Here is a 267,702-nt window from a genome sequence, read left to right on the forward strand (position 1 = left end):
GAAGAAATTCTCAGAGGAGGGATCTGGTTTTCTTCTTCTTCATCTTTTTGTTTTAAGTAGGCTCCACACCCAACATGGGACTTGAACTCATGACCCTGAGATCAAGAGTCACATGCTTTACTGACTGAGCCAGCCAGGTGCCCCAAGACACCTGGTTTTCTAAATTTTTATTTTATATAGAGAAAAAATTTTAAAGCATGGAATGGAAAGTATAACAAAGTTTCTATATGAGCAAACACATAGTTCTCAAAAGAACTAACTCTCCAAATTCTTGGTGGCTTAGATGGGGCCAGCTGCCCTCCATATACTCACTATATTAGTTTTCTTGGGCCACCATAACAAAGAGCCACAGACTGGGTGGCTTAAACAACAATTTATTTCCTCATCATTCTTGAGGCCAGAAGTCTAAGAGCAAGGTGTCAGCGGGGTTGGTTTCTTCTGAGGCTGGTCTCCTTGGCTTGCAGATGGCTGTTCCTCTGTCTGTGATGACTGTTTGCTAATCTCCTCTTCTAATAAGGACCCCAGTCATATTGGAATAAGACCTACCCCATTGACCTCATTTAACCTTAATTGTTTCTGTAAAAACTCTATCTCTAAATACAGTCACATTCTGAGGTACTAAGGGTTAAGACTTTGCAATATGAATTGTGGAGGACACAGTTCAGCCCATAACACTCACCAGCAGTAATCCCTGGATGCTCCAGCCATCAACTATGCAATGTTTAGGAAATTCAGAATCTTGATCATTCCTATGTTTTTTTAAGCAATGAGATGAACAGGCTGTTTTTATCAATCATGCAGAAACTCACTGCTTCCTCAGAATAGATCCAAAGCAAAGGAACATAAAGACCTGGCTGCAAAAGCAGCCCCAAATGTTATCTGCTGAGAGAAAGAGAGGGGCCAATTTTCCTGCAGCAGACTAGCTCACCTTAGCTGAGAATCCAGTAGAAGGCTAGACCTCATCCTTTCCCAGGTCAGCACTCCTGCACCTCAGGGAACAGAGTGGACAAGGGACTCTGGCAAAAACAAGAGGTTCACCTAAATCACTCTTCCTTGTTAAAGAGTGCCAGGGAGCCAGTTATATGAGTTCAGTTTTAAGCACGTTTGAAAAGCACTAAGGTCGAAGAATGAAGAAAGAAAAGGCATGGGTCCTGTGTTTGAATTTTGCAACAAGTTGCAGATTTGCAACAAGTTACAGACTCTCCAGATAAAAAATACATTATTAAATAATATACAACACCAGTGATGTAACACAATAGATTACTTTTGCTTGAAAAATTACAATTGAGAATGGCATTGGAGTGAAGGACAATTTAAGTCATGTTTTAAATGTGTCACAGGAGGTGCCATTTAAAACAATCTTATAATGGATCTTTATTTTTTAAATCAACTAATTGTCAACATTTTGTTGGTTAAAAACATTCTAATTTTCATGTTAAAACAACGTTGTCTAGCAGAGCAGGAGGAAAAGAAATAACTAAACTGTGTTAGGTCTAAGCTGGCCCTTGTCTGTTTCTCTTTTTTTCCTCATTCAACACCCAGCATATTTTTGTTTTGTCCTTCTAATAGTGAGAGCTCATTTCCACCTTGGGACTTTGCCCTTTTGGTACCCTCTGCATCTTCATATCTTCTGGTGGCTTACTCATTTCATCATTTGGGTCTCAGCTCAAATGCCACACATCCTGAAAATGGCTTCCCCACATCCCACTCAAGTCCTAATTACTCCCTATGGCAGTGATTCTCCAAGTATGTATTCTCCAGCAATAGCTGGAGCTTGTTAGAAATGCAAGTTCCCAGTCCCCACTCCAGACCTACTGGATGAGGAACTCTGAGAGTGTGGCCCAGCAATGTGTGATTCAAAAAGCCACCCAGGTGAGCTCATGCACACTCAAATTTGAAAACCACTGCTCTGCCCAATTCCTTGAAGTATTTTCTCCACAGCTCCCATCTCAGAAATTATCTGGTTTATTTGTTCATTTCTTGCCTATGTACCCTTACTAAAATCGAAGAATCATAATGAATGTGGAAACCTCTTTTGCCTTCATCATTGCTATCTGCCCTTGAACAGTGTGTGGCTCAATAAATATTGGTTGGATAAATGAGTGAATGATTAGGTGGAGAGACAATATGAGTGGAGACTCTAGAGTTGGAAAGTGTGGGCTGAACCCTTACTCTTCTATGTGCCAATTGTGTGGCTAAGTCATTTGTGCTTCCTAAAACTGTTTCCTCCTCTGTTAAATGGGGATAGAAATAGCACCTATCTGAAGGTTGCCCAAAGATAAAATGAGATAATCTATGCTAAATGCTTCATATGTGCATAATAAACACCTATCATCATCATCATCATCATCATCATCATCATCATCATTTTATTGACGAGTACCCTCCTTCCTAAGGTAACCAGAACAAAGGAGCTCCAAGGGGATGAGAGGTTCAAGGAAAAATTTGAAGGGGGAGAGGGAGAAGCTGGACAGATGTGTCAAAGGAAGTTATTTATAGGCAATGGGAAAGGGTGGACCATGTTCTTGGGAGCGCCAGGACTGATGGGAACAAAGAAGCAGAATATTTGGTAAATGAAGCCTGATGAATATGGAGAGAGAGCTAGCTCTCAGAAGCCCATAGCTCTAAGGATCAGAAACTGGATCCTGAGCATGAGAGGGAGGCTCTGGAAAGTTCTGGCAGGTGCATGGCCCCAGAACTGCTTGCTGTCTCCTACATGAATGTGTCTTCTGAATAAACACAAGGCTCACTTATATCTTCCTCAGATTACTTGCCGTTTAGAGCAGCAAAGAGCCCTCTCTCCCACCCCCTTAGTATTTTGCCTCACTCAAGAAGAGAGGTTTCTGCTCAGGGCTGACTTTATTTAAAGATGCCTTTAAAACTGTTGTTCTCCATGGCAACTAGAGAAATAGATGAGTGAAGAGCTTCTCCAGAATCCCCAGGTTTCTCCACATCTTCAAATTTGTTTCAATTACTGAAGAAAAATGGCATGGCACAAACAACAACTCATTTTTCTCTCTAAATTCCAAGGCCTGATGCAATATGTTTTCAGCAAGTACTGTGGTAATGTGTCCTAATTTAATAAAACTCTGCAGAACGCAAAAATATGGACATCCAAAAAGAGTGACTGCTTATAGTATTGAAAATTTCTTTCTTTTTTTAAAAAGGATTTGGAGCAGTACACGACACCTGTAAAAAGTTAGATTTCCCTGGCTTGTGCATTTAAAATGCATTTTACAAAAACTCAACTTAGAATTATTGGGAATATGTTGCCTCCAAAACGAGGCCACCCAGCAGGAGGTTCAATAGGAATGGTTTTAATCCCAGGCTTGCTTGGTGGAAGGGTTCTGCATGTCCCCATGGTAACAGAAGGCGGGGTGGAGTGGTAGTGGGGGTCCCTTTTGCTCTCTCTAGAGTTCCTCTCCAATCCCAGCTCTCTCTGGAGTTGGGGGTTTTTGGTGATGAGGTCAGTCAGAACCAGTATCCCTGAATCCTATGAGATTTGTTTTGGGGAGGACTCTACTAACATATAGAATAAACTCTTCCTTTGATCATCTTTGAAGTTTTTCTGGATGCTGCTTAACTCTGTGGATTAATAGTATGGTTTAACATAAAAGAATAGCCTGTTCCAGAGTGCCGGCAGCAGATTGTCCCAGAGATCCACAAGCTAGACCTTGCTAATGGAAGGCCAGAGACAGACCAGATTCTGTCCTTTCTGTTCCAGCCAGCTGAATCTGTGACAGCCACCTTTACCTGCCTTCTATATTCCAGCCTCTAAACCTTTGCTCACATCACACCCCTGTGCTGGTAGCTCTTTCTGCCATGAGGCATTCTTGGCTTGGTGCTCAGGGCCTGTGACCTTTCGAGGACCCATGACAATATTTCAGGCCTGGAAAAAAATGAATTGGCTTCTAAACATGAGGATTAAACACTGAAATTGAAGTAAATATTTAATTAAGAGTCTGCAAAATGTAACATGATATCAATGAGTCAGCTACTACTCAACTCAAGCCCTATATGATTACATAAAAATGTTAACAGTTTGGATCATGAGAAAACATTTATAAGTTATAAGGAAACTCCAAGCTGGAATTATAAAAATTATACAGCAAAAATTTATATGTTTTGTGGGATGGGAATATGTTTTAATGTGTTTGCTATGAAGTGGGACAAAGTTGGACCCTGAAGTCCTAGACATGGGCCTGGCACTATTTCTTAGTAACTTTGCAATCTTGGGCAATCAGTAAAAGTCATGGAACAATGCTTGCCCATTTGCAAAATGAATTTAAATGAGATCAAGGTGATTTGTAGATGTAGTAGTGCCAATGAAATATGTGTAAATTTTATTTGTGAATGATCTAAGGCAAATATGTAGAAGTAAAAGGAAAGGTTTTCTCACATGATGACAGGCTTACTACCTATATTTGATTCTCTTTTAGTGATAGGCCAGGCAGGTGGAGGCAAGGGGCCTCTCTCCGCACCTCAAGGAAGTTCTGATGGGTCTGGGGTCTTCTGAAGAATAATGGAGAGGTTTTCTTTCCTTTGTAGACATCTGTTGAAAAGAATATTTATATATTCTTTATATTTCTCTCATTCCCCTAGAAGAAAGATGATAAGAAGAGCAAAGATTAAGCAGGACAAGAGGTACAATCTGGATAGTAGAGCTCATCCTCCTAGTTTGTTCAGTCTGGTTTGCAAAGACATTCCATCGGTAACCTTAACCTGGTAGCATATATTTCCAGGTACCCCAAAAAAGAGACTACATAGAAATCCACACTATGCCCCCCTCAAGAAATATCTCTTTTGTATGGCCAGTGCCCCCTTTCATGTCAGAAGCCTGCAAGTGGCAGGACTGGATGTACCATAACTATGAGAAGCTTGGAGAGGAGATTGCTGCTGGCATAGATGGGCATAGTATGGGCATCATTTCAATCTCAGGCCAGGCCCTGATTGATGGCAACAACTCAGATGGCCTGGTTGCAAAGAAAATGCAGTAAAATCTCCGTATACCTATACTGACTGGTTGGTTGGTTGATCTTTAAAGTTTATCTATTTTTGTGAGAAAAGAGAGAGGGACGGGCAGAGAGACAGGGAGAGAGAGAATCCCAAGCAGGCTCTGCGCTGTCAGCACAGAGCCTGATGTGAGGCTCGATCCCAGAAATCATGAGATTAGGACCTGAGTCAAAATTAAGAGTCGGACGTTCAACTGACTGAGCCATCCAGGCACCCCAATACTGATTTATTCAAAACAGTTCCAAATTCAGAGCAGTTCCAACCCTGCAATCAGTTGTGTACCATATTATCCAATAAAAAGTATTGAAAAACTCTAAATGTGATTAATCTTTTTTATACTCTGAAGTATTCTGGTTTTCTAGATTTACTTAAGAAGGACTTTTTGAGGGTTCCTAGGGTAGGTATTTGTATTGGTACTTTAATATTCTTGCCTCTTGATCTCTGATTGTTTTGCCTGCAGCCTATGCTCTGTGAAGTTTGGTTTAAAGATGGACTTCTAAAGATACCCTGTGCATTGGAGTCACCAGGCCTGTGCACACACTCTTTCCCACCCTGGTCACCCTCTTGATCATCCTCAGGGATACACAGTTTGCTCATCCCTTAAGGTCTAACCGAGGACTACCCCTTTCATAAGACTTCCCTGGGCTACCTCAGACTGCATGGGCCTTTCTTTCTTCTAACCTTAGTGACTCAAATTGGCACCACTTATTTAGGATTTACGTTTTTCTTTGGATCCAATTCAGCATTGCCTGTAATTTCATGTGTGAACAATTCTGGAGAAGGCATATCAAAAAACAAGGCAAGCTTTCTCCCTTGAGGACATCTAGGGACATGTTAGGAGAGGCCCATGAAAGTTGAGGGCATGGAGGAGGAAGGTAGAGATTGGCCCTGAGGAGGTGGCCATGGAAGGGTGCACAGAGGTGGCAGCCTTCTTGCTGAGTTTGTGGGGAAGACAACAGGGAGAAAATCCAAAGCTACAGAGAGATGAAAAAGTTTGGACTTGTCATGGGACAGAGAAAGATGGCTGAGGCTCAGTTGTAGTTGTGGAGAGCACATTCCCTGGGGCCAGGCTTTCAGGGTTGGAGTCCTGGCCCCAGCACCTACAAGCTATTATGAATGTGAAAAGTTACTTAACCTCTCTTGGCTTGTTACCTCACCTGAACAATAATGTGAATAATATTGGTATTGACCCTTAAAGTCATTGTGAGAATGAATAGGTATAAAGTGCATAGAACTGGGCCTCTGTTACGGTCACAGAAATAGTGAAGATGAGCTGCTCTGGGGAAGAGCAGAGACCCATGGGGGAAATGCCACTGGCAAGGGGTCAAAATGAGGTGGAGCTTGTATGCCATGTGTGGGCATGAGTTGGGGCTTTATCCTTTGGGCAGTGGAATCTTGAACTGTAACTTAAATGTTCATGAGGATATGTTTTATCTTAGTTAAAACTAAAGAGAAGAACTGTCTTATACCCTCTTGCATTCTCTATGGCAACTAGAATAGTTTCTGATAATAAATACTTGTTGAGTGAATGAATGAATGAATGAATACTAGGCTAAAAGATCCTCGTTTCTGTGTACATGGTATCAATATACTACATTTTACTGCAGTGTTCACTGAAGCTCTCCTTCTGTGTCTAATACACTTTACTTCTTCCAGACTCTCACATCTATGAACTTACTCTTCTCCCTCACTGTGATCTTTGGTCTTTTGTCTTTCTATTCTCCTAGGGCATTTAATGAATTGGGTTTATGTCTGCCTGAATGTCTGCCTCAGGAACTGCAATTTTAAGGATGTGTGATTTCCTTTCCCCACTCCTCCCTGCCAGCCCTCAAGAGTCCTGACAAACCAGTCCCCATCCTGGGTCATTACCTTCTTCCTTTTCCACATCTCTCACTCTCAGCCTCCTACACACTGTAAGTCCCTACATTTAGGACTTATTAAAATGTGATGTTGTCTACTGCGTCCTCAGTGCTGCCAGGCAGTCATTTGTTCTGTTAATCTTCAAAAAATTAAATATTACAAACATTTACAAAGAATATGCAGCTCAATGAATTTTTACAGAGTTAACCTCCAACTGATCATCACCTGGGTCAAAAACTAGAATGTTTCAACACCCCTGAAGTCTTTCTCACGCCCCTCCTGATCACTAGTACTTTGTCTTTTTCTGCAGTAAGCACTATCCTAAAGGTCATAGTAATAATTTCCTAACCTTTCTTCATGCTTTAACAACTTAAACATGTACTATTAAACACTATAATTTAGTTTTGCTCATTTTCTGAACTTCACATAGATGGAATTATATAGTATATGTATTGTGTGTATTTGGCTTCTTTGACTTATTATTATGTGTATGAAATTCATGTCATTGCATGAAGCTATAGTGCATTCATTCTCAGCGTTGTGTATTATTTCATTGTATAAATATACCATATTTTTAAATTATTTTTATTAAGGTATAATTGACTGACATATAACATTATATTAGTTTCAGGTGTACAACATAATGATTTGATATTTGAATACAATGTGAAATGATCACCACAGCAAGTCTAGTTAACATTCATCACCATACTTAGCCATGAAAAAATTTTTCTTTTTTTTCTTGTGATGAGGACCTTCAAGATTTACTCTCTTGGCAACTTTCAAATATGCAATACAGTATTACTATAGGTAACATGCTGTACATTACATCCCCATGAGTTACTAATTTTATAACTGGAAGTTTGTACCTTATGATTCCCTTCACTCATTGCTCCCCACCGGCCTGCATAATTTCTTTATCCTTTATGTAATTGTTGGATACTTGTGTTTTCAGTTTGGGGTTATGTTGAACAGTGCTGCTGTGGTTATTCCTGTACATGTCTTTTGGTGCCTTTGTGCATGTATTTTTGTTAGGAATTCCACTGAGGAGTGGAATTCTGAATCATGGAATAGGAGAAAGAAAATCAACTAGCTCCCAATTTTGTTATTGCAATTTACATACATCCACCATTCCCAGCAGTGAATGAAGGTTCAGGGTTCCATATCTACACTTACATTTGGTGTTGTCAGTATAGTGGTATCTCAGTGTTTTAAAAAAATTTTTTTTTAATGTTTACTTATTTTTGAGAGAGAGAGTGCTAATGGGGGAGAGGCAGAGAGCGAGGGAGAGGCAGAATCCAAAGCAGGCCCAGGCTCTGAACTGTCAGCACAGAGCCCAGTGTGGGGCTTGAACTCATGAACTGTGAGATCATGATCTGAGCCAAAGTCAGATGCTTAACTGACTGAGCCACTGAGGTGCCCATATCTCAATGTATTTTTAATTTTCATTTCTCTAAGTACTAATAAAGTAGAGCCCTATTTCCTATGTTTTGGGGCCATGGATATTCTCTTTTGTTAAGTGCTTTTCCTTGTTTTCTTCTCATTTGTCTGTCTTTTGTTTCTGAGTTTGTAGGAGTCCTTTTGGGTCAGTTGAACAGCATCTTTTGATATACACAGAAGTTCTTATTTTCATGTGGTCTTGTTTATTAATCTTTTCTTTTGGTTATTGTTTTCTATAGCTGTGTAAGAAATGTTCCCCTGTCTTGAGGTCATGAGATATTTTCTTGTATTTTTTATAGAAGTTTTACTATTATTACTATTATTAAATATTCATTTTGACTATTATTTGCCTTTCACGTTTAAATCTATAATTTATCTGAAATTGGTTTTTATATGGAGTGAGATAGGGGCCAAGTTTCTTTTTTTCCCACATGGATATCCCGTTTTTCCAGGACAATATATTTGAAATGCTATGGTTCACCCACTCTCTCCAGTGACAAACTTGTCATGTTCATGTATGCATGAGTCTGGTTTAGGGTTCTTTATACTGTTCCATTCACCTCTGTGTTTATGTCAGTGCCATACTATTTTAATTATTGTACCTTTATAATAAGTCTGGATACTTGATAGAGCAAGTCTTCCTTGCTTGTTTTTCTTCTTCATAGAAGAAAGCTCTTTACCAACCTTTTCATTTCCATATAAATGTTAAAAATAAGGTTGTCAGTTTCCTATACAAAAAAAAAAACCTGTAAGAATTTTGATTATAAGTGTCTTGAGTCTAAACATAAGTTTCAGGGAAGAATTGGCATCTTCACAATATTGAGTCTATTATTTCATTAACTTGTATATCTACTCATTTTTTGAGATCTCTTCAATTTTTCACAATAATGTCTTACAGTTTTTTGCACATCTTTTGTTATATTTATTGCTAAGCATTTGATATATTTATGTTTTTTGTTAATGGTATTTTTAAAGTTTCTTTTTCTTATATATTATATTCCTAATTATATTAGAAATATAATTGTATTAATAATTACACATAATTATATCATCATGTAAATAACAATATAATAGATTTTTGTATGTTGATTTTGCATCCAGTTAATCATATATGTTAGGTCTAAAGTTGAATAGATCATTTTGGACTTTTAAATGTATGTTATCATTAGAATCTATGAATAATAAAAATTTCCTTTCTTCCTTTCTAATCCATATGCCTTTTTTTCTTATCTTATTACAATGGCTAGTACAATGTGGCATAAAAGTGGTGATAGCAGGCATTCTTGTTTTGTTCTTGATCTCCAAGGGAAGTTTTTCAATATTAACCATTAAGTATAATATTTAACATAGATATTTTGTAAGTATTTGTATCACTCTGCATCTAGTCAGTCCCAATGAGAAATCAGGGAAACAGGGAAAGTTCAACAAAGAATTATTTAACCATGATAGGAGGGTAACTATGAAAATGCAGAGATAATGTTAAAGGACAGCCAGGGCTGAAGGAGAGTATCCAAGGAAATACAAACTTGGAAATGGAGCTTCCTTCCCATGGCTTCCTTCCCAGCCCTCATTGTAAGTCATGTGGTTGCAGCACTCTGCTTGGTGGAAAAGTTTTCAGGGTTGCTCAGGCTAGCACAGGGCCATGGTTGAGAGGCAAACAGGAAACAATCTTTTAGGACTTAGGCCATTCAAGGCTGGTGTAGAAAGAGTTAGGTTTCTACTGTGTTTGTGAGGCCAGGATCTTGGAAAGGCCATAGGAAGGCCATTACTGGACCTGGACTGAGGCTGCAAGATTACTGAGGACTACATGCTCTGTGCACAGAGCTGGATCAGAGCACCCCAAATGTGCCCACCCACTCACACCACTGACCAGTGTGCAGCAGGAGCAAGAAAAAGTAAAACACTGTACTTTGGAGTCAGAAAGAGAAGCCATCTTTCTCTTGCAGTGTCACTTCAGCACCCCCTTTTGGCAAAGTTCCACATACTTGGTATGAAGGAATAGTGAGTGCTTCAAGAATCCCGTCCATCATAGAGCAGGTACTGAAGAGTGAATTTGGAGCTGAAAGGCAATAAATCAATAACTGGCACAATACGCTTGATCAGATTAAGGAAATTCTCTTCTATTTCTAGGTTGCTAAAAGTATTTTTTGTGAATGGGTTTTGAATTTTATCAAAGGATTTTCCTATTGAAACAATCATAAGGTTTTTCTTTACTATGAATGTAGTCAAGGACACTAATCAATTGTTTATTGAATAAAATAAGTAACTTAAAATTTACCATGTTTGTGTACATTTTTGTAATTTTTAAGTGTACCAATTCAGTATCATTAATTATATATACACCATTACCACTGTTCCAATTTTTTTCATCAGCCCAAAGAAAAATTCTGTGCCCCTTAAGTAATAACTCCCCATTCCACCTCTGCCCAGCACTGACAACTTCTAATCTATTTTCTCTGAATTTTCCTATTCTAGGTATTTCACATAAGTAGAATTACATATTTGTCCTTTTGTGTCTGGACCACTACACCTAGCTTAATATTTTCAAGTTTCACTATGTTATAGAACTCCATTTTTGTTGTTGTTGTTGTTGTTGTTGTTTTTTGGTTTTTGGTTTTTTTGAGGAACAAGGACCACATTTTTTACTTGTTTATTTCTTGTATTGGAAGTATTCCTTGATGACATTCTTGGCCTGAGACTCTTTGCCGTAGACTTTAATCACCACACAATAGCAACCGATCACTTTGCAGGGTTTACTCTCTGTGTCAGTTTTATAGAGGCCTGTGCATTTTATAGAGGCCTATGCATTACCCTAGTTTCTTGTTCTCATCAACCTTAATTAGGTTGATTTGGTGTTCAGCACAAAGGGCCTCACCAACCTGACATACATAGGCTCATCACACATGAATGCAACACACAAGGATGGATTTGGTGCTTGTTTAAGGCTTTGGCAGCTTCACAAATTCCATGTGGTAGGCCATCATGGATGAAGGCAGTCTTCAGCACCTCTTGTAAAAAAGTATTAACATCCATTACACTTCCAGCAGTAATGCTTTCCTCAACCATGGTCATGGGTTACGGGTGGAGCCGAATCTTGGTGCACCTGGGCCTCCACCTCCAGGTATGACTCCATGGTGGCAGGGAAAGAACAGAACTTCATTTTTTTTTTAATGACTGAATAACATCCATCGCATGTATATGTCATATTTTGTAATGGTTAGTTATATATGTCAATTTGACTGTGCCATGGATGCCCAGATAGCTGATGGTGTCTGGGTGTGTCTGTGAGGGTGTTTCTTGAGGAGATTAGCATTTGAATTGATGGACTGAGTAAAGCAGATGGCACTCCCCAGTGTAAGTGGGCATCATCAAGTCTGTTGAAAGCCAAACTAGAACAAAAGGCCAGTGGAAGGCTGAATTTGCTCTCTGCTTGACTGATTAAGCTGGCTGGGATATTGGTCTCTTTCCTTTAGCACTCCTGGTTCTCAGGCCTTCAGACTTGAACTAGAATCTATACCATTGGCTCTCCAGCTCTCAGATCTTTGAACTACACCACCAGCTTCCTTGGGTCTTTAGCTTTGCATATAGTAGATTATGGGACTTCTCAGCCTCCGTAATCATGTGAGCCAATACCTTATAATAAATCTCTTTATATTTGTGTATCTCTGTATCCATCTATCTGTTATCTACCTATCATCTCCCATTATTTCTTTAGAAAAATCTAAATATAAAACATTCGTTCACTTGTTGAAGGACACTTGGATTATTTCCACTTTTTGGCTAATATAAACAGTGCTGCTATGAACATTAATGAACAAGTACCTGAGTCACTGTTTTCAATTCTTTGGGGTATATATAGGAGTGGAATTACATGGTAGATCACATGGTAATTCTGTGTTTAACTTTTTGAGGAACCACCAAGCTGTTTTCCAGAGCTGCTGTACCATTTTACATTCCCACCAATAATGTACAAGTGTTCCAATTCTTCCACATCTTTGCCAACACTTTTTATTTTCTTGTTTTGTTTTTTTATCATGGCCATTATGGTAGGTGTGAAGTGGTACCTCATTATGGTTTTGATTTGCATTTCCCTAATGACTAATGATGTTGAGCATCTTTTCATGCATTTATTGGCCATTTGTATATCTTTTTGGCCCATTTTAAAATTGGGTTGATTATTTTTTTGTTTTTGAGTTGTAGGAGTTATTTATTATCTTCTGGATATTAAGTCCTTATCACATATATGCTTTGCAAATATTTACTACCATTCTGTTTCTTGTCTTTCATTATTAATAGTGTTATTTGACAAATTTTTTAATTTTTACGATGTCCAGTTTCTCTATTTTCTCTTTTGTTGCCTGTGCTTTTGTTTTTTTGTTTTTATTTTAAGTAGGCTCCATGCCCAATGTGAGGCTTGAGCTCATGACGCCAAGATCAAGAGTCACATTGGGGCACCCGGCTGGCTCAGTTGGTTGAGCCTCCAACTCTTGGTTTTGGCTTAGGTCATGATCTCACAGTTTGTGGGTTCAGGCCCCACGTTGGGCTCTGTGCTGACAGCGCAAAGCCTGCTTGGGATTCTCTCTCTCCTGCCTCTCTCTAATGCTCTCTCTCAAAAAAAAAAAAAAAAAAAAAAAGAATAAAATTTACCAAAAAAAAAAAAAAAAAAAGAGAGAGAGAGAGTCACATGCTCTACTGATGGAGCCAGCCAGGCACCCCTACCTGTGCTTTTGGTTTCATACTTAAGAAAGCATTGTCAAATCCAAGGAACATTTATTCTTATGTTTACTTTTAAGAGTTTTAGCTCTTAAATTTAGGTCTGTGATCCATTTTGAATTAATTTTTGTATATAGTCTAAAGGAAGGTTCCAACTGATTCTTCTGAATGTGGATATCCAGTCTTCCTGGAACCATTTGTTGAAAAAACTACCTTTTCCCTCCATTGAATAAAAGATTTTATTTCTATATTCTTCAATTCTATTCTATTTGTCTATATCTGTCCTTATGCCAGTACCAACCATACTGTTTTGATTACCATAGCTTTGTAGTGCATTTTGACATTAGAAAGTGAGTCTTCCAACTTTGTTCTCTTTCAAGCTTGTTTTGGCTACTCAGAGCTCTTGAAATTCCATATGAATTTTAGAATCTACTTTTATTTTTACAAAAAATATCATTGGGGTTATGATAGAGATTGCATTGAGTTTGTATATCACTATGGGTATTGTCATCCTCACAGTATTAAGTCTTCTAATTCATGGACAAGAAATGTCTTTTCCTTTTATTTACATCTCTTTTAATTTCTTTCAGCTTTGTTTCATAGTTTTCAATGTACAAGTCTTTCATCTCCTTGGTTAAGCTAATTTGTAAGTGTCTTATTCTCTTTAGGTCTTTGTAAGTAGAATTGTTTTTAAAATTTCTGTTATATTTATTACCAGAATAAGGAAATAAAACTGATTTTTGAGTGTTGATGGTGCAGTCTGCAATTTTGCTGAATTTGTTTGTTAGCTCTAAAAAGTTTTTTGAATCTTTAGAGTTTTCTACATATAATATCACATCATCTTAGAAGAAAGATAATTTTACTTCTTTTCTAATTTGCATATCTTTTATTTTCTTGTCTTGCCTAATTATTCTGGCTAAGACTTGCAGAGTGATACTGAATAATAGTGATGAAAGTGAGCATCCTTATCTTGTTCCTGATCTTAGGGGGAATACTTTCACTCTTTCACTATTGGGTATGATGGGTTGTGGGTTTTTCCTACATGGTCTTTATCATATTAAGGAGGTTGCTTTCTATTAGTGTACTGTGTGTTTTTATCATGAAGGTGTATTGAATTTTTCCAAATGCCTTTTCTACACTGAGATAATCTTGTAGTTTCTTCTCCTTCATTCTATTAATATAGTGTTACATTGATTGGTTTTCATATATTGAATCATCCTTGCATTCTGGGACAACTCCTATTTGTTCACAGTGTAAAATCCTTTCACTATAATGCCAAATTCACTTGGCTAATATTTCATTGAATATTTTGTTGAATATAGATTTCCTATATTCATTAGGAATATTAATCTATGATTTTCTTTTTTTGTAGTATCTTTGTCATGCTTTGGTTACACTGATCTCATAGAATGAATTAGTAAAGTGTTCCCTCCTCTTTAATTTTCTGGGAGAGTTTAAGAAGGATCTATGCTAATTCTCCTTTAAATGTTTGGTGCTGGACTTTTCTTTGTTGGAAGGTTTTTGGTTTCTGATTCAATCTTTGTATTTGTTATAGGCCTATTAAGATTTCTGTTTCTTCTTGAGTCAGTTTTGGTAGTTGTGTTGTTTCTAAGACTTTGCCCTTTTCATCTAGGTTACCCAATTTGTTTGCATACAGTTGTTCATAGTATTTTCTTATAATCCTTTTTATTTATGTAGTGTTTGTTGTCCTGTCCACTATTTCATTTGTAATTTTACTTGAGCTTGGTCTTTTTTTCTTAGTCAATTTAACTAAAGTTTGTCAATTTTGTTGATATTTTTAAAGAACCAACTTTTGGTTTCCTTGATTCTTCTGCTTTTTAGTTCTGCATTTTGTGTATCTCTGCTCTAATCCTTATTATTTCCTCCTTTCTATTAGCTTGGGTTTATTTTTCTTTTCTTTTTTTAGTTCCTTATGGTGCAGAGTTAAGCCATTGATTTGAGATCTTTCTCTCTCTCTCTTTTTAAAATGTAGGCATTTACTGCTATAAATTTCCTTCTGAGTACTCTTTTTGCTGCATCCCATAAGTTTTGGTATGTTTTATTTTCATCCTCATTTGTCTCTAAATATTTTCTAATTTCCCTTGTGATTTCTTCTTTGACCCACTGGTTGTTTAAGAATGTTGTTTAGCTTCCACATGCTTGTGAATTTTCCAATATTATTTCTGTTACTGATTTCTATCTTCATCCCATTGTGGCTGAAGAAGATACTGTGTATAATATCTATCTTTTTTTTTAATGTTAATTTATTTTTGAGAGAGAGAGAGTGAGCGAGCAGGGGAGGGGCAGAGAGAGAGGGGGGCAGAAGATCTGAGTCAGGCTCTGTGCTGACAGCAGACAGCTCAATGCAGGGCTCAAACTCACAAACTGGGAGATCATGACCTGAGCCAAAGTCAGAGGCTTAACCGACTGAACCACCAAGGCACCCCTATGATATGTACCTTTTTAAACCTACTGAGAATTGTTTTGTAGCCTAACATATGGTCTGTCCTAGAGAATGTCTCATGTTCTTGGAAGGAATGTGTATTCTGCTGTTGTTGCAGGGAATATTCTGTATGTCTGTTAGGTCTAGATGGTTTATGTGTTGTCCAAGTCCTCTATATCCTCACTTATTTTCTGTCTGGTTGTTCAGTCCATTATTTAAAGTAGGGCATTCATGTCTCCAACTATTATTGTAAAACTATTTCTTCCTTAAATTGTCAGTTTTTCCTTCATAAATTTTGAAAGTCTCTTGGGTGTGTAGATGTTTTAATTGTTATATTATCTTGCTGTATTAAAAATGTTATTTATATATTGTCTGTCTTTTTCTCTTTTAATCTTTTGGAATTAAAGTTAATTTTGTCTGTTATTAGTATAGCTACCGCAATTCTCTTTTGGTTAATCTTTGTATGAAATACCTTTTTCAATCCCTTCACTTTCAATATATTTATGTCTTTGTTTTTGTTTTAAAATTTTTTAATGTTTATTTATTTATTTTGCGAGGAAAAGAAAGGGAGAGAATCCCAAGCAGGCTCCATGCTGTCATCAGCACAGACCCCGGCATGTGGCTCGATCCAGGAACCATGAGATCATGACTTGAGCCAAGATTAAGAGTCAGACACTTAACTGACTGAGCCACCCAGGTATCCCAATCTATTTGTGTCTTTGGATCTAAAGTGAGTCTCTTATAGATGTATATAGTTGAATCCATTTTTAGAAACCTTTTCTGCCAGTTTTTATCTTTTGATTGGAGAGCTTACTCAATTTATATTTAAAGTAATTACTGATAAGGAGGGTCTTACTTAGTTTTGGCATTTTGCTATTTGTTTTCTAGGTATTATAGCTTTTTTTGTCCCTCACTTCCATTATCACTGCCTTCTTTTGTGTTTAGTTGATTTTTGTTGTGCGTTTGAGTCCCTTCTCATTTCCTTATGTGTATATTCTATACCTATTTTCTTTTTGGTTACTATAGGGATTTAATTTAACATCCTAAGGTTATAGCACCCTAATTTGAGTTTATAACAATTATCTTCAGTAGCACACAACACTTGTATGTAGCTCCCTTCTCCCTTTCTATTATTAGAAGCCACAGATTACATCTTTACATGGTACATGACCAGTAGTATGTTTTTTATGCATTTGTCCTTTAAACCATGTTTTTTTAATTTATTTTTTATTTTTTTATTATTTAAAAATGTTTTAATGTTTATTTATTTTTGAGGCGGTGGGGGGAGAGGCAGAGAGAGGGAGACACAGACTCTAAAGCAGGCTCCAGGCTCTGAGCTGTCAGCACAGAGCTTAATGCTGGGCTCGAACCCCAGAACTGCAAGATCATGACCTGAGCCAAGTTGGACACTTAACTGACTGAGCCACCTAGGTGCCCCTAAACCATGTTTTTAAAAAGTGGAGTTGATACCAAAATTACAATAATACTAGATTTTATAATTATCTATGTATTTACCTTCACCAGAGATCTTTTTTTTTAAGGTTATTTGTTTATTTTGAGAGAGAGAGAGAGCATGTGTGTACAAATGGAGGAGAGGCAGAGAGAGAGAGGGAGAGAGAAAATCCCAAGTAGGCTCTGTGCTGACAGTGAGGAGCCCCATGCAGGGCTCATGAACCATGATATTATGACCTGAGCCAAAACTAAGAGTCTGACAGTTAACTGATTGAGCCACCCAAGTGCCTCTTCACCAGAGATCTTTATTTCTTTTTACAGCATCAAGTAACTGTCTAGTTTCTTTTCAGCTCAACCAGGAGGACACCCTTTAGCATTTCTTTTATTATTATTATTAACAGAAACGTTTGTTTATTTATTTTGAGAGACAGAGAGTGTGAGCAGGGGAGGGACAGAGAGAGAGGGAGAGAGAGAGAGTCCCAAGCAGACTCCACGCTGTCAGTACTCAGCCCAAAGCAGGGCTGAAACATATGAACAATGAGATCATGACCTAAGCTGAAATCAAGAGTTGGATGCTTAACCAACCGAGCTACCCAGGCGCCCTGCATCCTTTAGCATTTCTTGTAGGACAGGTCTAGTGGCAACAAACTCTCTTATCTTTTGATTATCTGAGAATGTCTTCATTTCTCTCTCATTGTTTTGATTTAGAAATTTCTTCACTTCTCTAAATTTTTTATTTTATTAAAACACACTAACAAAAAATTGACTGTCTTAACCATTTTTAAGCATACAGTCAGCAGTTTTAAGTACATTCATATTGTTGTGCAAACATCAACACCATCCATCTCCAGAACCTTTCCATCTTGCAGAAATGCGACTCTGTACCCATTAAGCAATGATTCTTTATTTCCCCTCTCCTGTCAGCCCCTGGAAACCACCATTCTACTTTCTGTGTCTATGAATTTGACTACTCCAGGTACCTTATACAAGTAGAATTATATAGCATTTGTCTTTTTGTGATCGGCTTATTTCACTTACTATAATGTTCTCAAGTTTCATCCATGTTATAGCATGTGTTAGAATTTCCTTCCTTTTTAAGGCTAGATAATATTCCATAATAGTAAACATTTTGTTTAACCATTAATTCATCCATGGATACTTGGTATGTCTGGTTATTCTCATTGTGTGCTAGAAGCAATATTTGAATACTTGTTTGTAGAAAACATTTGAGGCCTAGAATAACATTATTTTTTTCCCATAGAAGATCTATACTTGCAGGGCACCTGGGTGACTGAATGGGTTAAGTGTCTGACTTCACTCAAGTCATGATCTCACAATTCGTGAGTTTGAACCCTGTGTTGGGCTCTGTACTGACAGCTCAGAGCCTGGAGCCTGCTTCGGATTCTGTGTCTCCCTCTCTCTTTGCCACTCACCTGCTCCCGCTCTGTCTCTCTCTCTCTCAAAAATAAATAAACATTAAAAAATTTAAAAAAGAAAAAAGAAGATCTGTACTTGCTTCCAGCAGGTTCCTAGAAAAATGTAGCAATCCAGGATCACATTATGCACTTTCAGGAATTGAGAAGATTTGAAGCTGGGCTGCAATTTTTGGTGGTCTTAGTTTGCTTCTAGTTTTCCTATGGTCCTGTGGAGACTCAACTGACAACACAGGAAATTCATTAGGGATCCTTCTCCTTCCTAATCTTCAGGGTCTCTATGATCCTACTTTTATACTTCTCACTCCATAAGGTTGGCAAAAGCACTGCTCAGATGTCTCTGTGGGAAGTAGCAAACACGCCCAAGGGGAAAGGAATTCTAATATCAAGCGTACCTCTCTGGATTATCTCCTGAATCTAGTAGGGTAATTCTTAGTGCCTTTATCACCATCAAGTAGTTGATTTTTATATTTTGTTAGCTTTTCTAATTGTACTCATTGCAAAGTTTGGTTTAAATTATCTGTAAAGGAAGTCTGGTGGTTTTTTATTCTACTCTTTTTGTTGCTTCCTCTCAAATTCCATGTAGGAGCCATTGAGTTCTCTGCCACAACCTTCAGACTTCCAAACCAACTTCACTTCTTCAGTCCCAACAGATGGTTTGGCTTTTTGTTCATTTGAGGAAACATATCTTTCTCAATGCCCTCCTCTCTCAGTATTGTTTTAAATTATTTGATTGTTTATTTGTTTTTGTATCTTTCTATATTTTTGTCTACTTCCTTGACTGAAAATAAAATCAGTCAAATCTTGTTAACATAGCTTCAGCTTTCTACCTCCTATCTCCTCTAATTTCCATCTCACCATGCTTCATCAACTAGAGACAAGCCTGTCTTAAATCTTTCCTGTTTATAACATTTTCCAGGGATTTCTCACCTAAATAAAACCTTACCCCCAATCTCCTACTGTCTTAAGCTGTCATGTCCTTTTCCCCCTTCTTTACATGGGTATTCTTTCCTGAAGAGAAAACTTCTATGGTTTCTCCTCCACCCCCACCCATTCTCTTGAAACTCTTTTGTAGATGGTCACCAATGACATCTAGGTTGGCAATGACTTTTGTCATTATCTTCTATGCTAATTTCTTTGGAGCACATGAAACTATGATCTACTTCTCCCTAAATCTCTTTTTCTCTTGGCCTAAATTGTACTGCTATTTTCCTTATTCTTTTACATTTCTGACTATTATGCCTCTGCCACTGTAGCTGGCTACTTCTCTCAAATTCCTTATAAGACAACTATAATTTCAGAGTTTCTGCAAGGTCTTTGGGGGAAGATAAATGGTTCTATTGTTAGAAAGCCAAGAGTTTCAGAGGTGGGCCATAGGCACATCCTAGAATAGGGGAGTAAAAATGGGAAAAATTATTCTGCTTAGCAATCTAAAAAGCTATTTCAAATAAACTGGGGAAATTTTTATAGGTTATATTGCCTTTAGGAAAATGTTTCTCTTCCTTAATGTGTATTTAGACTACATTGTCTCTGAGAAAAATTGTTTGTCCATGAAAAGGGCATGTGAGATTGTGCTTTCATGTTATCTGTAGGACAATTTAGAGGGCTATCCCCACCTCCCACCATGAAGATACTTGAACAGGGACTGAACTTGTAGTAGGAAAGCCCTCTGTGGACTGTTATCCTGAAGCCACCTGCATTGTTATCCTAAACTGACTAGCTCACATTCTGGGAAATGTCCTAGTAGTTTCCTGTGCTCCCTGAGTTCCATGTGTTCCATTATGATCCAGTGTTAGAGAATCCACTGGGTCCAGAATAGAGGTGTGAAATTTGCACAGAAAAAGCAAAAGGTAAATGTGCTTTTGTTTAATGAGAGAAATAGAAGGATAGGTTTCAAGTCATGAAAACAAGACTAAGAAGTCAAATGTACACTGTGAAAGGAGTAATGCTTTTTCTTTTCTCTAGGATTCTGGGATATGACAATCTATTTAGCATGGAGACTTAAGTTTTCTTCTCTCCCTCATATCATTTCCTGTAGTTATTCCCAAAATTCTAATAAAGTTTTCAGTATGCCCCAGAGCCTTGTTTGAGTGGTTTTATGGATAAATAAAGGATACCCCAGAAAGGAGACATGCTGACATCTCTGCACCATCACCACCATATCCAGGTGTAATTATTGAAGAAGAACAGGAGACACAGAGGTCCAAGTGATGAAGAACAGTGTAAGCAACCCAAGGTAGTTCTGAGAGCAGCTGAGGGGAGAATATGATAATGGAGAGCCAATCACACTTCAGGGACTGCCTTCCCCAAACATATTAAAGGAAAATATATCTGCAAGGGGAGACACTTCCCAAAGTTCTATCTTGAACTCTCTTTTCTGTTCTTGTCTTGCTCCCCTCTCTTGACATATTGTCTATTTCCATGGCCTTCTGTGAGCCTGTGGAATCATCTTCCCCCTCACTCCTAAGTTACAATCACAAGCCCATAACCTGTGTCCTGAACTCTAGTGCCATATTCCCTACCAAGTGACTACAGGCATACTATTCACACCACAAACTCCATATGATTAAGGTTAAACTTAGTGTTTTTACTTTCCATCTACATTCCTTCTATCCACACTAGCATTTCTGTCTTCACTATTTTTATTTTTGTTGGTTGCATAGTCAAGTTCCATTGCCCAGGCTTACACAGGGGTCATCTTCAAGTTCATCTCTCTTGCCATTGTCATCCATTTGCTTGAGCACATCCTGTCAATTCTTCTTTAGTAGCTATTCCTTTAGACCCCACTTTTCCATTCTTACTGCTATGATCCTAACTTGGCCCCCTTGCTTCATGCTCTGATTCTCGTGATACCCTCCTGGCTTCTAGTTTCTGTTTTTGCTTCTTCTAGGAATCTGCACATCCCTACCAGATTAACAGCTTCCTAAAATTTTTTTTACATCACTTCTCTGTTAGAACTTTTAGTGATTCCTTTTTGCCTTCCCAGCTGGTATTTAGTGACTTCTCTGGCTGGTATTAAAAATTCTCCAGTCTGGCCCCTTCTACCTTTCCAGTTTTATATCTCTCTACTCCCCTAAATGGGCCTTGCTTTCAACAAAACTGGTCATGCTGTTCCTTTTTTTTCCCTCTCTGTCTCATTGTTTTCTCATTTTCTGGCACATACTTTGTCTGCTTTCATCTCAGACACATCTTTCACAAGCTCTACCTTAAATGCCACCCAAGAATTGGGGCCAAAATTTCTGTCTTAGCCTTAAACCTCCATTTCACTGATTGTATATCATTATGTGTTGTAGGGATGTATGTATATGTCTTATTTCTCCAACTAAACTGAACATCTTGTGAGAGTAAAGATGTGTTTCCCATATTTTATTTCCTCCACAGACCCTATCAGAATGATAGACATATTATAATCAGCAAATGTGGAACAAATAGCTGAATGAAAGAATATTCAAGAAGAAAATGCTAAAGAAGAGGAATTATACAATTGGGAGGAGGTTTTTCCCTGTTCTCATTGAGAATTCTGAACAAAAGGTAATTTTTAGAGCTGATATAAGCTATATGTATAAATTTACCTTTGGCTTCTTGTAGTCATTGGAGTTGGACCAAATTAGACTTGAGCATGCAGATCTAAGGAAAATAGCCAAATGGCTTTTTCTTGAACAAAATTTATTTTTCTTGCCATAGCTATGTAGGAAGATAAGATATGAACATAAAATGGGTCTAGTTTTCCAGTCAAAGATAGGCCTTTTGCACATATTATTAAACCTGTTATTTCTAAGCCATTTGCAAGTCTGGCTTAACCTACTAGAAACTACTAGAAAACATCATTTAAATATATTTAGATTCCTTCTTCCAGATTAATGTATATAGAGTTTTCTAAAAATAAGAGTAGAAGAAAATGACATCATGAAAGCAGGGGTAAGTTCTTAGCCCTTTAATTCTACAGAAATTATACTGTTATTCTGGTCTGCTCAAATGGTTCTGTTGTGTTTACCCAACACACTGAGAGAAGAACAAAATGTCGAGTTTTAATAAGTTTTGTTTGCTTTAGTTGATAGCAAGTAATTTTTAGTCTCAGAAAGCAATGTTTTGTTTTGTTTTGTTTTTTACTTAGTGCTAATCTTGATGGTGTTTTGATGTCAGTGAGTATTTGGCTAGTTGTATTGCAATTTTGCCAAATTGCTTAGAGTCTGGATGAAAAAAATCCATGAAATAGATTTTATATTAGTGACTTGATATTAAGTGAATTTGGCTGCATTATCTCTGTTTTTTTCACTTTAATCAAAACAGGGTAAGTACTGAAATACTCACATTGAAAGCTTAGCTAGAGCAAATTCTTAATAGGCCATTGTCTGTCTTTCTCTGTCACACATATATCTACTTCTGTTGCGCCCTTATATTTCTCAGAGAACAAATCTTGGTGATACCATGGAAATGCTCATTCGTCAGATGATCTGAACTTTCTGAGGTTGTAAAAAGCGTGGCTCCTGGAAGCTTCCTAATGGACTTCTTAATGGGGATTTTCAGACTGTAAAATTGAATGGCTAGGGTTGCTGACCTCTTGAGATCTATAACCTCTTCTGTCATGGTGAGAATGGACATTGTAAGAAAAGAAGAGGGATGTGGCTCTTTCAGGTAAAATCATCAATTCAATGAAGCAAAAATATGAGTATCTGTGGTGGTCATGCATTGCAGATTGCCAACGACGGGGGGTGTAATTGATCAGGGACCCCAGCTGCTCCACTCTGAAATTCATCGTCATTTTGCACCAAGATCATGCCTCCCATGGACTGCTCTCAGTCAGTGACTGAGCTGGGCACAATATCAAGGCAGGTCTGTTCCTGGGAGCCATGGGACTCCTATGGCTTTTTTCAACCTTCCTCAGACTGCATAGCAGTCCAGGAGACTTTCATCCAGCCTTTCTCCCTGCTCTCCATCACTCAGAGTCAGACTGGCATCATGGTCTAGTGGCTTTCCTAGCCCTTTTCAGCTTCTTTCCTATTTTCCCTCACAAGGTGTTTCCCCTTATGTATCCTTGTACATATAATCCCATCTGTTTCTTCAGTGATCTGGATTAACACGGCATTTACTGGGTATAAAGTATTCTTCTGGGATGCATAGATAAACCTCTGTCAGAAATAGCTCACCTCCATTTCCTTGTTCATTGCTCTTGCAGAAAAGAGCTCTGGGCACCTGGGGGTGGGGTGAGTGAGTATACTTTTTCTGATACTTAGCATGAGCTCAATGAATATTTGTTGGCATCATTCATTTATTTAATCAATTGTCCCTTTAGCCAGGAAATATATACACTTAGGCATACACTTATCCTAAGAATTTCAGTGAGGTAAGAGCATCTTTAAACCTTGGTTTATTTGGGTGGTGAATGCAACTTAACTGCATGTTTTTCAAGAGTAACTACCACATAACAAAAATGGGGCTGGGCACAATAGGGATTCACAGCATGAAGTACACATTTTGACCTCTACTCTGGAAGAATATTTAATTGAATTAGGAACACAAGGTTTATAGTAACAAAATCATACTTAACAATATAAGTATGTAATTCATTATATAATATATAATTTATAGGACTTTATAATTTAGAGTATATAAAGGATATAGAGGGGTACCTAGGTGGCTCAGTCAGTTGAGTGTCTGACTGATTTTGGCTCAGGTCATGATCTTACAGTTTGTGGGTTTGAGCATCAAACGTGACAGCATGTTCGAGCTCCATGAGAGCATGGAGCCTGTTTGGGATTCTCTCCCTCTCTCTCTGCCTCTCCCCCACTCATGCTCTCTCTTACATGCTCTCTTTCTCTCTCTCTGCCTCTCTCAAAATAAATAAATAAACTAAAAAAATAAAAGATATAGAGACAGGAAAGTTTTTATGTTTATGGGGTCATACCCCAAATTCTCATCTGAAAAAACATATTCTATCCGGATTCTGTTTGCAAAGATTCCTTTCCACTCAGACATTTTTATTTCCATTAGTGAGTATAGACTTTATCTGATATATATAAAGATGAACTCTGTCTAGCTGGCATGCTCTGGAGGAAGTGAGCTTTTACCTTTGTATAACTTCTGGAGAAGCAACTTACACAGTAAAATATTGCAATGTCTTTTCCCACCTCTCTCCGAAACGTAAGCAAAACCCTAGCATCATGTTGGAGTCAGGCTCCAGGAAGGTACCATTAATGTAAATTAGAACTAGGAAGGTGTCTGATCAAACTTCCTTGTTTTTTAAGTGAAGAAATAGAAACATAATGAAGATAAGTGGCTTATAAGGAAGTTTTGGTTAGAAGCAGCAACCAATCTCAGTTACTTCAAACAAACAGACACATAAATAGAATTTATTATAAGGATTCAGGGGTATTCCATGGAATCCAAAGGGACAGATAAAGCTTGGCTAGAAACAAGGCTGTAGAAAGCCCTGGAGAACTCAGGAATTCTCTTTTTGCCACACTTCTTAGGTCTGCTTGGTGTTCTTGGCCCTGGCTCTCAGAGAGCGCTCACATTCACACTGCAGTTCCAGACATATAGATTGGCTGGCTCTCTTCAATCCCTAATCCAGGTTTCTGGAGGAAAGAATCTGATTGGTCCACTGTGGGTCAGTTGTCCAATTTAGCAGAATTAGCTGTTGTGTCGGCAGGGGCCTCTCATAATAGAAACTTGGCTGCATGTAAGGATGGGAGATGGGAGCAAATTGTATACTGTGTGAGCTCTGCTGATACCCCAAAGACATCTGCTGTAAAGGTTGTATGCCAAGTGCATGGCAGAGGTAGGGCAGGCTAAGTGTTCTCACTCCCTAACTTCGATGATTCATCAGCCCCTTGGGCCTAGGGCAGTGTAAAATACACACCTATACCGCACACGTGCATGAAGACACACGTAAAGATGCACACACAATTACATTGTGCATATGCGCATGTGTGCACAGGCATGTGTGCATATATACATGCGTACATGCGTACATGTATACATACATATGGGGTGTTTTGTCAGGTGGTGGTGAGGGCAGGAGGTCATATAATGTAATTCTCCATGTCATGGTTTACAGGCTGTTTTTTCTTTGATTTTTTAAATATTTTATTTTAATTCTAATACAGTTAATCTTTGATTTTTTTTAATCTTGAAAAATAATTTGCAATTTTATCCCTTTCAAGATAAAAACTAGAATCATAAATTTATATTTCATGATGCATGTAGCTGATTCTATGATGTTTCAACAAGTCTGCTATATTTCCAAAAGTCTCAAAAAATTTTTCCCTAGGTTATTGAGGCACTTTGTCCCTCCTTCAGTTTCCGGGTTTAAGACTGGTAAATATGCTGAAATCATTCGAAGGTTTAACATACCCACTTTCACCTGTCCTGTGGGACTCCTGTTATGTTGTAGGCGGGGTAAAAAAGGAAATGGAGAAGTATCAGCAATAGCAGCATTGAACGTGCTTGACCCATTGAATCTGTTTTTCCACTAAATCCTTTAAAAGGCCCTGCTAGGGGCGCCTGGGTGGCGCAGTCGGTTAAGCGTCCGACTTCAGCCAGGTCACGATCTCGCGCTCCGTGAGTTCGAGCCCCGCGTCGGGCTCTGGGCTGATGGCTCAGAGCCTGGAGCCTGTTTCCGATTCTGTGTCTCCCTCTCTCTCTGCCCCTCCCCCGTTCATGCTCTGTCTCTCTCTGTCCCAAAAAATTTTAAATAAACATTGAAAAAAAAAAAATTTAAAAAAAAAAAAAAAAGGCCCTGCTAAATACCCACATTTCCTATTGAACACACTGGGATTCAGAGAGTGGAAGTGTTTCGCTGAAGGTCGTACAACCAACCACCAAACAGCAGACGTGGCTTTTGAACTTCACACTTCCTAGCTCTGCTCCCTTTGCAGTTGTCAGACACGACAAATTCTACCAGCAACCCAAAAGCGTTTCTCATATTCAGAAATGCTCTTTCAGCTTGAGCACATGTGAAGAACTCACGTAGAGTACTTGAAGCCATCTCCTCCCACAATCCTCCCTGAACCTTCTGGCTCAGGGGGTCCCGGTAGGAGGAGAAGCTCTGGGGTTACTGTTTCAGTCCTCCACAGCTGTGTAATAAGTCATCCCTAAGCCTCATGGCTGAAAGTAACTATTTAGGGGCACCTGGATGGCTCAGTCTGATAAGTGTCTGAGACTTGATTTTGGCCCATGTCATGATCTCATAGTTTCATGGGTTGGAGCCCTATTTCAGGCTCCGTGCTGACCATGCACAACCTGCTTTGTATTCTCCCACTTTCTCTCTGCTCCTCCTCTGCTTGTGCTCTCTCTGTCTCTCTCAAAATAGATAAATAACCTTAAAAGAAAAGAATTATTTATCATTTCTCACAATTCTGTGTCTTGATCAAGCAGTACTGCTTCACATGGCATCTGCTGGGGCTCTGGAATGGCTAGAAGGTCCAAGATGGCCTCACTGCCGTGTGGGTGGCTGCTGGCTGCTGGAAGCTTGGTGGAGTCCTCAGTTCTCCACGTGGGTTCTCCATATGGCTGCCTGGACTTCCTCACAGTACGGAAGCTAGATTTCAAGAAGGAAATGCAGACTGCAATGGCTAAAGGCCTTGCCTTGAAAGGCACCCAACATAACTTTCACCACATTCACTTGGCCATATTGGGTCACAGGGCCACACATTCAGGATAAGAGGATATGGACCCTAACTCTTGATGAAGGGACAGTGAAGTCTCATTGCAAAAGAACACGTAGGTCTTAAACAACCAGAAAAGAAGAACAAACAAAAACCTATGCCAACAGAAGGAACAACATAATAAAGATTAGTGTGAGCATAAATGAAACAGAGATGAAAAACACAGTTGAGATAATCAATAAAACCAAAATTAAGTTCTTTCAAAAGATCAAAAAAAAAAGGCAAACCTTAGCTAAACTAAGAAAAAAATAGAGAAGACACAACTAAAATCAGAAGTAGAAGTGAGGATATTATGACTGACCTTATAGAATTTAAAAAGATTAAAAGAGAATACTATATATAATTGTATGCCAACAAATTAAAAAGTTACCTAGAAACCCACAAATTGCCAAAGCTGACTCAGGAAGGAATAGAAAATTTCAACAGACTTATAACAAGTAGAGAAACTGAATCAATAATCAAAAACCTCCCAGCAAAGAAAAGCATGGAACCAGATCCCTTTACTGATGCATTCTACCAAACATTTTTAAAACGATTTTAAAAAATTTTAATTCCACTATAGTTAACATAGAGTGTTATGTTAGTTTCAAGTGTACAATATAGGGATTCAAAAATTCTGTATTACTCAATGCTCATCAAGATAAGTGTATTTGGGGGGCTTCTAGGGGTGGCTCAGTCAGTTAAGCATTCAACTTCGGTTTGACTTCGGTCACGATCTCATGGTTTGTGAGTTGGAGACTCGTATCAGGCTCTGTACTGACAGCTCGGAGCCTGGAGCCTGCTTTGGATCCTGTATCTCCCTGTCTGTCTGCCCCTCCCCTATTCATGCTCATGTTCATGCTCTGTCTCTCTCTCTCTCTCTCAAAAATAAACATAAAAATTTTAATAAAAAAGTGAGTGTATTCTTAACTTCCTTCACCTGTTTCACCCATCCCCACATCTGCCACCCCTCTGATAACTATCAGTTTGTACTTTCTACTTAAGAGTCTGTTTTTCATTTGTCTCTTTTTTCTTTGTTCATTTGTTTTGTTTTCTTTCTTAAATTCCACATATGAGTGAAATCATACAGTATTTATCTTACTTTGACTTATTTTGCTTAGCATTATACTCTTTAGATCTAACCATGTTGTTGCAAATGGCAAGATTTCATTCCTTTTTATGGCTGAGTAAATTTCCATTGTATGTATAGACAACATCTTCTTTATCCATTCTTCTCTATCAGTGGACACTTCGGCTACTTCCATGATTTGGGTGTTGTAAATAATGTTGCTATATGGTGCAAATACCCTTTGAATTAGTGTTTTTGTATTTTGGGGATACTCAGTAGTGTGATTATTGGATCATAGGGTAGTTCTATTTTCAACTTTTTGAGGAACCTCCAGACTGTTTTCCACAGCGGCTGCACCACTTTGCATTCCTCCCAACAGTGCATGAGGATTCCTTTTTCTCCACATCCTCACTAATACCTCTTGTTTCTTGTGTTTTTGATTTTAGCCATTCTGACAGGTGTGAGGTGATATGTCATTGTGGTTTTGACTTGCCTTAACCTGATAATGTGTGATGAGTCCTTTTCATGCTTATGTTGACCATCTGGATGTCTTCTTCAGAGAAATGTCTGTTCATGTCTTCTGCCCATTTTTAAATTGGATTATTTCTTTTTTGGTGTTGAGTTGTATAAGTACTTCATATATTTTGGATACTAACCCTTTATCAGATATGTCATTTGCAAATATCTTCTTCCATTTGATAAGCTGCCCTTTAGTTTTGTCGATTGTTTCTATGCTGTGCAGAAGTTTTTATTTTTATGTCATCCCAATAATTTATTTTTGCTTTTGTTTTAAAGATGTTGCTATGGCTGATTTCAGAGAAATTACTGCCTGTGCTCTCTTCTAGGATTTTTATGGTTTCAGGCCTCACATTTAGGTCCTTATTCAATTTTGAGTTTATTTTTGTGTATGGTGTAAGAAAATGGTCCAGTTTTATACTTTTGCATGTAGCTGTCCCATTTTCCCAACACCATTTGTTGAAGAGTCTTTTTCCCATTGCACATTCTTGCCTCTTTTGTCAAAGATTAATTGACTACATAATTGCAGGCTTATTTCTGAACTCTCTTTATTCTGCTGTGTTGATCCATGTGTCTATTTTTGTGCCAGTACCATACTGTTTTGATTACCATAGCTTTGTAGTGTATCTTGATATCAGGAACTGTGCTAGTTCCAGTTTTGTTTTCCTTTTTCAAGATTGCTTTGGCTGTTTGGGGTCTTTTGTGGTTCCATCCAAATTTTAGGATGATTTGGTCCACTTATGTGAAAAAAGCTGGTGGTATTTTGGTAGGGATAGCATTAAATCTGTAGATTGCTTTGGGTAATATAAACATGTTAACAATATTGGTTCTTCCAATCCATGAGCATGGAATATCTTTCCACTTCTTTGTGTCATATCCAATTTCTTTCATAGATGTTTTGTAGATTTCAGAGGTCTTAACCTCCTTGGTTAAGTTTATTCCTAGATACTTTATTATTTTTGGTGCAGTTGTAAATGGTATTGTTTTCTTAATTTCTCTTTCTGCTGCTTCGTTGTTAGTGTATACAAATGCAACAGACTTCTTCTGTACATTGCTTTTGTGTCCTATGACTTTATTGAATTCATTTATCAGTTCTAGTAGTTTTTTGGTGGGCTTTTTAAAATTTTCTCCATATAGTATCATGTCATCTGCAAATAGGGAAAGTGTTCCTTCTTCCTTGCCAATCTGGATGCCTTTTATTCCTTTTGTTATGTGATTGCTGTGGGTAGGCCTTCCAGTACTATGTTGAATAAAAGAAGGAAGACTGGATATCCTTGTCTTGTTCCTGGCCTTAGGGGAAAAGCTCTGTTTTTCCTCATTGAGTATGATGTTCACTGAGGATTTTTCATATATGGCCTTTATTATGTTCAGGTGTGTTCCCTCTAGACCTACTTTGTTGAGGGTTTTTATCATGAATGGATCTTGTACTTTGTCAAATGCCTTTTCTGCATCAATTGAAATGATCATATGGTTCTTATTCTTTCTCTTACTGATGTGATGTATCATGTTGATTAATTTGCAAATGTTGAACTACCCTTCATCCTGGGAATAAATCCCACTTGATCATGGTGAATGATTTTTTTAATGTATTGTTGGATTCAGTTTGCTAGTATTTTGTTGAGGATTTTTGCATCTATGTTAATTAGTGATATTGGCCTGTAGTTCTCTTTCTTGTGTGCTGTTCTTATCTGGTGTTAAGGTAATGTTGGCTTCATAGAATGAATTTGGAAGTTTTCCTTCCTCTTCTATTAATTGGAATAGTTTGAGAAGAATACGTATTACCTCTTCTTTAAATGTTTGGTAGAATTCCCCTGTGAAGCCTTCTGGTCCTGGACTTTTGTTTGTTGGGAGTTTTTTGATTACTGATTCAATTTAATTGCTGGTAATCAGTCTGTTCAAATTTTCTATTTCTTCCTGTCAGTTTTGGGAGGCTATATGATTCCAGCCAAGGGCATATGGCAGGAGGATATAGGGGTGGGACATGCAGTGTTAGCAAGGATTGCACAGGTCTGCTATGAGAAAGGATCTGGAGCCAGGGCCTGGCTGGAGGGGCCATGTCCTCAGGAAAATGTGGGAGCCAGTTGCACAGTGTTAGCAAGTTATTTAGAGAGCATTGGCACTGCACTGGTCCCCGCAGGTGTCCTTGTGTCTACGCTGGGGGACAGGGAAAGGAAATGGCACCTGTCTGCTCCTTTGTTCCTGAAGAAGGCTCCCAAGGATTCCTGCCCCTCCATGCTCTGAGATTAATAAACAAATCTACCTCTTGCATATGCCAGGCATTTTTTAAATGCTACTTCTATGCTATATTTCAGCAGAGCTGTTTGTTGTAGTCTCTTTAAGGGTGGGCACTGAGTTTCCTATCACCTTCCTGGTTCTCCCAGGGCTGAGCTTGCTGAGTTTTAAAGTTCCAGGTGTTGATTGTAATAATTTGGGAAATTCAGGCCCTCTGGTTTTCATGCAGGTTCCTTTTGCCTGGGGTACTTAGTGTGAGGATCTGGCTTTCTTTCCTCTGCATGCCTGAGGCGTCCTTCCCTCCTGTGGACAGTCCCATGGGTCTGTTTAGCTCTCAACCACATCTTTGCCCTTCCTACCCTCTTTGATGTGGCCTTTTCTCTACATTTAGCTGTGAAGAGTCTGTTCTGCCAGGCTTCAGGTCATTTTCTGTGTTATTTACAGTGATGTGGGTACTATTTAGTTGTATCTATGGGTGAGGTGAACTTAGGGTCTTCCTATTTTGCCATCTTTCCTGAAAGTTCTCCAAATTTCACCATTTTAAAGGGAATTGAACACCAATTCTACTCAAACTCTTCCAAAATTTTAGAAGAAAAGGAAACACATTTTAATACATTCTGAAGCCAGAATTATTCTGATGCCAAAGCCAGACAAAGATACTGTAAGAAAACCTATAGACCAACATTCCTTAGGAATTCAGAATAAGCAAATAAGAAATTCAGAATAAGCAAATCAATAGAGATTGGAAAATTAGAAATTACCAGGCATGTGTTTGGGGATGGTGGTGGTAAGGAGTAATTACTTAATGAGTATGGCATATTTTTATGGGATAATGAAAAATTTTTGAAGCTAGCTGGAACTAGTTTTTACAACGTTGTGAATATCATACATACCACTGAATTGTATACTTTTTTTAAAAAGTTTATTTATTTTGAGAGGGGGAGGTAGGGACAGAGAGAGAGGGAGAGAAAGAATGCCTAGCAGTCTCCTTGCTGTCCACGCAGAGGCTGACGCATGGCTTAAACTCACAAACTGTGAGATCATGACTTGAGCCGAAATCAAGAGTTGGTCGCTTAACTGACTGAGCCACTCGGGCGCCCCTGAATTGTATACTTAAAAATAGTTAATTATATGTTATTGAATTTCACCTTAGTAAAAATATAAGAACATGTAGGATAGTAGGTAATTGTCGTGGCTATTTTCAGAACACACACACACACACACACACACACACACACACGATTAATATAGATAATCTGCGATTAGGTAAACTCTCAGATAATCATGGGTAGATTACTTTTAAGGACTGACAGCTTTATTTAGGGAGCTCAGCTGCCCAAATATTTTCCTGAGACTAAAGATGGTATTCTGAGCTTGTTCTCTTCCCTCCTGTCATGATGTAGGCCTAGCTGAATTCCAGTAGTACAGATCCTCATCCAGGAGGCAAGTCTATTTAGAGGACTGAGACTGGTGGCTCTCTAGTAGATGTGTTCACTGTGGGTGACAACAGTCTCATGTTGGATTTTGTATGGCATTGCTCCCCTAAGATCTCTTCTTCCTTTTAAAGTTAGGAGACTTGAGAGGCGCAGGAAGATGGCGGCGTAGGAGGACGCTGGGCTCACCGCGCGTCCTGCTGATCACTTAGATTCCACCTACACCTGCCTAAATAACCCAGAAAACCGCCAGAGGATTAGCAGAACGGAGTCACCAGACCCAAGTGCAGACGAGAGGCCCACGGAAGAGGGTAGGAAGGGTGGCGAGGCGGTGCGCGCTCCACGGACTGGCGGGAGGGAGCCGGGACGGAGGGGCGGCTCGCCAGCCAAGCAGAGCCCTCGACTCCGGCTTGCAAAAGCGGAGGGGCCTGACGGACTGTGTTCCAACAGCAAGCGCGACTTAGCGTCTGGGAGGTGATAAGTTAACAGCTCTGCTCGGAAAGCGGGAAGGCTGGAGGACAAAGGGAGGGTGAGCTGCGGAGCCCCCGGACGACAGAGCTCAGTTTGGCGGGGAACAAAGGCGCTCGCCAGCGCCATCTCCCCCGCCCATCCCCCAGCCAAAATCCCAAAGGGAACCGGTTCCGGCCAGGGAAATTGCTCGCTCCGCGCAAACACCCAACTCTGTGCTTCTGCGGAGCCAAACCTCCGGCAGCGGATCTGACTCCCTCCGGCTACCACAGGGCCCCTCCTGAAGTGGATCACCTAAGGAGAAGCGAGCTAAGCCTGCCCCCCCTCCCGCCGTGCACCTTGCCTTCCCACCCCAGCTAATACGCCAGATCCCCAGCATCACAAGCCTGGCAGTGTGCAAGTAGCCCAGACGGGCCACGCCACCCCACAGTGAATCCCGCCCCTAGGAGAGGGGAAGAGAAGGCACACACCAGTCTGACTGTGGCCCCAGCGGTGGGCTGGGGGCAGACATCAGGACTGACTGCGGCCCCGCCCACCAACTCCAGTTATACACCACAGCACAGGGGAAGTGCCCTGCAGGTCCTCACCACACCAGGGACTATCCAAAATGACCAAGCGGAAGAATTCCCCTCAGAAGAATCTCCAGGAAATAACAACAGCTAATGAGCTGATCAAAAAGGATTTAAATAATATAACAGAAAGTGAATTTAGAATAATAGTCATAAAATTAATCGCTGGGCTGGAAAACAGTATACAGGACAGCAGAGAATCTCTTGCTACAGAGATCAAGGGACTAAGGAACAGTCACGAGGAGCTGAAAAACGCTTTAAAGGAAATGCAAAGCAAAATGCAAACCACCACAGCTCGGATGGAAGAGGCAGAGGAGAGAATAGGTGAACTAGAAGATAAAGTTATGGAAAAAGAGGAAGCTGAGAAAAGAGAGATAAAAAAATCCAGGAGTATGAGGGGAAAATTAGAGAACTAAGTGATACACTAAAAGAAATAATATACGCATAATTGGTATTCCAGAGGAGGAAGAGAGAGGGAAAGGTGCTGAAGGGGTACTTGAAGAAATAATAGCTGAGAACTTCCCTGAACTGGGGAAGGAAAAAGGCATTGAAATCCAAGAGGCACAGAGAACTCCCTTCAGACGTAACTTGAATCGATCTTCTGCACGACATATCATAGTGAAACTGGCAAAATACAAGGATAAAGAGAAAATTCTGAAAGCAGCAAGGGATAAACGTGCCCTCACATATAAAGGGAGACCTATAAGACTCGTGACTGATCTCTCTTTTGAAACTTGGCAGGCCAGAAAGAATTGGCACGAGATTTTCAGGGTGCTAGACAGCAAAAATATGCAGCCGAGAATCCTTTATCCAGCAAGTCTGTCATTTAGAATAGAAGGAGAGATAAAGGTCTTCCCAAACAAACAAAACTGAAGGAATTTGTCACCACTAAACCAGCCCTACAAGAGATCCTAAGGGGGACCCTGTGAGACAAAGTACCAGAGACATCACTACAAGCATAAAACATACAGACATCACAATGACTCTAAACCCGTATCTTTCTATAATAACACTGAATGTAAACGGATTAAATGCGCCAACCAAAAGACATAGGGTATCAGAATGGATAAAAAAACAAGACCCATCTATTTGCTGTCTACAAGAGACTCATTTTAGACCTGAGGACACCTTTAGATTCAGAGTGAGGGGATGGAGAACTATTTATCATGCTACTGGAAGCCAAAAGAAAGCTGGAGTAGCCATACTTATATCAGACAAACTAGACTTTAAATTAAAGGCTGTAACAAGAGATGAAGAAGGACATTATATAATAGTTACAGGGTCTATCCATCAGGAAGAACTAACAATTATAAATGTCTATGCGCCGAATACCGGAGCCCCCAAGTATATAAAACAATTACTCATAAACAGAAGCAACCTTATTGATAAGAATGTGGTAATTGCAGGGGACTTTAACACCCCACTTACAGAAATGGATAGATCATCTAGACACACAGTCAATAAAGAAACAAGGGCCCTGAATGAGACATTGGATCAGATGGACTTGACAGATCTATTTAGAACTCTGCATCCCAAAGCAACAGAATATACTTTCTTCTCGAGTGCACATGGAACATTCTCCAAGATAGATCATATACTGGGTCACAAAACAGCCCTTCATAAGTTTACAAGAATTGAAATTATACCATGCATACTTTCAGACCACAATGCTATGAAGCTTGAAATCAACCACAGAAAAAAGTCTGGAAAACCTCCAAAAGCGTGGAGGTTAAAGAACACCCTACTAACGAATGAGTGGGTCAACCAGGCAATTAGGGAAGAAATAAAAAAATACATGGAAACAAACGAAAATGAAAATACAACAATCCAAACGCTTTGGGACGCAGCGAAGGCAGTCCTGAGAGGAAAATACATTGCAATCCAGGCCTATCTCAAGAAACAAGAAAAATCCCAAATACAAAATCTAACAGCACACCTAAAGGAAATAGAAGCAGAACAGCAAAGGCAGCCTAAACCCAGCAGAAGAAGAGAAATAATAAAGATCAGAGCAGAAATAAACAATATAGAATCTAAAAAAACTGTAGAGCAGATCAACGAAACCAAGAGTTGGTTTTTTGAAAAAATAAACAAAATTGACAAACCTCTCGCCAGGCTTCTCAAAAAGAAAAGGGAGATGACCCAAATAGATAAAATCATGAATGAAAATGGAATTATTACAACAAATCCCTCAGAGATACAAACAATTATCAGGGAATACTATGAAAAATTATATGCCAACAAATTGGACAACCTGGAAGAAATGGACACATTCCTGAACACCCACACTCTTCCAAAACTCAATCAGGAGGAAATAGAAAGCTTGAACAGACCCATAACCAGCGAAGAAATTGAATCGGTTATCAAAAATCTCCCAACAAATAAGAGTCCAGGACCAGATGGCTTCCCAGGGGAGTTCTACCAGACATTTAAAGCAGAGATAATACCTATCCTTCTCAAGCTATTCCAAGAAATAGAAAGGGAAGGAAAACTTCCAGACTCATTCTATGAAGCCAGTATCACTTTGATTCCTAAACCAGACAGAGACCCAGTAAAAAAAGAGAACTACAGGCCAATATCCCTGATGAATATGGATGCAAAAATTCTCAATAAGATACTAGCAAATCGAATTCAACAGCATATAAAAAGAATTATTCACCATGATCAAGTGGGATTCATTCCTGGGATGCAGGGCTGGTTCAACATTCGCAAATCAATCAACGTGATACATCACATTAACAGAAAAAAAGAGAAGAACCATATGATCCTGTCAATCGATGCAGAAAAGGCCTTTGACAAAATCCAGCACCCTTTCTTAATAAAAACCCTTGAGAAAGTCGGGATAGAAGGAACATACTTAAAGATCATAAAAGCCATTTATGAAAAGCCCACAGCTAACATCATCCTCAACGGGGAAAAACTGAGAGCTTTTTCCCTGAGATCAGGAACACGACAGGGATGCCCACTCTCACCGCTGTTGTTTAACATAGTGCTGGAAGTTCTAGCATCAGCAATCAGACAACAAAAGGAAATCAAAGGCATCAAAATTGGCAAAGATGAAGTCAAGCTTTCGCTTTTTGCAGATGACATGATATTATACATGGAAAATCCGATAGACTCCACCAAAAGTCTGCTAGAACTGATACATGAATTCAGCAAAGTTGCAGGATACAAAATCAATGTACAGAAATCAGTTGCATTCTTATACACTAACAATGAAGCAACAGAAAGACAAATAAAGAAACTGATCCCATTCACAATTGCACCAAGAAGCATAAAATACCTAGGAATAAATCTAACCAAAGATGTAAAGGATCTGTATGCTGAAAACTATAGAAAGCTTATGAAGGTAATTGAAGAAGACTTAAAGAAATGGAAAGACATTCCCTGCTCATGGATTGGAAAAATAAATATTGTCAAAATGTCAATACTACCCAAAGCTATCTACACATTCAATGCAATCCCAATCAAAATTGCACCAGCATTCTTCTCGAAATTAGAACAAGCAATCCTAAAATTCATATGGAACCACAAAAGGCCCCGAATAGCCAAAGGAATTTTGAAGAAGAAGACCAAAGCAGGAGGCATCACAATCCCAGACTTTAGCCTCTACTACAAAGCTGTCATCATCAAGACAGCATGGTATTGGCACAAAAACAGACACACAGACCAATGGAATAGAGTAGAAACCCCAGAACTAGACCCACAAACGTATGGCCAACTCATCTTTGACAAAGCAGGAAAGAACATCCAATGGAAAAAAGACAGCCTCTTTAACAAATGGTGCTGGGAGAACTGGACAGCAACATGCAGAAGGTTGAAACTAGACCACTTTCTCACACCATTTACAAAAATAAACTCAAAATGGATAAAGGACCTAAATGTGAGACAGGAAACCATCAAAACCTTAGAGGAGAAAGCAGGAAAAGATCTCTCTGACCTCAGCCGTAGCAATCTCTTACTCGACACATCCCCAAAGGCAAGGGAATTAAAAGCAAAAGTGAATTACTGGGACCTTATGAAGATAAAAAGCTTCTGCACAGCAAAGGAAACAACCAACAAAACTAAAAGGCAACCAACGGAATGGGAAAAGATATTTGCAAATGACATATCGGACAAAGGGCTAGTATCTAAAATCTATAAAGAGCTCACCAAACTCCACACCCGAAAAACAAATAACCCAGTGAAGAAATGGGCAGAAAAACATGAATAGACACTTCTCTAAAGAAGACATCCAGATGGCCAACAGGCACATGAAAAGATGTTCAGCGTCGCTCCTTATCAGGGAAATACAAATCAAAACCACACTCAGGTATCACCTCACGCCAGTCAGAGTGGCCAAAATGAACCAATCAGGAGACTATAGATGCTGGAGAGGATGTGGAGAAACGGGAACCCTCTTGCACTGTTGGTGGGAATGCAAACTGGTGCAGCCGCTCTGGAAAGCAGTGTGGAGGTTCCTCAGAAAATTAAAAATAGACCTACCCTATGACCCAGCAATAGCACTGCTAGGAATTTATCCAAGGGATACAGGAGTACTGATGCATAGGGGCACTTGTACCCCAATGTTCATAGCAGCACTCTCAACAATAGCCAAAGTATGGAAAGAGCCTAAATGTCCATCAACTGATGAATGGATAAAGAAATTGTGGTATATATACACAATGGAGTACTACGTGGCAATGAGAAAAAATGAAATATGGCCCTTTGTAGCAACGTGGATGGATCTGGAGAGTGTAATGCTAAGCGAAATAAGCCATACAGAGAAAGACAGATACCATATGGTTTCACTCTTATGTGGATCCTGAGAAACTTAACAGGAACCCATGGGGGAGGGGAAGGAAAAAAAAAAAAAAAAAAGAGGTTAGAGTGGGAGAGAGCCAAAGCATAAGAGACTGTTAAAAACTGAGAACAAACTGAGGGTTGATGGGGGGTGGGAGGGAGGGGAGGGTGGGTGATGGGTATTGAGGAGGGCACCTTTTGGGATGAGCACTGGGTGTTGTATGGAAACCAATTTGTCAATAAATTTCATAAAAAAAAAAAATAAAAAAAATAAAATTAAAAAAAAAAAAAAAAAAAAAAAAAAAAAAATAAAGATAAAATGAACAAGCTGAAAAAAAAAAAAAAAAAAAAAAAAAAAAATAAAGTTAGGAGACTTTATTTTATAGGAAATTGTCACTAAGATGTGACAAACTGAGTCTGCCACAGAAATGCAAGCACCTGCAAGAGATGAATTCTTTGGGAAGAAGAACTTAGCTTCCCCTGGAGATCATAAATCTCAGCCAGCTGCTCCAGTTCTTCCCAAGATGTTTTATTAGAGAAATGGCATGAGCTGGAGATGGCTTATCCAAATGTCATAAACCGTTCATTTACAAATTTGAGATTGGCCCTTTTGCCCATGAAACATAAAGTTTGCTGTGTCTACCAGATTGCAATGAATAATTATCCTCAAGAGCTGAGCTCTACAGGTAAAATAACTTCTTTATTTGAGACAGTTCCCCAGATACTGATGTTTGGTGTGGACCCAGTACATCTTCCAGGACCTGGATGGCCCGTGGGACTCTGAGCCTTATTTTGTACTGAGGACCTTCTCCTGAATCAGTCAGTCTCCAGCTGTAATTAATTCCTTTATGCCTAGACACACCCTTCCTCATTCTCTCCCTTTTCTTCTTGTCTTTGTCCTAAGCAACTTTACAAAAGGAAAAAACAGGAAATGCTAAGCTGTTTACATTGGTCCCAAAATTATTTCAGCCAGAAACAGTTTTGCATGGTTGTCATATGTGTCAATATTATTTTGTTCTACTTTTCTCACTATTTGACTCACAAATTTTTTATCAGAACATTTATTTAATCTAAGTAGATAGAGGGGTATGACAAGGCAGCTTTTCCCCAAGGTTATCCCATGGACATTAAAAGGGATATCTAAGAAAATAGAAATCTGGGATCAGCTTAGTTTCTGAGACACTGGATTAAACCAAGTTTAACATGCTTTTTTAACCATAAGATTTCCTAGAATATTCAATGTTTGGTATAAGTTTTAAAAGTGGGGATTTGAAATATTCCCCAAGCTTATTTAATCAAGATACCTTTCTTTGTGAGGCATTGGTAACAAGACTACCTTTGAAGAATAGTAGTTTACAAAGATTTTTGTCACATACTCTCTAAAAGAATTTCAAAAATGTTTGCTCCATTACATATTTTTAGTTGACATTTAAAACTTTCACATAAATTTAAATAGTTGCATTGATGCAAATATTTGAATATCAAAAATAAAACATATCAATCTTGAATAGTTTATAATGGAATTGCAAAGCTATAACAATTTGATACTCACCAACATCCATTAAAAAAATTAATTGAGGTAGTTTTTTCTTCTTGAATCTGTATTTCCAATTCTCTTTCTCCACAGCTTTTTGTCTGCAGACTATATTGTTATGCTTGAAAGTGCCTTTTGAGTTATCCCGCCATACAAAACAAATGTACAGAAACTGAAATTTTACATTTCAGTATAATCATAATACTTTATGCATTAATTTTTCTTACAGTTTAACTTTTCATTATAATTATTCTTTTAGAACATTATTGATCAAAACAACATAAATATATTATCAACTCCAATACAAAATTAAACGTAAAAGGCAGAATTTTTTGGAAGTAAATCTCTAAGTTAAATACATCATGATCAAGTGTTTCTTATGCATTTAATGAAAGATAAACAATGCCAAGAGTTGGCATATTGTTTCTTTTTTGCTATTAGGTTAAAAAGGTTATAATTTTATAAAATAAAGTTGAAGATCCATGTAATTTATTACTGCAATTAAAATAAAATTAAATAAATAAATAAAGATTTCAGGTGATGAAGTAGCATGCCCACCTTTCTCAAGTGGTAATACACTTTTGAGAACTCAGGCCAGATCTCAGCCTTGTATATATCCATTATAGGAAAGGATATATACACATATTGAGGGTCATGTAATACATTCCTGTGAAACTTCCAGAGTAGCCTTGGGATATCTTTGCCCACCCACGGGAATCCTCAAACCCCAGTTGAAGGCTTGTGTTATAGAACACAGTGAAGGAGACTGGTTCCACTGCTCATATGTGCTCTTGGTCAGCCCCATAACCCAGGGCTCATGGTTAGGTGCATAGAGCCTCCTCCCACACCTCATCTTCCATCTCATCCCCTTGGCAAATATTGCTAATTGATCAGGTTTTCCTTCCAAGGAGGCCAAATACTGCCTCAGGCCTTTTTAGTTTAGAACTCTAAGACATACTACTAAGAGAATTGGAGCATAAGATGAAAAACTATTCAGGGGCTGTTGGTTAAGCATCTGCCTTCAGCTTAGGTCATGATCTCCCAGTTCCTGAGTTCTAGCCGCACATCGGGCTCTCTGCTGTCAGCGTGGAGTCCACTTTGGATCCTCTGTTTCCGTCTCTCTGCCCCTCTCCCACTCTTGTGCATGTGCTCTCCCTCTCTCTCTCTCTCTCAAAAATAAATAAACATTAAAAAAAAAGAAAATTATTCACCATCCTGAATTTAAACTCCTGAGTGTCATTCATCTATAAAATAATGGGATATGTCCATATGCTTTTAGGTTAAGGTGCCATAATTTATTTAACCAATTCCCTACTCTCAAGCATCTGAAATGATTCCTATTTTTTTACAATTGTAGGTATATAATTTATATGTGGCATAATTCCCAAAGTAGAGCATTGGGTTATAAGAAGTCATAAAACAAATTTGTAACTTTTATTATACATATTGCCTTATTGTTGTCCCTAAAGATCCAACCAATTTAATTGAGTCTGACCAAGCTGAATATTTACATTCTTATTTACTTGTGAGCTTTATAGGTACCTCATGCTCTCATAAAATTTTATGAGAAAATTTTACATTTACATTTCTCAAATTGCTTCTATGTGTTGATTCATTGTATTTGCTTATGTGTAAACTGTCGGCTTTGATGCCATATCAGATAGAATCTAGGTATTGATTGGTCATATTTGCATTCATTCTGTCTGTCCCTTGGAAGCATTTTATCAGTGTTGTTTGCCCTTCCCTCTCCACACAGATTGTTGGCTTGCCCTCGGAGCACTGAGGTGAGGGGTCCAGCCATCAAAGGGGAAGCTGCCAGGGCACAGTCATTCCGTCCTTGAGTCTCTTTGAAGTTGAAACAGAAAGATTTTAGTGCTTACTTAGTGCTAGATTAGTCCTTTCAGTGCTATCTGTAAGCAGAGTTAATTTCTGCCCTTTGGGTTTTATCAGAGCTCTTTCTAGGCACCTACTGATGCCATGTTCCAAGTTTGAGAGCTTTCTTTCTCACTAGTGAAGAGGAGTCTTACACAAATTCTCAGCACCTGGGAGTTCTAATCCTCAGAATTTTGTAATGTCTTCCCATTCATCCAATTCAATACTCCTTGCCTGGACTCAGAAGTAAGAATATGTATGTACCCTATATATAACTCCTCTAAGCCAAAATCCAACCATTATCCCATTAACACTTATACCTTGTTCTTCACACCTGCAGCCCAAGCTTTTAGCTCAAACTTGGACTATGCTAGTCCTTTTCTCTTGGGCTCCATCCTGGATAACAGGAACTGGAGAAATCAGAAAAGGAAGTTGGTTTTCTGTGTCTGGAAATGGAGTTACCACTTGTTTGTGGTCAGTGGATAAAACTAAATAGTGGCAGCCTCCCCCAAATGAGGAGTGCCTCAAGAACCATGGAAAAGTCACATGCATTGCTAGAAAGAGTCTCTTTCTGAGTGGATGTTAAGGTAATTACCCTTTTGGGTAGATGTGAAGGTAAAGATAGCTTCTCTGTTACCGCTGGTAATGACTACCAATCTCCTTTTCCCATGACAAGCTTCCTACTCCATGTTATTAGCTCCGGAGTTGTTCGAAGAGGTAAAAAATCCATTTATGTAAGGTAAGATGCATCAGATGGCTTCTGAACTCAGTGTTCCTTCAGAGCATTTCAAAGTTGATCGCAAACTAATACAACCCATGGAAGAAAGCTAAGTGCTAATGATCAGTGAAAAACCAAATAAATGAAAAGTTGAAGTGGAGAAGATATCTGCCTATCCCAAAATAGAAGTGTTATGTGGGGTGGGGGAAGGAAATCACTCAAAACTTCTCTTAATTAGTGCAAATTAAGATGTTACAAATATGTGACTTGATTTGTATTTGATTAAACTCGGTCTCTGATAAATATGTTGATGTAATTCTCTGCTTCAGGTTTAGAATTTTCTGGTTTTATTATTATTTTACAGATCTTAGTGTGAAAATAGAAAAAGAAAAATCAAGGCATTTTATAATACTTGGGCTGTCTTTTGCAGTGGCCATTAAAAGGCAATGTAAGCCCACATTCCACATTGAGGCCCTTTCTTTTCCACTGAGGAATGCAGTTCTTTGTGTTACACTAGCTCACTCTGTGAGGGGAAGCCCACAAAGGTCATCATTATCAAAACAGTGAGGATACTGACCCTCTTCAGGACATTTGGAAAACAATTCCTATTGATAAGATCATTTCATTCCCATTTCACAAACAGTGAAACCTTCTGTGGCCCTCAAGGGCTTCCTCTAGGAATAGAGGTAGATGTGAGCTCAACAGAAATATGCAATTGAGCCCCTGGGAACCTCACCAAGTGACTGTCAGCCAAGGTTGGGTTGGGGGTTCCAGTCTCTGGAACTCTGAACATTTAGGAAGGTAGAGAGCCTTCTGCTTTCTGTATATCAAGTCCTTGGCTTTCCTCATTTAGTCTCATTTATTGCTGTATTAGGATTCTCCAGAGAGACAGAACCAATAGGAGGAATAGATAGATAGATAGATAGATAGATAGATAAGGAATTCGCCTACCCAATTATGGAGGCTGACAAGGTCCAAGATCTTCAGGGTGAGTTGGCAAGCTGGATACCCAGGAAAACTAATGGTTTATGTCTAGTCTGAGACCCAAAGCCTGTGAACTAGGAGAACCAATGGGGTCAGTTCCAGTCCAAAGGCTGGCAAGCTCAAGACCCAGGAAGAGCTCATATTTCGGTTCAAGTCTAAGACCATAAAAAGCCAGTGTCTCAGTTCAAAGGCACTCAGGCAGAAGAATTCTATCTTACTTGGGGTAGGGTCAGCCTTTTGTTCTATTCAAGTCTTTGCCTGATTGGATGAGGCTCACCCGTATTGGGAGGCAATCTGTTTTACTCAGTCTATTAATTTAAATGCTAATCTCATCCAGAAACATCCTCACAAATACACCCAGAATAATCTTTGACCAAACATCTGAGCACCTTGTGGCCCAGTCAAGTTGGCATGTACAATTGATCATTACAGTCGCCGATGTACAGACAACCCTGGCTCAGGAGATTTAAGAAACTTGCCGTAGAGAGCAAGTTGGAGTCACTCATGTCAAGCAGTGACTCACGTCAAACAGTGACCTAAGCAGCCAAGGGCATTGTAGCTAAGACCAGATAGCCAAACCATCACAGGCTGACAACACCCAGAACTGATAACCAGCAGAACCACAGGAGACCTGCAAAGGCCCAAGACTGATTAAGTACCTTTAAAAAGGAAAGACTTTTGCAGCAAACTGTCAGACTCTCCAGATGCTGACCCTTTCACGTCTGACCACATCAAAAAGGCAACTGCTGCCAAAGGCTCTGCCTGACTGATCTCTGAACATAACAGATTCTCCACTGCTTGAACATAAGAAGCAGTAAGTGCTGAGAGTTGACCCAGACCGGACAGAGTCTTCAACTCAGCTGTGTGCTCACAGACTGACTTTGCATTTGGTTTGTTAACTTCTTACTTCTTGTTGTATCTTGCTTGTAGTGTGACTTGGCATTGTGCCTCACTTTGTGTGATGTGTATGAAGTCAAGTTCAATGCATAGTGAAATGTCATTGAGTTTGGAATCCTGAAACTGCTTAACAATTGGGTTAACCTTGCTTTACAGATGAATAAAGCTGACATCATGGAAAGACACAACTCCAAAGGGCACTGTGCCTGCCCCTCAGAGATTCTTTCCATACTGCTGTGCGATGGGAAATACACCCATTTCTCCTCTGCTATGAAGTGGGCAGTTTAGGGGAAAACGCGAGTGTAGTGATAGCATCTTTTTCTCTAGATGACAAAGGGGGTTCAAGTGGAAGGAGGAATGGACTCTAAACTTTGAGGGCACCTTCTGCAGTGGGAAAAAGATGTGCTCAGTAGCTTCCTCTGGTGGCTCTGTTAGCTCTTCCCACTGCAAGGCTTTGCTAAGGAAAGATGAAGGCAGACGTGACCATTGTGTGTCCCTGAGGCCCAGAATCATTGAAAGGAGTGGCCTAACCTGCTCTCAAAGCAGAAATTTGCCTATTGCGGTATTGCTTGGAAGCTTGGCAATTTAGCTTTGTATTGCATTATTTAAAAAATTGTTTTAATGTTTATTTATTTTTTGAGAGAGACAGAGACAGGATGCGAGTGGGTTAGGGGCAGAGAGAGAGGGAGACACAGGATCCAAAGCAGACTCCAGGCTCCAAGCTGTCAGCACAGAGCCCGACACGGGGCTCAAACTCACGAGCTGTGAGATCATGACCTGAGCCAAAGTCGGACTGTCAACCGACTGAACCACCCAGGTGCCCCTGCATTGCATTATTTTAATAATCATACCAAAAAATTAGCCAGCAGATGTCTGGAAGCAGTGTGACAGAGGATACAGACATTACAGCCCTTTGTGAGTGGAGCTGGCTCCACCTGCTCCAAGTGCTTCCTAGCCCTGCAATTGAAAGCAAAGAGGGTCAATTTTGAGTTCCAGGTTCTCTTTGTGAGATCAGTGTGGAGGTGATATTTCTTTACAAACCAGAAAGATAATAAGAGATCCTTTTATTTTAAATGTTTAATTAAAACTCTGAAAGAGAGAAATGCTCATCTTTAAGGAGAAATACGCCATGAGAATAAAAGTCTTTATTCCTCTCTGCTGTTTAAGAGTTTAAAAGGCTAGTAAAGAGGGCTCTTCTTTTTATGTTTTCCTTCTCTTTAGCATCCCCTTGTTAACTCATCCACCTTCTTTCTAGAACTCTTCACACAGGCCAGCCCCAGTCCCATTTCCTAGTTGTGTGGCAAGAGAGGAAATGGAAATGAGTTATGCACATGTAAGGTACTTGCTATCAGGCACAACATGATTGCATAGGACTAACAAGAGAGGAGTGGTTTCCGGTGAGGAGATGTTAGTAGCAGAATTGGAAGTGCCAGGGTGTTATGCAAATGGAGGAATTCATTTCACCTTCCCTTCCAAAGAGGAAACTACCCACCTTGCCACCCACTCTCAGACTAGCACTTCAAGTAAAAATGTGGAACACTTCAAAAGAGAGAACTCCGGTCCTCCATGGCCACAGCCGGGAGCCAGCAGAGGACTTTAGAAGGAAGCAAAATTTTGTAGAAATAAACCAATAGGGGATTTACTTCTTATGGACAACACTGATTGTACACAAGCAAGTGTCAAAGGTGGTAATGAGGGCTTGAAGACAGGACTGAATAGCCCAGGGCCCAGTAGACAGCAGGAGACAAGAGTACCAAGGCCAGCAGATGCACAGCCTGAAGAGGGTCTGAGCTGAACCAGAACTAGACTCTCAGTCACTGGGGGAACTTGAGGTTAAGAGCCAAGTGCCTTGAGAGGCATTGACGGGCTGTTGGTAAATTTTTCAGGTGTTTGAGGGAAGTGATGAGTAAGACCAGGGGGGAGGAGGAAATATACCACATAGAGCCTCCGAGTAGCCAGGTGGGAACGAGTTCCCCATGGAATCATGGGCAGCAAGTTTGGGGTAGCCCAGCTGTAAGAGAACAAAGCAGAGCTCTGGAACTATGGGATCAGGGCATAGGCTGGGATGTATAGGTCTCACGGATAGGTATGAGCTACATATTGAGTGAGGATGGGGCAAAAAGGCCTTAGCAGTCCAACTGTGCAAGGATAGGGAATTAACAAGTTTGTTATTGAAGACATGATCAAGAAGGAAAAAATATGGAAGTAAATCTGATCTAAGAAGGGGTGCATTCTCTTCTGTCATTTATGTCTCTGGCTGGTGTAGTAGCCTTGGGGTGATGTCAAGGGGAGCAGAGACCCAAGATTTATGCTGATTGGGAGCATCTTAGAGCAAATGTGCGTGTGTTTGAGGGGAGGGTGGATAGACAGTGATGTTAATCACCAGGTGAGCTGGGCTTGGGCAAAAGGCTGTGTGAGGGAAACCATGGCATGGGAGAGGGAAGGCTAGTGTTGAAGGCCCCACAAAGTCAGGCTGAAATGTCAGGCTTCACTATTGAAGTAAGACCCACCAAAGGATTTAAGTTCATTGGTGTTCTTCCCATGTTTACATCATTTCTTCTCATGTAACTGCTAAAGTCTCTTGGATCTGAGACAGATGGTCAAATTGCTACCATTTGAATGACAGTGGGAGCCAAAGCAAAGCCTACTTTTTAATGGGGATGTGGGGTACAAAGACGTGGAGTTTGTGGGGCCAAGAGATACATCCGTCCATTCATTTGTTCATTCATTCATTTACTCATCCATTTATTTATTCACTTATTCCGCATATATTATTATAAACTAGGTTCCACCAATTGGGTGATTTTCCCACTTTGCTGATTGAGGGAATTAACATGAACTATAAACTTAGATACATTTCCTTTCCTCTTCAGCACAGCAGCCAGCAGGAAGGAGGGGATGAAGATGGGGTAGAGATAGGCAAAAAAATAGATGAGCCAGGTAAAACTGAAGGGGTGCCATTATGAGGTTTCCCCGATATCTCCCTCAGCTTTATAATCTGGCTCCACCTCTGTTTCCAGCCCCCATGCCCAGATACCTCCCTGATGCCTCATGCTCTAGCCAGCCCTGACCACCAACTGAACATGTCCACATCTCTATGTGAACTAAGCATAAAATCACCACATTTATTGAGAGCTGCAGAGAACTAAGCTAGTTGCTTGATGTTCAAGATCACATTTATCCTCCCATGCACCTCATACAGATGAGGAAATTGAGGTTTAGAGAAGTGACAAGCCCAGAGTTACTCTGTCCACAGAAGAAAATTTGCTTTCACAGGAAGTCAACCAAAATGAGTATGAGTTTGTATTAGTTTCCTCGGGCTGCCGTAACAAAGCACTGCAAACCAGGTGGCTTAGAACAACAAATTTATTGTTTCACAGTTCTGGAGGCCAGAAGTCTGAGGTCAAGGTGTGGGCAGGGTGATATTCCCTCTGAAGAAATTAAGGAAGTATCTGTTCCAGGCCTTTTTCCCAGCTTCTGCTAGTTCCTTGACTTGTGGCAGTCTAACTCCAATCTTCATATGGCCTTCTCCCTGTCAAAATTTCTCCTTTTTATAATGACACAAGTCATATTGAATTTGGGTCTAGCATATTCCACTATGACCTTATCTTAACTAGTTACATCTGCAAAGACCCTGTTTCTGAATAGGTCACATTCTGAGGCTACTGGGAGTACTTCAACATATGAATTTATGGGGGGATACAATTCAACCTGTAAGAGAGTTACTAAGTAGGATGAGTCTCAACTGTTTTGTGACCTAGTTCTCTACTGTTGCAACAATACCACACACAATTTACTCCTACCTGTGTATGGAGAGGAGTGGGGCAAGTGGGGAGTGAAGGGGGTAATGGGAAGCCTTGATGACTTCTCCCTCCTACTTCTAGGCCTTGCACATAATCAGGCTGTGTCCATTTTTCCTAAAGGGGGTATGGGTACTCCCTCTTGTTAGGACCCACATGCCCTCTGTGTATACAGGTAGCTTTTCCTTCTTTAGGGGCAAACACCAATGAGGTGCTTCATGCCCAGTTCGAAGATATAATGGTGCAGAATGCCATCTATGGTATTCCCTCTGTGGCCTCTTTCTTCCCACTACAAGTCCACTGAAGGTCATTCAGGCCTTTAGTCAACACACATAGATGCATTTCCTGCTGTATGCAAGGCATGGGAGCACACACATCAGGGCCTCAGGGAACATGCAGTCTTGTGGGACAGGAGCCATAAGACCAGGCAGAAGGCTTATTAACAAAAGATAACGGACAAAATACTGATGTTTTTCTTCTCTCTTGGACTATTGGGGAAGGCTTTTAAGAGATGTGCATTAGCTGGACTTTGAGGGAAAGCAGTAATGCTGAGAAGGGGTGGGATTGCACAGACTCTCAGGAATAGAAACAGTGTGGGAAGAGGCAAAGCCCAGACCATGCATTATTCAGTTTAGGTAGAGGCTATTTCAAGTGGAAAAATGGGGCAACAATTTTGGACAGGTGGATTGATTAAAGGGTCTTAAATGACAGGGTAAAGAATGTGGACTTTAAAGTCTCTTTGAAAACATTTCCTTCCTCATTTGTTTTTCTTTTCCTCTTCCTAAGGCAAATGTGATCTTTGTGGTATGCAGAATGTGGGTCCCAAAGATATTCCACACCCTCATTGCCAATACCTGTGAATATGTTACCTGATGTGATGAAGGGGATTTTGCAGCTATGATAAAGGCCTTAAGATGGAAAGACTTTAGGGGCGCCTGGGTGGCGCAGTCGGTTAAGCGTCCGACTTCAGCCAGGTCACGATCTCGCGGTCCGTGGGTTCGAGCCCCGCGTCAGGCTCTGGGCTGATGGCTCAGAGCCTGGAGCCTGTTTCCGATTCTGTGTCTCCCTCTCTCTCTGCCCCTCCCCCGTTCATGCTCTGTCTCTCTCTGTCCCAAAAATAAATAAACGTTGAAAAAAAATTAAAAAAAAAAAAAGATGGAAAGACTTTCTTGGATTAATGAGATGGCCCAATCTAACCACATGAATCATTAAAGTCAGAGAACAGTTCTGGCTGCAGAGAACTAGGGAAATGCCAGCATGGGAAGGACTTGGCTTTGCAGATGAGGGAAGGGCCACTGGATGCTGGAAAAGGCAAGGAATGGATTTTCCCCTGGAACCTACAGAAAGGAACGCAGCCCCACTGATGCCTTTGTTTTGGCCCAGTGAGACCCATGTGGGACTTCTGACATTCAGAACTGTAGGATAATAAATTTATGTTGTTGTTTTAAGCCACTACATTTGTGTTAACTTGTTACAGCAGCAGGCAGGAAACTAATACAATCATCTAGAACACCTCTGAGAGTTGAGAGGCAGGTGGGGCTGCTGGGACCTTGCAGAGCACCTGATTTCAACCCACTAGGTAACTTTTTTTTTTAAGTTTATTTATTTATTTTGGGAGAGAGAAAGAGAGAGAGAGAGGGCATGCCTGAGCAGGAGAGAGGGAGAGAGAGAATCCCAAGTAGGGTCCATGTTGTCAGTGCAGAGCTCAACGTAGAGCTCAATCCCACAAACACTGAGATCATGCCTGAGCTGAGAGCAGAGTCAGACACTTAACTGACTATGTCAGCTTAATTTCTGACTGAGGAAACTCACGTGCAGCTCATGCAGCCCAATTCTTGTTCCACTGCTCTGCAATTCCTTCTTCACACTCTACCCTCCGCTGGTAGCTGGTGGTAGTGCTGGGGCGGGGAGGCATTTTCATTGGCACCAGGCCTAATCTGGGACTGTTTTCAGCAGGAATTAGCAACCATACAGCAGTGCATCAGTTTCCCAACTTCCATGGTATCAAGTTAAAATGTAGCCATTTATAGCTTCTCTATGGAAGCCACCTCTGTGCATTGCTTCCTATGTCAAAATAAGAGAATGGAATAGTTTTACAAAACAAAAAGACTAAAGAAAAAAGAAAGAGAGAGAGACACCCCCCACCCCATACAGATTCTCATAAAAATCAAACACAGGGATGAAGATGGGGAAGCCAAGGACATATTGAACTTCAGGCCTGCCGCCTGATAGCCTTTAGAGGCAGGGCACAAAGGTCACTTTCTTTTCCTGGATTCTATATATAGCATGTCAGTTAGACCAGCCTTTTCTCCAGAGGCCAGCTCTACTCCACAGATTTCCACCTGCAGGAATTTTGGGAGGAGGGGGAGCTGCTCTGGTTTGTACCTTCCTTCTTCATATTTGGTGCTATTAACTAGCTCTGAAGTCATTGTTCTTTTTACAGAGATTGTTAGATGAAGTAGATAATAAGAAAAAAATATTGCTTTCACAGCTGGCATAGTTCCAATAGAGACAGCAATTCCTTTTAAGAAATGCTGTAAGGGCTCCGTGTGTATTTACAAAAACGTTATAGCCCAGTTGCCAACCTTTAATTGACAATAAGATCATGAATAGTTGCTAGCTAACCCGGATGTTTACTGATGGCCAGCAGAGACAGAAACATCTTCTTGAGATGGCTGATGTTTGCCACAGGGTGCCAGAAGTTACTGGCAACCCCAGCTTCTCTTATTCTTTCCTCTGAATAGCTAAACCTCCTGTGGCTGCCGTTTCCCTTTTCTGTAACCGATTGCTTCCATTTTACTGCTCACACCAGTGTGTTAGACATTTCACTAAGTCTTCTCACAGTGTTTTATTGCTGAATGCTGGAAATTAGATCACACATATATCAAAGGCGCTTCCAAACTGATTTGAAAATTTATTGCTTTGGCATTTCAAAAAACTATGCATATTCCTCACTCCCTGTATTTTTTGCCAGAGTAGGAAATGTGGAAAAAAACCCAAAATATATTCATTAATTGGAAGGAAAAGATTGTGAATATTTTATTTATTCAAAATTAATACTAATATAAAATATATAACAGAATTGTAAAGCCAGGAGTCTGGAAAATGTCTTCCAAAATAAAAGGGTAGCCTTTATCACTTATGAAGTAGTCTTTCCAAAATAAATGAATTGGAAAGTAATCAAACCTCTAGATCCAATTACCCATTTACAGGAAAAATAGAAGAAAGATAAATGAACATGTTAAATGGCAGCATGGAGTTGCCATCCATAAAATCCAGACCAGGGGAAGCTCTAGGAAAAATGACCTGGTTTCTTCAATAAATATACTGGAAGAAATAGAGAATATCAGAAGGGCATCTTATAGGTTAATAGATTTAAAACACATCAAGCACTTGGAATGTATGGACCTAATTGGAAATCTGAATATTGATTTCATATTTGATAATTTTAAGGAATTATTATTAAATTTTTAAAGTTGTGATATACACTTTTGATATAATTCCCTATCTTCTAGATATACAAATAGAAATATTTACAGAGGAGACATCCAAGATTTGCTTCAAAACCTGTGGTAGCCAGAAGGTGAACCAAGCTAGTTTATGAGTTGATCACAGTGGGAGCAGAGATTTGGGTACATAGGTATTCATTAAACCATTCTACTTTCTACTTTCATAATGTTTGAAATTTTCACCAAAAAATGTAAAAAAAAAAAAAAAAAAAAAAGCATTGCTTAAAGCACAAATGTAGAATCCAGTGATGTCCTTAAAATTTCCCATGTTAAAGGAAAAATCAGAAATGATGAAGGTTTAAGATTCTGGGTGTCTGCAACTCCTCCTTGCTGCTCCGTGTCACCTCCCCTGGACACCTCCCATCTGACTTCCCTCTCCAAAGTATCATAGGTCTGGCTGCTCGTGGAGAACTTTGGTGAAAGTCTGAGTAGTATGTGTGTGTGAGTGTGCAAGGCACTGCATCAGCCTTCAGAGTACTGGCTCTCTTCTTGCTCCCCACAGCCCTCTCACTTCCTGGGTGCCAATGGAAATTTAAAAACAATTTTTTTTTAGGCTTTTTAAATTCAAAGAAATTTACTTTGCTCATTCCAAGTCTATCCTGACAACTCCCTGAGGACCCCTTTCCTTATTTTACACAAAGCACAGCTCTTTCCCTGAGAAAAACTGTCTCAGTTTGAAAATCGGGGCAATGGATTGCAAAAATGGCTACAGTATTTTGCAGTTCCTTCCATCAAAAGGTGAAGTCTATTTCCTGACCCTTTGAATCTAGGACAGCCTTGTGACTTGTAAGCAATATAGTGGGTGGGATGACACTGTGTAGAGTTGCTGAGCTCCACTGCTGAATGGAAGGCCACGGGGATTGGGAAAGAGCCGCCTGGCGATGGCCCTAGATCATCCAGCTTCCTGCTGACTGCAGATGCATGTGTGATGCGGACAAGACCAGTCAGGCCAGTGCACAGCAGAACCAGCCAACCAACCCACAAAATTATGAGCTACATATATAGTTGTTATTTTAAGCATTCACTTTGGGGATTTTTTCTAATGCTGGAACAGTTAGCAGATAGAGCCAATTACTCTTTCCTGCTGCACGGGCCACTGGGTGGCTCCAATAATAATAGACACTTAATAAGTAGAGTGATGGGGGACATGTAGTATTAATCAAAACTTAGAGGTTGGAGCAGACTTCCCAGAATAAAAGACACCTAAACTGAGATATGGAAGGAGATAGGAATTAGCCAGGGGAAAGGATGGGAAAGATTTCCAGGGAAAGGAAACTGTACCCACAATGCTAGGGGCATCCTGAATGAATGCGTGTTTGAATTAAGGGCTTTTACACTAACGGATACAATGAAATGAACTTTTTAGTTTAAATCTGAATTGTCTTTGAGTATTTTGTCTTTGAGATCCTAAAGTCTAACCCTCCTAGGAGGGGAAACTGGGGCCCCAATTATGGGCTGCTTCATATTATAGATATTCAAGCACACATTCTTATCTACTGGAAGTGAATAAACTCCTTAGGGGTGACCGATTATTTATTTTCGTGTTCCCAGACCTACCAGCTATCTAATACCAAGTGGGTGAGTAAAGGAACAAACCAATGTGTTACTGAGAGTCCTTGAAATTTTCATATCTCCAGGAAAAATTCACCATACTTTTTATTAATACTACAGGCCCCAATTTGCTCATACCCTGCCAGCAGTTTCTGCCTAGACCAGGCCTATAGATCCAGATGTATTCAAATTATCTTTGCTGCCATCTTCTCAGCTTTAAACACTTGCCTGTTATGTTCATTTTGATCATCTCTTGGACATTTTAAAATCAGCATCTCTCCAACTCCTCCCTGGGAAGCATTTGATCCTTCGTCCTGGTGTGTTTTCCTGTTTTAGAGAATGATGAGTGCCTGCAGGGCCCCAAACCTACATTACACTCAGTCTGGTTTGAAGAAGGACAGTGCTTCATAGAGGTTCGAAATGGGAGATTTGTGAAGCAGAAGCTTAAATAGAAATGTGCCAGTTTTCAGCAATGAGCAACCAATTTCTGAATGTTTCTGGTATGCAAGAGAGGAAGCAGCTTAAAGGGCCTCTTATTTTATTTGAATTAAAGAAAACCCTATGAAATATGAAAAACCAATTTAACCTACAGGCTCCATCTGTGGATTTTCTATAGAGATGAAACTCACATATATCTGTCCCAATACCTGATAGAGCAACAGGCAAAGAGGGAATAATAGAAACTTAGACATGTATGAGACATTAATGATCATCTAATTCTGTACATCTATCCTGTACATGCCCTTGTTTTACAGAAAGGAAACTGAGACTGGGGGAAGTTAAGTGTGTGCCCAGATTCAGAGAGCAAAATGTATCTGGGAGTGACAATATGTTTATTATCTTGATTGTGGTGATGGCATCAAAGTGCATACCCATGTGTCAAAACTTATAAAATTATACTACTTTAAATGTGTGCAGTTTATTGGATGTATGTATGTCTCAGTAAAGTTTTTTTTTTTTTAAGATGAAGGCAAAATAAGAATGTTTTCAGGGAGAACAGAACCACTGCTGGACTGTAAACTTGAACAATCCAGAATGTGAGACATATTCTTCAGTGCATGAATTATTGAGAAAATCAAAGAGAGGAGGAGAACACATAAATTAAAAGAGATGTGACGGACATAGCTATCAAATGTAACGTGCAGATTTGTTTGGATCCAGATTCAATAACTCAACTGTAAAATGACCTGAGAACATTGGAAAATTTTTACACTGGATATCTGATGATATTAAGGAATAAATTTTTTAAAGTGTGATATGGCATTCATTTTGCTCAGAAAAAAATAAAAGGTGGTTTTTAAAAGGTGTATATAGACTGGACTATTACAAATGAAATATTGAGATGCCTGATATTTTCTTCAAAATAATCTAGTGGAGATATTTGAAATGTTAAGAAATTATTAAGAAGATTTGGGGGGTGTAATGGTATTCTGGGTAATTTTTAAAGAGATTGTATTTTCAAAATGCATAATGAAATATTTACAGAAGAAATGATATGGTTTGGGGCCAACTGAAACCCAGGACTGCACTGGCAATAAAATGATCCTGGTGTGTTCACGCATCTTTGGTGGCAATATGGAGGGATGGTGCATTCATTTATGTCTGGGTTATCAGGCACACACACAAAGAGAACCAAATTATTTACTATTCATAGCTATTAGGTCTTAAGTTCTCAGTAGAACATTATCTAGAAATTTGCTTCAAAGTAAACCTGGAAGTGGGGAGTTGATGATGAGGGAATAGATTGGATGATCACTATTAAGGCCAGTGATGGACATGTGGCAATTCAATTAGAAGTTCCTCTCTACTTTGGTATATGTTTGACATTCTCCAAAGTATAAGGCTTAAAACCAACATTATGCAGTTTTTGAGTTAAGTGTAGATTGTGAATTGGTGTTAGCCTCATTTGAATAGTTAGTGGGGAACTGGGCTTACTCACAGAGTTAGAGGAACAACACATAGATTACTAATTGAAAGAGGAGAACCACACCTGTTTTTAGGTCGGTGTGAAACTCTGGAAAGTGAGCTCTACAGAGGGCAGTTAAGAAGGCTATCATATCAAACGTTGGGCTCTGGGCTGATGGCTCAGAGCCTGGAGACTGCTTCCTATTCTGTGTCTCCCTCTCTCTCTGCCCCTCCCCTGTTCATGCTCTGTCTCTCTCGGTCTCAAAAATAAATAAACGTTAAAAAAATTTTTTTAAAAAAAGAAGGCTATAAAAAAGAAGAAATCAAGTGTCTCCAAAGACAGACTAAAGCCATATACCTTCCATTATCATCCAAACACTTCATGTGCTGGTATTTCAAATTTTAAAAAGGCACCACCAAAATATGAAGCAAAAGTTATAAGAAACTCTTAAATACTCTGTTTCTGCATTTTCTATTTAAGAGTTTTATCAAAGAAAACTGAAATTTGGATTGTTCTAGTTTTGCATCACATCCTGCTTTAGGATGCCCTAAAACAAAACACAAACAGAAAATACTATACCTTCAATACGCTCTTCTAGGTCTTCAGAATGAAGGTTATCATTTTTTCCTTTGGCTAGACTTTTATGTTTGTGTATGCTTTGTCAATATGTTTATCATCTTCCTCACTTTCAAACTGCATTTCCTGTCCAGAAACACTGTGTCAAGATTATATTTAGCTTTTCACATAGAATTCCTCATGCTGCATCCAGGAAACAGAACCCTGTAAGTGAAGGGTGGGATCACCGGGTCAAGATGTTTCCTGGATAACAGCCCTATCAGTGTTCTGTCCAAACTTCCAACTTCCCCACCATCCACTGCACTCTCCTCACTGTCAGAGCACGTGGGATGATGAGGAACCAACAGCAAATAAGGGGCTAATTTCATGGGAGAGTTTCCACTGCCCAGTGGCAGGGGAACTGGATCTTGTTGACCCCTTTGCTCATATTCTTATAGATCATAAATCTAGATGACATGTCACCTATAAACATGATCTTTCCCTATCTAGCTCCTAAGCTAGTCACTGCCATTTATCACCTAGTAGGCAGTGCTTCAGAAGAGATACTTTCTTCCCCTCTTGGCTTCAGAAGAGATACTTTCTTCCCCTCTTGTGTGTAGACCCAATTGAATGTTAGATGCAAGAGTAAGGCAGATGGTGACCAAAATATCACTTCTGGCTCTCCCCCTCCAGGAATCCCTCTGCCTCTCTACTCTAGAATATCAGAGGTTCATGGGCTCACAAAAATCTCTCTCCCATCACTGAATCTAGACTCTCTCACTACCCTAGAGAGGCTGGTGCCCAAAGCAGGCAACAATACATTGCGGCTGCAGCACCCCCTCCACCTCAGCCTGGGGAGGGTGTCCAGGGAGCCCTGGAACTGGGCTTTGGGCATTGTGGTCTCCTGCCACCTCCTACTTCTCTGGGAAGCTGCTGGCCCAAATCAGGGCTGCTGAGGAGCTAGGGTGGGAAGCAGGTCCCTAGGATTCTGTGTGAAGTCCCAGGAAAGGGAGAAATTTGCCTCCCCATTTTTTCCTTCTTTCTTGGTTCCAAAGAGTCTGTATTCTGTTCTCATTTTTCCCTATTTGGGGAGTTGCTCTCAGGTGTGTGTGCTTTCTTTGGGCAATAAATTGTGCTGTGACCCCCATGGGGAAAAAAACAACAATAAAAACTAGGTTGGAGGATGTGGTGTAGATGAGCAACTCACATTGGCTACTAACATACTCTCCATCCTTCTCTCATACATATCCTCCTACCCCCAAATTCTGATCATGGAAAGCCCACATGAGGGAAATCATGTTTGCAAGAATACCCTCTTAGCCAAGATTGTGTCTCATACTGGTCTTTCTTTTCTGGGAAAAGAGAGATTGATATCTCAGTGTTAGAGCCTTTTAATAGATTAGATCCTCTCAGTGGAAGAACATAGACCAATAGGTGTCATCTATGAATCGAGGAACATATGGAAGAATGAATAAGGGATAGGTCAACAGGCCAGGAATGATACTCAAGGATGTTACCTCATTCGTAATAGGAGAAGAGGGTATGAGTCTTCCTTTCTAATAAGTGGATGTGTATTGGAGTAGGATAGGTGCAAGGTGGCAGTGAGGGTTCAAGGTAAAGGAAAAAACTAGGAGTCAAACTCCGTGCCCTAGGGATCACAAGACTAATGAAGGGACAAGACCAGGAGATGGCTGGTATCAGCTGAGTTATTTATTGGTTCAAGTAAATGGCTAAGGGATGGCCTTTCATATTGTAATTTTGCTGAATATATGCCTAAACAGATCCAAGTGGTGAAATTTAAGCTTAGTGGGAATTTTTTAAAACATGGAGCCAGATGAGAAAAAAGAAACTCAGTTTCTAGTTCAGGACCTATGAGCAAAATTGGATAACTGATCCTGTGGTGGCCTTTGCAGTAAGTTGATACCACAGGAAATGACATGGCTTTGAGCAGCCTTTAGAGTTAACCTAAATGTTTGTGGTCTCACTCCAACTGAGGGTGCTACATAATGGAAGAAGGAAGTCAAGTGCTTTTGTACTATAATCATTGTGGTTAAATCTAGAATCAGATAAGGTCACATGTGTAAACTTCAATGTTTATTGATTATTGTAGTCAGAAAATATCTGGAATAACCACACAAGCAGAGATAGTGTCTAATTTTGCTTACAATTGTATTCCTGATACCTAGAAGAGTGCCTGGTACATAATAGGCACTCTGAACACTTGATGAATGAAAGAAAGCATGAATGTCAAGTTAATGGGTGTAAGTAGAATATATATTATTGTAAGGAGTTAGGAACTGAGTTTATTAAGGGATTTTCTGCTCTGTAGGAGGACAAGGAATAAGCTAAAGAATTTTGGTTATAGAGGTTAAAGCTAGATATAGAACAAGAGCAAGTTAGTCAAGGCAGATTACTGAGGTTAGAGATAGATCAGAGAACAGGTTTCCGAGCCTGGTAATATAAGGTAATGTGTTCCCTAACCCTGCTCACCAGTGAGCATTGAGGTTTGGAAGACTCCTCTGTTTCTCACCTGAAAAAAACCAAGCCTTATAGGTGGAAAACATTTGGAAACACAAATAAACTTCTGCTTCCGGCCAAGATGGAGTAACAAGGACTGGATTTACTCCCTACTTGAAACAACAAAACACTAAAGAAAATATGTTTTCAAGACATTGGACATCAGGCAATGAAGGACAGTGATCCTGAGAGGGGAAAACAAAATTTGTCCCAGTTACTGCCTGCAGAGTGTGTCCAAGATGTAGCACAGGGAGGAGAGCACAAGGAAAATCCCACAATGTCCCTATGTTGAATAGATGACACAGGTGGTCCAGGGAAGCCAACTTGACTGAGTTCTCAGGGCAGAGTACTGAAGACCAAGAGGCTGCACATGATGACAACCTTTGAGATCTCCCCCTCAAGTCTTTCTTCACATGCATGTGAAATTACCTGAAGCCAGGAAAAGGATTTCACAAAAGGACTAGAGGGAATAATCCCCTAACTTCTCACAGGGCTAGGAAAGATCCTCTTCCCACTAGCCAAAATGAAAAACCTCACAATTCATAGTGTCCCATAGAGAACTCAGAAGAGTTTTGCTTCGTTAGTGGGACAAAATTATCACTAGACTCAATACTGCTAGTCTCACCTGGCAAAACTTAAGAGCAAGATCACAAGGTATCAAAGGCTCTTTCCAAGCAACTTATCCCAAAACAAAGTTCAGCTATATTTATAGGAATATGAAGGTATCCAGCACTCAAAAGATAAAATTTGCAGCAGTCTGGCATCCAAATTACCAGACCTACGAAGAAGCAGCAAAATGTGATCCACAATGAAGGGAGAGGAAATCAATTAATAGAAACCTACCCAGAAATAACACAAATGGTAGAATTAATAGTCAAAGACATTAAGATAATTATAATGATATTCCAGGGCACCTGGGTGGTTCAGTCAGAGCCCAGTTTGGATCCTCTGTCTCCCTCTCTTTCTGCCCCTCACCCTCTCTCAAAAATAAATAAACATTAAAAAAGACAATTATAACTATATTCCATATGCTTGAGAGCCTAGAGGAAAGATTGAACATGATAAGTAGAGACATGGAAGACAGACCCAAATCAACTAGAAATGAAAACATCAATGTCTGAGATGAAAAATACACTGAATCTTGTTAACAGTAGATTAGACGTGATGGAAGGAAAGATTAGTGAACTTGAAGATATAACAATAGAAATTATGCAAAATGAAATCCAGAGAGAGTAAAGACTGGGGAAAAAATAAACAGAGAATCAGCGAACTCTAGAACAATTTAAAGCAACCTAATACACATGTAACTAGAGTCACAAAGTTGAGCAGGGAACAGAAAAAATATTTGAAGAAATCAAGGCCAAGAAATTTCAAAATTTGATAAAAACTATAAACACACAAATCTAAGATGGCCTCTGAACCCCAAGCAAAGAAACATGAAGAAAACTACACGAAGGCATATCATGATAAAGTTGCTTTAAAACATAGATAAATAAATAATTTAAAAAACCACAAGGTGGGGAAAGGGACATATTATGTACAGAGGAACAAAGATAAGAATAATACATGTCTTGTTTAAAGCAAGGGAAGTTAGAAGACAGTGGAGCAAATTTCTGAAGGTAAAATTATCACCTTAGAATTCTTCATCCAAGAAATATACTTAAAAAACAAAGGTGAAATAGAAACTTTCATAAACATACAGAAGCCAAAAAAATTCATCAACAGTAAACCTGCATTACAAGGAATGGTAAAGTACATCTCTGAGGAAGAAGGACACAAACCTAGATCCATGCAAAGGATAGAAGAACACTGGAAATAATAACTATATGGATAAATGTAACAATTTTTTGTTATTTTAATCTTTTTAAAGGATGGCTGTTTAAAGCAGTGACAATAATAATGTCTTGTGGACTTTTAAACATGTAGAAATAAAATGTAGGACACTGATAGCTCAAAGGCTGTGAGAGGAAAAATAGAATTATACTGTTGGAAGTTTCTTGTATTTTACATGAAGTGGTATCATATTACTTGAAAGTAGGCTATGATAGGCTAGATCATAAATCAACCACCATAAAAACATAATAAAGAGTTAAAGCTAATAAACCAACAGAGGATATTAAATGAAATTATTTTTTTAAATGTTCAACTAATCCAACAGAAGGCAGAAAATGAGAGTGAAGAGAACAAAGAACATATTGGATAAATACAAAATACATAACAAGACAATAGATTTAAACCCAAACATATTGATAATCACATTTCATATGCATGGTCTAAATGATCTAATTTAAAGGCAGAGATTTTCTGATTGGATAAAAATACATGTAAAATTTAAAAACAAGACTCAACTGTATTCTGCATCCCAGAAAAGACAGATGTTCTATAACCCTTTAACCCACAATGTCCTAATGGCACTTGAACAAGTGCATCCTTCCCTTGCTATTCTATCTGTAACAGTTCCTTCTCCAACCAATGAGCCACTAGTCATGAAACCTTTTATGCCACAACATTTGGTTTTAAGTCTTTACTTCTGCACTGACTCCTCAGAACTCTTCTCAGACTTCATTTTAGGTTACTGTGCTTTTGCCCAACCTGTTTCTGTCTGTTGACCTGTGATCACTATGACCAGCCCACCTTCCTTCTGTGCTAACTCTCAGCCATACAAGTCATGGCACTTATATGAAAATACAAGAGATCAAAGCTTTGTGATGTGGGACTGAGACTTATTTGAGTCTATCAGTCTCCTCAGCTCCAGTTGCCTCTACTCCTTAGGCCTAAGGCCAATATCAGATGGATACTGTTTTAGAAACAGCTAAGAAAGATTACCACAATGCCCAGCCTTAAGTCTCTCTTGTTGCTCACCTCTCTGTGACCTTGTACCCCACTCCTCATAACTTCCTGAAATGCACTCCTCAACTTGTGTCCCAGATCTAGCAGATGCCCCTGAACAAGTATACACTCTTGCCCACTGGCTTTCCTAATGCTGCCCAGATATTTAAGAATCTTCCAATCTTGGTTTTTCCAAGACAGCACTATCCCTAACTGTCAAATAATACCCATTTGTTTGTGTTAGACAACCTGTGACATAAACAACAGCCCTACCACCACTACCACCTCTGCCTGGGCCACCGCACCATCTCTCATCTATTGCTCTACCCTTTAAATGTCCTGTTCTGCCTGCTGGCCTGGATCTCTTCCCCACACTTATTCTCCTTTAATCATGTGGGTTTAATTCCATCTGGTCTTTCTCATACTGTTGCAAGGAGCCACCTCAAATGGATGGGTGCCTGGGCAGAGGTGACCAAAGCACTTCCACTGTTTGTGTCTTCTGAGAATAATTACCTCAGAGAAAACTCAGAAGACCCATGTATCATGTATCACCTTGTCTTTTATACAGTCACATCAATGTTTTTTTTTTTTTTTTTCTCCTAAGAGCACAAGAAGCCATATTACCAACACTTATATTGCCCTTGGAAAATGGGCAGGGCTAGGTCACATTTGGCACTTCTTAATATCTGCCTATATAATTCATTAAATAATAAACAACCATTTGTCATAATGTCAAGCTAAAGTCATTACTAGACACATGTGAAGGGCATGGCCATGCCCATTCTTCATTCAGCCTCAGTCCAAGCTGTGGTGACCATCCATCCTTAAGTTTGAGACACAGACCTTAGGGTCCCAAAAGAATCCAGGTAGTGGGCTGCTTAAACTCTAGAAGTTCAACAAGTAATGTTAACTTTTAGAAACTTTTGAAGCAAATATTGAGTTTAGGCTAGAAGTTCTCCCATGGATAGATTCTGTACTTTTGGTGGTATTGCTAAGATTAGAGAGGTGGAAACCAATCTGAGACAGTATGGCAAGAGAAGATCTGGGACTTTAGGAAACTGTTGGAGCTTCTTCCGGACACAGTCCTAGTCATGACAAAGTAGCCTTTGGATTTGGAGGTACCATACCAGTGAGGGAATGAGGGAGGGCAAAGGCAGAAAATACTGACTAATGGTTTTATCCATGAACTTTTGATGCCTTCCTAATGGTACATAATGTGGAAGAGGTACCCACATTCTGCCAATAACTATTATAAGGCTTAAAGGTCAACCAAGGTGGTTTGCACTAATGAGAGATGAAGCAGAGTTCTTTTTTCTTTAATTTTGGATTCCAATATAGTTAACATACCGTGTTATATTAGTGTCAGTTGTACAATATAGTGATTCAACAATTCTATACATTACTCAGTGCTCGTCATGATAAGTATACTCTTAATGCTTTTTACCTATTTCACCTCCTCTATCTCCCCTCTGGTAACCATTAGTTTGTTCTCTATACTTAAGAGTCGGTTTTTTGTTTTGTCTCTTTTTTTTCTTTGTTCATTTGTTTCTTAAATTCCACATATGAGTGAAATCATAAGGTATTTGTCTTTCTGTGATTTATTTCATTTAGACTTATACCCTCTAGATCCATTCTTACTGTTGCAAATGGCAAGATTTCATTCATTTTATGGTTGAGTAATATTCCATTGTGTATGTTATATCTATGTGTATATATATGTGTGTGTATGTGTATATGTGTATATGTGTATATATATGTGTGTATATATATATATATATACACATACACCACATCTTCTTTATCCATTCATCTATTGATAGACACTTGGTTTGCTTCCATAATTTGACTATTGTAAATAATGCTGCAATAAACATAAGGGTGCGTGTATCTTTTTGAATGAGTGTTTTTGTATTCTATGGGTAAATGCCCAGTAATGGGATTACTAGATCATATGGTAATTCCATTTTTAATTTTTTTTTTTTTTGAGAGAGAGAGAGAACATACACGCGAGAGCAACTGAGGGAGGGGCAGAGAGGGAGAGGAACAGAGGATCTGAAGCAGGCTCCACACTGACAGCAGAGAGAAACTGATGTGGGGCTCAAACCTACAAACCGGGAGTTCATAACCTAAGCTGAAGTCAGACACTTAACCAATTGAGCCATCCAGGTGCCCCTCTAATTTTAATTTTTTGAGGAACCTCTAAATTGTTTTCCATGGTGGCTACACCAGTTTACATTCCCACCAACAGTGCACGAGGGTTCCTTTTTCTCCACATCCTCACCACAGTTGTTGTTTCTTGTGTTTTTGATTTTAGTGCTAACATTCAGAGTAGAGTTTGTTTTTAATCCATGTGTCAGACAGTGTATGATGATGCAAAAAGGCAGCCACAAACTACAATTACAGTCCACAACACTGGAATGAACCTCACTGTCTCCGTGGTACAAAAAAATACATATGGTACAAATTGTGAATGAGCCTTTTCAGCCATACATATGCATAGACTCATCATTATCAAGTCTATAGTATTATGCATAATTACTGTAGGACTATTTCTAGTCTGGAAAGGGGAATAGAGCAAAAGAGGTGTTTTATTTTTATTTTATTTTATTTTATTTTATTTTATTTTATTTTATTTTAAAAGGCTTTTCTCCACCTCCACCCATCATCACATTAGATTAAGAAATATACAAGGAAAGAAATAGGAGGGAACTAATCATAAATGACTGGATGACTTGTTTCAAATACCTTTTCTTTAGGGAATTTTACCTAACAGATTCTTATGGAATCTGTTCCTAGGATCCCTGACATTCCAGTAAGGATGCCCATGATATATTTATCTATGTATATTATATAGAGAACATATATATATATATATATATATATATATATATATATATATATTCTCATTGGGTGAGAGAGTGAGAAGGAAAAAGGCCAGGAAGGGAAAAATTCTCTCCTTCCAATACCATAAGGAGGAGCTCAGTATCAGTTTGGGGAAGCTTTTATTTTATTCAATTATCCTATATGTTTCTGTATTTCTAAGAGATGGAGAATAAGAGAAGGAAAGAAAGAGAGAGACAGAGAGAAAGAAAGAATTATGTATGACTGTATATGTGAAATATGATGCCCACTATTAGAAAGCCCTGTATTTGAGATGTTTCCCCAGAAATAGGACAGGCAGCCACAGTGCCTTTCACTCCAGTGTGCAGAGTGGTAGAGCAGCTGTTCTTTGAGAAAAGGTAAGTGCCTTATTTGGGCTCCCACCTGTACTTTGGCTTTAATCTACCCTGTAAGAATCAAACCATTTAGCCATCTAGAATAGGGTTCCCTGAATGAAGCATATGGATCACACTAAAGGAATTCAGAGAGGAAAGCAGGTAAAGATTAGTGTCCTTACAAGGACAGCTTTAAGGAAGAGGTAATGTTTGAACAGCCTTCAGGGGCTTTAGGGGAGGGTCAGTTCTTTAAACCTCAATTGACTCATCCTTAAAATGAGGGAAGTAAATGGCCCTCTATGTCCCTATTAGCTCAACTCATTGAGAAAGAAGGGCTTTCCAAAGTCCTTATTAGCTCAACTCATTGAGAAAGAAGGGATACCCAGCCCACCCATGGGTGGGAGGTGCTGTCCTTAAAAGAGGTTGCCCTCCCTAAGCCCTGCCATCACATTCAGGATGAGTCACTTAGAAGGCTGGATATGCTTAAAGTCCATCATGAGTGACTCCAATCGTGCGCATCTAGGGAAGTTAAGTATTAGTTGTACCAAAATAGTTATACTTTCCATGTCCGACCTGCACATAAACACTGTCTCCTTGTTCCTGTCTTTAATGTTGAAATAGGTTACAACTCACCATCTTTCTATTGATTGGTCATGTCCAGGCCTATAACTTTCAAGAATTATCATGAAGCCACAGAGTGTAGGTCATAAGGAATCAGGCTCTGGTGCTCGACCACTTGGTTTCAGAGCCCAGTTATTAGTTGGTGACTCCTGGTAGGTTACTTTTCCGACTATGAAGTGGGGCTTGTAATATTACCTAACTTATAGTTAATATAGGTGAAACAATTAGCACAATGCCAGGTACCTAAGCATTCAACAAGTGTCATTAATAGTCATCTTTTAAAGATACAATTATGCCAGTTGTAAAGTGCTCATGAAAAATCTTACCTTCCATTTCCCACCAGGGATGCTATAAAACTTGAAGTCATGAGTGTTAAAACACATAAAAATCTGTGAATACATTGGGATTCTATCTATACAAGACTGCTGAGGATTGCTGTATTGGGGAAAATGCCTCTGACAAAGTTGTTGTTTTGTTTTTTTCTTGTTTTTGTTTGTTTTTTTTTTTTTAGCATTTCATTGACTAAACTCCCTTAGATTAGGATGACAGATAAACCAGTATTGTGCAACCCTGCTCTGTAATAAGTGAGGCAAGAGCAGACTTCAGGATCTAACAGACAGTGTTCAATACTGAAACTTCCTGTTGCCCTGAAGGAAATAGGTTTCAGTGCCCCTGACATTGTTAGTGGGATTTCTGGCTATGGCCAAGTGAGGAGGTCAACAAATACTGTCCTCAAAAAGTAACTATAAAGCTTGGAAATTTTGACAAAGACAACTATTTCATTGCCCTGGAAATTGACCAAAGGCATACAAAAATATAAGAAATATTTTGTACAGAAAACCACTAAGGACAGTGGGAGTCTGGCATTTTTGCCTGGGGCTACTTCCATTCCCCTGCCCAGGTCAGTGGAGAATGTTTTGCCAAGGAGGATGGGCCTGAGGATCAGCATCTTTGCAGCCTCAATCAAGAATCTTGCTTGGTTTGGAGCAGTGGTGACACCTACATCCATCTACATAGTAGGAAGTGACAACATTGGCAGTGGATGAAGGTGACTCTATTAGCCCGAGGTTGCATTTGTGGCCGGGAAAAGCATATTCCTGGCTGAGTTGATGTGCATGCCTAGCAGAGACTGGAGACAGCCCAAGCTAGGCACATAATCCTGGCCAACCATAGGGTTATACAGAAGATACAGGGGGTATGCAAAACAAAGCAAAACAAACAAACAAACAAACAAACAAACAAAAACAGGTGGAAAGGAAAAACTTGGATAGGACATAAAAATGGCCTGAACTTTGAAAATGGCCCTCATCCACTCACAGATCCATCAGCAGAGGACAGAAAGCTTTTTGGTTCCAGGGGCTTGAGCAAAACCCCCCTCAAGTCTGGCACTCCAAAATAAAGGCAGAGATTGTCATACTGGATTAAAAAACCAAGATCCACCTATATGCTGTTTAGAAGAGGTAAACTACACAAAGATTCCAAGACGCAAAAAGATTGAAAGTGAAATGATGGAAATAGATATCCAAAACAGTATCCGTAAGAGAGCTCAAGTAATTTTATTCATTTCAAATAAAATAAAGTCAATTGTACACTAAAGGAGTATTTCATAATGAGAATACGGTCAATACAAGAGGAATTAAAACAATTACAAATGTATATACCAAAAACAGAGTAAATAAAGTAAAAACTGACAGAATTGAAGTTGAAATAAATAATTCCACAATAACAGTTGAATATTTCAATACCCCCCCAATAACTGATAGAAAACCTAGATATGAAATCAACAAGGATGTCGATGGGTTGAAAACTATCAACCAATTCACTCTGGCATATACAGAACACTCTGACTGTAGACACACATTCCTTTCAAGTGTATATGGAACATTCCCTAGGAAAAACCATATGATAGGCCAGAAAACAAGTTCCAATGTATTTAAACAGATTAATTATATAAAGGATGTTTACTGACAACAATGAAATTAAATTAGAAATCAACAAAAAAAGAAATCTGGGAAATCCCATAATACTTGAAATTAAACAACACACTTTCAAATAACCCATGGGTTAAAGAAAAAAATCACAAGGGATATTATAAAATATATGGGGCTGAGTGTAAATGAAAACACAACATATCAAAATGTGTGGGATGCAGAGAAAGTAGTGCTTAAATGGATATTTATAGCATTTAAATGCTTGTAATAGAAAAGAAGAAAGCTCTCAAGTCAATAACCTAGGTTCCACATTAAAAAAATAGAAAAAAAAAAACAATCTAGGTACAAAGCAAGTAGAAGAAAGAAAATTATAAAGATTAGAAGAGAAACCAATGAAATAGACAACAGAAAAACAATAAAGAAAAATCAGTGAAACCCAGACTGGTTTTTCAAAAAATATTAATAAAATTGAGAAGTATTTACCTAGACCTATGGAAAAAAAAGTTCAAAGAAGACACACATTTCCAAAATCAGGAATGAAAAACATCATTGCTGATCCTACAGAGATTAAAAGGATTATAAAGAATTATTATGTATACAAGGAATACTACTTGGCAATGAGAAAGAATGAAATCTCGCCATTTGTAGCAACATGGATGGAACTGGAGGGTATAATGCTAATTGAAATAAGTCAGGCAGAGAAAGACAGATACCATATGTTTTCACTCATATGTGGATCCTGAGAAACTTAACAGAAGACCATGGGGGAGAGGGAGGGGGAAAAAGTTACAGAGAGGGAGGGCAGAGTTACAGAGTTACAGAGAGGAGGCAAACCATAAGAGACTCTTAAATACTGAGAACAGACTGAGGGTTGATGGGGGTGGGGGAGAGGGGAAAGTGGGTGATGGGCATCGAGGGGGGTACGTGTTGGGATGAACACTGGGTGTTGTATGGAAACCAATTTGACAATAAATTATAGTTAATAAAAAAAGAATTATTATGAACAAATTTGTGTGCGCACACACACACACACACACACACACACAACTAGATAAAATGGACAAATTCTTAGAAAGTCAAAAATTGGGGGACCTGGGTGTCTCAGTCAGTTAAGCACCTGACTCTTCACCTCAGGTCAGGTCTTGATCACAGAGTCATGAGTTCAGGCCTTGCATTGGGCTCCACATTGGTCATGGAGAAGAAAGAAAGAAAGAAAAAGAAAGAAAGAAAGAAAAAGAAAGAAAGAAGAAGAAAGAAGAAAGAAGAAAGGAAGGAAGGAAGAGAGAAGAGAAAAGAAAGAAAGAAGAGGAGAAAAAAGAAGAAGAAAGAAAGAAAGAAAGAAAGAAAGAGAGAAAGGAAGGAAAGAAAGAAAAAAAGAAGAAAGAAAAGAAGAAAGAAAGACAGAAAGAAAAAAAGGAAGAAAAAAAAGGAAGAAAAGAAAGAAAGAAAAGGAAAGAAAGAAAGAAAGAAAGAAAGAAAGAAAGAAAGAAAAAGAAAGAAATTACCAATACTTATGAATAAATGAAAAATCTGAATTAGACCCTAAGAAGCAGAGAGATTGAATTAGTTTACAACTTCTTACAAAGAAAGCTGAGAACCTGATGGTTTCAAATATCAAAATAGATACAATATCAAATAATTAAAGAAGATACAGTATCAATCTTTCACAAAATTCTTCCAGAAAATTAAAGAGGGTAGTAAACTTTCCAACTCATTATTGCTTGTCCTGATATCAAAGGCAGACAAAGACATCCCAAAAAAAAGAAAATTAGAGGCGCCTGGGTGTCTCAGTCGGTTGAGCGTCCGACTTTGGCTCAGGTCATGATCTCACGGTCCGTGAGTTTGAGCCCCGTGTCCGGGTCTGTGCTGACAGCTTGGAGCCTGGAGCTTCTATGGATTCTCTCTCTCTCTCTCTGACCCTCCCCCATTCATGCTCTGTCTCTCTCTGTCTCAAAAATAAATAAACATTAAAAAAAATTTTTTAAAGAAAATCATAGACTGATATCTTTAATGTCCATAGATGCATTAATCTTTAACAAGATATTAACAAACTGAATCCAGCAACATATAAAAAGGACGATACATCATGAGCAAGTGGGATTCACCCCCAGAATACAAGGCTGGCTTAACATTTGAAAGTAAATTAATATAAAACAATATGTTAATAGAATAAAGAACAAAATCCACATGATCATCTAAATAGATGCAAAAAAAGCATTTGATAAAATCTAACACCAGTGTGTGATAAAAACTCTCAACAGATTAGGAATAGGAGGGTAAAGGGCATCTGGGGAAAACCCATAGCTAACATTTTGCTTACTGGTGAAAAAGTGAATGTTTTTCCCCCCAAAATTAAAATCAATGCAGCAATGCCCAGTCTCATCACTTCTTTTCAACATTGTACTGGAGGTTTTAGCCAATAAAATAGGTGAAAACAAAACAATAACAACAAAAGGTAAAGTCATCCAGGTTGGAAAGGAAGAAGTAAAACTGTCTTTATTCTCAGAAGACAAGATTCTGTATGTTGAAAATGCCAAAGAATCCACATAAAATTAATAAGAATAAATATACAAGTTTACCAAGATTGCCTGACACAAGATCAATATAAAATAATTAATTATATTTTCATATGCTAGCAATAAAAAAATCCAAAAAATGTGATTAAGAAAACAATTCCATTTATAGTAGTATCACAGAAGATAAAATACTAAGAAATAAATTAACAAAAGAAGTGCAATACTTGTATACTGAAAGCTGCAAAACACTTTTGAGGAAAATTAAAGATCTAAACAAAAAGAGAGATATTCCATGCTCATGGATTTCAAGTCTCAATATTGTCAAGATGGAAATTCTCTTTAAATTGATCTATAAATCCAACATAATTCCTATCAAACTCCCAGTAAGCTTTTTTATAACAATTCACAACCTGATTTTTAAAAATCTATATGACAATGCAAAAGACCTAGAGTAGCCAAAACAATATTTTTTTAAAAGAAGAACAAATTAAGGTCTTACATTACTTAATTTAAAACTTACTACTATAAAACCACACTAATGTAGACAGTGTGGTATTAGTACAAGGATAGTCATATAGAACAATGGCCCTGATTAAGTGTCCACAAATAAACCCTCGTGTTCACTACCAACTGATTTTCTATGAAGGTTCTAGACATTTCAATTCAATGATAAACATAAACATAAACATATGTTGCTGGTCCAATTGGGTGTCCACATGCCAAAAAAAGAGAATAACTTAGACGCTCATCTCAATAAAAAAACAACAAAATTGACCCATAATGGATCATAGACATAAATATAAAAGCTAAAATTATTAAATTTATGGGAAAAAAACTTCGTAAATTTATATTGGGCTACACATGTTTACAAATGACACCAAAACAAGATTTATAAAAGAAAAATTTCATAAACTGGACTTCAAAATTTAAAACATTTGTGCTTCAGAAAATACCATTAAGAAAGTGAAAAGACAAGGGGCAGCAGGGTGGCTCAGTCAGGTAAGTGTCTGACTTCAGCTCAGGTCATATCTCACAGCTCATGAGTTCAAGCCCTGTGTCGGGCTCTGTGCTGACAGCTCAGAGCCTGGAACTTCCTTCGGATTCTGTGTCTCCCTCTCTGTCTCTGCCCCCCATCTCCTCTCTCTCTCTCTCTCTCTCTCTCCCAAAAATAAATAAAAACATTAAAAAAAATTTTTTTTAATAAAAAGAAAAGAAAGTGAAAAGACAAGTCATAGACTGGGAGAAAATATTTGCAAATTATATATTTTGTAAAGAACTTATATCCAAATGGTATAAAGAATTTTCCAAACATGTTGATAAAAAAAGCAATAATCCTATATAAAATGGTCAAAATATTTCAATAGGTATTTCACCATAGAAATTACAGAAATGACTAATAAACTCATGAAAGATATTCAACATCATTAGTTATTAGGGAAATGCAAATTAAAACCACAGTGAGATATCACTACATACTCACTAGGATGACTATAATCAAAAAGGCAATAGCAAGTATAAGGACATAGAGAACCATAGCCCTCATACGTTGCCAGTGGGAATTTTATATGATGCAGCCACTTTAGAAAACAGTCTGGCATTTTCCTAGAAAGTTAAACTTTCTACTTGACACAGCAATTCTACTCCTTTTTTTCTTAATTTAATTTATTTTTTTAAATTTACATTCAAGTTATCATGTAGTACAACAATGATTTTAGGAGTAGATTCTTTAATGCCTCTTACCCATTTAGCCCATCCGCCCTCCCACAACCCCTCCAATAACCCTCTGTTTGTTCTCCATATTTAAGAGTCTCTTATGTTTTGTTCCCCTCCCTGTTTTTATATTATTATTGCTTCCCTACACTTTGTTCATCTGTTTTGTATCTTAAAGTCCTCATATGAATTAAGTCATATGATATTTGTCTTTCTCTGACTAATTCCACTTAGCATAATACCCTCTAGTTGCATCCAGGTAGTTGCGAATGGCAGGATTTCATTCTTTTTTGAATGCCAAGTAATATTCCATTGTGTTTGTGTGTGTGTGTGTGTGTGTGTGTGTGTATACATACATATATATATGTATGTATACACACACACATATGTATGTATATATACACACCACATCTTCTTTATCCATTCATCCATTGATGGATATTTGGGCTCTTTCCATACTCTGGCTATTGTTGATAGTGCTGCTATAAACATTTGGGTGCATGTGCCCCTTTGAAACAGCATCCCTGTATCCCTTGGATAAATACCTAGTAGTGCAATTGCTGGGTCGTAGGGTAGTTCTATTTTTAATTTTTGGGGGAACCTCCATACTGTTTTCCAGACTGCCTGCACCAGTTTGCATTCCCACCAGCAGTGCAAAAGACATCCTCTTTCTCCACATCCTCACTAACATCTGTTTCCTGAGTTGTTAATGTTAGCCATTGTGACAGGTGTGAGGTGGTATCTCACTGTGGTTTTGATTTGTATTTCCCTGATGATGAGTGATGTTGACCTTTTTTTCATGTGTCAGTTGGCCATCTGGATGTCTTCTTTGGAGAAGTGTCTATTCATGTCTTTTGCCCATTTCTCCACTGGATTATTTGTTTTTTGGGTGTTGAGTTTGATAAGTTCTTTATAGATTTTGGATACTATCTGATATGTCGTTTGCAAATATCTTCTCCCATTCCATCAGTTGCCTTTTAGTTTTGCTGATTATTTCCTTCACTGTGCAGAAGCTTTTTATTCTGATGAGGTCCCAATAGTTCATTTTTGCAGTTGTTTCCCTTGCCTCTGGCGACATGTTGAGTAAGAAGTTGCTGCGGCCAAGGTCAAAGAGGTTTTTGCCTGCTTTCTCCTCGAGGATTTTGATGGCTTCCTGTCTTACATTGAGGTCTTTCATCCATTTTGAGTTTATTTTTGTGTATGGTGTAAGAAAGTGGTCCAGGTTCATTGTTCTACATGTCGCTGTCCAGTTTTCCCAGCACCACTTGCTAAAGAGACTGTCTTTATATTCCATTGGATATTCTTTCCTGCTTTCTCAAAGATTAGTTGGCCATATGTTTGTGGGTCCATTTCTGGGTTCTCTATTCTGTTCCATTGATCTATGTGTCTGTTCTTGTGCCAGTACCATACTGTCTTGATGATTACAGCTTTATAATACAACTTGAAGTCTGAGAATCTGATGCCTCCTGCTTCGGTTTTCTTTTTCAAGATTGCTTTGTCTATTTGGGGTCTTTACTGGTTCCATACAAATTTAAGATTGTTTGTTCTAGCTCTGTGAAGAATGCTGGTGTTATTTGGATAGGGATTGCATTGAATATGTAGATTGCTTTGGGTAGTATTGACATTTTAACAATATTTGTTCTTCCTGTCCAGGAGCATGAAATCTTTTTCCATTTTTTGGTGTCTTCTTCAATGTCTTTCATAAGATATCTGTAGTTTTCAGTGTATAGGTTTTCCACCTCTTTGGTTAGATTTATTCCTAGGTATTTTATGGTTTTTGGTGCAATTGCAAATGGGGTCGATTCCTTGATTTTTCTGTTGTTTCATTTTTGGTGTATAGGAATGCAACTGATTTCTGTGCACTGATTTTACATCCTGCAACTTTGCTGATTCATGGGTCAGTTCTAGCAGTTTTTGGTGGAATATTTTGGGTTTTCCGTATAGAGTATCATGTCATCTGCAAAGAGTGAAAGTTTGACCTCCTCTTGGCCGATTTGGATGCCTTTTATTTCTTTGTGTTGTCTGATTACTGAGATTAAGACTTCCAATACTATGTTGAATAACAGTGGCAAGAGTGGGCATCCCTGTCTTGTTCCTGACCTTAGGGGGAAAGTTCTCAGTTTTTCCCCATTGAGGATGATTTTAGCATTGGGTCTTTCATGTATGGTTTTTATGCTCTCAAGGTATGATCTTTCTATCTCTACTTTCTTTATTTTTTATTTTTTTTTAATTTTTTTAATTTTTTTTCTATCCCTACTTTCTTGATGGTTGTTATCAAGAAAGGATGCTGTATTTTGACAAATGCTTTCTCTGCATCTATTGAGAAGATGATGTGGCTCTTGTCCTTTCTTTTATTGATGTGATGAATCACATTGATTGTTTTGTGAATATTGAACCAGACCTGCATTCCCAGGTATAAATCCACTTGGTCATGGTAATTTTTTTAATGTATTGTTGGATCCAGTTGGCTAATATCTTGTTGAGGATTTTTGCATCCATGTTCATCAGGGAAATTGGTCTATAGTTCTCCTTTTTAGTGGGGTCTTTATCTGGTTTTGGAATCAAGGTAATGCTGGGCTCATAGAAAGGGTTTGGAAGTTTTTCTTCCATTTCCATTTTTTGGAACAGCTTCAAGAGAATGGGTTTTAACTCTTCCTTAAATGTTTGGTAGAATTCCCCTGGAAAACCATCTGACCCTGGACTCTTTTTGAGGGGGAGATTTTTGACTATGAATTCAATTTCTTTACTGGTTATGGGTCTGTTTGAATTTTCTATTTCTTCCTGATTCAGTTTTGGTAGTTTATATGTTTCTAGGAATTTGTCCATTTCTTCCAGGTTGCCCATTTTATTGGGGTATAATTGCTCATAATATTCTCTTATTATTGTTTTTTTTAACGTTTTATTTATTTTTGAGACAGAGAGAGACAGAGCACGAACGGGGGAGGGGCAGAGAGAGAGGGAGACACAGAATCCGAAGCAGGCTCCAGGCTCTGAGCCATGAGCACAGAGCCCAACGTGGGGCTCGAACTCACGGAGCGCGAGATTGTGACCTGAGCTGAAGTCGGACGCTTAACCTACTGAGCCACCCAGGCGCCCCTCTCTTATTATTGTTTTTATTTCTGTTGTGTTGCTTGTGATCTCTCCTCTTTCATTCTTGATTTTATTTATTTGGGTCCTTTCCTTTTCTTTTTCTTTTTTTTTCTCCAACTGGCTAGTGGTTTATCAATTCTGTTAATTTTTTCAAAGAACGAGCTTCTAGTTCCATTGATCTGTTCTACTGTTTTGTTTTTTGGTTTTTGGTGGTTTTTTTGGTTTTGATAGAATTGATTTCAGCTCTAATTTTTATTACTTCCTGTTTTCTGCTGGTTTTGGATTTTACTTTCTGTTCTTTTTCCAGCTCTTTAAGGTGTAAGGTTAGGTTGTGTATCTGAGACCTTTCTTCTTTCTTTAGGAAGGCCTGGATTGCTATATACTTCCCTCTTATGACCGCCTTTGCTGTGTCCCAGAGGTTTTGGACTGTGGTGTTACCATTTTCATTGGTTTCCATGTTCTTTTTCATTTCCTCTTTAACTTCTTGGTGAGGCCATTCCTTCTTTAGTAGGATGTTCTTAATCTCCAAGTATTTGTTATCTTTCCAGATTTTTTCTTGTGGTTGATTTCGAGTTTCACAGTGTTGTGCTTTGAAAATATGCACAGTATGATCTCGATCTTTTGTACTTGTCAAGGGCTGATTTGTGTCCCAGTATGTGATCTATTCTGGAGAATGTTCCATGTGCACTGGAGAAGAATGTATATTTTGCTGCTTTAGGATGAAATGTTCTGAATGTATCTGTTTAAGTCCATCTAGTCCAGTGTGTCATTCAAAGCCATTGCTTCCTTGTTGATTTTCTGTTTAGATGATCTGTCCATTGCAGTAAGTGGGGTGTTGAAGTCCCTTACTACTATGGTATTATTATCAATGCGTTTCTTTATGTTTGGGATTAGTTGATTTATATATTGGGTGTTGCCACATTTGGAGCATAAATGTTTACAATTATTAGGTCTTCTTGATGGATAGACACCTTAATTATGACATAATGCCCTTCTTCATCTCCTGTTACAGTCTTTATTTTAAAGTCTAGATTGTCTGATATAAGTATGGCTACTCTGGCTTTCTTTTGTCGACCATTAGCATGATAGATGGTTCTCCATCCCCTTAACTTCCAATCCGAAGGTGTCTTTAGATCTAAAGTGGGTCTCTTGTAAAGAGTATATAGATGGATCTTGTTTTCTCATCCATTCTGTTACTCTATGTCTTTTGATTGGAACATTTAGTCCATTGATGTTCAGAGTGAGTACTGAAACATGAATTTATTGCCATTCTGTTTCTTGTAGAGTTGGAGTTTCTGGTGGTGTTCTCTATTCCTTTCTAGAGTTTGTTACTTTTGGTCTTTTTTTCCCCCATCTTTTCTCCCTTCAGAGAGTCCCCCTTAAAATTTCTTGCAGGGCTGGTGTAGTGGTCACAAACTCCCTTAATATTTGTTTGTCAAGGAAACTTTTAATCTCTCCTATTTTGAATGACAGCCTTGCTGGATATAGAATTCTTGGCTGCATATTTTTCTGATTCAGCACATTGAATATATCCTGCCACTCCTTTCTGGACTGCCCAGTTTCTGTGGATAGGTGTGCTGCAAACCTGATCTGTCTTCCCTTGCAGGTTAAGGACTGTTTTTCCCTTCCTGCTTTCATGATTCTTTCCTTCCCTGAGTATTTTGTGAATTTGACTATGATATGCCTTGCTGATGGTCGTTTTTTGTTGAATCTAATGGGAGTCCTCTGTGCTTCCTGGATTTTGATGTCTGTGTCTTTCCCCAGGTTAGGAAAGTTTTCCACTATGATTTACTCACATAACCCTTCTACCCCTTTTTCTCTCCCTTCATGTTCTGGGACCCCCTATGATTCTGATGTTATTTCTTTTTAATGAGTCACTGATTTCTCTAATTCTTAAATTGTGCTCTTTTGCCTTAGTTTCCCTGTTCTGCTTCATTGTTCTCCATAAGTTTTTCCTCTATATCGCTGATTCTCTGCTCTGCCTCATCCATCCTTGCACCATGGCAACCATTCGAGATTGCAGCTCAATTATAGCATTTTTTATTTCATCCTGACTAGCTTTTACTTCTCTTATCACTGCAGGGAGGGATTCTAATCTATTTTTGACCCCAGTTAGTATTCTTATTATCGTGATTCTATATTCTGGTTCAGACATCTTGCTTGTATCTGTGTTGATGAAGTCCTGGCTGTGGTTTCTTCTTGCTCCTTCTTTTGGCATGAATTCCTTCATTTCATCATTTTGAGGGGAGAAAAGAAATTAATAAGGGAAAAAAATTTAAAATTAAAAAATTAAAAACAACACACACACACACACACACACACAAATCAAATAAAGGATACTAGATCTCAGGTGTGTTTTGGTCTGGTTGTTGAAAGGAACTTGATAGATTAGAGAAAAGGGGGAAGAAAAAAAGGAAAATGTTGAAAATTTGGAAAAATGAATACAATGACATAGAATAAAATTAAATGATGGAAGTAAAATAGAATTTGAGAAATTTATAAAAAAGTGAAAAATACAGTAGAAAAAAATTAAATAAAAATATTTTTAATAATAATTGAAAATAAAAAGAATGTTTTTCTCTTTCTGTATACAAGAAAAAGAAAAGAAAGAAAAAAAGAGAAAAAAAAGAAAATTGACTAGGTGGACCAACAAATAGACCAAAATACGATTGAAATTACACCGTTTTCACCTAGAAGTCAAACTGTGAAGCAATATATAGTCCATATACTAAGCAGGTGGAGAGACTTATGCTGTTCCTGAAGAGTGAGGTTGGCCCAGTTGGGCGGGGGCTTAGTGTAACAACTCCATTCTCCACGAGATGGCGCTGCTTAGCTTACTGAGGTGGATTGTAATGGCGCTTGTAAATGTGTATGCGTATGCACAGGAGGGGTGAAAATGGCATCACCCAGCTACCCAGTCTCTAGTATGCGATCTCTGTTCTCCCACATCAGCAACTGTGCACCCATCCTTTGTCTCCAGCTTCCATCTACTCCCTGCTTCTACACTGTCCTTGACCAAGCCATCAGGTTGCCAGGCAGCACCTCCCTCCTGAGTTTCATCTCGGATGCAGCTGTGTTTCCCAACCCCTCACTTCTGAGGGACTGCAACTTTGTCCCACTCAGACTTTCTGGGAGAGGGTCTCACTAAGCAATGGCCAGGTGCCGGCCACACCCAGGAATGTTCACAGGACCATGCTGCTGCCAATGCCCAGAGACTGCAACTGGGTGCCAGTTGCACCCATTTCTGCCAGCTGGGCACCCATTTCTGAAATGTTCTCACAATCAGAACATTTTTTCTCAGAAAATGTTCTCACAATCGTGTAGCAGCAGCGTTTCAGGGATTATGGAAAATCGCAACACACATCTGGCCACCCTTATCAACCTGTCCCAGCACCAATGAATGTGATTGTTCTCTGGGGTCTGCTGGCACCTTTGCCTGTGGGGGTGCTGCAGAGCCTCTACCAAATGTCCTCCCAGCAGGGGAACTGCCTCTCCCCTTGTGGCCCAAGGACCGCCTGGACTTTGCTCCTGGGGATTCATCCCTCCCACCAGAGCACTGCCAGGTATCAAGCTGCAGAGTTTTATACTCTGTGCTCCCCATGTTTATAGAGTCTTAGTGGAATTTAAACTCTCTCCTTTCTCCCTTTTTAGTTCAGTCCCTGTGGCTCTCTCCACTTTTCCACTTTCTCTCCAGCTGCTTTTTGGGGGGGGTGCTTTTCCCGTACTCCCCCCCACCCCCACCACCCTGTCTCCATCCTCTCTCCACAAGCAAAAACAGCTCCCTGCCCTCTGCAGCTTCTCTCTCCCCCAGGTGACCTCTCCGTGCTGCGTACCTACTGAGTTCTATGGCTCAGGTTGTGCAGATTGTTGTGTTAATCCTCACATCAGTTTTCTAGGTGTGCAGAATGGTTTAGTGTTGCTCTGGCTGTATTTCATGGATGCAAGATGCAAAAAAAAAACTTCCATGCTGTTCTGCCATCTTAACTCCTCCAGGCATTCTTTTACCTTGCAGTTCCACTCCTAGAACTTACCCAAGAGAAATGAAAACACATGTCTACACAGAGACATGTATGTAGATATTCAGAACAGTATCACTCACAACAGCCAAAAACTAAAAACAATCTAAATGTCTTAACTTGTGAATGGATAAACAAAATATTTCATGTGCACCCAATAGAATACTGTTCAGCAATAAAAAGGAAAAAAAACTACTAATACATCCTGTCACATAGATGAACCTCAAAACACAATTCTAAAATAGAGTGAAAGAAGCCATACAGAAAAGACTAATTATTATACGATTCCATTTGTATTAAATGTCCAGAAAAGGCACATTATAGAGACATAAAGTAGATTAGTGGGTGCCTAATCAACTTAATTAACTGCAAATGGGTATAAGGGAACTTTGGGGGCTAATAGAAGTGTTCTAAAACTGGATTGTGGTGGCAGTCACTCAACTCCATAAATTTGTTAAAAATCATTGAGATGTGCCCTTAGAATGAGTGAATTTAAACGCATATAGATTATGCCTCAATAAAGCTGTTTACAATCCTGAAAACATGAAATTCAACTGCTGTCCAGTTGGCTCTCCTTTGCTATGAATCATCTCTGCTGCTGAAGTTATGTTAGAATTTGGAATGATCATGTGAATTCAATTAATAGATCTCCAAGAAGATTGGTTTTATGTACCTAATGATATTTAAAGACATAAGCATTCAGTAAATTTTGTTGTCTGTTTACAGCCATCTCCTATTTGTTATGCTCTCTTCAGTGCAAGCTGCTGCCCTTCTCAGGGGGCATTACTACTCAATATAAGTAGTAATTAATTAAGAGCTTAGCTCCTACACTGGAAGCAAGCAGAAGGGCAAAGAAAGCCAAACAGATGTCCCCAAAATGAGTTTGGTTCTTCTAGCAAGTTTCCTAATTACCACTAATACACACATTTGCCATGGGTTGGAAATACCCACTTCCTGTTAAGAATAGCAGTAAAATAATCAGCCAGAGAAAGAAAACCCTTTCATTCTTATTTACTGACAGTTGAAACATGTAAACATAAAAATCAACTCAGTCATTGAATCAACTTGGATCATTATGACCAAGTGGGAAGGTGGTTTGGTTGACATTTAAAGAAGAATATGGGTTGGGGCATGTGGAAGGGAGACAGGTTTACCCTATCAGACATCAAGACTCATTTTGGAACACTAATAAATTAGCATTGTGATATATTAATAGACCAATGAAGCCAGAGAGCCAGAAACAGATGATATTCTATAATATAATTAAAAAGCAAAACCTTATACTACACGGAACTTAAAAATACCAAAACCTAAGAAAACAATTGAAAGCAGATTTCAGCAAACTTTTACACTTTCTAGGCCACATACATTTCTGTCCCTTCTTTTCTTTCTTCCCCTACTCCTTTTGCTCCTTCTTCAAACCTTTAAAAATGGACAATGGATGCATTAGTCACTTCACAGAAAACTACTCCAAATAACCAATAATCATATGAAAAGATGATCAAATGGAAATGTAAGCCCTAGCAAGATGTCATTTTGTCCACATTAGATAGATAGATGTTGAAAAGACCATGATACATCCAGAATACTTACATACCACTGAAGTATAAACTGGTCAAAACTCTGGTGGAGGTATTAACTGATAGACCCACTTTGAAAAATAGTAGTAAATATAATAATAATAGGAACTAGAAATCCCACTCTTAGGTATTTACCATAGAGAAATTCTTACGTATGTATACCAGGAAAAAATTCAACAATGTTTATAATAGCAATGTTTATAGAAGCAAGGACTTGAAACAAGCTAAATATCCAATGGTAGTGCAAGGTATAGTGTTTATACAATGGAATACTATATAGCAGTGGAAAAAAAAGTCAATGAACCATAACTATGCTCATCAACATGGATGAACTGCACAAATACATAAGGTCAAAGGGAAACAGTTTTGAAAGAATACACAGAACATGTATTCTGTACAAAGCTTAAACACATTTAAAACTAAACAATATGTTTTTCAGGATTATATACATTATGGCAAATTGTAAAGAAAAGTAAAGAAACAAGCACTCAACTCAAGGAAGCAGTGGCATCTCATGGGAGGCAGGCAGATAAAATTTGGGAGGGACACACAAGTCCTTCAGAAATATCAGCAATAGTTTCACTTGTGGGTGATGGGCATACAGGTATTGGTTTTATTATTATTATGTATTTCTTACATGCAACATACAAATATTTATATCACATGTAAGTTTAAAATGAAAAATTATGTGACAGAAAGAAAAGTACAGTAAGATACCATTTATATAGATTCATAAAGCACAAAAAGCAAAGTATATTTTGTTCTAGATATACACACATGTGGTAAAAGCAGAAAAACACCCCCATAAGGATAATCACTAATATAATAAATAAGTTTCTTTGGAAGAGGTTGGCAGAGTGGAGGGCTTTACTTGGGTAATGTTACAAAGAGATTTAAACTGTGATCTATAACTTTCTGTTTAAAACATAAAAATAATTAAAGCTAAGATATAAGACAGGAAAATACTGACATTTTAAAGTCTGAGTGTTGAGTACTTCGGTGTTGGGTATAAGGTTGCCAGACTTAGCACAAATAAAAAAAGATGCCCAGTTAAATTGAATTTCAAATGAAAAACAAATGATTTTTACTATAAATAATTTGGAAATAAACATGTCACATAGGGACAGTCTGTGTTTTATCTGGCAGACCTAGTTAGTTATATTAATCTCTGTATCTTAAATACCTTATAAGAAAAAGACATTTGGCCTATTCATGTATATTATGAAAAATCAATCAGCAATTACATATTTAGTATGCAAAAAAATGAGAGGAGGAGATTACAAAGTACCTACAGCTTGTATCTTCAAGGCTCTGAACGGATCTATTTTCTCTGATTATTTAACTCTAAAAACTGATGTACTTATTTGAAAATCATAATTACCATTTATTATATGCTAAGATCTTGGCATGCATTGTCTCATTTGATCTCCATAACAACCTAGTCCTGGTACTGCTTTTCTTAGTCGTATAATAGTTTCTGGTACTTCACCAAGGCTTAGAAATTGGCCAAGTTCACTGAGCTAGTGACTGGTTCCAAAGCCATTGTTCCTTCTACCTGATGGCCACACACACACACACACACACACGCGCGCGCGCGCGCGCGCGCACGTGCACACACACACGCGCGCACACACACACCAACAACAATCTTTTCTCAGTCCTTCATGGTCTCTCCCCCACTTTGTGTCTATATCACTTCTATATCACTTTGTGTCTGGTTCCTCCTTTGACAAGGAGCCCTTATTAGCCCTGTGTTTGTTACGTTTCTAGATCCAGACCACCCTCCTACTTAGATTACATACTTCTTTGCTCATCACTACCCAGCCCCAGCTCCAAATCTCTAACTGGTGTCTTCTGGGAAGAAGGCGCACATTACATATTTGTCAGTTGACTGGTCAGCATTTTTCCTAAAGGCATTCTGGAAGGCAGCAGTGGACTTGGCCACTTCCACCAGGCCTACTTTAAACACAAAGTTCCTTGGCTTCCAGTTGTCACATTAAAGTGCTCCAATTCCTTCTGGTCAGCACAGTGCATCACAGGGTCTGGAAACCCTCTATATTATACATCACACTGGGAAGCCCAGAGACAGTTTTCTTGGGAGTTTCCATATAAACAGCCCAAGTCCATGACTATTACTAATTTTTAAATTGCCCCAAAACAACCCCATTTTGTTGTTTAGAAGAGCAGGGAAGAATCCCTTCTGCCCCACAGAATAACAAAAGACCAATTGGCTTCCTTTCAAATATGCTAATTGCCCAGCTTCCAAGTTTCAGCTCAAGGCCCATTTTTATGCCTGACAATAAGGTCTTGAATGGAAATGCTGACAACACTAACTGGTGAGAACAAACAGCTATTCCAAGAAGGGGGACACGCAGGGAGGCAGTGAGCACCCTTTCTAAGCTCCCACCCGCCTACAGCACACTCCAGACTACACAGGCCCAGGACCAAACCTGATTTCTTCACTGGGGCTTGAGGAAATGTGATCCTGTCTCTTTGCTCAGTTTAAAAGTGGAACATTTTCCAGTTATGTTGGAGGGAGAGTTTGGACCCCTGCACTTGTGGGGGACCAATTCTGAAACTTGGGACAATCAGTATACAGGCATGGACCTGGGGTACAAGCCCCCAAGCACCCAGGTGCAGTTTCCCTGTTGTCGACTGCTCCCTCTGTTTGAAAGAGAGCATTTAAAACAAGAACCACGAGTAAACAGGCCTGGATGACCGAATGAATTTCATGAAGATGTGTTTCCTGTGTGGCACTGAGTAATCTGGGTCCCCGTCTGCATTTTAACAGCTCCCTCTAGATAGCAGCCTTAATGTTCTATGTCAATGGAGGCTACACCTCCAATTCTAACCAAAATGAGTGAAGAGTTAGTCCATGGCATCATCCCCTTTCATTTACACTCACCAGTGAGGTCAATAGTATTGTCTCCATTTTACAGATGAGGATCCTGAGCCTCAGAAAGGGTAAATCAGTTAAATAAGACCACACTGTTAATAGGTGATAGAATTGAAATTGAAAACCAAGAGTGCAAGGGACACCTGGGTTGAGCAACAAACTCTTGATTTTGACTAAGGTCATGATCTCACACACAGTTCATGGTGATGGAACCCCGCATCGGTGCCTGGTTGGGGTTCTCTCTCTTCCTCTCTCTCTGCCCCTCCCCTGTTTGTGTGTGCCTGCACACTCGTGCCCTCTCTCCCTCTCTCTCTCTCTGTCTCTCTGTCTCTCTCAAAATAAATAAATAAACATTTTAACCCCCCCCAAAAAAACCAAGAGTGTGAGATATGATGGGATTCAGGACACACTGCCCCAAAATATAGTGCCTTGACATATGGATACTTAAGTGGAAGGAATTTGAAGAAATGGCATATGCAAAGTCATGCTCACTTTCCCCTGGCCCTTCTCCCCTGAAACAGGCTATAAACCCTCTGTGAGAGGTGGCTTCTCTGTACCCAGAAGAAAGGAACATTCTTATGTCCAAAAACAAAGGGATGCCAAGAAGAATCCTAGCAAACAGGCCTTGCTAAATTCCCCATTTACAATACTTACCTCATACTCCTTGACCTATCATATTTCTACATGAACACCCACTATTCATCACACCTAGTATAAAAATACTCAGGCCTGTTTCTTCATGGCTTCATTTCCTTATGAAGGCCCCCAAGTCATGTAAAATCTATATTAAATATATGTGTGTTCTTTTCTCCTGTTAATTTGCCAGTTTGATTTTTAGACCCAGCCAGAGACCCTAGGAGAGTTGAGGAAAATTTTTCTTCCCCTACAGATGCTACATTGTCCTACCCTTGCTACTCAAAGAGTGGTCCATGGACCAGCAGCATTTGGCATCAGCTGGGAGCTTGTTAGAAATGAAGTCTGATAATTTGCCTTTTAACAAGATCTCCTGGGCTTCACATGTTAAAGTTTGAGAAATGCTGACTCACATCCCAGCCCTTCTCAAATGACCCTGCTCCACAACAGAAAAAACTGAGCATGGAACCGTGAAGATCTTGGAAGAGAAAACTGGGTGTGACATAAATGTCCTAAGGAGAGTGGAGTGCTAGGTGGAAGGAAATGAAGCATTCAGGATAGCAGTTATGTTATGTCTCAGAGGACTGCCTTGGATGCAGCACAGAGAAAAATAAAGTGATAGTCTCTAGATTTAGGTATCTTTACCTCCTGGGTCTGCCATTTACTAGCTACAAAACCTTGAGAAAGTTGTTAAATCCCCTGAGTCTCAGCTTATCTCCAAATGAGGATAATGCTACATCTTAGGTTGTTCTGATTTTTAGTGGTGTGTGTGTGTGTGCGTGCGTGTGTGTGTGTGTCTGTGTGTGTGAATATATATAACATGCCTAGAATGTCATAGGTCATCAATATGGGTTCATTTTAAATACTAATATCCACATTAAATATCATGCCATCCAGAGTCTGAGGGTACGTGAAAAAAGAATTTTCTTGCAAACAACAGAAACCAGTTCAGAACTCTGGCCAGTTCAAAGGATTCGTTACCGAATATTATGCAGTTTACAAAAAATCATTGTAAGTAGCTGATTCAAGCGGGAGCTTCCAGAAACAATTCCCAGGCTCAGAAGCATACTTGTGCAGCACTGCAGAAAGCCTTCCTAAGGATCTCACTGCCTCCACGGCAATCCAGCACTGGTGAAATGACTGCCTTACCTTCCGCCCTCTCCCTCTCGGTTCAGGTCCAAACTGAGTCCCATACTTTGGTATATCTCATTGGTGGAGCCTAGATCACAACCAAAACCCTGTTTGTAAGGAAACCTGGGAAATGTAGTTGCTAGCTTTCCAGTGGCTGCAGAATAAGGAGGCACTCCAGAAGGGGCTTAGAATGGATGACAGGGGACAGCCCATACTATCCACAACAGGAGATTGCAAGTCCTAAATAGGACAGTCTGTTCTAGGGGTCAGGGCCTTATCTGGAGGCTGTATGGGATGGGGGTAAGGATAGATCACCAAGTATGAATAACTAGAAAGCAGGATGTCAAAAGGAGCTACAGAGAAGCTGATAGGTAAATTCATTTCAGGCACTGTATTGAACTTGCACATGCACAGAGTTCAGGGATCTCTGCCAGCAGGACCTTCTGGGGTGACATTAGTAGGCAGACTTTCTCTTTGTGCTCATGCCTGCTTACTCATTCTCTGGCACCCTGCCTGGAGCCCACATTCTACCCGAGGACCCCAAATCCCCACTCTGGTGCCCAACCTGGCCCGGCCTGATCAGAATTAATTCATAAGAACATGTAAAATGGAGGCTAAGGGCTTGATGAATTATGTAGTCACAAGGATGTGTCTGAACTTCATTGGAGCTTTCCAGTACCAAGTTTCCAGGCCATGGGAGTGTGCAAGCAGAGGGTAGACACTTACTAGTCATGGCTGCTGAGAGATTCAGGCATGTGGAGTGCTGGGCCAAATGGCCTGTAAGCCCTTTTCTTACTCTGAAATTCAAGACTCTCTTGAGGCACAAGGTCTTACAACCCTGGAAGTGGCTATAATAAGGAGGAAGCATGGCAGACCAATAGGGAAGATTTGGAGTCAGGGCTCTCTACAATGTGCAAATCACTGTCAGAGCAGTGTCTACTTCCCTAGTTTACTGAAGCACCTGACCAAGGGGCTTCTTAGAAGCAGGGGCAGTGCCCCATCCCTCTGTTAGACAATTAATTGCATTGTTCTGTATGTTATTTACTTGAAGCAGTCAGTGCTCTCCCTTCTGAAAGGAGCCTGGCTTAGGCACTGAAAGGATTAGAGGAATAACTACTTTTACAAACCCACAAGAGGTGACCTATAAATAGATTCTTTCCATAATATTGTGAATATATGTGAACCAGAACTGTTTGAAAATCCTAAAAAACAAAACAAAAAAATATGTTGTGTGCAGCAGACAGGATTATGGTTAAGTTTCTTTTCTTCTTTTATTTGGATTTCTGCAAATATTTTTATAAAGTTCCTTTGTAGACTTCAGAAAAAGAAATCATTTCTCTGGACTTAAAGGGTAGATCATGAATCACTATATAAGGAAGAAGCAGACATGTTTCTAAGTTTGTCTCATTTTGTCTTTGGCTTGCTAAAGGCCATCAGTGAGACTGAAGGCTCTGGGCCTCTGTAGTTCCAAATCCAAGTTGATAGGGCCTCAGACTCTGTAGTTTGCCCTCTGTGTGTGGTCTCCGTTTTGTTTGGTTTGGTTTGATGTGCCCAGGTGAGCAGGCTGGTTTGAGGTGTTGGTATCCATACAGCAGCAGAGGGGACAAAAGGCTCTGGGGCCACTTCCTTTCCTACACAAGCAAAAGTGTTCTTTCACAATCCATAGGATCTGGGTCTGACTTCTAGATAAAGATGGCAGACTCAACACCTGCCTCTGACTTTGATCTCTCCTGAAACCTACTAAACTATAATAAAGAAAGTGAACAGGACAGGAGGTAATGAGGTTTGGAAGCTGGAAAGCAGATGAGAGCCAAATCTGGCAGTGCAGAAAGCTGAGATCTACACAGTTTACACTGCACCACCCTCAAAGAGCTCAGGACATGGCTGCAGCAGGCACTTCTGCAAATAACCCACCACTCCATGCCACAACTGCCTCTCCCCCACCCTGTCAGGAGACTGGAGAGTTAGTCTATGGAGAGAGCTCATGGGCCGTCTCAGAACTAGGAATAGTGGGTACAATTGAGAACAGCACTCTGTACGAAAATGATGGGAAAATGACATGTGTTGTGCCTATTGGCAGCTGTGGTGGTCAGCCCTCTTTTCTCATGCAGCTCCCAGAGCACAGGCAAGCAGGTCTTCACCCTCTGCGGAGGATGCTGGAAGCTTCTCCTCAGGGGTGTCAGATGGTCCAAGAGGAGAAACCTGAAGGTACTGACATCAGGGGTTTCCCAACTCATGGCCCAGGCTGGTCACCCCCTGAGTAGCTAATAGTCAACAGTAGTCCCCAATCCCTGTGCAAAACATTCAGTCAGCCTTTTGCTCCCTTAGTCATCTTCTCCACTCCCTTCCCTTCTCTAATAAGCTGGGACCTGTGTGTCTTTTTGCCTTCTCCTGGGCTCCAGACCCATCCCCTTTGGCCTTCCCAGGAATGTTATCTTGGTCCTCTTCCTGTCAGATAATAGATCCTTCTAATTAGCACTGAAACCCTCTCAGGTCTCCTCCATCTCACAGAACCCCTCCTTCAGTCCCACATCATCTCCATTCCTAAAGGCCACCTCTTCTGCCCCTCACAGCCAAACTTTCTCACATTCCACTGATTTCCCAATCCACTCGAGACTGTTTTATATCTCACAACCTTTTCAAGGAAGGACATGGTCAGTCCTCTCCTTGACTTGACAACAGCATTCACTAATGTTGACCACCATCTTCTTGAAATACTCTCTCCCACTGATTTCCATGGCACCCTGTTCTGATTTCTCTCCTACTTCACTGACTTCTCAGCTTCCTTTGCTACCTCGCCCTCTCCTACTCAACCTATAAATAGTGTTCTTCAGGGTTCAATCCTAGGCTTTCTATTTTTCTCACTCTGCATTCTCTCTTTAGCTGATCCCATTCAGTTGTTCTTGAACATGTATCTTGAGCTCAGACCGCTCCTTAAGTCCAAGTTCATCTTTGGAGGCAGTGTAGATATCTCCAAATTAACTGTCCACACTGAATTCGCCATTTCTCTGCCAAACTTGCTTCTCTTCCAAAGCCCTCCTCATTAATGGCCAACATCTGTAGATGTTGTTCGTGTTGAACACCTGGAGTCATGTTTGACATCCTCTTCTCCTGTTCAAACCTTTACTAAGTTCTGTTGATTCTACCTCCAAAATGTACCACAAATCCACCTCTTTCTCTCCATCTTCACAACCACCACCAGAGTCCGGGCCTCCATCATCTCTTGCTTCCAGACTACTTGCCCCACATTCATTCTTGCCCTCCAGTATCACTCCTCTGCTTCAGAACTTCCAGTGGTTTTCCACTGTTTTTAGGATAGAACAAAATCCTTCACTTGGCTTCCAAGACTCAGGCTAATTCAGTCTCTCCCCCTCCTGCTTCCACTTTTGTCTTTCTAGCCACAGGGCTATTCCTTCACTTCCTGCCCCTGGGCTTTTGCACTTGTTACTCCCTTTACTCATGGTATCCTTCCTTCTCCGCCCACCCTCCTCAGTGTTATGGACTGAATGTTTGTATCTTCCCAAAATTTATTTGTTAAAGCCCCAACCCCCTAATGTGACTGAATTTGGAGACAAGGCCTTTATGGAGGTAAGTAAGGTTAAATGAGGTAATAAGAGTGGGGCCCTAATCCAGTAGAATTCGTATCTATATAAAAAGAAACTCCAGAGAGCTCTCCCTGCCCCAACCCCCCACCATGTGACAGAGCAAGAAGATAGCCAGCCGGAAAGGATCCTTGCCAGAAACTGACTCAGCTGACACTTTGATCCTGACTTCCCAGCTTCCAGAACTGTGAGAAATCAATTTCTGGTATTTAAGCTACCCAGTCCATAAGTATTTTGTTATGGCAACTCTAACTGGCTAATCACACTCAACTAACTTATACCATTTAAGTCTCCATTTAAACCACATTAAAAAAAATCTCTGAATCCACATTCCCACACCACATTCCCATTTAAAGAGGACTTTTTTTAATTTAAAGAATTTATTGCAATATAATTATTTCTCCTACATTCTTTTTTTTTAATTTTTATTTTAACTTGTTTTATTTTATTAAATTTACATCCAAATTAGTTAGCATATAGTACAACAATGATTTCATGAGTAGTTTCCTTAGTGCCCCTTACCCATTTAGCCCATCCCCCCTCCCACAGCCCCTCCTGTAACCTTCAGTTTGTTCTCCATATTTATGAGTCTCTTCTGTTTTGTCCCCCTCCCTGTTTTTATATTATTTTTATTTCCCTTCCCTTATGTTCATCTGCTTTGTCTCTTAAAGTCCTCATATGAGTGAAGTAATATGATTTTTGTCTTTCTCTGACTAATTTCACTTAGCAAAATACCCTCCAGTTCCATCCACGTAGTTGCAAATGGCAAGATTTCATTCTTTTTGATTGCCGAGTGATACTCCATTGTATATGTATACCACATCTTCTTTATCCATTCATCCATTGATGGACATTTGGCCTCTTTCCATATAAAGAGGACTTTTGATATTCAACCTCATAGCAGTCAGGTTCTCCTTTGTAGCATTTGTCACTATAGCATTAATTTATTGCACAAGTGTTGCCTTCTCCACTAGACTATGCTTGATAGAGGTAGAGACAGTGGTCTGTGTTGTTCAGTGATATAACCCCTGTATCTAGCACAGGGTCCAGAACATAGTAGATGCTTAGCAAAAATCTTAATGGGTGATCTTTACAGTTATCCCTGAATTTGAGGAAATCTTGAACAACTTAAAAAAATTTTTATTTTTAACTCCAAAATCTTATAGGAGAAAGGAAACAAATCTTATATTCTATATGACTCTTTTTAATTTGCAATGCCTAACTTGTCAGAGCTCAAATATACATTTTCATGTTGCAGTAATCAGTGCTGCTTTATACTCTGCCTTTTTTACTGCAGTGGAAAGGATGCCAGGAAAATCTCCCTTCTGGGACCTGGGCATTCAGTCAAATGCTGCCTTATCACATGGCTTCTTCTCTTTGATCACCAGACTATTCCTTAAAGTAGTTCAAGCCTGTAGGCCCTAAGTTACACACAAAATAGTGTAACGTGTAATTGTGTGGTAGTTTGAATATAGGTTCAAATACTAGATCAGAAGGAAAAGTCTATGATTGTTAGTGATGCAATCCAAGCAGGCAATAGTTCATTTGTACATGTGTGGGCTAGCCCCTGAGTGCCCAGCCTGTCTCCATTAGAACCACAACTACACCCAGTTAGTCCCACAGAGAAAGCAGCTCTCGGGTCTTCCTGGCCTGGGCTGTTTCTATACAATGTTTAACAGCTGCTGGTGGAATTGTTCCCTGCCATGGACTAAATATCGTGTCCCTTCAAAACTCATATATTGTCGTCTAATTCCCACTGCAGTGGTGTTTGGAGGTAGGGTATTTGGAAGGTAATTAGGTTTATGAGGCCATGAAAATGCCCCTCAACCCATGTTGGGATTAGTGCCCTTATAAGAAGAGACCAGAGCCCCTTCCTCTCTGCTCTGTGAGGACGCCGCAGGTAAATGGCTGTCTGGAAGCCAGGAGGAGAGCCCTGACCAGGAACTGAATCTGCCAGCACCTTTTTTGGACTTCCAAGTCTCCACAACTGTGAGAAATAAAAGTCTCTTGTTGAGGCTGCAGTCTGTGGTAGTCTGTGGTAGTTTGTTCTAGCAGACCAAGGTGACTAAGGCCTCCTCCAATATCGTCTCCCTGTAAGTCTGCACTATATTCTGCATCAAGGGACTGTCCACTTCCTCCCAGGGAAGGTTGCTTTTGAATTTACTGTTGTTTAACTCCTGTCTGATGACACTCTGCTGTCTGTAGAAGAGCTCGCTCAGAGGAAAATAGCCTGCTCTTAGTGTCACTCTCCAAACCAGAAAATTAGTCTTTAACTAGAGAAATGTCATTATCGTGACTTCACATGCACAGATACAGACAGAGGTCACACTTTCCACCATTTTTCATGCCCAGTTATTATACGGATATACTGAGTCCTTCCCTATTGTTGAGCCCTCTAGTTGTTTCCAACTTTTTCACTACTACAAATAGCAATGATCAAAACATTTTTGTACTGCTTGCTTTTTTTCTAACTTTTAGATTTTTCCTCACAGTTTCCTGGTTAAAGCGTAGGAGTTATTTTATAGCTCTTACATAAATCCTATTCCTTCAAAAAAGCCACAATATATGCAGGGTACCAGCAATGTGCAAATGAGCCTCCTCGCTCACATGCCAGCCCGTACTAGGTCTTGCCATTTCTCCTTTTAACTAGTTTTATAGATACATTTTAACTAGTTTCATAGATATATAATGAGCCCTTAGATTTATTTTACTATTCATTTCTTTCTGTGAGAGTTCTATATGTGTGGTGAAGAAAATGCTAACACTCTGAAAATCAGTTATCATTTGCCAACAATCAGAAATCTCTGCTTGATGACCCATAGTTTCAGCTCTGCCATAGCACTTTCCTCATTCACAAATCCACAAGGTATTGTTAATATCAGTGATACTTCAGGGGACTTAATGGGGACAAATGGTGGAAGAAAAAGCAAACAAATGAACAAATAAGCAAGGAAGCATTTCCTCTTGCAACATGGGCCTCCTCAAAGTCACTGTGTTCGTGGAAGGCCATCTAGTGGACCCACAAGGGAAAAATGCACAGTGGTGTGGAAAGGAGGCCATTTTCCCAGGCACACACAAACGGGGTGGGCAGGGCTTTCAGGAAGAATTCTGGCTCAGAGTCCTGCTTCCTCACAGAAGGAAGAGCTGTAGATTTCCCCAACTCCCATCAGCTACTATATACCATTATTTCACATTTCTTGGGGAGATGATGGACTGGCTGGCCTCTTCCTGATGGGGGTGTGTGGAAACCAGAAGGGAATAAAAAACAGTTGTTATATCTACTAAACTATACAAAGTTGGGGACTCAGTTAAAGAAGTGAATTTCTAGTGTGCACACGCATGCAAACCATGTGTGCACTTTATGATTCCCATAAAGTAAGGTGCCAACATTAGAGGTGTCTATTCATTCACCAAATATTAGTTGAGTTCCCAGTATATGAACAATGCCATCCTCATTCTACAGATGGCTCTAGTTGAGACTGGGACGGAGAGTCTAAAGGAAGGGAAAAGACTTAGCTGTGAAAATTAATTAAGGTAGAAGACAATGAGACTTAAAGAGCATGAGGTCACTCTACAATAGAAGAATCAGAGAACCTTCCATGGAGGAGGTGGAACTCTTTTTCTCAGGTTTGTTTTTTATTTCACCTAAATAAAATAATACATGCTTCTAAAAATTGAAAACAAAACAAAACAAAACCAAAAGTGAACCATCTTCTCATTACCCACATGCTCCCATTCTTGACAGGGAACTGCTGTTTATTAGAGTTTGTTTTGTATAATTCTGGGAGATAGATTTTAACCCAGGACTTAAAGCATGAAAAGGTCCAGTGGAAGGGAACAGGATAGGAATAAATATGGTAGAGGACGCTCTAGTACATGAAGGGTTAACTGGAAATGGGCACCTAACCCTGTTGTCATTGTGATATTTTAATTTTCTGATAGTCTCAGGTCCCCTGAGTTTCTGGTAGTACTCATAATTTATAAAAAAAAAAAAAAAGAAAAAAGAAAAAAAGGAACTAGTTAATTAATTCCAGATACCTGGCTTCTTTCAAACTCCCCAGATTTTTTTCTTCTTCTTTGGTTTGACCACAAAGTGAACCCGAGAGTATGAATCATAAGCCTTCACTTCATGAATGTTCTATTCCAAGACCTTTGACTTTTCAGAACTTTTTATATTGCATTCAAATCCTCAGGCAACATAATATTTCCCTGCTCTTGCTGGCCCTTGAAAATTTGCATTGTTGTCTAAGATTGGGGGACATTTGCTACATAGCAGCAGATACTTAACTCCCAATGCAGTAACTAGCAATCTCGTTCTTTGTAGACCTCCCAGAGTAGTTTATGTGATTTTCTTCTGGATAAACTGCACTTAGCTCTGAGAGTACTTAACAATCTATGTTGTAAATTGCTATTAATTATTTGGCTCTGTACAGACCATAATACTCATGAAGCCTGTCTACTCACTGTGGTAGGCTCCGTGCCTACGATCTCAAATATTTGCAGAATGACCAATGTTCCACAAGAAATTCTCTGTTCTAGGAGTGGCCCCAGAGTAAATGCATTAGCTGCTAGACACGTGTGATAAAATGATAACTCACCAACAGCTAAGCACTGCTTCCCACACAGGAAGTCTGAGTTATGCCTCCTTTGTGGATATCCCAAGTCACTCATTTTTGAGGAGAGTTAGAACTTTCCGGGATCAAACTGCAAATTGCATGACACACATTCTTCCTGACCCTTTTCCTGCCACTACTTCCCCAGTCAGCACTGACTGACAGTCAGCATTTGCCACAAAATCATCATTAGCATATCTCCTGGATGGTGTCACTGCATGGCCTGTGCTCACCTTCTCTACCCCTGGGACTTTCAGAGAGAGCTGGCCTACTGCACAATGTGTAAAGCCCAACCACATACAAGGGTTCCAGCTTCAGTGTCTACCCAGACCCCCTTGCCACTTGACCTCTTGACCCACGTTTCCTATTTCTCTTTTCCATATCTCTTTAGGCCCTTGATGTGCTCCTCAGCCTCCCCATACCTGCCTCAGATCCTCTGTGTTAGTCAGGAGAGGCAAGGCGCTTGTTATAGTAACTATCACTCTAAAAATCTTAGTGACTTAATAACAATAAGAGTTTATTTTCTGCTCATGCTATTTGTCTGCTATGGGTTGGTGGAATATTTCTGCTCACTATAATCATTTAGGGACCCAGGTTGATAGAGGTTCCTTCTCCACACAAAATTCCATGATCACTGTGCTGTGAAAAAGGCAACCTGGTGAATTACAAGCTCCCAAAGCTTCTGCTCATATTTCATTGGCCAAAGCAAGTCACACGGCCATGCCTAATTTCAGTAGGTACAGAGAAGTACAATCCTACCACGCACCAGCAGGAGACAACTGGAGTATCTGCACATGACTTTAGTGACTACCAGACTCTCCTTTTATTGACAATGTGATTGGACCTGTTTGACAGCCATGCTGACCTTGGCCGTCCTGCCTGTTCCACAGCTCTGCTTGCTCCTTCCGTTTTAATCCACCACAGTCGCAGGGGGAAATTTCTGGCTGAGGAAACTGGACCACTACTTCCTGCCAGAGGAAGGAATTGATCATCATTCATGTGAGATCAGAGTCTCAGTATTAAACAAAATTCCCAGAGAGTTTCCAAACACTTTCTTAACCAGTAGCTTGCATTCAGCCAGCCAAGTAAGCTCCACAAACATTTCTTGAACTCATACTATGTGCCAAGGACCCTGGGAGGTGCTGGGGTTACACCCATCCACCACACGCAGTCACTGCTATGAAAGAACAAACACACAGGCTAACAGGTTAAAAAACAAGCCTTGCCTCCTTTACTATCCCAGAGCTTCAGAAGTAGTGATGGGGCCAGAAGAAGGATAGCTGATTCAACTCAGCATCAGGTGGGTCAGCCATGCTCAGGCACAAAACTGCCAATAGTGGAGGGGGGTTGGCCTACTCTCTTTGCTTCCACAGAGAAGTCATGTCACGAAATCATGGGACTGCCCACCCTGAGGCAGGACTCATAGGAAAAAAAGAAAAAAAAAAAAAAAAAAACAACAGCATGTTAAGGCTTTTCTACAAGTTGTCAGTTCATGACATGGCAAGTGGACTTGGCCTGGGTTCGAGTCTCAGCTTCTATATTCACAAGTGAGCCAACTCTCCGGGGCTGCTTCCTATCTGTAAAATGAAGATTTTGTGAAGATTACATGAGATAATATATACATAGCACTTACCAGTCTCCCGAATGTGGGAGAGAGCCCGAAATGGTATTCTCTGCTAATGTTATCTGAAGCTTGCCCAAGCACCTGCAGTGGGTACACAGTGTATTTGATCAGTTTTTAATCACTCTCCTTCTTTTGCAACAAACTGTGTTTCAGTAATAATCAGGAAATGGAATAAGTCATAATAATGGCCATTAAAAATGCAGTAAAATTTTCTTTTGATTAAGCTTTCTATATATAATCATGACAGTAAAACATAAATATCCTATCCAGCACAAAAAAGGAAGTACATTTTTGGTACAACAAAGGAAGGAAACAATGGATTAGTGTTTTTTAATTACAATAACTTTTTTTAATATAGAGGAGAAAGATGTATACTTAAAAATTGGTTCATCATGGTAATGGATGATAGTACAATTCCATAACAACTGATAAATGTAAGGTAAAAAAATAAATTTGAATTTTAAATACATTTTCAAATATTACTCAAATTTAATCATGCATTTTGTGTATGGTAAATTTGCACATAACAAAAATATTATGTTTTGCAGTTGGCATAGTTTCAAAGTTTTACATTTTAAAAATGAAAACTCCAAGTCATCATATAGAAAGTGAGACTAGAAATATCTCACATTCTGTTTCTTCATCTTTGCAATCATTCTGCTATCATTGTTTATTTGAAATCTACTGTTTAAATTCGGGAATATGTAGTTCTACAGAGGATTAGACATGAACTTGAAGTGAACTCACTCAAAGGGAACACAGGCCGGTTTGCTCTCAAAAGGAATAGGTGTATCTAAGCCCAGGCTAATCCACGGCCAGTTGTATAATTGGAAGTTCTCTGAAATAATGTTTCCATGGTACATAAAGTTTAGTAAGGACTGCAGTGGGCAGCATTCTAAGATGGCCCCCAAATTGCAACGCCTGGGGACCAGGCATTTTCTCCTGTTATTCAGTTAAACACGAATCTAGGCCCTGCATTGAGGGACTTTACAGAGGTAGTTAAGGTCTCACCTCAGTTGATCTTTTAGGGAGATTATCCAGATGGCTTGGCCTAATCACATGAGCCCTTTAAATCTGGTTGTGGAAGTCAGAGACATAAGGAATCTGAGATGTGAAGCAGGAGAAATTTTGGATGCATTGTTGTGGGCTTGAGGATGGAGGGGGCCACATGGCAAGGAATGTGAGTGGCCTTAGGAGCCAAAGACTCAGATTGACTGACAGCTTGACTTCCATTCCAGGACCTGGAACAGAATAGCAGCTCAGCCACACTGTGCCACTCCTACACAGCTGTGAACTCATAAGTGGGGACTGGGTTTTTTGTTGTTTTTTAGCTTTATTGAGATATAATTGACCAGTAAAATTGTATATATTTACGATGTTGGGACAACTTAATTTTTTTTTTTTTTTTGTTTTATTTTGTTTTTTAGAGAGAGAGAGCACACAAGCAGGGGATAGGGGCAGAGGGAAGGAGAGAGAGAGGATCTTAAGCAGACTCCATATTCAGTGCGCAGCCCAGTTCAGGGCTTGATCCCATTACCTTGGGATCATGACCTGAACTGAAACCCAGAGTCAGATGATTAATTGATTGAGCCATCCAGGAACCCCTTGATGTTTTGATACTTGTATACACTGTCATATGATCACCACAAACTAATTAACACATCCATTACCTCACATAGTTACTTTTTTGTGTGTGATGAGAACACTTAAGATGTACCCACTTGGCCAAATTCAAATCTGCAATACAATATTTTTAACTGTAGTCACAGTGCTGTGACATTAGATCTCCAGAACTTACTCATTCTGAGTAACTGAAACTCTATACCCTTTGACCAACATCTCCCCATTTCTTCCATCCTCCAACCCCTGGCAACCACCATTCTACTCTGTGCTTCTGAGTTTGACTAGTTTAGATTCTATGTTTATGTGAGTTCATGCACTATTTGTCTTTTTGTGTATGGCTTCTTTCACTTAGCATAATGTCCATGCTGTTGATAATGCCCATGGATCATCCATTTTGTCATAGATGGCAAGATTTCCTTCTTTTCAATGGCTGAATAATATTCTGGAGTGTGTGTGTGTGTGTGTGTGTGTGTGTGTGTGTCTGTCTCACATTTTCTCTATCCATTCATCCATCAAAAAATCTTAGGTTGTTCCCTATCTTGGCTATTGTGAATAGTGCTTCAGTGAACACAGGAGTGCAAATGTGTCTTCTGGATATTGATTTCATTTCCTTTGGACATATGCCGAGAAGTGAATGCTGTTTTAAACCAGTAAGTTTGTGGCAATTTCTTATGCAGCTATAGAAAAACTAACATAATGGATTAGTAATACACATATTCTAAAGTTTACATAAGTATTATTAAAAATCTATAGTAACTGCACCAATTATTTAGAACTTAAGGGGTGCCTGGGTGGCTCAGTTGGTTAGGTGTCCGGCTTTGGCTCAGGTCATGATCTCACAGTTTATGAGTTCCAGCCCGCATCAGGCTCTGTGGTGACAGCTCAGAGTCTGGAGCCTGCTTCAGATTCTGTGTCTCTCTCTCTCTCTGCCCCTCCCCCACTCACACTGTGTCTCTCACTCTCTCTCTCAAAAATAAATAAACATTAAAAAAAATTTTAAAAATGAGAACTTAAACCAAAAAATATTTTTCGAGTGAGGACTTCTTTATCAATGACTTTAGAAATGCTAGAGCACAGTGATTCTATAAAGCAGACTGACTTTTCGTTGGTTTTATTATTATTTTAGAATTCTTTACAGATGGTGCTTCCCCTTACAGTCTGCATCTGAGGTGGCTGCTCTGCTCTTGGTAAGCCACTGAGGACTTGGAATCCCAAAAGAGGAAGAACCTTCTAGATCAAGCAGCTTTGTAGCAGTAGAACAGTAATCCAACCTCAGGCCCCTTGACTCTCAGTCCTGCCCCTTATTAAATTCTGGCTGCAGGTGTGCTGGGCAGAGTTCTGCCAAGTCTACTGTAAGTTTTCTGGTAAAATTCTTAGTAAGGTAACCAGTTAAGATTCATCAATAATCACTAGCAAAAGAATGCAAAGTGTTGTCCAAGATGAATACCTCATTGACTTAATATTTATTTAATTGATTTATTAAATTGATTTAATACTTATACCAAATAGGGCTGCTTAGGTTGCCATCTGTCTTAGTCTGCTCAGGCAAGTTTCCATGGGTGCAAGTGGGGAGGGGATTTCTTGTCACCCAATGAGTCCCAAGATTATACTTGTGGGAGATGGAATGGGGAATGAAGAGAGGACACCAGAGGGATGTAGAAAAGGAACACCAAGGTTCTGCCTCAGTGACCTCACAAGTTTGCCAAGAGCATGTCCCAATTGTTTAAGATTAAAAGAGCAAGTCAAGGACACTATGCCCAAGAGGAAGTACGATGGGCAGATTAGGCAGGGTGGGGATTGAGTTAAATGAACTTCACAAGTACTACAGGTTCCAGTGTTCCTATCAATCTTGACTTCCTCACCATAGAAAAACATCTAATACCAGTGGGTTTGGCTATAAATTAGGGGCACCATGTAGATGATCTCCTGAGTGCTGACTGGCTCCAAGACAAGTGAAGTGGACAAAAGAAGCTTGTAAATTGTGCAACACCAACTTCTCTTCTACCTCCGTCTTCTATCAACTCTGTCCCTCTGGACATCTGAGGCTTGTATGTCCTCCAGACAGTCCTCTTGAGTGGGATCCATTTTGAGGTGATCCAGTGGGTCCAGATCCAGCCCAGACCTGGGAAGTCTCACCCCTAGCCTCTTGTCAGGTGGTAGTCAGATATCAGCACACTGTGTCCCTCAAAACCTAGACACATAGTGGTCCCCCTGAAGACTCTCTATTCCTTTGCTTTCTCATCATCCTGAACATTCAACTGTGTATTACGTTCATTGCCCCCTAAGGTCTCCACTGATCTGACACCTTCTTAAGACTTTCCAACCAGCCCAGTGAGGATGCTTCAATTAATTTGTACCTTAGCCTCCTTCCCCACTCAGTATCCCTCTATTTTTAGCCTTATCCTCTTGGATTTCCTTCCCCAGCTGTTGCCTGTGTGAGTATGCCAATACCTTGATTGGCTGTCCTCTCTGTTGCCCAACCCCCACACCCCCACATGCCTACATTTGGCATGATGCTGAACTGCATTCCCTTGCATATCATCCTTCTGTTAAAAGTTCCTTCTCCCTCTAGCTAACAACCCTCTACCAGCACAGTGCTTATGTTTAAGACTGCTTCTGGGACACAGGCATGTGTAGACAGAAAAGCATTATTACTTCATTCCTTCTGCAGCTTTGGTGAAAACTCAGTGATAGATATTTATGGAGGAGATATTTACCATGGCTCTGTGTCTATCAGGACACCTTGGAAGGATATTTTCACAGCTGATCCACATGGCAAAGTCACTCTGGCCATTAGGAACCTTCAAATGGTCCTTCAGATGGGTGGTGACAAGAACAACATTAGGAAATATACATAAATTTATGGTCCCTGGTAAATAATGGGCTCTCCTCATGTATATCAACTTTCTTCTAACTCAGAATGAGTCCCCTGCATATTCGGGCCACATCTCCCAAATTTTGAAATGACTGAGGCAGCTTCATGTAAATTTCTCTGCTTTGAGCCTTAGACTGAAATGAATCAATTCTGAATGTCCTGGTAGCTCCTTTAGTATGGTTTCCAAGTTGGATATGCCAAGTAGGTGTTCACTATGATCCTCATAAACAGGGATTCCACACTGGGCTTGTGGATCTTCAGAATACCCACAGGGAATGGGGACAGAAGATTCAATACCTCCATCCCAATGACATAAGGTCCCCATGGTTTAAAAAAAGTTAGAAAATTACTGTGATGATTAATTTTTCATGTCAACTTGGTTGGGCCACGGAGTGCCTAGATATTCGGTAAAACATTATTCTGGATGTATCTATGAGGATGTTTCTGGATGAGATTAACATGTGCATGCATAGACTGAGTGAAGCCATTACCCTTCCCAGTGTGGGTGGGTCTCATCTGATCCATTAGAGGCCTGACTAAAACAGAAAAGTCTGAGAAGAGGGATTCACCCTCTCTGCCTAATTGTCTTTTGAGCCAAGACATCCATCTTTTCCTGCCTTTGGATTTAGAATCAGAATGGGATTAGAGCTTATACCATCTTGGTTCTCAGGCCTTCAGACTCAGAATGGAACTATACCATCAGCTCTCCTGAGTCTTCAGCCTGCTGACTACAGATACAATATGTGTATATATGTTATATGATGTATGTATAGACCTATTATTTATAGGACTATAACATATACATATATATACATATATATCTGTATATATACATTATATGTATTTTTATTGGTTCTATTTCTCTAGAGAACTCAGACATACAATTAACCAGATGATATCCATTAATGCTTCCAGTTTACAAATTGTTTGGGGGATATTATATCAATTTCCAGTCTCTATTGAGATTATAATGATCATGGATCAATGAGTTAAGGACTGTTAAAATAAATTCTGAGGGATTTGTCAACTCACTGGATCAAGAGAATTTTGCTTTATTGGATATAAGACCTCTACAGAAAATCTCTTGGGCTTTTGATAATAGAGGGATTTTAATTTTGATAGTATTTCTAGTCATGAAATTTGGCTTTCTTCCCATGAAACAAATAAAAATTTACCCTGGGTCATTAGAAAGGATGAATGATTTCACTGCCTTGTGTTGCATTCAAGACCAGACAGCCACAACAACTTAGAGCTGCCTCATTCCCAGCTGGAATTTCTCTTTTTTTGAATATTTCTGTGTGAAGAAAGTTGGAATAAGGATTAAGATTCCGGGTTTCAGAGAACAGGCAGTATGGAATGTCAAGGAGAAAACAGGATGATAAAATATTCAGGTTAGGAAATGATATTCTACTCAATTTGGAAAACAAAATTCAAAAGTACTTAAATCTTTAGAGTGTTTTTAGAGTAGTTTAGCTGACCAGCAATTTTACTTTTTTTTTAAAGTTCCTATGATTGTGCCCAAAGAATTAAGAGCCCACATGGCCCAGGTTTTACATAGATCATGCCAAAATCATGAAACGAGATCCAGTTTTATAATGTATACCAGCAGTTCTCAAACTTTTTGGTCTCACTCGTCAAAATTATCAAGGAACCCAAGGGGCTTTTGTATATGTGCATTCTAACTATTGGTATTTACCCTGCTACAATTATAACTGAAAATTTAAAAATATATATTTATCCAGTCACTTTGATGACAATGATACATCCATTAAGACAAATAATATGTTTTTATGAAAAAGAGGCTATATTTTGAAAACTTTAATGGAAAGTGTAGAATTGTTTTACATTTTCGCAAATCTCTTTAGTGTCTGGCTTAATAGAAGACAACTAAATTCTCATAGCTGCTTCTGTATTTAGCCACTTGCAATACCACACGTCCTGTAGCTTCCAGTGAACTTCACTGTGCACATAAGGGAATGAGAGTGGAAGGGCCAATAGCAGCTTCATATTCTTGTGAAAATACTTTTAAATGTGCAGTTGCCTTGAAAGTGACTACAGATCATTCAGCAATCCCCAGAACACAATTTGAGAACCACTGACCTGCATAACACCTCCTAAAATATCCTCTCCTCTCCTCTCCAATTCTCTCACATGCTAAAACTGCTCAGGGCTTCCCACCATACGACCATGCAACATCCTCAACAGCCAGCTCTGCAATTTGTTCCTGTGTTCCTCTGCCCTCCACAGCCTCTAGACTACATAGATTTCCATTCACTTAGCTTTTGTCACGGGTTTCTGGTGCCTCTGCCACTGCTCAGATTGTCCCCCACAAAGGGGAGCCCAGAGCACGCCTGAGTCCATCTCCATTTCCACCCACCTCTCCAGTCCTACCATCTGTGCCTTTCCTCCCATTCTGTGTCACGAAGTCTAGAAGCTGGGTGGGGAAAAAAAGCAGGTCTTTCAACACTCTGAAGTCAAACCCCTTACACATTCAGCAGTCACTCCCCATGTGCCCTCCCCCTTGCTCCTATAACCACTAATTGACATTCTGCTCCCTAGAGAGTCATCTCTTCTGGATATATCATATAAAAGGAATCACACGATATGTGGCTTTTTGTGTCCGGCCTCTCTCACTTAGTGTAATGTTTTTGAGGATCATTTGCATTGTAGCTTGTGTCAGAACTTTGTTCCTCCTAAACATTGAGTATTATTTCATTATAAGGATAGACCACATTATTAATTCTTTATAAACTCATCCTTGGCCCTGACTGTCTACATGCCCGCCTTCCTATCTTCCTGTCTTTATTCTCCTCAAGTGGAGGAATTTCACTGCCCTGTTCCCAGCACCTGAGGGAATACCAAGGAGATAGTGGGTACTCTTAAATATCTGTAGCCTGACTGGCCGGCTGACTTTTTTTCATCCCTTCACACCTTTGCTATTGGGCTTCCTTCCAATGTTTGTTCAGCAGAAAGTAATTACCACCATCCAATCTCAGGTGCAGGCTTGGGCTGGCTCCCTTCAGGCTCTTCTCCCAATGAGCTAACAGTGCAGGATGGGGTCACCTTCATTTTCAAAGCTCAGCTTCCATCCTTTGGGCTTACAGGTATTTGGAGTCCCAATGGAAGGGCCAGAAATAGGAGAGCTGTCCACGTGGGGAACACTGCACTACAGCCAACTAAGCCTCAAGGGCACTGAGCAGACAGACTCCTGCCGTGTGGTCGGCAGGGTGGGACAGGAGGGGATGCAGAACATGGACCGCTGTGAGCCAACACCCTGGCCACCCTTGGGTCTTGGCAGTGTCTCCATACTTCTTCGGAGCTCCCTTACATTCTTCCTCCATCTGCCAGGCTCTGTGCCTCTTAATGCCTCTGAGATCTGGGGCATCTTTTCTAGTTGTGAGGTGGTGAAAACCTATTCTTGTTCATGCTACTTAACCCAAATATTTGGTCTGTGCCCAAACCCCTGTGCCGCCTGCTGGCCCATCATGTCCATCCCCGAGGAAAGGAACAGAGAAAAGCCTCCATTTGGAGGGGGTTTTGTGCCGTATCTCAAAAACAGTAAATTGCTTCAAAGTTCTTTTATGGGTACTATTCGGGAATAAAATGGTGACTGGGATTAAGTCCCTGCCATCAGGAATGACTTGCGCTGGGCTGTGTATCTCTCGTGATTACCTGTCTATCCAGTTTCAGGTGAGGTCAATTTACCATCCACCTGACCAGGAGCTGACTGTTTGACTCTGATAATTGAATTAGACACGTTTTCTTCAGAGGTGACAGACAGCTTAGCCTCCCAGCTCCAGCAGCTTCTTTTCAAACCTCTCTCCAGGAACATTATTTCAGTATCTGTAGCACAGGAGGGTTTAAAGTGCACTTCATAAAATAATGTGAAAGCTTCTTCTGTAAATAGACTAAAAAGAAGAATTCTCTTTTTAAAAAAGCAACAGACATCCTCATTTCACCACTCACAGATGCATGAGAATGGCTTTCAGAAATATTTTCCCCAAAGGTTACAAAATGCCTTGCATCATAGGTGGCTCTTTGGTTTAGTAATAAAAAGTGATCACAGTGGCCTATTAATTTACAGAAACTAATTCAAGCCTCGGGATACAGTCTAGAATTTTGTAGGCCGCTACTAACAGCTGCAAAAAACCCCATGGATCCAAGGCCAGAGAAGAAGAATCATAAAAATTATAGCAATGGAATATGCAAGGATTAAGGAGCAGCAACGCTGAAACAGCAGTCAGACTGATTTCCGCCCGAGACAATACATCACATAGGTGACTAGCCTTCCTGGATATATTTCCAACGCAGGAAACCATGTGAGCATCTGTTATGTGCCAGGGATGTATACGGACTATAAATACAAAGCAGCTGTGATAAACTCAATCTCAGAAAAAGCACCTTCCTTTTAGAAGTACAGCAGAAGAGCAAGTAATTTTCACCAGGGGTTGGGAAAGCTCATCAGAACAAATGTCACCTGTCCATCATTTGGGTCTAAGGCAGAGAGAGAAGAGAAGAATCCCAGATAACTCAAAGCTTTCTAGCTTGGCTATCAGGACAGGTGAGAGTAGACTAACCAAGACCTCAGGGGTAGACTTAGAAGGCTTGAGGTCTGCATTTGAACCTGACACTGGGGGTGCCTGCAGAATTTTCATGTAGCTGTTGGGGAATATGGCAACAACAGTAACAATATATTTCATCCTTTCAGTTCCGTTTATTTCCTTTTTTTTTAAACACTACAAACACACTCCATTTCACACTCTTTTAAATGCCAATTGCTAATCTTTTATCGCTAGAGTTCTTAAATTATTCTTGGCTATAGACTTGGATTTGTATGAACTCAGAGCTCTCCTTTGTTTTCTCATCCCATGCTGGGGGAACCCAGATAATTTCGGGTCACAGCTGCAGATCTGTGGTTGTAAGTGATCTCCTGGAAAATAGCCGTAAAGTTGCTGAAATTATCCTTTTAAAATTTTTATTTCATTTCATGACATAAAATACTTTAGCTTTGTTCTTGTGGCTGGATCTCCATTTCTGGCATTTCCCCAACCATGCTGTATTATCAAAGAGCTTCATGCATTTTTAAACAAAATTATCCTACTTTCCAGAGCCTTTCATTTCTTTTTCCAGGGACTTCAACTTTTTAAAGATCAATTACACTTGCAAAAAAACCCAGAATGTAACTAACTGTTGCTCCCATTAGCTATTGCATTGTGTGTAGACTTTTTACTTCTCTCTTTAAATACATTCCCAGAAATTATTCAAACTTTTGTTTTTCTGGTAAGGTCATTTTTTTTTTCTCAGCATGCCATTGTTTATATTATGTAGTTGAATTTTCCTTGCATACCTAAATTTGTTGCTGTTTAAAAATACCCAGCCTCCACACCATACAGAATATATAGCATCAGTTCCTACCTTCTAAGAACTTATTGTTTTAAATATCAGTTGCAAATTACATATATTACTTTATCTTGAACCTAGAATCAGAAATTATACTTTATTTTTTTTTCTTCAACGTTTTTTTTTTTTTTAATTTATTTTTGGGACAGAGAGACACAGAGCATGAACGGGCGAGGGGCAGAGAGAGAGGGAGACACAGAATCGGAAACAGGCTCCAGGCTCTGAGCCATCAGCCCAGAGCCCGACGCGGGGCTCGAACTCACAGACCGAGAGATTGTGACCTGGCTGAAGTCGGACGCTTAACCGACTGCGCCACCCAGGCGCCCCCAGAAATTATACTTTAAAAGATTGACTACAAAACATGCAGACTTGTACATGACAAAAATTCACCCAAACAATAAATAAACTAGTTAATTAATAAAACAAAAAAAGGAGGGGGAAATATTTACAAAATATCCTACTTAAATGGTTAACATACAAATTGTAATACAAATTACAGCTTAAAAATTTTTTTAATGTTTATTTATTTTTGAGAGAGACAGAGAGTGAATGGGGGAGGGGCAGAGCGAGAGGGAGACACAGAATCTGAAGCAGGCTCTAGGCGGGACTCAAACTCAAACCACAAGATCATAACCTGAGCTGAAGTCGGAATCTCAACCGACTGAGCCACCCAGGCGCCCCTCAAATAACTGAAGCATTATTGCTTCTCTTTATGGTATATAAATGCTTCTCTCTATGGTATATATAAATGGTATATGGTATATAAATGAACAATACTCTATTTTTGGAAAACCTTGCTCACATACTCTATTTTTCTTGTCAATAGTAATAGCTTTCTTATTGTTATAAGAAGGAATATATTTTATTATTATTATAAAGACAATATATTATTATTATTATTATTATTATTATTATTATTTATAGCAATATATTTTTGTTATCAAACAGGACATTTTATCCAGTTCCCTCATTTTATTTATTTATTTTTTTTTTAAATTTTTTTTTTTCCAACGTTTATTTATTTTTAAGACAGAGAGAGACAGAGCATGAACGGGGGAGGGGCAGAGAGAGAGGGAGACACAGAATCGGAAACAGGCTCCAGGCTCTGAGCCATCAGCCCAGAGCCTGACGCGGGGCTCGAACTCCCGGACCGCGAGATCGTGACCTGGCTGAAGTCGGACGCTTAACCGACTGCGCCACCCAGGCGCCCCTATTTATTTATTTTTAAGTAAGTTCCACAACCAGTGCAGAGCCCAGTGTGGAGCCCAATGTGGGGCTTGAACTCATGACCCTGAGATCGAGCCCTGAGCTGAGATCCAGGGTTTAAGGCTTAACCGACTAAGCCACCCAGGTATCCCTCAATCCCCTCATTTTAAACAACAGAGTAATGCATAAAGTTCTAGAGTCCTCTATACAAATGGGTGATTCTTAATATATTTTCCTAGACATGGAATTGTTGAGGTAAACAACAGGCATGTTTGCATTTTTAATAAATGCTTTCAAATTGCTCCATAGAAAAGTTGCTCCTATTTTTCCTGCCATACCCAGTGTTTGAGAAAGCCTGCCCCTTTCTTCATATCCTCAACATTAGGTGTTTGTGGTTTGTTTTTTAAGCCAATGGAAAAAGAAAAACATGTTGCTAATCTAATCCATGATTTTTTTTTCTCATTTCCATTTTAAATTTTATTTCTTTTTATTAGGAGACTTGTGTTTCATGTTACATGGCTTTTGAATTTCTATTGTGAATCGATTAATCGTGTTCTTTACCTGATTTTTTATTAAGGTGCTTGCTTTTTTTCTTATTGGTTCATAAAAGCCCTTTCTTTGGTAAAAGTTGTAATTTGGGGGGAGGCGCCTGAGTGACTCAGTTATTTGATGTTGGTTGGGGAACCCGGATGTGACTGGGTGCTGGGAGTGTCTGTCAAACGTTAAGGTAACACAGGGGTCGATTTAAACCAGCATAGTGTTGATAGCTAAGAAAATATTACAGAGTCGAGGTTCAGTTGGCTCTATTGTCATTTATGCCAGAATCATTTCTAATAGACACATTAATTGTTCACGTGAATATAGCTCTTATAAATTTAAGCAGATATGGAAAAAAGTAATGTTAGTTGCTCAAATCCATTTTTTCCACAGTACAATGTTTAATTTGAAACTGTGAATAAAATAATGAATGAATACTTACTAATCTTCTGAATTTTATCATGACTTTTAAATTTATATATAAATTGAAATAGGCAAGGCACCTGGGTGGCTCAGTTGGTTAAGTATCCAAGACTCTTGATTTTGGCTCAGGTCATGATCTCACAGTTTGTGGGATTGAGCCCCGCATTGGGCTCTGTGCTGACAGCACAGAGCCTGCTTAGAATTCTCTCTCTCCCTCTTGCTCTGTCCCTCCCCTGTTCATGCTTTCTCTCTCTCTCTCTCTCTCTCTCTCTCTCAATAAATAAATAAACATTAAAAAAAACATTTTAAAAAAGGAAAGAGGCAATAAAATAATTTCAATGTTACTGAATGGATTTTTACAAATAACCTAATCTTGAGAAAATTCTATTGCATGAATTTCAAGACTCACCATTTCTCCAATATATACTGTATATCATTTAATTCCCTAACCTCTTGTATTTTCACTTATCTGTTTTTACGTTTTGTTATATTTGTTACACACGTAAAAAAAAAACAAAACTATGCAAAGTTGGGATTACAATAAAAGGGTAACTGCATTTCCTTTCACTGTCATTTAGGGACATTGTTGAACAGGCCCACTCAAGGATTATTTGATTCTCTGGGGAATGTACCTTTGCTTGAGTTACTAATTACTACTGATTTGGCCTAGATTCGTAATTGTAGATTTTTGCCTAGTAGGTTTGCAAAGATCTGTCTGGTAAACAGTTACACCCAAAATTATCATTTTCTTGCCTGTTAGGACATTAACTAGTTTTGTCTCTAATGCAAAGTGTTATAGGGTGAGCTGTGTCCCCCCAAATTCATATGTTGATGTCCTAACCCCCAATTCCATACAATGTATTTGAAGACAAGATTTTTGAAGAGGAAATTAAACTAAAACGAGGCCATGAGGATGGGCCCTAATCCAATCTGACTGGTGTCCTTGTAATAAGAGATCAAGAGATCAGGACACAGACACACACAGAGGGAAGGTCCAGTGAAGACACAAAGAGGAGATGGCTGGCCACAAGCCAACCAGAGGGGCCTTGGGAAAAACCAACCTGCCAGCACCTTGGTCCCTGACTTTTAGCCTCGGAATCATGGGAAAATAAATTTCTGTTGTTTAAGCCCCTGGTCTGTGGTACTTTGTTATGTTAGCCTCAGTAAATAAATACACTTAGCAAAGCCATTTCAGCATGCCTTTCCTGACTAAATAAATTCTTAAATTCTACTTTGAAACAGCTTTAATGTCGTACTGAATCTCTCACTAATGTGTTAAATAAACTTTCTATATTTGTATGAAAGTCATGTTTTTAACATTTTGAACATTTTACTTTGACATAAGTTTTGTAAAAAGCCCATAAAATTATCTCCCCGTTTTCCTATTTGACATTTATTCCATCTGAGTACACATTTCCAAATGTTCTATTGTTAATTCTTTTGATATCTGACAACATATTGATCAACCAGTATGGTATGAATCAATATTCTCATCAGCTTTTATTCCTTGTTTGGTTTTGTTTTTAGTATCCCTTAAGGACTTCAGTTGGAGTGCCCTACGGTCAGCCTTCTTCCAGTTCATTCAAATAATTCTCCTTCCTTCTTTGTGTTACCTTAGGTCAGAGGGAGCTGAGAGATTGCTTCTGAAGGGCCCAAGCCCTGAAAGCCTTTTTAGATTAAAAAGAGCATGCAACAAGGGAAACTGAGGCTTTTCTTGGCTTAAGAAAGCTGTTGGGAAGAAGTCACGCTGACCCATCACTGATGCTGTTCCCCAGGGAAGGTGACATTGGATATTTTGTATCACATTATTCAGTGATGTCATAAAATCTAATAGAACTCTTTTCCAGTTCATCTGGGACTTTATCTTTAATCTCAGCCATCAGAATGTGACACTTTATTCACAGCAACTCATCCCTTATTGATTTTACTGGAACAGCTATCCCACATCACCAGGGTGAATTAAATTGCTTCCATTTACCAAAGATAGAGAATAGCCCTGCTCTTTACAAAGAGATGGGTGATAGTCATTTTTATTTAGAAAAATATTAAGTAATTTTCAGTTAGAGAAGCACATATTAGCTTATTCAAAGCATTCAGAGCCGAGGAGGAAGCTCTTAGCCCACTGTGGAGAATGGTATAGTGTTTGGAATAATTATTAAATAATTATTTAATTAATTAATTTAAAATTAATAAATAAATAATAAGGTGGTACCGATACATGCTACAATATGGATAGTCCTTAAAAATATTGTATAAATGGGGGTGCCTGGGTGGCTCAGTCAGTTAAGTGTCTGACTCTTGATTTCAGCTCAGGTCATGATCTCACAGTTTGTGAGACTGAGCCCTGTGTCGGGCTTGGTACTGAGCAAGGAGCCTGCTTAAGATTCTCTCTCTCCCTCTCTCTCTCTGTCCCTCCCCTGCTTGCTCTCTCTCTCTCGACAAACAAATAAGCTAAAAAAAATATTATACTCAGTGAAAGAAGTCAGACACAAAAGACCGTATATTGTATGATTCCACGTTCCATATGGAATGTCCAGATTGGGCAAATCCATAGAGACAGGCAGTAAGTTAGTGGTTGCCTAGGGCTGGGCAGGATAGAGCAGGTAGGGAGTCACTACTAAGATGTGCAGATTTTCTTTAGGAGTAATACAAATATTGTACAGTTAATTGCTGTGATGGGTGCACAACTCTGTGAATATACTAAGAGCCATTGAATTTTACACTTTAAAGTTTCTGTTAGAATAAGGTTTTCTGCCCAAGGTGGAGCCTGGGGCGGGGGGGGGGGGGAGGGTGCTTCATTCAGCCAGCAATCTTTTATCTTTAACAAAAAGGAGCAGCAGGCACTTTCTGCACTACTGATGGTAGTGTATATTACTATAGCCCCTTTGAAAACAGTTTCTCATTTTGAATAAAATTGAAGAATTACATACCTTATGACCTAGCAGTCCCACTGCTGGGTATTTTTGGTGCAACTGAAATGCTTTCAAGTGTGTACCAAAAGACATTTCATAGGAGCATTATTCAAAATAGTCCCAAACTATTGGAAACAACCCAAATGTCCATGAATAGTAGAATGGATAAATAAAGTCATACAACTGTCATACCATCATATGGAAAGCTATATGACAAAGAAAATGAATGAACTATAGCTAGATGCAGTGACATGGATGAATCTTAAAAACAAAAGTAAAAAGAGCCATGATGCAAAAAATTAAGTGTCCTCATATATAATAATTAAAATAGGTAGAACTGACTATCTTGTTTAAGGATGTATACTTAGCTCGTACGACTACAAAGAAAAGCAAAGACTGAATTATCATCAAAGTCAGGATAGTGATTATATTTGTGAAAAGGAATTATGGTTGAGAAGGGCCAAGAAAGGCAATATGCCATTTCTTAACTCAGTGTTTACTCATTGGCATAAAGTACTAATGAGTTACAGAACTACAACCGGTGGGTTCAATCCTGCCTGCCACTTGTTCTTGTAAATAAAACTTTATTGGAACACAGCCACACTCATTTGTTTCTATATTGCCTGTGGCTGCTTTTCACTGCAATGGCAGACTTGAGTAGTTGAGAGATAGATTGTATGACCACAAAGCCTAAAATCTTTACTATCTTGCCCCTTACAGAAAATATTTGCCAACTCTTGTTTTATACTAATTTGTTAAGCTATATTTTATATTTAATGTTCCTTTTGTAGTGTATTGTATTTCACAATTAAAAACAAGATTAAAAAAGAATGCGGTGTGATAAGTACAATGATGGCACCATCATGTGGGTAGGTTTTGAGATCATCCAGCAGGGCTCTGGGTTGCATGAGAAGGACTAGGAGGATAAGGAAATACTTTGGGGCATTTGATGCCTAAATGTATCTTAATAGATGAGTAAGAATCAGTCAGATGAAAATGACTGACTTCTACTTCTGGAAATACAATTGGCGAGGTTACTCAGAATAATACTCTTGCTAAAAATCAATGAAAATTAATATATGAAAAAATTTAAAAATCTTATCCACTCATTTTACCCAGATCCTTTCTAAAGTCTGATGAGCATCAGCATCAGAACATATTAACCCAGTGTTCAGTTCATCTCACAGTGCCAGTTCAGTTTTCCAAAAGTGGCCAACTAGGCACTCATGTTCCACACCTGGCTCTATGCCAGCGAGCCAAGCTTCTTGCCCATTTAAAGTCTGAGAGTAGGTTTGGGGCACCTGGGTGACTCAGTCCAACTCTTGATTTAAGCTCAGGTCATAATTTCATGGTTCATGAGATTAAGCTCCACTTCAGGCTCTGCGCTGACAACTCGGAAACTGCTTGGGATTCTCTCTCTCCCTCTCTTTCTGCCCCTCCCCCTCTCCCACTCTCTTTCTCTTTCTCAAAATAAATAAAATAAAAGATTTTTAAGTTAAAAAAATTTTTTAAAATAAAGTTTGAGAATATGTTCAGATTGTTTCAGCCCCAAGACTTCTAATAATTTCAAGTTCACTTTCACTATGTATTAAAAACACCAAAGAGCTAACAAGATAATAAGGAATTACCAAACCAAACATTTAAGTGGAAAACCTCTATGGTTAAATGAAACTCTAATGTTCCTTCTGGAGCATTTGCCAACTGGTCAAAATTGAGCTTGGGTTTTCTTGACCTCATGGGACAATGGGAGAAAAGTCAATACCTAGGGCATGACCAGGGTGGGGTTGGTCTTATGAGAGGCCATAAAGCGGGGACCCAAAAAGTCTATTCCTTAGGCAAACATCCACAAGAAAACTTAAAGAAAATTGCATCAATACTGAGAAGAGTGTGGGAAATAAAAATTTCCCTAGAGTCATAACCACAACCTAACTCTTGTGTGGATTTGCAGTTCATAACCATATCACCTGGTGGTCTAATACAACTCAAGCTTTGAGGTTAGTTTAAATTTCTCTTGGACTAGTAGTGTCCCAAGACTGCTGGCAAAAATAAGCACAGATTCTCTCTTAGAGGAAAGTATCTTCAGCCTCAGGCAGATAAAACTCTAAAGATAGTTTTTCAAGAATAGTGGCCAATAGATAGCCAAAGCAAACAAGCATGCAAGTAACCAAACATCTTGAACAAGAATAAGTAAAATAGTAGATTGGAGAAATCAAACTTCAAACTTCAGATAATTAATTATCAGACAGAATATATAACAAACACTTAAGTGTATTTTTAAAAGTTTTTTTTGTTTGTTTGTTTTTGGGTAACCTGAGTGGCTCAGTCAGTTAAGTGTCTGACTTTGGCTCAGGTCATGATCTCGCGGTCCAGGACTTCAAGCTCCACATCAGGCTCTGTGCTGACAGTTCAGAGACTGGAGCCTGCTTCAGATTCTGTGTCTCCCTCTCTCTCTGCCCCTTCCCAGCTCACACTCTGTCTCTGTGTTTCTCTCTCAAAAATAAATATTTTTTAAAAAAAGATTTTTTATGTAATCTCTACACCCAACATGGGGCTTGAACTCACAACCCCAAGATCCAGTCACATACACCAGTGACTGAGCCAGGCAGGCACACTTTCTTAATGTATTTTTAAAAAGAAATGCTCATAACAAGCTACAAAGCTTATGTCTGGAGGAAATAAGAAACTATAAAATGTGATACAGCATATTTTAATAGTAACCAAATAAAACTTCTAGAAATAAAAAATAATAATTAAAATTAAAAAGTCAATTAGTGGATTAAAAGGAAGATAAAATACACGAAAAGAGATTTAAAAGACTAGAAAATAGAGTGAGAGTCTAACATCCATTTAATCAGAGTTCCAAAAGAGAAAGAATAGGATAAAGGAAACATTTGAAGGGGTAATTGTTGAAACTTTTCCTCAACTGATGGAAGACACTAATCCATAAATTCAAGAAATCAAAGAAATCCCAAGCAGGATAAAATATGAGAAACTCACATCTAAATCTGCCATAGCAAACCTGAAGAGAACTTAAAAGAAGACAGGGAAAAAACCCAACACTGTCATCAAAGAAAAAAAACAGACGTATGACTGACTGTTCAGCATCAGCTATAGAAGCCAGAGGACAGTGGAATAATATCAACAACATGCTGGAAACAGTAAATGTCATTCAAGACTTCTAAAACCAGTGTACACATCCTTCAATAAAGTGAGAAAACTAAAGATATTTTTAGAATAAATCCTGAGAGAGGTTTCCAAAAATAGATCTTCAATAAAGAGAATTCTAAAAGATAATCTTTAGGTAAAAAGAAAGTGATGCCATGATGAAAGAAGGAGCAAAGCATAAAGCAAAAGAAAACAGAAGGTACATGGGTAAGGCAAACAAGCCCTGCTTGTATAAAACAAAGTATTAATGCTGGGGAATGGCAAAAAGATAGAATTAAAATAAATTACAGCATTTCCTGAGAAGTAGGTAGAAAGGGAAATGAAGTTAAATGTTTTTAAGTTTCTTCTATTGTTGAGGAGTAGGCTAAATGTGTTAATTAGTTTAGACTTCAAGAAGCTAAATATGTATGCTGTAATTTCTAAATATTTCTAACGTTTATTTATTTTTGAGAGAGAGAGACAGAGCACAAGTGGGGAGGGGCAGAGAGAGTGGAAGACACAAAATCTGAGCAGGCTCCAGGTTCTGAGCTGTTAGCACAGAGCCCAATGTGGAGCTTGAACCCATGAACTGTGAGATCATGACCTGAGCTGAAGTTCAACATTCAACTGACTGAGTTGCCCAGGTGCCCCATGTTGTAATTCCTAGAGTAATGTTTTTAAAATAGACACAGGATGTTACTTCCAAATTACTAGATGATAAGAAATGGAATGATAAAAAAAAAAAAACTAAATCCAAAAAAAAGCAAGAAAGGAGAGAAAATTATTTTTAAATTTGCCATGAGATCAGAGGGTGCTCGACAAATAATGAAACTAGTAACACAGATATCACACAGTAGGAGGTTGCTATTAAATGCAGTGAGAGCAGGCATTCTCAGCACTTAGCAGAGGAATTCAGAAGATGAAAATAGGGGAAGAATCTCTATTTCACCATCTATACAACCATGTGGACTCAATGGGTCTCCAGCTTCCTCCAAAACATCTGATGATTTCATGGTGTGTCTTTAAACTTGTGTAGTGTCCAAAGGTGCTATAAGTCATAGCTATTGTCCATCTCATCATCGAAACCAAATGGATCCACTCCTCAGTGGGATGCTGTCAGCCTCTCTTTCCTCGGCTAGTCTGCTGGGTTCACAAAAGTCATTTGACTGTCAACCTGTATTGTGAATGTTCCTCTCATTCCCGGCAAAGTTGCGTTATCCAGGAAGAAGAGTTGCCTTTGTTGGATTTGAGGAACTCTCTTCCTTGTATAAGACAAATAGTTTTTTTCAGCTATGTGAGAGCTGAGTGTGGGAGCCATTGTTTAAGCTTTCCTGTGCTGGGTTTTGTGATAAATTGAGACTTTTGTTTTGTTTTGTTTTTCTTCCTTGCAGAGGAAATCAAATGCAGCAGGCCTCTTTATGGTGGGCTGGATCTGATGTGACAAAGGCAACAAAGTCAGGAAGTTCAAGTGATGCTTCCTAGGATGGGTCCAAGCAAAAAACACCACCCCTACCTTATGAAATAGAAAATATTATGCTAAAACAAACAATGCAAGAAATGGTCCTTTTAAGAAACACAAAACTCAAGTTCCTATCATCTCTCTCAGTAGACATTTCTCATTACTTAAGCCATTCAACAAACATTTACTTAGCACCTACCAGTATCTGTCCAGCATTATGCTAGTCAGTCCCTACCTTAAGGAACTCACCATATAGAGGAAGGACAGCCGGGCACACAGAGTGGTAGAGCCCAGCATGAGCAATGCTGTGATAGAATTGAGCTCAGGGGTATAGGAGGGCCCTGGGGAACCCCGCATTTAAATGGGATGAAATAGAGGGGCCTGGGAAAGCTTCCAGGATAAGGAGAGATGACCCTGAAGTAGGTTGGACAGAAGTTAGCCAGGAGAAGATGAGAGGAAGTCTAGAGGCTTCAGGCAGAAAGAGTAGGTGGTGCAAAGGCACTAAGACACATAGATGGATGCAGCTCCTCAAGGAACTGCAAGTTCAGACATTCAAATCTACATAATTGCTGTACGAATATCTGAACTGTAGGCGTACACCCATAGAGAAGAAAAATCCTCAGGTGTGCGGTTATATCACTGCAGTCAGTTTTGAGAAACTGAGGATCCATAGGACTGACCAAAATGTGAATGATAGCAAAAGTCTAGACGGATCACAAATTTAGTTGCAATACAAATTGCAACTGTACAATCTTGAGCAAATTGTTTAATTTCTAAGGAATTTTTTTTTACCTACAAAACAATAAAAATATTCCATAAATGGGTGGACATGACAGTGTTTTATGAGTTTTAGGAGCAAATGTGATGTAATGGTAACAACAATTGTGTTAAGGAACATTGTGGAAAGTATTAGCATTCTTAGTGTCATAATGTTCATTACTGGCACAAGGTTTGCTTGGTCTTCCCAGACCTCCACATGTCAAGAGACAGAAAGAAAGGAAGACTAGAGAAGATACAGTGGAGGGGATCAGAAGGGAAGGGCAGAGGACTCCAGGATCTCAGAGGCACTGGGGCTATTCATAGAGTAAAGGATGAGGAGGAAGGTGTGTGCCAGTGTTTGGCTGGGCTGCAGAAGGATCAGGAAGGGAAAGTGGCTAATTGTGTGGTGGGCAGATAAGTAAAAAGTGAGTCTGTCAATCAACATTCTGTGACTCTCAGCATATTTCTTGAGCAGTTATGATCACACTCTTTTTATTGTTATTATTTTTATAAAACTTCCAGAGCAAGGAAATCCCAAACTTATCAGTCTATTCAGTTTTCATCGTGCTTTCCAATGCACAGCTAAAACATGAATTCAAGTGCTAGCTAAGAGGAAAATCAGAGAAAATTCATTTGCATCATACCAGAATGCTAAATGTATAAAACATAACTATATATGTATTTTTAATTTCCTATGCTATCTCTCCTTGGATAGAACCAAACTCTGACTTAAATCTTGCTTGCCATAAGAAGGCCCAAGTTGTATGTAATTATGGGAGGGAAGAGTGGGAGCTGAGACTCCATCCAGAGCCCCAAGGAACCTGAACTCTTTCTCTAGCCTCCCTTTCACACTATAGTCAGAGACGCTGCTCCTGTGGGAGAGGTGAGCGAGATTCATTCACAAGGCCACCTCTTTCTCTTCTCTGGGTATGTGGCAGCTGGTGGTTTGGGGCCATGGGGAAGGAGAGTAGAAAGAAGAAAAGTAGACAAAGGAAGCATGAGACAAGGACACTAAGCTTCCTTTTTGCTAAACCTCTAAAAAACATTTTGTTTAACAGCATCCTACACTTCCTAGACAGCCCACAAGATCTGACTTATTCTGTGATGTAGCTCATACCAGTGTTTCCCAAACTGAGTTCCACGGGACCCCCTTATCCTTCAAGATGTTTATCAATGGTAATCAGTGTTATGTAAAAACAGACAAGTAAATGGGGAGGAGGTAGAAATCTTTAGATATTTAAACATGCAAACATTAAGTTAAATGATAAACAGGCTTATCTACTGCAGGACCTCTCAGGTCCTTTAATATAATACATCTGCAAATCACCAAGACAGATGTATAGTATTTGGAAGTTTTCAAAGAATTTTTTGTATGTGCATGCAGAACACTTAGCTGCCAGAGTGTTCTGCAGAATGCTAAACCAGAGTCCTAATAACTGCATATTGAAAAAATACTAATGTTAATTATACTGTCAATAACATACTATGTTTGGATATTCTACATGTTGAAGAGGGTTTTAGGAAAATCTGAAACAAGTGTGTGTGTATGTCTATATGTGTATAAATGTCTTTTATGCATCATCCCCTGGAATACAGTTTCATATATATAGATAGATAGATATAGATATAGATATATGCTTCATATATATATAGATCTATGCTTCATATATATATATAGATATGTAATACAGCTTCACATATATATATAATGAAAAGCTAAATATATCTATATCTATATATCTATATCTATATCTATATATATAATTTCAATTTTCAACACATGACGGTGGAAAGCAAAGTATAATGAACTCATGGCCTGGCATCAGCAGTCATCAGTACCTGCCAATCTCATATCCTCTATCCTTCCCTCTTTTCCTCCCCACCCCTGCCAGCTGGTTTATTTTGAAGAAAATCTCAGACATCCTCTCATTTCATCTGTAAATACTTGAATGTGTATCTCTAGAATGGATGAATTCTCTTTACAAACATAACCATAATACTATCACCATACCAAAAATTTCAAAATAATTGACATCATTTTAACTATTTCTTTTCAATAAAAGTTGTAAAATAGGCAAGTCAAAAGTTTACTGAGCACGTACTATGTACCAGGCACTGTGCTTAAATCTTTATCGGCTTTTTTTTTGTCTCACAGCTACACTTGGCAGTAGTTACTTTACTGCCCATTTTGCAACCAAGGAAGCTGCCACTTAGACTTCCCCCAGTGGAGTGGTTAAGCTTGCTCGAACTCACAAACCATGAGATCATGACCCAAGCCAAAGTTGGACACTCAACATACTGAGCTACCCAGGTGCCCCTAAAACTGCTTATAAATCCCTAGCAGTGCTTTTGCTGGGTCATAGAGTAGATCTATTTTTAATTTTTTGAGGAACCTCCACAGTTTTCCAGAGTGGCTGCACCAGTTTGCATTCCCACCAACAGTGCAAGAGGGTTCCCGTTTCTCCACATCCTCTCCAGCATCTATAGTCTCCTGATTTGTTCATTTTAGCCAGTCTGACTGGCGTGAGGTGACATCTCAGTGTGGTTTTGATTTGTATTTCCCTGATGAGGAGTGACATTGAGCACCTTTTCATGTGCCTGTTGGCCATCTGGATGTCTTCTTTAGAGAAGTGTCTATTCATGTTTTCTGCCCATTTCTTCACTGGATTATTTGTCTTTCGGGTGTGGAGTTTGGTGAGCTCTTTATAGGTTTTGGATACTAGCCCTTTGTCTGATACGTCATTTGCAAATATCTTTTCCCATTCCGTTGGTTGCCTTTTAGTTTTGTTGATTGTTTCCTTTGCTGTGCAGAAGCTTTTTATCTTCATGAGGTCCCAATAGTTCATTTTTGCTTTTAATTCCCTTGCCTTTGGAGATGTGTCAAGTAAGAAATTGCTGCAGCTGAGGTCAGAGGTTTTTTCCTGCTTTCTTCTCTAGGGTTTTGATAGTTTCCTGTCTCACATTCAGGTCCTTTATCCATTTTGAGTTTATTTTTGTGAATGGTGTAAGAAAGTGGTCTAGTTTCATTCTTCTGTATGTTGCTGTCCAGTTCTCCCAGCACCATTTGTTAAAGAGACTGTCTTTTTTCCATTGGATATTCTTTCCTGCTCTGTCAAAGATTAGTTGGCCATACTTTTGTGGGTCCAATTCTGGAGTCTCTATTCTATTCCATTGGTCTATGTGTCTGTTTTTGTGCCAATACCATGCTGTCTTGATGATAAAGTCTGGGATTGTGATGCCTCCCACTTTGGTCTTCTTCTTTAATATTACTTTGGCTATTTGGGGTCTTTTGTGGTTCCATATAAATTTTAGGATTGCTTGTTCTAGCTCTGAGAAGAATGCTGGTGCAATTTTGATTGGGATTGCATTGAATGTGTAGATAGCTTTGGGTAGTATTGACATTTTGACAACATTTATTCTTCCAATCCATGAGCATGGAATGTTTTTCCATTTCTTTGTATCTTTTTCAATTTGCTTCGTAAGCTTTCTATAGTTTTCAGCATACAGATCTTTTACATCTTTGGTTAGGTTTATTCCTAGGTATTTTATGCTTCTTGGTGCAATTGTGAATGGGATCAGTTTCTTTATTTGTCTTTCTGTTGTTTCATTATTAGTATAAGAATGCAACTGATTTCTGTACATTGATTTTGTATCCTGAGACTTTGCTGAATTCATGTATCAGTTCTAGCAGACTTTTGGTGGAGTCGATCAGGTTTTCCATGTATAATATCATGTCATCTGCAAAAAGTGAAAGCTTAACTTCGTCTTTGCCAATTTTGATGCCTTTGCTAGGAATTTACCCAAGGGATACAGGAGTGCTGATGCATAGGGGCACTTGTACCCCGATACTTGTACCCCGATAGCAGCACTTTCAACAATAGCCAAATTATGGAAAGAGACTAAATGTCCATCAACTGATGAATGGATAAAGAAATTGTGGTTTATATACACAATGGAATACTACTTGGCAATAAGAAAAAATTAAATATGGCCTTTTGTAGCAATGTGGATGGAACTGGAGAGTGTTATGCTCAGTGAAATAAGTCATACAGAAAAAGATACCATATGTTTTCACCCTTATGTGGATCCTGAGAAACTTAACAGAAGACCATGGGGGAGGGGAAGGGAAAAAAAAGTTAGAGAGGGAGGGAGCCAAACCATAAGAGACTCTTAAAAACTGAGAATAAACTGAGGGTTGATGGGGTTGGTGGAGAGGGGAAAGTGGGTGATGGGCATTGAGGAGGGCACCTGTTGGGATGAGCACTGGGTGTTGTATGGAAACCAATTTGACAATAAATTTCATATTAAAAAAATAAAAATTAAAAAAGGGAAAAAACTCTGCTTTTAAAAATAATTCCTCCATGCTCATAAAAACCTTTAAAATAGCATTCACACAAACCCAAACTAATCGCATTAGTGTGCCTTTGCTCATTTTCTCAGAAAATTATTAAACAAATTAGTGTGTGATTTATGATTTTGCACACACTCATGATTTGAACAAGTGCCTTTTGAGGTTATGTGACAGCTCTAATAGGATGACTTATTTAATTCCTACTGTTCTTTTGCAAGTGTAACCACCTTTCACTTTGTTTTTGCTTGGTTTTCTATCAGACTTCAGAAAACAATCCCACTTTTTATGTAGTAAGAGTTCAAATGTATTCCTCTACAAATTGTTTACAAGCATTCTGTGATGAATGAAGGCTGTTCCCTTTCATTCTATGCATTCTCTGAGTTCCTTTGCAGATAATACTGTTTGTAACACCACTTGTGGCCAACCTTTCACGTGACCTGTGCAAAAGCAGGGAGAAAAAAACTGTGAGTCTGTAGAAACTAACCTCTACAGAAACAGTATGTCTCCAAAGTGCTCCAAATCATGGATTTCAGATCAAGAAATAGCAGAGATATGCTTTGTGTAGATTTGGATTTTCTTTCTCATCATCCTCATGTCTGTGAATGTGGTGTACCCGATCAATTTCAACTAGCACATGAACCAGACACTCAGAAGGTGAATCTAGACCAATGAAAATTTTAACATGTAATAGCAATTTGGAATCTCTCCAATGAGATTGCTTTGCTCCAGTATAGTTTGAAGTCTCCACGACTTATTGGTTTAGAGCCCAATGATCTTAGAAAGTCTCTTCCCCATATGAAAATGAAACAATACAGTTCTCTGTAATGCTTTCTCTGTGCAGATGCTAACTACATTCTACATTCTTGACCAAATGCATTATACTCATTAGATTTATTCAAAAATACATCTATTGCCTGAACACACCTGGTACATCCACAGAAAGTGAATAATTGTAAGGATTGAATGAAATTAAGCACCCCAGATTAGAGATGGTTTTGTGCAAGGATAAGTCACAGCTGGTGCCCTTTTAGAAGGTGAAATGAGACTAATTGGATAATCTAGAAACCAATTAGACTGAACTAGGCAAAAGAAGTCACTGTTCAACTAAAAGAGATATATTCAATGGCAGAGGGAGAAAAAGCTTGTAGTATATAAAAATGTGACATGAGGAATTGGAATTCTGTTTGATATTAACTTTAAGGTTTCTTTTCTCTGTAATAGTATAGGACACTAATGGTCAGACGGTGAACCTGAGTTAGAGGGAGACTGGATTTTTCAGATACAAGAGAGCATATACATGGGTCTGTCTATCTCATCAGTGAGTGCCATAAAAGGAAGTTTTTTGTTATGTCAGTTGCAATTAAACATTCTTTGAAAATAAAATGAATTTTGGTTTTTTTTTTAATGTTTACTTATTTTTGAGAGAGAGAGAGCATGAGCAGGGGAGGGGCAGAGAGAGAGGGAGACACAGAATCCAAAGCAAGCTCCAGGCTCCAAGCCCTCAGTACAGAGCCCAATGCAGGACTTGAACCCACAAAATGAGATCATGACCTGAGCTGAAGTCAGACACTTAACCGACTAAGCCACCCAGGCACCCCCAAAATAAAATGAATTTTAGACCTAATTCTACTTAGCAGTCTATGTGGCTATATGCTCAACCCAAACAAAAGCCTTAATTATGCTGTTAGTAAAAGAGTCATATGCAGAGCAAATGTCTTTTGCACATTTAGCACATTAGGAAGGCATACACTGTGAATAAATCCAAGAATGTTCTTGTATTAGCATGTAACTACTCAGAGTCTTCATCTCTATGAGGGCTGGTCAAACTAGGGACACCAGCTGTCACCTGTCATAGATGAAATTAACTGGTCCTTTGGGAGGAAGGTATGAAATTGACCCCATGGCCTCCAACCAACTGGCCTCAACAGCTCTGGAGCAAGGCAAAGTAATGTTTGGATTTCGCTGCATCTAATATTTGATGTAGTAAACAGCAAAGAGACCACTGGTCAACCAGAGGATCATGGTGTCCCACTGTATTTCCAAGATCTGTTCCAATGCCTAGTACTGACCGGAGCAAAGTTAACATGCAAATATCACGTAATCATCAGTGACATAATAAGACCTCAATTTGGCCCTAACAAGTTGAGCCTAATAACAGTAGGCTCTCTCTTGGTTATTTCCAGTCTCTATGGAAATGGGTGGGCATCTTAGGAAGTTCTTTGGGTGGCTGCAGGACCGACACAAAGAATGGAGGGAGCCATGTTCTCAGCTTCCATAGGTCACTGAGAAGGACCTGTCCCAATGCAGGAAGCCCAGGATGTGAGCACTCAGGCCAAAGCAAAACGGATAAAGCAGCCTGGCAGAGCTCCCACCCAAGGTCTTGAGACGCCGACCACTTCTCTGGACACAACCAGAAAGAAAGAGCTGAACTCAAGAGGGCTTCCTTGGAGAACCTTTTATACCATGTCACCTGGTTGTTTCTTCTCTCCTCCTGCTAGTCCTTCATCACAGTTACCATTCAGCTTTCCCTGTTCAGTGGAGTCTCCTGGCACTACTTGAAACCAGCTGCTGCCAACCCACTTCTTACCCATACAGTTGGCCTCCTTCTTTGCCAGGTCATGAAGGAGTCTCTCCACATGCTGTTTTCCTTGACTCCTGGCCTGAGGGGGTTGATGTGGTATCATCTGTCCTCTACTGGATGGCTTTTTTTTTTAATTTATCTATTTTGAGAGAGAGGGAGAGAGAAACAGAGAGAGAGACAGAGACAGAGAGAGACAGAGAGAGCATGTGTGCACATGAGTGGGGGAAGGACAAAGAAAGAATCCCAAGCAGGCTTCACACTGTCAGAACAAAGCCTGGTACGGTACTCAAACTCACAAACCTTATGACCTGAGCTAAAATCAAGAGTGGGATGCCTAAATGACTGAGCCACCCAGGCATCTGTCTACTAGATGGCTTTTTAAAGCAGCCAGCCCTAAACAGGGAAACTCAGCTGAGAAGATAAACAGGGCAAACCTCAGCCTCCATCACTTATTGATCATAAGTCCTTCCCACTTTACTACCCACCCCACCCCCTACACCAGAAAAATACCCTCCCCAAATTTCAAGATCCAGGTTGATTCCTGGTGCAGCTCCCCAAAGGGAAGCCAGCTGCCATCTGAGGTTGGCTCCAGTGACCTGGCCAAACCTCAAAGCTCAGGATCTTTTTAATGAATGTCCTGTGATCTCTCCTCTAGAACTCCTTTTGGAAACTTATTCCTGGTACCTGATGATGGTGTCCCACTAGAGGGAGAGTGCTGGCCCTGGAGACCTCCGATATATCCCAACAACTACTTTCAAGTGCTGTCACACAGAAGACAGTCATTGCTGTTTGTTGAGTGAATCTCTGCCCTGCTTCCAAAATGTATTCATGTGGTGTTAGGGCGGGGGGGGGGGGGGGTGTCTTTTTTTGAGGAAGATTTTTTAAATTATGGTAAAATATGTATAACATAAAATTTACCATTTTAACCAGTTTTAAGATTACAATTCAGTGGCATTAATAATTTACATTGTGCAACTATTATCATTATTAAGCTCTAGAACTTTTCCCTAATCCCATACTGAAACTTTATACTCATTAAACAGTGTCTCCCTATTTCTCCTCTGGTAACCACCATTCTTTCTGTCTCTATGAGTTTCACTATACTAGGTACCTCATATAAGTGGAATAATCCTTTTGTGACTAACTTATTTCATTTAGCATAATGTCTTCAAGGTTCATCCATGTTGTGGCATGTAATAGAGTTCCATTCTTTTTTAGGGCTAATATTCCATAGTATGTAAATATCACATTTTGTGTATTCATTCATCCATTGATGGACACTTGGGTTGCTTCTACCAGTTGGCTATTGTGAATAATACTGCTGTGAATGAGGGTACAAATTACAAATATATGTTCAGGTCCCTGCTTTCAGTCCTTTTGGACACTGAAGGAATTCAGATCAAGTCTGCCCAGAATGTGCCACTTTAGCATGTGGACTGTTTTGAGCTAAAGGCAATTGAGACCCTGTGGGCTCAAGAGAAATTTTGCTCCTCCCTTAACCACCTAGAAGAATCTAAATTGGGATATTTCCCAGAATAAAGTTACTACAGAGATAAATTTTATCTGTGTGACCCATCAGTATGGCAGGGCAAACATCTAATTACCAAACATTTGCCCTTTTTCTTATTATCCTATGAATTGCCCTGTTCCCCTGTCATGCCCCAGGACGCTATCCATTCCTCAGCTCAGGATGGCATGTATACCTCATTTTACCTTTCTGTCTATACACCTCTTATATATGTGGGGTTCTCATACATACAAAATTAATTTTTTTTTCTCCTGTTAATCTGCCTGATGTAAATTTAATTCTTAGGATGGCCATAAGAATCTTTGAAGGATGAAGGAAAATTTTTCCTCCCAAACAGTACATACCCAAGAAGTGGAACGATGGGTCATATGTTAATTCTATTTTTAATTTTTTAAGAAACCACCTGTTTTTATAGTAGCTGCACCATTTTGCATTCCCACCAGCAAGAGAACATGGTTCCACTTTCTTCACATCTTCATCAACAATTGTTTTTTTTTTATTTATTCTTTTTAATAATAGCAATCCCAATGCATGTGGAGTGATATTTCATTATGATTTTGATTTGCATTTCCTTCAAGGCCAATGATATTTAACCTCTTTCCATGTTGTATGTCATTGTATGATGAAGTCATTTGTATGTCTTCTTTTGGTGAAAATATTCAAATCCTTAACCCATTAAAAAAATTTTTTTTAATGTTTGTTTAATTTTGAGAGAGAGAGAGAGAGAAATTGACAGAGCACAAGCCGGGAAGGGGCAGAGAGAGAGAGGGAGGCACAGAATCTAAAGCAGGCTCCAGGCTCTGACCTGTCAACACAGAACCCAACTTGGGGATCGAACTGAGCTCATGACCTGAGCTGAAGTCACGCTTAACCGACTGAGCCACCCAGGCGCCCCTTTGCCCATTTTTTAACTGGGCTGTTTTGTTGTTGCTGTTGTTGAGTTGTCAAGTGTATTTTTAGTCTAGATGAAGAAATCCTTATGAGAGAACTTATAAGCAGTCAGCAGCCAAAGTAACAGTTGCCTGACTGAGCTCTTCTTCATGCAACACGCCCTGCATTTATTAGCTCACTTAATACTTACAATAATCACACAATCCCTGATAAGAGAAGTGAGGTTGGGAGAGAGTAAGCAGTTAAACAGCACCGACGTGAACATATTGCTCTTGAGGGCAAAGACTCCCAACATCTGGCTGCAGGTTTGGGAGATCACTCCAAGCAATTCCCAACAGGAGCTACCACTAGAGTAACCTGGGGTCGTCCTCTCAAAAGTCCTGATGCCCGCTCCCCTCAAAACTCAGGACCAGTGGTTCTCAGCCCTGGGTGCACTCTAGCATCACTAAACTCCTGGGGAGTTGTAAAAGCCGGTTTGCGCAGGCCCCTCCCCAGACCAATTACATCGGAACCTCTGGTGTTGGCGCTAGGGCGTCAATATTTTTCAAAACTCCACGTAATTCCAAAGTGCGGGCAGGGTTGAAGACCACTGCTAGTCAAACACCACGACCTGGTTTGAAACTTATACACTGATTTTTCTTTATTGCTTCCTCCTTTGTTTGATGGATTGGCAGCAAGGTGAGAAGAGCGCCTTCTGTATTTCTGTCTTTCGATCTTTTGACCCCGCCCGCCCCCAACCAACCCTCGCAGCTGGCCGCAGCGCGTGACCGACGAGCCTCCGCCGCGCGCCAGGGCTCCAGCCTTGCTGTCTCGTCTCTGGCCCCCGTGCGCGCCGCGCGCCCCGCTCTAAAGTAAACACCGAGGAGCGGCGGCGGCCCGACGGGTGCAGCGCCGCCGCCCGCTCCCTGCCTCGGTGCGGCGAGCGCGGGTCTGCGCCATGGCCGAGGATGTGCCAACCTCCCCGTCGGGCGGCGTGGGCACCCGGGGCGTGCACGGCGGCATCATCCAGTGGTGAGCGGCCCGGGCGCCTTCCCACCCGGCCGGGTTTCGAGGTCAGGGCTGGGAGGCGCTCTGGGCCCGTAGAATGGAAGAGGTGGTTCAGGGAAGGGGGGAAACCTCACTTCCTCCGTTGCTGTCCCCAGGACCTGGGGCCAATGCCCAGTGTGAGGAGCGACCGTCTGCGCTCCAGGAGCCCTGATTAAAAAAAAAAAAAAAAAAAAAAAAAAAATTCTGGAAGGACAGACGTTCACACCCAGGACCAGCGCCTTTTGATGCTGGCTTGCCCGAGCCTAGCCCTGGATGGGACTCAAGACACACTTACGCGCGCACACACACACACACACACACACACACACAGTAAAAGCCCTCCTGGTGTGGGTTTTCCATGGGAGGACTTCCCTGTTGGTCACACTGACCGCGGGAAGCAATCCAGACCGCCCCCCACCAGGGGTCCTGTTGGTTGGACTCTGGCTTACATATACATCTGAAGGCACGTGGGCGTTGGCCCTGAGAGGAAATGTTTCCCCTTGGTATGAGATCCAGAATGGGATGTTTTCTAACTTAAAGCAAAGCAATTTTTAGCTTTAACAATGCATTCCACATTGTTTGTAAAATTCACTTCTGGCTATTTAAATAGGGGCAGAAAAACTGGAAAGAAAAATATCATTAGCCCTTGGGACTGATGAACTCATGGGTTTGTAGCTTTTCATAAATAGGAAAATAATTGAAACCAGTCCTAAAACCTAAAGCCTAACATTTAAAAGGTGAATAAATAGCAGAATAAATAGAAGAATCTGATTACTTTTTAACAAGATTTTAAGAAATATTTCTCAGGAAAGGCTTTTTGGAAAAGTTATATGAGTGAAATAGAAAAATGAAGGGTGTGTTTGTGATTATAACATGAAAAGGCCTAAAAGGTTACCCTTTTCCTCCAAAAGAAAATGTTTGATATATTTTATCTTGCATAAGAGAAAAAAATCAAAAAAATACATATTAGAGCCCACACGGTGTTTTCAGAATATTACACAGCAGTGGTGTCTTTCTTTTACACTCACTAACTCAGACCCCTCAGCACAGTGGCTCCTTCTTGGAAGAAAGGACTATGAGGATGCCTTTGTCAACTATTCCAGGTCACCATTTAGTAAATTGGAGTTTCTGGGGTTTGCATTATATTCCAGAGACTTGAAAGAATGATTAGAGATTCAAAAATACCTGGACACCTTCCTAACATTGCTTGTGAACTGACACAATGCAGGCTGCCCACAGTGCAGGTGCCCTAAATCGCTTAGGATACTGTAGACCATTTTAGCAGTGAGCTGAACTAATTCAAGTCCTATGCTGTGAATTCCTACCCCTGCAGGCCTCTAAAACACAGGGGTCACGCTCTTCAAGTTTGAGGAGGAGGTGAAGCAATGGAGGTGAGGAGAGGCATAGTTTCCTGTAGAGGGCTTCTCTTTAGGCATCCAGTCTATGAGGCAGAATGTTTAACAGATCATTGGTACTGGTGGTTTTAACACTGGCGTTAAAAACACAGCCCCAACCACTTTGCACCCATTAGGAGGGCCATTATCAAACAAACAAAAATATAAAATAACAAGTGTTGTCAAAGACATGGAGAAATTGGAGCCCGTGTGCACTGTTGGTGGGAATGTAAAATGGTGCAGCCATATGGAAAACAGTATGGCGGTGCCTCAGAAAAATTGACAATAAAACTACCCTTATGATCCCACAGTTCCACTTCTGGGTACGTACCCCAAAGAACGGAATGCAGGGACTCAAACAGATTTTTGCACACACATGTTTATAGCAGCATTATGTATAATAGCCAAAAGGTGGAAATAATCCAAGTGTCCATCCACAGATGAATGGATAAACAAAATGTGATATGTACATATAATGCACTATTACTCAGCCTTAAAATGGAAGAAAATTCTGATACATACTACAATATTGGATGACTCTTGAAGATATGCTAAATGAAATAAGCCAGTCACAGAAAGGCAAATATTATGTGATTCCACCTGTATGAGAGACCTAAGGTAGTCACATTCATAGAGGCAGAAAGTAAAATGGTGGTTGTCAGGGACTGGGGCACAGGGAATGAGGAGTTAGTGTTTCATGGGTACAGAATTTCAGTTTTGCAAAATGAAAAGACTTGGTTGGATGGATGGTGGTGAAGGTTGCACAACCATGCAAAGGTGCTTAATGCCACTGAACTGTATATTTTAAAATGGTAAATTTTGTTACATGTGTATTTTATCACAATTAAAAATATATATATTTTTTAAAAACCGCACATGCAATAGAGCCGCTCAGTTTGTAATCCAGAGCCTTGGTATCCTGGAAGGTCTTAAAGATGCCCAAGGAGACCAGCTTCCTAGAAGAGCAGCAGTGGGTACTGACTGGCAGCTGAGCTGTCCAGACACTCAGAAACAGCTCAGGCTTCCCAATGAAAGTCAAGGGAGGCTGATTGTTGTCACGTGGAAGAAATGTTCCATTTTCAGCATTACTTCATTACTTCATTTTCTAGTCACTAGTCAGGTCCTCAACATTTCTTAGAGGCTTCAGTGCCACTGTCATAAGCATATGATAAATTCTCCAAGGAGAAATGTCCTGGAAGGAATGGAACTGTCTCCAGGAATAGAAGTAATAGATGTTTTCTGTTTCACAGACAGGAAGGACTATAGAAATGGAGAGAGAGGTGGTCAGACCTCCGGGAGCACAAAGGGATGAAGACCAGTGACTTGACTTCCCCTGCTAGGGGGGTGCAGACCAAACAGGTCTGACTGGGTGGGGCCCCTGGCTTCACACCTCAGAGGAAACTAAGCATCTTCTAATCCCAATGCATGCTGAGCCTGGCTATAGACTAAAATAACTGTCTCCCACATATAATATGGCTTTCTCAAATTTCTGAAGACTATGGAAATTAATGAAATGCAAATTTATTTTGAAAGATACAGAATTCATAAGAATTTTTGATCAGGCTGAATCAAAGGGTACTATAATTCCCAGCATATGTAATTCCCAGAGTTATGTTTTTCTTTGCCATGAAAAGGAGCACTCAGAAAATGTGAGAATCGTAGGGCTAGGTATGTGTGCTCTGATGTTGGTTATTATCAGACTGCCCATCACTCAAATGAAGAGAACATCATGAATGTTTTTAAGATCCTAGCAATCAACTTCATCTGATTGTGAGACCTGGAAAATACAGTTCCTGTGCAGCTCAGCAAGGAATTCAGTGATCAGATTCACTCCATACTGGGACAAGCTTTATAATTATGGACCACCAAATGACATTTTGGTTGCACAGTGTGAAATCATGAACCAATCTCACCTGCCAATGGTTCTGCCCAGCCTTACTGCCTACACATCCCCAGTCAGCCTCTCCTTGGATCCACATGGAGTTGAAAGTCAGGCTCACTTATCACAGGTGTTTCTGTGCTACCAGTCTACCAACATGGATGTCTTTCTTGCTTCTGCTCAAGGTTTTGGAGGTGGACACTGAAATGGTAACAATAAGAGCTTCCATGTGCCTGCAAGTGTACTAGGCACATCACGTGCTTGTTTTCCGGTCACAAAAGCCCTATGAGGGTTCTCCGAATCAGAGTTTAAGCATGGGTCTATGAGGTGCAAAGCCTTGGGTAATACTCATGATCGTAATTTCCTATGAGCATAGGAGACTGAATGCTGAACAAACTGCTGTTTGAGCTGAAGTAAAGGCACGACTCCGAATAGATGCTCAGACTGAACAAACTAAAACCTCTTTCAAACCTTCCATTTTTCCCAGTTAATGTATGCTGGCTGCCCACCACAGGCCAGTCTCTGAGATCTGGCTGAGGACTTTGGGGAAATGACCAAAGGCACATAGACTGAAATGGGGTGCAGCCAGGATCAAAGCAGCAAAGTCACCAAGTGGCAGTGCAAGGCTTAAAGCCAAAAAGCAGCCCTTTGTTTAGGTGTGTGACAGAGAAAAAAGTCTCATCGCAGACCTTTGCTGTTATTCTTATTGATAGTATTATTTAGTCTTGTGCACCCAGCAGGCTCGGTAACGCCATTTTGAAAGAGGAGGACACAGTTCACAGAGGCCTGGAACACATGAATTTCCATGATGAGGAAGAGCAGTTCGCAAAAATTTAAACAAGAGTTCATTTTAAGGAGTGAATATTTTGTGTGTTTCTTTTTTAAGGAGACCGTTCTGTGACTAAATCAGTAGTAGCTATGAATAAGCAACAGTGAGTTTGAACTTCACATCTATCACATTGTGCTGCAGCTTCCACAGCATAGCTATTTTTTGTTATACTTCAGGTATGGGTTTTTCATGTATCAGCAAGTGGTGTCTTGACAAAAAGTGTATACAGACATCACCTAGTTATATGAATTTGCTACTCCCTGTTCCCACCCCACCAATAGACATCATCCTGTATTCAAGATTGAGCCAGATAATTGATGCCGGAGCAGCTAGATTTAAGCCATTGTGAAGTATCCCAAGTGTCCCCTTCTCACAATGATGTTAAGAAGACTCTCAGAAAACCCCCTCCTTGGGCAGGAACTGGGTTGAATAGTGTCCCCCCAAACGCATATCTATCTGGAATCGCAGAATGTGACCTTATTTGGAAACAGGGTCTTTGCAGATGTAATTAGTTAAAATGAGATCATGCTGGAGTAGGCTGGGCCCTAAATCCAATCTCTCACATCCTCCTTAGAGGAGGAGAGAGGACTCTTAGAGAAGAGAAGCCCAGGTGAAGACAGAGACAGACATGAGTGCAATGCTTCTATAAGCCGAGGAATGCCAAGGATATCTAGCAACCACTAAAAGCTAGGAGAAGAGCATACAACACATTCTCCCTCAGAGTCTCTGGAAGGACCCATTCCTATAGACACCTTGATTTTGGACTCTCAGCCTCCAGAACTGTGAGAGAATAAATCTCTGTTGTTTTAAGCCACCTGGCCTGTGGTCATTTATACACCTCAGATACAGGACCAAAGATTCCTCCCCCACCCTCCACCATATGTTATTTTTTCATTTTCCTAGGAAGCCAATGAATGGGTCAACAACTGTGACTGTGGTCTTTAGCTCTCAGGGAAAGTAAATTTGGGCCTCAGCATACCTCATCCCAGAAAATAAGCTGTATATCATCAATGAGAAAGAAGAGATATTGGTAAATTCCCTGCTGAAAAATTCTTCTATGTTTAAAAATTATATTGGCTTGCTTTGTATATTTCTCTAAAAGAGAAAGAGAATGAGAAGAACCCGAGAGTCTCTCCTCAACTAGGACAGGGAATATTGTGATCAGATGTCACTAGGGACCACACTTTCGGACCTCAGTCTCCCTCACTTCTTGCCCCACACACATACCAGTTGCTGGAACAGGGACCTGGCTGTCCCCAGAGGGCTGGCTGTGGGCTGTGAGCCACAGGCAGAGCCCTTGGTTGCCAAGAAGGGTCCCCCGCCTGCCCCCCGCGGGATGTGGGAGCACTTGAACAGTGAAGACCCCCCCTGAGCAGAGGCCTAGAGTGCAGCAGATCACATAAAAGCCACTCAGCTGAAGAGTGAAAGCGTACTGCCTCTCTGTCTCTTGGTTTCTTGTATTTTATATATCATCTCAGTTTAAAAGATCAAAATATAGTGGCCTGACCAACAGGACTCAGGTTTAAAAACTGTGCAAACAACTGAAGGACGGAGGCAAAGCGTCACACACGTGCCCTGGGTCACAGGCACACAGGGACTGGCAGGCTGTGCTGGCTCCAGCAGTCACCTGCAGGGGTGATAGAGCAAATACATAATTTCCACTTTTTAGCTACAGAGATCTTGGCTGCTGAGCCAAGTGTCTGCTGAGCCAATAATTTGGGCTTCTCTTTAATATTCCTACATGCCAAAAACAAAAACAAACCAAAAAAAAAAACAAAACAAAATGACAATAAAAATCCACCATGTTGATAATTAAAAGATCACAATCAGAATGCAAACTGGTCCTGCCACTATGAAAAACAGTATGGAGGCTCCTCAAAAAGTTAAAAATAGAAGTACCCAGGGGCACCTGGGTGGCTCAGTCGGTTAAGTGTCTGACATTGGCTCAGGTCATGATCTACAGTTCGTGAGTTCGAACCCTGCATTGGGATATGTGCTGACAGCTCAGAGCCTGGAGCCTGTTTCAGATCTGTGTATCCCTCTCTCTCTCTGCCCTCCCCTGCTCTCACTCTGTCTCTCTTTCTCTCTCAAAAATAAATAAACATTAAAAAAAATAGAACTACGCTATGATCCAATTATTGCACTGCAGGGTATTTACCAAAAATATATAAAAACACTAATTCAAAGAGATATGTGCACCCCTATGTTTACTGTAGCATTATTTACAATAGCCAAATTATGGAAACAGCTGAAGTGTCCATCAATAGATGAATGGATAACGAAGATGTGATACACACACACACACACACACACACACACACACACACACACTGGAATATTATTCAGCCATAAAAAAGAATGAAATCTTGCCATTTGCAACAACATGGATGGATCTAGAGAGTATAATGCTAAGCAGAATAAAAGAAAGACAAATACCATATGATTACACTCATATGTGGAATTTAAGAAACAAAACAAATGAGCAAAAGAAAAAAAAAGTAGAGACAAACCAAGAAACAGACCATAGAGAACAAACTGATGGTTACCAAAGGGGAGGATAGGTGAATTAGGTGATGGGGTCAAAGACTACGCTTATCATGATATGCACTTACTCATGTATAGAATTGTTTAATCATCATATTGTACACCTGAAGCTAATATAACACTGTATGTTAACAATACTAGAATTAAAATTAAAGACCTAATAAAAAAATAAAGGCCCACAATCAATATATTTAACTCTGGGCTGAGAACAAAAAGGTATGTTATTGATGCTGATTGCTGAGCCTTTGCATTCAATGAATCAAACAGGTTTCATTTCCTTGGATCCCACACTTGTGTTTGACTATTGATCCTTATCAAAATGTCCTACTTTAGAAAAACCAATGCCAATTTCCTCTGCCTTGTCTTCCTCTCCCTGCAGGTTGGTTGACAATTTCTGTATTTGTGAAGGGTACAGTGTACCTCGTTGCCTGATGTATGAGATTTATGTGGAGACCTGTGGTCACAATCCTCAGACCCAAGTCAATCCAGCCACATTTGGGAAGGTAGGTTGTAAAGATGAAAAAAGAGTATTCACTGAGTAAAAAAAATGTGTGCAAGTGAATTGGTGAGGAAATACCATAGTTTATTTGGGTTCTCAGTGGGAATAATTGGCTTCACTCTAGGAAGCCAACCAGATAGTTAATATACTTCTTTATCTTCTTTGAAAAGCCATTCTGTCCCTTGTCCACACTTAATAGTGAGAAGCCAGGAAAGGTAAGGAGTGGGGTGATGCCTAAGAAAGAACAACAATGGCAGCTCTAAATGCTCCAAATACTCAGCCAGGTTTGTTGGGCCATTATTCCCTGCACAGAAATGCCAACATCTAGCACCACACAAACTCCAAGAGCCACTTTTAAATATCCTTTCTGGAGGTTAAGGGCTCTGTCAGGAGCTTTGTGTAGACCATATAATATAGAGCAAAGATTTATTAGCACAAGGATAGTCTCTCTGAGACCCTCCACGTACAACAAATATTGTTGAGAAGCTGCTATGTGCCAGACACTGGTTTAGATGCTGGGAATACAATAATGAGCAAGACAAAGAAAAATTCCTGCCCTTAGTCAATTTAGTCAATTTATTACACTTAGGGGAGACAAATAATATAAAATGCATAGTATATTAGATAATATAAATGCTAAGGGGACTAATAGAGCCAAAGGAGATGAGTGTGTGTGTATGTGTGTGTGTGTGTGTGTGTGTGTGTGTGTGTGTGTAAGAGTTGTAATTTTAGGGAAGACAAACGGGGAAGGCTTCCCTCAGGAGTAATATTTGAGGGGCATCTGGGTGGCTCAGTGGGCTAAGCGTCCAACTTTGGCTCAGGTCATGATCTAGCAGTTCATGAGTTTGAGCCCCACATCGGGCTCGCTGCTGTCAGCACAGAGCCGGCTTCAGATCCTCTGTGGCCTTCTATCTCTGCCCCTTCCCCACTCATTCCCTCTCTCAAAACAAGTAAATAACTTTAAAAAATTTTTAAAAGAAGTAATATTTGAGTCCAGACTTCAAAGAGATAAGGCAGTGAGGATGTGGATATACGAACAGAGAGCAGCACAGGCAGAGCTTGGGCAAAGGCCCTGCGGGGAGAAGGAGCCTAAGCAGCACAGAGGCTGCAACAGCTGGAGGGAGGAGAACAGGGAGAGAGGACCAGGATGGTTCTCAGGACCTTGAGGTCAAATCAGGGAGGTGAAAAGAGCCCAGGTGGCAGGGAGTGGACAGGGATGTAGCAGTGAGAAGGGGTCAAATTCTGGATATATTTGGAAAACAGAGCCAATAGGATTTGTTGATGGAAAAAATTAATAGAATCATGGAACTTAATTGTTATTAAATTAACAATAATAACTTCCAATCATGAAGTTGTATTTATGTCCAAGGCTCTTTTCCATCTGGTTTTTAGGAATAGACAGACACCAACTCAAAACAAGTTAAAAGGAGAATTTTTTGAAGAAAAAGGATATCTCATTAAATCCTACAATAAAAAGTTTGGGTTTCACAGAGTCTAGTCCAGTGCTGCCCAACAGAAATGTAATGGGAGACATAGATATAATTTAGGACACCCTAGTATCCTCATTTTTAAAGTATTTTATTTATTTTATTTTAAAAAAATTTTTAGTGTTTATTTATATTTGAGAGAGAGACAGACAGAATGTGAGTGGGGGAGGGGTAGAGACAGACAGGGAGACACAGAATCTCAAGCAGGCTCCGGGCTCCAGGCTCCTAGCTATCAGCACAGAATCTGACGTACAAACCATGAGAAATCATGGCCTGAGCCGAAGTTGGATGCTTAAACCGACTGAGCCACCCAAGTGCCCCGTAAAGTATTTTAAAAGGTGAAATTAATTTTTATTATTTTAAAATTTAACCCAAAATATTTAAAATATTATTTCAACATGGAATCTGTATTATAAAATCGTTGAGTTACTTTTTCATTCTTCATGCTAAGCCTCAAAAATCAGGTGCGTATTTTACACGTACAGGCCATCTCAATTTGGGCTAGCCACATTTCAAGTGCAGAGTTGCCATGTGTGGTTGATGGGGTTCCCATCTCAGACAGCCCACAACTAGACTGTAAGTCACCAGGTATCTTCTTACTTTCTCTCTGGTATATCCTTAAACCACTGGGACTCTGCTCCTTTCTATTGGCCTGCCACATGCCCCTTCCCAGAAGCCGGTTTCCTTCACTGACTTCCTGATTTCCCATTTTAGCTGCTCAGATGGTGCTTCCCATGATGCTGGACCTGAGCTCCTGCCCCAGTGCCAGACATCACAACAGTCTGGCAAGAGAGGGCTGCAGGAAGGACATGTGGGTGGGGAGGAAACAGTTGGCATCTTTAATGCTTTGTCTTGTGTCACAGCCATCGGCCGAGGCAAGCAGCGTTAGAGGTCAAGAAAACAAACCAGCAGTGATTAAGGCTGAGGATCCCACAGCTAGTTGCAATGCTTGGGCTATGTTTGGGCAAAAAAATTTTCCTCTACTCTTTCAGGTTCTTTTGGTTGGTCTAAGATTTAAATTGACAAGAGACAGATTAACAGGAGAAAATCAAACTTGATTATGTATGTGTAAGGATTCCCTATGGCAATTGAGGCTTATATGCCACCCAGAGCTAAGGAGAAGGGGGTGTGAATGTGGGACCTCAAAAGGAAAAGAATGCAATTCACAGGAAGATGAAAAAGAGTAAATGTTTGATAAACAAATGTTAGCTGGGCCATATAGAAATGATAGAAGAATTTTAACAAACAAATTTTGTTAAATTCCTCCCTGTCTTCCACACCTAGTTAATATTATACTGTAGTTATCTAAGGTGATACCTCCCTTAGAGGACAGCAGATCCTCTAAATGCTTTTATGCATTTAGGGGAAAGGTCAAAGATTCTTCCTGAGTTTTCTCTTTCTTAAAAATAATCGGCCTAAAATAATCCACATACTAAAGAGACCCATTTTGGGGTGGCAAATTTTGCTCCCCTACAGTGTCAAATCTAGTCTCTTGAATTGTGAGTCAGACCTCTTTCCACTTGTTATTCCCTGAAAAATATCCTTGAGTTCAGAGGGACCTTAGAGGTCACCTGGTCCAATTCCACACCCAGTGCAACATCCCTTTGAAAGTACCTCTGGGTGGAGCTTTTTATGAGAACAAAATGCCCTCTCTGGACAGAGACAGCCACAGGGCTTAGAGCTGGGTGATGGGGCAGTACATTTCTGTGCTTTTCCTCTGGGCAAACACAGTCCTTCCCCAGGATCTTGCTTGGCAAGCAGAGCACAGGCTGATGAAAACCCACTCAACTCCCTATCAGGGACCTTTGTGCAGCTCACAACCTGCACAACCATACCAGTTTGGGCAGCCACCTGGCTTGAGCTGAAATGATGTGGGTGACAAGGAGCTTGCTCACTGGGCGACAGTGATGCCAATTCAAAATCTTCCATTCCTCCCTTCATTCTTTCCTTTTTTTCATTCCTTCTTCTTCTTTTAGGTGGCCCTCAGATGGACAGAATTGAATTGGTTCATGACACACTGTCATCATGAATCCATGCATGGCCTTATTCCATCTGATTATTTAGTTCCTTTTTAACAACGTGGTAAACATCTGTGAAATCACCACCACAAATGAACCACATTACCAGTGGTCCCATGTCCCATCTCCCTGCCTGCCCCACTGGTGGGAACCATCAACCTGTTCCTCATCACCTTGCTTTTTAAAAAAGAGTTATAGTGCATTTATATGTATTTGCTAACCTTTTGACCACCTTCACCCATTTTCTTGTCTCTTTGCCCCTTGCCTCTTTCAACCACCAACCTGTTTTCTGCATCTGTGAATTTGTTTCCTGTTGTTGTTTTATTTTTTTATGTTCACATGTAAGTGAGATTATATGGTATTTAACTTTCTTTGTCTAATCTATTTCATATATGTATTCTAAAAAGCATATTTTTAATTTTTGTGGCTTAACTTTTTAAAAAAGTGGTATCATGTTATTTGTCATCTTTTGGGACTCTGTCCACTTAATATTATCTTAAGGTTTATCTAGATTCATTGGCCATTGTGTAATATTTCACAGTTTACTCATCCACTGTCCTACTGATGAGCATCTGGGTTGTTTCCAGATTTTTTTTTTTTTTTTTTGCTATTGTGAACATTCATGTGTATGTTTCCTGCTGTGCACATGAAGATGTTATCTTGGGTGTGTATGTCCAGGAATGAACCTTGCAGGGTAAGGGGGTGTGTGGCTGTGATGTCTGGGGATGAGGCCAAACTATTTTCCAAAATGGCTGTTCCAGGTTACCCTCCCACAAGCAATTCTGTGGATTCCAGTGTTATTTCCAAAACATTGGCATTTTTAGATCCACTCCTTTATCCAAAAAGCTTCATCCCTGAAACTCACAGTCATTTGTGGAAATCCTGCACTTTTGATAATAATAAAATGCGTAGGAGAGTCTTCTAATGTGGCAACTGCTCAAATATCTGAGACAATGTTTTATATCTCCTAGTCTTTTCTTCTCCACACTGAATTCTCCTGGCTCCCAAATTTTTACCTTCCTGCCCACTTGCTTCGTTATAACTTCAATTTATTGATGTTCTTCTTGAAAGGTAGATAGCCCCAAGGGTACAGCCCGGTGCCTTAGGAGTGCTCAGAAGACAGGGCTCTTACTTTTATGGGGGGGGGGGAGCTGAAAGGAGGGCTCCTATTGGCTTTTATCTTTCCATGTCACTCTGTTGGTTTCATTTTAAGTTTGTGGGCAACAAAAATAACCCTTAAGTATTTTTTCACATGAATTAAAATTAGGCCTTCCAAAACTTCTCTGTAATCTGTGAAATACTCTACATAGATACAAAATATTGTCACTCTCAGATTATTGTCATTATGCAGGTAACCATTTGAATCCAGGAGCAGCCACTCCCTTATTCCTATATTTCAACTTCTTAGTTGCAATCTGCAGTTGTATTTACCAGTATCTTGAATCTTGTAGGCCATCCAGTCTTCTCAACCTGGTGAAGCTCACATATTTGAAAAGTATATCTCTCATTGCCAGCTCAGTAAATAAAAGTGATATGAGCACATGTAAGATATTGAGTACACATTATGTTTGCTACGTGTCCCTGAGTAAGCTTTTCCAGCCAGCCAGGAATTCCCTCGGCTAACTTATCATTCAGCCCACATTTTGCCATTTCATCACTTGGCAGCTGGGGACCCTTCCTCAAGTGGGGGCCAGTTCTGGGTACCCTGCCTCTGCAGTGTTTTCCTTCTCTACCCGCCCAGCAACTTAATCAGATGGAAGTGGCATGACTTGAGCGTGACATGTTTGAGTTCTGTAAGATCTCTGCTGCCTTTTCTAAGAAATCAAAGCCTATTTTTCAAAATCTTTTTCAACGTTTCTTGTAAGTGGTTTCCCCTCTGGGGTAGTCTCACTGCAGAGAATTCCAAAAGAAAAGTTAAAAAGAGACCCCAGTATGTGGTAATGGGTATTTAGTTAGCCTTTTTCATCTTAATACTTGCCTTAGAATCCATTCTTCAAGACCCTGAGGTACTAACTTTCAGTTCTCGTTGGGGATTTGCCTGAAGAATGGGCCACTCAATGGAGCCTGAGTTGGGAAGAGACCCTTGCTCCTGAATTTGACTAATGGACAAGGGAGAGGAAGGGGAAAAGGATATGATTCCAAAGCATGTTTACAAGAGAAACAACAAAATACCCAATTCTCATTTCCTCCCTCCTCCCCCGGGAATGTAGTTGATTCCAGACTCCACATCAAGTTCCTGTGCAGATGTCGGAATGTTTCTTGCTCTTTTTGGCAACCCTGGGCATATGATGGGTAATGCTCATTCTTGGTGCAAGTGATACCTCACATGGGTTAGGGAATTTCCATAACACTGACTTCCCTTTTAAAAACAACATTTACTGAGTTTTTCTGATTATAAAAGTTTATAGTCCCTTTATAGAAAATGTGAAATTTAGAGAAAACTGTATAAAAAAGAGGAAAATAAACAGTGCTATAACCTCACTGTCCACAGATGTAGCCACACATGCACAGTTTATTTGCATGTTTGTGCACACATGCACATACACGTGACCAGCAGGAGCTGAGGGACTAATCACACAGTGACTTTGTCTGTGTTTCCCATGGTGCTTAGAACCTGCTCATTGGGTGGTTCTTCCTTCACTCCTGAATGAGCATATGAGTGGGCAGGATGACCTCTCTAGAAATCCTTGGGTGGTACAGAGCACTGTTGTCACTCTTCATTTACCACATGATATGTTTGATGCTTAGAATGTCCAGTTCTATATAACACCCAGACTGAACTGGGTTTAAAGTAGAAACTTTTCCCCAGCTCCTTCAGGATAGTTTCTTGCCTGCAGAGAACTAGGCATGGGGGCTTCCCCTTCCCTCCCTACCCCTCCTCCCTGAAACTTGCTGGGGATGGTTTGACCCCTCTGGAAGCAGGGAAGGAAAAAAATGGCTAGAAAGTTCCCTCTGCTCAGCTTCACACTTTGGGGGCCAGGCAGACTCTGGCTTCCTTGTCCCTTTGGTGGCTTCTTCAGAGCAGACCATGGGAATGTTCTAGTATGCCTCCCTTGTCTTGGTGAACAACTCTTTCGGAAGCCTGACTGTCCATCCTGGGGGCCTCTTGCTGGGCAGAATCTGGGCTCTCCCACATGTCAGCTCTTTTGCAGACAACTTCTCGCTATGGGAACTACTCAGCCATTCTTGGCCTGAACAGACTATGGGTGTGACGGCTGAAACCAGGGTGATAGCCACTCTCCTCTGCCTGTCCACCAAGTCCACTGGCCAGCCCATCTGTAGTCTATAAGGAGTCCTATGCCATAGCCAGATGCTAACTGCAGGGACCTCACCAAGAGCTCTTCAAGTGAATCATGAATCCCCTTCTGCTAGGCCTGAGGTGATTGAGCCTCATCCTGTCCCACACACCCTTCACAGATAAGAGGGTCTTGCCATAAGAAATCCCCTTACACCTCCTCCTCTCTCTACCTCATGAGTGATTTGAGTTGAGGACTTTTTAGGGTTTTAAAACCCAATTTTAGCTAAATGCCTGAGGATGCAAGTCCCATAAGATGTGTGTCTCAAAATTCACTTTGCTATCTGTTGTCTGTTGTCTTCATGCCTCATCCTGTTGTATAGATACTATGTGGATGGATGGATTGAAATATTGAGGTATGGATGAGTGTGCACAGAGGTGGATGGATAGGTGGGTAGACAGCATGCAATACGGTGTAATTTTTAATCTTTTTTTCATCATGATAAGTGTACTCTCTAATTCTGATCCCCTATTTCCCCCATCTCCCCCACCCACCTCCCCTCTTGTAACCATCAGTTTGTTTTCTATAGTTAAGAGTCTGTTTCTGGTTTGTCTCTCTCTCTCCCTTCCTCTCTCTTTTTTCCTTTGCTTCTTTGTTTTGTTTCTTGAATTCCACATATGAGTAAGATCATATGGTATTTATCTTTCTCTGGCTTATTTTGCTTAACATTATCCTCTCTAGCTCTATCCAAGTTGTTGCAAATGGCAAGATTTCATTCTTTCTTTTTGTGGCTGAATAATATTCCAGTGTGTGTGTGTGTGTGTGTGTGTGTGTGTGTGTGTGTATGACATCTCTGTATCCGTCCATCTATCCATGGACACTTGGACTGTTTCCATAGTTTGCCTATTGTAAATAATGCTGCAGTAAACAAAGGGATACATGTATCCCTTTGAATTCATGTTTTTGTATTTTTGGGGTAAATATTGTTGATAATGTGATTACTGGATCATAGGACAATTTTATTTTTAACTTTTTGAGGAAACGCCATACTGTTTTCCAGAGCGGCTGCACTAGTTTGCATTCCTCCCAACAGTGCAAGAGGGATCCTTTTTCTCCATATCCTCACCAACACTTGTTTCTTGTGTTGTTGATTTTGCAATATGGTATGCTTTTTAACAGCACTAAGCCTGGAATGCACCTAATTAGGTCTAACCCTGGGCAAGTTATTTCATCTTTTTTGTGCCTCAACATCATCAACTGTAAAATGAAGCAATTCATATTGTTAATGATAGTCCCTACCTTATGAGATGTTTTTAAGAAATTAATGAGAGAACTCATGTAAAAAGAATTGAGCAGTGCTGGCAAATAGGAAGCACTCAAGAAATAATTACCTTTTATGATTACATGCCTATTTATCTCTCAGAATATCGTAGACATTTTCACATTAAAATATTTTAAAATAAATATTGTATAATGGTACAAAATACCTTGTGGATGTTCCAGAATCCATTTAACCATTTCCCTTATTGGAAGTTTAGGTTGTTTATGCTGTTTCTCTTTTCTAGTCTCCATCTGTACCTGGTAACTTCCCTAGGAGAGATTCTAGACAATTGTAACCAATTCCCAACGCTCATGGTAGTTCCTGATATTTGTACCCAAATCATATTTTTGACCTAGGAAATTTGTTGGTTAAGAACTGTATTTAGCTGTTTCAACTTGCACTGATTGGATGATTAGGGAAGATAAGCACTTTTACATGCATTTTGGCCATATGTATCTTGTGGGTACGTGTTATCACCAGACCACTTTCTATTGAGATATTGTTGTTTTCCCATTAATTTATGTGAGCTGTCTATATATTAAATATACATTTTTTAGTTATTACATTTTTTGGAAATAATCATCTCAGTTGATTTTTACATTTTAACCGGTGTACCTGATCATAAAATGGAATCAGAGGATAGTCTAGGGTTAGTATTACTCAATTAAATAAAATGTAGAGATTTTTATGCTGCCAGACAACTAGGCAATTTATTTCTGTTTCTACCTCCAAAACACCAGATTATTTCCCAGAGCCTTGAATCTCACCATTCTTTTAGGTACTAAAGAACCTAAAATGTTATAAAAACCTACTATTTTACAACTAAAATAGTACTATTTTACAACTAAATATATAGGGAAGGTTTTAAGTGAGTTTCTTAAGAGGTGATGGGATTTTCAGAATCTGTAGTTGAAAGTAGGAATTTCTGGCCCCTAATTCTGCATTTTTAGACTTTGCTGATGTTTTCTTTTATCTCCTATCATTTACTCTTCATCTGCACATTTTGGTCCCCCTTCCCTGAAGGAACCTCTCAGTTTGGCCCCACAACCTTGATGCTCAGTTGTGTAAGATTTGCCTTTCCTATTTCTTCATTTTTCCTCCTCCCCCCACTTTCCCGGGCTTGGGTGGCTTCTGGTAGGAACTGATAGGGCTGGAACCAGACCAGAGAAACATTAGACACTGTCAAATCCTACTACTTGGAAATTAAGAGAAAAATAAAGAGGGATGTCACAAGAAACTAAACAGAAAAAAGAGGCTGAATGATTATGGAGGGGATTGTAGAAAAATAGCAGAAATCATTACTTGACTGCTCGAAACACTGTGCCTTCCATGCTCTGTATTTTTCTAATTCCACCATGCTCCAGGATTTCCACTTTCAACAGACATGCACTTGGATACCGTGCATGTCATGGACCTCTTCTAATAAGGAAAATGGAACAGACTTCTATTTTTTAATGTAATTGATTATAAACATATATCAGTGCTAATAAAACACATCAAAAACATAACTAAGACATGAGAAGCTGAGTCAGAAGTAGCCGTGTTATTCAATATTTTAATAGCATTTGCTACCAAAACCTTAAAACGAAAAAGAATAAGTAAACAAATGAATAGTATAGTAAAAAGTGAAAATGACTATCACATTGGAAAAAGAGGAAAATAGTAAAATCATGGCAACTCACATGATGGACTATTATGCAGCTATTGATAACCCTATTTTTAGAGAATTCCTAATGACAAGGGGAAATGTTTATGATACAAAGGGGAGGGGAGAAAGTAGAAAGCAAAACTGCACACATGCTAACTGTTTCACATGAACACCCACAGAGTACATACACATATTGAAGCTTTGAAAAAAAGACTAGAAGGAACCACACTGGGGTTTAAATGGTGGTTTCCTCTGAATGGTATATTTTTGTCTTGATACTTGTCTGATTTTTCCAAATTTCATTTGCATATATTTTCTTTATAATAAAAAGAGGAAATACAATGTAAACATTGTAAGAAAAGAAACTGTAAGTTTTATTTCTACATTTTCAAATCCCAGCTTTAAATCTGGCTTATTCTTTCAGCTTGTGCGTTTGGTTTTTCCTGATCTTGGTACCCGGAGGCTAGGCACGAGAGGAAGTGCCAGGTAGGTTTATCATTTTTGTTTAATTTGAAATGTTAAAAGACAAACATTTTGAAAAATCAAAAAATGGGTGACAAAAAATGCAAAACTAAATGAACTATAAATATCAACTCTTACCAGAGAATTCTCATACTTCAAATGAAATCCTAGTGCCTGGAATAATTTAGGTGATACTAGAATGAAGTGTTCATTTCTGTTTTCTTAGTGATTTTGTTAAAAATATGCAAGTTACAATATGTTTTCTTGTTTGAACACTTTAAGTGTTTTGACATAAATGTCTAACTGTTGAAATATTTAAATAATTACACACAGAGAGCAATAGAACTGTTTTAGTTACTCTTTGAAGTAAAATTTCTAAGCCCTCATCTAATTAGCATATTTGAATTATTTTTGAGAGACCAGGTACCTATGTTCTATGTATTTTTAACGCAAAAGGAAATTCCAGTGTTATCAGGTGCATCGGGTTATAATTGTCACTCAATTACTATTGTTATTTGTTGTTTCTTTTAAATGAAGAAAAATAGGAGAAATCAGTGAGATCAGGAAATCAGTGAGAAGGGACGGAAGCCAAATTAGGAAAGGGGCCTGCTACCCATGAGGGAATGAAGACAGCCGAAGCATTTGCCAAACTAAACACTGGGTAATAGTTAATTTGAAAAAGTTTTGTCCTGCTGTTTTGAGCCTAGACAAGCAGCTACAGTTTCCCAGCTCAGCAAAGTGCCTGGGCTGCAGAGAAGGAACCTCCTCCCTCTTGGGTTTCTGAGAGCTCGAGTCCAGTTCTCAGTACAGGGAACATTGGTATTGCTACCCTTCACTTTAAAAACGTTCATGGCAGTGACAGCAGGAGCCTCTCCCTGTCACATCTCTCTAAGACCAGAGTGTCCTAAATTGGGGAAGAAGAGTGGAACATTTGCAAGCCTGTTTCAAAGCTGATGTGTATGAAGTAATATGAATCTGTCTACATAACAGAGCTAATAGATGGAGTAAATGATAAAACTCCGAGAAGAGCTTCAGGTCTTCATCAGCGAGTCTATTCTGTAGCTTCTGTAAAGCATGTCAGTGGTTTGACATAATCTTTAAGAAAACCTTTATTTTTCAGGTATCATTATGATGGAATCTGTATCAAGAGAAGTTCTTTCTTCTATGCCCAGTATTGCTACCTTCTGGGTGAAAAAAGGGATCACAGGTTAGTATCTGTCATTTAGGTATTTTGGTCATGGGTCACTATCTGCCTTTTTTTTTTTTTTTTTGGCTGTTCCACTATTAATCCTTCTTAAGGATGGAAACACACACATCACGTCAACATGGCTTTGATGTGGGCAATAAATCAGTCTCTAGCAACATCACTGGCCAGAGAAAGGCATTTCCAGTTCATTCTCCTGGATACTTTTCATTATAAGTATCATCTCAATTGCCAGAGCAATTTTTCATTGAGTGCATCTTTGTTCTTCTCAATTTCTCTGTAAAATTTGATGGAATTGGTCACTTCTTAAAACTTCCTTTAGCTCTCAAGAACTTTTCATCCAATTTCTTCCCCAGAGCGATCCCTCTGAGTCTCCTTATCTCTCCTCCCCTTATATGCAGGCATTTTCCTGAGACCCAACCAGTGGTGCTCTTCCAATCTTTGGCCCCAAGATATTTCATCCTTCTTTATCCATCACCTATCACCATGCCCTCACAGATGACTCCTCCCCTAATTCATTTTTGATGGACCTTTCTCTCCCACCTCCCAGCCATTCCTCTTGGACTATCTACTGGACATCTCCACGTAGATGACCCACTGGCACCTCATACTTAGTACGTAAAAATCTAAATTGTTAATCTCCCTCCAAATCATCGCTGCCTCTTGACTTCCTTATTTCAATCTATGATACCAGTAGGTAGAATCTGCACAAAGTGTTACCCCCAAAGCCATCCCCGACTAGCTTGGGCACAAGAGAGTCAGCCCAGAGATGGTTCTGAAGCTGTGGAGCTCATTCAGACGAGCACCTGGACCAAACAGGAGGCGGATCAGAAAGATCTGTCCAAGGCAGTGTCTTCAGTTGGTTGAGTCCATGTCAATAGAAGGGAGCACAGATGACTCAGCCCGGCCTGTCCCATCAAAACCTCAAACTTAACCTCAAATAAAGTCATCACATTCTTCTTCCAACCAGCTCTTCCTCTTAAATGTCTTATTCATCGATTAGTCACAAAGATGGAAAAATTACATCAACAAAAAATAGAGAAGTTAGGGAAGGGAATAGATAGGAGATTTATTTCAGTTAGGGTTAGAGCTTTCCTTGTGCTAATGTATTCTACCGCTTGCTGACCCGTATGCTCCTCAAAGGCTAGGTCTAGAGTTTGTGTCTTTTTGCCCCAGGGCACCCAGCAGGCAGTTTGGAGAGCCCTGCAGCATGACATGGCTGTTGCTCAGCAGCACTTAGAGGCCATTAGTGTCCTGAGGTCTCTGGGTCTATGTCACAGAGAGAGGGTCTGGAACTGGTCTTTATGGGGAAAGAAGTAGGCTTCATCCTCAGCAAGGAAAAGGAAGGCTGTCAGGGACACAGGTAAGAACAAGGGTAACATTGGTTTATCCATGACATAGGCCCAGCAGTGGGTGCTTTTCATGCTCAACACATATTTATTAATATTTAATAATTGATAAACTTTATACAGTCTTGGCCAATTAAGAGATATTTTTTAAGCACTAAGATCTAAGGTAACCTCCTTACCAATTCCACATATTTAGAAATACTAAATATATATTTTAGAATGCAGAAATATAATAAATGATATATTGCTGTTAATAATCCATGAAATAGGGTGAAAATGTCTTCTATTTCATTGTATCTTTTATATAAGGACATGTGTGACAAAGTTAGGTCTCGAAATAAAAACTTCATTTCTCTGGTTTTCAGATAATGAAAACTATAGAACTCATCATTCACTTATTTGTTCATTCAACAAATATTTGAGTTCCTACAATAAGTCAGGCCCTGTTCTAGTTACTGGGGATGAAAAAGTAAACAAGATAAACAAGGTCTCCCTCTTGTCTATCTTAGTGGGGAAGATGTAAGACAATAAAGAAGGGACAATAGCAAGATTTATCTGAAGACAGTAAAACAGGGTCATGGGAAGCCTCCTTGAGAAGATGCCTTTTGAGCAGAAATATGAAAAAAAGAGTCAGCCAAGTGAATATCTGAGGGACAAGTATTGCAGACAGAGGAAAGAGCAAGCCCAAAGGGCCTGAGGCAGGAATGAATTCAAAGAACAGAAAGAAAGTCTGGAGGTGGAGGTTGGCGAATGAGCAGAAGAGTGGGAAGAGAGGAATCTGAACACAGAAGTGGGACCTATAAGTCTTGGCAAGGACGTGGGATGTTATTCTGAGTGTGATAGAGAGACACTGGAGAGTCTTAAGCTGGGAAGTGATTTTTTTATTTTAATTTTTTAGAAACTTTAGTATAGTTGACACACCTGTTACATTAGTTTCAGGTGGATAACATAGTGATTCAACTTCTCTGTGTTATGCTGTGCTCACCATAAGTGTAGCTACCATCTGTCACCATCCAATGCTATTGCAATAGTATTGACTATATTTCCCATGTTGTACCTTTAATCCATGTGACTCATTTGTTCTATAAGTGGAAGCCTATATCTCCCTCTCCCCTTCACTCCTTGTGCCCATACCCCATGCCCTTTTCTCTGGCATCATCAGTTTGTTCTCTGTATTTATAGGTCCAATTCTGCTTTTTGTTTGTTTATTCATTTGTTTTGTTTTTCTAAAAAAAATTTTTTTAATCTTTGTTTTTGAGAGAGAGAGACAGAGTGTGAGTGGGGGAGGAGCAGAGACAGAGGGAGACACAGAATCCGAAACAGGCTCCAGGCTCTGAGCTGTCAGCACAGAGTCCGACACAGGGCTCAAACTCACGAACCACGAGACCATCACCTGAGCTGAAGTTGGTCACTTAACCAACTGAGCCACCCAGGCCCCCCTATTGGTTTTGTTTTTCATATTTTATATGTAAGTGAGATCATATAGCATTTCCTTCTCTATCTGACTTATTTCACTTTAACATAATAACCCTCTAGGTCCATCCATGTCGTTGCAAATCACATGATTTCATCCTTTTTAATAGCTGAGTAATATTCCATTGTGTATATATATCACATCTTCTTTATCTATTCATCAATTGATGGACACTTGGGTTGCTTCCATATCTTGGCTGTTGTAAATAATGCTGCAATAAATATTGGAGTGCAAGTATCTTTTCAAATTATCTTTTCTTTCTTTGGGTAAATATCCAGCAGTGGAATTACTGGATCATGTAGTGTTTCTGATTTGTATTTTATGAAGATTAAATGAATTAATACAATGAAAATGCCTGAAACAGCACCTGGCACATAGTAAACATTCAATGTGACTCTTAAGCATATTGCTCTTGACTTTGATGTATTTATTTTATCATATCTATGATTTTTTCATGGTATTATGTCTATGGTTATTATTTTGGTCATTTTATTTTTCAGCATTCCTATTTGGTTCTTTTTTATAACTTCTATTTTTTGTGGAGGCTTTCTATTTTTTCATTTGCTTTAAGAGAATTTATAACTACTGGTTGGAGCATTTCTATAATGACTGCTTGAAAATATTTGTCAGATAATTCCAATATCTGAATCATTTTAATATCAGTGTCAGTTTATTGTCTTTTCTCATTCAAATTGTGGCTTATCTAATTCTTGGTATTATGGGTGATTTTCTTTCTTTCTCCCTTTCTTTCTTTCTTTCTTTCTTTCTCCCTTCCTTCCTTCCTTCCTTCCTTCCTTCCTTCCTTCCTTCCTTCCTTCCTTCCCTCCCATATAATTGACATACAACATCACATTCTTTTCAAGTATACAACATAATAATGATTTGATGTTTGCATATGTTGCAAAATGATTATCACAGTAAATCTAGTTAACATCCATATGCAGTTACATAATTTTTTTTCCTTGTGATGAGAACTTTTAAGACTTACTCTCTTAGCAACTTTCAAATATGTAATACAGTATTATTAATATAGCCACCAAGCTGTACATTACACCCCCAGGACTTATTTATTTTATAACTGGAGTCAAAAGGTACAAATTACCAATTATCCATCCCCAGCCCTCTGCCCCACCCCCGGCAACCACCAGTCTGTTCTCTTTATCTATAAGCTTAGTTTTATGCTTTCTGGGTTTGTTTTTTTTGTTGTTGTTGTTGTTTATTTGTGTTTTTCTTTAATTTTTTAAAAAATGTATATTTATTTATTTTGAGGCAGAGAGAGAGTGTACATGAGCACACACGCAAGCAGGAGAAGGGCTGAGAGAGAGGGAGAGAGAATCCCAAGCAGCTCCACGCTGTGAGCACAGAGCCCAGTGTGGGACTTGATCCCATGAACCATGAGATCATGACCTGAGCCGAAATCAAGAGTCAGCTGCTCAACCGACCAAGCCACCCAGGCACCTCTGGCTTTAAAAAAAATTTAGATTCCACATGTAAGTGAAACCATATAATACTTGTCTTTCTCTGACTTATTTCACTTAGTATAACACCCTCAAGGTCTATCCATGTTGTCCCAAATGGCAAGATGTCATTCTCTTTTGTGGCTGAATACTATTCCATTGTGTGGAATACACACACCATATTTTCTTTATCCATTCAAAAGTCAATGTACACTTAGTTTGTCTCCATAGCTTGGCTATTGTAAGCAATTTGTGATGAACATAAGGGTGCAGATATCTTTTTTGGGTTAGTGTTTTTATTTTCTCTGGATAAATACCCAGAAGTGAATTTGCTGGATAATATGGTATTTCTATTTTTAATTTTTTGAGGAACCTCTATACTGTTTTCCACAGTGGTCGCACCAATTTACATTCCCACCAACAGTGCACAAGGGTTCCCTTTCTCCACATCCCTGCCAACACTTGTTATTTCTTTTCTTTTTGATAATAGCCATTCTAACAGGTGTGTGATAGAGGTTATATTTCATTGTGGTTTGATTAGCATTTCCCTAATCACTGGTGATGCTGAGCATCTTTTCATGTACCTGTTGGCCATCTATATGTCTTCTTTGGAAAAAATGACTATTCAGATCTTCTGCACATTTTTAAATTAACTTTTTTTTGCTATTGAGTTGTATGTTTATATATTTTGGATATTAACCCTTTATCAGATATATGACTTGCAAATATTTTCTCTCATGAAGTAGGTTGCCTTTTATTTTGTTGATGGTTTTCTTTGCTGTGCAGAAACTTTTTTAGTTCAGTGTAGTCCCACTTGTTTATTTTTGCTTTTGTTGTCTTTGCTTTTGGTGTCAAATTCAAAAAAGTCATTGCCAAGACTGGTGTCAAGGAGCTCACCACCTATGTTTTCTTCTAGTTTTATGATTTCAGGTCTTACATTCAAGTCTTCATATCATTTTGATTCAATTTTCGTAGCACAAGAAAGTTCCATTTTTTGGCATGTGGCTGTCCAGTTTCCCTGACACCACTTATTGAAGAGACTGTTGTATACTCTTAGTTGCTTTGTTGTAATTAAGTGACCATATGTGTGTGGGTTTACTACTGGACCTTCTATTCTGACCCATCAATCTATGTATTTTTCTATTGTATCCTGGACATTTTCTATTGATTTTCTGTTGTATCATGAGCACTTGGTTATGATGTTAGAGAGTTTTGATCCTATTTAAATCTTCTGCTTTAGCAGATAGTCACCCTATTTAGGTTTAGCATGTAAGTTATGGTCTATTTTTTTGTGCTGTAGTTCCAATGACAGTTTAGTCTTCAGAACCCTTGCATGCTGCTCTGGTCTGCTTCATTCTTTTGGCACTACAAGGTCTTCTGATCAGTTCCCTACTAGTGCTACCTATAGGGGCTGAAGCTGCTTCCCTGGGCCACCTTCTGTGGGGAATGCAGACAGTCAGAGTGGCTGGGCCTGAGTCCTTTTCTGCCAGTTGGCGTGAGTCAGGGAAACACCAGGTTCTGCTGGCATTGCTCCTATGGATGGAATGCCTGCCCTTCTGTGCTCCATTGAGTTGGCCAGAGGATTCAATACTGTCCATGCAGGCAGATCAGCCCACCTGTCAGTGCCCCGGGTGTGGAGTTGGGGGTGGTTCAGCCCACCAGGATGTTGAGGCTGCCACTGTGGTCGGACTGGGTGGCCAGCTCATACTCCAAGAGCAAGGGCTGTAGCCCCCTCTAGGTCTCTATTAGACTTCCCTCTCCTAGTCCTTTGTTCAGAGAGTGCAGATTTTTCTTGGGATTTATATCTATATCTGCTGACAGTCTAGATTTCAGGTCTCTCCAGTATCCAGTCCAGATATGCATGGAACATGAAAAGAAAACCCAGGGCACTCACCACACTGTCACTTCTCTAGGCAGTCCCATCTTCTTTCCAGCTTTCAGAGCCCTTGTATCATGATCCGCTGAAAAATTTCTGGGGTATTTATTTGTATTAGAGGGAAGCAGCAAGGAAAAGTGAATCTACACTATCTTGTTCCCTATTCATCATTCTAGCTGCCTCAGAAACCTCCTGAAAGCAGACCATGTATATATTATAAATTAATGTTATCAGTGATTGGAATCCTTGATTATACAATTGTGCCTAACAAATTAAAATATGATGAGTCAAAATATGATGGTAGAGAGTTTTAGTTGGGACAAGATGGTGTAGATCAATTTCTTTTTGCTAAGCACAACTATGAACCCTGGAAATAATGCAAGAAGAAAACAAAGAAAAACTCTAAAAAGTGGCAAGAAGAAAATGAGCTGGTTGGGGACCCCAGGGCTGCACAATCAACACAGTGATAGGGCATCCTACATCTTTACCCACTCATCCAGGCCCACTGTTTCCCAACCCACTACCTAGCAAGATGAGATATCCAGGTAGATTCATTTCTCCTCTCATTCCTCTAATAATATTGGTCAAGGGGCAGCAAGAGGGAGTCCCACCAAAAATAAACAGCTAGGGAAAGCACTCTCCTTACTCTCTGGGTCTGAGACACTCCTTTTCCACCATGAGATACAATAAGGAGTATGAGCTAATCTGTCAAGGGAGACCCAGCTATAGCAAGTGGCTTAGTCCAGGAAGCCTGTGTCCCCACTCCACCTAGAGGCAGCTGGAGAGCACCAATAGAGGGAGCCCCTGCCCCACAGAGACCAATCCCCCACCCAGTCTGGGAAAAGCCCTCCAGCTCCCTCAGGCAGCACCAGCAGGGACCCCCAGTGGTAACAGATAAACCAGGCAGACCAAAATAATATATTCATACCCATAGCTAAAATTTACTACAGAGATATAGTAAGAATACACAGTCAAGTCATAAGGCGAAAAGAGGCAGAGGTCTGGAGGCATCTATATGCAGGCTTCCACATGCTCTTTCTCTCCCATGAGGGGTCACACAGAGTGCACTCCTCTGTGCAACAAAAATAACAGCAACACATGTGTGATGTTTCTGTTCAGGTAGGCCCATTATGAGACTCCACACTCAAAGATTTTATTGGGGGATGGTCATAAGCACATTCTTCCTAGCATGTGCCAAAATGACAGATCCCCAAAACTAAAGTAGGTTATTCAACATAAACTATATTGTTTGCACAAACAGTCTAGGCACAGGGAACCACTCTTATCAGTTAACTGTTGACTGAGAACACCCTGGGAACCAAGTTCCCAGACTCCAGACTAGGGCCGATCTTACAAGCATGACTTTCTAAGGAGAGCAGTCTCAATACTGCTATGTTATCTCTTTTCTGCACAATTGTATGACCCTGTGAATATATGAAGAAAACATTGAATTGTACTCTTTAAATGAGTGAATTGTATGGCATGTGAATTATCTCTCAATGAAGTTGTTTAAAAAAAATCCTAGCAAGGTTTTTTTGTAGACATAGACAAGCTTATTCTAAAAGTTATGTGGAAAGGCAAGGCCCTAAAATAGTTCAAACAATCTTGACAAAGAAAAATCAAGTGAGAGGAAACGCTACCTGATACTGAGGCTCAGTATGTAGTTATAGTAATCAAGACAGCAGTGTGGTTTTGGTGGAGGCACAGACACAGACCAATGGAACAGAATAGAGAATCCAGAAATAGATCCACTCAAATATGCTCAATGGCTTTTCACAAAGGTGCAAAAGTAATTCAGTGGAAGGAAACTAGATTTTCACCCAATGGTGCTGAAACAACTAGATGGCCACATGCAAAGAAAGAAAGAAAGAAAGAAAGAAAGAAAGAAAGAGAAAAGAAATGAACCTCACAACTAAACCTTACAATTTATACAAGAATTAACTCAAAATGGAACATAGATGAAACAAACAAAAAGCCAAAATGGATCATACATTTACTTTTAAATTTTTTTAACGTTTATTTATTATTGAGACACAGAGAGAGACAGAGCATGAGCATGGGAGGGGCAGAGAGAGGAGACACAGAATCTGAAGCAGGTTCCAGGCTCTGAGCTGTCAGCACAGAGCCCAACGCAGGGCTCAAACTCACAAACTGCAAGATCATGACCTGAGCCGAAGTTGGACGCCTAACTGACTGAGCCACCCAGGTGCCCCACATAGACTTACTTTTAAACCATAAAAATATTAAACTTAAAAAAATAGGAAAAAATCTTCGAACCTAGGGCTAGGCAAAAATTCTGAGACTTGACACCAAAGCCCCAGTCCTTAAAAGGAAAAGCTATTAAGTTGGATCTCATCAAAATTAAAAATTTTGTCTGTGAAAGATTTTATGAAGAGGATGAAAAGCCAATCTACAAACTGGAAGAAAATATTTGCAAGCTACGTATCCGAAAAAGGACTAATACCTAGTATATATAAAGAATTATCAAAACTCAACAGAAAGAAAGAAAGAAAGAAAGAAAGAAAGAAAGAAAGAGAGAGAAAGAAAGAAAGAAAGAAAGAAAGAAAGAAAGAAAGAAAGAAAGAAAGAAATCCAATTAGAAAATGGGCAAAAGAGGGGAGCCTGGGTGGCTCAGACAGTTAAGCGTCCCACCTTGGCTCAGGTCATCATCTTACGGTTCATGAGTTCAAGCCCCATGTCAGCCTCTGTGCTGACAGCTCAGAGCCTGGAGCCTGCTTTAGATTCTGTGTCTCCCTCTCTCTCTGCCCCTCCCCCATTCATTCTCTCTCTCTCTCTCTCTCTCTCTCTCTCTCTCTCTCTCTCCTTCTCTCTCTAAAAATAAATAAACATTTTTTAAAAAGTGACCAAAAGACTATACCTCTCACTGAAGAGGATATATGCAAATAAACACATGAATGATCAGTGTCATTAATCATTATGGAAATGCAAAATACACTTCAGTGAAATACAAACACACACCTGTCAGATTGACTACAATAAAAAAACAGCAACACCACCAAATGCTGGTGAGGATTCAGAGAAGCTAGATCACTCTATACATTGGTGGTAGGAATGCAAAATAGTGTGGCAGTTTTAATAAAACTAAACATACAATTAACATCCAAACCATCAATTGTACTCTTGGACATTTATCCCCACACAAATGAAAATTTATATCCACATAAAAACTTGTAAATTGATGTTCATAGCAGCTTTCTTTATAATAGCCAAATATTAGAATCAGTCCTGATATTTTTCATTAAGTGAATGTTTAAACAAACTCTGGTACATCTATACCATGGAATATTACTCAGTAACAAAGAGGAACAAACTATTGATAGAATAGCTTGGATGAATCTCTAGATGCTGAGTGAAAAAAACTCCTGTCTCAAAAAGTTCCATACCTTATGATTTCTTCGATAAAACCCTTTGAAATGACACAACTTTTAAACAGAAGACAGGAGTGCCTGGGTGGTTCAGTTGATTAAGTGTCTAACTCTTAATTTTGGCTCAGGTCATGATCTCAGTTTGTGGGATCAAGCCCTGCATCAGGCTCTGTGCTGACAGAGACAGAACCTGCTTGGTAATTTCTCTCTCCCTCTCTCTGCCCCTCCCCCAAGCTTGCTTACTCTCTCTCTCAAAATAAATAAACTTTAAAAATAAAAATAAAAATAAATAAATGGAGGACAAATTGGTGGTTGTCAGGGACCTGGGAATGAAGAAGCAAGAGATGGATATGGTTATGGAGGGGCAACACAAGGATCCTTACGATCAGGAGAATGTTCTGTATCTTGTCTGTGGTGATGGATACACAGATCTCTATAGGTGATAAAAGTGTATAGCACTGAATATACACAAAAATGAGTTAAAGTTGAACTAGGGAAGTCTAAGAGAGATTAGTGAATTGTATCAATGCCAATATCCAGGTTGTGATATTGTACTGTAGTTTTGCAAAATGTTACCCTTGGGGGAAATTAGGCAGATTAGAAAACTCTCTAAATCACTTCTTACTACTTGTCAATCTACAATTACCTCAATTAACATTTCAATTTCAGGGGTGCCTGGATGGCTCAGTTGGTTAAGAGTCCAACTTCAGCTTAGGTCATGATCGCACAGTTCGTGGGTTCAAGTCCTGCACTGGGATCTCCGCTCTCAGCACAGAGCCCGCTCTGGATCTTCTGCTTCCCTCTCTCTGCCCTTACCCTGTTTGCTCTCTCTCTCTCTCAAAAATAAATAAAAACATTTAAAAGTTTAAATTTCCAATAATAAGTCAGGCCTAATCCTACATGATGACAGGTCCCATGAAGTATCCCCACAGAAATCTGCCCATTTCTCAAGGTCATATCTCCAGATGTCCTATTGTTTCTTCTGCTCAAGAGCCCATTCTCTCTTCTCACAGAGTTCAGGTCTTTATTTCAAAGCACTCTCCTGCACGTTCATCTTTCTCTGGAGAGCTTAAATTGCCTCATTACCTTAACCGAGCCAGGAAGCATACAATGGTAGGAGCCCCAGACCCCACACACCTGGAAGTCTTCAACCCCAGCGGGCTCAGGGCAGCCGGCTGCCTGGCTACTCAGGCACCTCTTTCCATTTGCCATCAAAAACGTGACTCCCCCCGCAACCCGGTGTTAAATGCAGAGCGGGAACCCCCAGCAAACCACAGAGGAGTGTATTCGTAGTTCCCAAAAGTTGAATGCCCCAGTGAAGCAGGCCTGATTTACAAATACTTTCTTATGAACATTTGCCAAAGAGAAAAATAGGAATCTGAATTCTTGGTTTTTGTTGTTGTTGTCATTGTGGGTTTTTTTTTTCTCTTTTTTGTAAGAGTATGCCTTGTTAGGAGCATCTTAGAGTGGAATGTACTCCAAACCCAGCAACAAGCCTCTGAGTCATTGAACTGTGTGTACGCTGTTCCATGGCATCCTGTTTGTCTTTTGTTCCCCTCTGGACCTTGCTTTAAGGAAAGAAATGGAAACGCCAGTAAAAGCATCAGCACTGAGAGATTTGGCCAGGCACCAGGGATGGTAGCAAAGGGGTGGCTTTGGGGGATTCTGCTTCCTCTTCACCACCATCCCCCAACACTACAAAGAAGCATGTAATAATCTAATTAAGATTAATTTAGTCTCAGGGCGTCTGGGTGGCTCAGTCAGTTAGGCATCCGACTTCAGCTCAGGTCATGATCTCACGCTTCTTGGGTTCAAGCCCCACATCAGGCTCTCTGTTGTCAGCACAAAGCCTGCTTCTGATACTCTGTCCCCCTCTCTCTCTGCCTCTCCTCTGCTTGCATGTGCTCTCTCTCTCAAAAATAAGTAAACATTAAAAAGATGTTTTTAGGGGCGCCTGGGTGGCGCAGTCGGTTAAGCGTCCGACTTCAGCCAGGTCACGATCTCGCGGTCCGTGAGTTCGAGCCCCGCGTCAGGCTCTGGTCTGATGGCTCAGAGCCTGGAGCCTGTTTCCGATTCTGTGTCTCCTTCTCTCTCTGCCCCTCCCCCGTTCATGCTCTGTCTCTCTCTGTCCCAAAAATAAAAATAAACGTTGAAAAAAAAAATTTTAAGAAGATGTTTTTAACAATAAAATAAATTAAATTAGTCTCAAAATAAGCCCTTATCTCCTCCTTATGTCCTCCATGTTGCACCTCCAAAGGCCCATCAGTATAGAAACTATGATGCCCAGGTCTCTGACACCATCCATGTCACCCCTCCCTCCACGCAAGCAGAAGCAGCAGGAGGACATGATCCAGAGCCAGGGACTATGGCACTGATGATCCCCTTAACTGGACACTTAAATAGGTAGCCTAGGAGCAGATTGGGGATTTCAGCGTGTCAACAACATTCGTTTGCAGTGGGGTTGGGGGGGGGGGACTTGCACTGAATTTCGCTAAAAAAACTGCTGAGGCAGCGTCTACCCTGAACCAAGCAGAGACCAAGGTTTGATTTTCAAAGCAAATGAAACGTTTGAGGCTTTTTTTTTTTTAAAGAAAAATGACTATAAATATGCAGTGTGTACCATATGAAAAGGACCCCTTCACAAAATCCAGAACATTTCCCCTCCTGCTCCTCTCTCCGGGGTAACATAATTTTACAGGGAATTGGCCTCCCCAGATTCCAATCTTGTTTAGCTGGCCTCCAGACTGAGACTTGGAGCTGGGTATAATTGCTGACCTAGAAACTCACTGCAGAATTGAGGCCAGAGTATAAAATGCTTTATTATTGTCTGGGGAGAAGGGGGGAATGGAGAGGGAGAGCGAGAGAGAGAGAGAGAGAGAGAGAGAGAGAGAGAGAGAGAGAGAAAGAGAGAGAGAGAGAGAGAGAGAGAGAGAGAGAGAGAACATGCATGCATGTATTATGGTCACATCTAGAGAAACAACCCAGATTAATTCACTGTTATTCTCTACCTCTCAGACAAAATCCCTGTTAATATGTCCCAAGGAAAACTTTTTTGTCATTTTGCAAATAGATGAATCCCATTCTACCTAATGTAGATTCTGAAATCAACTGTATAGAGTCTCATATTTCCTTCAGGAAATATGGAAACTAACCCTTGCCCTCATTCTTCCCCCAAGAAACCTCTGCCCACCTCTCTCTCTCTCTCTCTCTCTCTCTCAGCTTTTCCAACTTAAGATATTAAAGGCCTTTAAAAAGCTTCTAAAATTGTGCCTTCTACATTCCGTGCCTTTGTTCTTCGGTCCTTTGTTCTTCTGCCAGCTCAAGAGCCTAGGGGGCTGCCTCGGTGGGCCCCAGAGCCTGTGGAATCCAGGGCTATGGGTCCACAGCTGGCTAGTTGTGCCAACAAAACAAAGGCGAAGGTTCGTCTTTCAGACCACACCACCCTGGAGGAGAATGAGTTCACAGGGAGCTGTCAGCCTGGCAACTGTGGGTACCACAGACCTAATGATGTCAGAGAGAACACCAGCAGCTTCTTCAGAGTTTCTCTAGCCCCGAGAAGGGCTTCTTTTCCTTCTGTTTGTGCAGCCATGGCACAGGGCAGGAGTTGAGCCTTCCTGGCTCTGATGAGCCCCAGAGGGCCTAACTCTTAGGTACTAATAAGGTATCCAAGTTGCAACCCGCTTTTTGGCCCTGTCCACCCTATGGTTTTCAAGGCTAGTTAGAACGTGTTAAGGTTAAAAAAAATAACGCATTACCGGATTGCTGCCTGGCAGTTCAAGAAACATACATGTGGAGAATTATATCCTAGACTGCACCCTTGCTTGGAAAAGATTTTGAAAGCAGGTAACGCTCCTAAGCTCGCTAACACTGGACGATCTAATTTGCTCAAAGCATCCCCTCACTCACCCATCTCCAGCCAGAGATGCCCGCTATAAGGCCACACGTTTGCTGTCTGCCGGTGGAGCTTGACTTCTGCTTGCTGAGTTTTACCCCAGGAGGGTGAATATAAATGAATTAGACTTTCAACACTTTCAAAGGTGTTTCCTGCGGTCACCATTTTGCAATTAAGTTGTTCATAAAGTCTAATGGGTCAGGGTACAGTTAAGCGGTATAAAAAGCAACAGCCCCCAATGCAGAACATGACTAATCTACGACACTCCGCAAACCAGTTTTACAAATAAGGTAGTTCTTTATTTTAAGTTTCCAAAACCTGACATCTTACTTTGTCCTTCTTGTGTACATTATTTTTCATCCTACCTGTACCTCTTGTAAGACAGAATGGTAGAAGAGGTATAGAGATGAGGCTCTGAAGTCAGGGCCGGGTTTCTAGCTCTTTGAATTGTTTCTCTTTTCCAATATATAAAATGGGGATAATAACGAGTTATTATCTACCCACCTCGTGGATTGTTGGAAGAATTTAGGTAATACCAAGTAAAGCACTTAGCAATGAGTAAGTGCTCAGTGGATTGCAGTGATTAGTATCATTAGTATAAGCAAAATTATATCGAAGAAAGCTTTTTTGCAATCCTAACAACACACGTCTTTATATGAATACATATGCTTACTGTTTCAGTTTTAGTTACAAAAATATTCATTAAATTCATCGTCTCCTAATGAAACCGAACTAATTGATTCATGTGCTTAGAGGAAAACTTGAAATTAGATCCTTTAATGATCGGAAGATGAAGCACCTTGGCTTTGCATTCTGACACCAAACAATGGTCCACAAATTAGGTTTTATTACATTTTTATCCTCTTACCTTTGTAATTGCTTCAAGTTGTTTCACTGCTGTTGGAGTGATTTGAGAGGACAAATTACGAGGCCAACATGATGTAAATGAAAGCCTGGATTAATGACAAATGATGTCAAAACCTGAGAATGTGAATGCAAATTGTAGTTAAACTAAAAGAAAGTCAAATGCCAAAAAGCTAACACCGCATTTGAAAGATTTTATGGGGGAAAAAAAAAGATGAGTTGTGTGCCATGTAATGACGTCTCCATCCTCTTCACGCTGGATCCTTCTTTAGCCAAATTGATCATAAAAATTAATTAAAGTAAAATGTGGTTCTCTTGCTGTGTCTACACTGCACCGAGTGAAGTGGACAATTTGTAGGGCCCCAGAAGAGCCTTCCTCCACTCTCCCTGCACGAGGCCCAGAAAAAAATCTTCTAACCATCATTTAGACCCTGGAGGACTTGGAGTTCACGTGACCACAAAGGATATGGGCTCTGCGAGCTGGAACAGATTTTGGGGGTCATCAAAGCCCATCTCCTCCCTGTATAGGGTTGGAAAATTGAGGCCTTCAAAGCAACAAGCTTCAAGCAACAAGCTTAAGGCCACATCTCAAGTCAGGGGCAGAGCTTGACAAGGATGCCTATTCTATTGTACTATGCGAATTCTCAGCCTTCCTTCTTCCTGAGTCTCTCTCCCTCCATTTCCAGCAGACCCTTTGCAGCACCTCCTGACCCCATTCCCTATCCTGAATAGCTAAATCCTGACATCCTGGGTCTGGTCCAAGTTATGCCCTGTGGAGCATGAGCTGAGGGGACTGCTCACAACACAAGGGACATCACTGGGCAGACTCAATTCGGCACCATGAAAGCGTCTCAGGCCTCAGGGAATGATGGAAGAAGACATCTTAGACTGGAAGCCCTTCCTTCATGGCAAAGCTGGCTCTGGATATCAGTGTGGTTTTATTAGAACCATATTTTAGCAATGACTATGCTTTTAACCACAACCTAATAAATGGCCCACGGGACTGAATCAAAACCACACCTGGAAAGTGATGCAGTGGCAGTGACCCCTAGAACATGAGACTATCCTGGCTGGCACTCTGAGAGCTGAAAGTGTCACCTCCAATGCTGTTTTGGCCTCCCTACCGTCACTGCCCCTCCTCTTGAGTAGTAGACCCCACCTGTCTACCACAGTCTCCAGTTCTAGCCCAACCCAGCCTCATGTAAAGATTAAAGCATGGAGCCAAGACCTGCAATGTCCATTCAGCCTAGCTGGCCAGATCTTCTGGATGCCAATGCCCTTGTCTTGGGTCTCCACAGATCTCCCTCTTGGCACAAGGCTGGTCTCCAACAGTGATCCTCTGCTCACTTGCTTGGTAGTCTGCTCTGATACTGCCTCCTTCTCTCCCACTAGCTGGTGCATACTTTCATGCATCTTTGCTTGAAGGTTTGAGACTGGATAATTTTTTAAAGAAATAAATAGGATTGCACCAAACCTAGACCCATGTTGTGAGCCATTGACCTGAACTAAGGCATCCCAAGGTTGGAAGAGGCTGCCTTGCCATTCTTCTGAATAAGCAAGCTGTCACTGTCTGGCCAGATGCAGATGGGCACTTTTTTTTTTTTAACATCTCTCTCCAAAGTTGACAAATTTTATTTTTCCTGTCACCATTGTTTAAAAGCATAAAATCCCCCAATTTAATGGTACAAAAATAAAATAGCTCCCCAGTGAGGATAGTTGGGTTGTATCCCCTAGTCTGATACCTAAAGGCTATAGTGCAGGGAGTTCCCCTTCAGTCTTCCTTTTGACAGCGAGGAGGGTAACGCCACCCTCCTTTTGATAGCTGTTGAATTAAACTCGTATTCTATATTGAACACATGGCAGAACTTGGGAGTTACATTTATAAATCCTAAATAATTGAGAGTGTCACTCTCAATTGAATGGTTCCAAAGCTATCAGAATCAGGGTTGGGGCAGAGGGGGTGAGCAATAAGGTGGAGGGTTTCCCTTCTCGTTCCTTTAAGTCCAAAACTAAACCTTCTAGCTTCCAGACTCCTGTTTGTAAGTATCTAAAGGAATTTCCCGTGAAGATTGCTGTCATCATCCAAAGAGTTTAGTAAGTGCTGTCCAAGTACAGTGTTGTGGTAAGTACCAACCAGATGGGGTAACTAATCACAAAGGAAACTCGCCTGAGCTTATCAAGGTGCCAATTTACAGGCATGTAACTGTTGAACTAACAAGAGGATAGCATGGACCTCATGACATATGTTCTCCTAACACCCTATATTTCAACTGTCTTAACTCCCACTCAATGTCTTTGCAATTATTTGTATAATTTTTTTTCCTCTACAGAGGCTATCACCTCTGTAGAAAATATTAGGAGTAGCATATTAACACAATGTAGACTTGTAGAGAAATGACTCTACCTCCAATTTAGTGGAGGAAAGCCTCACAAATGATTTTTAAGACATTTCTTAAAGGCTGATGACTATATACTTTTATTTAACTTCCTTGTCTATTAGCCCTTTATTCAGTGAACTGCCATTTCTGACATTTTCTTCTGTTTTATTTCAATCTACATTTTATCCAATGTTTTTATGTATTGTTTGTTGGTCTTGTTGATGTAGTGTCCCAGAATTTGTGTGGTAATGGGCTATTTACACATTTTACCTAGAGAAACTCCATCATGTTCCATGCCTACCCAAGAGATCATTGAGATATGACAAGTGGAATTCTTCACGTGTGGCTCTCCTTGCATCATCCATCAATCCATCATACTATGTGGTGGGGAGATATATATATCTCCCCTCCAGGTTGAACAGATCCCACATTCTGAAACTCTCTTGCCATTAAGCACTCCAAAGTACAATTCCCATTGTGATAACAACTCTTAGTGGAAGGTTAAAAGGGTGGCTTTCCAGTGCTTTTGATCCAGACCCTGAATCTATTTGCCCTGTTTTGAAATAGACTATTATGTGGAAACATTGATTAGATGGGTATCAAGTATTGTGCCCAGGTTTCCATGACTTGGGTTGGACACAAACCTTCAGCAGAGAGCTTCCGGGTTTTGGAGAGGCTGAGCAGGACCATAGTCTCTCCCTGTGTGAGATTAAAGCTATCTACCTCCATCTCCCCTGCTCCCCCTGATTCTCGCCTCCTTCCAGGCCATCTCATTCATGACCATTGCCTTAACAACAGATGTTGGCAAGGATGTAGAGAAAGAGGAACGCTTTTGCACTGCTGGTGGGAATGCAAACTGGTTCAGCCACTCTGGAAAACAGTATGGAAGTTCCTCACAAAATTAAAAATAGAACTACCCTATGACCCAGCAATTGCACTACTAAGTATTTATCCAAAGGATACAAGTGTGCTGTTTCAAAGGGTCACATGCACCCCAATGTTTATAGCAACTCTATCAACTCTATCAACTCTATCAACAATAGCTAAAGTATGGAAAGAGCCCAAATGTCCATCGACAGATGAATGGCTAAAGAAGATGGAGTATTACTCCATCAAAAAGAATGAAATCTTGCTATTTGCAACAACATGGATGGAACTAGAGGGTATTATGCTAAGCGAAATTAGTCAGAGAAAGACAAATATCATATGACTTAACTCATATGTGGAATTTAAGATACAAAACAGATGAACATAAGAGAAGGGAAGCAAAAAGAATATGAAAACAGGGAGGGGGGACAAAAACATCAGAGACTTTAAAAGATAGAGAACAAACTGAGGGCTGCTGGAATGGTAGTGGGTGAGGGGAAGGGCTAAATGGGCACAAGGCATTAAAGAAGACATTTGTTGGGATGAGCACTGGGTGTTATATGTAGGAAATGAATCATTGGATTCTACTCCTGAAATCATTATTGCATTCTATGCTAACTAACTTGGATGTAAATTTTTTTAAAAATGACCATTGCCTTGCTTCCAGAAGCAGAGCACTAGCCCACTGCCTTCCTCTTCTCTTTGTATGATTACATAGAGTTGAAACAGTCAGGTATGAGGATGTGTATTGACTTGGAGTGGACAGAGTAGCCACAGCTCTGAGGATTGTGGGGGCACTGGGGGAAAAAATGTCATTTCCTCTGGCATCCACAGAAAACACATTCCTTTTGAAAAAGGGGTCATCTCTGGGCTACCAGTTTCTCAAATACCTGGAATTAAAGGAAAATGTACCAGAATGCATAGATAGGACTGAATCTGTTCTCTATGACATATGAATGTCTCTATTATATAAGGTATGAATCCAAGAGGCATGGTGAAATAGGACATACATGTCATTATTCTCACTTTCCTCATTCTGTGAAGGTGCTCTGCTATATCCATCCACTCAGAGGATATTCTCATATATGAATTGATAATTTTAAGAGCCCCAAATCAGGGACACCTGGGTGGCTCAGTCAGTTAAGCATCTGACTTCGGCTCAGGTCATGATCTCACGCTTTGTGGGTTCAAGCCCTGTGTTGGGCTCTGTGCTTGGAGCCTAGAGCCTGATTTGTATTCTGTGTCTCCCTCTCTCTCTGCCCTCCCCCCCCCCGGCTCAAAAATAAGTAAACATTTAAAAAATTTTTTAAAAGCTCCAAATCAGAAAGTATAAGACTTCATTTCCATGATGATTTTTCTTTTCTCTCAGGAGAAAGTTTTACCTATGATGACATCATAAATTTACTTCTAAGGAGAATAAACCTCTCAAAAGAAATACATGGTTACCCCAGTTATAGAAATTGATTTTTTTAACTCCAAGCAGGTGCTAATCACCAGTCATGTATAGAAACTTGGAAGAGAGTTTTGAAATACAAGTTATACCCCATATAAGTAAACTTGCTGCAAAAAAACACTTCATACTTATGCTCAGAAACAGGTGGCTTACTAAAATTATTTCTCTGTTATCTGTTCTGTCACAGTGGAGATATCATTGCCTTTGAAAAGTCTACTAACTATAACAGCATTATCCAACAAGAAGGAACAGTGAGTATGGAATAAAATAAATTTACTATAATAGAGCCTGCAATATTCAGTAATTGCCTGATTAGATGCAAGTGTTTTCCTATGTTTAATGTTCTTAGTATGTGTGGCCCTTAACCACTCACCCATTTTACCAGTGTTGTTGATTATCCACCATGTACCTACCACATCCTATGCTGGGACAGGTGTCCTCAAGGAGCATATTGTTTTGCTGCACATCAGCTGTTTGTGTTTCTTTTGCTATAATTAAGAAGGATGTTTAGGTTGTTGGCAATAAATTTGTGTGAAAATGTCTCCATATTACAGTTATAGCTTTTTGAATTAGGACACCAGAACTATTAATAGCTAATCTATGACATCATGAGTTGAATTTTGCTTAAGTTGGCCAAGACGACACGATAGTACTTTGATACTGTCTTGTTGAGAGGGTCATTGAATGGGTAACTTTTTGAAAACTTGTTTTGTGACAAGCATTCTTGAGGACTGAATGGGGTGTGAGAGAAAAGTAAAAACAAACTCCCTATACGTGAATAGAATACAGTTTCATGGTTGGGAAACTGAGATAGACATGAAACAACTGGTGTACTGTGGAATAGGCAGGGTAGGCTGTAGGTGGATTGGGAAGTCCAAAGTGGGATTGGGGGGAAAATGTTGTAGTGGGCCAGAGTGACTAGGGAAGGTTTCATGGAAGAGGTGGCCTGTGTTCATTTCCCATTGCCACTGTAACAAATCTAGCACAAATTTAGTGGCTTAAAACACAAACTGATTTTCTTACAGTTCTGGAGGTCACAGTCTGATATGGTTCTCACCAGGCTAAGATCAAAGTGCTGGCTACAGTCTTTCTGGGGGATCGAGGGGAGGATCTATATCTTGTCTTTTCAGCTTTTGAGGCTGCCTATGTTCCTTGGCTCATGGCTCCTTTCTCAGTCTTCAAAACCAGCAAAGGCAGGCTAAGTCCTCATGCTGCCATCTCTCTGGTTCTTTGAAGCTTGGAAGGGCTCCCCCCTGTTAAGAACCCTTGTGATTACATTGGGGCTGCCTGGATGCTCCAGATAATCTCCCTATCTCAAGGTCCTTAACGTTAATCACATCTGCAAAAAAAAAAAAAAAAAATCACATCGCCATCTAAGGTTCTGGGGATTAGGATGTGGATATCTTCGGGCAGTCATTAGTCTGTCTGCCATACTGTTCTTGAGCTGATCCTGGAGGGGTCACTCAGATCTTTTAGGAGGCATTCATCTTGAGAGTGTAGCTTGCATTCACGTTAGGAAGTGTGTGGGCAGTGAGGAGCTGGAGGTGAGGATTTGGGGAAACCGTAGGCTCTGGGTGGGATCAGATGGCAAATAGCTAGTCAAAGCCAGGCTGGGGAATTTAGATTTGAGACTGTAGGCCACCACTGAGGCAACTTTAGAAGGAGAATGACAGGATACATTTGCTTTGGGAGTGATAATTGAGGGAGCAGTGTATTCAAGGATGCAGAAAGGACCAAAGGCATCCAGAAGAATTGATAGGGGAAGCAGATAATACCTAGTAGATCGGGTGTTGATGGAAAGGGTCCCCCATTGTACCTCCAGGGTGAGACACATTGTATGTGCTTACTAAAGATTACAATGACATTTGTTTAGAACTACTGAAAATTCCAAACTTCATTTGATATACCTGGAAAATCTAAATAGAATTTCTCATATTTTTCTTTGTCATTTGCTGAACTATTTCTGCAGAATGGGAATCCCTCTGATTCTTTCCTGAATGCCTTCTCCTGAAGAAATTCCAACTTCAGTGGTTCTGTAATAAACTTTCACTTTAGATTTCTGATTATGTATATTATAAAGAAAAGATTTCAATCATGATTTTAAAACATTTTTCTTTCCTGAAAGATCAATTCTTTTCATAGGAAGAGCTGGGAAGGAATTAACTTCAGGAACACATAACTTTGCTTTTTATTATTATTTTTTGGTAATCAATTACTTTTACATGGTCCTTGTAATGATTTCTTACATTACTACAATAGTACATATACAGACTTTGAACAGGTAGAACACTGATGCATTTGCCATGTTGAAATGTAGAGATTTCTGCAGTGAGACAGAGAATAGTCTGACTGGAACTATGCTTCTCCACTTGGGCATGCATAAGGCTCACTAAGGAGGCAGATTAAAATGATAGATTGCTGGCCTCATCTGATCTACTAGGGCCCTAGAGATATGAACCCCAATTGCTCCCAGGGATTCTGATGTGGATGGTTTCAGGACCACACCTGAGAAGCACTGGCTTTGATGATAGAAACATAAGCCTCAGGAGCATTGATGAATACAGGAGGTCAGGGTGTGCTGTGGAGAAAATGGATGTAGTTAGGGTAAGATGTGGTAGGTAAGAGAAGCCAGCCCAGAGTTGGACTGGATGATTCCTTAGTGCTTCTCTAATAGAAGATTAATGACCAGGACAGTGAACTCCATGAAATAGCCCCATTTTTCTTGATGACCCACACCCACATGCTAGAAGAGCTCTCCATCCAATGACTCCAAATGAAGCCAGTGTTCCAAAGTGGTAGGAATGAAGGTTGAATAGCACCCAGTGCAAACCCAGTGAGAATCAAACATCACCCAAAGGAAATGACATTTTTGGAGCTGTTGCCTTTCTACATGACTATGTATTTATTTAGACACATATACCTCTATTTTTATTTAAAAATATATATCAATAAGGCGAATTTCAACTTGGCATCTTCACAATATTAAGTGCATACTGTGCATTGTTCCAAGGAGAGGAACAATTGCTTTCATCAGAATCTCAAAGAGGTTCAGGACCAGAAAGAGTTAAGTAGTACAGATTTTAGGATACTAAGAAGGCTGTTGACCATGACCCCTAATCTTCTCTGATCCTCACTGTGATGTAGGCTGATAACAAGGAAACATGAGAGGAGGAAGCTGGTAATGTCTGTTCTCGAGTATGTGCAGCACTGTGTGGGATGGGAGCTGAGTGCTACTCCTATCCATAAGGGTGGGTGCAGATGGTTCGAAGGCCACTCTGCCCTCAGGTGGCTTGCAGAGAGGAACATACTGCAAACCCACATAAACAATCTACTAAGCAAGATATAAGTGAGTAGCTCAGTAAGGCTCTAAGTATATAAGATCTGAGAAAGCTAAGGATGAAATATTGATCTTAGAACTGTACTGTCACAGAGCACCATTGAGTTGGAGAGACACTGAAGACGAAAACCCTTATGCTTGTTGTAATCAAACGTGGCGGGCTATGCCATCTCAATTTCCAACTCAAAGGAATGATTTCATCCTACTCTATTGAAAATGGGAATTATTTAAAAGTAGTTCAGGAAGATCTTGAAGAAATCACTTAAAATAAAACCAATGTCCTTCAATCAAGAGTGATCATGCCTTCCCTTGCTCAAAGGGGACAGCAGAAAGGAATGTTGAATTTGCTTTCTGCCATGTTACCTTTTTTCCTCCTTGATGGAAACATTTTACCATTCTGTAATTTGTACTTCTAAAGGCTGTGCTCTTCATTTTCCTTGGTAGTTAGCCCTGAAATTTCTAATATGGGCATCATGACCTAGACAGGATCCGGTTTTATTTCAAGGAGGGACAGTTATATAGACAAGGATTATATAAATGCATTTGTGGTATTAAATTATTCATACATAATATTTTTATCACGTTACTATATAGCACTTGTAATACATGACTGCAAGAGTGATACATCTGGGTAATATACTCAGTTCTGACTGCTTCCTGATGACCATAGTTTATAGAATTATAGGAGAAAGATAATATCACTTCGAATGAAATAAGGGGGAAAGTTGCTGGATCAATGATATATCCAGAGTGTGTATAAAAGTTTGCATAGAACATTAACCTGTAGTAGCAATGTGATCATGACATGGTTTATATGCAAGAAAATTCATTTATTTTGAAGAAATAATCCGTGTATAAATGGTTTCTAGTGTGAAAATCATTCACCGATAAAGACAGACCCCGTTGGATCCCCTTTGTCTGAATTCAGGAGATGTCCATTCTGGGAGCAAGAACTGGCAAAGAAGTACTCCTACAAAATGGTAGGCTTGCACACATGGGGGAAAGTAACTTTTCACGCATTTGATGCCTAGGGGAATAGATGTCTTCTTATTTTGTTGTGATCATTTGAACCAGATGGAGTACGTTTGCCTTCTGCCAGACCTGTGAGCACCAACGTTCCCTCCCGGGGCTTGGTGTCAGTCAGGAGGTTCAGGTCTTCCCCTCACATCTTACAGAAAGGCTCCACCTAGGACCACTTTGTCATTAGAGTGAGGGCTTCCCTATGACAGAGCAGAGAACAGATATGCAGGTTTTCTAGAAGCTGGGACTGGGGAACATGGAGGGGCAAACTGGGGTTTAGGGAGAAAGATGTCAGATATTGGTGGCCTCTTTAGTGGATGGTACAGACCCTAGAGTTATGACATCAAAATTGAAGCTATGTCAATGTTAGGCCAATAACATGTATGCATTGCTACACATAAATAAACAACACTGGAAGAGCTCAGCTACTGTTATATCAGAATTGCGACATGAGCAGCAGACTCTAAGGGCTTAGAAAGATTCTTTGAGAATCAGTTCATTCTGGAAGTGCCCCTAAAACTGAAATGATTTTCCATATCCTTCCTAGATGGCCTTTCTTGCTGATGAATACTACAACTATTGCCAAGAGATTTTACAAAACGTGAGGAACCAAGAACTTGAGAGGGTAGGGTTTTATCTATAAAACACAAGTATTTATGACTCATCATTAATCATTGTACTTGAAAAGACCCCTCAAGGGATGTCAAGTAGTAATTTATTGCACTGAAGTGCTTAGAAGGCAGCTATTTATAGTTATTGAGGTGATACCTGAGGTGATATTTTTATTCAGTTTATTCATTTGGAAATTTTCCAAGGTGCTAATATAACCTTATGCTTCAAATATAATTCAGCTATTTTTTAAGATGTAATTCCTGCTGATTTTGAATAAAGTGTTGTAACATTATTCACCCTAGAATTTTCAGTAACACTAAAGAGTCATTTTACTGATAACCTGCTAACTGAAAAGGAAGGAAGACTTTGAAGCAGGGTCATCTATGTTGTAATGAGTGGATGATTTTATTCTAGAATTGGCTGTGAAAAATATGAGCAAATCTTTTAACCATTCTGAATTTTATCTTTTGCCATAGAAAATCCAGGGGAACAAGTGCACATTTAAATGAAATCTTTTTTGATGCCTAGTGTTTTAAGTACTTCAATTTTGGGTGATAATGTTCATTTGGCATGAGTTCATTTAGTACTTATTGTGTGTAAAACATTACAGTGAAGGAGATACCAAGGTGTTTTCAGGATGGCCCTTGTCCTACTAATGCAATTTTATAAATATCCATCCACATTGGATATCTAATATACTCCTTTCCTTCATTTGCTCATCAAACATTAACTTAATTCTTACCCTGTGACTAGAACCATTTCTGGAACTAGGGAACGTATTCTTCATAAGGCTTATAGTCTGGTACTAAAAGGAGCAATACAAGCCAATAAATATGATACAATATGGCAAGTTCTAGAATGGCAGTTTGATTGGATTGTTTTGGGTGCCAGGAGGAAGAGTAATAAGATGGCTGAGAATCTCCCGGGGGGGGGAGCCATGTTGCTGTTGATTGCAGTGAAAAAGCAGAAGTTCAACAGACTCAAAGTGCAGTAGGAAAGGGGTTCCAGGTAGAACCAATGGTGTAGGCAAAAGCAGCAAGATGTTCACAGGCAATGACATGACAGAAAGGTCACTATGACTAAATGTTAATATCTCTTAAGGAGAGAACCAGAGGGAAGGTGTGAAAGTAGTCTGGTGCTAGAAAGGGTCTCATGCCCTGTGAAGAATTCTGATTGATTGAGAAGCGGGGCAGGGGGAGCGGTTGGAGACAGTGATGCAAGATCACCATACGGGAGCAGAGGGCAGTGAGGAGGTTTTGTCATAGTCAAGGCGAGAAGTGAGGGGGGAGGTCTGGAGCAGTGACAATGACATCAGAAAAAAAGATAGACAAATTGGAGAAATATTCCTAAAGCAGATACAACAGGATTGGATGACTTTGGGAAGGATTGGTGAGAGAGTTATCAGAGATGAGCCCATGGTTGCTATCTCATTAAAACCCACCAACCCTGGGGCGCCTGGGTGGCTCAGTCGGTTGAGCGACCGACTTCAGCTCGGGTCATGATCTCACGGCTTGTGAGTTAGAGCCCCACATCGGGCTCTGTGCTGACAGCTCAGAGCCTGGAGCCTGCTTTGGATTCTGTGTGTCCCTCTCTCTCTCTGCCCCTTCCCGCTCATGCTCTGTCTCTCTCTCTGTCAAAAATAAATAAACATTTAAAAAAAAAAAACCCACCAACCCCAAAAAGCCATGCTCCAAAGTTACCAAACTGACAGTAAAAGGATTAATAATCCTCTCATCCCACTATTGTATTTTTGTTCAATATCTATGAGTCTCCTTGGAGATGTCTTCTGAAGAATTAATGCCCTGGTAACAAGATTTCAAATCACAGGTTCATCATCAGGTACTTAGAGAGTTGGCCCTAACTTCCTTGGCAGCCTACATACAGGAATAGTCCTTGCCTGGAGTCATTGGCAGGTCCTCCTGTCAGGGTTTCAGTGCTTCAAAATATTTGAGCTTACAAAAATCCCTGAAAGGCAAGAGTCTTTATTTGCTGGCATCTCATGTTGGTCATCTGGTTCAATAATAGAGTCTGAAGAGTCATCATGGGCAAAGATAAAGAAAAGTAAGGAAGCTGCCATTTTGTCCCACAACAAAAAGTATCTACAGAAGTCTTTAAAGAAGGCCCCTATGTAGAATGATACCGGTCCTCTTTTATCACAGAGTCTTTAGGTGAATTCTAAGTTGACAAGGAGGAAGCCTCTTTGATTACATACTGTTACACGTCCTTCTGAGCTGACAAATAATTGAGGGAGTCAGTCAATGAACATTTATTCTAAACTGTGGTCTGTGGTCTGTGCCCTGTGGCCAGATCTTTATCCTGTTACAATCAACAGGAGCCCCCTTGTGGTCAGAAACGGCCTTCCTTCCAGAAAACCATGAAAATTACGTTCCATGTCTTCCCATCCAACTGGCAGTTGCTCTCTGATAGGCTACTGGAAAGAATACTTCTAAAACACAGCCTGGAAGAGCTCATAGACAAAGTTTTACATTAACTGGACTGAAATTCATCCCATTATCACTTGGAGCTGATTAAATATGTAACGGGGGATTAGTCTCACCAGACACAAAATGAGTTTTTGGAGGTATGTTCTATTCCCTCATCAGGTGGAGGACTTGCTCACTTCTTTCTGGAAATCTCTGCAGCAAGACACAGTCATGCTTATGTCATTGCCTGATGTGTGCCAGCTCTTTAAATGCTACGATGTGCAGCTGTACAAGGTAGGAAGATATTTGTTTGCCTTTCCTTTCTAGAAATCGATACCAAATGCTGGGATTCTGGGATTAGAACCACAGCCCTCCTGCTCTGCAGTCTCTGTGGTCTTCAAGCCCTCTGAGGAGTAAATAGTGGTGTTGATGGACCACGAGCCTTTTGATCTTTCCCTAAAACTCAGCTTTTTTTTTTTTAATTCAGCGAAAGTTACCTCATGTAAAGAAAAAGCCAATACACATGGTGACCTATGGTTCCAGTGATTACTGAAATCTGCATTAGGTCAAAGTTCTTTCTCTGGTAATTTCAACAAAAGAAGCCTTTTTAGAATGATTAATTGGAATAATTGCTTTGGAATATACCTAATTGCCAGGGTTTTCTGTTTGTTGTTGGGTTTTTGTCTTGTTTTGTTTTGTTTGTTTGTTTGTTTTTAATGCTCTATCTCTAGAGTGGTTATCATTATTTGGGGATCAGTTATATATAATTTCTGTGGTTCTCCTTAAGCTGGCCATGAACCTTTACCTTTTACTTTATTACCTTTTAGGAAATAGTCTAGTCCTTCAAAGTTTTTAACACAAAGGTTGAAGAACGGTGTCTGGGTTCTCAGCCCTTATGTATTTGGATTTGACCCACCTACTATTGGCTGAAATAGTATTTCTTAACATTTTGAATCAATTAGCAATGTTTTAAGAACTTAAAAAAAAAAAAAAAAAACCATCCTGGCTGCACATCCTGCACAGTGAGCAGTGAGTGGCCAAGCCGCTGGTGGCTTTCTCTCTGACTTTGTGGCACGTCTGACCATGGCCACTTGTAACTAGAGGGCCCCTACCCTGGGTGGCAGCCACCACATCTTGACGATTCTGTTGCAGGGAATTGAGGACGTTCTCCTTCATGACTTTTTGGAAGATGTTTCTATTCAGTACCTGAAGTCTGTCCGGTTATTTAGTAAGAAATTTAAGCTGTGGCTACTTAATGCTTTGGAAGGGTTTCCCACCCTCGTGCAGATCTCCAAACTCAAAGGTAGGTTTCAGTGAAAAAAAAAAAATGAATTCTGTTGAGAGTAGATGACGTATCTGACTTTCAGACTGAGGCAGGACACCTCAGTTGTTGGGTAACTCTTCCCCTCCTGCACTAAACTGTGGTATGCAAGGCATGACCACTTCAGATCTGCTGGTGTTTGCTTTAGTGCGATGATGGGTCTTTGTGCTGATCCACCCACACCCTTTCACTATTGCCCCTTATAAATACTCACAGGGACTTCTGACAGGCCCTCCGGGATAGAGGTGCAGGGAAGGAGCTGGCCCTGCCTCCAGCCCCTAGCTGATGCGGCCTTCTCAAACCAACCCCCGAAGGCAGCCTACAGTCCTTGGGCTCACTGGCCACGCAAGCAGGGCTGACCAGGGCTCAGGCTCCAATATTCTTCCGCCTCTTTGTGCTCTGTGTGGCCTCCCGCAAGGCTTCAAAGAATATTGCTCCCTCTTTTGAAATCCCTCCCATGCCCTTAACTTTCTTACACCTCTTGGGCCACAGGGGCATTGACACCTTTGTGGTCTCAGTCTGCCCATTGGCTTTCTAGAACACTTTCCCTTCCATCGTGCTGCCAGATGGTAGTGGCTGAATACTACTTCCCCCAGGCTGCTTGCCTGCTCCAGGACTACAATGGCTTCCTTTAAATGCCAGCATTCACCCACGTGTGTGTGACATGTTTATGGTCCTGGAAATACCCATTTTCTCCCTCCTGCCTCTGTGAGGTTTTCCACCACCACCTGTAGCTGCTTCCAACAGCCTCCCCACCAGGACCCTCCTTTTCCTGGGCCAGCTTGCTCAGGGCTGAGTCTTGCTTTCTTTGCACACTGTTTGCTACCTTCTCAGAGTGCCCACATAACAGGACCATGTCTAATTTTAACCCACCAGCCCTGCACCCCTTGCTGGGCTCGGTACTCACACTGGGAATCTTGATCTCGTGTGACCCACCTGAATCATGGAACCATGACCACGAGACTGCCAGCCAAGAATCCGCAGGGAGGGGGTGCTGCAGGGAATGTAAGGTCTGGAACTTGCTGTGGCAGAAGATCCATGAAGTGGGGAGACCAAGCCCCACTCCAGCTTTCCTGTGGTGGCTTTACCTCCCATCTTAACCCAACCCCGGGCTCCCTCTGTCCTTCCCAGAGGCACTTCAGAGCCTCCTAGTTGATCATCCTGCCTCCAGCCTCACCCCCTCAGTCACACTCCTCTCCACACCTAGTGATCATTCTACACAGTGATCTGACCCATTAAAACTTTCCATGGCCCCTGCTGCCTGGAAAGTCCCCTATGCAAAGTCATTCTCAGCTTGGCCTCTGGCCTCATCTTTGTCCCCAGCCCCCTAGGGCGTCCCTCCACTGGTGCTCCTCAGCAACACAAGACAGGTTGTCCCCAAAAAGGCCCTTATTCCTGCTCCTGCCTGTGCCTAGACTGCCAACCCCATCCGCAACCCCCCTCCCTCACCCCCCACTCCTCACCCTTGCTAACTCCAAACTTGCATGTTCTAAGTCATCCCTGACACCTTCTTCCAAACAGGCCTCTCCCTTCCCTTAGCAACCCCCACCCCCACCCAGCACCCCCTTCCTTCCTTCTTCCCTATGCTGCTCTCACACTGCCAGAGCACTTACCCTGCTGTGGGGAGGGAGTCTGCATGTCTGGTGACCCATCCTTGGGGGCGTGAGCCCCTAGAGGGTAGAGGCTGCCTCCTTTATCCAAAAACCTGGCAAATACCCAGCAAACATTTATGGAGCAAATGCTGCACGCATATCGGTCATAAAGATTTGTCAGATGAATACATGCACACATTCCCTTTAGATTTTCTCTTGTCATCCTTTCCTTTCCTTGGGTCATTTTTTGAGGAGAGCACTGTAGAGATGACAAAGTCGGGGAACTCAAGCTTCCTGGGCAAAAATCTTCAACTCCTTTGAGCTGGTGTATCAGATGCCGGGGTTACATCATTTTATGGTACAAGGGAGGGGGGACTGAGGGGAAGGGGTGGGGGGAGGGGGGTGTTTTAGTCAGTGGCCCCTGTCAACCTCTCCTAGCCATTCGGGAAAGGGTCAGCGGGTGGTGGGAAGCAGGATACACAGAGGTCTCCCGATGTGGAGGGCAGTTTAGGCGGCTATACCTTCCTAGGTAGATGTGTGTGCCTCTGTCTGTGCCTCCTCTCCCCCACTATGTACATGAGAACTTGAAGCTACCCTGTCAATAATGGCCACGTGTATTGTCCTTAACAGAAGTTACTGCGTTTGTCAAAAGACTAAGAAGAAAGACATACCTTTCCAACATGGCAAAGGTAGGTTTCGGCCAACATGACAGGAGGAAACAAAGCAGTTTCTTGAAGTGAAAAGTGAAAGCTGCAAGTATCCCCTAAGAGCAGGTGGCAGTTCCCTTTGCAGGGAGGCCATGTGCATCCACTTAAAGGGCAGAGGGCAGACAGGAGGACCTTGCTGGCCACTAACTGGGAAGGCCTAGTGGGGCCAAGACTCATCTAGAAGCCCATCCCTCAGCTCCCCTCCTCAGAAAGGTTCTCCCTGCAGAAGAAAAAGCAGAACAAGCAGGTCAATGTTATAAAGTTCCAGAGGAAGACCCCATATAAGAGCAGACCAGGACCAGTTAGGGTCAGAGGTGAAAGGGCATCATGGCAGACAGAGCCCTTCAGCCAGTGCGTGGCCCCAAAGACTCAGTGTGTCCGGGCTGCCAGGTCTCCCTGCTGGATTGATTGTGTAGTTTCAGTGTTAGAGGAAGGCAGACTAGGGCTGAAAGAAAGATTATATAATGCCTGTGTGCAGGCCACTCGGGAATCTGTTCTGAAATCCTCTGGACACCAGATCAGGACAGTGCTCTGTTCCAAATCAGCAGGAGCTGTGTTGGGCCTTCCACTTAACCCTCTCCATCCCTTCCAGCACAAACTCTCCCTAGACTTTTCATTCCTCGGGGCTGTTTCCTGCCTACTGCTCACAGCCCATCCAGTTCTCCAGCACTTTCTCATTCCTGATTGGGTCAACGGGTGATGGCCTCACAGCAAGGCCTTCATCCCAACCCAACTCAAATGGCAAGCTTGGGTTCTGGAGCCATGCTACTCTGAATCTTATCTTTGTTAACACTATCAGTTGGAAAGGTTTACTGAACACCCCAGGTGCCCTCAGGCTCCTCCTCAGTGAGATGGAGGTGGCTCTAGAGCCTGCTCCTGAGGCTGGTGTGAGGATGACCATCCCACAGACTCCAGGAATGTAAGGGACTGGATTGGCGCCCTTGGCCAGCTGAGGAACTCAGCTCCCAGAGGCTGAATTCATGGCCCTCCCTCTGAGAGGAAAGGACAGGGACAGCTTCTGAGTCCCCGCAGCCACCCTGTGGAACCAGTCAACACTCACTCTGCAAAGCCACATTTCCCTTGCAGAAGCTCAGTCACTTACTGTGTTCCTCTCTAGAGTAGTTTAGGCTTGTGGAGTGGGGTGCCCCGAGAGCCCCGACTGCTGTGAGCAAACCACTCTGAATGCTTATTTTCAGAAATACAGTTCTAGAATGTGTGAAATTCAAACACATCAGTTGTCATTTAAGATTCAGTTTTAATCCACTTCTCTTTCTCCTCAACAAAAAGTCTTGGTCATTTGGAGAGAGGGATCAGGCAAAAGTAAAATGCCAAGGGGCGCCTGGGTGGCTCAGTCGGTTGTGTCCGACTTCGGCTCAGGTCATGATCTCGCAATCAGTGAGTTCAAGCCCTGCATTGGGCTCCGTGCTGACAGCTCGGAGCCTGGAGCCTGCTTCCGATTCTGTGTCTCCCTCCCTCTCTGCTCCTCCCTCACTCAACGCTCTGTCTTTCTCTGTCTCTCAAAGATGAATAAATGTTAAAAAAAAAAAAAAGTAAAAAAGTAAAATGCCAAGATTTAATGAAGTATTATGCTTCCCCATTATCTTTAGACTATGAGAATGGTATTGAAAAACAACAAGAGGGTCAATGTTTTGAAGTCGGATCTATATGCCATCATCAATCAAGGTGCTTTGGACACTTCTAAGAAAGCCCCGCCGAGTAACCCGTGCAGCACGGCTGACCTGGAGATGCACACGGAGATGCAATGTAATCTTCCTTCTGCAGCTCGCATTACTGGAGCGCTTGGGATATATCTGGGGCTGCCCGGCCATCACTAGTTTATGAGTTCTTAATAGAGGTAGAACCTACTTTACTCTTTAGTATTATACTTTATCTGCTCGCACACCTCTTCCTGCAGGGGTGAGGAACACCCAAGGGAACACTCCTCCAGGGTCTGCCAGGCCACCAGTGCTAGTACATGTTTGTTGAATGAATGAACAGATGAGTGTGGTTGTTGCCTCACAGCATCTCTTTCTGGAAATCAACCTGGAGTGTCTCCTTTGGAAGAAAAGACTTCTTCATCAATCTTGTACACGCACAGATTCGAAAGTGTCTTTTCTACCCTTGTCTGAACTGGATTGAATGACCTCCCTGCCTTGCCAGATTCTGCTGCCACTATTGTGAGCATCATCAATTATTATTTTTAACAATGTGAAATTTAGCCATGGTGCTTTTACTGTGTTTTGCTACTTTCCAAACAAGTGATAGTAAGTATGTGGATATTCCTGCCCTTTGCTATCTGTCGTAATTTTTTTTTTTTTAAATCTCCCTTCCACAAAGAGCTCGGCAAGCTGGCTGACAGCATCGTTCCATCCTGGGGAAGCAAGAGTAGTGAGAGAAGGAGCTGTCCTCGCTCAGGGGGAGAACCTGGGTGCTGTTTCAGGAGGAGAGCTGCAGAAGGTGTACGACCTCCTCCCCCAGACTGTAGGCGAATCTCTAGGCCCCTGTATGAGAGTCGCCGGGGGTGGGCCATGGGGGCCGTGCTCGGTTGGCACCCATTCCAGACACTCCACCAGGGAGGCCTGGGAAGGTCTACTAGCTTCATCCTCCACGAGCCTGACTCTGTCCTGGTACACTCAACTCTGCATAGAGCTCTGCTTCCCCAGAACCTGTGAGCTCCTTCGGATGTCAGCCGTGGCTTCTTCATCTTGCTCCACCCAGCACAGTGCTGGCACAGGGTAGCCCTTCAGTGCTTCATAACTAGATGAGTACTGGAGTCAGCAGTGCATACATGCACTGCAAACTATCCTCGCCTCTTTCTTTAACCTTGAAGTAGGGCTGACTTTGGTAGGATTTACCAGTTATTAAAATATTTAAATAGGTCCATACTGGGCCACCTGGGTGGCTCAGTCGGTTGAGCATCCAACTTTGGCTCAGGTCATGAGCTCACAGTCTGTGAGTTCGAGCCCTGCGTTGGGCTCTGTGCTGACAGCTCAGAGCCTGGAGCCCGCTTCTGATTCTGTGTCTCCCTCTCTATCTGCCCCTCCCTTGCTTGTGCTCTATCAAAAATAAATAAACATTAAAAAAATTTAAAACAAAATAATAAATAAATAGGTCCATACTTTTTGGCTAGTAGCCCCTGCCCCTGTTGCCTGGCCATCCCAAATCCCAGCTCCTCCCTAGGATCTCCCTTTCCAACCAAACCAGCAATGAAAAGGTGAATACCTAACCCAGCAAGCTTCAGAGATATGGACAAGCAGTCCTCATTAGTAGGAGCCCAAAAGGCCTCCGTCCCAGGCTACTGGCTCTCCCCAAAGCTCCAGGTGCTTGCCCAAACCCTGCTTTTGCTCCCGCTGGAGCCCAGGGAACCCCAGGAAGGCATGAAGCCTCTCTCCCAGATGCCTGCCCAGTCCTCCTGTGTTCCTGCTGGCATTCTTGTGGACGGAAGAACTTCCAAGAGGGCACAGAGCCAGCAGGGAAGCAGTATGCTGGTAGCCACTGCTGACACCTAGCAGGCAAATGCTTGAGGTGTACCTCAAAGATCTGCCAGATGAACCCTGGCCAAGCCTCAGTCAGGGCCATGGCAACCTACTCGGTTTTCTAAACTCTGCTGGGTCCATGGCTGCATTCAAAAAGGCGAGAGAGCCAAAGGCTGTTCTTTGCTAAGTGCTGCCTGTGCAGGTGCAGGAGCCAAGTCCCAACGTCACATGTGCTGGGGCTCCACCCTTCAGGTCTGTACTAACTGAGTTTGTAACCCCAGGCAAGGCACATCCCTCATCAGCTTTGATGTCCACCATCAGTTTCGAGGACATTAATAAACTACCCCTTTGTGAACATGGCAAGGATAGGTGAGGTCATGTCTGTATCATGCAATGAGCTCATTTCTAGCTGGGTTCTGTATAATTACAAGGTGTAGTTATTATTTCAAAATATTTTTTCCATTTCAACAAGTGACAGAGGTGGTTCCTAAGAGGCAAGACCACATAACTCCGAACTAGTTGACCGCAGAGGTGACAAATCCGGCTTTAGAATTCATGCTTTGTGTTCAGAAGGGGTGTGAGGCCCCAGGGAGTTCCTTTAAACTACTGTTCCAGTGTCGTCCCCTAGGTTACCTCATACACAAATACTTACAGTAAAATCCTGCTACTTGGCTCACAATCTTTTTGTTTCTTTTGTCTATAGGTTTAAGCAGTTTGATTTCTTTGCTGGGGACATCCACAGACCTCAGTGTATTCCTGAATTGTCTGTCTTCAAATCTCCAAGCATTTGTCTTCCAGGTACAAAACCATATTTTTAAAATTTTTTGAATTTACATCCAAGTTAGTTAGCATATAGTGCAATAATGAGTTCAGGAGGAGATTCCGGTGATTCATCCCCTATGTATAACCCCCAGTGCTCATCCCAACAAGTGTCTTCCTTAATGTCCCTTACCCATTTAGCCCATTCCTCCACCCACCACCCCTCCAGGAACCCATAGTTTGTTCTCTATATTTAAAAATCTCTTATGTTTTGTCCCCCTCCCTGTTTTTATATTATTTTTGCTTCCCTTCCCTTATGTTCATCAGTTTTGTACCATGATATTTTTTTAAAGGGAAGAAGGGGTTGTTGATCATTCCAGCTACATTTTAGCACCAGTGCCCGTGACCCGATGAAATGAAAGAGTTTTCTCTGGCCAGAAATGTGTCATTGCTGGTGCGGGTGTTAAAGATAGGGAAGTGGTGTCTCACTCCTGTAGCAAGGCAGGAATCAGAGGCTGGCACATGCAGGTGTGTGTTTGTGGGTAAACATGTGCTCTTGGGTGAGCACATGTGGGCTCAGGTGTGTGTGCAGGTGAGAATGTATATGCAGATGAGTGGGGGTGGGTGAGCATGTGTGTGTGAGTGACCACTAGTGAGTGTGTGTGCAAGTGAGCATGTGGGGGAGGCATGCGTATGCAGGTGAGTGTGTGTGTGTGTGTGTGTGTGTGTGCGCGCGCGCAGGTGAGCTTGGATGAGTGTATGTGTGCACCAAGCAGAAGTGTCTAGGAGGAGGGGCAATTTTGTCTGTTTGGGGAGAATGGCACTTTTCTGGGTACTTTGCAGAACCATCCCAATAAAGCATCAGGCTTGATTTCACAAAATCAAAGACGAATTGTTTTCGATATAGATGGGTTTCGTCCTTCCGGTCGACTTGAAACTTGGGTGTTCCTTGAACAGGGAGGGTTCTTTGCTTAATTGTCATCATCCTCTGCTTCCACAGCCACACTGTAAGAGCTGAGAATGCTGTCCAAGAAAGCTACAGCACCCTTGTCCTAGTGGCCCACGGTGGGTGGGACATTGTCCTCTGAAGTCTGAGGCCATCAGGAAAGGCTTTGATGAGGGAGGTGGGGTTTAAACTGGGGTGTGGAAGGTGAATAGGATTAAAACAAGCTAAGGGAGCAATGTCCCCACGAGAGACCTGAGCAGAATGAGCATATGGAAAAAGGAGGATCTGTCTAGGGAAGAAGAAGCAGACATCTCTGGAGGAGACTTAGAGGGCCTGTACCGTGAACATGACTTTGGGCTTTCTCTGTTTAAACTTCTCGTCACATTTCTTTCTCTCCTCTTTCCTGCCCTGCCTGTTTTTGTCCGTATGCCTGTCCTCCCCATCAAAGAGAAAGGGCACAGACAATACCTGAGACAAAGACTGCAGGCAGCACTGGGATCGCACACCTCATAGAGATGAACCAGAAAACTTTCCAGGAAAGAACTTGAAGGTCATTCCCAACCTTTGGCAGGTGTCTGTTTCCGTTCTTTGCTTCTGGGTGATAATCATTCCAGATTCTGTATGGCTTTTATCCCTCCCCGTCGGTCTTTGGCAAAGCTTATTTATAACAGTGGTAAACATGTTTAGGGCTATGATGCTGTGGAGACATTTATTCACATGAAAGTTTCACCCACAGAAGCTTTCAAGCCTCTGTTCCTTGTTTTGGGTATTCACTCCACCTCTGACTTTAACCAAGATGAGCCCTCTGCTACCAGTAATACCAGACCTGCCTTGGAGCAGCTGGAGGGGCTCATCTTATTTTAGACCATGTAACATGTTGTATTTCCCAAGACTCCACCACCCTATCTTCAGCCTTCACCAATGAAGCATGTTAGAAAAATGGTGTTTTTGTAACTGCGTGCCTTTGAAGGGCTTGTTTTTGTAAAGCAGCTTGGCTGATAAAAAGCAGTGTATTGTCAATAAAATACTCAGACTGTTAAAATGTAAGCCCTTGGGCATGTGGGAGATGACTAATGGCTTCCGTGGCTAGCATCTGGCAGCTTGCTAGCAGAGGGAGATGTTCAGCTGCGTCACGTGTTCGTTCTCCCCGTTCTTGTGCAGTTGGGGCCCAGGAGCAATTTCTGAACACGGGAACCTGAGGTGCCATGTGGGTGGCGAGCGGAGGAATATTCCATACTGTTGAGGGTTTATATCTAAACGTCTAAGAAGAGAGCTGGTCGCCCGCAGCTACTTCTCTTGATGCTCTAAAAAAGTATCCTTGTGTCTGTGAAGCAGGGCTTCTCCCAGGAGCCCCATTTAGATGATCAGAAAGACTGGCGGGGGGTGCCAGAAGCCACGGGGGGAGCGGGGTTCATGTGTTCCCAGAGCCCAAGGCACTCCCAGTGAAGGCAAAGGAAGGAGAGAAGCAGTGATGAGAAAGGGGATTCCTTCATTCCTAGACAGTCTCAACATCTCCTCCTCAGAGACATGTGGCTAAGCCAGTGGGTGGTCCACATATACGATGAGGCTTAGGAGGCTTTGGGGCATTCATTCCAACATTTGCATGCGAGATTCATATGATCCCATGGGTTTGTAATTCATTGCAAGCGCGGCCCAAGGCAGCTCCCAGTCTGGTTAGTTTCTCAGCCTGCACACAGACAGGCATCTCACCCGCACCCAGTTAAGTGCTATGCAGGCCGTCTGCTGGCCTCGGCTCTGTTGGCCCCACGGGTGGGACCTGCCAGTCCTCAGATCATTCACCTGACGCAGTGGCCAGCTTTGTGCTTTCCAAAATCAGTGCCATTACTTTCATTATTATGGGATTCTGTGCGACTTTTTCACACGAACGGCCTTGGCAAGGATAAAACAGCCACCGTCTCTCTCAATGGCTACCGCCAGGTGGGCTTCAGTGAGGCTGCCCTGCAGGATTTCTCTGTTGCGCTTCACAAATGACTTCTTTCATGGGGTTAAAACAAAAAATGTAGGCCAATCTCCCACCTCTTTCCTTCTCTCCACCAACTTCAAAGGGTTCTTCTCTGGAATCATCTCCACAGGAGATGCCACAAAACCAGATATAGGCCAGTGTGCCTCTGCCTCTCTGCCCGCCTCATCATTTCCTCTTCCTCTTCTCCTTGGGCCACTTGGGAAAGTCTGCGCATGACACCTATGCGCATTTGAAAACATGATCTTCTTGATTTTGTCATAAACCCCAGCATTTTTTTCCTCACAAAAATGTAATAGCCAAGCAGAAACAAAGAAGAATTTATCAAATTGGCCGCCAGCTTCCAGCTGAGATGGAATTTCCTTCTTACCACTGTGAGCAAAGCCATGACCCTCTGCCACAGAGATAGTTTTGGTAAGTCAGAGACTACAAAACATTTTGTATTCTACCCTTTAAAAATGTTCTCATAGGGGCACCTGGGTGGCTCGGTCGGTTAAATGTCCAGCTTTGGCTCACGTCATGATCTCATGGCTGGTGGGTTCGAGCCCCGCATTGGGCTCTGTGCTGACAGCTCAGAGACTGATGCCTGTTTCAGATTCTGTATCTCCCTCTCTCTCTGCCCCTCCTCACTCACACTCTGTCTCTCTGTCTCTTAAAAATAAATAAACATTAAAAAAAATTTTTAATGTCATCATAGCATAAGTATTCTCCGTGTTCTACATAGAATCCAGTCATCTCCCTTTCACCTTTTAAAGCAAAATACAACATAGACACAGAAAGTCATACAAAGCCATAACAATCATTTTTTTTTTAATAGCAACATGATACACGCTTCCCTTTCCCATTCCATCATGGTTGGATGTCTTAGAAGCTTCCCCAGGTTTTTATTTGTTTGTTTGTTTGTCTGTTTGTTTTAAGTAGGTTTCAAGCTGAACACAGCCCAACACGGGACTTGAACTCGACCCTTAGATCAATAGTCGGATGCTTCACCAACTAAGCCACCCAGGTGCCCCACCTTTGTTTTTGAATTGTGTTCTTGGGACATGTTAAAGAAAGCACCCAGGAAGCCAACTAAGATAGAAAAAAAAGTGGGTTCTTTGGGGTGCCCATATTTAAATTTTATAAATAACAGTTGATAAAGTCATCCTTGTACGCAGATAGTAGAAAGAGTGAAATAGCATCCATTGCAAACTTTCTGGTCAAATGGGTGGTCTTTCTCTGTCAGAGAAGCTCACGTCTGTCACATCTGTGGCAAAGATGGTGTGTAGGAGAGCTGTAGGAAGGGAATTTCACCCCTGAGCCCTCCAGCCTCATGGAAAGAATCACTCACTCCAACTGCTATTTATTGTGTCCCTACAAAGTCGCAAGCGCCTTCCTGGGCACTGAGCATACAGTAGTGGAAAGACAAAGTCTCCACCCCTGTGATCTTGCACACTAATCAGGGTGAGGAATCCCTGCTCCAGAGATGTCCTCACAGCGAGCAGGTGGAACAAGGAAAAGGAGATAAGCCCTATGGTAGACCAGTTTTGCCAACACTCTGGAAGGTGGCTGCTGTGAGTTGCCATGGAGATGACACCCATTGGTAATGAGATTTCCCCTTTAATGAAGTCCAAATGACTCTGCTTTATGCTAATGCTCTCCCAGCACAAAGTGATGGCGCAGGGCTCACATGTAGTCATGGAAAGAAACCCAGCCCTGAAGCTGTCATCCCCTCCCCCAATACACTTTCTTTGGATCCCTGTATGAAGCCCAAGAAAGTATTTACACCAGTTTTTCCTCTTCACATGGTTAAGTGGGCCAGAGGGAGGTCAGGCTCATTCAAGACCCTGTCAAGCCATCCCATCTCACCCAGATCTATCAAGGAAAAACAAACATTGTATAAGGCTTTGATATGGACAGAAGTTTGCTTGAAATGGATAAAAGGCATTGAAACAGGCAAAAGGTTCAGCACACTGGTCTGAGTTATCTCTGTCTTTCATTGTGTTTGAGTTATTTTACAACTCTAAATTGTGTCCAACTGATGATAATGCAAATGATCCTCCTTCAGGGAAATGCAAACTAGCTGTGTCAGGTGGATGCCATTGATTACTGTCCTGAGGACAGGTCTGTTGAATTTGTGTAAATTCTTCTCTGTCTATATATGGTCAATGCTTTGAATTCTCTTTTGAACCAGTTGCAATATTTTACTAACTTCCTCTTTAATAAATGACACATGAGTTCTTTGACACCCATTCATTTTATATCTGTATAAAGAGTCAAGGTTTAACCTTCATTAAAAAAGTGTCTTTTAATGATAGCAATAAGCCAGATCCCCCTCCCCCACACCCCACCCCAGCCCCGCTTTTCAGCCTAATGTTAATTATCTTTTTCTTTTCTGGAAAACCAAAGGCCTTGGGATTTGGAGCGTTTCGCTGAGTCACACGCCCTCCTGTCTCCCCTACCAGTCTCGCTGAGGGCACCCCTTGCAGGCCCATGTGAGAGAATGCCAGCCAGCTTCCCTCCCCCACTTCCCTCACCACAAGATGCAGCCACACAGACTGCAACAGGGGAAAGGCATAGCTACGTTTCCAGCTCTTTCCAGCCTCCTAAGGGCAGCTGGCTCCCTTCTGCACTATACCTCTGCGTCTCCCAGCCTGTCCCTTATGGCCCAGCCTCATGTGCCAACCACGGGAGGCCAAGGGGGCACATTCTCCAGCTCTGGGAGCGGCATCTCTTTCTCTGTGGGATTTGTTTTTCTCCCACCTCACACCAGATGGGTTTTAAGTTCCCCTTCATGGCTCAGGCTATGTAACTGTCTGTGCTTTCTGTCCAAAAGCCTCCTTGACTGGGATTCATGGGTATGGAATGCCCGCCTAGGACCCCTGAGGATCTGCTATAGGAGTGAGAAGGTCCCAGTACACAGGAGTTGAAAGCCCCAGAAAAGTTGGTATTTCCACAGTGATCTGTTTATTTGTCCATCTGTCTATATCTAATTATTCATTTGGGCTTGTTATTTCAATGTAGGCTCCTGGCATCTGTTTCATTTGCTGCTTCTAGAATATGTGATTCATATACTTCAGTCATGCATAGAAGAGGAAGAGGACGACGATGATGTGGGAAATCTCAAGGAAATGCTACCAGATGACCAGTCTCTTGTCCAGCCAGACCAGGCAACCTTCCACCCTCCAGATTCTTCACCAGCCCTGGCGTATGACAGCCCACATATGGATCCACATGGGGTGATGCTGAAACACATAGGCCAGAGCCGATGTCCTGTGGGTGTGAACAGTGTGTTTCTCAGGGTCCTGGGCTTCCTGGTGGACACTGACACGGGTGATAAGGTACAGACACAGGGGCAGCCTTGGCAAGGGAAGTAAGAACTATCACATGGTTAGGAAATCCACGAAGATCATTCTGTCCAAACAATGATACATGATTCTAGACTCATCTTTGCTTCAGGAGATTTTTGCCAGGGGTGATGATAGTAGCTTATCTGTTAATCACTGGTCAGCAAACGTTCATGGTGTATAGATTATGTACCAGGCACACTTAGAGCTGTGGAATATTTGGATGGCCTGGGTCTTGCCTTGCCAGAGTTTGCCAGGCATGCTTATGATGAAATTTGGAAGAAAGAATTCCTGAGATGTTTTTGGTGCAAAAAGGTGATTTTATTATAGCATGGGACAGGACCCGTGGGCAGAAAGAACTGCACTGAGATTGTGAGGAGTGACTGATTATATACTTTTTGATTAGTGGGGGTTAGGGATAGCATAAGTCTCAGGAATTTTAAAGCAAGGCTTTCAGGACCTTGAGGGGCTAGCTACTGTTAAGATAAGGTTTAGTCTGTAATAAAACATAAACGTTAATGTGCTAAGGCAGCCATGACTTCCTTGAGGAAGGTCACACTCCGCATGTTTCAGGTGTCTGTCCGTGGGCTGCAAGCTGTAAGATTTAGTTTAAGCTACATTTCTCTTGACTTTGTTTTCCTCAGTAGTTAGGCTAACTGAGCTAACTAAACTAAGAGGTAACCCCTGAAAACACCTCTGCCATTTGGGATTTTGAAAAGATGGAATTGGGGTACATCTTGAAAGATATAAAAATAAGAATTGCTATTTCCACCTACTATACAACTTTTCTATACATTATCTCCAAGCCATACAGCCCTGCAGAGTGTCTGCCCTTATCATTTCTATGCCATGGCTGAGGGAACTGAGGCTCAGAGAAGCTAAGTGACTTGCAGGAAGTCACACAGCAAGTAAATAGTGGAATGGAGATTGGAACCCTGGCCTGCCTGATCTCTAGTCCATTCTTCTCCCACAACACAAGATCAGAGGAGGGTGGTCCATGCCCGAAGGAGAATAGGACACAGGTTGCAGAGTTCAGAGAGGGGACCTTGAGTGCCAGAAAGAGGCGCCAGACTGCTGGAGCAAGCAATTGAAACTCCTCCGTTGCCTGGGGAAGTGGAGGGTGCCTGGTGTAAAAAATTGTCTTAGTACTAATTTCTAAACCTTCTATACACATGTTTGGAAGTTTAGCCACTTTACATAGTATTTCTTTTGCACCCGCAAGTTCCCTCCCCTTTTGAGAAGATGAGGAGTTGAGCTGAGTAGGAGATCCAGGCAGGGTCATTGCCCTTCACCTGAGTTAACAGTGGTCTTGACCATGGGAATGAGTCACAGCCTGAAACTGTTCAATGCCCTACAGTCCTCACAATAACCAGAACTTCACAGGGACCTTTCCTTCCTGAATAAACCCTCATTCCAAGTACCCCAGAGTGCAGAGAACCCTGTTATTAAGCACTACTTGGACAGAACACCGTACTAGACAAAAATAATATGAGCCAGAGTGAAAGAAATGCGTGTCAGGTTTACACATTCTCTGGTTTTGGTCTTTGTTTTCTTGTCTTGCAATAGTTATGTTCATATATCTAGCTACCTTTGATGCTGTTGGTGGAGTAGGTTCAGACATGTATCTATAAATAAGAAACTCACCTCCTCTGTGAGTGTGTATCTGAAGCAGACATGACAGACAGGCATGAAATAGTGACATACTGGCCTCAAATCAGGGACCCAATGGTGGGGGCAAGGAGAGCTGGGCCCTGTTAGGAGAGGAGCAGCTGGGGACAGTTAGGGCATCACTCACAAGCTGGTATTTCAGGGCTGCTGGCAGAGAGAAGGCCCAGTTAGATCTGAAGAAGGAACCAGGTGGCCAGGCTGTGCCCAGGAAAATGTCTCTCCCTGCACCCTGACCCTCTGGACGAAATGTCCTGTCCTGGCAGCAGGGCCCTGCAAGGGCTGGCCAGTGGGAAACTCACCTGAGTACACTCTGGAACATTGTATGGAGTCCTAACAGGACAAGGAATTGTGCTGGACATTCAGCTCCAAGTGTGCACATCTCCACTCACTGGCTGGGGAGAGAGCTAGGACTGTAGACAATTTGACATGCCCCTTAGTCACCAGGGTAACCAGGAGTAAACTTTGTGTTGGGCATGTAAATGCATCGTTTCAACAACACAATGAGATGTACCATCATTGTTCCCGGTTCACAGATAGCATAACTGAGGCTCATGAAGGGTTGAGTAATGTTCCCAAGGTCACCTCACTAGTAACTGACAGAGCAGAGATTCAAACCTTCGTAGATCTCCTTGCAAAACTGTCCCTTCCTAGCACCCTCTCTCTTCCCAGAAGGTGCTGCCATGTGCTCTAATTCCAAAAGCAGTGATGGGAATAAATTAGAAATACCTTCAAGTCTGATGATTTGGGAACATAAGTGGGCAGTCTAGTACATAACTTCCTAGATGAGATTCGAATTCCCTGTCTTCCACTTCTTAGCTGAGAATCTTGGGCAAATTGCTTAATTTATCTGTACCTCAGTCTCTTTATCTACAAAACAAGAATAATACTATCTAATTCCATAGGGCAGTTATGAAGCTTAAATAAGTCAATCATTGTAAGATTCTTGGAACATAAGTACCCATAACCATTAGTCATCATTATTAATTCTCCAATGAAACCTCCTAGCCTGAGCACCTTTCACCACACCCCACCCAATCCCCTAGCAACTCTGAAGTTCATTGCAGTGGGGTTTGACCTATATTTAATTGGTGGAAACAATAGAGAAAGACATTAACTACTTAATTGAACTACATAATAAAGCAATACAGGCAGATGAATGTCAGATAATCCAAGGTAATATGCATTAGAGATTAATTAAACCTGCCTCTGTTTGTGCATGCTTGCTGAATTAGCTTTAATGACTTAAACACTCTAACACCAAAAAGTTACGCTCATCTAATTTTTATTGCATTCATTATTCGGCATTTGCACTCATCATCAACAAAAAAGCACACCCTCTGTGTCCCATCTGCATTCATCTGCCACGAGTTAACACCCCATTCAGCTGCACATCTGTGGCAGCCTCGTTCTTGGAACAATTTAGTGCCGCCCTGCACCTATGATAACAACCGAAGTCAGCATTCTGGGCTGCCATATCCATCTGCCACTCTTCCACATTCTAGCAATGTTCAAAATAGGAAGGTGCCAAAGAATGTTTAAGAATAAAGTGAAAAAATCACACTGATATTAAATAAGAAATATTCTTTTTAAAAACATACTACACAGTTTTCACTTTAGGGCATGTACTCAAGGATTAAAACATGGCAAAAATATTTAAAAACAAGCAACTCTTTAGCTCTAGGACAGAGATAAAGACAATTTTTTTGAGAGAGAAGAAACACATCTTCTGGTTGGGTGGTGATGGTTATTGTCAAATTTAGGGAGGAAGAGTATGAAATACTTTCACTAACCTTACATTTGAAGTTGTCGTGTACCCATCTTTGTCAAAATATGTTGACTTATGGGGGGTGGGGGGTTATCGATAAAACAGGGCCAAGAAAATACTTCTCTGTCAGTCTGAAAGTCATCATGTCCAAGGATTTGCTCATCTCCCAAGTACCATTGGAGCTAAGGGAAGGAAGGCATATTATCCCTGTTTCTCTGATAGGAAGACGTGCTAAGTGAAGTTAGACGTGTTAGCTGAGAGCAGGTGCTTAAGCTAACATCAGAATCTGTCAATCTCCCAAATCTCTTACTACCCAGCTGAGTGTTAAATTAACCAATGACTATTTTCATGGTCCTCCCACCCCTACCTTCCTTATCTACTGGCATGCTTGATGGATGGTGGAGGAAGGGTCTGTGTGGGAATTTGAGCCAAGAATACAGGGATTGGTCTCCAACTGGAAGGCAGCCAAAGTGATGAGCATTACAGCCACATGGAGCCCCACGGACATTTCATACGTTTCTTCATGATTTTCACACCAGATCCACACTCTCCCATGTCCTTAATGGAAGTGTGCTGGCTTTATCTCAAGTGGTCACAAACAACCGCAGGCCCATTCCTTTTCCTAAAGACAGCCCACCTGCCTCACCCTCCATGGCCCCTCTCTCTTGTACCATCTGAGGGTTGAGATTCTCTCCCTGCAGTCCTCAGGCCTTGAGCATTCCTCAGAGAAATTGGGATCTCCAGTAGTAGGAGTAAATAAATGCAGAAGCTTCTGGTTAGGTCCGTGAGGGCATGGTGGAAGAATTCAAATGGTGGGTCCTGCAACAGGAAATCATATAATTTCTCTTTTTATCTTTTCCTTGTGACTGTTTCCCCCTTGCAGCTCATCCAGGTATTGTTGGAGGACAAGGCCACCGAAAGCACCTTCAAACTCAGCCTTCCTGTGGGACAAGAGGCCCTGGTAACTCTAAAAGATGGACAAAAATTTGTAATTCATGTATCAGATGTACCCCAAAGCTCTGAAAATATTTTTTTCAGGGAAAGCAACGCTAATATATAAGATCATTTCTTAGAATAGGACATGAGAAAACATAGATTTTCACTCTTAAAAATATATTAAGTGCTAAAGCTTTTGTATTGATGAGAAAGAAGATTTTATGTACATAATAGAGGTAGCATTGTCTATTTTGTGTTTATATGTATTTCAAGCAGTTAGTTTAGGTGAATCATATAAACTGATTTGGAGAATGTTTTTTGCTTCTGTTGCTTTTCTTCAGGGCTTTTCAAGTGTTTTTACCAGGGACTTAATAGAAGAGAAGTTTGAGAAATCTTGTGAGTAGAGAAATGGATAGATCTCTAGCGAGAGATAAAATTTGAATACAAACAGGTACAACCAGTAAAAGGCCAATGGTAACATTTTTCTTCCCCTTGGCAGGGCCCCGATTGAAATAGAATTTGTGGAAAGATCTCCTCAGGCAGTAAGAAACAGACAAAATGCAATTTGATACCAACCGTTAGGCTTACTTATTGGTCCATTAAGAACATTCTTGAAGTGAGGTCAAATTTTGAACCCAACAATGTCTGCAACAAATGGTGATGCCCTCCTTTGAGTCACTTTTTATTGCTCTTTGTTGCAAAATCCTGAGAAATGTTGAAACTAAGAATAGATCATTCACTGCTAAGCCAGATCAATTTTTATGTAACTGATTATAACATTTAAAAGGAATTTAGCAATTCATGCTTAACATGACTTCTGGTATAAGAGGAAATAATAGAGAATATTTTATTGATCTCATGTTATATAAGAAATGAATTAAATTTCCCTAAATGCTTGGAAATTTTAAAGAAACACGAACTGTGTCACTAGATTTGTTAAGAATTATGCATCTTTATAGTTAAAGAAGCAATCATTATTTCAGGGCCCTTTACTACTACATTTAATATGTTATCTCATTAGTTAAGCTCTCTGGGAGTAATAGTTTATCAAAGAATTACTCAGGGATATTCCTTTACTCACTGTTCAGTGACCTTGCATATCATTCATTTGCTCACATGTAAGTGGACAGATGGGAGACAAGAAACAAAGGTAGCAACAAGATGTACCAGATTGGGAATAGTGAATTTTATTTGCATATTTTGAGGTAAACTGATTAGCCGAGAGCTAGCAGAGGATATTCAGTCCTTGAAAAAGCTAACCAGGTTCATCAAAGGCAACAATCTGAATTGCTTATCTCTAGGGTCAGAAGTTAGGTTAGGGGATGAGGGTGGGTAGTAAGAAACAGGAGAGAAAGAGGCTTCTGGGACCCCTGATAGTGTTCCAATCTGCCGTTCAAGTGTGTCCACCTTGTGAAAATGTGTCACAGAGCTTATGACTTGATTTGATTAATTTTCTGCTTTATGCTATGTATGAAAGTGTATTTTTTTAAGTTTATTTTATTTTGAGAGAGAGAGAGAGCACGAGTGCAGAAGGGGCAGAGAGAGAGGGAGAGAGAGAATCCCAAGGTGACAGACCCTGCACTGATAGCACAGAACCTGATGGGACTCAGTGTCACCAACCATGAGCTCATGACCTGAGCTGAAACCAAGAGTCAGACACTTAACCGACTGAGCCACCCAGGCACCGTGAACATGTGTTTTTAAAATAGAAGGTATTGCATATACACTGGGTATTGCATTAGAGGCTCCTGGTGGGGGAATGGCTAAGAAGCTCGTGGAAGGATTTCAGGAGAAAGTGAGCCAGCTTGGAAAGCCACCAGGTTCAACGAACACTGATGTGAAAATGGAACCACACCTGCCATGTACGTCTTTGTTTTTCCCTCTCAATCCACCTCACTGACAACCTGAGGCAGGAGGCCAAGCAAGAAGAGAGAATCTCTCCACATCCACCTCCCTCACCCCAGGCCTCAAGACCCAATGCAGTTCTCAGCCAGGACAGAGAAGCTTTCATCCTTAATAAAGTTTGACATTTTGATTATTACACTGGATTAGACATTTTAATTACTCATCAGAGATGGTTCTTGTTTCGTTCACAGCAAATTATGCTCAGAGACTGAAATTGTCTTTGCCAGTAATTTATTTAACAAAAGTTCACTGGGGGAATTATAATTTATAATAATAATATGTCACAAGCCAGTAGCATACAGGATAATGTCTCTTCATGAGCCAATAAGGAAATAATATAGTCCAAACCAGTGATAGATTAATTACACTACTGTTCTAGGCAAAGGGGAGATGAAAGAAAAAAAAGACCAAATTTAATTGAGGTGTACCTTTCTGCAAGTTGGTTCTCAGAAAAGTTGGCTTAGCCAACCAAGAGCTGACGTTCAGCTGCCAGCACAGATTGCTAGAGCACAATGCTAGCAGAGCGAAGAGGCCCGTGTTTACGGGCAAGAAGATCTCTTTCATGGGTCCGCTGCATGGTTTACACCACTGCCAGCAAGGAGTGTAGCCTTCATCGTGGCAGGAGCTAATGTCTCAAGGTCTTCAGAGAGCTATTGAGATCAGCCAAGAGTAGCCTTGCTCAGACGGAACACTCTTGGTGAGTCTTCACAAATTCTTGGTATTAAGGGTTTCCTCTCTGTAGGCACTCAGTAGCACAGCTTGGGTGACATCATTCTGACATGGCCTCCCCAAATGTAAATCACCCTCAGATCAAGACAACTTCACTTAAACCGTAAAGAAGTGGACTTGAAATCATAACAATACACAACGGTTGCTATGACTGAAAGCAACTGGTGGTCTGTTATCTGAACGCGAACACGAGTGTAAATAGCCACTGCCTCTAGCCCCTTCCCCAAACCTGGGTTTTTATCCAAGAGCCAGAAATAATTCATAGATCAAGTGGCAAAGGTTGTTCTCTGCTTGTGCCATCTATCGCTTCACAATTTTGGCATGACAAACTAATCCTTAATGGCTTAAAACAGCCACAATGGATTTATTATTCCTTACCAGTCACCAGGTTGCTTAGACGGTTACCCTGATCTGGGCTGGACTTCATGAACCTCAGCTGGGCTCACTCAGCCATCATGTTTTCTGAAACAGTAATTTGAAGTAGAAATAATAATGAGACCCTGTACAAACCAATCTTCCCAGGGCACATCGCTGTTGTCAATATGGTACTTACAGAAAGACAAGCACATCAAATAGCACATGGATCTTGGAACGTTAAATTTGCACTCAGATGATGTTAAATCGGAAACCCACGAACAATCTGGTAGCAGACAGATCTTGCAAACACAGAAGTTTGATCTAAAATGTATAGCAATGTGTTCTCAAATATTTGTCATATATATTCTTTTACCAGGAACTCTTTAAGCATTGGGGATCATCAGTGAACTAAACAGGCAAATCCCTGCTCCTCAGGAGTTTGTAATCCTGGTAGAAGACCCACACCAAACTAAGTAACAAATAAAAGCCAGGTATCTTAGGCAGTGATTCCTAAGTATAATAGTAAAAATAACCCCCAATAAAGAAAATCATGATGGGGAGGCAGGTGTTACTTCATGCAGTGTTCTCAAGCCAAGGTCTCTTTCACAAGGTGTAATCTGAAAAGAGATCTGAAGAAAGTAGGAAAAAAGAAATTGAGAGAGCCTCCCAGAAAGGTGGGAAGTTGAGTAGCACTACCAGGCAGCCCCAGCAGCCTCTTGAAGTTAATGGCCATGAATTTTAAATTATTAAGGGATTTAAAATCACAATTGGTTTCCAGAAATTTGGCAAGCCAGTTTATTTGAACTAATTCATCAGGTGAAAACAACTGTATGTGTTGGAAAAAATATAAAATGTCTTCTTAAAAGCATCAAAAAGATAAAAACAAATCTCTAGGTCCTAATCTAAGAGAATGTGGAATTTAGTGTCGTGAGCTAAGCACCAAGGCTGCTTTTTCCAATCCCCACAACTTTGAGCTTCAGATTTGAAGAGAGCAGTAGTAGTCAAATACCAGAAGCCAACCAGGGTAGGAAGTCTAATAGCGACCTTATAAACTGGAACATCCAAAGGGCTATACACTTCAGGTAAGGGTGAGTAGGAAGTAAACGTGCCCCTCCCTCCCACCCCATCCTCACTCCCCACCCAAGATGTGACAAGTAAATTCACTGAATGTATCAGGGTCAGGGGAAAGCTGTCGCCCTCTCTTCTCTCTTTCTCCCAGGCCCTAGCAACCACTCCTTTTATTGACAAATGATACTCAATTGTATGGATATACCACATTTCATTTATCCATTCATCATCGTTCGATGGGACATTTAGGTTGTTTTCCCGTAATGGAAACATGAATAATTTCATTTCCACTTGAATAATGCTTCTGTGAACACTGATGCACAAGTTTTTGTGTGGACATACATTTCATTTATCTTGGGTACACGTACCTAGGAATGAAATTGCTGGTTCATATGGTAACTCTATGTTTAGCCTTTTCAAGAGCAGCCAAACTATTTTCCAAATGGCTGCACCATTTTATATTTCCATCAGAAATGTGTAAAGGTTCCACGTTTTCACCAATATCTATCACTTGCCTTTTTGATTATAGGCATCCTAGTGGGCGTGAGACGGTATCTCATTGTGGTTTTGACTTGCATTTCCCCAATGACTAATGATGTTGAGCATTTTTCCATGTGCTTATTGGCCATTTGCATGTCTTCTTTGGAAAAATGTCTGTTCAAATCCTTTGCACATTTTAAATAGGCTTATTTGTTTTGTTTTGCTTTGCTTTTTGTAATTGACTTATACATGTTCTTTGGATATTCTGGATACAAGTCCCTTGTCAGATACAGGATTTGCAAATATAACAGTAAATACTGTAGTATGTCTCTGTAACAGAATTTTTTACCTAGCCGAAACTCCCTTATCACACCTGATAAATAAAACAACGTTCTTTCATATCATCTGATACTTAGCCCACATTCAGATTTCTCTACTGACCTCAATAATGGCTCCTAACAGTTGACCCATCTCTTGCATTTCATCTTATGTCTCCTAAATATTTTCATATCTATAACCACACACCTATAATTTTTCATCCCATTTATTTGTTGAAGAAACTGGGTTATTTGTACTATGGAGCGTTCCACATTCTGAATTATATGACTCATTCCATTGACTCTGTATTTGTGTTATCTAGCAGTTAAAATAGAAGCTTCAGCAGATTCAGGCCAAATTTTTTTCAAACACTTCATAGATAGCACTGTGTACCTCCTACCTGTGTACACTACTACATCACATCAGGCAATGCTTCATGTCACTATAAAGGGCTAAATATTTGTGTTCCTTCAAAACTCCGTATGTTGAAGCCCTATACCCCAGTATTCGAAAGTGGAGGCCTTTGGGAGGTAACTAGGATTAGATGAGGTTATGAGGGAGAAGCCCTCATCATGGTATTAGTGCCCTTATAAAAAGAGAAAAACAGGAAAGGTCATGTGAGAACACAGTGAGGTGGCTGTCTACAAGGCAGGAAAAGAGTCCTCACCAGACATCGAATCTACCAGCACCTTGATCTTGGACCTCTCAGCCTCTAGAACTGTGAAAAATAAACGTCTGTTGTTTAAACCACCTAGTCTATGATATTTTGTTATAGCAGCCTGAACAGACAAAGGTAGTCCTTTGTCCCACATTTGGTGAAATTAAGAATTAATATTCAGGACACCTGGGTGGCTCAGTCAGTTAACTGCCTGACTCTTGGTTTCAGCTCAGGTCATGATCCCAGGGTCATGGGATCAACCTCATCAGGGTCCATGCTGAGTGTGGAGCCTGCTTAAGACTCTCTCTCTCTCTCTCTCTCTCTCTCTCTCTCTCTCTCTCTCTCTCTCTTTTTCTTTCAAGGGGTACCTGGGTGCCTCAGTTGGTTGAGCATCCAACTCTGCTCAGGTCATGATCTCATAGTTCTTGGGATCAAGCCCCATGTTGGACTCAGCACTGACAACAGAGCCTGCTTGGGATTCTCTCTCTCTCTTTTTCAAAATAAAAAGAATTTAAAACTTTAAAAGTTTCTCACTCTCTCCCTCTGCCCCTCTCCCCTGTTCACACACTCTGTCTCTCTCTCAAATGAAAAAAAAAAAAAACCAAAAAGAAAGAAAGAAAGAAGAGAAACAAAGAAAAGACTTAAGATTGATCATGGGGTTCAGGTGTTGCCAGGATGATCTATCTACTATAAGATTCCACTCAATATTTCATTTAGTATTTCACATATTGATTATTGTTGCCTATATTGATTGCTTCATTAGGGGTTGCAAAATGATTTCTTTTTCTAATGTTCTAATTCCTTCCAGATATATTAGCTGGAATTTGTCTAGAAAGAAAATCTTTCCCATATCAACAATTTGGTTACCTCGAAATAGAATTGAAACATAAAAGGAAAGGCAGGATAAATGCTTGAATTATTTTTACTTTAGAAAAAATAAATTATCAGAATAAATTAGATGCCTTGATAACTTCCAGTGATGACTATTGAAGGCTTGTCTTTTGTTTTTGTTTTTAATCATTATTAACTCAGGAGACCCATTACCAATACTTGTATCTTACACAGTTACAGTGTGATGTCAAAAGCAGACATTGTACAACCAAAAAACAGACATTGGTGCCTTCTGTGTACAGTTCTATGACATTTTGTCACATATAGATTGTGTAACCACCACTGCAGTCAAGATGCAGCACCCTTCCATCTCCACAAAGAGCTCCCTCATGCTGCCCCTTTACGGTTACACACACCCCACACACCGTCCCTAACCCTTTAGCAACCACTAATCTGTTCTCCACTCCTATAATTTCATAATTTTGAGAATGTTCTGTAAATGAAATCATATAATGTATGACCTTTTAAGACTGGCTTTTTTTTTCACTCAATATAAGATCCACCCAAGTTGTTTCACATATCAATTTAGATTTCTTTTTATTTTTTAATTTTTTAATGTTTACTTTTGAGAGAGACAGACAGAGTGTGAGTGGGGAGGGGCATAGAGAGAGAGGGAGGCACAGAATCCAAGGCAGGTTCCGGGCTCTGAGCTGTTAGCACAAGAGCCTGACATGGGGCTTGAACCCACGAATCGTGAGATCATGACCTGAGCCGAAGTCAGACACAACCAACTGAGCCATCCAGGCACCCCTCAACTTTTATTTCTGAGCAATATTCCATGGTACGGATGTGCCTGTATGTAACCATTCACATATTGAGGGACATTTGGGTTGCTTCCAGTTTGGGGCTGTTACAAAAAAGTTGCTATGAACAATGATGTATTTGGTTTCTGTGGGAGACACACGTTTTTAGTTCTCTGGGATAAATGCCCAGGAGAGCAATTGCTGGGAGGACAGTAAATATATGTATGCTTAGTTTTTTAAATAACTGCCACCATTATTCTTTTTGATGCTTAAATTATTCCACCTTTTCCCAGTGGAAGTCTTTTCAAGTTGACTCCTGTGTTCTTTTGACATGACCCATTAATCTTTTCTAGCTTTGGTTTTTTGTTTTTTGTTTTTTTTTTTCTGACCAAGAAGACATCCCAGGCTCCTCTTTACATTCCTAGCTCTAAACTTTAAACTGTGGTTTGTTACCTCTGATTACATGCCTCTCATTGTCCTTGGCAAACGTTTGTGAGTAGGAAGTAATGGGTGAGCAGAAGTTCTGCAATGTGTTCCCTCCCATCACTAGTCAAATCTCTTTGTAAATATACCAAAGGCTAGTGTCCTGCAGCCAAACGTGAGAATGTTTGCTGGTGGAAGAGTCCTTTGCTATGAACTGCTTAAACAAGCCTAAAATTTCTGCAAAATGTTACTAAGCCAAGTAACTGAGTTCCAATTCAAAATAGCTCCTTCTGTATAAGTGCTATGACCACCTGCATCATTGATGAGTAGCCCATGTGGTACTCATATATTCCTAGTAAGACTATGAAATGGTAAAAATCATAATGGAACACAGTTTGACAATGTTTCAGCCTGCTTGAGCTGCTATCACAAAATATCATAAACTGGGTGGCTAAAACCACAGACATTTATTGTCTCACAGTTCTGGAGGCTGGGAAGTCCAAGACCAAGGTTCCAGCAGACTCAGTTTCTGGTGAGAGCTCTCTTCCTGGCTTGCAGATGGCCACCTTCTCACTATATCATCACACAGCTTTTCCTTGGTGCACATTGAGAGAAAGAGTTCTCTGGTGTATTTTTTTTTTATTTTTTAATGTTTATTTTTTATTTTTGAGAGAGACGGAGTGTGAGCAGGGGAGGGTCAGAGAGAGAGGGAGACACAGAATCTGAAGCAGGCTCCAGGTTCTGAGCTGTTAGCACAGAACCCGATGGGGGGCTCGAACCCACGAAATGGGAGATCATGACCTGAGCTGAAGTCGGACGCTTAACCAACTGAGTCACCCAGGCACTCCTGGTGTCTTTTTTTTTTTTTTTAATGTTTATTTATTTATTCTGAGAAAGAGAGAGAGAATGAGAAAGAGTGTGTGAGCAGGGAAGGGGCAGAGAGAAAGGAAGACAGAGAATCCCAAGCAGGCTCCTGGCTGTCAGTGCAGAACCTGACACAGGGTTCAGTCTCATGAACTGTGAGATTATGACCTGAGCCTAAACCAAGAGTCAGATGCTTAACCTGCACCCAGGTGCCCCTTTCTGGTATCCTTATTTGGGCACTAACTCTATCAGACCAGTGCCCCATCCTTACAACTTCATTTAGCTTTAATTATTTCATTCGACGCCCTATCCCCAAATATAGCCACCCCAAACACATGAATTGGGGGTGGGGTGGACACAAACCTTCCATCCACCGTAATTATCTAAATGCCGCACAAAGACAAAGAGACAACAGATACAAAAGACAGGTTAGAGACCAGAGGGAAGGTCTAAAATGTTTCTAAGGAAAGGAGGAAGGAAGAAACCCACACCTAGTTGCATACCAAAGACAGAGAGAAGAGTTTTAAAGCCACAGGAGAAATAAAGAACAGTCATCTTCAGAGGTGTGGCCATGAGACTGGAATCTGACTTCTCAGCAGCAGCACAGGAACCGAAGTGGAATGAAAGCCTCCATGTGTTGAAAACAGGCCTACTGCTAGAATTCTGTACTCAGCAGAAATATTTTCTGCCAGTGAAACAGAAGTAAACTTCAGACAAACAAAAGAGAGAGTGCCACTAGTAGACCCTTGTTAAAGGAAATTCTAAAGGATATACTTCAGTAGGAAAGAAAATGATCACAAATGGGTGATCTGAGATACAAGAAAAGATAAAGAGTGAGGAGACTGGAGAGTACATAGCTAAATCTAAATGAACGTAGAGTGCATAAAATAACAATGTCTCATTGTATTCAGAAAAATACAGCATTAAGACAAAAATAACGTGTAAGTCAGGAAAAGGAATAGTCTTTTGAACAAAGAGTGATGGATCAATTTGATCTCTGTAGGGACAAAATGAACCTCATTCATATACAGAAAATGTTTTTAATGGATTACAGCCCTAAATGTAACAGATAAAACTATTAAGCTTCTAGAATAAAACATCAAAGATATTTTTCATGGGCTTAGATCAGACAAAGATTTCTTAGAAATGGTACAGAAAGCACAAACCATGAAAGAAAAAAATGATAAATTAGACGTTACCAAAATTTTAAATGTTTGCTCTTCAAAAGCCACTGGTAAGAAAATGGAAATGCAAGCCACAAACTGGGAGAAAACACTGGCAAAACGCCTACCTGAAAAAAGGACTGGTATGGAGAACATATAAAATAACTCTCACAACTCAACACTAAGAAGACACAACCAGATTTTTAAATGAGCAAATATTTACACAGACAATTCACCAAAGAAGAGAGACAAAAAGTAAGCACATAAAAATCTGCTCAATATTGTTAGCCATTAGAAAAATGTAAATTAAAACTGCCATGAAATGCCACGACACGCCTAGTAGAAGAGCTAAAATTAAAAAGCCACTCAATAGCAAGTGTTGCCAAAGATGCAGAAAAACTGGGACTGTCATGAAGCGTCAGTGGGAATAAAAAATGGTATAGCCACTTCGGAGGGAAAAGAAAGCTCGACAATTTATTATAAAGGTAAACCTATGGTTACCATACAACTCAGCAATCTTGCTCTTAAATATTTACTCAAGAGAAATGAAAACGTGTCCCCACATAGACTTGTACGTGAATGCTATCAATAGCTTTATTCCTAATAGCAAGATAGATAAATAAATAAATAAATAAATAAATAAATAAATAAATCCCAAGTAACCATCAACTGTTGAATGAATAAACAAAACCATGGCATGTCCATACAAGGGAATACTACTCACCAGTAAAAAGGAAAACACTCCTGATACATAGAACAACATGGATTAGCTCATGTGATTATGGAGACAGAGGTCCCATGATCTGCCATCTGCAGGCTGCAGGCCCAGGAAAGCCAGTGGGGTAGTCCCAGTCCAAACACAAAGTTCTGTGAACCAGGGGTGCCAATGGCGTAAAGGCCCAGCCTGAATCTGAAAACTGGCGAACCAAGAGTGCTGGTGTCCAAGGTCAGGAGAAGGTGGATGTCTCAGCTCCATTCAGACCCACAAGGACTGGGTGATGCCCATCCCTATTGATGAGATTAATCTTCTTTATTCATCTACTGATTCAAATGCTAATCTCTTCCTCAAACACCCCCACAGACACACCCAGAAATGTTATTTTACCAGCCATCTGGACATCCCTTAGCCCAGTTAGGTTGATGCATAGAAACATTAGCATTAACAACTACCCCAAAACAATCTGTGGCACTTTTCAATACCAAAGCACTGGAATAAAGAAAATAAAATTAATTCTTACAAATCAATACAAAAACCCACAGGCAACCCAATAAAAATGGGCAAAAGACATTAACAGGCATTTCACAAAAGAGGATATCCAACTGGCCAATGAAAGTATGAAAAGGTGATCAACCAACCACATCAGTCATTAAAGTAGAAATGAGACACCATTACTCATCCACCAGACTGGGGGGGTGGGGGGGTGGGGGGGTGGGGAGAGAGAAAAGACAGAAAAATCTAACCATAATCTGTGTTGATGAGAATGTGGAGCAACAGGAAAGCTCATACACTGATAGTAGCAATGTAAATTGGTACCATCATTTTGGAAATCAGTTTGACATTATATAATATAATGAAGCATACTTCTACCCCACAACCAGCAACCCTACTACGAGGTATATACCCTAGAGAAACTCTTGAATGTGCACCAGTGCCTTAGTTTGGATTCCTCCAAAGGGCCTGAGACAAGGACTTGGTACACGGGTAGTTTACTTTGGGATGTAGTCCTAAAGAACAGGAGTGGGGGACTAGAGTGATTGGACCAGGGAGGAAGGAAAGCCATTCTAAGGCTGTGTCCCTTAGCTGTTACCACTGTGAGCAACCAGGGCTCAATCCTGCTGGATACCCTCTGAGGAAGGGTGTAAAGTGAACTGCCCACCCATGACCTGGAAATCCTTTGACTCCTGTCCCCATTGGCCAAAGATCCCTTTTCTTGGGATCTATGAGTAGAATAAATTACCTTTTCAATGGCAGGCATCTCTTGATCACCTGGCCTCACCATACCTGAATAATAAAACCTATTAAAACACCTACCAACGGGGGCATCTGGGTGGCTCAGTTGGTTAAGCATCTGACTTCAGCTCAGCTCATGATCTCACGGTTCCTGAGTTCAAGCCCCACATTAGGCTCTGTACTCACAGTGCAGAGCTTGCTTCGGGTCGTCTGCCTCCCTCCCTCTGCCCCTTCCCCACCTCTCTCTCAAAATAACCAACAACAACAAAATAAATACAAATAAAAAAAAAATAAAACACCTACTGACAATAGTTGAATAAATGGTCATATAGCTGCACTATGCAATACTATACAGCCATATATACCTACAAACAACAAAGTAAGTATGATTCTCAAACATAATTTTGACAACATAGAAAGACACAAAAAATTAAAGTATGATTTCATTTATATAAAGTTCAAAATAGGTAAGATGAATCTATAACACTGAGGATTGTATGTGTAGGAAGTCCAACTATAAAGGAAAGCAAAGAAATGTGTATCACAAATGTCAAGACAGTGATTACCTCTAGGAGAGGAGGCAAGGGATTGTAATTTGGGGAGAGAGGCATATGGAGAGCTTCTGGGGAACTGGCAATATTCCCTCACTTCACCTGAATGATTTTAACAGGTTTTTTGTACATATAATTTTATGCATTTGCTGCATGCATTCTCTCAAGAAAAATATTTGTAAATTACTATCATGTACCTTGATGAATGAACAGAGGGATTAAAAGTGAGGATGAAAATAGATCAAAATGCTAATTGTATTAATCTATCTGGTGCATGTGTGGGTGTTCACTGACTGTAGAACCATAAAGACGCCAGATCACTGCAGTGGAGTCTGGGAGGGTGATGCAGTGGGACAGACAGGGATAGACAGACAGGCAGGGACAAGTTACAAGGGACCTATATACTCAGTTAAAGAGCTTGGACTTCATCCTGCTGGCAACGAACAGTAAGAACTGGGCATTTATTCTTCATATCATGTGCTGGGACTGGCAGAGGAAAATATCCACCTCCACCAGAGCCTCAAAGGAAGAAGTGGCCCCTAACAGCCAAGAACAAGAGCCTGGGTGGAAGGAGTCAGCTGCCAGGCTCTCCTGCCTCCCCCCCCCCCCCCCCCCCCCCCCCCGCAGAGCATATGATAGAAAAGAGGCTGTGGTATGCATCTATCACGTGTCTGCTCTGTGCTTCTCCTAGGCCACTGGGATAGAAGTGACTGTCCTTATTTTACAGTCACGGCTAGTAGGTGATAGAGCAGGATGTCAATTCATTTGAAGTCATTTGAAAGAGCTCACGTCTTTTAATGACTTGCTATACTGCCTCTCCAAGACTATGGGACACATCATTCAGGGGCAAGTGAGAGAGGCTGGCAAGTCCGCAGCATAAAAGGCTGGCAGAGCCATGGGAGGAGACGAGATCATGCAGAGAGAATACCAGAACTCCCCTTAGACTAGCAACAGAAAGAAGGCATCCTGGAAAGGGTGGCTGGGGTGGGATGGGAGGCCAGCTTGGAGTGCACTGAGGAGATTAAGAAGACTTTTTAAAGAAAAATGGCTTTGAATAGGAGGGAAAAGGAGGAGGTAGATGGAATGGAGGACAGGGTAGATAACGGATCCTCTGGCTACTGCACAGTGTAACATTTACCAAAATATCTACAAAAATTCTGATGCTAGTTCAAGTCACTTTCATCCGTAACAAACTGGAAGCAGGACTATTAGATGTTAGGTGGAAAATCTAGAGCAGAATATGTCTCTTAATGGGCAGATAAGGGAATACCATAAGCAGAAGTTAAAAAGTGTAAATGATTTAGAATTATGTTGCTATCTATAAAACTTCACTATTGGAAACGGCTCACATTTCCACCAATAAAAGAATGTTTTGAAACTCTGATACATTCTTACAATTCTCTGCTACTCCATCCCAGCCACTTTGTCTCTGGGTGTTTGCTACCTTTTACTTTGGTTGATATGTAAAAATTTGACTTTGCTTTCAGAAGAACTCGCAGTTCTTCTGAAGTAAGTAAAGCGTAAGACAGTCATTGTCCTTACAAAGCAAGGGAATGGCTCTGGCATCAGACTGACTCGGTGGTAATCTTACCTTCACCATTTACTTAGTTTCCTCCTCTATAAAATGGTAACAGTCCCTACCTTTATCTATTACCAAAATATAAGCCTCTCTAGACGTTAACTTATTTAATTCTCCCATCCATCACCCAAATGAGTTCAATACCGTGGTTTGCTTGTTTTTCTAATAACGGAACTGAGGCACAGAGAGGTTAAGTGACCCGGCAGGGTCACACAGCTGGTAAGTAGGGGAGTGCGTTGGTTCGCGATTTGAACGCCCGCCACCCCCTGGCTGCAGAATCCGTGCCATCCAGCAGGTAATGAGCCCATCCCCGGACCTCGCACACGGTGAGGACTCTGCGCACGGCGGCCGCAGGACGTGCAGCATTCGAGTGGAATCCGCTTTTCCAGGAGCTCGACTTCTCAACACGGCGGGAGGCTGCGAGGGCATCCGGGGGTGGGGACCCCGCCCGGGAATCCTGCGGCGGTCGCGAGCGGAGTCCAGTTCCGCGCGTCCGCCGCACGGGGGCGCTGCCGCCCTCGCCGCCGCCCGCGCGCTCCAGGCTGTCCCCGCGGCAGGGCGCGCCGCTGCAAGATGTCCGTGCGCCGCGGCCAGCGGCCCGCGCGGCCGGTCACCCGCCTCTCCTGGCTGCTGTGCTGCAGCGCCCTGCTGTCCCCGGCCGCGGGCTACGTGATCGTGAGTTCGGTGTCTTGGGCCGTCACCAACGAAGTGGACGAGGAGCTGGACAGCGCCTCCACCGAGGAGGCGCTGCCCGCGCTGCTGGAGGACTCGGGCAGCATCTGGCAGCGCAGCTTCCCGGCCTCGGCTCACAAGGAGGACGCACACCTGCCGCCCCCGGCCGGCGCCGCCCGCTCCAGGCCGCCCCCCGCGCCGCCCGGGATGTTCTCCTACCGGCGGGAGAGCGGCCCGAGACTGCGCCCCAGCACCGCCCGCTTCCTGGCCCACGCCAGCGCCTGGGGCTGTCTGGCCACCGTGTCCGCCCACGAGAAGGTAAGCAGCCCCGCCCGGAGCCGGCTGCAGGTGCGTGCCTGGCGGTGGCCTGGGGACCGGGAGATGCTAGCGACCGCTCGCGCGCTCGGATCCAGGTCTCACAGACGTGCCCCGCCGGCGGGGTTGCGCTGTGGCCGGCGCGTAAATAACGGAACCAGATTGTGCTTTGGTTAACCTGGCAAAATGGGCTTGGGAGGTGCTAACAGTCAGGCATCCTGCCAGGCGCATGGGGATTGAAGTGCAGTCTTGAGATGGTCAGAGAGGCGTACACATAACCAGCGCCTGACCCGAGACCTGGACAAAAGAAGCCAGAGCCGCCTTCGGCATCATAGAGTAGACGCGTGCAGCCTCCCAGCCCACAGCACCCAATGGACCCGAACTTCCCGGTCACCTACTGACACTGGGGACTGGGAGAAAGACACCACTGGGGGTTTGGTGGAAGTTCACTTTTGAAATATGGAACTTAAGAGGTTTTCTGGAAAGGAGGCTTAGGGTGCAAAGTGTATAAATGCTGGAATGAGTTGTTTTCAGCTGCTGTTTTATCATTCGGTTCGTAAATGTTTTTACTCACCTGTTAGGTATAATTCCACCTTAAGCCAAAATGACATGGATAAATGATGAGGAAGTGACATCCCTAAGTATACACGGCCCAGAAAGCTTTTAGGGCTGGTGAGATCGATGTAAGGGTTTTATTACAGAGAGGTACTTTGAACTCCTGTTTAATTTATGCAAAATAAATATTTTTTTAGGGAATGGATAGGTCATTGGCCAGCGGCAGGTTCTTACCTCAGGTGTGGTCTCATCTGTTTGGAGACTGGCCAAGTCACCGAGTTGTCCACTTTATTTTCCCCTTCTATGGAATTAAGTGGTTGACTATGTTAGTTTTGAAGGTCCTGTTTTACTTTTTTAAAAATATTTAAATGACTTTATTCTGATTATGGCAATGATCTTAATCACGTTCACAGCATCCAAATGGTTCCTCACAGTTATAAATTATGCTCCTAAGACATACCTTAGGAAGATATGAAGCTTAAATAATGAGGCTGATCTTAGTCTAAAGCACGGATTGTTCTGGGGTGTGTGGCTGGCTCAGTGGGAAGAGCGTGTGTCTCTTGATCTCAGGCTTGTGAGTTTGAGCCCTGCATTGGGTGTAGAGATTACTTATATAAATAAATAAACTTAAAAAAAAAAAAAAGAAGGATGTAGACAGAGTAAATGTTTGAAAAACCCCTCGGGGCACCTGGGTTGCTAGGTTGGTTTGGCGTCCAACTTCCGCTCGGGTCATAGTCTCACAGTTCGTGAGTTCGAGCCCCATGTCAGACTCTATGCTGACAGCTCAGAGCCTGGAGCCTGCTTCAGATTCTGTGTCTCCCTCTCTCTCTGCCCCTACCCAGCTTGTGCTCTGTGTGTCTCTCTCTCAAAAATAAGTAAACATTAAGAAAAAAAATTTAAAACCACAGATTGTTCACGCAATTAAAAGTCTAGTGCCAACTAGACTTAGTCTAGTACTAAAGATATTTTGACTTTTGACATCTTTTTTCTTAGCGTTGTTAGGAATTCCCCTTTCCAATATTGACATTTAGTCCAAATTCAGTCCATTCAGAGAGCATTTACCCTATGCATGTCATGTGTACAAAGCATGATTCCAGGCAATTTATGACAAGCTGAAAAACAGAATCTGTAAATGAACTTATGTTCCCATTTTGGAAGACACCTTAACATTGTGTCTTCTCAAATGATGAAAGCCATCTCCTATTCCAGGTCTATACACCATTGCCAGGCAGTGCTTTAAAGACAAGACAGCTCCTAGGGGCGCCTGGGTGGCGCAGTCGGTTAAGCGTCCGACTTCAGCCAGGTCACGATCTCGCGGTCCGTGAGTTCGAGCCCCGCGTCAGGCTCTGGGCTGATGGCTCAGAGCCTGGAGCCTGTTTCCGATTCTGTGTCTCCCTCTCTCTCTGCCCCTCCCCCGTTCATGCTCTGTCTCTCTCTGTCCCAAAAATAAATAAACGTTGAAGAAAAAGAAAAAAAAAAAAGACAAGACAGCTCCTGAGTTCTGAGCTCAGTCACAGTAAGGAATATTCTGTAAAGGGTAAATAAAGCTCATGAAGGTTGGAATGCAGGACCCAGCAGGGCCTGGGAAAACCTAAGAAATACTTGCATACATGTCTAAGAATTTCACCTACTCCACCGAAGATCATGAATAAAAATGGGTGTGCAATGTTTCTGTGACTTCCTTTTCTCTAAAAGGGCAAGTTGCTGACTCATATAATGAAAAATTGATTACAATTAAAAAATGGAACTAATAAGTGAGAAAGTGGTGTAGCTGTAAAAGAAACAATAGTAGAAAGTTCTCGGAGTCCAAAGACCAGGTAAGATATTAAAGTTAAGACTTAAGATCTATCCCCAAAGTTGTCAGAACTTTAAGAGAGTCAGTGAAGGCAGTTGGGCTCGCAGGGGCAGGTTGTAGCTGACTTCCAAAAATTTCAGTGCCACCCCCAAATAACTTTAAATGTAACAAAGTGAGGGTGTTTTCTATGCACATGCAGCAGCTTCAAGAATAATCCCCTAGCCATCCTTCCAAACAGAATGTCCCTGCTCAGCTCCTCAATAGAGATTCCAGAGCTATCACCGGGTGAGTTGGGTCAATTGGGAACTACTGTGCCTTAATTTACTACCTGTCAGAACCATGGTGATGCCATGCCATCCACATTGCTATATTTCCTGGCTAAGCTCCCAGCTCAGGTCAGTCCAAAACCCTGCATTGAAAACAAAAAATGAAATGAAATGAAATGAAATGAAATGAAATGAAATGAAATGAAATGAAATGAAAAATAAAATAAAGATAAAATAAAATAAAATAAAATACCCTGCATTGAAAAAGCCTTTTTTGGTGTTTGTTAGATCCCAGGACTGCCATTTGGGAACTGCCTGCCCATCAGCGACGGCCCCTTGAACAACAGTACTGGGATTCCTTTCTTCTATGTGACACCCAAGGACCCTGCAGTGGCCGATCTGATGAAGAACCCCATGGCCTCCCTGCTGCTGCCAGAATCTGAAGGAGAGTTCTGCAGGTAGACAAAGAGTTTGGCCTTGCCCATACAGGTTCTTTGTTATAAAGCAGAGGGTCTATGGGGTGGGACCCTTCTGAGTTGCATCAATTTACTGGGGCCCTGAGATGCAAAATGATGTGTTCACCAACTTGAAGTGGAAAGAGTATATGTACCTTTGGACTCAGATAAACAGAATTCCACCACTCACCAAGCTATGTGATTTGGGGCAAGCTACCTAATTTTGCGGAGCCTCAGTTTCCTCATCTGTGAAATGGGAATAATAATTTCTGCTTCATACGGTTCCTGGGAGGGTTGAGGGTCTTGTACAATATCAGTGAGCAAACAGGAGCTCTTGTTATGATGGGAAAGGGGAAGCTGGGAGGTTGATGAAGGAAGATCCAGTAGTTTGTCTGTGGGGCACATGGAGCATAGAATCTATTTATCACCCCAAGAGTCTCCTGCTTCGCTATTTACTGTTTTTCAAATGAATTTCTGACCCACTATCCCCCACCACCAGAGATGTGTACCCAAAGACCCCATATTCTTTAATACACCCTCTCTTAAAAGTCTGAAAGAAAAGACATTTACGTGCAAATGGAGCATTGATCCAACACCTCTGTCTGAACTCAAAATGTAGAGCTTGAAATCAGATCCTGCCTGGAGATATCTGGACCAAGTTTGTGTGGGGGCATGCAGGGAACCCCCTGGGCAGCAGCAAATGCAACAGGTGGCCTCAGGCAAGTCCCTTAACCCCCAGGACTCTGTCACTTCACTATAAGATGTAGTGACCCTTCAGGAACTAGGATAGGATTTATCCCAATTCCAAAGTTTGATTATTTTTTATGCAAAGCATAAAAAAAAAACATATAAAGCAAACAAATTGATTAGTTCTTTCCGGGGTAGGGGTGTAGGTGGTGGTAATAATCAAAGCCACAAAATGCTGTAAAATGTCCAGATAAAAGACCTTGTCACTTCCCCTTGGGACACTGACAAGGAGAGTCGGCACCAAGCTGGAGACAGTTCAGCTGACCCAGTTCCCCAGCAAGTATGGCAAGAAGCCAGGAAAAGGGATGTTTCCTCTTTCATGGAATATTCTGTGTGTTCTTGGCCAGTCAAGCTTCCTTGCTGGCACTAGAAGTATGTGCCCAGGATACCTTTCTAAACGCCTGAGGAGTGCCTAGGTCAAGCATCCTAAAACTAGTCATGAGGCTGGAGAGTGTTGATCCTGCACCTGCCCTTGAAGACAGACAGCAGAACACAGAGCGGTGCACACAGCGGCTGCAGCTCACAGGTCGTGTAAGGAATTTATTGGAAGGTTCCAGGCGGACGTCAGCAGGAGCTGAGAGCTGGCAGCCATTAGAAACCCAGCTTAGAGAGGACCTTGCCAAGGGGGACTGAGGTTCTGCCAAAGCTGGGCAGGCTGTCTACATGGCCTGGAATCAATCATGTGTGCAAACCATCTTCATGGCAGGCCCACACACCAAAAGTGCAAACGTCTACACAACACCCCAGGGAAGCTCAGGGCCGGAGGTGGCCACCCAGGCCCCACTCAGCCACCCCAGGGCCGAGGGCATCAGTATCTCAGCACGCTTGTCACTCTGGCCTGGAAGAGGAGGGACAAGTGCCACCAGGCTCCCCAAGTCTAGATCTTCACGTGAAACTCCTTCTCAGAACTCCTCCCTCCTCGCACTGTTTAAGCTTCTGAAGCGTTAAGACACAACTTGAAGAAATAGGTACAGATCAAGGTTAGCCCCAGTGAGCACCAAAGCTAAGGTTACCAGACAGTGAGGGTTGTTATCACCCCAGGGTCCACTACTTCCAGTGAACTGCTTATGACCAGGGGTGACTCCTCTGAGTGAGCTTCCCAGTCCAAGTTCCGCATTACATTTGAGGTTTTACGTCCAGAATCTTGGTAACGTTGAGCCGAGAGACTTACCAAGAAAGACAGGCAAACACTGAAGCCCTGGGGAAACCACCCCAGCAGGAGCTCCTTGGGCCACAGGAGCATAACAAGGCATCAGGCAGAAGTGCCTAGGGCTAGGAACCACCCGGACAAGCAAGAAGTTCAGGGGACAGCCTGGCAAGGCAAGCACAAGCGGCCCCTGCTGCCTGATCCCAGGGCCCGGACGGAGGGCCGGCGACACCACAGGTCTTTGTCAAGCGCTTCAAAGTGTTTCCCACAGAACAGGGGGATACAAAAACACCTGTTTCTCCTGATGATGATGGCGATCATGACAACGACGATGATGAAGTTGATGAGGAGGATGATGATGAATCAAAGCCACCTGATCCTTTCATCTTCGGAAGGCAGCTCTTACTCAGGAAAATAAAAATTGCCTTCATTCTATAAAGTTGGTGAGTTGAAATTGGGAATCAAAAACTTGCATTTTCACCATCACGTTTGGTGCCTTCCGTGGGCTCGTATTCTCTGTGGCTCCTATTCTCTGTGGCTCCCCTCTGGGGAGGGGCCGGGTCTTTCCCATCTCATCCTAAGTGGGAAGACAAAGCCAGTACTGGTTCCTTCTGTGTGATGCATCCCAGGGCTCTGTGGGCCCACAGGGCCACGTTGTGGCTGAGGAGCCCTTGGCAGCTGAACAAACCAAGGTCAGGCCAGAAGGAAGCAACGTGGCCGCTGAAGCTCTGAGAGAAGGAAAAGAGGTGCCTTCCCAGCCATTCCCTGGGCATTTCAGCTACAACCTGCCTCTGCATGAATCAGGGTTAGCCCTGGTGCCTGTGGAGTCTGGATGGGGACAGGCTGGTGAGCTCCACTTCCAGGGGCAAGACGCAGCTCAAGAAGCGGGGCCAAACACAATTCCTGCCTGAGGGTTAGCTGAATGCATCTGATTCTACTACAAGGGCAGGCTGAGCCGCCTGCTTTTAGAGCTCCACACACAGGTAGATAGCTGTGTGTGCACGTGCATGGGCGTGCACCTGTGTGTACTGTCACACGTTCATATTATCCATTCTCACAACAGAAACGTCAACTGCCCCCACTGGGTCCCCCAGGCCACTCTGTCACCTTGAATTCATTGTCAATCCAACAGCTGAAGTGACCTTTCACACCCCAAATCAGATCCTGGAATTTCCCTGCTTAAATGCTTTCATTGGGAAAAAATAACGAAATCCTTGGTAATGGCCTAACAGGCCATGGGTGGCCAGGATCCTGCCTCCCTCTCAGTATAGATAAGAGAGCCTGATCCTTTGCTAATTGACTTAATATTTGATGCCTATTCTAGTTTTATTAATTTGAGAGCTTTAACCTGAAAGCTCATTGTAATCCAAGCTGATATGTGTTTGGCAGGTAGCTAAGAAATGTGCCTTTTTTTTATATATATAATTGACATGTAACGTTATATAAGTTTAAGGTGTACAATATGTTGATTTGATACATTTATATATTGCAGTGTGATTAGCACCAGAGTTTAGCTAACACCTCTGCCACATGCCATGATTACCATTTCTTTTCTGCGGTGAGAACATTTAAGATCTGGTCTCTTAGCAACTTCAGAATCTATGCTACAGTGTCTTTGCCTGTGATCACTATGCTGTGTGTTAGCTGTCCAAAACTTACTCATCTTCCAGTTATATGTCTTGTACCCTTTGGCCAACATTTCTCTGATTTCCCCCAATCCTCAGGCCCTGGTAACCACCATCCTACTCTGTGTTCTGGTGAGGTTGGCTTTTTTTTTTTTAGATTCCACATGTAAGTGAGATCATACCGTATATGTCTTTCTCTGACTGTCTTTTCTCACTCAACATAATGTCCTCAGGGACCATCCATGTTGTCCCAAGTGGCAGGATTTTCTTTCTCACGGCTGAGTAATATCCCATTGTATATATAAGAAATGCTTTTCACTCAGTAAGCACTCATGTATGTTGACTCATATCTTGCCTCCCAAAATTGATACTTAGATCCATCAAAACTGCTATGGGTGAAGGACATTGAGTATCCAAAACTCTCAGGAAGTTTAATGATGAAAATACACAGCAGATATCCTTTCCTTAACTGAATCTGGGAGAGGCCAACATCTTGAGAATAAGGAAAGGGACAAATATTTCTCTGTATTTTACAGGTGTATGGGGACCTTAAAGAGTTTCTCGGTGAATCTGAAAAATTCAACCTGGGATACTGCATCCCATGTAGTTAGGGGATTTTCCCCCAAACTTTTCACCACCCGACCCTCTGATCCCTGAACTTACCCTAAAATGTCACAGTAAAGTCACTAGATTTAATCGCACCCAGCTGTCTTGACTCCCGCCAGGACATATTGAATTGGGTGCTATTACCCTGTCTTTCTTCCTGGAGGAGATCATTTGAAAGGGAATCTTACTGAATAATAAGCAGAAAGTGACTTTCAGTACTGATTAAGGACAGGATTGGCGGTTTCTAAGGGACAAAGCTCAGGTCTCCAAACTCAGGTGAACATGACAAATTGAGAATAAGATTCCAGTTTACAAGCTTCGCCAGCAATCCGCAGCTCCCTCCTCTCTCATTTTCCTCTCCCTTCAAATACATAAGCATATAGAGATGCTCCTATGCCAAAGTGAATTTATGCTCAGACCAGAGACCCAGTTGTATGAAAATCCAGTAAATAACAAAGCCCCCCAGAGACATTTCTCATCCACTGAAACATCTTTTCTTATGGAGCATGCAGGCTTGAACACCGTGGATTTTAGGTTTTGCATCTTCTCAGAGAGCCAAGGCAAAGCAGGCCCTCTGGGTCAGGAAGGGTTCTTCTATTGAGTGACATTCTGTTGTTGGCATCAGATGAATTTCCATTTTGAAGACTGGAAATAAATGGAAACAAAAGAGGTTTATCGGATGCTTTTCACAATGAAAAAATTTTGATAGTTTGGACAAATGCTATGTTTCTATCTGAAAACACTTGTTTCCTTTTTCCCAAAAGGCTTTTAATGAAATATTGCCATGGCCTGTTCCTTTCCCCCCAGCTGAGGGCATCTCTGCCCAAACAATGAGCTTGTCAAAGGTCTTTAATTGACCAGGACTCAGTGTGGTTTGGCATCAGAGGAGATGCTAAGATTCTGGTTTGCAAAGGAATCTAGTTTCTGAGAGGGAGGTGCCAGACCCTGAATGGATTACAGCCCAGTGGGTGTGTAAAACATAGGATGGGAGGCTTTCAGAAATGATGACCCCTCAGAATTATTGGCTTGGGGGGTGGGGTGCCATGTTGCGGATGCAATTCTACACCGAAGAATCACACATCAAAAAGGCATCACTCACCCTAGAGAGTTTGGGACAATGTGCTTGGACACAGATTCCTGCCCTATCCTCTGAGTAGCCCCTGCATTTGATAGGCACATTAACAGTGTGAGAAATTCTTTTGGTAAAACGTGGGAGGGTGCTGATGGTAGGGCTGGTCTGCCTTTATGCCACAAGCACAGGATAAACGCTTGGTGGGCGCGCACAACTCAAATAGTGTACTGAGTTTAATTATTCCTTCTCTGCAGCAAATGACAAGAAATTCCACAAATATAAATGCCCCTTAGCCTGCATCTTTTTAACTATTCTTGTAGGAAGAAGAAATACGTTGAGTGGTAGCTGAAAACCTCAGCCCAGCCCAATTCTAAATGCAGGCTCTGGGATTTGTGCCCCTAGAACTGCGTGTGGAAGGCACTCTCTTCCATCATTCTCTAGGAGAGTTTGCACACAGAGTAAACATGTGCTTGCAACAGCTTGCCTGCTAACGGCCAAGATACATCTCCGTCTGCACTCTGTCTACCTGAGACGCGACATGAGTTTCAAAGCACAGGGCCCAGCCCTCATCAGATAAAGAAGCTGAATTCAATTTCTCTTCACTGAATTGTGTTCATTCCCCTTGAAGGCAACATATAAATCTTCTAAATAGATTGCTGTCTGTCCGGATTCATGTTGCCTCTTCTCCTTTGCCTACACATCCCTGAAATCCTAAAGCTAACACTAAGCTGAGTTGCTTTTAAAAGAGCTGTCTGGGAAGACCAGGGAGCCATGTGGACAGAAGACTTACTGAGCAGGTGTTTGAGTATTCTCTCCCATCTTTCACTCATTTCCATGGTCAGTGCTCCCAATAACCTGAAGCCACTTCTTTCTCCCGAATTTCATTTCAGCTCCATGAAGTTCTGTCCCTGTGATTCCCAGGACACTCATTTCATGGGTGCACTGACGATTCTGGTTCCTCTGTCTTTATACACCTCTTTCCTGCATCTCTGACTACCTCTCCTGATCCAGTTCATAATGTTTTATTCACCTGGTAGACATGATTCCTCCTTGAGCTGAAATGATATGGATTCATAAGGATGCAACTTCTGTAAATATACACCTTCCAGAAAGCTTTTAGGGTTGCTGAGATAGATTTAAGAGTTTTATTACAAGGCCCTTAGCCTCTGGAAATCAATAATCTCTTTTGTATATCTATTGGATTTGCCTATTCTGGACATTCCCTATAAGTGTAATTATATAATGTATGGTTTTGTGACTGATTTCTTTCACTTAGCACAATCCTTTGCCAATGCAAAATGAACGAACCTTTTAGAATCTCTAAAAGCAAAAAAGAGCATTTTATTCAAGTCCAAGTTAAGACAGCTGCCTGGGAAGCACACTCTTGACAGGGAAGAAAGTGCTCCGGAGAGTGAATCATTTTTACAGAGTTATATCCTTTTTACATCTTGTAAAAGCTCAAAAGATTATGGATTAGCATGTAGGCAGGAATCGCAAATTTTGTCATAAAGCAATGCAGGGAGCAGGAGCATTGATCGATATCTCAAGGACAAGATGGTGTTCCTTTAGGCTGCTCACTCACAACACAGGTGTACGATGTGTGCTTGGCCAGCCGTAAATTGGGCTTGGGGTTGGAACGAAGTCTACGGACAGTCATGCAGACTTAGAAAGAAATATAATATGGCTTCCACTGCAGATCACACTGTTAGAGTTTTTCTCCCATCAGTTTTCAGGGCTCATTATGTTTTAGCATGGATGAAAACTTCATTCATTTTTATGGCCAAATACAATTTTGTTGTATGAATATACTACGTTTTATTTATCTATTTTTATTTATCTGTTCATTAGTTGATGGACATTTGCTCCCATGTTTTGACTATTACGAATTATGCTACTATGAATATTTGTGTACAGGTTTTTGTATGGACATTTTTTTTTTCAGTTCTCTTTGGTATACACCTAAGAGTGAAATTTCTGGGTCATATGGTAACTCTGTGTTTAATTTTTTGAGGAACTGACTGTTTTCTTCACTAGCTGTACCATTTTATCTTCCCATCAGCAACATATGAGGTTTCCAGTTTCTCTATATCCTCATCAACCCTTGTTATTCCTTTTTTATGATAGCCATCCTAATGGGTAAGGAGTGGTATCTCATGTAGATTTGATAAGTATTTCCCTAATGGCTACTGATGTTAAGCTTCTTTTCATGTTCTTATTAGCTACCTATATATCTTATTTGGAGAACTACTTAATGCCTTTACCCATTTTTTCAAATTTATTTATTTATTATCAAGTTAGCTAACATATAGTGTAGTCTTGGCTTCAGGAGTAGATTCTCATAATTCATCACTTACATACAACACCCAGTGCTCATCCCAACAAGAGCCCTCCTCAGTGTCCATCACCCATTTTCTCCACCCCCCCCCCAACATCCTATCCCCATCAATCCTCAGTTTATTCTGTGTATTTAAGAGTCTCTTATGGTTTGCCTCCCTGTTTGTATCTTATTTTTCCTTCCCTTCCCCTATGGTCTTTTGTAAAGTTTCTCAAATTCCACATATTAGTGAAATCATATGATATTTGTCTTTCTCTGACTGACTTATTTCACTTAGCATAATACCCTTCAGTTCCATCCATGTTGTTGCGAATGGGAAGATTTCATTCTTTTTCATCACTGAGTAATATTCTGGGGTGTGTGTGTGTGTGTGTGTGTGTGTGTGTGTGTGTACATACATAAATACACTACATTTTCTTTATCCATTCATGAATTGATGGCCATTTGGGATCTTTCCATAATTTGGCTGTTGTTCATGGCACTGCTGTAAACATTGGGGTACATATGCCCCTGTGAATCAGCACTCCTGTATCCCTTGGATAAATTCCTAGTAGTGCTATTGCTGGCTCATAGAGTAATTCTTTTTTTTTTTTTTTAATTTTTTGAGGAACATCCACCCTGTTTGCCAGAACTGCTGCACCAGTTTGCATTCCTACCAACACTGCAAGAGGGGTTCCCTTTCTCCACCTTTCTCCACATCCTTGCCAACATCTCCTGTTTCCTGAGTTGTTAATTTTAGCCACTCTGACCCGTGTGAGGTGGTATCTCAATGTGGTTTTGATTTGTATTTCCCTGATGATGAGTGATGTTGAGCATCTTTTCATGTGCATGTTAGCCATCTGGACGTCTTCTTTGGAAAAGTGTCTATTCATGTCTTCTGCCCACTTCTTCATTGGATTCTTTGTTTTTCAGGTGTTGAGTTTGGTAAGTTTTTAATAGATTTTTGATACTTACTAACTCTTTATCTGATATGCCATTTGCAAATGTCTTCTCCCATTCCGTCCGTTGCCTTTTAGTTTTGTTGATTGTTTCCTTTGCTGTGCAGAAGCTTTTTATATTGATGAGGTCCCAATAGTTCATTTTTGCTTTTATTTCCCTTGCCTTTGGAGACATGTCAAGTAAGAAGTTACTGCAGCCGAGGTCAAAGAGGTTGCTTCCTGTGTTCTCCTGTCGGATTTTGATGGTTTCCTGTCTCATTTAGGTCTTTCATCCATTTTAAATTTATTTTTGTGTATGATATTAGAAAGTGGTCCAGTTTCATTCTTCTGAATGTTGCTGTCCAGTTCTCCAAACACCATTTGCTAAAGAGACTGTCTTTTTTCCATTGGATACTCTTGTGACTTTGTCAAAGATTAGTTGACCATATATTTGTGGGTCCATTTCTGCATTCTCTATTCTATTCCATTGATCTATGTGTCTGTTTTTGTGCCAGTATACTGTCTTGATGATTACACTTTGTAATATAGGCTGAAGTCCAGCATTGTAATGCCTCCAGTTTTGGTTTTCTTTTTCAACATTACTTTGGCTGTTCAGGGTCTTTCGTGGTTCCATACAAATTTTAGGATTTGTTTTTTCTACCTCTGTGAAGAATGCTGTTGCTATTTTGATTGGGATTGCATTGAATGGGCAATGGCATCCCTTCCAAACTCCATGTCTCCTGCTTGTGCCTTTCTCTTCTTTTCTGTGTCTCACCAACCTCCCCAAGCAAAACCAAACCCTTCTGTGTCTACTGCCTCTACAGGAATCCAAAATGCAATAACATCAGGGAGGATGACATTGCAGGATTGCACACACTTAATCTCTCCTTCTTTCCTTCCACACACCAGCCTGGGTGCACTGGGGAGGGGGCCTTCCCTTGCCCTGATCGTCCAGACTCATTAACGTACTTTCCTAAACATGAAAGCAGCCCTTCCTGAGACGCATTTGCTACTCTCTGCTCCCACCACGTGGCCTCTACCCTAGTCACACAGACATGCAGGAATTCATGGCCAGCTCTGGTCAGTTATTGTTTCTAGTAGTGATTTTATTTTCTTGCTCCTTCAGGAGCCAAAATATGCAGTTAAGCTAGACTTGGAGGTCAGGAAATAGCAGATGGTGTATCAGACTGGAGGGCTATGCAAAGTGATTACCAGGGAACAAGAGGTGAAGGGCAGACTTGGGGGAGGTTCAGTAGGAGAAGAGGCAGTTCCTTTCCTGCCAGTGCTGCATACATCCCAGGCTGGGGATGGACCAGCAAGGCCCTGAACTAATCCAGAAAGAACAAGGTCACCAATGGATTCCAAACTTTACATCAGCAAGGTCTTTTTCATTATTTCACTCTATACTCCATATACTATGAAATATTTTTGTCTAATAGGCAGACAGTGTTTTGAAATAATTTATCCCCCCATTTTTATTACTCAAAGACATATGTACATATGCAAATCAGAGCTTGTGATCAGCATGACATTTTTACCTCACTAATTCCAGAGTGATTTAATTCCAACCAAAAGCAAAGAAAATGGCTTTACATGGTGTCAAGAACTGTGACGGGTCTAAGATTTTCCCTATTTGCAAGCAAGTTGGCTATGTTCCTTCTCACTAACAAGTGAGCCTGCCATGGTTCATGGATGCTGGCAGAAGACACAAAACTCATGGGTCAGAGAAAAAGGGCTGTTACTCACAGCAATATTAGTAGCTAGAGCAGCAGCACTTTATGGCAGGGGTTCCCATGGGCCCTAATTCCCACAAGGATGTGAAGAGGACCACAGGCATGTGTACACACAGTGGGTTGCATTATGGGAAAGGAACCCTCAGCCCAGAGAAACAAAATCTTGTATAACAGAGCAAGCCTGCCTGCCATCCCCCCCACCCCCAAGAAAGACAGCATCCTCATCCTACTACTGGACAGCAAATAAGCCTGCCCTTCGCCCCAGAAGGAAACACTGTCTCTTCCAAGGCTGTTTGCTCTATAAAGATCTTCAGGGAAAAGATGGTCCCAAACACAGGGAGCTAGTCCTCTGCTCACAAGAGTTCAGAAACACGAAAGACCCATGGAGAACTTCTGCCAGAGAGATGGTATATAGAGTCTTATCTCAGAGAAATGCATAGATTTGTGAATATTTTTTTAAATACAGGCCATTTTTGCTTCACATGATCCTGCGTTAGTACCAATGGTAGCATATGGGAACCACCCTTACTTTACACAGTTCTACCATGACTTTACTACCTGTATTGAGAATAGTTTGTGGATCACTATTTTTTTAAGTGTTTATTTATTTTTGAGAGAGAAGAGTGTGAGGGCATGAATGGGGGAGGTGCAGAGAGTGAGGGGAACAGAGGATCCAATATGAGCTCCGCGCTGACAGCAGAGAGCCCCATGTGGGGTTCAGACTCATGACCAAGATATCATGACCAGAGCCAAAGTCAGACACTCAACCAACTGAGCCACTCAGGCATCCCTGTGGATCGCTATTAATACCACCCAGCATTAGGATCCATTCTAACAACAAGAAGAGTTCCAGAAACTGCAAGCCCTCCTTTCAGTGAGGAACCACTCAGTTGCAAGAAATAGAAAAATAAGCTCAGATGTGCTTAGAGAATTAAAAAAACTGATTAGTTGACATATTTGAAAAGTCCAGAGGTAGGCTTTTCTTAGGGGCTCTGCAGTGTCGGCCAAAATGAGATTTTTCCCGTTTCTCCTGTCTGCCTCCTCCAGTGTCTGCTCCATCTTAAGGGTGGCCCCACTTGTGATCCAAATGCGGTGCTGGCAACTTCGAGGTCGCTCTCTGTTTATGTCCAGCAAAAGCAGGCATCTCACCAGGTAGACTCCAAAGGAGAGTAAGGGGGTTGCCATTCCAGAAGTCCCCAGCAAGTAGGTCCTTGAGCTTTAGTGACCAAACTTCTTGTGCCAATCCCTGAAATGTCACTCTGGCCAGGGGATAGAGCGTGCTGGTTGTTGTAGGCAATCCCAGCCCTCAGGATGTGGGGATGGAGTAGGGCTCCCTGAAGCTGTGTGAGGGAGAATGGATGCCTAAACAATATGCAAAGTACAGAGGCAAGAGGCAGGAGTGCTTCCTGCAACCCCTGTTCACCAAGGTGAACTGGAAGGGTCCCCTGGGTACACTGCATCCCCCTTCCTGTCGCTGGTGCATTTACTGACCAGGTGTGTTGCACTCACGTGACTAAGGGTGGGGTTGCAGTCTGACCTCTTCCAGACGGTATATGGTTTCCTTTTGCTGCTGTAACAAAGCACCATAACCCAGTGGCTTCAAACAACACCAATGTGTTAAGGTTATGGAGCACAGGAGTCCCAAACAGGTGTTAGTAGGCTAAAATCCAGCTGTAGGCAGGACTGTGTCCTTCCAGGAGGCTCTAGGGGAATAACCATGTTCTTGCCTTTTCCAGCTTCTAGGAGCTGCCTGCACTCCTTAGCCCATGGCCCCTTCCACACTCAAAGCCAGCCATGGCTAATTGAGTCTTTCTCATACCACATCTCTGTGACACTCTCTTTGGCCTCCCTCTGTGACTTTAAGGACCCCTGTGACTGCATTGGGCACAGCCAGATAATCCCAGATAATCTCCCTATCCAATGCCAGCTGATTAACCACCTTAATTTCTCTTTGACACAGTCACATGTCTCAGAGATTAGGCTGCAGAACTCTTTGGGTGGGGGCATTATCCTGCCTACCACAGGTGGGAAGAAACTTAATGCTGAGTCTAGCTGGGTTGCCCACTATGTAAATGGAGTTTTCTATTTGCCTATTTAAATACATCATCTCCTTTGTATTTTATGTAATCACCACCAGTGGAGAAGCAAAACACTTCCTATTTACATATGATGCTCCCTATTTAAATTCTGTAATGACTTACTTATGAGTACTAATTTGTTGCTTTCATCAAAGAGCAATTTGTGAAGAAATTAGCTTTCACAGTGAACAAATAATTGGGTACAACTGATGACAGTCTTGCCCAGTATATGTAAATTTTGTTCCTGTTTACTATTCTTACTTTTCTTCTCCTATCTCGGGTTTTTTACAAAGTTCAATATAGATTCAGTTTTTGTAGTTATTATGTGGATTGCTTCCCATCATTCCTTCCCCTTAGCCCACAAGAAAAATTCACAGTTCAGCAACTAATTTTTGCGGTTTCATAAACACAGCAGACCATAACGTTTCCAGTGGTATACAATGTTCTCACCTGAAGCAATTTACCTGAAAATGTGGGCATGTCCAGTGTTTCTCTTGCTATAACTCAACAGGATGTATAATAAAAGAAAACTTCCAGGCAAGTGAAAACAAGTTCCTTAAATAAAAGCAAAACATATGCTTTGCTTAACAAACGTACCTTTCTCAAGATTTTAATGCAATGTAACGGATGAGAATGAGTTTCAATGAATCGTGCCTCAGGGCTTCCATTTTAGAAATGTGTGCCATCTGGGAGAAGAGGATCTGTGAGAGTCTGCTTGGCCAGCTGTGTCAGGGGCCCCCAAACCACCCCCGGGCTTGATGATTCACAAAAAAACTCACAGGATTCAGGAGCTCGTGCTTTATGACTGTGAAAGAATACAGATCAAGGTCATCAGAGGAAAAAGCTGCACTGGGCAGAGTCCAAGCAAAAGCAGGCACAAGCTTCCAGGAGTCCCTCCCAGTGAGACCGTATGGAGACACACTTAATTCTCCCGGCCACCACGCATGACGACGTGTGCAAAATATTGCCAGCCAGAGACGCTCACTTGAGCCTTGGTATCCGGGGTTTGCACTGTAATTCAGTCACATGGGCACTACAGTGTCTGCATGACTGGTCTTAGCTACTCTGTCTCTGGGCCCCACAAGTTCAGATTGATCCAGTGTGGCCTAGGGCCTCAGAAGGAGGTGTCAAGAGCTCAGAGGTTAGCCTCCAGGAGCCAGTCAAGGGCCAGTCCTCCTGAAACAGGCCATTCTTTGAAATGTGCAGGGTTTGAGCAACTGTGGTCTGCCGAGTTAGCTCTTTGCCTGCGTGTCAGATTACGTGACCTACGTCGTGTGGATATTGTGAGGCTTAGACAAATCAGTTGCCTTAAAAGATATGTGATGTTATGTAAAGAAGATATGTAAATGTCATATAATCACACCTGATTTCAAAAAGGAAAACAGAAATTATATCATGTTCTCAGCAGCAATAAAATTATGAAGTGAAATAAATGAATAGGTAGCTAAGTGGCTAGATTTGAAATGATTTGCTTGGCCTACCCAGAAACTGGCAAGGTCCCCACAGTGGGGACAGCTTTTGCCATGATGCCGGGGTGCATCACAGTATTAGGATGGTAAAAACACACAAACTTCCAGGAGCCAGACAGTGTGTGCTGTCCCCACATCTCCCTGGGCTCCTTCAACACAGGCTCCCAATCCAGGGAGAGGATGTGCCACAAACATAATAGGTCTCCATTTTAAGCTTAAAAAAAAAAAATACTTCCAAGATTTTATAAGTTAACTCCCCCCTACATTACATGTTAGCTACTACTCTCCTAATTTAACCCCTTCCATCCCATAACACCCTACCTCTGCAACAAATGTAGCCAGAGAGGCAGAGGGGGAGGCTCTTGGTGCTCACCATTTCATAATGACCGTTCAGTCCCTACCATCTTTGCGTTAGCTCAGGCTGCCGTAGCAAAATACCACAGCCTGGGAGAATGAAACAGGAGAAAGTTATGTTTTCACAGGTCCGGAGTCTAGAAGCCCAAGACTAAGGTGTCAGCTGGGTTGGTTTCTCTTGAGGCCTCTCTCCTGGGTTTGAAGACGGCCACCTTTTTGCTCTGCCCTCACATGGCCTTTCCTCTGCCTGCCCCTCCCTGCTCTCTTCTTATAAGAGCAGCAGTCCCATCGGATGAGGACACCCCCCTTATGACCTCATTAACCTTAATTAATGAATTAATTAATTAACCTTAATTACTTCTCTGAAGACCCTATTTTCAAATACACTCATGGGGCACCTGGGTGGCTCAGTCGGTTGAGCATCCGACTCTTGATTTCGGCTCAAGTCATGATCTCGCGGTTCATGGAATTGAGCCCCAAGTCCAGAGCCTGCTTGGGACTCTCTCTCTTCCTCTCGCGTCCCCAGCCCTTGCTCATGCTCTCTTACTCTCTCAAATACAGTCACACTGGGAATTCGTGCTTCACTATTTGAATTTGCCAGGCACACAGTTCAGTCCACAGCAATCTTCTTGATATTTCATGATCGATACCCCCACCAACTGAGACTGTAAAATTCCTGAACTCTCCAGCCATCCCACCCCTTTCAGCCCCCATGACATTTGAGCAGCAACAGCATCACTATATGAGGGCTTGCTACACACCAGGAACTATTCTGATTATATTATGTAAGGGTTTAATCCACATGTAAGGGTTCCAGAGACCCTGACGAACAGCCTTCCTCTTCCAGTCCCACAGTCTAAACCAGGGGTCAGAAAATGATTTCTGTACTGAGGAGATGGCAAATTTTGTAGGTGAGGTGGGCCATGCAGTTTCTGTCACAACCACTCTGCCATTGTAGCCTGAAAGCCGCCACAGAATGGGACTGTACTCCAATACAACTTTTTGCAAGAGTGCAATCCAAATTTCATATAGATTTCATGTGTCATAAAATCTTCTTCTTTTGATTTTTCTCAATCCTCTAAAAGCATAAAATCCATTCTTCTCTCTCGTGCCAAACAGAAATAGGCGACAGGCCACGCTTGGCCAGCCAGGCCATCATTTGCCTGATCTAAACCAGTGGAGGAATGAAAGAGTAAAGCAGACAGAATAGCAAAGTATTGCCTTCTCGTTGACCTAGCCAACATGGTGTGGGCCAGGGAACTCCAGAATTCGATAGATGTACACAGTCTGCAGCACTGCACCCGGGGCCTCCCTGAGCTGTGGCAGGTCTTTCTCGTTTATGGCAGATGGATAGCATAGTATGTGCACTTCCTGCAGGGAGATGTTCAGTGTCTTCTTTCAAAGTCACCAGTTAATGTAAATCTGAGTAGTGGAGAGAGTCAAGAGAGTTATCCTGGGGAACCTTGCTCATCGCAGGACCGAAAAGTCTCCCTGTCTCCCACCACCAACACCTCGAAACACCACTATAAGGCAGGAACTTTTTGTGCCTGTTTCTTACAGGTGAGGAAATCGAGGCACAGAGAGGTTGAGTCACAGCCAGGATTCCAGTCTAGGAGGCTGAATAGGAGCCCCTACTCTCTCTCTCTCTCTCTCTCTCTCTCTCTCTCTCTCTCTCTCTTTCTCTCTCTCTTTAGTTTATTTATTTTGAAAGAGAGAGAAAGAGTACGAGCAGGGGAGGGGCAGAGAGAGAGGGACAGAGAATCCCAAGTAGGCTGGGCATTGTGAGTGCGGAACCCAATATGGGGCTTGAACTCACAAACTGTGAGATGGTGACCTGAGCCGAAACCAAGAGTAGGACACTTAACCAACTGAGCCACCTAGGCATGCCTGAGTAGGAACCCATACTCTTAACCACCTCACTGTATGCCTTTCATGTCCTTCTGCATTTACCATATATCAGAATGCTTGGCTATCCGGACTGTACAAGACAGACAAGGAAGGAGTACTCCACCTCCCTTTTTCCTGACTCTAACTGGCCTCAAGCAAAAGGAAAATGCAAGCTGTTCCCCGCTTCCTTCTCCTTTGATGTTGGAGAACAATCCATCATAAAGTTTTCTCATTTGGCCTACCATAATGAAATGCAGTGCCGGAAAAATCTTTCAAGGCTATAGACTAATGGAGAAGGGAGATAATTCAGTCTGCCTCGAAGACGATCTTCTCTATCTTTAACCTGCTCACATTCACTTACTGTAGTTTCACATTTATATATATGAGAAAACCATTCATTACTTCCTTATGATGTTCATCGTGCTTTTACATTCCTTTGAACTCTGTGAAGAAGGCAGGCAAAAATTAATGTCCTCATTTTTCAGAAGAGGAAATTGAGGCTATGTTCTTGGGGCTCCAGCTCACAAGGTCGATGGGGGCAATGAGACCAGACACTGTATTTGCTGTGACTCAGCTATGTCACACAGCTCTCACAATACAAGTAAAATCATTCAACGTCAGAGGTGGATCTTTCCAGCTCCTCCTGTATATTCAGTAGACAGAAATAGTAGATAAATGTTTGAGAATTTTGTGAGTAAATAGATTTCCCAGCATGTACTTCTCGATCTAAAATGTTCACAATTTAATTTTTGAGTGGAAACAAATAAGATAAAAGCTCTATGCAGGCTATAATTCCAAGTTTATTTAAAAACACTTATTTTTACTTTCTAACATATTTTTATAGTCTCTAAATCTTCTACATGGAAATTCTTTGTTTTTAACCTTAACATTTTTTTATTATCTAAAGTTTTAAAATACAACTACAGACTTCATCAATCTAAAAAAAAAAGTGGTAGGAAGAAAAACATTCTTTTAAATGCATACTCATAAGAAACAAAAAGAAATCCCCTGGGGGTCAGAAATGAAGATGAAACAAACAAAAGAAACAGAACCAGAACTTCACTAGTGGGGTTTGCTGGTCTGGGAAAAGTAGAGACTTAGGTTTTGATACAATGAGAACAAAGAAACAATATCTTGGGCTGGGTCAGGTGACGGGTTAGAAATAAGGGCCCATTATAAAATCTGACCCCCAAAGAGCTACACTTTCAATTAAAGATTGGGAGACCTTATGCATTTTAGATATCTTTATCTTATAATCAATTTAGTATATCTTGGGTATCTATTTCTGGTATTTACTGTTTCTGCTGGCTCTTGCTTCTTCCTGTGAATTATGGACTAAGGTCATCTTTAACAAGGTTTTGTCTGAGAATCCTTTGAGGATTTCCCCAGGGATACCAAACAGCCCAAGAGAAAACAAACAAACAAAAAAACCCAGATACTGAAAAGTTAAGAGTCCTTCAACAAAACCATCAAGACTGATCACCTTAGAGTAAAGTGCACTAGTCAAAAAGCCATACCTATGCAGTCGCAATTTCCAACTGGCTCTGGGGTGCCACTTTTAAAAAAAAATTGTTTAATGTTTATTTATTTTTAAGACAGAGAGAGACAGAGCATGAGCAGGGGAGGGGCAGAGAGAGAGGGAGACACAGAATCTGAAGCAAGATCCAGGCTCTGAACTGTCAGCACAGAGCCCGATGCGGGGCTTGAACTCATCAGCTGCAAGATCATGACCTGAGGGGAAGTCAGCGGCTCAACTGACTGAGCCACCCAGGGGCCCCTCTGGGGTGCCACATTTTAAATATGAATAAACAGCCAAGGAAGACATTTGAGGAAAGTCTCTACCATGCAAAATGAACATATAAAAAGAACTAGGAAAAATTAAAACAATACAAAGAGAAGGAAGCAATTTTTCAGGACAGAAGACAATATACTGCAGAAGAATAGGCTTTAAAATAAAAACACTCCATGAGAACAAACAGAAAGAACCCTTAAAAATTAAAAATATGCAGGGTGCCTGGGTGGCTCAGTCAGTTAAACATCTGACTTGATTTCAGCTCAGGGAATGATCTCATGGTTTGTGAGATCAAGCCCCACGCTGGTCATGGAGCCTGCTTAAAATTAAGAAAAATTAAATTTAAATTAAAAATATGGTAGCAAAAATTAAAAATTCAACTGAAGCATTTGAGGGTAGATTTGAGGTAATCTGCCAAAAAGTAGAATAAAAAGAAACCGATGAAACATATGAGAGGAATAATAAGAAAATTAAAAGGCCAATCCAAAAGGTCCAAAAGCCAAAATAAAAGAATTCCAGAAAAGGTGAATTGAGAAAATGAAAGGAAAAAAATTGCTAGATATAACTGAAGAAAAATTCCCCCAAACCAAAAGACATGAGTCTCCAGGTTTAAAACAATCCACCAAGTACCCAAAACAATGGATTTTTTTTAAAGCCTGTATCAAGGTACATCATTGTGCAGTTTCAGGGACTCATAGGTAAAGATCAGTTTCTGAAAGCTTTCAGAGGGGCAAGGGCACAAGGTCACATACAAAAGAGCAAGGAAGAAGATCACACTGGACTATTTAATCAGCAACACTGGAATGGAGCAGTACCTTCAACATTATTTGGTGTAATCATTGCAAACATAGCATTTAATACTTAGCCAAACTATCCATCAAGAATGAAAGTAAACTAATCACATTCTCAAACATACAAAACCTCAGGTAATTTTACTTCCACTGACCTTTTTCTTAGAAAACATATATATTTTTGACAGAACCATTATACCAAAATGAGAAGAAAGGGGAAGATGGCAGCCCAGGGAAAGAAGTGATCCAACACAGGATGGGGAAATTCCCCATTGACAATAGAGGGAGTTCTCCAGATTACGGTCATGTAGCAAGCATAAAAGCAAACGGTACAGGTGGGACCCAGAGGATGACAGTCCCCAAGAAGGAAAAAGTGAACTCAGTGGAATGCTACTTTTTTCTTACTTGAGATATAGTTCACATACCATAAAATTCAACCTTTAAAGTGTGAAGTTCACCGACATTTAGAATATTGACAATGTTCTGCATCTATCTGTCACCACTATCTAATTTGAGAATATTTTTATTTCCCCCCAGATAAGCCCCATGCACATTAGCTTACCTTTCTCTTCCTGTTTCCTCTTCTTCCCAGCCCTTACAGCCACTAATCTTTCTGCCTCTATGAATTTGCATATGCTGTATATATATACATATAAATTTTACACACACACACACCTTGAAGTATCTTCAAAGTTTATCCATGCTATCCGTACTTCATTCATTTTTTTTCAGCAGTGAGAGAACATATACATTTTATAAATTTGTTTAAGTTTATTTTTTTAATTTATTTTGAGAGAGTGCGTGTGTGTGTGTGTGAGTGGAGGAGAAGCAGAGAGAGGGGGGGAGAGAGAGAATCCCGAGCAGTCTCCAGAGACCAACGCTAGGCTTGATCCCACACACTGTGAGATCGTGACTCCAGCCGAAACCAAGAGTCAAGCACTCAACCAGCTGAGCCACCCAGATGCCCCAAAGTGTTTTTTAAACTAATCTCTACACCCAGTGTGGGGCTCAAACTTACAACCCTGAGATCAAGAGTTGCACACTCCAGCAACTGAGCCAGCCAGGCACCCCAGTAGTTCATTCCTTTTTATAGCTGAGCAATATGCCATTGAATAGCTATCCCACATTCTGTCTATTTTTGTGCCATTCAGGTTATTTCTACTTTGGAGTTGTTATAAATGCTGCTACTATCAACAATGATGTACGAGTTTTTATATGAACTTATGTTTTCAGTTCTTTTGAATATGATGGAATATGTCTTATATTTGATCATGCTAAAAAGAAAAGTTTGGGAATGAATAAATGGTAGGTTCATAGAAAACTACTAAGCAAAAGAAAAAAAAACAGAAAAGAAAGATAAAGGGGAAGTTATTAACTAATTCCAAATGAAAACAAAAGGTTGTATAAAAAGGAAGTTTATTCATAGTGTACTACATGGCTTAGTAAACACTGTGTCACTGCAAACACAATATTTGTATGAATAGAGTAAAAATTATGATAGAACTACTTTGGGAGGAAGAAAAGTGTGTGTGTGTGTGTGTGTGTGTGTGTGTGTGTGTGTGTGTGTCAAGAATAGATATCCAGAAATTAAGTCCAGAAAATATTTAATACATCCTTTAATAATCAATAGAGTAAGAAAACAAAAACAAAAATAGCAATGAGGTAAGAGATTTGAAGACACTTAAGCTTGATGTGACGGTAATTTGTAGAACCTTGCACCGAACAGTTAGAGAATGTCCATCCTATTCAGGCACACAGCAATTGACCATGAGGCTCTAAGGCTGATTTTAACAAATATCAAACAATAGATACCATATGGGTAACTTTCTGACCAAAATGTAGGTTGGAAATCAGTAACTAACAATGTAACTGAAAAAAAATTGTCAGTTAAAAATTATAGTTTCAGCACACCCACTGTATTCATTTTCTGTGCTGTGTAACAAATTGACACAAACGTAGAGACTTGAAGTAGCACACACTTGTTATATCAGTTTCTGTGGGTGAGGATTCTGGACTTGGCTGAACTGGGTCCTCTGCTCAGAATCTTCCGAAGCTGAAAGATGTCAGTGGGGCCGCAACCCTTTCTGGAGCTCTGGTCCTCTTTCTAGCACCTGTGAGTGTTGTTCCTTGTGGAACAGTTCAGTTCCCTGTGGTTGTAGGACTGAGTCCACAGCTCCTAGAAGCCACCGCCCATTCTCTCCACAGCCAAGGCAGGTCACCTCACAACAGCTTACCTGTTAAAGGCCAATAGAAGGGTGTCTCCCACGGGTAAGACATTCTCTCTCTCTCTCTCTCTCTCTCTCTCTCTCTCTCTCTCTCTCCCACAGTCTCTAAGTCTATCTCACTGGCTGTGATATCTTATAAGCATGGGATTACCAGCACTTCACTTTTGCCATATTCTCTTGGCTAGAAGAGAGTCCCAGCTCCTGCCCACATTCAAGGACAAGGGATTGTACAGGGCAGAGTACTAGGGGTGGAGATGATGGAGGCCATCCCAGAATTCCACTTACCACACTCACTGATAGAATAAGAAATCATAGTGGTAATGAATAGACTTCACCCATAGCTAACTTATGAAATCTTTTATTGAAGAAAGATTTAATTTTAATAAGTCACATTCATCTACCTTTGTGGTTTGAGCATTTTGTGTCATCTTTAAGAAATTCTTTCCAACCCTGAAGTCTAAATATTTTATCCTGAAAGTATTAGGGCTTTGCTTTATACATTTAAATCATTAATTCAATTTATAATTTACTTATACATGGTCTGATATTTTTAGATTTTTTTCCAGACAACCTTTTTTTCAGCACCACTTATTGAATAATTAGAACTTTACCTGCTAATTTCTAATTCAGTCTTTGTTGTATGTGAAATAACATATAAGCATGGGTCTATTTCTGGGTCTTCCAGTCTGTTCCCTTGGTCTGTCCTTGTACCAATACCCACTGCCTTAATTAATATGGTTTTATGTTAGGGTTATCTGTAGAGGAAGCGCTCCCACCATGTTGTTCTTCCTTAGAGTGGTTTTGACTATTCTCAGACTTTTGTTATTCCATGTGAAGTTTAGATTCAGCTTGTTTTGTTTTATTAAAAATGTATATATCAGAATTGGAACTGAAATTATAGCGTCTCTAGAAATTAATCTCCTTTAAATTGGATTTTCCCATTCATGTATTTGGTATAACCAACCCTCTCTTTACTTAGGCCATTTATGTATTTCAATAAAGTCATAATTTTTTCCACCAAGGTATTACACATTTTTGGGTTAAATTTATCCCTAGGTATTTTATAGGTTTAGTTACCATCTATATACCTTTTAGTATATAAAATGTACTTCAAAAATAGCTTTTTTCTTATAAGTAGCAATGCAGTTGTTTATTGTTCTTGAATTCAACAATCTTGCTGAGCTTTTTCTTAATACTAATATTCTGAGTGTGGATTCTTTTGCTTTTTCGTCTCTATACAGTCATGTCATTTGCAAATAACTACAAGTATGCTTATTATTTCTCAATCTTTATACATATTTCTATTTCTTGTATTACTACAAAAACCACAATATCTAATAATATGAATGCTGTCTTGTTCTATGAGATATAACATAACATATGGGTAGGATTTTGATAAATATCCTTTGCCCTAGGTTGCTGGGAGCTTTAAAAAAATCATAAATGGAAACAGAAGAAAAAGAAGTTATTTGGATTTGATGAAAATTTAAAAAAAAAATTTTGTGCATCAAAGAACACCATCAAGGGGCTCCTGGGTGGCTCAGTCAGTTGAGCATCCAACTCTCGATTTCGTCTTAGGTCATAACCCCAGAGTCATGGGATCAAGCCCCAATCAGGCTCCACACTGAGCATGGAGTCTGCTTAAGATTCTCTCTCTCTCCTTCTGCCCCTCTCCCCTCCTTCTTACTCTTTCCTTCTTTCTCTAAAACAAAAATAATCATAAAAATAATACAAAGAACAGTATCAAGAAAATGAAAAACAAAATACGTTTAAATCACATATTGGAAAGGGATTTGTATTCAGAATATACAAAGAACTCTCACAACTCAATAATAAAAAGGAAAAGAACCCAATTTTAAATGGACAAAGGATTTGAATAGACATTTCTGCAAAGATATACATACAGCCAGTAAGCACATGAAAAGATAGTCAATATTAGCCATCAGGGAAATGCAAATAAAAACCACAGTGAGATCACTTCACATTCACTAAGACGGCTAGAATGAAAAGGACAGACTAAAACAAGTGCCCTCAAAGATATGAAGGAATTCACTTCATACAGTGCTGGTGGGAATGTAAATTAGTGCAGCTGCTTTGGAAAACAGTCTGGCTGTTCCTCAAAAGGTTAAACGTAGAGTTGCCGTAGGATCTGTCAATTCCCTTTCTGACAGTTCCACCTCTAAAAACCACGTCCACGCAAAAGCATGTGCGTACATGTTCATAGCAGCATTATTTGTAATGGGAACAACCCAAATGCCCATCAACTGATGAACTGGTAAACACAGTGTGGTCTATCCATACAATAAAGTAATATTCAGCAATAAAAACAATGCAGTGCCAATACAGGTTAAAACATGGATGAACCTTGAAGTCACTATGCTAAGTGAAAGAAGATAGTCACAAAAGCCCACACACAGTATGATTCCATCAGTGTGGGCAAAACAGACAACTCTAGAGATGGAGTGTAGATCAGCGGTTGCTCAGGATGTGGTAAAGGGTCAGAAATGAGGAATCATTGCTAATGGGCAAAGGGTGTAGTGGGTAGGTGATGAAAATGTTCTAAAATTAGATAATGGTGATGGATGCCCAACTCTGAATATTCTGAAAACCCTCAACGGTGCACTTTAAAAGGGTGAATTATATATATATATATATATATATATATATATATATATATATATCAATAAAGCTGTAAAAAATTAAATTTCAGGGGCGCCTGGGTGGTTCAGTTGGTTAAGCGACCGACTTCAGCTCAGGTCATGATCTCACAGCTTATGAATTCGAGCCCCACATTGGGCTCTGTGCTGACAGCTCAGAGCCTGGAGCCTGCTTCAGATTTTGTGTCTCCCTCTCTCTCTGCCCCTCCCACTCATGCTCTATTTCTCCTTCAAAAATAAATAAACATTAAAATTTTTTTAAAAAATTAAATTTCAGGTAAACAACTATTCTCACATGACTATGTGTCATGCAGTATTTTAGCTGGCAAGCCTAGTTAGGAGAATTACTAATTAGGAGAATTATATTGTATCATATCATATCATATTATATTTATATTAGAATTATATTCACCTGGAGAAAGAGTGATATCCAGAATACAAAGTACATCCTCACTGCCAGGTGACTCTTTCAATGAAAGCCAAGTCTTAGAAGAATTCTGTCACCATGGAAACACTTATTAGCAGGCAGTTACAAATACAGTCACGCTAACATTCTCATTATTTCCAACATCCCTTACACTGAAGGAGGACCCTCCACATTCTGATTGTGATGTCAGAAAACCTTCACCTCAGTCGCTGCTGGACCCAGGCAGATGTATTGCCTTACTTCTGGAGCACAACTCCTATTGTCTTTGAGTGGTACCCCTAAGGTTGTGCAGAGTAGCAACAGGATTCCGGACAGTGGCTCCCAACTGGGGTCTTGCAGAATTGCACCCTTGACTAGATGCACCCCCCAGGGTGCAGGCTGATGTCTCACTTACCCAAACACACCTCTCACACAGCCAGTGCCAAAGTATGTTTTTACTGTTCATTTATTATTTATTTTGAGAAAGTGGGTGGGAGAGGCAGGAAGAGAGGGAGAGAGAGAATCCCAAGCAGGATCTTCACAGTCAGCACAGAGCCTGACATGGGGATCGATCTTACAGAAGGTGAGATCATGACCTGAGCTGAAATCCAGAGCCAGACACTTAACCAACTGAGCCACCTGGGCACCCGGTGTGCCAAAGTATTTTAAAGTAATTATAGATAGTGTAAAAACTTCAATGATAGACCCAGCCATGTGACTGCTCTTTTTAATTTTTAATAAAATTCTTGGTATTTCAGGCTTATGTTCTATCATCATTTTAATAAGTGAAAAACATTCTTTGAATGCAGAAAAAATATCGTCGACCCGGAAGACCCCCGATGTGCCCGGTTGACGCTCACTGGCCAGATGACTGCAGTGTCTCCAGAAGAAATAGAATTTGCCAAGCAAGCCATGTTTTCAAGGTTTGTATATGCTTTGAAGTTGGTTTGTCCAGAAATACACTGTAATAAAAAGCAGAAGTCAGGACTGTGCCATGTGATGCCTCTGAGGCAGTGATAGTGACGGTCTGAGCTGTGATATCAGCAACATGCTGCAGGTGACAGCAGAGGCCAGGCAGACTGTCTTCCCGTGGCCTCACCCTGCCTTTAGACAGCACCCCACACTGAGGGATTCCAGGCGCTCTTCCCTGCGCACTTGCAACCCTCTACAACGCCCTGCCTTGGTATGGAAATAACCAGGGGCCCCTGGGTGGCTCAGTCAGTTAACATCCAACTCTTGGTTTTGGCTCAGGTCATGATTTCATGGTTCATGAGTTCGATCCCTGTGTCTGTCTCTGTGCTGACAGTGTGGAGCCTGCTTGGGATTCTCTCTCTCCCTGTCTCTCCCTGTCTCTCTCTGCCCCTCCCTGGCTTGTTCTCTCTCTCAAAAAATAAATAAACATTAAAAAATTTTAAAAATGGAGGTAAATAATTGAGGCTTTGTAGAGAAGTCCATAAAACAGACATTTTCATACATCCAGAAGTGAAAGAACACTTCTCAGTGTGGTCCTCTCACACCTACATCTGACCCACTGAGGATTCTTGCATAGACAGGCTTTCTGCCCCCACCCTCCTGCCCTGACCTGCTTAACTGAATCAGATTCTCTGGATGTAAGACTCAATCTAAATTTTAAAAGCAGGTCCCAGGAAATTAGCATTTCTACTAAAGTTTAAAAATCACCGCTGTAGGGATGAAAATGTGCCAGAGGGCAGACCAGTTAGCAGGAGGCGGGAGGCCCAGAGCTCGTGAAAGGTAAGGAGGGTGCCTGCTTGGAGGGGTGGTCTCCCATGGGTCAGGAGGGTGTCTGTGCAGGGAGGGCAGCAGGGAGTGGAAGCGTGGAGCCGGGGCTAGGAGCTGTGTGTGTCTTCCCAGAGGCACAGGCAATGAAAACAGGCAGATTCACACTTCGTGTTAGTTAATGGAAGAGTAAGACGAAAACTAATTGTAAGCTGCAGGAGCTACCCACACCCCAAAGGAGGTGGAAAGATTTACATACAGGGGAACCATCAAATAAGTAAACACGGTAAGGACAGAGGAAGCCTGGTTTCTCACACCACAGGAAGGGGTTTTTTACACGTAAACGGAGAAAATGAGAGTGAACTCTGGAACTGGATTGCGATTGGATATATCAACATGAACGTGTGGTTTTCAGTACATAGATTGAGAAAAGAGCATAGGGGTGTGTGTGTGTGTGTGTGTGTGTGTGTGTGTGATTTATTTTTTAACTTCACTGTCCTCTTTTTTTAATGTTTATTTATTTTCTAGAGAGGGGGAGGGGCAGGGAGCGAGGGGGACACAGGATCTAAAGCTAGCCCTGTGCGGATAGCAGAGAGCCTGATGTGGGGCTTGAACTCATGAACCCCATGATCATGACCTGAGCTGGTCAGACGCTTTACTGACTGAGCCACCCAGGCTTCCTGGCCCAGCTGTCCTCTTTCCTTCTAAACCCTCCTCTTTCATGTTATGATAGGCAGTGAGACTATGTCAAAACCCTAGGGAGACCATTGGGTTCATTAAATTCATTCCGTACTTTCTGTAGGCACAGTGTTGCTGAATTTTCCACCACCATGTTACAAGGGTGCCTTTACCTCCTGCTTCCACTAACTTTATCTTTACCTTCTTTTAAACCCGTGCTGTCAGTCTCCTCCAGGTCCCTCCCCCTGCCACTCACTGCCCGGATGCAAAACCAGTGCCCCCTGGGATTTGTTATAGTTGCAGGTGCCTGGCTGCAAGTACAAAACGCATTTGCTTAAAATAACAATAACAACAACCTTTTATCATCTTGGCTGCACAAATATTTGGAGTATTGGGGCATCACATCAGCTTATTTCCAACTTATTTCCAAATGGTTTAGGGGGGAAGAAATAGTTCATTGTACTGTACTTTTCAACTTCTCTGTGAGTTTACGGTTATTTCAAAATAATTTTTTTATAAAAGGTCATCAGCCTATTATTGCATCTGCGTTGTTGCAAATGTTCTTCCCAGTCTGCACTTGGTCTTCGAATTTTTATAACATTTTTAGATATGAGTAAAATTTTTATTTTTATGAAGTTTATTTTTTTTCATGTTTATTGATGTGTTTTGAGAGAGAGAACACACACATGCCAGTGGGGGAGGGGCAGAGAGAGAGAGAGAGAATCCCAAGCAGGCTCCAGCGTGGAGCCAGACATGGGGCTTGATCTCACGACCGTGAGATCATGACCTGAGCTGAAATCAGGAGTCGGACACTTAACCGGCTGAGCCACCCAGGTGCCCCAATTTTTATGAAGTTTAAAAGAAGTGGGCTGGGGCACGTGGTGGGTCAGTCAGTTGAGCATCCGACTTCAGCTTAGGTCATGATCTCACGGTGCGTGGGTTCAAGCCCCACGTCAGGCTTTGCACTGACAGTGCCTGTGTTTAGGGTTACACGTGAGAGAGAGAGCAAGTCAGTAAGCAGAAGGTGGAACGTGATGTTCCCTGTCCACTCTGTCTGACTCTCAACTTGGTTCAACACTTGTAAGCCTGCTGCAGGAATGGAAATCTCCCCCTGAGCAGATTTGTTTCGGAGGCCCACAATTCTTTTGACGTCTCACAGAGACAGAGATGCATAACGCCTTTCTTTATGTTTCCTGATAACAGCAACCGGCATTCACTGAGCACTTGCTCTGTGCAGGTGCTTTTTGTGTGCAGAGTTGTTTGCTCCCCCCACAGCCCCACAATCAGAGCACCGTCACTGTCGGCCCCCCTGACGGTGAGGAGACCGGGGTTTGAGAGGGCAAACAGCCCATGAAGCACCACAGCTCATCAGCAGCCCGCCTGGGATCCGAACCAAGGAGCCTGGGGCAAGACTGGGCTGCCCCTCTGTGGAGATGGCAGTTTCCTGCCTTCCTAAGGCTGCCCCAGTCCCCATCCTTGGCTCCCTGGCATCCGCCTCTGGCTTCAGCCCAAATGAGGCCTGGAGTCTGAAGGGCTGGATGACCTGCCCAGTGATACGCCGACTCTGGAGCAGTGCCCTGGGAGGGACACCCCCTGATAAGAGCAGCTGTGTCATGACCTCTCCTTTATTTCTGCAGACACCCAGTTCTGAGGAAGTGGCCTCGTCAGTATGAATGGTTCTTTATGAAGATGAAGATAGAACATATCTGGCTTCAGAAATGGTATGGTGGAGTATCCGACATTTCAAGGGAGGAATACTTCAAGGCAGTTCCAAGAAAGGCCTGATGCAGTAAGAGGAAAGCGCTCTGTGTTTGCGTGAAATGAAAATCTTTTAAGTGCTGCTGCCGATGGCGACTGACCGCTGACTCTTCGTTGCCAGGGTTCGCAGCAGCCCTGTCATCCTCACAGCAGAACGAGAGAGGGTGGCCAGGGAACCCTGTGCCAGACTGGATATTAAAGTGGTCATTTGCAAACTCCCAATCCACACAGGTACTCACATATATAGCCTTTGTTCATATAGTATTCACACCCGTCTCACCGACTTGAGAAACATTGTTGGTTGTCAAAGTGACATGTTGAGACAGTTGCCGTTCCATTCCTTAGGACAAAAAAAAAAAAAAAAAAAAAGGTATGTGCAATGTGATTGCACTGTATTGTGAGAGTGTTTTTGTTGCTTGCTGTACCCAAAGCAGTCTTGATTCGAAACTCACTGCAACCATGAAGGAACTAAGTGCATCACACGGTCAGTCTTGAGTTTGGGGTGAGCATGCAGGACTGTTTGTCTCCGGATTATCCATCGCCATGTACTGAACTGCAGGTGCACTATGAAGTCACATTTGCTAGAATGTATCGGTTACTTATGAAGCTTTGGTCGCGCTGTAACATGAAAATGGCATGAGAACACAGAGTCTTGTGCGCAGCCCTATCTGTGTAAACAGGGCATGGGGATACACTAATGAGGTGGGACAGCCTCAGCAACAAGCTCTCCAGACCCCCACTGCTAGTGCTTCTGACAGAGGGGTCCCTTCTCTCAGGCATGAGGTGTGGCATCCAAAATAAGAAGTGTCTCCTTCTGTGGTATGTGGAGAGGAGAGGGGAGAGGCTGAAGAGGGGAAGGAAACAGGACAAAGTGTAAGAAGAGGAAGCAAAGAAGTCAGTAATTGAAAGCACACTCCCTGCCCAGCTTTAGACCAGGCCCTTGGCAAGATCATCTCATTTAAGCCTTATAACCAGCGAGATTCACATCATCATTGCTACTTACAGATGAGAAAACTGAGGCTCAGAGAGGCTAGGTCCATGCCCCAAGACCTGACTCCAGAACTCACTGCGCACAATGGATAGAGTGGTACTTAGATCATTTCCAATCTTGAGAAAAAGACAAGAGAGTTACTGAAATGCACAGGTACTCATTGAATCGGCAAAATCAGTAAAGCGATGACTAGCCTGCCTATGATGATTTGTCACTGTTAACTACCAAAACAAACAAAAATTCATCTCTGAAATTTGGTTGTTACTACAGATTTAAAATGTTTCTACAAATTATGTGCAGGAGCTCCTGGTTTTTCAAGAAACTACATTGTACCTGAGTACACATCTAAGGCCTCTAAGGACCTATGTGTATATATCCAAGGCCTCTTATATTGAAGTCTATAAAGCATCAAGCAGTACCCCATTTTCTGTCTTTTCATAATGGCCATAAACCCTCTCTGGTGGGTTAGGTACATCGTATAACATAAAAACGCAACACTATATATAGGAAATATACATTTTTAAAATAAGTAAAAATGTTATTAATGATCATATTTTTGTTTAAAAAATTAAGACATGAACAGAGTTTGAGATGTCAAAATATTTTTAAGTGCCTTTTACTAAAAGCATAGTAAGATGCACAGAAGTGTTTATTTGTCAAAAGTCAATTCTCAGAAGAGTTCCTAACAATAGCAATTTCTAATATATAAGAATAAGGTAATTTTGATGGTATTTCATACTTCTGAGTTTAAAATTACTGCTATCACCAATTTAGAGGTAAGAGGGCACAACTGGAAGGACATACCACATACTCCGTAAGTCAACCTCACACCTTAATTCTTTGAGCATCACTACCTCCTGGTTCTGTCTTATGAATAATATTCCTATGCTAAGTTTGCTTTTATAAGCAGTTTCCACTTAGCTCATTAAAGGCCTCTCTGTTGCTTCAAGGGACTTTGCAGTGTGGGTGCCATTTATAACCACTGATGAATGTTATCAGTTATTTATCCAAATTATAGGAAATGAACTCTAGACAGGTTGGATGATAAGAAAAGTGTTGAAAATGCACTTGTTTGAGAATGATGGGCCTCATTCAGGCCAGTGCATTTTAGCAAATCTCCAGACATTTACACTGATAAAAATGTTTAAGGCTGTACCAGAAGTTCTACACATGGCAATAAAGCAAGAAAAAGAAATTAAGTGCATATGATTGGAAAGAAAGAAATAAAAATATCTCTGTTTACATATGACATGATAGAAAATTCCAAAGAATCTGTTAAAAAGAAAAGAAAAGAAAGAACTCGTGGGTTCAGCAAGATTTCAGAATATGAGATCAGCACACAAAATATAATCATATTTCTAAATATTAAAGATGAACAAAGTAGAAACAAAAATTAAAAGCATAATATCATTTATAATCACTCTGAAGAAAATAAATACTTAGGTATAAATTTATCAAAACATGTATAAGATCTAAATGCTGAAAATTAAAAGATACTAATGAAGAAATCAAAGATCTAAATAAATGAAGAGATATACCATGTTCATGGATTGGGAGACACAAAATAGCAAGGATGTCAGTTCTCCCCATATTTATCTATAGATTTAATCCAATTTCTATCAAAATCTCAGCAAAGTTTGTAGACATATTCAAGTTTATTCTAAGAGTTCCAAGACATAGGCCTTGGAATAACTAAAACAATCTTGTAAAAGAAAAATAAGTAGGAGAAATCACTCTATTCAATATAAAAACTTATTATGTAGCTATAGTAATCAAGATAGTATGGTATTTATTGATGGAGGCACAGACACATACATCAATAGAACAGGATAGAAAATCTAGAAATAGATCCACACAAATATACTCAGTTGGGTATACTCCCTCTTCAATGGAGGGAGAATAGTCTTTTCAATAAATGTGTTAGAGCAATGGGATATCCACAGGCAAATAACCTCAACCTACCTGTCACACCTTGTATAAAAATTAACTCAAAATGGATCATAATTCTAAACATAAAATGTAAAACTATAAAATTTTTTTAAAAAGTAGAAAATCATAGGGACCTAGGGTTAAGCAAAGAGTATTTTCACACCAAAAAGCATAATCCATAAAGGAAAGTTGGATAAATTGCACTACATCAAAATTTTAAACTTTTGCTCTGAAAAAGACCCTGTTAAGGGAATGAAAAGACAGGCTATATACAGACTGAGAGAAAGATATTTGCAAGTCATTTCCAACAAAGGACTGGTATCTAGAATATATGGAGAACTCACAAAAACTCAACAGTGTTTTTAAAAAATCCAATTAAAAAATGGAGAACATATACAGACTTTTCACTGAAGAGGATGTACAAATGGCAAATAAGCTCATGAAAAGATACTCAATATCGCTAATTATTAGGGAACTGCAAATTAAAACCGCAATGAGATACCACTAAGCACCTATCAAAATTGCTAAAAATGTAACAACACCAAATAATAGTAAGGATGCAAAGAAACTGGATCAGTCTTATATAGCTGAGGGGAATGAAAATGGAACAGCCACTCTGAAAAACCATTTGGCAGTTTCTTATAAAACTAAACATGCAGCTGCCACACCACTCAGCAATTGCACTGTTGGGCATTTGTCCCAGAGAGGTGAAAACGTATGTTCACACAAAAACTTGTACGTGAATGTACATAGCAGCTTTATTCATAATATTCAAAAACTGTAAACAACCAGATGTCCTTTAATGGGTGGCTGGTGAAACATATGATACATCCGTGCCATGGAATACTACTCAGCAATAAAAATAATTTCTCATACAAGCAACAGCTTGGATGAATCTCCAGAGTATTATGCTGAGTGAAAAAGTCAATCCCACAAGGTTACATACTGCAGAATTCCATGTATACAACATTTTGAAATGCAAAATTCTAGAAATAGAGAACAGATTAGAGTTTGCTAGGGAGGAGGGTGGAGAAGGAGAGAGGTGGGTAACATACAGGATCTTTGGGATGGAACATTCTATATCTTGACTATACCAGTATGAAAATCCTGGTTGTGATATGGTATAGTTTTGCAAGATATTACCATTGGGAGAAGCTGGGTAAAAGGCAGACAGGATCTCTTCGTATTATTTCTTACAACTGCATGTGAATCTACAATTTCTGCAATTATCTCAGAGTAAAAAGTCTAATACAAATAAAATTGATGGCTTACCTTACTTAATAAGGCATTTATGCTACATCTTGTTAGTCCCCAATGAAATGAAGAACTGAGCCATGTGCCAAAATCTAACAGAACAGACAACATTAGTTTACTTTTGTCAACCATCAACCTATGCATTTGTGAAAGTGATAGAAAATTTAAGTTTTCTAAATGTATTCAATTTAACACTGAATACAAATTAATAAGAATTCAACAAATCTCTGTATTGGTTTTACATGGGACACTTAGAAGGGGACAATATCTTCAAGTTTCTGACATAAGCATGTTGAGTAAGCTATAGGTGCATATAGGAATCCAAGTCTCCACATACTGATTCTCCACTGATATTTATAACAAAGAACTGTATTTCCATGAATCTTCCTGAAATATTCTTAAATATTCTGGGAAAGTATTCTTCTGTTTCTGTGAATAGCTATCCTGATCCCCACGTTTATTTACAGTGATTGTACAAATCTATGATGGTGACACAGAGAGTATAATTCTGATGTTACTTGCTTCAATATACCTTGTATATGTTGATTCATTATAAAAGAGTTATTCTTTGGTTGAAATGTATTTCTACAATTTTTCCAGAAAATCTGTATTTCATTTTCAATAATTTAGCAATCAAATTCTGTTCTGAAAATAAAACTTCTCTGGAATAATTTATTGATGCATATTTGATTGCTATAACAGCAATTATAAAACTTGAATTATAACAAAGCTATGGTTTGTCTATGTTATGTGATGCATGTGGAGTGTGAAATCTATTTTCAACACTAGATATGTCTATTTAACCAAAGACTATTTCATTCTTGACATGATTCTCGTGCTCAATTAAATAAAATTATGATATTTATGTACAGTCCTTTCATATAATATTGCAAATTGACATTACTGTATTTCTAAGAAAATAGATGCTATTAGAATAAATCAGCAGTTAAATTTCCTATAGAAAGGAAAGAATCTGCAGGGGAGCTTTGTTGATGTGATTTTTTTAAGGCTCTAAGTACAATGCACTTCATTGGCAGACTTGAAAATGCTGATGTAGCCACACTTTGGTGTTGCCACTCTTAGAAGTATTTGCCATTTTTAGCATACTTGTTGTTCCCAGACTTCAGGGCTATGAAAAAGCTCCCTTTCACTGCTGAGAAAACATGCCTAAGGAGTCCCACATGGAGTGTGCCAAAAAATGACAAGCTCACAAGAATGATCAATCCTGCAGCTTCCATAGACCACCCACCACTATTCTGGCTTCCCGGAGATATTCTTGTTCTCCATTTAGTAACCAGTTGGCCAATTTACCCACGATTGAAGGTTCTCCAGGACATAGGTCTTTCAGTGGTGGAGTCCAGAAAGTCTGGGCAAACTGAGATGGATTTGTCACCCACCTGCATTCGACCTCAGGCCCCCATACCCTGAGCAAGTCTCCTGCAGTGACCCGCCTCTGAAACTGTGCATTCAGACCTTGAACCACACCCTCTCTCCTTTAGCCTCCTGTCCTTCTGCCAGAACCCTGAGGTTCTTTATTCTCAGCATCTGACTCCCTTACTCAAGAAGGTGACCACAACATGTAGGATTACATGGAGAACAAGGCCCTGCCCTCAGCAAGTTTATGTTTTGTAAACAATAAGTAAACAAGCAAGTTTTTAAGCCAGGTAATCTGGTAATGTCTGTAGATTCTCTCCAGCACTTCGGCCAGTATCCCCAATATCCCCACTGTTTTCTGTTGGAACCACATGTCAAAACCCTGCCCTGGATAAATTCACTGTCCGTCTCTGCAGCCAAGTGTTAACAGGGAAAACCACAACCACACAATTGGTCACACCGTAGATCCAGGGTCCACATCCTCAACTGGGCCCTCCACGCTGCCCAAATCCCCCTCGGGTGTTTCCCATTCTCTTAAGCAGCTGTCAGACATCTCCACAGTCCAGCCCTGGGAGCCCACACCCTTGTTCCCCTCCCAGAGAACTCTGAACCCTTGCGATGAGCACTCCCTCGCCTCTTTTCAAAATGTCCTATTCCCCTTCCCTTCTCCTCGCCCAACAGCCTCCCCTGCTGCAAGGTTTCCCAGCACTGCTGCGGGATGCAGTCCTGAGCAAGGACAGGCGTTAGCGGGGTAGAAGCCAGCACCACGGAACAGAGCGAGATGAGGAGGGAGCTTCCGGTGTTCTTTAAACGTGGCTGGTATGCGGCGTCATGGGAAGTAAACCAGGGAAAGAAGGAAGTGAAGTCAGGAGAGGCTGATGCAGGGAGAAGCTGGACTAGCTGTAAGGGGACCCAGTGAAGCAAAGAATAGCTGTGTTAACCTTAAAAATAAAACTGTCAAAGTTTAAAATAGTTTAAATTTTAGTTTGATAGTTTGGTAGTTTAATAGTTTAATTAGTATCAAACTAATAGTTTGATAGTTTAAAAATAAACTATCAAAAATGGGTTTATTCAGAAATAGAGAATGGCAGCTCGGAACAAGCAAGCCATGGCAAAATCATAGGCAAACCCACAACACAACACAAAGGACAGGACCTGTCATTCATAGAGGAGTGGGAGAAATGGGGGGGGGGCGGGGGAGGGGGTTTGTTTTAAACGAAATAGTCACAGGTGTAAACTGGGAGTTCAAAGTGCCGTGGCTTTTCATTGGCTGAGTTGTGACAGTCTCTCATTGGCTGGGCTGTTGGAGAGGTGAGGAGAGAACCCTTCCTCCCTCCTCGACCCTGAAGCCCCTGAAGCCGTAGCTAACTCAAGTATCTACGTGCAAGGTAAGTGTTCCTGTTGGGTCTGCAGTTGACAACCAGTGGTAGGGCGTTAGAGCTCCCCCTGCTGGCCTCCTCACGCCATTTTAAACGAGGTTTCCTTTTACCAATTTTCACAGCTGCGGAGCCAACTGTACTTAAGCCAACCCGAGGGAAGGCCGAGTCACTATAAATAGGCAGATGTGTGAGCTAGTGCTCTCTAGAGCTGAGCTGTCAGTGATGATCAAGGCCAGGCTGTGGCTGTGGGAGAGGCAGCTGGGGTGACCAGAAGATGGTGGGTAGGGTGAGCCAGATGCCTTGCACAGTGAATGAACAGTAGGCAGGAGATGGGGCGGTGCCAGCAGAGGGGAGGGAAAGAGGGGCACCTGAGCCCACTGGGGAGTGCCCACCATCTTATTGTCGACGCTTGCCGAGACTAACTTCAAGTGGTGAGCTTTAAAGGAGCGGGGCTGTTTTGCCTTCTTTTAGTAGAGGAGTAATGATGGGTAAAGCACTCCTAACATAGCCTTTGAAACCATTGTTTCTCAGCTTTGTGAATTCGGGAAACGAGTGAATTTCTTGAATCTCAGTTTCTTCATATGCAACGTAGGGAAATTATAAAGTGCCTGGCTCATCATAAGGGTTAAAGAGATGGTGGCATCATGTCTTGTGATTTTCACATTATATATTAGTCATTTGTTTATGTGTCAGACTCCTCCTGTGACCTACTTGAGGGGGCTGATTTCACACCGTGCCCTGTTTATGGCTCACGGTAAGTGCTCAACAAATGTTTTGGCAAGAATGGATGAATTATCTGTGGGCTTTGGGCCAGAGCCCCTACCCAGGTCACATGGGTACCTTTCACTGACACATTTCCTTTATTCCTTCTCCTGCTGTGACTCACCTCCCTAGCCTTCTTGCCCCTCACTGAAGTCTTGCATCCTCCTGACCACTTCCAGATAAACTGCTGACCCTATCTGAGCTTCCCACGCTACTTCTGGCTTCCAAACCTGTATTTTCACTACACCCTGGCAAGGAATCGCTCCGCCACCTGGTGGCTATATCTGGGAACTTCAACTTTCTCAGAACCTGGAATCCTGGGAGAAAATCCCAAATTCAGAATGCAGGATCTAGGCCAGAGAGAAACTGTGGCCCTGAGCCACCTATAATGACTGTGGTGTACATACATTCACACCAAACTCTCCCCTTTGAAAACATACACACAAACGTAAATGTTTTCCCCGCACATGATGACAGGTCACAATACTTTGTGACATTTTGATAGTGATTTTTTACTAAATATTTAATTATTTCAATTATTTTAAATTATTTCTAAAATAATTACTTAATTACAGAAATTCTTGGAATTGAACTCTTGCTACAAGCTAGGCATTTTACATACTTAAAAAAATCTCATTTAGTGTTTGTATCTGTCCTGCAAGGAAGAAAATGCTTCAGTGTTCCATGCAGAAACCTGTACCTCAGCAAGCTCTTCAGATGTGCACACTCCTGGGGACCTATGGGTACTAAAGCCAGGACTGTCTGACTCCAACCTCCTCTCCCTCTTCTCAGTGCTGTACAGTTTTTCTGGAAGGACCCAGCCATCTCTATATAGTTTTCCTTCCATTCTCCACCAGGGTGAGTGGCTGTCCATGCTGCTTCCAGCAGATGCAAGGACCATGAATCAGTGGAGCATTTCCTGAGTGCCAGGCCTTCTACGAGCCAAGCCATCGGTAAGGCGTACCCTGTTTAGTCATTGCAGCAACCCTGGGAGGTGGGCCCTTGTCTGATGGCCAAGTGAGAAACCATGCCCAGAGTCAGGCAGCCAGCAATTGCCGGCACCTCACGTCCGTGCCCCGAACCACCACCAGTATCAAATTGTGATCAGTATCAAATTTTTATTTTGATTCGATAATACAAGAACAGCAATGCAAATGTGCCTACAGCCAGGCACTAGGACCTTTTGCCATGATCCCCACCTCCCTCCCAGCCCTTCCAATGTCTTTGTAGCTAAGTCCCTGCTTTAATCCCTGTTTACTGGAATTATCTAGAGTGTTTGTTTGTCTACTTGGACACTGATTAACACCTTCTAACAAGAAAGAAATGTGCATGGCATTGATCTCTTAGGTTCTCCTGGCATAAAAAACATTTGTTGTCATGATTCACATTTCCCAAGTCATACAATATTTTAATTACTTTAAAGATTGTGCTCTAGATCTCTCCTACATGAATGCTACTTTTTTAATAGATAATTTTGAAAGAATTGAAAGAATTACATAGCTGACCTGAGAGTGTTTCGGAACTGTGAAACAGTATGACTGTTTGGGGTTTGTTTGTTTTTAAACATGGTAATTATTTTGTTATTGTGTTCATCTGTGGTGTACTACGTTTGGCAAAGTAGCTGGTGATTTTTTTAAAATGTTTGTGTATTTTAAAAGAGAGAGCGCGAGTGGGGCAGGGGCAGAGTGGGACAGAGAGAATCCCAAACAGGGTGCAGAACCCTATGTGGGGCTCAGACCCACAAACTGTGAGACCATGACCTGAGCCAAAATCGAGAGTGGGATGCTTAACTGACTGAGCCACCCAGGTGCCCCAGCTTTTTAAATGAAGATTCAAACAATCCTCTCTCCAGACACTATATTAAGAAAGGAAAAACTGCCCTGCCCTGAATCTGGCTGGCACAACAGACACAAAGCCAGTGGCAAAAGTTAACTGGAAACAAACAGTATGACTCCCAAGGTCATGCTACAGCTGTCAAATGTCATAACAAACCCCTTTTGAATGACTTATGCTTTCTTGATGAGAAACCTTATTCTAAAATCAGCAGCTGTCAGAAATTTTGCTGTTTAAAGTCAGATCAGTGAGAATGAAAAATCCCACTTTTGCCCAGATGTATGTCTTTAACGTAGAGAAACACCTTCCATTTTAACTCAACTTCAGTCTCTAGAAAAGCACTTTCTAGACAAGACATTATATAGCTATTTTAATTTGCTAATTTCCGAGAAACAAAGCCCTGAGTCTGATTTGCAGTTTAGACCCAAAACCGACCCCTTACACAGCCCTGTTTGCCCTGAGGCTATCCAAACATTGCTTCATTTAAGTTGTGCCTAGATTCCCTTCCCCCGTATTACATAAAAACCTTATCTCTTTGTTTGGTGAAATGCCCCAGGGCTCTGCTGGTAGCAGTCTCTATTTCCTTGAGCCAATAAACCTGACTTTGTCAGACTTGAGGTTTGTGGGGATAGCTGTTGGCTGAGCAAGTGAACCAGCTAGGACCGCATCCACAGACCCTAATGCTCCTGCCTCACAATAAGGAGCACCCCTCCCCCCCACTTCCAAACCATCAGGAAAGCTGAATTATCACTCAAGAGTTGTTTGAAGGGCATAAAACAGATCAAAAGGGTAGAATGGACTAGAAGGGGTTATTCATCTAGGTTGAGAGACAGGCAAACAAGATCATCTTTATTCCCCAACAGAGAATGCAGCCAAGTTATTCTTATAATCCAGATTTAGTGGCTCTCTCCCTAGAAGATGGTGATGAGTAAATGCTTAATATCACTGAGGAGGCTGTATTCCAAGGCATCGTTCTGTAAGCCATGAGACATTCTGTCTCCGACAATTTATTAAGTGTTGATTTTTTTAATCTTATTTTAAGTTTATTAAATTTGAGCTAGAGTGTGTGCAAGTTGGGGAGGGGCAGAGAAAGAGAAAGGGAGAAAGAATCCCAAGCAGGCTCCTCACCATCAGCACGGAGCCCAGTTGGGGGGGGGGGGGCTGGATACCACAAACTGTGAGATCATGATCTGAGCCAAAGTTGGACACTTAATCAACTGAGCCACCCAGGCACCCAATTAAGTATTGATTGAATTATAGCCACCCAGTAAGTTTTGAGATGCCCTACCATGACAACCAATAATTTCCATATCATCTGCTTAGTTGATTTAGATTGTATCACAATGTTTTGGTTATCTATTGCGGTGTAACAAATTACCCCCAAACTCAGCAGTTGAACACAACACATATTTATCATGTCACATCGTTTCTGAGGTCAGGAATTCTCATTATGCACTTTGCTAGAATTCTTAGGGAATTTAAATCCAGTTGGTACTATTCCTATTTGAATGAAGATACCATGTATTTAAATTAAGTTAGGGGCACCTGGGTGGCTCAGTCGGTTAAGCGTCCGACTTTGGCTCAGGTCATGATCTCACTGTTCGTGGATTCGAGCCCTACATTGGGCTCTGTGCTGACAGCTGGGAGCCTAGAGCCTGCTTCGGATTCTGTGTCTCCCTCTCTCTCTGCCCCTCCCCTGTTCATGCTCTGTCTGTCTGTCTGTCTGTCTCTCTCTCTCTCTCTCTCAAAAATAAAATAAAATAAACATTTAAAAATAAATAAAGTTAATATGAATGCAACCTGTGAAAGCCTTTGTTGTTGTGTGTGTATACTCATACACACAGTCAGCATACTCACTTTCCTCAGGTCTGGGATACAAATACTGTTTGAGTTAGGATGTATTACCCATGGATGTTGTACAGCTCAAAAGTTGAGCAAGTTAGGGCACCTGGCTGGCTCAGTTGGTGGAGCAGGTAAACTTTGATATCAGGATTGTGAGTTCGAGTCCCACAGTGGGTGTGGAGATTACTTAAAAATAAAATCTTTAAAAAAGAAAGCAAAAAACTAGAGCACCTTTATGACAACATCAAAATATTTTAGGAAAACTTAAGATGTATTCTTTTCGTAGCTGAGTTAGTATGCCCGTTCATATTTATGGATGCAACTGTTATGTTTGGTCTCTGCCATATTTTATAATATATATTTTATTTACTGTACTTCTTTTCCTAAAGATTGCACATTCTTTATTCTTATTTACTAAAACGTTTTTGGTATTTAGGAAAGTTCATGTTTTTCTTCTTGTGGTTACCTCTGAACTTACACCTTTTGTTTTCTGCAGTATCTAATCGGCTGTTAATTCCAGTGTGTTGCTCATCTCTAGCGTTTCCATTTGTGTCCTTTTTATATCTTTCTTATCTCTACTTACCACAGTCAGTCTTTTCCATCTTGAACATAATAAGCAGAGTTATATTAACTGTGTGCTTTGTCTACAGATTTAATCATCTTGTCATTTCTGGGCCTGATTCTTTTGATCTGCTTTTCTCCTCACCAGCCTCTTTTTTACTGAATATTGTAACTTGTTTGGGGTGCTAGATGTTTTTGTATTCCTATAAATATCATTGAATGTTGTTCTGAGATGAAGTTATTTAGAAACAGTTTGATCCTTTCAATTTTGTTTTTTAGGTTGGTTAGGTAGGATCAGAGCAACCTTTAGTCTGTGACTAATGTGACTCCATTACTGAAGCAATAAGTTTCTGAGTACTCACTGTCCATGAGTTGGGAAGCTTCCCACTCCAGCCCATGAGCACAGGAACAATTCTTAGCCCTGTGTGAGCTTCCAGGACTGTTCCCTTTAATCTAAAAGGCTGATTCTTTCCACAGCCTTGAGTAGTTTCCTCATACACATGCACTGATCAATACTTAGCTGAAGACTAGAAATAGACCCTTGGCAGATCTCTGGCACTGTGTGTGTGTGTGTGTGTGTGTGTGTGTGTGTGTGTGCGCGCGCGCGTGCATGCAGCTCTCTCCTGTCTGGCACTTTCCTCTGCACACTCCAGCCATCTTGGCCTCCCAGGACTCCTGATCCCATTTCCTCAATTCAGGAAACCACTGGGCTCTAGCTGGACTCACAACACGGAGATTCTCTCCAGACAACAAGGTGGGCACTCACACGTCTCACATTGAATGATTCCTCAGGAATCACTTTTCTCCATAATCTGATGTGCCAGGTCTAAAAACCATGACTTCACATATTTTGTCTTTGTCTTAGTCATTTCAAGTGGGAGACTAAATCCAATCCCTGTTACTCCATCATGCTAGAAGCAGAAGTCCCTTGTAATTTTTTAATGCCTTTGCTCCCCTCTTTTCTCTTCTGTTTTTTTTTTTTATTTCATAACTGGATGTTTGTACCTCTTAGTGCCAGTCACCTATCTCCCCTATCTTCCCACCCATCTCCTGTCTGGTGACCACCAGTTTGTTCTCTGTATTTAAGAGTCTTTTACTGTTTGTTTGCTTGTTTTGTTTTATTTTTTAGATTGGTATTTTTCTTTCTCTGACTGACTTATTTCATTTAGCATAATGCCATCCAAGTTCATCCATGTTGTTGCAAATGGCAAGATCTCACTCTTTTTATGGGTGAGTAATATTCTACTGTGTGCGTGTATGACATATATATATCGCATACCACATCTTTTTTATCCATTTATCTATTGATGGATACTTGGTTGCTTCCATAATCTGGCTATTGTAAATAATGCCACAGTAGACATAGGGATGCATGTACCTTTTTGAATTAGTGTTTTCATTTTCTTTGGGTAAATACCCAATAGTGGAATAACTGGATTGTGTGGTATTTCTATTTTTAATGTTAAGGTATCTCCATACTGTTTTCCACAGTGGCTGCTACACCAGTTTGCATTCCCTCCAAAAGCACATAGGGTTCCTTTTCCTCCACATCCTCAGCAACACCTGTTACTTGTCTTTTTGATATTAGCCATTCCGACAGGTATAGGGTGATATCTTATTACGTTTTTGATCTGCATGTGCCTGATGATGAATGATGTCGAACATCTTTTCATGTGTCTCTTGGCCATCTGTATGTCTTCTTTGGAAAAATGTCAATTCAACCCCTCTGCCCATTTTTAATTGGATTGTTTGGGTTTTTGTTTGTTTGGTTTGGTTTGAGTTGTATAAATTCTTGATATATTTTGGATATTAACCTCTTATTGGTTACATCGTTTACAAATATTTTCTCCCATTCAGTAGGTTGTCTTTATGTTTTGTCGATAGTTTCCTTTGCTGTGCCAAAGCTTTTTATTTTGGTGAAGTCCCAATACTTTATTGTTGCTTTTGTTACCATTGCCTGAAGAGACATATCCATAAATATGTTGCTAAAGCCAATGTCCAAGATATTACTCCCTGTGTTTTCTTTTAGGAGTTTTATGGTTTCAGGCCTCACATGTAGGCATCTCCTTTATTTTCTTATTTAATCTTTATGATCTGGTTCATTTTTAAATTGGTATCCTTTAAAGCCCACCTATTGTCTACAATAATCAATAAGCTTATTAAGTTTTCCACTTTCCTACTCCCTTCTCCCATATTTTAGTTTTCTTCTTTCAATTTTATCATAATATATAACATCTGTACTTTGGTCTTCTACATTTGTCCCCACTTCTAAAAAAATTTTTCAGTTTGTTTATTTAGAGAGAGAGAGGGAGAGAGCAGGGGAGGGGCAGAGATACAGAAGGAGAGAAAATCCCAAGCAGGCTCTATATCATCAGCATGGAGCCTGACATGGGGCTCGAACTCACGAACCATGAGATCATGATCTGAGCCAAAACCAAGAGTTGGGCACTTAACCAACAGACCCCCCAGGTGCCCCTGTCCCCACTTTTGTTTTAATCTTAGAGATATATTTATATATTTCAAAATACTCACCATCAGTCTGTTTGCTGAAGTTTTCCAAGTCATCATTTGGTTATATAATACTCATCCTGTAGTAAATCCTCAAAGAAGTTGATAGATGCAGATTTCCCTATGTTATTATATGTTTAAAATTATTTTTCTTTAGCCTTGATATTTGAAGGACAACTTGGCTCGGTATAAAACCCTTGGATAGGGGCGCCTGGGTGGCGCAGTCGGTTGAGCGTCCGACTTCAGCCAGGTCACGATCTCGCGCTCCGTGAGTTCGAGCCCCGCGTCAGGCTCTGGGCTGATGGCTCGGAGCCTGGAGCCTGTTTCCGATGCTGTGTCTCCCTCTCTCTCTGCCCCTCCCCCGTTCATGCTCTGTCTCTCTCTGTCCCAAAAATAAATAAAAAACGTTGAAAAAAAAATTAAAAAAAAAATAATAAAAAAAATAAAACCCTTGGATCATGCTTTATTTCCTTGTTTTCTTTTCTTTTCTTTTTTTTTTTTTTTTTTTTTTTTTTTTTTTTGATGGTGTGTGTTGTTGCTTTCTTGGTATGTAGACTAAAAAGTTTGATGCCAGACTAATTTTTTTGCTGCCAGACTAATTCTCTTTCTTTTGTAATTTATTTGATAAATTTGCCTGCAGGCCTTTAGGATTTTTTTCTTTGAAATCTAATAGTTTTTTGTTTGTTTACTCGTTTATTTATTTATTTTGAGAGAGGCAGAGACAGTGCAAGTAGGGGAGGGGCAGAGAGAGAGAGAGAGAGAGAGAGAGAGAGAGAGAGAGAGCGAGCAGGCTCCCAAGCAGGCTCCACACTCTCAGTGCAGAGCCCAATGCAGGACTTGAACCTATGAAACTGTAAGATCACGACCTGAGCTGAAACCAAGAGTCTGATGCTTAACCGACTCAGCCACTCAGGTGTCCCGAAATCTAATAGTTTTAATAGGCAGTGTCTCAGAATTGGTATCTCTGGGGTAATTTCCCCAGTACCCAGTAAGACCCTTTACTGGATAGGTCTTTTCTCATTTCTTCCTGCCATTCTGGCCAGTCATCAAATTAATACTAAAATCCTACAACTAACCAGATAGTTATATTCTTGGTTCAGAAAAGATCAACACTTTGAATTAAAATATCAATTTGAATGCTATGCACTAAAATATATGTTTTTTTAATGTTTATTTTTTTGAGAGAGAGAGTGTGTAAGCATGAGCAGGGGAGAGGTAGAGAGAGAGGTGGGGAGAGAGAGAATCCCAAATAGTCTCTGTGCTCTCAGTGCAGAGCCCAACACAGGGCTCCAACCTGCAATCCATGAGATCATAACCTGAGCCTAAATCAAGACACTTAACCAACTGAGCCATCCAGGCATTCTTAAAACATAAGTTCTAACTAGCAACCTAAATATTGTGCGGAGAAACAGACTGTACAACAAATATCATAAAAGTGAAAAAAAAATTTGTTCACTTTCCAGTATGCTTTGTAAAAGTTATGGAAAACTGGTTTCTTTATGACAACAAAATCAAATTGAAGTTAGTTCAACTTATCTAACATCATTTGAGATGTTGCTGGACACTATGTTAATGTTTTTCAGTTGTTAATTATGAAGTAATGCAACATGTAAGCAAATATAACAGGCATTCATTTAGGTAACAGCCACCTAGATTTAAAGGATGTTGACATTTTGCTTCATATTTCTCTGTTTTCTAAATTTTTTTATGTTTATTTATTTAGTTTTTGAGAGAGAAAGAGAGAGAGAGCAAGCCAGGGAGGGGCAGAGAGACAGGGAGAGAGAGAGAATCCTAAGCAGACTCCACACTGTCAGTGCAGAGCCTGATGAAGGGTTCAAACTCACAAACTGTGAGATCATGACCTGAGCCGAAATCAAGAGTCAGACACTTAACTGACTGAGCACCCCAGGTGCCCTAGATTTCTTAAAGAAATAAAGTCATACCCCCAATCCTTCTTTCTTCCTTTCCCTGTAGTCACCGCCATCCAGCAGATGGCAAGTTTATCATCCCATGCTTATTTTCACACTTACACAGACTATGTGTTCCTCCCCACAATATATAGTATTGTTTTATGTGCTTTAAAAATTAATATACTTGGAATATTGTTGTCAGTGTCCTTCTGCAACATTATATATTTATGATTTATCCTTATTGGTGGTAGGTAGACTAATGGCCCTCCTATGGTTTCCACATCTTAATCCCCAGAATCTGTGAATGGATTGGCAAAAGGAACTTTGTCTTTGTGATTGAGTTAAAGATCTCGAGATAGGAGATTATTCTGGAATATCTGGGTGGGCCTGACATAATCACAAGAGTCTTTCTAAGTGAAAGAAGGAAGCAAGAGAGTCTGAGTCTGAGTAATGCAATGTGAGAAAGACTTAACTAGCTACTTCTGGCTTGGGAAATGGAAGGGGCCATGAGCCAAGAAATGCAAGAAGCTTCTAGAAGCTGGAAAAGGCAAAGAAAATGGATTCTCCCCTAAAGCCTCCTCAAAGGAATATAGCTGTGCTGACACCATTATTTAAATTCATTGAGAACCATTTTAGACTTCTGACCGCCAAAACTTTAGGACAATAAATTTGTGTTGTTTTGTATTTTTTTAAGTTTATTTTTTTATTTGGAGAGAGAGAGAGAGAGAGAGAGAGAGAGCCAACCACGTGTGTGTGTGTGCACATGAGAGCTGGGGAGGGACAGAGAGAGAAGGAAAGAGAGAATCCCAAGCAGACACAGTGTTGTCAGTGCAGAGCCTAACATGGGATCCGATCCCACGAACCATAAGATCATGACCTGCACTGAAATCAAGAGTCTTACGCTTAATCTACTGAGCCACCAAGGCACCCACAATTTGTTGTTTTAAGGCACTATGTGATAATTTGTTACAACAGCCATAGGAAACTAATGTAGTACATATTCATGACAAATTAGTTCCTATTAAAAAAATGAGTAAAATGTAAAGGATAAGACCCAGTTAATAAAAACGAAAACTCAGTTCACAAAAATTAATTGGATCTTGATCCGTTCTATTAAATGAGGTGAACTTAGTTTAAAAAAAAAATAATGCTAATTGATTTTTATTTGTTATGCCAGAATAATATCCCAGTTATAAAAATGGGGAGAAATGAGAGAGTCTGATGTAGTCCCTACACACATACAACAAAAAAGGTTTTCTTTTTTTTCTTTTCTTTTTAGTTTTTATTTTTTAAAATTTATATCCAAATTAGTTAGCATATAGTGAAACAATGATTTTAGGAGTAGACTCCTTAATTCCCCTTACCCATTTAGCCCATCCCCCCTCCCACAACCCCTCCAGCAACCCTCAGTTCGTTCTCCATATTTATGAGTCTCTTCTGTTTTGTCCCCCTCCCTGTTTTTATATTATTTTTGTTTCCCTTCCCTTACGTTTATCTGTTTGTCTCTTAAAGTCCTCATATGAGTGAAGTCATATGATTTTTGTCTTTCTCCGACTAATTTCACTTAGCATAATACCTTCCAGTTCCATCCACATAGTTGCAAATGGCAAGATTTCATTCTTTTTCATTGCCGAGTAATACTCCATTGTATATATATACACCACCTCTTCTTTATCCATTCATCCATCAATGGACATTTGGGCTCTTTCCAAACTTTGGCTATTGTTGATAGTGCTGCTATAAAGGGGTGCATGTGTCCCTTCAAAACAGCACACCTGTATCCCGTGGATAAATGCCTAGTAGTGCAATTTCTGGGTTGTAGGGTAGTTCTATTTTTAGTTTTTTGAGGAACCTCCATACTGTTTTCCAGAGTGGCTGCACAAGCTTGCATTGCCACCAACAATGCAAAAGAGATCCTCTTTCTCCACATCCTCGCCAACATCTGTTGTTGCCTGAGTTGTTAACGTTAGCCATTCTGACAAGTGTGAGGTGATATCTCATTGTGGTTTTTACTTGTATTTCCCTGATGATGAGTGATGTTGAGCATTTTTTCATGTGTCGGTTGACCATCTGGATGTCTTCCTTGAAGAAGTGTCTGTTCATGTCTTTTGCCCATTTCTTCACTGGATTATTTGTTTTTTGGGTGTTGAGTTTGATAAGTTCTTTATAGATTTTGGATACTAACCCTTTATCTGATATGTCGTTTGCAAATATCTTCTCCCGTTCTATCAGTTGCCTTTTAAGTTTTGCTGATTGTTTCCTTTGCTGTGCAGAAGCTTTTTATTTTGATGAGGTCCCAATAGTTCATTTTTCCTTTTGTTGCCCTTGCCTCCAGAGACGTGTTGAGTAAGAAGTTGCTGTGACCGAGGTCAAAGAGGTTTTTGCCTGTTTTCTCCTCGAGAATTTTGATGGTTTCCTGTCTTACACGGAGGTCTTTCATCCATTTTGAGTTTATTTTTGTGTATAGTGTAAGAAAGTGGTCCAGGTTCATTGTTCTACATGTCGCTGCCCAGTTTTCCCAGCACCACTTGCTGAAAAGACTGTCCTTATTCCATTGGATATTCTTTCCTGCTTTGTCAAAGATTAGTTGGCCATATGTTTGTGGGTCCATTTCTGGGTTCTCTATTCTGTTCCATTGATCTGAGTGTTCCTGTGCCAGTACCATACTGTCTTGATGATTATAGCTTTGTAGTATAGCTTGAAGTCCTGGATTGTGATGCCTCCTGCTTTGGTCTTTTTCAAGATTGCTTTGGCTATTTGGGGTCTTTTCTGGTTCCATACAAATTTTACAATTATTTTTTCTAGCTCTGTGAAGAATGCTGGTGTTACTTTGATAGGGATTGCATTGAATACGTAGATTGCTTTGGGTAGTATCGACATTTTAACAATAGTTGTTCTTCCTATCCAGGAGCATGGAATCTTTTTCCATTTTTTTGTGTCTTCTTCAATTTCTTTCATAAGCTTTCTATAGTTTTCAGTGTATAGATTTTTCATCTCTTTGGTTAGATTTATTCCTAGGTATTTTATGGTTTTTTGTGCAACTGTAAATGGGATCAATTCCTTGATTTCTCTTTCTGTCACTTCATTGTTGGTGTATAGGAATGCTATCGATTTCTGTGCGTTGATTTTATATCCTGCAACTTTGTTGAATTCATGAATCAATTCTAGCAGTTTTTTGGTGGAATCTTTTGGGTTTTCCATATAAAGTATCATGTCATCTGCAAAGAGTGAGGGGCAAAAAAAAGGTTTTTTTAAGGGGCACCTGTGTGCCTCAGTCAGTTGAGCATCTGACTTCAGCTCAGGTTATGATCTCATGGTCCATGAGTTCAAGTCCCACATTCAGCTCACTGCTGTCAGCACAGAGCCCACTTCAGATCTTCTTTCCTCCTCTCTCTGACCCTCCCCTGCTTGTACTCTCTCAAAAATAAATTAAAAAAAAAAGAGGTTCTCTTAATATAAATTGGCATAACTATTAAGGAAATGGGATTCTGGAAAAAAATAAATTTAAGTCTAATAGATTTTGAAATTAGGGATCTAAATTAAAGATATAATAGGGGCACCTGGGTGGCTCAGCTGATTAAGCATCCAACTTCAACTCAGGTCATGATCTCATGGGTTCGTGAATTTGAGCCCCACATCAGGCTCTCTGCTATTAGCACAGACCCACTTTGGATCCTCTGTCCCCCTCTCTTTCTGCCCCTCCCTCTGGTTATGCTCTTTCTCAAAAATAAAAAATAAATGTTAAAAAAAGATAAATATAATAAACAAAGATATATCTGTCTACACATGTAAGGTTAAAATTTCCAAACAAATTTAGAATGATGGTCCTCATGATGTGATATCAGAAAAATCCTCAACAACATTTGAAGAAGAGCAATGATAATTCTGTTAGACATTATTTTCCTGCAGAGCCTCTGTATAGCTTTAGTTTGGAAAAAGAAAGAATCTGCTATGTATAGAGGCAGGAACGGTGAAAACTAAAATTAATAAATAAAAAGGTTCAGAACTATTTGATTTCACATCATGTTTCATTATAACTATCTTAACAAATTCCCACAGTTTTTTTCCAGAATTCCTTTTTGATGATTTCATACAAATTCATACAAATTTAAAATTGTTGATTTTTCTGGGGTACCTGGGTGGCTCATTTGGTTAAGCATCCGACTCCTGGTTTCAGAGAGAGGAGGAAAGAAACTCTTGGGGTTTCATGGGTTTGAGCCCTGTATCAGGCTGTGCTCTGGCAGCATGGAACCTGCTTGGGATTCTCACTCGCTCGCTCTCTCCCCCTCCCCCACTTGTGCTGTCTCTGTCTCTCTCAAAGTAAATAAATAAATAAACTTAAAAAAAATGGTGATTTTTCTGAGCATGCATAAGAAAGTAACCTGAGAGTTCTGTATATTTTTTACAATTGATTATTTTGAGCCTTTTGGAATAGTTGGGTTAAATACCCAGTACAATAAGTCCTCCACATCTTACTCTACTTACTAAGTGATTGAAAATCATGAGTTTTACTGAAAACAAAAAACTACCCGAGATCTAAGACCTATAAAATAGCTCTAAGCTTAGGGATTAGCTGAAGGAGGGAATGAGAAACTTTTAAAATATCTTTGCCTCTAGGTGAAATTATAGCCAAATAAGTTTTTCAATGTGAAAAAGATATATTAAAAGTTTCCATTTAATCAGAATTCACATAATGTAGAATTAGCCATTGTAAATTATACAATGCAGTAGTATTTAGTACATTCACATTATTGTGCAACCAAAACACTATGTTTTAAATGTATTTGCACAAACCTTTAAGACACAGAATTTTTCACCAAGTGTTAATACATGATTTCTACAAAGACTGCAATCATTGCAGCTAAAAGAGGTCGAATATCAAATACCTATCAAACAGTGACAACACTTTGTCTTTTCTGATGCCAACAAATTTGTCCAAATCCCTTCAACTAAAAAGTCAACAGAGATCAAAGGGTCTCCTAATGTTACTGCTGAGAAAAAAATGTGTGCTCTCTTCACACATTTTAATAAATCAGTAATGCCCAATGACTTACCTGGTGGATAATGTCTCACAGGCTTTTCAGGAGAGAACAGTCATAATTTCCAGAGTAAATTTGATAGGTATTCATGACATTAGTGATAATAATCCCACACAGATGTTTGTCCTTTTTAGTGCTATGTGATTCGGTCTTGCAGTTTTTCGCTCAATTAGCAACTTCAAATAGAAGACCCAAGTATTTGGAAAAGCTGACAAAATGGTTTCTTATTCGCCAGTTAATTTCAACATAGACACTCTTGAATACTCACAGGATTTCACCTCTTGAAGGAGCAGTTCCTCCCCTTCTCCCACCTTGGGATCTGCCATGAGTGCCTTCTGTTGGCAGAAGGTAATAGGAAGTCAGCTGGCAAGGGAGCGTGGGACTCCAAGAGAGTTTGTACACTCCCAGCCCTAACATTACAGAACCAGTTAGAAAAGAGACATTGCAGATGTAAGAGACAATTGGTCAATAACCAGCACAGTCTACCCCTGGATAGCTGATCCATTTGGGAATGATGCCATATTGGGGACTGAGCACTGACATCTGTTTGTGGCAGGGCCAGCACACAGTAGCCACAGTAGCAGCACCAGTCTTGTGAAAGGAAGCATAAGTTGTTGAGTCCATGCATTACCCACATCCCCACCTGCACTGGGCAGGGGTGATGGAAAAAAGAGGCTAAATGACATGCACAGAATAGGGCATGTCATTATTCTGATTATTACGGTCTTCCTCTGCTCCTTGGTGTACATGCACATGGGGTATTGAACATTTTCCCAATTTTTGCCCATTCCAAGATGTCAATGCACATTCCCCCTTCTCAGGCCTCCTTGTTATCTGTCTTATTTTCCAGATCCCTGGCTATCTAGTCAAACAAACCATTAATACAGACCATCTCTTTGGTTGTCTCTCCATGTGGGCAGTCTTGCCCAGGATTTGCCTTCTGTATTGTCAAAAGACACCCTCCTGGGGGAAACCACAATGTTGCAGCTGTCCACTTCCGACTGATAGCAGCGTATCATAAACTAAGCTTAAGTTTTTCCTCAGTGACTTGGTCATAGAAAACCCCCCATTAGAACTGGATTATGTGGGTTGTAACCTTCCATCTCAGAACCCTTAAAGCCTTTCTTATCTAGATCCTGGTAAAAATAAATGATATCCATTTTTCATCTAAGTACTTAAAACATTGGGTTCAGTTATTGGTTCTACTTGAAAGAAGAAATGAGAAATGAAGCAGTTGCAGAAATCATATCTTCACAGCAGCTGAACAAAGAGAACTAATTCAGGAATTTCCTCAAAACACCTAGAGCCTACTGGAGAAATCATGAGAACCCAAACTGAGCTTCAAGAAAGCTAAAAGACCACAGAAGTTGATTTGGAAAAAAATGGTCTCTTTCCTCCTCTCTACTCATTCATCAATTGATTTTTTTTCTTATTTTTCGACTTGTTTATTTATCTGTTGTAACATTTATTGATCACCTACTTTACGTCAAGCACAGAGTGGATACAAGAGTGAACAGAACAAAGCCCATGCCCTCACAGAGCCTCCATCACAAGGGTAGGGTGTTGTGAGAATTAAGTGAGTTAATACATACAAAATACATGGAATAGAGCCTAATGTATATCAAGCACAAAGGAAATGTTATGCTTACATTCCTTTTTCTACCCATAATGTCACAGAGAAAGAGAGAACATTTGAGAATGGCAAAGAAAACTTATGGGGCAAGCAATCCAGCATCTTCACATTACAGACATGGAAATGGAGGTCCAGAGGAGGCCCCTCAGGTCTCACAGGGTATAAGTGGTGGGGCCCAAATCACAACTCAAGACCAAGGTGGGCACTGCAAGGAGTGATTTGAGAGATCACTGCAAGGAGTGATTTGAGTGAGCACAGCATCAATGAGACAGACAACTGAATATATGTGCCAACCCCATCACTCCCTAATTACATAACTCTGGGACAGCTCTCTTCACCCATGAGGAAGAGGAGGAGGTTCTTGAGGGTTCCACAGAGACACTGAATGCGATGGTGCCCTTAAAGAGAAAGGTGATCCCACTTGTAAGGGAATAAACTTCATTATTTCCTTGCTGTTCCTTTTTGATTTTGTTCCAAAGGGACTCTCTTGAAATATGGAGTAGAGTACAACCAGTGAGAACCATCTCTGCCTAATTTAAGCAAAGAGAAATCTTGGAATTCTTTGGGGATGACCACAGACTTGAAAGAAAGCCACAGTTCCTGGGCTTCTAGAGGTCTGCTTCAGGAGCCAAGAGAAGGTCTTTTCAGAGTCCTGGCCTCTGAACAAATGTTCTCCAATCATCTCCAGTTTTGTGCTGCTCTAATTCAGGTTCTGGGAGAGAGCACCTCTTTGAGTCACTTGCCAACCCCTGAGTGAGGGAAAGGAAGCACCTTGAGTGACACTCCCATCAAGACTGTATCCAGTGTAGAAGGCTTTTTCTACAAAATAAAATGGTGGTGCTCCTAGCAAAAGAACAGGAGATGGACCCTCAGTAGGCACACCCAACAGATGTTTACTATACTTAGCTCAGTGGTTTGGTCACAGAAGTATGTTCCCCAGTCAAATCTCAACTCACTGAGACTGTCCCTTTTTCTCCTTACATATTAAGTGGAGAAGAGGAAACCTGCATTTTTTTTTCTGCATTTTTAATTTAATTTAACTTAATTTAATTTAATTTAATTTAATTTAATGCGTTGATTTGACTGGGTCAAGGGATGCACAGATAGCTGGTTAAACATTTCTGAGTGTGTCTGTGAGAATGTTTCCCAAGAGATTAGCATTTGAATCACTAGACTAAGAAAAAAATATCACTTTTACCAATGTAAGTGGTCATCACCCAGTCCATTCAAGGTCTAAATAGAATGAAGGAGGAAGAAGGGTGAATTTTCTCTTTTGCTTGAGCTGGGACATCCACCTTCTGCTATCCTTGAACATTGGTGCTCCTGGTTCTCAGGCCTTTGAACTCAGATTGGGGCCATCAGCTCCCAAGGACAAAAACCAACATACATATTTCTTACAATGCCATTAGCCACTTCAGTGGCTAGAACAATGCTATGGAAACTGTCACCTGCCATCAGTGCCTCTTGGCCTCTGGGTCACGATGCCAATTTCCATGTCAATGCAGGTCCTCCAAGAAGCCAACTCCAAGATAAGATGAATGGAGCAAGCATGTTATTATCCCTGTGAGAGAGAATGGGAAGGAAAATGGGAAAGGTAGGGAACAAATTAGCACTCATGCAAATTTGACCTTGAGTGAAGGAGAGAGAGAAGAAAGACTGCTGGAGGTGTCCCAGACCTCTGTGTGATATAAGGAAGGTTCTGCAAGTCCAAAGGCGAGCCCTCAAGCCAAAGTTGGCCATCAAAAGAGGTCCATGTCTTCCACGAAGTGCCTCAGCATCCCTGGCTGGAGAACCCAGTCATTGACCAAGAGAAGGCCAGCAGTGGTAGTCAGTTACACCCCTGCCATTTGAAGTCTACAAGATTCACTGTAGGGCCACCTCGGGTTCACAGTCATCTGTCTCTAAAAGGAGTGTTCTACCCAGAAATATTAAATTCTGAGAATCTAGGTCTGTAGACTACAAATGTTCATAAAATAGCTAAATGATTATTAATTTTATCTTGTACCTTCCTCATGTGGTCTCTGGGTTTTTTTGTTTGTTCTTTTTAGAAAAGCCCATGTCCTTTGCTAAAACATTAGATACTTCTAATTGAAGGGAGCACTAAATTCTGTATTTCTTGACTTCAGTCTTAACAACATAAAAGTTTGTTTCTGGAAGAAGTATAATTACAGTAAATTGCCTCTGATCCTGCCCAGCTTTGCAGCTTTTGAACTTATTCTGTTAATTCATCCATGAATTAATATGCCTCCCATTAATCGAATTCACACAGACTGGTTTTATAAGCCATCATGCTAATTTATTAATGTTAAAAGAAGATAAAATCTTTGTAGTAAACCATGATTGTGGCTTTGATATTAGATGTAATATATCTTAGGAAGCCAAATTAGAGATCAAGTCTGCAAGGTAAGCATGGTGACCAAGGAGGGGAGGGGGCGAGCTCTTCTGCACAAGTAGGTGTGTTGAGCTTCTACAGGAAAGAAGTATCCAAGGTTCCGGCATCTTCTCTCTGGCATGTGGAGATGGGCCATTGCCGACGGGACACTGACTCAGTCTTAGTAATAACACTGTTTCTCACCCACCATCCTCTCCTTCTGCTGTATGGTAGCCAGTTAATAAGAATTTTAATCTTGCTGCACAGTTTGTTTATTCATTCTATAAACCCTTATTAAGTATGAACATGGTAATTGTACTGACTATAGGGACTACAACACCAGGTAAGGTATGAACCTGTTCTTCACTTGCAGTGATAATGTAAAATATATAGGTAGCTGACTAGAATATATATCTGGAAGAGCCCACTATCTGCTTTGCCCTCCAGGACCCCACATGATTGATCATGCCATCTAGTTCTACCACAAATTCTTGAATTTAGACTCAGTTGGGCTACCAGTGGTCTTCAGAAATCTGTTTGCCCATTTCTAGTGGACTCTATCTCATTCTCCAATAGCCACTTCAATCCTTTTCCTTGTTCTCAAAACACAACACCTGCCCCACCCCAGTCTCTGGTGACCTCACTTTCTATTCTCTCGGGAAGAATGAGTCACCCACTAAGAATGCCTTCAGCTTCCTGCCTCTACACATCAAAATGTCTCTGTATCCACACTTACCTTTTCATCCTTCTCCCCCATATATATCCAAGAAAAATATATACTTCCTTCCTTGTAAGGTTGCCTCTTCTGGCTGAATCCCACCCATATAGCAACTTTTTGCAGACTTCATCCATCAACCACTTCCTCTAACCTCCTTCCTCATCTCTCCATATCCCTGGTTCCTTCTCCTCAGACTACAAAATTCCCATCTCCCCCACCCCAAGAAAGAAAATGCTCCCCTCAATCCTACGCTCCTTGGAATTACCAATATTGCTTCTCCTCAAATGACTTAACGCATTTAATGGTTACATTTACAGCTTCCAGTATTATAGCCAAGATAATCCCTGGGGTCTTCCTCCTTGAACATTTATCTGTCATTTTTAATGTCTCTTCTTCATTTTCTTGCCCTTACCAACCAACCACCATTCCTTCTTCCTTCCAGGTTCTTGCTTGGCTTAAGGTAGAAAACCTACCCCCAAGTCTCTCTACCTTCTCTCTTCAAATAGTTTCCTTTGTGGGCATCCCAATCCTTGTAGCTTTCTAATCGTCTGGATGCTGTTACCTCTCAAATTAGGATCACTAGACCTCACCTTTCACTCAGGTTGCTGACCTACATTGTCTGTGCATATTTCTACTTGGATGGTTTGCCAAGCACCTCAAACTCAATCCAAGCCAGCTCATTATATTCCCACCAAACCAGTTCTTCCTGCTGCCTCTCTACTTTGATTTGTCACCATCATTCTTTCAAGCACCCTTTCTTTCCCTTGTTCATATTTAAGCAGTTTTAAGACCTGTAAATGCTGCCTTAATCATGGCCCTGGCAGATCCCACTACCACCACCCTGATTTGGTCCCTCATGATTGGTCTCTTATAACTAGTCTCTCTCACTCCAGTCTCTTTAGATACCTGCTCCTCAAAGATATGAGGTTAATCCTTCAAATCAAAGTAAAATCATGTCACTTCCTGGTTCACAAAATGTCAGTGTGTCCCTGTTGTCCACCAAGTGGAGGACAAACCCCATAGTGTGGAATCCAAGTTCTTTTCTTCTTCCTTTTTTTTTTTTTTTTTTTAAGTAGGCTCATGCTGGGCGTGGACTCAGAACCCTGAGATCAAGACCTGACACTTAGATCAAGAGTCAGACACTTAACCAACTGAGCCACCCAGGTGCCACACCCCTCCAAGTCCTTTCAAATGTGGCCTCAAAAACTTTCTGACCTCACCTTACTCTAACTTCTTTACCCTATTTTCCTTTCAAATTTCACTACTTACTAGCTTTCAAACACAACCCCAGTTTTCCTACTTCCAAACTTTTTCTTATACTGTGTCCTACCTCAAATGCCTTATCTTTTCACCCTACCCACACCATTCATAACCTAATTAAACAATGGGCAGTGGACCTTGATAGACATTTTTCCAGGAAGATGTATAAATGGCCAAAGGGCACATGACAGGATATTTGATATTGTTAATCATTAGGGAAATGAAAATCAAAACCACAATGAGATATTACCTCGTACCTCTTAGAATAGCTAATATCCAAAAAGACAAGAGATAACAAGTATTGGTGGGGATATAAACTGGCCACTATGGAAAATGGTATGCAGGTTCCTTAAAAATTAAAACTAGAACTATAATATCATCCAGCAATCCCATTTCTGGCTATATATGGAAATGTATGGAAACAACTTAAGTGTCTGTCAATGAATGAATGGATAAAGAAAATATATATATTATATATGATATCATGTATCATATATATCAATCCATATATGTGAATTACGTATATGGATTTACATATATATATGACAGTGCAGAGCCTGCTTGGGATTCTCTCTCCCTCTCTCTCTGCCCATTCCCCACTCATGCTCTCTCTCCCTCTCTTTTTCAAAATAAAGTAAAAAAAAAAATTGGGGGTGCCTGGTTGGCTCAGTTGGGTGAGCGTCCAGTTTTGTTTCAGGTCATGATCTTGCGGTTCTTGGGTTCCAGCCCCACATCAGGCTTTGTGCTGACAACATGGTGCCTGCTTCAGATTCTCTGTCTCCCCACCTCTCTCTCTCCCCCTCCCCAATTTGCACTTTACCTCTCTGAAAAATAAATAAACATTAAAAAATTAAAAAAAAAAACTTAAGGGACACCTGGGTGGTTCAGTCATTTAAGCATCAGACTTCAGCTCAGGTCATGATCTCATGGTCTGTGAGTTTGAGCCCCACATCAAACTCTGCACTGACAGTGCAGAGCCTGCGTGGGATTCTCTCTCCTTCTCTCTTTGCCCCTCTCCCACTTGCACTTGCTCTCTCTCCTTTCCTATTTAAAAAAAATAAAAAACTTAATAACAAAATAAAAATAAATTTAAAAAAAAAGAAGGAAATCCTGCCATTTGTGACAACATGACTGAATCTAGAAGACATTATGCTAAGTGAAATAAACCAGACACCAAAAGATAAATACTGTATGATATCACTTACATGTGAAATGTAAAACAGCTGAACTCATACAAGCAGAGTCGAATGACAGTTGCTAGGGGCTGGGGGAAACGGGGAAATGTTGGTCAAAGAGCACAAACTTCGAGTTATAAGAGGAATAAGTTCTAGGTGATACTGTATTGTATACTTGAAACTTGCTAAGAGAGTAAGTATTAGAAATTCTCACCACACACACACAAAATTATGTGAGGGAATTGGTGTGTTAACTTGATTGTGTAATCATTTCACAGTGTAAAAGTGTATCAAACTGTTACACTATATACCTTAAATATATACAATTTTTATTTGTCGGTTATACCTCAATAAAACTGGAAAAATTATTTTTATCCCGAAAAAAATCTTAACTATCATTTAAAGTTTAATTCAAATTCACTGCTTCAGTAAAGTGTTGCCAGATTTTTCTACTTGGAAGGTCTCTCAGTATTGATTGGAGCTTCTAATGGTACCCACTACAATTTACCTACTAACAAAACATACAAATATTTTTTATTTTATTTATTATTATTATTATTATTATTATCTTTTTTTTTAGAGAGAGAGAGAGTGAGCATGAGTGGGGGGAGGGGGCAGAGAGAGAGGGAGAGAGAATCCCAGGCAGGCTCCATGCTCAGCACAGGGCCCAATGCAGGGCTTGACCCCATGACCCTGGGATCATGACCTGAGTCAAAATCAAGAGTTGGATGCTCAACTGACTGAGCCACCCAGGTGCCCCCAAAACATACAAATAGGAACATTTCATCTCTAGTCATTGTAAGTAAGCTTATGCCATATTTATTTTTGCATCCCCTCATACAGTGCCTCATACTGTCAAAAAGTATAGTCCAATATCATTAAGCACATTGCTTGGTTCAGCTGAAATCTTTTCTTTTTGTATCAAGACTCTTTATTATAAAGGAAACAGTAGATTGGTACAAGCTCTTTATCTCCTGTCAGACCATTAACAAACACTTCAGTGACTGGTACCAGACTAGGAACCACACTTCAAGTAGTACTGCCCTTGGACACGGTGTCTTCCAGTACTTATTTTAAATGAATAAGTACTCTGGCTGTTGGGCAGTCTTACCCTCCTCTATTAGAAGTCATTTACCTCCTTCAGTACTTATTTAGTGGGAACAGACTTTTCCCAGGGGAAAAGTTCAGCGGCTATTTTTTAATTTCTCAGCTGCCTAAGGTGGTATTAACAGTTGGGGCGAGTGAGAAACTGACCAAAAAACTTGAAAACCTGGGGGATAAAAAGTCCACATGAATTTTGAAAACCTCCAGCATATTCTTGAGAATCTAAAAGGCCACATGCCTGTGCAGAACTGTGTGCATGCTTAGGAAAGGCTGAGAAGGCCCTAATCACTCACTTTTAGATTACCTTGAGGCTCTGCACAATCCAAGAGAGAAAGCTAGGACAGCATTGTACACTGAGAACATGCCCCCACATAAACACATTCAGCAAAGGCCAGGAGACTTGCTGGTTCAAGGCATTTAGGAAAATCTCAGACCAGTTGTGAACAGACAACGAAGCGAATTGAATAGAGAATTCAGTGGCCACACACAGCAGAGAATACAGGCTTTACAGAATGGGTTCAGGAAAGTTGCTAAACAAACAACGGTGACAATAAATGCTGAGGCGGGAGAGAATCTGATTTAAGTCCAGTTTTCACCAAAAATATACGAAACAAGCAAACAAACTAGAAAGTAGGGCCCATCATACAGGGGTAGGGGAAGCAGTCAATAGAAACTGCCCCTGAGGAAACCCAGACATTGGACTTAGTAGACAAGGACTTTAAATTAGCTACTATAAATATGTTCAAAGAAAAGGGAACTATGTCTACAGAAATAAAGGGAAGTGTGAGAATGATACCTCACCAAATAGATAATATCGATACAAGGAAATTATTTTAAAAAGAAAAAAAAAGAAATTTGGGTGTTGAAAGTACAACCACTGAAATGAAAAATTCACTAGGGGAGCTCACCAGCAGATTTGAGCTGGCTGAAAAAATAATCAGCAAATTTAAAGATAATTTATGTTTAGATTATCCAGTGTGGGGCACCTGGATGACTCAGTCGTTAAGCATTCGACTTCAGCTCAGGTCATGATCTCACAGTTTGTGAGTTCAAGCCCTGCGTCAGGCTCTGTGCTGACAGCCCAGAGCCTGGGGACTGCTTCAGGTTCTGTGTCTCCTCTCTCTGCCCCTCCCCCGCTCATGCTCTGTCTCTTTCTCTCAAAAATAAATAAACGTTAAAAAAATAAAAAAATAAAAAATGATTACCCAGTGTGAGAAACAGAAAGACAAAAAGAATCAAGCAAAATGAAAAAAGTCCCAAAAAACTGTGGGACACCACAAGCATTCTAATATGCACATAATAGGAGTCCCAGATGAGATGAAAAAGGGGAAGAAAGAATGCTTGAAAAAACATAATGACTGAAAACAATCCACATTTGATGGAAAACGTTTTTCTATATGTCCAAGAAGCTCAACAAATTCCAAGTAAGACAAACCCAAAGAATTTACATTTAAGCATATCATAACCAAACTCTTGAAAGAGAGAATCTTAAAAGCAGCATGACAGAAATGACTCATTATATAGAAATGATCCTCAATAAGATTAACAGCTTATTTCTAATCAGAAGCCATGGAGGCCTGAAGGCAGTGTGATGACATATTTAAAATGCTAAAATTAAAAGATTGTCTACCACAGATTCTATACCCAGAAAAACTATGCTTCAAAAAATGTAGGAGAGGACACCTTGGTAGCTCAGTTGGTTAAGCTTCCAACCCTTGATTTTGGCTCATGTCATGATCTCATGGTTCATGAATTCAAGTACCACGTTGGGCTCTGCACCAACAGCATGGAGCCTGCTTGGGATTCTCTCTCCCCCTGTCTCCGCCCCTCCCTTGAGCACGTGCTCTCTCTCTAAAAATAAACATTTACAAATGTAGGAAAATGTTAAGACATTCCCAGATAAGCAAACAAACAATTAGGAGAATGTACTGCTAGCAAACTGCCCTGCAAGAAATATTAAAGAGGGTTCTTCAGACTGAAATGAAAGAGCATTAGACAATAACTTGAATCCACACAAAGAAATAAAAAACACTGGTAAAGGTAACTACAGAGATAAATATAAAAAGACAGTTTCATTGCACTGTAAACTAACTAGAATTTAAATAAAATTTTGAAAAAAAAAACAATTATGTTTGTAACTCTTTCCTTCTCCTCCCTGATTCAAAACACAAGTGCACAAAGCAATAATTATAAAACTCTGTTGATGGCTTATAATTATAAAGATATAATTTATATGAGAATAATTGCAAAAAGAGAGAAGAGGGAACAAAGTTATCTTGGAGTGAAGTTTTTATATTCTTTTGAAATTTAGTTGGTATAGGGGCGCCTGGGTGGCGCAGTCGGTTAAGCGTCCGACTTCAGCCAGGTCACGATGTCGCGGTCCGCGAGTTCGAGCCCCGCGTCAGGCTCTGGGCTGATGGCTCGGAGCCTGGAGCCTGTTTCCGATTCTGTGTCTCCCTCTCTCTCTGCCCCTCCCCCGTTCATGCTCTGTCTCTCTCTGTCCCAAAAATAAATAAACGTTGAAAAAAATTAAAAAAAAAAAAAAAAAAAAAGAAATTTAGTTGGTATTAATCACAGATTGTTATAAGATGTTAATTGTTATCCCTAGGGCAACCAGTAAGAAAACAACTTATAAAATATTCTAAAAGAAGTGACAAGCGAATTAAAGTGATAAACTAGAAAAATGTCTATATAACACAAAAGAAGGTCATACCAGAGGAAATAAAAAAACAGAAAAGACATTAGATGTATAGAAAACAAACAGTAAATTGGCAGATGTAAATCCTACTTTATTACTTTAAACTGACATTAGGGGCGCCTGGGTGGCTCAGTCGGTTGAGCATTTGACTCTTGGTTTTGGCTCAGGTCATGATCTCACAGTTTCCTGGGGGTTGGAGTCCCATATCAGGCTCTGAGCTAATAGCTCTCCCTGTCTCTCTTTCAAAAATAAATCAATAAACATTTTAAAAAATGAGGAAAAAAAAGAAACTAGAAAAAGACAAGCAAATGAAACCCAAAGCAAGCAGAAGGAAGAATTTAATAAAGCTTACAGAAGAAATGAGTAAATTAGAGAATAGGAGAAAAAAAAATAGAGAAAATCAATGCAACCAAAATGTGGCTTTTTGAAAATATAAACAAAATTGATAGACCTTTAGTTAGACTGACCAAGGAAAAAGAGTGCAAATTACTAAATCAGGAATGAAAATGGGGACATTGCTGCTGATCTTACAGCAATAAAAAGGACCCAGATGAAACAGAAAAATCCCTGTAAAGACAATTATAACAGTTATCTACAAAATGGAGCTCTATTTATTTGGCTGACCATAAACAAATATTTCCAAAGATGAACCAAAAATAGAGGAAGGAGATAGTGAATTTTGCCTATTGGCGGACGAGACTGTCAATGCCTTCTTTTATTTCTTTATTTTGTTGCTAGGTTCCCCTCTAACTGATTATCTAAGTAAGATTAATGAACAATCTTGTCTTTTCTCATAAATGTACTCAGAAGAGTAGCTCATTTTATGAGTATAAATGAATAAATGTATTACTTATTTCCAAAAGAACAGTGATATCCACAAGCTTGAGGAAATGGAAGACTTTCTCATGGTGAACTATTACATTGTCTAATGGGCTCTGCTAGCATAAGCTGCAATCACTGGGGTGACCCAGTGCTAGGAATGCATTTAAGAACTCACAAAATACAGCCAGCACCTTGCAGCCTTACACGCTCCCTGTTTATAGGCTTTTAGCAACCATTTACAATTTGTGTGTATTTATGGGGTTTGTAGGATGTCATAGCCTGCTTATTTCACAAGGATGAAGAAAAGTTTTATAGAAGTGTTTTGGTAAATGCCCAACCTCATAATTTTCATCATCTGGTAAATTACTTATTTCATATACTGGAACTAAACTTTCAAATGGCAGTAAGACAAAGTTTCCATTGATCTACTTGGGAATATTTGTTAGATAATCATATTTTTGAAAGCAGGAGATACTAGGCACCTAAAAATCCTAGAAACTAAGATCTTTAGTACTTGAGAAAGAAGCTTGATTGAACAAATTGTATGAGAGATATTTCAAGGGGCACCTGGGTGGCTCAGTCAGTTAAGTGTCTGGCTCTTGATTTCAGCTTAGGTCACGATCTCACAGTTTGTGAGTTTGAGCCCAGCATCCGGCTCTTTGCCGACAAGCACGAAGCATGCTTGGGATTCTCTACCTCTCTCTCTCTCTCTGCCCCTCCCTGCTCTCTCTCTCTCACACACACACACACACACACACTCTCTCTCTCTCT

At 40.8% G+C, this 267,702-nt stretch overlaps 2 protein-coding genes and 1 pseudogene across 2 annotated transcripts; 2 read left to right on the forward strand and 1 right to left on the reverse strand.

The window, feature by feature from the left end:
* Positions 1-10,963: 10,963 nt before the first annotated feature.
* Positions 10,964-11,379, reverse strand: LOC115510469 (annotated as a pseudogene).
* A 10,444-nt stretch (positions 11,380-21,823) lies between these two features.
* Positions 21,824-189,532, forward strand: RFX8 (regulatory factor X8). The gene is made up of 15 exons (XM_030310375.1): positions 21,824-21,885; positions 131,656-131,779; positions 141,910-141,971; positions 143,068-143,154; positions 162,335-162,398; positions 166,354-166,464; positions 167,052-167,129; positions 169,720-169,833; positions 170,692-170,842; positions 173,083-173,141; positions 174,767-174,923; positions 177,339-177,433; positions 180,621-180,735; positions 183,325-183,641; positions 187,964-189,532. The coding sequence occupies exons 2-15, from the start codon at positions 131,708-131,710 to the stop codon at positions 188,138-188,140; spliced, it is 1,659 nt and encodes a 552-aa protein (XP_030166235.1). The 5' UTR covers positions 21,824-21,885; positions 131,656-131,707; the 3' UTR covers positions 188,141-189,532.
* A 12,737-nt stretch (positions 189,533-202,269) lies between these two features.
* CREG2 (cellular repressor of E1A stimulated genes 2) lies at positions 202,270-234,137 on the forward strand. Its single transcript, XM_030310377.1, has 4 exons — positions 202,270-202,686; positions 205,588-205,757; positions 230,405-230,518; positions 233,648-234,137. Exons 1-4 carry the CDS (start codon positions 202,270-202,272, stop codon positions 233,793-233,795), a joined length of 849 nt encoding a protein of 282 aa, XP_030166237.1. The 3' UTR covers positions 233,796-234,137.
* The last annotated feature ends 33,565 nt before the right edge of the window (positions 234,138-267,702 follow it).

The sequence above is a fragment of the Lynx canadensis genome, chromosome A3 (genome assembly GCF_007474595.2).
Source record: "Lynx canadensis isolate LIC74 chromosome A3, mLynCan4.pri.v2, whole genome shotgun sequence".
NCBI classification, from domain to species: domain Eukaryota; kingdom Metazoa; phylum Chordata; class Mammalia; order Carnivora; family Felidae; genus Lynx; species Lynx canadensis.

Excerpts from the sequence above, each read along its gene's own strand:
- RFX8 (XM_030310375.1), top strand. The coding sequence starts at position 131,708 with ATGTATGAGATTTATGTGGAGACCTGTGGTCACAATCCTCAGACCCAA. Across the intron at positions 143,155-162,334 it reads GGTGAAAAAAGGGATCACAG|TGGAGATATCATTGCCTTTG; the intron begins GTTAGTATCTGT and ends GTTCTGTCACAG. Across the intron at positions 180,736-183,324 it reads CTGCCACAGAGATAGTTTTG|GCTCCTGGCATCTGTTTCAT; the intron begins GTAAGTCAGAGA and ends ATTTCAATGTAG.
- CREG2 (XM_030310377.1), top strand. The coding sequence starts at position 202,270 with ATGTCCGTGCGCCGCGGCCAGCGGCCCGCGCGGCCGGTCACCCGCCTC. Across the intron at positions 202,687-205,587 it reads CCGTGTCCGCCCACGAGAAG|ATCCCAGGACTGCCATTTGG; the intron begins GTAAGCAGCCCC and ends GGTGTTTGTTAG. Across the intron at positions 205,758-230,404 it reads TCTGAAGGAGAGTTCTGCAG|AAAAAATATCGTCGACCCGG; the intron begins GTAGACAAAGAG and ends CTTTGAATGCAG.